Below are 243,278 nucleotides of genomic sequence, written 5' to 3'. Positions count from 1 at the left end.
AGTTGTAAAATGGGGCAAAACTTACTTAACTGTCTCACTTAGCAATAAAAATTTTGGGCTGAATTGTGATCGTAAATCAAGAACTACCTATATAATCTCTTTTCCCTTCATAGTTCATCACTTGAGAAATAAACACAAATCCATAAGTTTTGTCAAATGTTCCTTGTCAGCAAAAGTCCAGCAGGCAAAACCTTACTATATTCCTTAGTCCTCATCAAGTAAACCAACTTTATAAATCGTCCTTGAATTTTTAAGAATCCCATTTCTTAATCCTTTCAGAAAGAGTCCCAGAGTTAGTTTTCTGTTAATCTATTTTTGTAGCTACAGGGCTCTCAAAACTAAAACAGGTTTTTGTTTTTTTTTGTATGTCCAGTAAATAATATTCTGTCCTTTTGTTTATCCCTTAAACGAAATTCAAGACTTTTAAGAAAATTATTTTGTATATTCAATAAGAAAATTATTCAAATCGAAATGGATGTCTTCATTCAATTGTTGTGTATCTTCCTTAGAGAATAAATCATCAATTCCATTTGTATCTCTATATCTTTCTCCATATTACTTCTTATCATGGTGAAATTCCCTTCAAAGTCATTTCAAAATTATCTGTTCCAACTTGTTTACACTGTAATCTCACTGCACTGTCCATTTGATTTTTTTCAAAAAGATTAGCAAAAAATGTACAATAACTTCTCTTATAGAATTATGTACCTTTCTTTTATCTTTTATTTACCTCTTGCGTGCAGCCTTCCAGGTTCCCTTACCATAAAATATTTTTAAAATGCTATTTTCTTGTGAGAAAATTTCTTGTAATTAAATCAAAGCTATAATTCCAAGTCAATTGGAACCATTGATCATTGTTAACTTTCTGAAATCCATATACTGAGCACCTTTTTGTTGTGTAATCAGAAAATTGATTACTACTTCAAAGGTTTTAAAAAACCAAATTTGCATGATCTTCCTGTGATATTGTTAATCTTAGAGCAAAAGGTTATTGTATGTTATATTTAGCTCAACTGAAGTCAGAAGTTACTTTTCTATTTTTCCCTTTTTTTCCATTTCCTGAACTCCTAACCTTGTTCCCTTCTTTTTTCTATGTCTTTATTTTTCTGTTTTTGTATATTCTACTCTTTGTTAAAAGTTAATAGTTTTAATAAAAATATTGCATCATCTTCCTCAAAGGGGTTTTAATCTCTCCAATATAATATTTTTTGGATTTTTCTATTATTAAGAAATGAAGCTTGATCAAGCTTAATGTCTACAGAAGTCTTCAATGGGGAGGTAAGCTTGATGGAACCCTGTCTCCCTAAGCCTGATGCAAATAACAAGGTCCACACAGGAAGAATTCAATTAGCTGATTTCTTGTCCAACCTTATTGGAAGAATCTTCTCAGACTAATGGTTTGCACCTAAATGAGACTAGATAATGTTCAACAGCATTCAAAGGAAATTGAACCTGTTGAACCTCTCACCCACGCAGGCATTATAGAATAAGTCTCAGTTTGACTTCTCCCCTTAAGTTCCAGTCTCTCTCCTAGAGTCAAGTCAATTCATAAGCTCTTTGCAGAATGTTTCTGCACTCTGCTCATAAGGAGCAGTTGTCTGGAATCATGTGGATGATCTTGATTATCTTTCTTTCCTACAGAGATATATTGCTGGCCCAGGTATGATACCGGAATCATATTCAGGTATGATTCTGAACTTTCAATGGCATCTTTCGCCACAATCACAGGACCACAATTTGGGTGCTTAGCAACCAGCCTGCATTTACAGCCATTTGTAATTTGTCATGTGACCATGGTTTATGCTGTTTTTGCCAAAAAACAGTGTTTACAATGGGTTTGCTTAATGATCATGTTGTTCACTTAATGACCAATTTAAAAAGATTAAAATGAGGTAAGTTATGGTGATCAGCTTTATGACCATCACAACATGACAGTCATAAATTGAGGACTACTTGTATAATAAGGATTGAGAAGCTTCTACAATCATTTATTTGAGGCCATTTTTGGGTTCTTTCTTCCCTAAGAAAGAGTAAAAATTAATAGTATCAATAAAAGTAATTTTAAAAGTAGAAATATAATTTTAAATATTTAAATTTTAAATTGTATTAATTTTATTTTAAAATTAATTTTTATTTAATTTTAAAATTAAAATTAATGTTATTTACAATAGCACCAATAAATGTACTTTTAAAAACCATCCAGAGCTGCTTGGTAAAGAGATTAATAAATTAATAAATTTTAATTTAAATTATTAATAAATAAACAGCTCTTTGATATGAGATGCTATGTATTACAGAGAACAGAATCTTAGAAGGAAGGTTGTTTGAGCCAATGATATACATTTACACAAGTGATTTCTCCATGGACAATTCTTACCTGTGAATATACTGATTTGACTGTACAATCATTTTTGGTTTTGTTACTGTCAATTTTTTCCTTATTTTCTAGTAAGAATTTTTCAGCTGCCCTCTTGTGGTTAATTATGTAACTTCTTTATGTGTCACAGAGATTGGGCACAAATATCCCAATTTTTCTAATTTTAACAGAATTCTGTAGTTGCTACTATTGTTGTCAAGATGTTTGTAATAATTGTCTATTGGTTCCTATCAACATAACCAAGGCCAATGAATGTAATTAATGGAGAAATAAAAGCAGTCAATGAGAATATCATTCACATTTGAAATCAGGTCTGGTACTGTAGTATCTTTTTCTATTAACACATTTTCCATTTTTATTAAAGGGCAAAAACATATGCCTTTTAATTAAACTTGTTAATGTGCCACCAAATTCCCTGATTTTTTCTCAGCTCAGTTACCAATATCTTTTCAGGTATAATTCAAACTATTGCTTTGACCTATAAATTTGTATTTGTTTAAGCACCAAAGTACTTACAGGGCTTTCTTCTATCTTATATACAGTATATGTGGCCTGCCTGACTCATCCAGTGCACACATGCTACTAACTTAATTTAAATTTCTCCGCCCATCCAAAGATGTGAACTGAAGAGGGCAGGGCTCTGAGAATGTTTTTCACGTGCAAGTTGGAAGTTTTGGAATAGCTTCTTTCTGCAAATAGGGCTTGCAATCTTGTTAACCTTCCAGAAATTTATTAAAGACAAAGTTATTTCAGTGGGTTCTGGGGAATGAGTAGATATTTTGTTCTACATGTTTTATATTGACTTAGGTTCTTTAATATATTATTTAATATTAATATGTTATTTAATATTTAATATTTAATATTTTTATGACAAACGTCTGGGAATTTGGGGGAGGTAGTGTATAAACTTTAGTCTGTAGGTGAAATACATGGATAGAACAATCCTTTTTCAGGGAAATACATGCAAGATTGAATCCTTATGTGCATTCAAAGTTTGGAAAATTACAGAGCATTAAATTGTCTATGTAATCGCCCAATGAACTGATAGAGAAACAGACTGAAGGGCTATCAATATGCAAGGGATACAAAATTGTTTATTAACTTCAGAATAATCTGGAATTGTTAGTAAGCAACAATCATCAGTGGGGACAACAGCTTTTATACAATATTTTATTTTTTGCAATGGTATCCATACTTGTTTTAAACCATGTTTCTCAGTGCAGGAAAACCACTGTTTGTACAGATTCGAAAAGGTATGATTAGAAACATTTAGCTAGATCAATAAGTTAAAACTCTGCATAAACCACAGATACAACGTATCTCCTATACTCTTCCATGGTTAACTATCAGTTGTTCAGTAGACCACATTTTCTCAGTTCAAAAAAGTTATTGACTCACAAATCGATTGTCCTATATTTAATGTTTAATGTGTCACACAAAACATTAGGCTAAAAACATGCCTAATTTGTGTCCAACCGATCAGACAAATGCAAAAAAAGAAAGAAAAAAATAGGACACGACAGATTTGGAAGCCTACACCGTTTTTTGTATGGATAAATATTGGATGCGGACTAGATAGTCCGCGTTCAGCTGAAATGACTTTGGGCCAGTCACTGTCAATGAAATTACCGTGAGAAAAAAAAAAAGCGCTAGGCGATCCGTCTTAAGCATACCTATAAGATCTGGCTACAAAAACCGAAGCAAGCTGTGGTCAGCCTAGGTAAGCACCCTTCTCTCCATATACTATCCTAGCATAGACACCTTCAACCGACAAACGTTGAAGTTGTTGCCCTGTTAACAAAACTTCGCTTCTGTCGGTCTAATATGGAAGACCTGCTGCCAAACCTTCCGCGCTTCTCAGCCTTCCGCTTTTCATTGTTGTTCCCGGTACCTTCAGCTGCTGTTGGGAAAGCGGCTCGTAAGATACACGTCAGCGGCTGTCCCCGCCCCTTTCCCCCCCTCGCTCGATTTTTCACCTCTTCCTGTCCACTCCCATCACGTGACAGCCGCAAAGTCTGCCGGCCTAGTTTACCCACTTGTCTGACTTTTTCAGATCCAATATGGCGGCTCTGGGCGGTCGTTGAGGGGCCGGTAAGGTGGCAGTTGAGGCCACGGCTCTTCATCCTGGACGGGGTGGGCGGGGAGGGAAAGGACCGTATACATCGGCGAGGATTCGGCTCCGGCACGGAGGGGAACGACGAGAGAAGAGTGGGCCAAGGCGGGTAGGCCGTCCGGCAGGTCGTCGGCTGGAGCTCGGTGTGTTGGGCCATTCCGTCGATCGGAGAGATGGCCCAGCGGGTGCAGTCGGTTCAGGAGTTCCTCCAGGACTCGTTTGTGCCTTTAGTGGCCGCGTTGTGTAGCGAGGAGGCAGAGAGAATCACCCGCAAGAACAACCTGGGCTTCTGTGAGCTGGTAAAGCCCTTCTGTCGCCTCACTTCGGAAGGTCGGTATCGCTCGGCGGGAAAGGAACTGGGTTGTTTACATGGTAGGGAGGGGAGTTCAGCTCTTAGCACCTTCACCAGCTGGGCGTGGGGGAGGATATCTGGCCCTTTTAAGGCCTCCCCTTTGAGCCAGAACATGAGCGGGGAGCCTTTCTGCTGTTCCCCTTTCTCCAAAGTTTGACAGCCCCCTGGATTCTGCTAATATATGGACAATATCTAGGAACGAGAGTTAAACTGCCTTACCAAAAATAGTTTCTTTAATAATAAGCATGGGCCAGATATTTAAATGATAAAGCTAGATTAATCCCTGTATTTTTGGGACCAGGAATTATGTTGGTAATTTATTCTCTTCTCCTCATGTTTAGGCATCTACAGTAAACCTTAGATGGGGCTGTCCTTGAAGACAACCCCAAAAGTACTCTTAGTAGAACTCCAGTAATTTAAATACTAACAAGGATTTAGTATTATTATTGTATACCTTCTTGGCTGCTGCATTGGGTACTTGTACACTTGTGGGTATAATTCAAGTTGATGATTTTCACTTGAATGTCCATATGTGTGTCTTGGCATATGTGTAGTTGCCAGACTGCCTTTTCTGCTCAAATGCAGCCTGAACACATCTTGAGAGATGGCCAAGAGTCCCCACACATGTGCAGGGAAAAAAGTTGGGTCTCAAAAGCATACCTTCTCAGTCTCAGCAATGAAACACATTGCTCCTCTTATTTTGATGCAGGAAATACTGTAACAAAAGCAAATATAACATGCATCTAGAAATGTAAGATATTTGGGGGGGGGGGGGGAAATCCACAACCAATGCAAGTTTCTATTTGGTGGGAATTTAGAAAATGGACTTAACATTCATTATGAATGGGTGGACAACATAGTCAAAATGTAATGTAAGATACATTTTCTGAGTTGCAAAACTATAAACCCTTGATTTATATTATACTAAGTTGGGCTTATTTATTCAAGTACTGGTTTATCTTGCATAACACAATTAACAACCCTTCTGTATTAGCTAGTGTACACTATATGTATCCAAAGTTGTGACATACATGTCTCAAAATAGTACAGTAATTCTCTATTCGCAATCATTCATTTACAAAGTTACAATGGCACTGAAAAAGTGACTTATGACCTTTTTTCATATTTACGACTATTGCAGCATCCCAATGGCCATGTAATCAAAATTCAGCAACTGGCATATATTTATGATGGTTCCCGGGATTACGTAATTCTCTTTCCGACCTTCTTACACTAAGTCAGTGGGGAAGCCAGATGCGCTTAATAACTCATGTTACTAACTTAACAACTACAGTGATTCATTTAACAACTATGGCAAAAATGGTCATAAAATGGAGCAAAACTTACCCAACTATCTGGCTTAGCAATAGAAATTTTGGGCTCACTTGTGGTCATGAATCAAAGACTACCTATAAAATAATATGTGCCTTGTTCACAGAAATTAAAATATTATATAAGAAAACTTGATTTTTTCCGGGAAAAGTTGTGTATTGGTTACATTCTCTGGTTTTCATTGTGAAAAACACTTCAGTTATTCTGTTGTTGTATTATTTAATGCTGGTTTTCTCTATAGTTCAATTATAATCATGAACCTAAATGAGACACAATTTATATTTGATTCTTATTACTGAAAACGTCATTATTTTACTCTAAACATTTTTTTTTATTTTTAAGCAGCTGAAATGTTCTGCTAAAAACAGATAAAATTATGTATTTTTGTTCGACCGTCAATGTACTCTATAAAAGGATAAGTTTAAAACTTCCAATTATGCAAGTTTCCAATTGTAATCTGTAATAAAAACAAAAAGAATTACATCTGAGAAAGTCCTCTTATTGTCGTCTAAGACAATTTTATTCATATTTTGAACATTTGGAGCTATATCCAATTATGTTTGTGCATACACAGTGCTAAAGTCAGCTGGCAATTAGTTTTTCTAATGTGTGCTTCTGTGCTTCCTATATATACTGTAAGTTTCAGAGAACAAAGTGGTTTGGGGCACGCAAACATGTTCATTGAAAGAAAAACAAATTAAGGATTTGATACATAGTATCAGAATAGGTTATTTTTAAAATGCATTTATTTTCTTATTTCAGTGCATATGAGAGACCCTAACAATCAACTTCACATAATCAAAAACTTGAAAATAGCTGTCAACAACATTATTACTCAGCCACCTCAGCCTGGAGCTATTCGAAAACTTCTGAATGATGTGGTGACTGTTAGCCAGCCTGCTGAAGGGTTATTAGCTAATGTGATTACTGCAGGAGATTATGATCTCAACATTAGTGGTAAGTAACAAAAAGATCCCCATATGTATTAGATGTCATAAATAATTTTAAATAAATATACATGTGCACTCACAAAGGTGTGCGTGCACACACACTACATATATACACATGCACATACATTTTCTGTGTGGGGAAAGTACAGTTCCTTCTATAAAAGTCTGACTATCATAAATAAAGTTTGTATGCTTCATATTTACAGAGTTTAAAAATGTTTTAGTTTTGTTTCTTAATCAAAAACTTTTATTTTTTTTAGTTATCAAAAATAAGGAAAGATTTGGTTACATATATTTGGAATGATGTTTTCCTAATATATCACTTAGTGTTAAAAGTGTTTGCGCTTGTTATTCCTATAAATTGTAGTTCCTGTTAGCTCTTTTATCCACTCAGTATTTTTTTACAGGATCATAGAATTGGAAGCAATCTCTGAGGTGTAATTCAGACCAATCCTACTCCGTACAGAAAAGTTCTCAGGTAGCACTGATCATTGGCAATATTTTCCTGCTGTTTCTCTTCCTTTAATAAGAAGGAGTAGGACTCAGCCACAAGTATTGCCTAAATAGAATATACGTTAGTAATATGGAAGAGATTAATTAGCCCTGAATTCTGATTGTACTATGAAATAATTTTATATCTCTGATTTTATGTCTTCAAACTCATATTGACTGAGCTTGAGAAGTCAAGCAGGATCTGATCTGATTAGTATTGAATGTTAACCAGAAATTCCAGGATTATAGCTGTAATAAGAAAACTATTACAAACCATTTTCAAAAAATTATTTCCAGAAAAGCTATATTGATGTTTGTGAAGTCCTTAAGAATTGAGCTCACTTTGCAAAAAAAAAAACCCCTTTTTTAAAATATTGATAATTTTGTTTAGTTAGATGTACCAGTTTATAGTTCAGATCACTGAGAAAAACAAGGAAGTGATAATGGGAAAAAAACTTTTTAACAGACGGGGAAGTGAAAAAAACCAGAAAGCACATTTCTGACTTAAAATATCCTAAAAGGATGTAAGATTATTTTTTTTTACTATTTTTCAATTGGAGTCTTCTTTTTGACTTAAAATTTCGTTAATTTTTTTTGGTGTTTGTTCTAACAAACATTTTTAACATAAACATTTTCAGTACATATATTCCAATAGTTCATTGTTGTAGTGAAAGGTGTATAAAATTATACTACATTTCAATGCAGGTTGGTCACTATTGCATTTGAATAATGCAATGTTGTAAAGTGTAATATATATAATTAAGTAGTGTTTGTCAAGTTGTTTTGCGCAAAATAATTGTATTTATTTGGTTCCAATTCAATATTGCTTTTGAGTTTTTCTTGTTGGATGATTTAATTCCTAAATACCTTAATTTAGCAAAAAATAATCATAACTAAAGCTGTATTTTTGCAAATAAATAGGTATGAGGTATTATTAAAGTAATTAAAACTTACTGCTTGATCCTGAATATTTTTGTTTGAAAAGAATACTGTTGAATTCAATGGTATATAAATGGATGACTTATACTCCAGACTTTTGGATTTGAACAATACTATATGTTTGCACTCTTCTTAACCAGTTAGTACTTGAAATAAGTGAAGACTGCACTATAACCAAAAGTACTATTATATTATTTATATATACGGTAGCACCTTGATTATATGCACCTTCAGAGTACAAGAAAACAGTTCTCTTCATCAAAGTGTTTGTGGTCTAGCATTCAATGTAATAAAACAAATGATTGTTTCAATTGCTTATGCTTAGAAATCTGTCTGTTTTTTATAGATGAATTTCGTTTAAAACTGACAAAGGATTTAAAATGATACACACACACATATATATTGAGGAATTTGAAGAAACTGAATTTGAAGAAACTCATATAGGAGTGGAAAGAATAAATTTTACATTCAGGATATATTAAAATGGTATAGTTAAGCAACATTATTGTGAACTTTGAAGGGAACATGTAAGAAGTTAGTATAGGGATTTAAAGACAAGAATGCCATCATGTGATAAGAGCACTAAACAAGTTGGATTATTTTGACTGCATATTTCTGGATAAACTTCAGGAGACTTAAGATGAGAAAAAAGATTGCAGTAGGCTTTTATTCCTGTCAAAGGGAGATAAGTATTTTTGCACTTTATAAAGGCAGGAGTATCCCATTCCTTAATCTTGGGAAGGGAAGGGGAAAGGAAAGGAAGTAAAAAATAAACTCAAATAAGTGCAGATTTAAAAGTGAGATGCTGATATTGTTAATAAATAAGGAAAGAGGTTTGGGCAGCAATAATGAGATACACGGTATCTACTGAGTGAGTAAACGCAGTCAAGCAGAAATACTGCAGTTTAAGATGAAAACTTGAAGTGAAGGAAGAACATGAGTCAGATGTTATGTCCATAAAGATGATACAGTATAAGACTAGACAACACCTCAGCCTCAAAGAGATTGCACACCAAGGATGTTTGGTGTGCAATATAGATTAGGGAAATATTCATTTAGTCTAAATGTTGGAAACAAGTACTCTGAAATACCTTTATATACTTTAATGTCCTAGTACTGAAAGGCATGGGTTTGAGGCCATCCAAGAGTAGTGTGTTGAAAGGAAAGGGATGAAGGCCAGAACTGAATTCTTCAGAATTCCTAGTAGTCATAGTTTTAAAAAATTGCAAAAGGAGAAAAAAGGAAGAGCTTACATGAATACTCATTATACATACACATGTGTACATTTATGTATTGATTTGTTTACATTTAGATAACTGGTTGAAAAAAAAGGGGAAGTAAATATTAAGAATGTAGATGATATAAGCACCAAATTTTTATATAGTCCTCTGACAGTCTCCTGGTGAAAAACGCTTGTTCAATAGAGAGAGATAAGTGCTTCAGATCATTGTGTAACTGATACCAAATTTGAATCTTTCTATCTTTTAATATTAACCTTCTTTGTAATCGTAAGAATGTAATAATCAATTTCTTGTGCCTGTTTTTAGTTTCCATATCCTTAGTATGTACTTAGAAAGAACATAAATACCAGAAAAATACTAGGAAGAATCTTCCTGAGTAAAACTGATTCTGGAAGTATCTTCTAGCCAATGTAACCCAATAATTACTTATGATTCACTGTGCATAATGTTGCTTTTCTTTATTTGAAAAACAGCTACCAAGTAGTAAAAAAATTATTCATGAGAAGGCTTTGGTTTGATTTTATTATAGTTTTAAAATTCTTTAGAGCTAATTATTAAATGGAATGCAGCTAAAATAAAGGCATAGTTTTTCATTGTGTTTGAGATAATGAATCTTGTAAAAGATCAATAACCAGAATCTTCCCTACAAATAATTCCTAAATCAGGGCTAGGCATTATTTATTTTATTTAGTGTAGGGCATATCATATATGGACTAGCAATATCTATTAACATTTCACCTATATTAATAAAACATAAATAAAATATAAATGTTAAAAAGATCTGTGTTCAAAAATCAAAGTCTAGGCCATCTAACCATTGAAAAGGAGCATTGTTTATATTAAAAAAATCAGATACATGGGACTTTGCAGTCACACTGATGGGGAGAATACTATGCCCCATTTATACAGAGAATCATAGCAGACGCCATGTGAGGTACGAATCCTATTCAGAACTGTCCATGGCTGATGTGGTAATTCAAAGTGTAGCACTTTTTTAGTGAGTCATTTATATGTCTACCTATGTCTGGGTGTTCAGCGACCCATTTTACTTTCTATTGGGAATCCATGTTAAAGTTGTTGGGCAGATGTTGTACAAGTGCCAGTGGGGGATTCCTGGATTTGAGTCTTCTGGCTGGTAACTTGGTTATCAGGGCTAGGTAACTTGGTGCCATCCTGATGTTTCTAGATTAATTCCTACAATCTTTTATGATTAGCCATGCTGTTTGGGTTTGATGGGTCCAAAGTATCTAGAAGCACCTTTGCATTAAACAAATAATTTCTGATTACTTAAGCCATTCTCATTAATGGAAGGAGGAAAATTAATTGCAGATTCCAGTGGATAGCTTAGTTTAGAGTAAATCAATAGTGTACAAAATTCTGATGTTTTTGCATACAAATGTAGCAATTCTTCCTAGATTGTTGATTTGTACATTTCAATTAATTTTTGCATAATATCACTTTTTTATAATTAATATGCTTAAATTGGAATAAATCAGTAGAATATTATTAAAATAAACTAAAATGTTAAATTTATTTTAGCCAAATCAGTCTAGAGAAAATTTCAGTGTGTAACGTGTACAGTTGAATTCCAATATAAGAGAATATTTTATTTATGTATACATTAAGGAATCAATAATTTAATTCTAGTTCATGACTATAATCTTTAGCATTATATCTTACTCTGCCAACAGATCTAAGCTATTAAAAGTAGATTTGAAATTTGCATTTCAAAGAAATTGCAAATTTCCTTTTTGTTTTTATTTATTATTTGTCATTTGTATTTATGATTTTTGACTATATCAGTTTTATGTTTTTTTTGTTGTGATTGGTTTAATTTGTGGATATTTTAATTTGTTTTTATATAATATGAAGCTAGCCAGAGATATTTGATTGTGACAGGATAAATTAAATAAATTAATAAAGAAATTTCGATTAGCCACTCCCGCCTCACTTTGAAAATACCTGGATTATTAAAAATATTCTGACTATAGCAATATTTGTTATGAATCTTATATCAACATTTACAGAAAGCTTTATTCTTAGTCACAAAGATGGAATTTATAGGAAAAGTTTAACTATATCTTTCCCTATGACTGGAAAAGGTATAGTTAAGTAGAGCTTGGGCTTTTGCATCTTTTGATGGTAGCCTCTCCAACCTAGTGTTAGCTGTGACTTCTATTAAATAACTTCTTTTTCAGCTTCTCCTGAGTAGCAAGCAATGTTCTATATCCATTTGACAAAGAACTGAGATTTAATAACATAAAAACAATTTAACAAAGACAAAAGATTTTGATATTCACTATAAAAGTAAATGGCCTCAATTCACATATCAATTGTTGGTCCAGGAGAAAGAAATTGACTCAAATGGAAACAAAAGTTCCCTATCCCTAGCTTTCCTTCAGGCAAGCTTGGATAGTGAACTGAGGTGTACATGCGATGGAGACTGTATTTTTTCTGATGTTAGTCATCACAATTATATGCTGGGATTTGTCTAGTGTTGGTTTCCTTCAAGCTACTAGAGAGGCCCCTGTTCAAGACTGAATGGGAAAACTTTCTGGTGACAGTAATTTCAGTAAGAAGACTAAGGGGACAGTAGCTTTATCAGCTAAGGGATATCATTGTGTTTTTCATTCAGATAGATTAGTAATCAGGCCTGACTCTTATTTTCTCCTTAAGGTGAATTCAGAGTTTCATAAGATTAGGAAATAGTTTTATCTAAATTTTGCCCAAGTCCAACTATCTTAGGGAGGTAGTTTTCTTGTAGGAAGCCTTCTCATCTCATAGAAGATAGAAAGTGCTTGAAAGCAAGTATCTATCCAACTGTTACAGTAGGAGGTAAGAATGTATCAGGCATACTTTGCCAGTGGCTTATTGGTTTTATGACTTACTGTGCTAGAGAACCAGCAACTGTTTTTGTTTAGAAGAAAACTACAGAGCAGCAAGTTGGTATGAGGTATCAACCTTCAAGCATTAGAGAACAAATAAAGTTATCTCTATAAAAAGTTCTTTTGGACACACAGTGATGCAAACTGTGTTACAAAATGCTGGGCTACCTAGGACGGGTGTCGGCAGCCGGCAGCTCCGGAGCCACATGCAGCTCTTTGGGCCCTCTGCTATGGCTCCCTGTCGGCTGAACCCACCACTGGCTAGTCCCGCATCTCGCCCTCCCCTCCCACTCACTCCTCGCCTGACCTGGCCATGACCAGTGCTGGCCTTGCTAACACAAGGGCTGGCGGGGTGGGAATGGGATCTGGGAGGAGGGGGACAACGGAAAGGAGAATGGGTCCACAGCGCCCAGTCGTGGCTTTAAGAAACTCAGGGCAATGGGAAAAGGGCTGCCCCGCTGAACCTTGCACTCTCACCCCATGGGTCAGGCCCTGAGAAACCTGGAGCGTCCTCGCCAAAGACTCTCATCAGCTGGTCAACTCACCCGCCCTGCGTGCCTTTGCTGCGCTTTGGCCGAGCCTGGGTGCTTGCTTGAGAAGGATCTCCCCATTCATGCGCGACCTCCCGGTCCCGCCACAGTTGGCCAGAGAGTCACGAGAGGAGGAGGAGGAGGAGGAGGAGGAGGAGGAAAAGGGTCGCTGGAGCCTTAGTGCAGGAGCAAAACGGCCCTATACTTGCCTTCACGCCACATTTGTGCTCAAGACAGCCCTCACCTCCTGCCACTTCAGGCTTGGAGCTGTAAGTCACGTCCTGTTTCTAGGGGTGAGTGGGGCAGGGTTGCATTGTAGCTCTGCATTGTAATGGGTTCCAGGAGGAGGAGGGGACCCCCATCTTCCCCATTGTGAAGCACGCTAAAGTTCACTGTGCTGCTGAAGGCGCTGCAAGAGTGCCTATGCCTACCCAATGCTTCATATCAGAATCAGAGAGAGACATAGAGAAAGACAGAAAGAGATACAGAGGGGGGGAGAGCGAGAGAGACAGAGAAAGAGATAGAGAGGAGGTAGAAAGAGACACAGAGAGGGAGGGGGGGAGATAGAGAGAGTGGGGAGAGAGAGATACAGAGAGGGGGGAGAGAAAGATGTCAAAAGGGTTTTGTGGCTCCTGGTGTTTTTAAATAACCAGTTCTCTGCCATAATGACTGGCTGCGTAGGTGTGGCTAGGGGTCATGTGACTGAATGGGAGTGAATGACATTGAGTTGGCTATGCCCACCCAGGTTTTGCGGCTCCCGGTGTTTTCTGTGGGAAACTGGTCCAAATGGCTCTTTGAGTGCTTAAGGTTGCAGACCCTTGACCTAGGATATAGCTTTAAGTTATTCCTACCTGTGAGCAACATCTTTCATGAAGGACAACATAAATTAGATTTACTATAACAGGGGTGTCAAACTCAAGGCCTGGGGGCTGGATCCGGCTGGTGAGGTGTTTAGATTTGGCCTGCGGGGCCACCCTGGAAATGGTGAAGGACTGGCCCACAGTGCCTCTGCCAGTGAAAACAGAGAAACCAGAAAACTTCATTTTTGCTGGGAGAGGGTTGCAGGAGGCTGGCGCAGCCAAAAATGGAGCTCGGGAGCCCGTTTTCTCTGGCAAAGCGCTCAAGCCACCACAGGAGCCCCTGACATGAGTGATGTTGAGCTGGCCATGCCCACTCCAGCCTCCCCAGGTCAAACACAACCCTGATGGCGGCCCTCAATAAAATCAAGTTTGACACCCCTGTACTATAATGTGCCTCTCTGGTTACCAGAAGACCCACCCAGATTTCTGAAAAACTTATCTTATGTATGGTATGAATGTGTGTCATTTCTGAATTAACTTTCTTTGCTATGTTTAAATATTTCTAACTGATGTACTGTATATAAGGAATGTTAAAGTGGTTATTATCGATCAGTAAGAAATTAAGTTAGGAAGGGCTATTTCCACAGAAAGCAGAATTCTTACCCTTGTTTTTTAATGGGAAGAAATGAAGTGAACTTTTTCCTGTTGGTTAGATCTTCTGAGACTAAAATGGAACCTCACAGAAAGTCCAACCGATTTAAACTTCCTTAATTTTTCGAAAGATATCAATTGCCCATAAAAACTTCATTATTCTTTAACTTATGTACATTTGCATATTGTAAATTTGAAAATTAGCTGCATTTCATATATTTTTGTTCCAACAGGATACCAGCTTCAACATGCTGTAAATAGATATGTTAATGTGTTTTTCAAGATGTGTTCAGAAAGTGTGAACTGTTTCAAAAAGATCAGTTTGATCTAAATACATATTGGTATGTGTGTATTAAAATTTAGGAAATATAACATGGTGAACAAGATATTTCAAACTCTTATTTGCTTAGTGTAATAATTCCATGTTTTCTCTGTCAGATCACTCAGTTAAAGCTAGTGTTCCTTGGTACAGTAGTTGGAAAGACACACTGATGGGACTGAATACATCCACATTTTATTCAGGTATTTTGTGTGATAGGTGTGGGTTTCTATTCCATTTCTGTTCCTCTATTACATAATGCTTCCATATTTCTTTATAATCCAATTGTAGTGTAGTGCTTTCTCAAAATCATCTTGTTTTTCCTGGAAGAATATTGGTGGCGGCTATGTTTCTCTAGTCGATTCATATTCTATTGCTAACTATGATAATGGAATTTTAAACGCAGAAACAATCATTTTCAATTTCTGATTAATTTCATTGTGCATGCTGACTTTTATAATATCTACTGCATCCAAAATTCTTTCCTTTCTCTTACCTTAAATAATGTCTATGCATACATGGTATCAGAAGTGCTCTTGCAATTATATGTGAATGTTTGTTCATTTTCTTGTTAAAATAACTTATGAATGGTCCTTTATTATTGCATAATAAATGTATTCTTATGTGCTTCACTAAATTTGGTTGTATTTCATCAAGATTTTTTTTTAAAAAAAAATTGATTTATCTTAGGGCATTGACATGCAGGAAAAAGCAATTATATTTCTTTTAAAAATAATACTGAAATTTACATGAATAAAATTGTGTGTTACCATTAGAATCTATGGAATAATACTTGAGGTGCATTTCTGAAAATTATTTTCACTTCTAACATGCTACTTGCCCTTTAAAACAAAGTTCCACTAGAGCAGGGCTGTCAAACTCCCGGCCTATGGGCTGGAAAAATCACGCGCTGGCCACGCCCATGTCCAGTTTAGCAAAGGGGGAGGAAGTCCCAATACGTCACATGATGCTGTCATGATGACGTGAGTTTGATACCCCTGCACTAGAGAAAATCGGCCGATTTCAGTTGCCTGTGTTCTAAATAGTCTGTTGATATCCTTTCTTCTTTTATACAAGCAGCCAGAATAAATCTTCCTTAAAAGTTTGCTGTGATTCTGATTTTGTAAATCATTTGTCTTTCTCTCCTGTACCTAGATTCCTTTTTAGCACAGTATATGAGCTAGATGTGTCTTGACTGTGTGTCAGTTTATTGCATTTATCTCTTAATCGATGGGATGCAATATGTTGGTTTGAAAAATAATCTCTACATTAAAGATTCTGACTTTCCAAGATTCTGTGAGCATGTGTTTATGACATACTGGCTAAAATTGATCAGTATTGTCATTGCTATTTTCCTGTGCCACAGGTATAGTATATGTCTTGTCTAGATTAAAAAGTATTATGTCAAGCACTGATTGACCTAAATAATGATGTACAAGTGAATCTCAGTGTCTCTATTCTGGTCTGGTGATAAATGTAGCATAAGGAAACTTATAACTTGGAATATAAGAGGAGTTAATGGTAAAATATTAATTTATGCACAAAAAGAAAATAGGGTATACAGTATGAAACTAAATCAAACTGGAAGGATTTGAAGATAGTCTCACCTTACGAAGTAGAGTTGTTAAATACATGACTAATTATAAATGAAAGATCTTAAAATGTAAAGTCAGGAAAATATGAATTGGTGTCAGTAAGGATTTGTTAGTGAATATGAAAAGAGAAAGAAGCCATATTTTGGTGATAGTTGGTAGTTATGCTTAATAAATGCTTAATAAATAATGAAAATGGAAAACAAGATAGGAGCTTGGGGAAAAATCTTGTAACATTCTGAAATAATGCTATCCAATGGGGGAAAGATATTCAGTGATGTAATACGAATGAAAAAATGGGAACAAGGGAATGGGACTCAAAAAAATGGTTGGACCATTTGGAGAGCCAAGACAAGTACCGGTAATAGTGACTGGTGAGTACAGTATGTGCTTAGGAAACTGACAGTATGTTTAGAGTTAATATGATACTGAAAAAGAGAGAGGAGGGTCATTTGTAGAACACAATGTAAGTATGAAGTGAATGTAGTAATATGGAAGCAAATATTTTTTTGCAAGGACTGGTAAATACATCACATGGTGTTGTAAACTAAGTTTCATAATATTTCTTTATCTTATCTCCTGCCTTTAATTTCTTTGATTTCTTTTTTCTTTTCTGTTTTCTGCATACATTGCTCATGCTAAAAGGAAATAGTATTGTGATTTATGTGGGTATGTATGTAGATGGGTATAGTATTGTTTCTTTTAGTTGTAAGTTGAAGGAGTCTATTGCAAAGGCTTGTTGAATAGTGGAAGCGTAAATGTATATTTATTTACAAATGGTTACTACTAATTTTCATATATGTATGGTTCTTCCATAAAGGATAGATTTAACACACTGATTATATTTGACTATAAGGAGTCCTCAAACGGTGACCAAAATTCTTAATTTTGCACTGGGGTGCTGAATGTATTAAGGGCCCAATTTCCTGGATGTTTTGCTAGATGGTCAAATATCTTGCTCTTGTACATATATTTAATCTGGATGTTTTTAGTGTTTTTGCTATTTTAAAAGGCTTTTAGTATTTTTAATTGTAGTACATTTTTGGAGTCGTAAGCCAACCAGAGTCATTGACTGAGTTGGGCAGCTGTAGAAATTGAATGAATAAATAAATGTTTTTCTTTAAAAGGAGAGCACTGAATCTTTTGTTGCAAAACACTGTTGCCATCTGAAAATCATTATTACTCAATAGCTGTTGAATGCAGAAGTATCTTTGTTCCTTCTTGCCATCTTTTAAATATATCAGAAAACATTTACACTTCAGTTGCAGGAAGAAGCAATCACATGACTTCATCTATTTATGTATTTGTGCTTTTCTCAGTCTAAGATTTGATAAAGTATTGGCAATACTGATCTTGAAGATACTTGAGATAAAGGGGTTTATCTTTAATCCTTTACCATATCACATACACGGATCCATTTAAAATACTTTATGCACCCTAATGCACCATTCCCTTTTTAAAAGTTTAAAAATAAACCTAGTATCTGCACAGAATGCAGAAAATAGTCAGCTCAGTATAATAATATAACAGTTGATGAATGACTTGATAATGAATTTTGTTCTAATGGCTAATTTTATTCTGAAATAGAATAAATTTCTACCAATGTGGAATGCATGCATAATGCTCTTCTTGACCCTTAATGAGAACATTGCAAAGCCTATAAAAATGTAGAGCTCTCTTACATCTTGTGGCACTCTTTAGCGTTGTGATTTTATGTGCATGTTTTTCAAATTGATACATGCCTCTATTATATTCTTTAGTGTCAGCACATTCCTAAAATGTCATGACACATTTTACCTTAATTATTTTGCTATTAAAAATAATTTTTATTTTTTAAGGCATACTTAAAGTAACGTAAACAAATCATTAATTCCAATTCGGAAATATTGACTTTCAGGAAAATACCTGTGGAGCTATTGCAGTTTTGCCTCCTATACAAGCAAGAAATATTTGAGAATGGCAAATATTGATAAATGGAATCCAAAAGTGCATTTAAATTGTGTGTGTGTGTGTGTATGTGTAGAATAATATCTAAAGGTTGGAGTGATTAATTGAATAATAACTAATAATTACATTTGAATACTAGCAAATCTGTAGTGGAAATCATATGCTAATCTTTCCAATCCTCTTTCACCAAGAATATAAACATTTTCTTGGCCCATTTTATAAATTAGCATTAGCTATTTTTTCCCCCAAATTGTATATCTATCTCATAGAACAAATTAGCTGGAATAAGTATTGCATAGTGGCAGAGTCCAATAACAGATTACATCTGCCTAATGTTTTATTTATCACTTCTTTGAAATACTAATACAATAGCAACTGTATAAACCCAAGTCATTTGGCTGAATGAAGATTCTTACACTGTATATCTGAGGCATTGTCTCAAAATGGTACAGATTGCACTGAGATGATATTTTTGTTAGGAGACTGAAATATTAAACCCAATTCACTGTCTGTACTAGTACCTAGTGCTTTGTTTAATAAGTGCATCAATTTGAAGGATTCACTATGATGATGAAATTATCTTAATTACTATGTGCAGCATAATAGTACTGCCTTTGAAAATGGGTTTGCTACAAGAAAGAAATATTTTATTACTGTATCATATTGACTCCAACCTTCCTATCTTTTCGTAAGGACCTAAAGACATTGCTGTGCCAGTTGGCTTGGGGCTTCAGTGGGGGATCTGCGCAATGGAGGTGATCAATTGAATAATAATAATCCCCCTCCCCTCTGCATCCGCCTTCCCCTTGTGTCTTTGGTTGTTAGTTTTGATTTTGACATTTTATGTTTTAATTAAGATGTAACTGTAGGCCATCCAGAGTTACGGGTTATTTTATGGTAAGATGGGCGGTCAGCCAATAATGTTTGTTTGTTTGTTTGTTTGTTTGTTTGTTTATAATTTAAATTTATGCTTTATAGACCTGTGATTTTAATTTAGCAACCATAGTTGGGACCAGCAATTTGATCATTACGCAGAGTTCACGAAGTGAAACCATGACAGTGCTTATGAACTTACTTCAGCTTTCCTTTAATTTACAGACTTGAGGATTGATTGTAAAGTTACTTTTTCATCACTGTAATAACTATGAATGGTTGCTAAACAAAGATTACTGTACCTATATTGTTTAAAATACTATTGTAATTACAGTTTTAGCTTCTTAAAAGAGACTACTTTTTAAAATATTGCTTTGAATAGCAAGATGGGCTACATATAAATTTCATAATAAAAATACTTATTACTGCTTCCTATGTTCCTAATATGAATAAAAATAACCCTATGATCAGTTTTTATTAAGAATGTTTATGATTCATAATGCAAAATAAAGATATTACCAGTTGTAAAGACTTTACAAAATATAAAAGGCATTTATATTTACAAAATATCCTGTGTATATGTCAGATCCAAGCCCAGAGACAACACAGCAAAGTCTAATTGAATTTAATCCTTTACTTGCTTACACTGAATTTGCCAAACTCAAGTGATTACTTTCTAATCCGCTAAATACTTATTTCCTTAGAGAGTCAAGCATGTGACTACCCCAAACCTCTTTCGCCTTCTCTCTGGAAAAGTTCTTGTGTTGCCAAAATTCCCTCACTGCTCCTCTAGGTGCACATGCCATCGTATCACACTGTAATACAGGTAGTCCTCGCTTAATGACCACAATTGGGACTGGCAACTCCATTACTAAGCAATGTGGTCATTAAGCAAGATATAACATCACTGCCCTAGACCCATGACCTCGCTTCTGCTGTGGTCATAAGTAAGCAAGACATCATGTGACCATCACTTGTGATTTTACCACCAGCTTCTCCACTGACACTGCTTGTTGGAAGCTGGCTGTGAAGGACACAAATGTAATCATGTGATTGCAGGATGCTGCTACGGTTGTAAGTATGAGGATGATCGTAAAATTACTTTTTCAGTGTTGTAACTTTGAATGGTCACTAAATGGGAAAGTTGTTAAGTGAGGACTACCTGCAAGTAAATTCTTGTTGAATTTAATGCCTTGAATTTTTAATAGGTATGCATAGAGTCAGACTGTCAACATACTACTCGTAGATTTTCAGGTTATCTTTTACTTTTTTATTTGAATTGCTTCCATGGAGATAAATGAAAATGTATCTAATTAATATAAAAACATAGATACAATTTTTAAAGATTTCTGTTGTTCTAATACATGGTTATGAGACATATTGAAAACTCCTAATGTACAATTCTTCTAAGTAATTGATAATGCTGTTAATTTGGTATATTTTCTCAGCCTTCTTTTATAATAACTTAAGTAGCATGAATGGTTTTACAGCAAAAAAAGGTTGTATAACCATCTTTTTAATTTCTCATTTATTTCAGCCACCACCCCATGGTTTGAAGCTTATCGAGAGAGCTTTCTTCAGTCTATGCCAGCATCAGACCATGAATTCCTAAACCACTATGTAGCCTGTATCCTTAGAAATGGATGGCCATGATATAGTTAGCTTCAGATGGACCATGTCTCTATAGTTTGAATAACTCAAGAGGAAGTGAGGAACCCAAGAGGAGGAAATGCCTTTTGAAAACCTGATATAGTGATTAGATATATTTATCTCAGATACATAATAAAATATTGGAACCAATCCTCTACATATAACAAAGTATTCTTCCTTTGCAACAGATTTTTGGATAGTCCGATTCTGAAATTTTAAAAGATTATAAACAGAGGATAAATTAAGATGTCTAAAATATTGAGCCAAGGTAAAAATTAATCAAGAAAGCTGAGTGAATATTTGTAGGGTATAAAACAAGTAACAATGTATGAGGCTATGATGAAATCTGACAGTTATCTTGAGGGGTATAACTGTAATCCAGTGGCCCCCTTGCCCTTCATGAGAATAGCAGAATGGCAGAAACATCCAAGTCTGAAAGAAGGCAGCGAAAGCAATGGATTCTTCAGTAGAAAACTATTTTCTACTGAAGAAAACGGTTCCATTCCAACAGTCTCCTTAAGTGTTGCCATCAAGATTAATCTGAAGATTAATTTTATTTAGTATGTGACTAAAAATGAAGTCTGGTCAACTGATAATCTCCCTCGCTCGTTGACACACATTATCTATAGTTTGATTCTTGTTAGGTTATGAATCTTGCTTTTGTAATGTTGTGTTTTTTTAGCCTATATACTGAAGCTAATACATTGCAGTTGATACATATTTGTTTAGTTTTTAATTAATTTAAATATGAAACCAATAGTTCCAAGAATTGCAAGCAATATATAAATAATCCCATGATTTGAAATGACATTCTATGTGAGAATTTGTATATTCCAGACCTCTTTCTGAGATGAGAGACTTTCCTTGTTTTTCCATATCTTTGGGAAAGATTCTCAGTGCCTTTATATATATTCTAACACTGCTTCTTGTCTTTTCTAACAGTTCTTTTAAAAGGCTTTGTTAAATTCCTTTCTTTTTTGTCTTTCCTGGTTTTGGTTTCTCTTCTTTGCAATTTCCATGGTTTGTTCTGACAACCAGTTTGTTTTCTTCTCTTCATTTTTGACAATCTCTGTTCGCATTCATCCTTAACAAATTAAGTTTATGACAAAATTCTTCTGATTCTCTATCGATGAGGTTCAGGACTTCAAAATGATTCTTGATATTCTTCTTGAAAATGGTGGTATATATTCAAGATCATATTATGGAAACTGGCTCTCTTATTTAGCTCGACTTGGAACTTGCACGTGAACAATTCATGATTTGTTCCACAGTCAGCATTTAACCATGTCTTTAATGCTATAATTGAGCTCTTCCACCTCCTTTTAGCAGTAATATAATCAATTTGATTTCTGTATACATCTGCTAGTATACATGTAGAACATACATGTTTGAAGGCGGTGTTCTGCCTCCTTTTCTGCATTGTGGTTGAATGATCGTTATATTAAAGGATTGTCAACAAAGTCTAACTGTTACCACTGATTGCATTATAGTTAATTAGTGTTCTTGCTATACCCTTCTTAACTATAATAGCAACACTGTTTCTTTAATTTAAAATCCTGAGTAATAAACAGTATGATTTTATGACTAAAAATGTCTGATCCAAATCCATCTCAATTTACTGATGCCTAAAATGTCAATATTTAGTCATTTCATTTAATCTTTCATTGTGTTGAGCTTTCCCATGTTCATGAGTCTTACATCCTTCTATAATTCTCTCTTTGCAGCTTCAGATTTTTTTTCCTGTACAGATAGGCCACACTTAATGAGCCTAATTAGGATGAGAATTTCCATCTCTAAATGATGTGGTCATTAGGCTAAACATCATATGAAGCCACTGCTCAGAAACGGCAGTTCTAATAGTCCCAGTTGTGGTTGTTAGGCCTAGTTTGTGCCATCATTTTCTGCCCTGCCACCCTCACCTCCACTTCATTTTCCCCTACCCCCTATTTCCCCCATCTCTGCCCTCATGGCTGCCCTGCACTTTGCCACTGTCTATCTCTGCTGCCCACACCCACACCTGGCCTTCATCATTATCTTCCTGCGTGGCTTCATGAAGAGCCAATAGCTATCTTAGCTAGGCATGCTTCATCAGCAACGGGAACAAGAAGACAGTAGCCAAGGTCAGTTATGTGGTTTGTGTAGCAGGGATAGACAACGGAGTCCAGGGTGGTCAGAAGGACAGAGGGGTGATAAATGGATGGGAGTAAGTACATGCTACAGTCATAAAATATGAGAGGGCTGTATTTGAACATGGGGGTTGTTCAATGGCCATAACTTGGAGGATTGACTGCAGCTTCTAACTAATAGTTAATTGAATACTACCTGTATGGCAGAATCGGCAATTACACATCATAAATGGTTTAATTTAGCCAGTAGTACTTTAAGATATCCTCAGCTCTTCCTCAATAGCATTTTGAATGTCATTCAACCTGAGGGAACCATTCTCTAGCACTATATTATCAATCATTTAATACTTTTATCTATGTAGCTTTTTTGGTAAAAAAATACAGGTTTACCATTGCCTTCTCTTATGCATTATGAATTGATGCCTTTGCCATTGTCACTAAAGTGATCAGCTTATTACCAGTATCTTCCACACTTCTTTAGTGTTTGTATTAGTCATTAGCTAACTTTTACAGTTGTGATTCCACCTTAACAGTAAGTAAGGTATGCTCGTGGTATCATCTAGTGAATCTGAACCTGTGGAACAGTTTCTAAAGCTATCACAAGAGCAACATCGGATTCAACATAGTAATGAATATTCCTATCCAAAGTGGTTTATTCCAAACACACTGAAATATTACGTGTTATTGCATGATGTGAGTATAGGAGAGGAACAAAGGTGAGTAGGCATCACTAATATTTTATTAGGCTTCTGAAATATTGATTTCAGGCTTGTTGTCCATTTATTTGATTTAAAATAAATGAAAAGGTAGCCTAAAGACACCTAACTTGCTTGAAGTCATTAAGGTAAATCAGTAATGTGGATTTAAATTATTCCCACTGGTGGGAAATCAGTTGCTTCTTGTCCAAAGCCATTCTCCATCACTTTATATAAAACAGTTTGGAAGAAAAAATAATTGATGGTTCATTATTTAATATTTTTAACTTCTACTGTACATAATGGAATTTTCTAAAAATCAAATAACGTGGAGAATCTTTAGCCTAGGAGACTTCTACAAGATAGAGTCATTTTTTATTTCTTTTCTACATTCCTTTTATAATTCTACATTGGGTTATAAAAAATGAATAAAAGGAAAGGATTTCCCCCCACTCCCTTACCTCATGCCTGGTATTTAAAACATACTTGCATGCATTCTGACTAGTTAGAGGAATAACAAACTAGGACTCCAGCTTGATTATCTTGTTTTGTCTTGACTTCATTTATACTGCACTTTTTCTAGTTTTCCTGATGAAGGAATGTTAATTATTGACTATGCACCCATTCGTGGATTTCTCATAAAGTAATTTATTGAACAATATTCTTTTAATAACATAATTGTAATTCATTGATGCCTAAGAGAAATTGAAGCTAAAATCGTTCAAGTGGTAATTATAATGTGGTATATTCCATCTGCTAGCAGAAGAAAAAATAATTATCCAAGAATGAAATATTTTCTCTACTTAGTTACCCTATGTCATATTTTTCCTTTTGTGTTTTGAAATGCAAATTTCAATTTTGCCTGTTACTTCAACCAGAAACTATTCTTGTGCTACTCATAATTGTATTTCTTATATTTAATAAATGTATTCTCATTAAAGTTTCTCCTATTCTCTCTTATACTAGTCTTTCAAAATGTCATAGTTTTCTCTTGGCCATATTTAACATCTTTGCAGGGCTGATTCAATATATGAAGAAATGAAACAGAGATATGGAACTCAGGGTTGCTACTTGCTTAAGATAAATTCTCGTGTGTCTAATCGAGGAACAGATGAACAGATCCCTGATCCCTGGAGCCAGTACCTTCAGAAAAACTTTATACAAACTCAGGTATCCATCCATCCATCCATCCATCCATCCATCCATCCATCCATCGTATGTTTATTAGATTCAAATCACTCCTCATCCATTTTATACTTCTGACATAACTAATTGACTGCCAATTCTTTTTAAAAATTATCTTGAGCATTTAATGAATGAGAAAAGTAATATTTTAGATGAGAATTAGTCTTATTTTAAGAAATGTGCCTAATATTTTTAACGCTTTTAAGCACCTATTGATATGGGACAGTCTGGAACTTTGTTCCAGAATTCTTAGAAATAACTAATAACCTCAGATATCCTATCTGTTTATTTTAAGGACAAAACACAGTAGACTTAAAATCACACAAACACATCAGATATGAATAGTAATTTAAATACATTAGCATATGTATATCTATGTGTAGGTATATTATTCTTAATGTTAATGTTAATTTTACAACATTTGCCTTTTTCCATAAACTCAATAAATGCTTAATTATGTATGTTGATTTTCAAGGTAAATTTGATATATTTATCTAAAAAATGAAAACCTGTGGATTTTTGATTTACCCTTTCCAGTTCTGCAACAATAGAAACTCCAGTTATTACAAATTTCCATAGAAGAGCCTATAGAATCATATTAAACTTTTTCCATTTAATTGAATATCCTGACAAATTACCAAACTATTGCACAATTTCAATACATTTAGTATAAAAATCTGTAATTTGTAAATGAGACATATTATTGGCATATAATTTTTATTTAACCCAACCACTGTTATACCTGATTTGTGTCCTCTGTCAATAAAACAGAACAGCGTTTCCAATTGCAAATTACAAATAAGAGAAGTTAAGGACATAATCGATAACTTCCATGAGATACTTTCATATATCAAAATTTTATTAGTAATAACTATAGGAAGCTTGAAGTCTTTTCTGTTGTCCGCAGTTTTGCTTTTGAGGAATAGAGGGAATTGGCAAAGCAAGAGAACCATCATTGAGTAATAAATGACCCCACAGTTCAACCCTTCCTTTATTGGGTAATAAAGGAAGATGGTAGAGAGACAGATTCCCTGACTGTCCTCTTAGGCTACCAGACTGAAGCTTGGTTGCCAGAAAGAGGAAGAAGACCTGAAATTGTCTGTGTCTTGTTAGCTCCAGCCAAAGAGGCCTTCAACAGTGAAAGCTGAAAGAAGGGATGAGAAAATACTTTGAGTTAATTTAATGGAAATGTTTAATATGAAATAGGTTACTCTTTCAAAAATAGATCTTAGAACTATCTAGTATAATGCTTTATATTTTCCATTCTTCATATATTAAAATACATATAAAGTACATGCAGTCCTTGTCTTACAACAGTTCATGTAGTGATTGTTCAAGGTTACAACAGCAGAGAAAAAAGCATCTTATGACTGGTTTTTACATTTACATTACATTTTCGACTGTTGCAGCTTCCTCATGGTCACGTGATCAAAATTGAGATGCTTGGCAACTGATTCATGTTTATGACTGTTGCCGTGTCCTGAAGTCACACCTTTCCCAACCTTCTGACAAGCAAAGTCAATGGATAAGCCAGATTCACTTAACAACTGTATTACTAACTTAACAACTACAGTGATTTACTTAACAACTGTGGCAAGAAAATTTGTAAAATGGAGCAGAATTAAGTGTGTCACTTGGCAACATAAATTTTGAGCTCCATTGTGGTCATAGGTTGAGAATTATCTGTATTGCCCCTCTCCCAAGAGTCTGTACAAATGTTTAAATATTCATCTGTAATTTAGTGAGAATATTGTATGTCTGTCTTTCAAAGCTGTTTTTAAGGCCAAATTGTTTAAAAATTAATGAACATTTTTCATTATAATATTTTGATGCATAATATTTTGTAAACTTGAAAGTGTTTTTGTATATTTTATTCTGACAGGAACTTTATGAAGATGGCACATGTGCAGTTATTTCAAATAAGAATTCTGATCACTTCATACCACTGGATGGGTTAGATAATGATTCCAAAGGTACATTTTTTTGAAATAAATAGACCAATTATCATTCTAAGTATTTTATATCACATTTTGATTACAGTAGAATTTGTCATACTTTTACCAGTTTATAAAGGATCATTTGTCACCAAGAACATATTATTTATTGCAGTTGAGTTCCTTTCCTTTTCACTATTCAAGCAGCCTTTGATTTACAGCCATTTGTTTAATGACAGTTAAAAGTTAGGATGGTCTTGGAAAAAGTGACTTATGACCTACCCTTGAAGTTATGGCTGTCGTCACTGTTGTATCATGCCCACAGTCATATGATTGTAGTTCGGTACATGGCATCCAGTTTGCATTTACAATGGTTGCAGTATCTTGTAGTCACACAATTGCAATTTGTGACCTTCCCAGCCAACTTCCAACAAGCAAAGTTAGTTAGGGAAGCCAACGGTTCACTTAATGACCGTGGTAAAAATGGTTGTAAAATTGGGTCTGGTCACTTGACCATTTGTTTTACCAAGATACTGACGTAACAATGGAAATTTTGGTCCCAATTGTGGTTGTGATCTCAAGACGAGGACTACTTGTATATGTTGGATGAAGACAAAAAAAATGAATATTTATACTGGTAAATTTCTGTGTGAGGTAGTGGCTTCTGTACATGACGAATATCCTTGTCTTATGCAATTTAGGATCATTTAATTTTGCTAATGGGATTACTTATAGAGAAAACTTACTATTTACTTTATTTCTTTTGGGGATGTGTATATGCATATTGTGGCACAGGCACACTATAGGATTAATATTTTTGACTGGAGTTAGGAACTCTAGTTGCCACGAGGGGAAGCAGGGAATTCAACAGGTATTTTTGCTTGCTTATAATCTTGTGGTTTACAATACTTCCTCTTTTGCGGAAATGGTCTTCAGTTCAGAGGCATCTTCCTTTCACATAAATATGGTATATCCTACTTTTCAGACAGTTATTCTATCAAGACAATTTTACTTAACAGTATGATTATAACAGTATGATTATAAATAAAAAAACTTATGCTTTAAAAAGCAAAAATAAGAGCTTATCACAGGGCATTTGAAAGCAGTAAGCTAATGGGAGGAAGAGTCCAGAAGAGCAGACTTCTTCAATAGTCTTTGCCGACTTTCTCTTTTTTTTTAGTATTTTGGAGGAGACATAAAACAAAGTTAAAATATGTTAAGCTTCCATTAAGGCAATACACTAATAATGTTCTTTTAAAACCTACCCAAAATCTGAAAATTTCAGTCATATCCCCTCAAGAGTGTCACTATATTACTACCATATTCCCTGCAGCCATTGGAGGCTGGAAAAAAATTAAGACACTTTGGTAAACAAGGTGCTGAAACTTGCCTTTTACAGTGGCGTCAAATATTGTGACATTTCTGATATATATGTGTGTGCATTGTGGATTGGTGTGGATATGAAGTTATACAAATATTATGAAAGTACTGTATGAAATCTTGCAAAGTAGCTAAATTTTATTATGACTACAGGTAGTCCTTGATTTATGATCATTCATTCAGTGACTGTTCAGTGAAGTTCAGTGACTGTTCAGTGAAGACTGTAAAGTTGCAACAGTGGTGAACAAATCTTGATTATAACTGGTCTTTGGAGTTTTAGCCATCCCAGCATCCCCATGGTCATATAATCACACTCTGGGTGATTGTCAGCTGGCTCAATTTACTACCTGTTGCACAACCTGCAATCACGATTGTCATTTGCAACCTTCCCTTCTAGCTTTCCCAGAAATTCAATGGGGAGGCCAGTGATGAATGTTACAAGTTACTGAGATAAGCCTCTCCCACTCCTGCACCCACCCTTCTGTGGTTGCACTATGCTGGCCACTTGTGCAGGCACTTCCTGAGCCTTGCTGTGTCTTCCTTGCATACTCGTGTACCTCTTCATACTTTCATGCACCCTCCCCGACCTTTCCTACATTTCACACTCATATTCTCTTGCAGATATATCCCTTGTACCCTTGGACACTAGGTTATCAGCCCCCCCCCAATAGCAATCACCTACCTGCTTCCTGGCTTGTTTGTAAGGTTCCTGTGACTTGCAACTTCCTGCTGACTTCCTCGTTGACTTCTTGTGGGAAGTTAGCAGGAAGTTGCCTTACCTAACAGTTGTGGGATTTGGTTAGACAACAGCAGCTGGAATTGCAGTGATTGCCATTACTAAGTGATGTGGTTGTGCTTTATAACCTCATTGTTCAGTGATGGAAAGTCTGATTCCAATTGCCATAGTAAGTTAAGGATTACTGTAGGTAGTTTTGAAATCATAATTTAATGAATAGTTGTTACATATAATTTCTTTTTCTTAGATGGTTTATCAAATAACTTTAAGACTCACCCACTTCAGTTGGATCATGCTAGCGACAGTAGTTGCTTTGATGGCACAGATTACATAAAACCAAATCTATCTATGCACGAATCAAAGAAATCAAATATTTGGACACCTCATGGCACTTGTTTGACACTCACAGATCATGATCGAATTCGGCAATTCATACAAGAATTCACTTTTAGAGGACTTTTACCACATATAGAGAAAACTATTAGGCAATTAAATGATCAGGTAAGTAATTTTATTTTTATAAAAATGTTTTTTGGGAGGTTTTTGGGCTTAGCTGAAATTCAAACTAGATTCACAATCAAAGCCTGTTACGTAAAATCTTGAATGTATTCAGAACAAATCCTGTATGTTATTTATTTCAGTGAAAATTCTCAATACAACTTATGTCAAAAGAACACGTGCATAGTATAATTGATATTTAATATTGAAATTTAATACAAATATCATTGCCATTCATTTATAAAGATGATGTAAAGCTCTAGAAAGCCAACACACTGTATTTTAATGATCTGAAGTAACAAATGAAACCTACAGCCAATAAAGGCAAGATTCCTTTTATGCAGAGCCCTTCAGATTGATAAAATATCTAATGACAAATTTTTTTATTTTTTATTTTTAAATTTGATTTATATGCCGCCCTTCTCCGGAGACTCAGGGCGGCTTACAGTGCGTTAAGGAATAGCCTTCATACTTTTGTATATTTATACAAAGTCAGCTTATTGCCCCCACAAACTGGGTCCTCAATTTACCTACCTTAGAAAGGATGGAAGGCTGAGTAAACCTTGAGCCTGGCGAGATTCGATCTTACTTTAATTGCAGACAGCTGGTGTTAAATTACAGTGCTTCTGTCTGTTGAGCTATCCAGGCTCCTGGATAGCTCAACAGGAATAATGAATAATTATTCCTGTCTTTGAAGTAATATCTGCTGCTGAAGAGAATTATATAACTGTTCAATAGATGAGTGAACCTATAAATTCATACATTTCCTAAAATGAAGCATATATATTTTCTGAAGATAACAGATAGCAATATTTAACAAAAGCTGAAAAGAAAATTATCTGACTTCTCTCTCTCTCTCTCCATGTGCACACGTGTGTAAAAAAACAAGTTTAAAATGCAGACAATATATATGTTTTAAATGTATTTTTAATTTTTCTATTTTTGCCAATTTTTGTCGTAATATTTTGTTTAAAAAGCTATTGTTTTCCTTTCACCTTCTTTATGCTGGTCTATAACTGTAATAAATATTTGATTGGTATTTAATATTCTATTTGAAATAAATAGTTTTTTTAGATAGCTGTAAATCTCTGAAAAGTAAGTGTTTTCTGTGAATAATAAACTATTGCATTTCAGTGAGAAAATATTTCTATCTTTCAGTTAATATCCAGGAAAGGTTTGAGTAGATCTTTATTTTCTGCAACCAAAAAATGGTTTACAGGAGGTAAAGTTCCAGAGAAAGGTGTGAATGAACTGAAAAGCACAACTGGTTTGTTGTAAGTACACTTGTTTATAAAAATGCAGAATACTTGAATTTTATTAGGTTTTGCCTTTTCTGATTTCCATGTTCACTGGAGTTGGGTGGCTAATAAATTTAAATTAAAAATAAAATAAAATAAATAAAAGGTATTTCCTTCTTATTTTAATAATATTAACACAATTAATAATAACTACTTTTGAATGATTATATCTCCATTTAGGTAGGTCTTTTGCTTACAGATGCAACCCTGTGATCTTCTCTATGAGCTCATCATGATTAAATTAGTAAACTTTCTCTTAACCATAGTTTTCCTTATATCCAAATTGGAGGCTATTGACAATTTCATAACAAGCCAGGATATTTATCCACATTTTAATTGTGGTTTAAGATCCTGATTTGTTCTACCCTAAGTAATTTGTCATTTGTACAGTGATGCTTCTATTTCAATAGTTTTGGTCTCAGTACTCCAAGCATGGAATTTATATATTACAGCAATTGCATGCTGGGTTAAATTCATCAAGCAGTCTGCTGTGATTCTAGGATCTCTTTTCTGGGCAGACACTGCCAGCTTAGATTCCATTAATGTATTAGTGGTTTACATTATCTTCCAGTGTACAAATCACCCATTTATTCCTACTCTCTATTTTCTGTTTTTAACCAGTTGTCAGTCCATGAGAGCACCTATCCTATTACCCCATGACAGCTGAGTTTGCTCAAGCTTTTGGTGAGGGATTTTGTCAAAGGCTTTTATGAAAGTCCAGGTATATATGGTCTATTATGTCATCCTTGTCTACATGCTTGTTGACACTCTCAAAATGTCTAGAAGGTTAGTGAGACCAGACTTAATCTTTATGGAATCCAGATAGCAAGGATAGTAGAAGCTCATACTTACCTGTTTGCTTTTTTAAAAAATTCTTTCCTGGGACAGATGTGAAGCTAAGTGACCTATAATTTCCTTGTCTATAATTCTATTTTGAAAAATGGCTCATATTGGCATTTTCTATTTCTTAGGAACAAATGGTATTGTTAAAGTATAATTGCATAATTTTGTGAAAAGATCAGCAAATTCACATTTAAGTTCTTTAAAAACTTAGGTGGATACCATCTCCGGAATAATGAGGGATAGATTCCTTTTTTTGCCCATCTCTTTACCTTTGCCTGGCTCATCTTGTCTGATCTTGTTCCTGAAAAATAAACTAAGTTCCTACATCTTTATCAGTGAGGATAAACGCAAATAATTAATTCACTTACTTGCTATTTCTTTCTCCCATTCTAACAAGTCTTTAATACCCCCCCATCATCTTCAGAGTCAGTTTCCTGACTCAGACAGGAAACATATGTGAAGAATTTGTTACTCTTTGCTTCAGTGTTTAAAATGTACAGGGTTTTTTTGGGGGGTGGGGTTGTCACTTTTTTTTGACTACCTCTATTTCTCTGGCCACATTTTATGTTCCTTGTTGTACAGTATCCCCCAACTGGCCAAGATTTCCAAGAAACCTTGTCTTTAATAGCAATTGTGAAGCTGCTTATTAACTACTTAAGGGTTGTTGGTTTTTTTGCCTCGATGGTACCTCTCCTGATTTTAGGTGCATATTCTAGCTGATATACTATAGTATTTATGAATAACCTTCAAGCATTATGAAGAAAATGGCCCTTATTACTATCCCTTCATTTTTATTTTCAATGATGCCATCGTTGTTTTTGGAAGTCTTTTCTTCTGAGATTATGTTAGTGGCAAGCATCCGTTCACATTCCAATTGATGATTATAAAATTATGATCAGTTCTCCAAAACTTTTAGATCTTGGACAAAATTCTGAACACAGTTTAAGATTAAGTCCAGTGCTTTGTTGTTGTTGTTGTTGTTGACTAACTATTCCAGTACATAAGCAGTTTGGGTTTTGCCATATCTAGAACATGCATTTTCTCAGACTTTATGAAGGTGATTGAAGTCACTAAATGAGTAATTTCCATCTGTACATCAGCTTTAGATTCTTGGCCAAGAAGATGATAGTATTTTCCTAGTACTAACACTTTTGTAGATTGATATGGATACCCCCAATGAATCAGAAGAATCTATGCCCTCTTTGACATATAGGATAACTCTGCTTCCATTATACCCCTTTCTGTCTTTCTAAAAGCCTTTATCAAGAGGCATGTCATGAGAAATTTTCATTCCCCCAGGGTTGTGTAAAGTTTGTAATACTTGTTTTTCTTTCAACGTGAATCATTCTAACTTTCCCAATTTGACTTGGAGGCTCTTGGCATTTGAATAAAAGCTTCTAGGTGGGGTGATTTCCCCCCCTCCCCCCTTAAAGTTATTTTATTAGATTTAAGGGCTGACTCCAGAATAACTTTGGCTAACTTAATGTTTTAAAAGAATAACTTTTATTTTTTTTAAAATCGGAAACCATGTATATCCAACAAAATTAAGACAGAAGGGATGCTGTACTTCATGTTAGAAAAAAAAATAAGTCAACTTTATTATCAGAATTGATTAACATGCTTCCAGTTTTATTCCTTGTAATTATGCAGAACAAATGTATTTCATTTTCTCTTTCTTTTCTCTACTTTCTTCCATGGGATCAGCTTAAGACTTGCTGTAACACCTTTCTAATATTGCCCAACCGCATTCTAATACCCTTCTGATTTGACACAGCTTATCCTTTTGTACAAATGTGGCTTCTCCTGAAAAGTATCACAATATCTGACAAATCTAAATCCCTCCCCTACATTCAGCACCATTGTCTTATTCACAGATTAAGATTGCTCAGTTCTGTTTGTCTACTTTTCACTGTGTGAATATAGATAGCATTTCTGAGAAAGGCACCTCAAATTATCCAGCTATTTTCCCTAATACCATTAATGCCAATATGTACCGCAACGACTGGCTTCTATCCAGCACTATTTACTACACTGGTTAAAAATCATTTGTTGTCCACAGGAATCTCAATTGAATAACTGTGGTTAATTGAAAGTTTTCTCATTTATTTAGGGAGCACTGAAAGAGGAGGTAGGAAGCGGTTGCATGTGTGGTCAAAAGATATGGGCATATTGGACAAATATATATATTTTATATGCTAAAAATGAGCTTGCTACTAATTATCTTAAAAGATAGTTGAACATATGACCTTCATATTCTTTGCTTCTGCTTTGGATATACTCAAAATATATATGCTACAACTGTAAATTGCATTTTGATTATTACTATACAAGTAGTCCTCAACCACAATTGAGCCTCAAATTTTTGTTGCTAAGCAAGGCAGTTGTTAAGTGAATCATGTGGTTGTTAGGCGAATCTGGCTTCCACCATGAACTTCGCTTGTCAGAAGCCAGCTGGGAAGGTCACAATGGTGATCACATGATCCTGGGAGAGCACTGCCATCACATACATGACAGTTGTCAAGTGGACAAATTTTGATCATGTGACCACACTGATGCTGCAATGATCATAAGTGTGAAAAATGGTCATGTGACTTTTTTCAGTAATGTTGCAATTTTGAATGGTCACTAAATGAATGATTTAAAGTCAAGGACTACCTGTTTACTTTTGACCCTAGGGAAGAAAAGAAAATCACTGTTCTACATAATTTTGTTGAAATTGGTAATCTTTTTTTAATAAAATATTTAATATGAATTAATTTCTCTCCTTGGTGAGTTGGGTCCAAAATTTATGTTACACAAATGGAAGACAATCACATGCATGGAATGACATATTCCATTAATATAATTGTTCTCTTGTAGATGAAAAACTTTGTATCCAGACACACCTGTTTTCTAACAGATTTGAAACTAAATAGAGGAGAAATCAAGCAGTTAGTGTTAACTATGATATATAACTTCAGGTTAACAATATATCTTTCATTTTAAAATGTTATAGATAGGCTAGAAATGGCTGTTATCGTTATTTCTTTCCTTTGAACATATAGATATATTAAATTATTTGCTTTTCAAACAAATAGGCTGAGACTGATTCCGGGCTTTATTATTTATTACTATTTAATTATTTGGATTAAATTATGATTTTATTGTACTTGTTTCTTAACTTGTGTTCGCCGCCCTGAGTCCTTCAAGAGAATGGCGGCATATAAATACATGTAATAAATAAATAAATAAATAAATTGGTATTAGTTGTGATTTGGTTTGAAGCATGTATCTTTATGAATATGGTATGACTTTTTAAAAATATAAATTGTGCATTTTTATTTGTTTTTATGTTCAGGTACTCTCCAGAAGCACCAGAGCTTCAAATCAGGAAAATGGCAGATTTGTGTTTTTTGGTGCAGCACTATGAACTGGCATATAGTTGCTATCATACAGCAAAGAAAGACTTTTTGAACGATCAAGCAATGCTGTATGCAGCAGGAGCACTGGTTGGTGCATTAGCATATTTGCAAAAAATTATGTTTGTGTTTTTCTACATGTTGCTTTCACAAAAAAATCTTAAGTGAATATTGCCACCTTATATGTTCAGATGTTTCTCTTATGTAGCTTACAACAATATAAGCTCTTCTGAATTTTTAGGATTGACCTAATTGAAATCTTGAAGCATCAGAAGTTGTTACCAATGCATATAATTTAAATAAGGGAGGAGACAATTTTTAGAAAACACATCTGTAGCTATTAGGCTTGATAAGGCAGTTTGAAACATTGTGTCCATTCTACAGAATCAATACTAGAATCATGTTAACTACCTATTAAAGCAAATAGGCTGACAAATAGTGACAGTTAATGCCCATTCAGAATTGCCTCCATTTATTCAATTAGTACTTACTAGTTCCTTAAAGACCTTGGTCATTAGTTGTAGAGCACTGTCATATGATTTGACACTGGAAAATTAAATGTGGAATTATAAAAGGAAAGAAGAATGTGTTTTTGAGATATTGCTGCTACAGTAGCCTCAGCAAGTTATTGGAAACAGTATAGCAATAGCAATGGCACTTAGGACTTATATATTCTCCATTGTGGGTAGAGACAACAGCCAGTATGGGTAATCCTCATCCAATCAGCCTGAAGGACTGAGTCTATCCAAAAGATTAAATACCGCCCTTGTTGCCGGGTAGACCAGCTTTTGACTCAGTCCTTCAGTCAGGGCTGACGTGTGCACAGCCAAACAATAAAACACATACATACAAAATTTAAAAGTAGAATTAAAATCAAATTAAATAGTTTTGGCCCAGACAAATTAAAACCCCAAACTATTTAAAACCAATTTTAAAATTTGAATATATAAAATACTAAAACATATTAAAAAATTAAAAATCTTTTATAAAAGAAGGAGAAAATTAGGCCAGGCCCGCTTGGTGAAATAATAAGGTCTTTAGAGCGCTGCGGAAGGTGCGCAGATCCGGGATCCTCCGTATCTCCGGGGGGAGCTTGTTCCAGATAGTAGGTGCCCCCACAGAGAAGGCTCTCCCCCTGGGGGCTGCCAGTCGGCATTGTTTGGCCGACGGCACCCGGAGGAGCCCCTCTCTATGGGAGCGTACCGGCCGGTGGGATGCTATTGGTGGTAGTAGGCGGTCCCGCAAGTACCCAGGTCCTGAGCCATGGAGCGCTTCAAAGGTGGTAACCAAAACCTTGAAGCGCACCCGGAAGACCACCAGGAGCCAGTGCAGCTTGTGCAGGAGGGGTGTTACGTGGGAACGCCATGTCGTTCCCATTACCACCCGCGCGGCCTCACTCTGCGCCAGTTGGAGCCTCCGGGTGCTCCTCAAGGGGAGCCCCATGTAGAGAGCGTTGCAATAGTCCAGGCGGGAGATGACAAGGGCATGAGTGACCGTGCATAACGAGTCCCGATCCAGAAAGGGACGCAACTGGCGGATCAGGCGAACCTGATGAAAAATCCTCCCGGTCACGGCCGACAAGTGCTCTTCTAAAGACAGCCGTTAATCCAGGAGGACGCCCAAGTTGCGCGCCCTCTCCGTGGGGGCCAATGATTTGCCCCCAATAGTCAGTGATAGCACCAACTGACTATATCGGGACGTCAGAAACCACAGCCACTCGGTCTTGGATGGGTTGAGCCTGAGCCTATTCCTCCCCATCCAGATCCGCACGGCCTCCAGGCACCGGGACATCACTTCAAGGGCATCGTTGCTTCACACAGCCTTCTCTAAGCTGTTTACAGAGTCAGCATATTGCATATTGCCCCCAACAGTCTGGTTCCTCATTTTACTGACCTCGGAAGGATGGAAGGCTAAGTCAACCAATAATAAATAAAGCTGCATGAACTTACAGAATCTATAACTTTATCAGATTTCAAGTTAACTTTTAAAATGTAAAAATACTTTGAAAAGGATTAAAGATTAAATTTTTCATCTACATAGTATAACAAAATGTGTGTTTGTTTGTGTGTGTGTGAGAGAGGTAATGTTCTGAAAAGAACAAAAGCAGAGAATGTTGTTTTTTATATTAAAATATTTTAAAAACAAACAAACAGTGCATCCTCTGTTATTGATATGAATGACATTGGCATTAGCCCAAGTATATTGTTCTGTAGTATCACCTGTTGCATATCATATATGTTGCATACATATAATCTTTGGCATTAGATATGCATTGTTTACATTTTTCACATAATGCCAAAGATTATGTGTATACATATTTCATAATGTACATTAATCTAGGCCTCATGCAGAAGACAGTTAGAGCATAGGAGCAGGATACTTCTGTTGTTCTTTTTTTCTTCCTGGATTGTAACTTTAACAGGATTTTTGCCAGCTCAGGTTAAAATAAATGTGTGTTAACTGTTTTTAGTCAGAGCTCTCAAAATGACTTTAAAAGTAAAATGGATGTCCTAAGATTCTGTGGGTATTGTTTTGATTTTGCCATTCACACCATTATGAATTATGCTGAATCTGTACAATATGCTTGGAAACCCACATTTATTGTACTATAAAATGTAGTTGACTCATAGTTGCATATGTGAGTACTTGTGCCCAAATAATTTTTTCAGATTACAGAATTGTAGCAAAATTATTTAATGACCACTTTTGCTTTATAGGAAATGGCAGCGGTGTCGGCTTTTCTTCAGCCAGGAGCACCAAGGCCATATCCTGCTCATTACATGGAGACTGCAATTCAGACCTATAGAGACATCTGCAAGTATGTGGTTATTTTTGGTTTTTCTCAGTTGAAGATAAACCAATCTTATTAAACATTTTATTCCATAATGATGCATGCATAATTAATGAAATATCAACAATAAAAACAATGGCAGTTGTAGTTTAACTATAATTTTTTTTTTCTTTAAATGGAATCAAACTTATTGTCTTCCTGAAAGCAAAGGCAAATTCTTATTTTAAATAACTGTACACTGTTCTACAGCAGTTCATAAGTGTTATCATTATTTTACTAGGTTAAATTCTTAGTATTACATATGACAAGACTATTATTATAGTGTTTAGAATTGTTTACTATTTCATAATCAAAATTGGAGAAAATAAAAAACCTTTTATTAGTTATATTTAATTAAAATATTCAGTGCATATTTTCTATGAGAGTGCAATACATGGGATATTAAATTATACCCAAAGAATTTATTTTGTGTTTCATAGGAATATGTTGCTGGCAGAGAGATGTGTGCTCCTTAGTGCTGAAATACTAAAAAGCCAAGCCAAATATTCAGAGGCAGCTGCTCTCCTTATTCGTTTAACCAGTGAGGTAGATAAGATTTTAATTGCTTTGTTTTTGTATGTTGCAAAAAAAAAAAAAGATTTTAAAAATATGCATTTTTTAAGTAGATGGAATAGTATCTAAAAGAAAGATTTGTAAGATTAAAATAATTCTTTTTCTGTGTGTAATTGTACATTGTGCTAGCTTTATTTATGTATAGGAAAATTCATCTCTGCTATGGCTACAAATTAATCCCTTATACTTACTCACACTCATACAGGCAACTTCCTAATAGTTCATTGAAAGAGTTATAATAATTTATAGTACATTTGTGCACTTTTTATCTGGAAAAAAAAACCTGTTTAAGTAAACAGACTTGATAGATGTCATATAGAAGCTGAAAATTTGCAACTTCACATTTCATGCCTTTTAAAATCATGCATGTTCAGATGGTAGCAGAGTAAAAAAAAATCTGTTTAGAAATCGTAAGCTAATTAAAAAATAATGAATATGTTTCAACGCATATATATGAATTGAATTAAATAATTGAAATTATTTAAGCATATTTTTATTGGTAATAGAATCATAAGGAATCTTATTCTAAAATTATTTAGAAACGATTAATATTTTGAAACCATATAAATGATATCTCAGTTGTATATTATCAACTATAGTTTTTAATCAGATTTTAATGAGCATTTCAAAATTAGTTAGGTGTGTAATATTCAGTTGTTGTTCCCAATCTTCATTTTCTTTTTGTTTAATTGAAATATTTTAAAGCTTACATTCTTGTTTTTTAATTTTTCTGTGGAAAAAAAATGGCAGCAGAGCGCTTGGATGGGCACGGTGAGTGTTAGAAATGTGAGCTGGAGGAGGTGGAAGATTAGATAGTGTATTAAATATGTTGAAACGCATTGTGTTAATTTAATTACTGGGTAACAATAAAGTAATTCATTGTTATTGATGCATATGTGTGATTCAGGATGCATATATATTATTGATGCATAGGTATGATTCAGGATATGGAATATGTGCATTAAAGCATTACAGATTGGAGAATTTTTGAGGTACAAATGAATAAATAAATAAGAATAAAACATGATAAATCAAGAGGAGGATATCCTTGTGGAAATCATTTTATTATAATATTTACTTTTGAAATAGTTTTTTTTCCCTATAAGCATTCTTTGTCTATCCTGTCACTAATGCTTAGCAGACAATGAGGTAATATGCTTTTTAAACTGATATTTCACTGGTTTATAAATCAATTAATAATATATCATCAGGTAGAAATATAAGCCTTTTAACAAGCTTGGCCTTTTCATTCAGTGGCAATTCTGAGAAACAACACTATATCTAAAATAGATATATTTGTAATTATGTTCAGAGAAATAAACTGTAGGATAGAAAATTAAACTTTGACTGATAAGATATCTGAAAAAATATTTACTAAAATGTTTTAGAGATAATTTACAATACCAAGAAGCTTCTTTGTTCCAAAAACCAAAATTATGCACATATTTTTAAAATTCAGTAACAGAATCCTATATTATCTAAAATAACCCTGTGTGAGATATATTTTCCCTTCTGATGGATGTTTCTGTACAAGATAAGAAATAAGATTTGATCACAAAGTGGATTTAACTATCCCTTTTCAGGGGATTATAATCCATTTTCACAGATTATAGATAATTTATTCAGTGTTAGTTGTTACGTGTAAAACAGACACTGTTTTACTGCAGTGGTAATATAATGAGTGTTTGCATAGCTTTGGTCTTCAGAGCTTGTTGTAAAGATAGTTGCCAGTTGTCTTATTATTTACTCTTTCTAATAGGATTCAGATCTTCGAAGTGCATTACTGCTGGAACAAGCTGCACATTGTTTTATAAACATGAAAAATCCTATGGTTAGAAAATTTGCCTTTCATATGATACTGGCTGGACATAGATATAGTAAAGCAGGACAGGTAAGTTTGGCAGATCACAAAAGAAATTCTCACAATTTGCTTGATTTGTTTCAATGTTTTTAAAATTTAATGTTATACATTACTGCCTCTCTGTGTTTGTGGGGGAGGAACAAAGCAATCCATGGATTGCAAGGAAAAGTTCATCCCAGCCTCTAATGTGGCATGTCTCTAGTCTATTTTATGTAATTCAAATGAGTCTGAAATATTAGCTATATATAGATAATCATAGCAAAACTTTATAGCATATTAAGTTCAAAAGTCCTTAAAAGTTCTAGAAGAATATGTAGAATTTTGTCAAACCAGAGTAAAAGAGAACAAAGTTGATAAATCTCTAAAGAGAGAATTACATAACTGACTCATCATAGCAGAGAATTAATTCTGTATCTTTGTCACATGCTGATATTGGAAGGACCTAAATTAATATATTGGCAAATTATTTTGAAATTCTTCTTTATATAACTCTTGTAATAGCTTGCAATGCCATATTTGTGTCGTAAAGTGGAGTATAATTCTTTTTGCTGGATGTTATTTAATTTGCTATTAAATTAAAATGTCTGATAACTAACACTAGAATTTTTGGAGATGAAGAAAGAGATACACTTAGACTGTAGCTTCATACTAAACAAATATAAATATTATTTTTAATACATAAATATTTGTATAAATAATATTTAAAGTTATATTTATTAATTCCCAAAATTATTTACATAAGAAGAAGTTAAAGAAGATTTTTATTTATATATATATATAAATATAAATATATTTATACATACATACATACATACATACATACATACATACATACATATATATATATATATATATATATATATTCTGAGGTTTTCGTGGGTGTTTGTATGTAGGTCTTTGGTTATTTGGGTTTTCTCCCATGTAAAATTGGAAGTGTGTTGGCGACATTTTGACGTTTTGCTCCTAGAAGCATGAAGCCGAAAACACCAGCCTGAAGATGACAAATGAGACTTCATCGAAACGTCGCCAAGACACTTCCAATTTTACACGGGAGAAAACCCAAATAACCAAAGACCTACATATATATAGTTATATAGTTATATAGTTTATAAACTATAGTTTATAAATCTTTATAAAGTTAAAGATTTGTTTTTTTCACTTGTAGTATTATACTAAACAACTCGTTGGGTCATAAATTTCCTTATCTGATTCCTTGATGCCTTAACAATAGTAAAGCTGCTACCGCAGTGAAAAGTTCTTAAAAATTCAGAGGAATATTCAGAACTGTAGCTCCCTTGAAAATAGCCCATGCGGAATTGTATAGCATATAGACAAACCTCTGCAGTTAACCACAAGAAACATAACATTTTTTATTATAAGATAAAAAGCATTATGATAACGTTTATGTATTATGTATGTCATAAAATTGCAATTCCATGGGAGTCATGGGTTCCATTTTTTTTGGATACATTCTGTAAGTTAGCCCATTTGAGAGATACCTTAGTTGAAAAGGTTTTGTCCTATGAAGCACCATTTCATCCAGTTGGTTGCAGGAACAAGAATTTTAGCAGTGTAGAGATTTCTTATTCATTTATCAGGAATGAAAAAAAAATACTAAAATCATTTGATGCCTTATTTCTAAATGTGTATGGCAGTGATGACTAACCTTTTCCAGACCAAATATCCAAAGCGCACGCATGCGCACACAAATGTGCACCCCCATGCCGAACCCCCAAAATGCAATGCGCACCCAGCCCATGCACATGCAGTCCCCTGCATGCGCCCTGCCCCATGCATGCACATGCACATGCGCCACAGGTGCTCCCCACATGTGCATGCCCCCCACATGTACCCCTCCCTCCCATGCATGGGTGGCAGAGACCTGAAAACCAACTGGCCAGTGCAGCAGTGCTGAACTGGTGTTACGGCACATGTGCCATAGATTTGCCATCATGGGTTTATGATAACCTCAGATCCTTTATTTTTAGGTAACTGAATTATAGAAATATATTTCTGTATCACTTGTTTTTTTTATTCCTGACAAAAGCGATTTAGGTCAATGAAATAGCTATTATAAACAGCATTTAGAATTTTATAACAAAGCTCTTCCTTTATGATAATGATTAATATTGTTAGCTTCTAACTTAACTTTGACTCCCCCAATATTTAATAATAATATTTAATAATATAAGCAATATTAAGGAAAACATATGTTTGGTTCTCATTTTAATGTTAATTTACCAGTTTCTACTTTCTGAACCATATGCAAATCAAAAGAAATATATTCAGTATTTTCCTTTCCAAGTTATGTTGCAGTCCACTAGTTAAAAAACGTATATAAACTACATATATAAGAGGTACTTCACACAAATGCTATGCCTCAGGAAAAAGAGCACAAAAATATACAGTATTGCATGCCTAGAAATCACTCATAAAAGGATATATATTTGAGAAAATTGGATATATGTATAAATAGATTGTACATATTTCCATGTAGACTAAGGAAAAGAATAAGGATCTGAGGACTAAACAAAACAGGCTTCAAATAATGAGAAATCAAGCGAAACTGAAATTTGCAGATTTGTGCATTCTTCACTAAAATATCTTTTTGTATATTTTAATAATATGCTTTCAATTTGTGGCATGCACAATTTTTTTTACATTTTAAATGTTTACAGAAAAAACATGCTCTACGATGCTACTGTCAAGCAATGCAGGTTTATAAAGGGAAAGGGTGGTCCCTTGCTGAAGACCATATCAACTTCACAATTGGCCGCCAGTCTTTTACCCTTCGTCAACTTGATAATGCTATATCAGCCTTCAGGCATATTTTGATCAATGATAGCAAGCAAACTGCTGCTCAGCAAGGAGCCTTCCTCAGAGAATATCTTTATGTTTATAAGGTAAGTCACCAGTTTTACTCTCAGTAGAATTTTAATTTGAGAGTTGCTATTAAAATATTTTGCACTAAAATTTGAGGGTTTTGCCTTTTTAGTTAAAATACCGTATTTTTCGGAGTAAAAGACGCACTGGAGTATAAGACGTAGCTTAGTTTTTGGGGAGGAAAATAAGAAAAAAGCTGATTGGCAGGTGGATCGGCCTCCCAGAACACTCCCAATCAGCTGTTCCCAGAGGTGAATTTTAGAACAGGTCCCTTGGTTGTAAGCTCTGTGCCTTGCTTTTTTTTACTTTTTTTTCAGCCTTTGAAACTTCTGAAACTCCGTTTCAGAAAAAAAAAAAATTTTCCTGCCTCCGAAAGCCTCCGAATAAGAGCTTCAGAAAAAAAGCCTCTGAAGCTCTGTTTGGGAGTTTCTTTTCTGAAGCTTTGTTTCTGATGCTTTTTTCAGCCTCTGAAACCTCCGTTTGAGAAGCTGGGTGGGGCTACATTCGAAGTATAAGACACACCCAGATTTTCATCCTCTTTTTTTGGGCGGAAAAGGTGTGTCTTATACTCCAAAAAATACGCTAAGTAAGTTCCTTTTGGAACACATTTTTGTTGCTTTGAGGAGAATATTACTTACTGAGAATATTGCATTTTGTTCTAGTTCAAAATATTTGATGCCTAAGAAAAAAATGAAATGATAATTCCCTCTCTCTAGTTACAACAGAATACAATCCAATATTCTCCCTCAGTCAAATTTATTTCTGTACAGCAACTAAAATGTAATACATAAAATAGACAAATACAATTAATATTATCCCCAATTATGTTTCAACAACTTTTCATTCAAGAGTTGGGTTAGATACCCAGTAGTATTTTATTTTTTATTCAAAAGATACGTAGCTTCTACTTGTTAAGCATGGATGAAGTTTCTTTTGTTTGTTTGTTTTTGCAGAATATAAGTCAGTTGTCACCTGATGGTCCTTTACCACAACTTCCTTTACCCTATATTAACAATTCTGAAACACGTGTATTCTTCGGACATGACAGACGACCAGCAGAAGGTTATTGCTTCTTTTTTTTTTTTCAATTGTACAAGTCTATTAAGATATTATGTAAAAGACTATAAAATTAATATTTCAGGCAGAATGAAGTGGTAAAATATAGTTCATGTGGTACATCCTGCAGTTCGGGATTATTATTTTTTAATATCTGCCATGTAAAATTCCTGGCAAATAGAGAATTAGAAAACTATGAGCCTAGGAATGGCTCTTACCCACCACTTTTCTCTGCTGCATATTTTTCTATTTTCATTTTCTTTATTTTCTATATATAACTTGGAGGTCATTAACATTTAATGTCCTCTCCACTGTGGGCAAAAAGAGCGCTTTACTTTTTCTCTTTACTTTTTCAGAACGGTGGCTTCTAATTTTGCAGGAGACATAGCTCAAGTTATATTTTGTATCATAGAATATTTATTTTTAGATATATTTATTTACCTCTGTGCTCCAGCTAAATCAAACAAATTTAAGAGGAGGCAGGCACCCTTTTTACGACTTGAAGCTGCATCTTTTAACTGGCATATAAATGGCAAGAAATTTGATGGTGATAACATTCATGTCAAAGAAAGGAGCAGGAGCAGAAATTTCTTCTTTTTCACTCCCATTTTGAGGAAATTGAGAGTTCTGTTTTGTAGTTGCTATTGGTTTTTTTTGGGGGGGGAGGTGGACGGGCACCAAATTTGTATTATAACATTGGAGATGTAATATGCTCATTTTAATTCTTGTTTTATGAAAAAAGCAAAAAGTAATGCTGCTGTGGTTCATTAACTTTCTCCCAAATTTTAGTCTTGGGGAGCTCCAGTATCTATTAAAAGAAAAAGAAGCTAAGGCCAGCATGCAGATTATGAACTTTATACTTGTTTATTTTTAAAAACTCCAGGCCTTTCCATTATCTCCTTAGCTTCCCTGCCCACTTAGTTGTTTTGTTTCCTGTCCCAGTCAGTGATTTGAATTACGGACTTCTGCTTCTTTCTTGATAATAATACATAAAAAGGTACAAAATAGGAATCATATGAACTTTTTTTTAAAAAAAGCATATCATATGAAAAAACAACAGGTGAATTATAACATAAAAATAAAACTTTTTTAATTTTTATTTTATTATTGACATTTAGGTGAAAAACAGGCAGCAACACATATAAGCCTGGATCAGGAATATGTTTCGGAATTTTCACAACAATGGAAGGAACTTGAAGAGCAAGTTGTGTCTACAGTTAACAGAGGCACAATGCTTCCTAATTTCCAGCCAACGCAGTATTGTTTGAACAGATATTCGGATAATTCTAGGTTTCCACTCGCTGTAGTAGAAGGTAAACCTGTGTAGATGTATAGATAAGGAATATATGATAAAACATTATTTTAATAATGGCAATTATAATCTAAACTTTACAAATGGTTTATTCAAATCATATTTAGAAACACTTTCTAAAAATATGTATACTTTTTCCTTTTAATAGAACCAATAACAGTAGAAGTAGCTTTTAGAAATCCACTGAAAGTTCCACTTTTATTAAGTGATCTGTCACTACTTTGGAAATTCCAACCAAAGGATTTCAATTCAAAGAATAACGGAGAAACAAAGGAATTTGTAAGTAATTAAAAATTGTCTGTAGGAAGGATTTGTAATATGCTAGTAATGTCAAACTGTAATTCCACATTTGATTAGGTTGATTTCCTTTTAATTTTTAGATAATGATGGCATTAAAGCATAATATTAGAGTTTTAACATTTCAATCATAGTTTTGCTCAGTACTCACACATTTCCTTTTCCCCTTAATATAGCAACAACATGATTCAGAGCTTCTGTGTAAAGTAACAAAAATGCAACATTTCATACTGACCCTAAACTAATTGTTAGGCCATAGGCACTTGTGTAGAAAAGCATTTTTATTGTTGCTTGTCTGGATTTCTGTTCCCACCTGTTTTAAAAAAAATATTGAAAACTAGGAATAATGCAAAACAAAGCACATTATCATATTTAACTCTTAGGAAATGAAAACAACCAAAAACTGCATCTGAGGGATTAGAGTGCATGTCAGGGAGCAATTCACCAGTTTGTAATCTTGTGGTACTAAACTGGGGTCTCCTGTTGATATGATTGTATATCTCGGACATTTAGGTGTACATTTCTTTCATCAGAAAATGTTGACCATGAAAACAAAGGCAGTGTTTTTGAAAAGTATTAATGGCAAAAATTCATTGTAAGAAATAAGTGCTCTTTTTTTTCCAGGAAATATGTGGAAAAGATATGATTGGGGCTGAAGTGATATCAGAATTTTTGATTAACAGTGAAGAAACTAAAATGGTAGGTAGGTTTGTTTCACACCTTTAAAAATAGTAATCTAGGGATGGTTGCTCACAAAAGGATCTGGGGATTACATGTGCATTAATAACTCAAAAATGCATTTTATTTATTCAGTTTACAGTATATGGCCACCCATGTTAAACATATGACTTTGTAGCTGAGAGGAAATAAAAACGAGATAAAAACATCATAACTAAACAGTAAATAACAAATATAATATATAAAATCAAATCAAACAGCACAATCAACATAACCACAATATGGCCTAAGCCATGTCACGAGCCCCAGGCCTTTAAAGTCTTATGGAAAGCCAATAGAATTGAGGTAAGGTTAATTTCTGGGGGAATGATGTTCCAGGAAGGGATGTCATGACAAAAGATTCTTTTCTTGGGACCTGCCAGGTGACATTCATTAATGGATGGGACCTTGAGCATGCTTATCTGTCCTGTCCCAGTCCATGCACACACAGCACGGGCAGAGTTAAGCATGTTTATTTCACACAACCAATCTCAGACACCAATCCTAAGTCCCAACTCTGCATGTGCAGTCCTTAGAGTCAGTTTCAAACAGCCTTTCCAGAAAATGCCAACTGGGCATAATGAAAGCAATGGGAGCAAGACAAGCCACAGTCTGTTCCATGACTCAGGAGGGCAATGCCAGCAAGATGAAATAAGAACTCCATGCAGGATGACAGCAAGGGGAGTCAAGGGATTTCTGTCAGGACAGCAGCAAGGTGAATTAATGAACTTTGAACAGGATGACAGTAATAGCTAGTTGCAAGGCCCAACAAAAGCAATCATGACTCTTACAGGTTCAAGGCATGCTGAAGGCAACTTGTCTTCAATGAGTGCAAGGCACAATGATTTTAGTTTGACTTCAATGGGTGCCAGGCACAGTGACAACAACACAGTCTCAATGAATTCAAGGCAACGAGTCACAAGCATTTACGGATGGACAGATTACCAGTGATTGTCAACTATCAGGTGCCAAGGTAAATAGGCGCTGACCAGTGCACTTCAGTAGGAAGGGCAAAGATGTCTCCTTGTGAGTAGCCTCACTGACTTCTATCTACTTGACTCTGCATGACCTGGGATCAGGCGGGGGCAGCAGCTCCTCTTTGGTGATGTCTGTTGAAGCCAAGTCTCTTCTCCAGCCTGCACATCCGGCTTTTTGTTTGGCTGCCCTCTCTTGGATTCCCTCAACGTTCCCAGCATGGTGTCACTTTGACCATCCAGTTCTGTCATAGAATCTTCCATGTCCCCCTGGTGCTCACCATCATCCCATTCAGACTTCTCCAGAGCTAGCTATTCTTCATGATCTGAGCTGGTGCCCAAGGGAGTCATCACACTCTCCTTCCAGATCTCACAAAACCTGGAGATTCAACTGGGTAGAGATTGCCCCATAAGCAAACATAGGTCATGTTTCATGAAAGGCTTTATACATCATTACTAGCGCCTTGAATTGAAACCAGAAGCATGCTAGCAACTAGTACAGCTTGCAGAGCACAGATATGACATGCTGCATGAAAAGTCTGTGCCAGTACATTTTGCACTGGGTGAAGTTTCCAGATGTTCTTCAAGGACAGCCCTGTGTACAGCATTTTGCAATACTTTAATCAGGAAATAACTAGAGCATAAGTGACTGGAGGCAGGGCCTCCTAGTCCAGAAATTGGCACATGCAAAAGCCCTCCTAACCATGTGGCAAGCCCAGGAGAACTTCCATTCTATTTGAGATAGTGTCCAGTATAAGTGATGGAAAATATAAAATATAAAACTCTGTCAGCATACTGATGATGCATCATCCCAAAACTTTGAAGGACTTCACTATGCAGATTCATCTACAGGTTAAACAGGAGAGGAGAGTGTACTGAGCCCTGCGGTACCCCATATAAAACAGACTGTGAGCTGAACCTCTCTTCCCCACAACATTGACTGGAACTGACCCTGGAGGAAGGAGAAAAGTACAGTACCACCTTGGAGCAGGTCCTGTATGCCACTGAGAAATCAAGAAGAGCATGGACAGATACACCACCCCAATCCCACTCCTACCACAAATCATCTAAAAGCACTATCAGTGCCATCCCAATATCTCCAGTTAATCTGTTCTTTGGACCTACTGCACAACCACCTTCTACATAAGCTTTCCCAAAAAGGGAAGGATGGAAAATGGCCAAAAAAGTTTCAGAATTGCTGGATCCAGGGAGCATATAGAAAATTTATGAAGTTTATATTTAGCTTCTTATAATGAATAATATAGATTCAATATCTTAAAATGTATGACATAGGTAGTTGCTTTTATATAGTAAGTGGTTTATAAATGTAAAATAACTACAGTAGCAACAACAAAAATTTAACATATCTCCACAGGCAAGACTAAAGCTCTTTCCCCATCAAACAGGGGAGCTACACATTCTGGGAGTCGTTTACAATCTTGGCACTATGCAGGGTACTATGGTGCAAGATGGATTAGATTCTTCTATTGGATTACTGAGAGGTAAGCCTCTGGCATTTTCCTTTCACTGAAGTTTCATGAAAGATTCCTACTATATTGTTAGATTCTTATATAAATGCAGGCTGTTGTAATTGAAATAATTGCTATCCCCAATAAAAAAGAAAAGCTCATGGCTCCCAGAAATAGGAGCATATCATTTAATACAAAGACCTGATTTCTGCAATTCAGGATGTTTTCCAAATGATTATACATCACCATATTTCAATACATCATATATTGGAAGGATTACTTTATATTTGTGCAAACTTGAATTTAACCAAATACAGTCAGCTCCAGAAATATTGGGACATCGACACAATTCTAACATCTTTGGCTCTATACACCACTACAATGGAGTTGGAATGAAACAAACACAATGTGCTTTAACTGCAGACTGTCAGCTTTAATTTGAGGGTATGTACATCCAACTCAGGTGAACGGTGTAGGACGTACAGCAGTTTGCATATGTGCCTCCCACTTGTTAAGGGACCAAAGGTAATGAGACAATTGGCTTCTCAGCTGTTCCATGGCCAGGTGTGTGATATTCCCTCATTACCCCAATTACAATGTGCAGATAAAAGGCCCAGAGTTCATTTCAAGTGTGCTATTTGCATTTGAAATCTGTTGCTGTCAACTCTCAAGATGAGATCCAAAGAGCTGTCACTATCAGTGAAGCAAGCCATCATTAGGCTGAAGAAACAAAACAAACCCATCAGAGAGATAGCAAGAACATTAGGCGTGGCCAAAACAACTGTTTGAAACATTCTCAAAAAGAAGGAATCCACCGGTGAGCTCAGCAACACCAAAAGACCTGGGAGACCATGGAAAACAAGTGTGGTGGATGACCGAAGAATTCTTTCTCTGGTGAAGAAAACACCCTTCACAACAGTTGGCCAGATCAAGAACTGTCCAGGAGGTAGGTGTATGTGTGTCAAAGTCAACAATCAAGAGAAGACTTCACCAGAATGAATACAGAGGGTTCACCACAAGATGTAAACCATTGGTGAGCTTCAAAAACAGGAAGGCCAGATTATAGTTTGCCAAACAACATCTAACAAAGCCTTCACAGTTCTGGAACAAGATCCTATGGACAGATGAGACCAAGATCAACTTGTACCAGAGTGATGGGAAGAGAAGAGTATGGAGAAGGAAAGGAATTGCTCATGATCCTAAGCATACCACCTCATCAGTGAAGCATGGTGGTGGTAGTGTCATGGCGTGGGCATGTATGGCTGCCAATGGAACTGGTTCTCTTGTATTTATTGATGATGTGACTGCTGACAAAAGCAGCAGGATGAGTTCTGAAGTGTTTCGGGCAATATTATCTGCTCACATTCAGCCAAATGCTGCAGAACTCATTGGAGGGCACTTCACAGTGCAGATGGACAATGACCCAAAGCATACTGCAAAAGCAACCAAAGAGTTTTTGAAGGGACAGAAGTGGAATGTTATGCAATGGCCAAGTCAATCACCTGACCTGAATACCATTGAGCATGTATTTCACTTGCTGAAGACAAAACTGAAGGGCAAATGCCCCAAGAACAAGCAGGAACTGAAGACAGTTGCAGTAGAGGCCTGGCAGAGCATCACCAGGGATGAAACCCAGCGTCTGGTGATGTCTATGCGTTCCAGATTTCAGGCTGTGATTGACTGCAAAGGATTTGCAATCAAGTATTAAGAAGGGAAAGTTTGATTTATGATTATTATTCTGTCCCATTACCTTTGGTCCAGGGGTGGGTTCTAAATTTTTTTACTACCGGTTCTGTGGGCGTGGCTTATTTTGTGGGTGTGGCTTGGAGGTCATGTGATTATGTGGGCGTGGCTAGCTGGTCAGAGTCATTTCTGGAAGGTCCTCGCAGTTACGACCCGACTCATTTGTTTGCTTTTAACACTGATCAGCTGTAGGACGGCTCTTTGAAGCCCCACGGCAAGAGTTTACACAGTTTTTTCCCCTCTAGTCATCAGCTGGGACTCAGAAGGCAGCAATAGATTGGGGGTGGAACCAAATAAAAGGTAAGAATAACGTGGGGGGGTGGGAACCGGGAGGAACCCACCACTGCTTTGATCCCTTAAGAAGTGGGAGGACATATGCAAACTGCTGTACGTCCTACACCGTTCACCTGAGTTGGATGTACATACCCTCAAATTAAAGCTGACGGTCTGCAGTTAAAGCACATTGTGTTTGTTTCATTCCAACTCCATTGTGGTAGTGTATAGAGCCGAAGATGTTAGAATTGTGTCGATGTCCCAATATTTCTGGACCTGACTGTATAATGATAATATTTCAAAAAGTTTTGATTAATTAGCAGTCCACTAAATAAGTAGTGAAATTCCATACTGTAAAATCTAACCCTAACCTTTTATTCATTTGAAACATGGTACCCTGTTCTTGAGCCATCAAAACTCACTAAATGACCCTCAAATTAATAAAAGCCTCAAGTTTTCAATCTATCTATCTATCTATCTATCTTAACTTAAGTCTTGTCCTAAAAGTATTCTATTTTACACTGATGCCTAACAATCAATGTCCCTTATGGGTTGCTGATCTTTAGTGTGTTCTGTTATCCTAATCTACTGGTGTGGTTTACCTGAGAAATGGGTATAAAAAACATTTTATTGCAGGTAGTTGGAATAGAAGAGGCAGAGCCAAGATTGCAAATGTGTAACACCTACTTGAGTAGATCTTCTTAGCTACTGCAGCCTCATCCAAAGTATTGGATGATAATTGTGAGAGAAGAAAGAATGACACTAGCTTTTCAATAGAATTGATTTTTCCTTCTGCTCCTTTTCTGCAACCTTAGTTTTTTTCAGTATCTGAGATACACTGTAACAGTTTTTATACCTGCTTTAAATATTATATTAAAATTGCTGTTGAAATTGTGGCTTAAGTTACAATGAAGTTTGGATTACAGACTCATTTGATACACTTTGTTTTAGAGAAATATAATTCTACTGAAATGTCTGTGCGAGGGCGGCAAGATTTGGAAATCCAGGGCCCTCGCTTAAATAGCACCAAAGAAGAGAAAACATCTATTAAGTATGGGCCAGATCGACGTTTAGATCCCATTATTACAGAAGAGATGCCTTTGCTTGAGGTATAGTTCAACAGCTGGCAACATCTGAGTTACTATTAGATATTGTAACAGTTTTCTGAATATATGAACCATCTTCCCATTTTTGATTTTTGTCTTCCAGTCTACTTCAGTTTCAAATTTTTATATTATACATAAAATCAGGGTAATTCTGAAACCTGTTATAATAAAATAAAATGTAAGTACAAAATAACACTATGTGAAACTTCCTCGTTATATTTTTGGAGGCTTGAATGACAATAATCTTTTTAAAATGAAGAGCAATGTACTGTGCTTTTTCCCCCCTTTTTCTCATTTTATGAAGCTATTAAGAGTTGAAGCAGTCAGATAGACCTAGCATTTTAAATTATGCAATTTTATCAAAACATACTGATTTCTTTCTTTCTTTTTTTTTATGCAGGTGTTTTTTATAAATTTCCCAACACTGTTGCTTTGTGGAGAAATACGAAAGACATATGTAGAATTCATGAATGTAAGCAAATGTCCCCTAACTGGAGTGAAAGTTGTCTCTAAACAACCTGAGTTCTTTACCTTTGGTAGTAAAGATGCTGTTTTATCTCCACTAAGCCCAACAACATCTGAACATTGCAGCGCTTATAAGACTGTTGTTACACATTCTACCTCAGTATGTTCACTGATATCCTCAGCTGTTGCTTCAGAATTTGGGGTTGGAACAGGAAGTCAACCAGAAATAATAGATGTCCCACTTCCTGACTCAGTTCTCCTCCCTGGAGTATCAGTACAGCTACCCATGTGGCTCCGGGGACCAGATGAAGAAGGAGTTCATGAAATAAATTTCTTGTTTTACTATGAAAGTATTAGAAAGCACTCAAAAATGTGGTAAGTCTTTTAAAACTATATTGTTTTATCTAAGAACTAAAGTTTTCCAAGAAGATAATTAAACAAAAGGAAAATGATGTTTAATAAGATATTAACCTCTGCCATGTAGCTATGGCTGAACATTTCTCCACAAATAATGCTATATGGAAAACTGTTGTAGTAAAGAACATTGTCAGTACTTCTTGATAAATGTTAAATAACTAAAGTCTTCACAAATGTATTCTTCAAATTCTGAATGTACCTGCTTGTAAATATAAGGGACGCAATTTGTTTTAAGAACACACATTACTGTGTCTATGAAAATTCTCAGTCATCCAGATCATGGTTGTCCCAAAGATGCTTTTTTCAAGAGGCAACTGGACTTTCTGGTTTTTCTTTGAAGACGTTTCGCTTCTCATCCAAGAAGCTTCTTCAGCTCTGACTGGATTCTGGGGGAATGGGAGCATCAATTTATATGAAAGCTGTTAAATTGTATTTGAAGAAAATTTGTCACATGGCCTGTGAGATATTTCCTTTTTCCAGTCACAGAGTATTGAGACACACTGCAGTTATATGCACCAGCCGATCTTTGACTGTGCGATCTACTGTGTATCGGAGCAATGCTCTTGAGGATGAAAAAGGTGAAGGTGACAATATGCTAGTGTTTGTGGATGTGGAAAATATCAATACTGTAAGTCTTCTCAGAACTAGAGAGTAACATTGATTGCATTTTAAACAACCTTTCTGTTGTCTTATGAAATATTTGTTTAATTCTTTATAAAGTATGTAGCAAAAGTCAATACATTAAATCATTTTCCTTCTTCAGGACTTCATAGAAATTTGGCAGTAGAAATCTGCTATAGAGGCAAATCTAGAAAGTTTTTTCCAATGTAATTTTCCAACCAACCCCTTCCATATAGGAATAGATGCTCATGTTGTTATTATGTGTTTTGTTTTTAATTGTTTAGTGTGTGCTTCAGGATTCAGATAATTAACTTTTGAAACGTATCTAGAGCAGGGGTGAAATCCAGCAGGTTCTGATAGCTTCTGGAGAACCGGTAGCAGAAATTTTGAGTTCAGAGAACCGGTAGCGGAAATTTTGAGTAGTTCAGAGAACCGGCAAATACCATCTCTGGCTGGCCCCAGAGTGGAGTAGGAATGGAGATTTTGCAATATCCTTCTCCCAGGAGTGGGGAGGGAATGGGGATTTTGCAGTATCCTTCCCCTGCCATACCCACCAAGCCACACCACGCCCACCAAGCCATGCCCACAGAACCGGTAGTAAAAAAAAATTGATTCCACCACTGATTAGAGTAAATATAGTTTTAAAGTGTCTCTGTAGTATTCAGATTTTATTCATATGGAAATCCTTATTTAACAACTTTTAAACTTCTTTTTTTCTCTGGGATGAAGTCTAGCTAAGTTTTAAACATTGCTATTTTTCATCTCTATCTAATTTGATTTGCTGCAGAAGGAAGTGAGCAACCAAACCTAAAGATTATGTGTCTTTGATTCTCTAAGAATAAAATTTCTATAAAGCGAGTGTATTCCTGCAGCGTAAAATTAAATGTTCAATATTCTGCTCTGTTTTTCATTACCATGAGAGCTGAGGAAAGAGTGGATAAGATCAGAGCCTATTTCTAATCTTTCCACAGAGATAATTCTGGTTAAAATACAGTGAGCTGGATAGATATAAATCATATTGGAAAAGGGGCATCACAGGATTGTGCTGATGTGGAGGGCATAGGGAATGAACATGAAGTACAAGAGGCCCATCCCAATAAGTTAATCTGAGTAAACATCTTAGACTTCTTCCTAAATCACACAAAGATAAAGTAAGAGATGGGGCAGCACATTCAGACTTGCAAGATTCTGTTACAACAGCTGTTCTAATAAAATTGGATTATATGGCATTGGTTTCTTAGTCTAGTCTACTTTATAGGGCTGATATCTGTTTTTGACAAAATGATGAAAGCAGTGTTAATTGCAAGTTCCACCCCTTTTGTATGTGCATATGGTATCACAATACACAATCCAAATACTTATGGCTTGCATCACAATGGTATAACACCAGTTTTATCATTCTGGCTGTCTCAGGTTTTGTAATTCTGACCCTCTTGTGCCCCCAACAGATGTTAGCGGCAAGTGATTTTTCTATTTCCTATTTCTCTTGATAACATTTCAAAGCCCAAGTAAATTATGAAATCTGAAGGAATTTTAGATTTTGACAAAAAGATCCAACTCTTCCCTTTTTTTGTATGAATATGTAATGAGATATTGAGTAATGCTAGTAAGTGCTGGCCATAGCTCCTGAGTAAGTACAACGTTCATTGAGTGAGGAACATTGTCTGTATAAATTATTGTATATGGATGATTTGAAAATTGTGCTGCTCTAATCCTCTCTCACCCCACCCAAAACGGTTAGGCATAAAATAAACAACAGAATAGTTCTTTATTTATAATTTTTAATTTTAAGATAATATTTTACCTTTGAGACAGATGAATTATTTGCATGTTTTATTTTGATATCTCCCTTTTTAGAGTGAAGCTGGTGTAAAAGAATTTCATATAGTCCAAGTGTCTAGTAACAGCAGAAACTGGAAGTTACAGAAATCCATAAATTTCTCTGAAGATAAAGGTTTGTTAAATTTATACTAAGATAAATCTTCAAATTCTTTTTAATTCTTTTTAGCCATGGGATCAGGGATGGTACAAATCTAGGCAAGACACACTGACTAACACCCATAAGGAAGTAATTTATTAGAAAAGTGATTTATACAAAAATAAATCTATTCCTTGATAGCAGTGATGTGATTTGGGGGGGGGGATTTTCTATTTCTGTACTAACATTTTTATGGTTTGGTTTTTAATCTAGAAGATCTTCGCAGTGCTGTTTCTATGTTTTATTTTCCTTACCAATTCATCTTCTGTATTCATATGCTGACCTATAATTATTCTATTCTGTATTCATCATTCTAAAGTCTCATTCCTTAATTTGTTTTTCTTAGCCTGCAGTTTTATACTTTGTTTTACATTTTTATTTCAATATTATCTCATGTTCTAGCATTTAGTCCTTTCTGTGTTTTTACTTGATAATACTACCTTCTATTTTCTTATAACCATATCTATCTTAACTTAAATCTTGTCCTAAAAGTACTTTATTTTACACTGATGCCTAACAATCAATGTCCCTTGTGGGTTGCTGATCTTCAGTGTGTTCTGTTATCCTAATCTACTGGTGTGGTTTACCTGAGAAATGGGTATACAGTTTGGGGACTCAGTAACCTTTTCTGTTAATCTTTATTTTATTTATTAAATTTATATGCTGCCTATCTCACTATCAAGCAACTCTGGGTGGCTTTGTTAATGATTGTGGACTGCTCGTATTTGCTCCATGGCTGGATATTGTGCCCAAAGGCCATGATCTTCTATAACTTTTTCTTTCTTATTTCGTCCTCTGTTCTGGAAGAATGCATCAGCCATCAAACCCTCACTGCCATATTTTTCTCTTTCCTCTTCTGATTCAGCAGTTAACTCCCTTTGGAAGAGCCAAACTTATTTTTAAAATAGCCAGTCTTTTTTTCTAGCCTTTAAAAAGGCAAATGCATGGGAGATTTTTAAAAATATAAGCACATGAGAGGAAATTGTGTGAATGATTTTGCTGCTACAATTGTTCTCTCTCAAATAGGGTTATTAGATCCTAATAACCATACAGTTCAAAACTTGTACATCAAGTTCTATTTTCTTATCTTCTTTTGGCTGCTGCTCTTTAATTATTTGGAAAGGCAGTCTTGGGAATTTGGAATTCTGTGAAATACATAACTTTATAATTTTATTACAGTGGAGTGCTATAAATCTGTTTGAAAATTGGTAGAGAAGTTTTATTATAGAATATAATAATCATCCAGAGTGATTTATAGCCATAGAATCATATAGTGTAATCTAGTAAAAAGAAAAAACTTAGTTCACCGCTAGTTTAATTAGATAGCATATTAATTACATATATCACTATAACATTACTTAACACTGTGGTTTTTTTGTAAGTTTTTTTTTTAATTTTTTTAGACAAACACACATACAAACATACAATGTATTTTCTTGGAACAGAGTATTTGGCCGCTTCACAAATTTAAACAATGTTTAGTCATTTCAATTAAGTTTACAATTTCTATATTTCCTTTTTGCCATATATATTCCTTGTCTATTTATTTTTTTTGAAGAACCAATATTACCCCTCATTCTCACCTCTAATCTTAATCATAATCAAATTCAGTTTTTCCCTTCTATATTATACCCCTTCCCATTGTCATCTATTTTTATATCCTTAAATTAGTTAGTTATGTAACATTACAGTTGTTTAATATAAATCCAACATTTTAATATGAATCAGTTAATTATATAAAATATTTCAATTGTTACAATTTCCCTAATTAAATTTAACAATGTTCTAGCTGTTATCCAAGCTACAACTTAATCCTTTCTACTTTCACCACCATATACCATTATTATTATTATTATTATTATTATTATTATTATTATTATTATTATTTATTATTTATTAGATTTTTATACCGCCCCCTCTCCCGAAGGACTCGGGGCGGTGAACAGCCAAAATTAAAAACATACAATATAAACAATTAAAATACGTTTAAAACAGAATTAAATCTAAAATGGCTCCCCAATTTAAAACGCCTTACCCATACCCCTATAAATAAGACGAATTTAAAATTTCCACATTTAAAAAGGGGGAAGATTTAGGCCAGGCCAGCTTGATAAAATAGAAAAGTCTTAAGCGCGCGGCGGAAGGTGCGCAGATCCGGGATCCTACGAATCTCCGGGGGGAGCTTGTTCCAAATCGTAGGTGCCCCCACAGAGAAGGCTCTCCCCCTAGGGGCCGACAGCCGACATTGTTTGGCCGACGGCACCCGGAGGAGCCCCTCTCTATGGGAGCGTACTGGCCGGTGGGAGGCTATTGGTAGTAGCAGGCGGTCCCGTAAATAACCAGGTCCTAAGCCATGGAGCGCTTTAAAGGTGATAACCAGAACCTTGAAGCGCACTCGGAAGACCACCGGGAGCCAGTGCAGCTCGCGCAGGAGAGGTGTCACATGGGAACTCCATGTCGCTCCCATCACCACCCGCGCGGCCGCACTCTGCGCCAGTTGGAGCCTCCGAGCGCACCTCAAGGGGAGCCCCATGTAGAGAGCGTTGCAGTAGTCCAGACGAGAAGTAACGAGGGCATGAGTGACTGTGTGTAGGGAGTCCCGATCTAGATCGGGACGCAACTGGCGGATCAGGCGAACCTGATGAAAAATCCTCCCGGACACGGCCGTCACATGCTCTTCTAACGACAGCCGTGAATCCAGGAGGACACCCAAGTTGCGAGCCCTATCCGTGGGGGCCAATGATTCGCCCCCAATAGTCAGCGATGGCACTAGCTGACTATATCGGGACGTCGGAAACCACAGCCACTCGGTCTTGGATGGGTTGAGCCTGAGCCTGTTCCTCCCCATCCAGATCCGTACGGCCTCCAGGCACTGGGACATCACTTCAAGATATCACTTACAGATATTTCAATTGCTACAGTTTACGCTTATTCATATTTCTAAAAAAATTCAGAAAAAGAAAAACTTGTCATTATCTAGATTTCAAAGATACAAAAACAAATATTCCAATTGTTATTCATTTCATTTTACAATTGTATGGTTTCCCATTTGTTTCTTACTATTATTCATATTTCAATTCTAATTATATATAACATCTTTCTCTTTCATTTTTTTCTCCCTTCCCATTTTTATTTTTGCTTTTTTCTTTCTCCTTTTTTTCTTTTGTGTTTTAAAATCTTGAACTCTCCTCTTTTGCCCTAAATTTCCCCTTGTTTCCCATCTCTTTTCTCCTTTTCTTTTCTCCCCACTGTTTATTCCAGTGTAATCATTCTGTATTTCACAAATCTGGACTCTTCTATTTTGCCCTGAATTTCCTGTTGTTTTCCATCCTTTTCCTCTTTTTTCTTTTCACTGTTAATCCCAGTGTAATCATTTAGGTTCTTTGTATTCTTTCTATGCCACCCTTCTCTCCTTCTTTGTCTCTTTCCGCCCTTTCTGTTTTTTCCATTGTTAATCCCAATGTAATCTCTAAAAATCTCCTTTTTATTATTACTATTTACATATTCAATTATTTTTCCAAAATTACTCTCATTGTCTTTATCTTCTTTATATTCAGTCTCAGTATCTTGCTTCTCTGTCTTAATTGTTTAACAAAGTATTTTTTGGATTGATCCATTTTGTATCAATCCTCGTTCACAATCTAGCTTCTTTTTTCTTCTTTTTAACTTTAAAAATACCAAATCAATTTTTATAGTCCAGTCCAAATTAAACAGTACTTTTCCCCCTCTTTTTTTTTTCTCTCCTTTACTTTATCTTTTGGTATACAGCACTTCTGTTGCAGGTCTTAATATCCAATTGTCTTTTATTTTTCTTAGCCTTCAAAAAGAAAGGATCTATTTATTTTCTTTTCCAATCCTTCAGTCGATTTGGGGGTTACTTCTTCTAATTCTTAAAATTTTCCAAATAATTTTATTCAAAAGTCAATTTTCTTTTCAGGATTTTGTCCCTTTAAATTCTGCTTGCATTCTTTTTTTCTCCCCCCATGCCCGTTAGCCGCTATTTTTACACTGGGGGTTTCAAGTTTAAAAATAATTCTTTTTGTTGTTACTTCGCCTGTAGGTTGGCTGTCACTCACCCGGCTTCAAAAACTCTGTTGCATTCACCACTCCTGCTCAATACTTAGTCCGGTTGCTCCGGCTTCTTGACAGCTGCAATGGCTGCCACCCCCGCCGCCAAATCAGAGAGAAATTCTTCGGACCTTTGAGGAACTTGCCTGTTCCTCTTGGTCTTCCGAGGTGCCTCTCTTTCTTCCCCGTCCCTACAGGACAGTTCTGGTCCGAAGACCCCTCCACAATGGTTCGTCAGTCCAGGTTTTTGTGGAGCTCATCAGAGTCCGCTAATTCCCTGACTGTCTCACCGCGACGCTTCCGGTCGAATCCTTACACTCTTAATGCCCTTTTTTCCCTCAGAAAATGGACATAAGCTCTTCATGTTTACTGACAAGGGTTATAAATTGGAAGGAGTTAAGACAGCAAATAAATTTTAAATATTTATTATCTTATAAAACAGCACAGTGATAAACTGGTTCTTATCATCACTATTAAAAATTTAAATATTGCATACATTAAAATCTTTAATCATCAAGGCAAAAATCCAAAGATTATTCCTTTCTATAATAATGAAAACAGTGCAAAAATGTAAAATGAATTTTTGAATTTGGACTACTGTACAGATAGTCCTCAAATTATAATTGCACAAGAACCGAGGATTGAACTTGTAAATCATTGTGGTCATAAATCAAGGCATCAGATGAGCAGACTTGATTTTCTTTTTACATTTTTTGTATCAGTTGTTAAGCAAATACCATGGTTATTAAGCCTTTTCCCCCAATGGCTGGGTTTTTATTTTCTTCTGAAAACTAGAAATAAATACTGGAAACGAGCAAAAAAGTTGCAAATTTTGATCATGTGACCATGGGATCAGCCATAAATATGAGCTGGTTGCCAAACACCTGAAATGCTATGAAGTGATTGCAGGTCACTTTGAAAACAGGTTGAAGTAGCTCTGGGGAGATCTGTCATAACTTGAAACAGTTGTAAGCGACCAGTCGTAAATTAAGAACTACCTATACAGCCTTTTTGTGGTATGTTTAACTTTGGTTTATCTGGGAACTGTTCAGATGCAACTGTAGTATAACTGCAGTCCTATATTCCGTAGTAGAAGTATGGCCCCCTGAAAATAGCATTGGCTATTTTTTAATAGATGTATGTAAAATGTCAGTTTATGGAAATTACTCTGTTGGAACTGTTACTGACGGAACCTGCGTATGACATGCAAGTATATTGATTCTTGATTCTTTGCCATTTGACAATGTGGCAAAATCTGTTACATGGAACAAATTGATACAGTTATAACATTGCAACCATAATCCAAAAATCAAATAGATTTGTTTGGAGACCATACCTTTTAAAAATAACCCCTGAAATTTTGCTAATATACTATATCTCTGTATCCAATTGTGTTTGTAGTTATGATCACAAAAACACATATATTGCATTTTTTTTCTTCCAACTACAGTACTTTCTATCACTTAGTAATATCTAGATGGACAATATCCTGAAAAATTCACTTTTATTAGAGTTGTATGTACATTTTCTGGTACTCTACTGTACTTAATATTTATATAATAATTTATATGTTATTTTACATTATGCATCTTTCTACAGCTTTTATGTAATGTAATTTCTATGTACAATATTTTAGTGAATATTTGAATTTGGTTTTCAAATAAATGGTGAAACCTGTAGGAATGTATTTATTTTATTTGAAACCTGTGTTCTGGGGGAACAGATGGTTCACATTAAATTATTTTGACATGATAAGCAATTCATATTTTATCATTCTTTTTACCAGATATTAAACTGGCTAATAGAGAAAAAGGAAAACTGTGTTTAAAAGCAGTCAGATGCAAACAATCAGTAGGTAAGTAATCACATTTTATTTTTCATTATTTCATTTCAATTAATTGTTTTCTCATTTGGGAGACTGAATTTTTTCTTCCTCCTTTATTCCATAGAAAATTATACTTTTGCAGATGTTGTTTTTGGAAATGAACAGGTATGCTTATCATATTTTGGTTTCAAAAGTGTTTAGTTTCATAAAGACTGTAACCTTACATGACAGAAATATCCTTATGAAATACATCTAAGAGAAAAATACAGCAATGCCAAATTGCTACCATCTGTGCAATGTATAAAATAAAAGCACAAAAAGAAAAAAAAAGATCTATCAGATCTAGAAATAAGAGAAAATTTGATGAGTCTGCACTTTTTAAAAAATTAATAATGCAGTATTTTCTTTTCTAGCCATACAAAATATAAAAAGACATATAAACAAACGTGTATGTATATGTTTAGAATATATTCTGTCTAAATATTCAGTTGTTTAATATTTTGTATAGATTATAACAAAAAATAATGTATTTTTCTAGATTTTTCTCAGAAATAGTTTCCTACTTTGTATGAGAATAACTTCTTTTTATATTTAAAACAAAAACATCCAGTCCTAGCATGTTTAAAATTGGCTATTTGGAAGAGAGGAATTAATTTTGCACTAATGTTCAAATTATACTTTTTTTAAGTTGATGAAAATTTTTGAGGTACTGATGAATCAGCATATAAATGCATATCACAATATGTATTTAGAATCACAGTTTTGTGGAAGTTTTCAAAATAAAATTTTGTTATTCCTTTTAATAGATAATCAGTTCAACCAGTCCGTGTGCTGACTTCTTTTTCCGAAGTTTATATTCCAACTTAAAAAGAATACAGACCCAACACAGCAGTTTGCAAGGCTCTTGTGACAATGCTGTCAGACAGATACAGAAATGTAGTGAAGTGGATCTGAATATTATTGTACTCTGGAAGGTATGTATAACGAAACTAAAAATAGGCAACTAATCTACTACAACTTTAAAAAATTACCATATTTTTCAGAGTATTTATTTATTTATTTATTGAATTTCTATACCGCCCTTCTCCCGAAGGACTCAGGGCGGTGAACAGATTAAGATTTCATATGCATATAATTTTTTTTTTTTTTTATAAACAGTAAATAATAAATTGAGTCAACTTCGTGTATCTGCTAAGACCTTGGCATAGAATTTAGATGTTTATGCTAGCCCTGCTTGTTGAAACAGAAAGGTCTTCAGGGCACGTCGGAAAGTGCAAAGATCTGGGATTATTCGTATTCCAGGGGGTATTTTGTTCCAAAGAGTAGGTGCCCCCACAGAGAAGGCTCTCTCCCTTGGAACTACTAGATGACATTGTTTTAATGATGGTACTATGAGTAGGCCTACTCCGTGAGAGCATATTGGTTGGTGGGAGGTTATCGGTTGCAGCAGGTGGTCTCGTAAGTACTCAGGTCCTAAACCATGGAGCACTTTAAAGGTAAGAACCAACACCTTGAAGCGTACTTGGAAGGCCACCGGAAGCCAGTGCAGCTCGCGTAGAAGAGATGTTACATGTGAGCGCCATGTTGCTCCCATAATTACTTGCGCGGCCGCATTCTGGACCAGTTGGAGCTTCTGTGTGCACTTCAAGGGGAGCCCCATGTAGAGAGCATTGCAGTAGTCAAGTCGGGAAATGACGAGAGCTTGAGTGACTGTGCGTAATGAGTCCCGGTCTAGAAAGGGACGCAATTGGCGAATCAGGCGAACCTGATAGAAAGCTCCTCTGGCCACGGCTGTTATATGATCTTCTAAAGACAGTCGTGCATCCAGGAGGATGCCTAAATTGCGAGCTTTCTCTGCAGGGGTCAATGACTCGTCCCCAATAGTTAGTGATGGGACTAACTGGCTGTATAAGACGCACCTTCCCCTCCCCCTAAAAGAGGCTGAAAATTTTGGGCTCATCTTATATTCCAAATGTAGCTTTTTCGAACCTTTTTTCATCCCTAACGAGGCGCTAGCGAGTGAAGCAATCTCCATGCTTTGCTCCAACCCTCAGCTGTTCTTTAGAAGCTTTTTTCCAGCCCTAAGTAGGCGCTAGCCGAGTGAAGCGATCTCCCTGTGCTTTGCCTGCTTTTCTCATTGCTGCTTCCTCTTAGCTGTGCCTTAGAAGCTGTTTTTTTATCCCAAAGCAGAGGATAAAAAACCAGCAAACCAACGTGCTGAAGCTGACCAGACTAAGGCCGCTAGCCAGATGAATATCTGGTAGGCAGATTTTTTTTTTCCTATTTTCCTCCCCAAAAACTAAGCTGTGTCTTATACTCCGGTGCGTCTTATACTCCGAAAAATACGCTAAGTATTTAGTGCAATAGTGATAGATTGTTCAGCATTATTATCATAGACCAGAGAGAATGGGATAATTTCAAGTGATTCCTATGGAAAGTACTTAGTGATGCCTAAAGATTTTTTTTATCTGAGATATCATTACAAGAAGGCTATGTTTTTGAATCCATTGTGTTATTGAAATAAAAGGATCTGTCTTAGATCATATCTGAGCAGCTGGTCCACCCTTAGAGAGAAAACAACACCCTATCTTCTTGATTACTCCCAGATAATTTTAATGTCTTAAGGTTAAGGTTAAGTTTCTGTTTAAATATTCTGACTCAAGTCCATAAAACTGAATGTTGGAGCATGTAGATGCATGTGTATGCAGCCTTTTTATAATGGATTGAATAGTATCTATATTGGTTTGCTAATTGTGCCTCTTGTAGTCTAAATCCATTTGCATTTATGAATTAATATCCAGTTTGTTACTCTCTATTCAGGACAGCTAGTGTTCCATTAAAATCTAGCTCTCATGATCAGATTTTAGCTTTAGAAGCCAAGGTATTCATTTTTTCAATATATACCCACCTTCTCATTGAAACTTTAAAATTCAAACATATCCACAGTCTGAAAAGTTGATGCAAACATGGAAAATACTACTAACAGTGATTAACAATGAAAAATCTTGTGAAAGAGATGCACCTTTACAGATTTGGTTTAAACTCAAATTCCAATGGATTGCATTTCATTACCTGAGAATAGGACTGCAGGAAGACTTCTCCAATGTGATAGATATGTCAGCAGGACCATTTTTAGAAGTGCCTCTTTTTCCTCCTTTCTGGAATTTAATATCCAGGTAGAATTCATAAAAGGAGTGGCAGATTCTTGGATAATCAGGTCCCAAATTACTTACGACTTTAAAGACTATTTTAATAATAGATGATGTATGGAAAGCTAATCTATGTAGACACAAATTCTTGGGAATTTTTTTTACTATTAATAATTATATATCTCTCTTTTTTTTTTATTGAAAAAGTTTTTCAAATACAGATTTTTCCCCCTCCCCCCCCCATTCACCCTCCCCTCCCCCCATGGCTTCTCCAAGATAAAATCCAAATTGGTATCACATTATATAATACTTTACCATCCTTTTACACCACCCCCTATATGCTAACCATTTCTTTCTAACATTATTATTATATCCCCCCATACTATACATTTCAAAGCAACATTCAACTATAAAACTATATAATAAATCCTAATTTAGCATTTATTCAACTCATAATCTACCCATTTCCTCCATCCCCACACATATATCTCTTAATTCAAATCTTTTAAGTATATTAATATCTGAACATAACATCCCTTTTCCTAAACTAAACAATCAGTAACCTAACCTATCTCCACCCACTTTCCTACAGGTCTACCATACATAATATTTTTAATATCTTTGTTCTTCTGCCCGCACCAGTAAAAGATATTTCCATATATAAATAAAATCCTCAAATGACTTTAAATTTGTAATCCATATAGTATCTTCTGTAATGTCTTTCAACTAGATTATTAATTCCATCGCCCATGTTAGGGTAACATCAAGTTCTGCTTCCAACAGTGTATTCAGTATCTTCAATTACCATCTGCCCCCATCAATAATAAATGTTTCTGTATATAAAAAACCACCCGAGTGACTTTATATTTATATTCCATGTAGAATCTTCTGTAGTGTCTTTTGTCTAGATTATTAATTCCAACCACCACGTTAGGGTAACAACCAGATCTTCTGCATGCCCCAATTCCATAGTTCTCTTGCCTTATAACTCAACATATACATAATCCATTTTTCAAAGAGTCCAAAATAGAAAGTTCCAATCCGCTCAATCAAAGGCCATCTTCCACATCCCAAAAACACCAGCACTGCAGAGATCTGTTATTCTTCTCAAAATAGTATAAGTCTGTAATTTGCCTCAGTTATATTTTCATGTATCAGCCTTCTATAAATCCCGCTTATTATATTTAATTGTCTCTTAAGTAACTGGCATTAATCTGTTGGCTAAAAAAGAAAAAGAAAAAAAAATTGTTTAGTTTTAAATTTTTTATTTTTGTAGGACCTGCTTCTTCTTTTCTTAACTTGTTGTGGTTTAGATCTCCATCCTGGTTGCCTTCCTAGGACCTATATATCATCTGATTGAGTTATATGCTGGTCTGTAACTTGATAAAACATCAAATCGAGGTCCAAAGCCGCCTCTCTTATATTTATAGGTGATCCAGCTATAGCCTCTGAAGGAGAATCCAAAAGCGGCTCATCCAAAAAGCCCTCTGTAACTTGTTGTTTTTCCATTACCTCCATCTCCATCTGCTTATCCTGAGTTTCAATTTCTTGTTCATTTTGCTTTTCTTTATCCCCCTCCTGTGTTCCTGACACTGGTGACATACGTGGAGATGTTGGGCCCATTTTAAAAACCTTGTAGTAAAATTCTTCCGCTTTTTCAACAGTATTTAGTTGATATCTTTCTCCTTGATATCTCAATATTATACCAACTGGAGCATCCCACCTAAATGGGATGTTTTGTTTCTTTAGCTCAGTCACCAAAAAGTAAAGTAAATCACCACATCTCTGGGCAACTGCCTTTGCTTTGCCACCCAAGAATTTACTCTGTAGGCCTTGTCAATTTTACAGAATACCTCTTCAGGACTAACCTTTAAAATCACAGCCAGAACTTCAGCAGACATCTTTCTCAAGTCCTCTCTTTTATTTTCCTGTATTCCCCTCATTCTGATCGCAAATTCCATAGATCTGAATTGCATCATTGTGACTTCATTTTCAATCCTTTGTTTTATATTATCTGCATTGTAAGTCTTGTGATCAGCTTCCTTTATTTTAGACTCTACTTCTGAGCTATTTTCTTGAATATTTATCAAATCATTTTCAATTCTTTGTATTTTATTATCCAGATTATGACTCTTATAACCAGCTTCCTTCATTTTAGACTCTATTTCTAAGTTGATATCTTTATCCATCTTTATAATTATTTCTGAAAAGCTTTTCAAAGCTGTTACAATATATCGTTTCAGGTTATCATACTTTTGTTGTACCAGCTCTTTAATTTCCTGTCTAAATTTTTCAAGATTCTGGTTCACAATCTCATCATGTCTTGCCATCTCCTCCAAAACAAATTCCTTTAAGTCTTTAAAGCCATTCTTCTGCATCTGCAAGCTCAAAACTTGTTCATGTAATTTATAAATGGGGGAGCCCCCCCCCCACAGCTTGGTTGTCTGGCTTTGTCAGTTTTAACGCCATCCTGCCACACAAACAGACTCTTTTTAAAGAAAAAGACTTCTCTCCAGACAATATCAATATCAAGTCTCTAAGAAGGAAGAAGCATGAAATAGGAATTTTTCTCTTCACTTCTAGCCAGCGCTATTGTTTCAGATACTTTGTAACGTATTAAACTGTTCAAACGGAAGGACTTTCGCTTTCAGCTTTCTTCTCAAGCCTCAGCCAGTCGCCATTTTAAACTTTCTTTTTTTTCCCCCTTTCACTCTTTCTTCACTTTTAAAATCAATCATAGGATTGTTAGAAATACTTGCAATTTAGAGTCCCAAATCCGGATTTCATCCTGCTTGTTCAGACAGTCTGTTAGTTTTCGCTGATTGGGTTGGTCCCATCGTCTGGCTCTGCAAAGCGCAAAGTTCCCCCGAAGCCCGGAGCAGCGGCGAGCTGGATAGGGAGCCACATTCTGCTTCCTCCCCAAGAGTAAAAAAAAAACTCTGGGGAGTTCGCAGAGGGCTCTACCTGCTCTCGCCGGCTCTCTCTCATGTCTCCTCAATGAAACGGAGTTTTTCGAGCCGTCTCTCATCTGTAGAGGCAGCTCTTACAGGCGACGAGGCTGACGGTCCCGAAAGACCGTCTGGCGACGACGGAAGCCAAACCGGAAGCCAATAATTATATCTCTCTTGATCTAAAGATCTTTCTTTGTAAACTAATATTGAAACATTTTACAAACTCTTGTTACTGTTTATATACATTTATAAAATGCCTCCAGAAGCAGATTTTCTTAATTTGCATAAAGGTAAGGTAATATAATAGTGAAAATAATAAGGTAATATAATAGTAAAAATATTGTAAAACTCAATAAAATACTGAAGCAAATTGTATGTTTTGTACTTGGTTTGTATTTTTTTTTAAAATGCTTATTGTACATAATATCTGTGGGAAAAACACATTTATACCCAACATATTGCAGAATCTGACATGTTATGATCTATTTTGACTTTATCCTCCAACAGGCATATGTTGTAGAAGATAACAAGCAACTCATTTTGGAAGGCCAGCATCATGTCTGTCTTAATGCAGTTGGAAAAGATGCATTTTCTTTACCTCAAAAGCAGGTATCATGGAAAATTTCACTTCTGATTTTGTCTAAATCAGTACATTAAATTAAGTAAAATATTTCAAATATTGTAAAACAACACCTGAGTGCAAAAGAAAAAAAGAATTCCAAATTATTATTATGCTATTTTTTGTTTTGCAAATCGCTGTTATATTAGATTTTTAATCTGTTGCTAAAATCAGATTTTTTTTTTTCAGGTACTGCACATAGTATGATTTCAGACTATATTAAAGATTACAAAAATATAAATAATGTTTTAGAACTTAATGCAAAGTTAAAAATAGTAACTTCTCTAATAAGACCACTTCAGAACAGGCGTGAAAGATGAAGCACTGCGCGGAAATGAATTTCACCTCTGAGAAAAGTCAGTTTGTCATAAAGTATAGAACAGCTTTTCCAGGACACTATCTCCTTATGTGTTGGAAATGTAACCTCCAGGATTCTTGACTTTTCAATCTCCTTGAGGAGAAGTCTGAAACGTCCAGCATTTATGTCAACATGACAAAAGTATTGTCATACCATTGTGATGCTAGCTTTTCCATGTGACCTATTGGGAAGCTTTCAAAGATATTGCCTTCAATATTGACTGAACTCCTAATGTATTGTTTTCACTGAAAAGTTGGGATATATTCAGAAATGAATCTCCCTTGAAAACAGCCCATATTGAACTATATAGCACAGTCAAATATCATTTTAGGAAACGTTTATAACATTTTGAATTATGTCATAAACTGACCTTCCCAGCATGGCCGACTTCCTGACTGCCTCTGCGGCTGTTCCTCACTTCCTTTTGCAGCAACCTTTCCAGCATGGCCAACTTTCTGTCTGCCCTCTGCAGCTATTCCCAACTTCCTTTTGTAGCATGTCAATGTTATGACCCAGATGGTTCAAGGCAAGGCAGGCCTCTAGAGTGTCTTTTATTTCTCTCAACAAGTGTTCCAGCAAACGGCCGTCCAATGACCAGTAAGGCTTCAACCCCACGCTACCCTGAAGGCAGCCCCCCTAAAACTCCAAACAACAGTCCTTACAATACAAGTAAAGGCCACCGAGTAGGAGCCCACTCACAGGGCAAGATCCTGTCATGCCCCTGTCAGAGTCTGACTCTGAGATGGAAGAGGAACAGCTGACAGAGAGCGAGAGAGTGGCTCCGTTGACTGTGGAGAAACTGGGGAAGGGCAAAGTCAGGCTGGGCAGAGCAGGGGAGAAGTAGAACAAGGGAGAGGGGGTTCTGATGAAGACCAAGGCCCACCCCCTCCTCATCCTAGGGCATGCAGGGAAGAAGGGAGAAGAGAGCAACATGGGTTGCATAGCTTACGAGGGAGGAGAGGGCCCCGACTCCCTTCACAAGATACACCTGGAGTTGGAGTTTAAAAGGGAGGCAAATGGGAGGGGCAGTTGTCAGGAACAAACGCTGAGTTTGTGTTTGCTGCTTTATCTGAGTTCCTGGCATCCTCCCAACTGGTTTGATTTACTGCTATGCTACTTCAAGTCTGGACTTCCTATCTTGCTTGCCCTGCTGGATTAATTACCTCATCTTGCCCTGTTGGATTTATAGTTGGAAGTTTTGGCTGCTTACAGGTTTGTGGAAGAGTTTTTCTGCAGACCGGAGAGTAAAGGGACGTTGGGGGCAAAGTTTGGAGGTAATAAAGGGACTCATACTTATTCTCTAGCTGGATTGCCTTTGTGGCACACCCCGGGTCATCATAGATCCAGTGTCCCAAGTCCAGTTCACAAGGCAGAGTCCAGGCACAAGACAATGGCAATCTTTAGAGCAAAGAAAAGGTCCAAGACAAGAAGCAGTTCCAAAGGCAAGGTGAAGCAAAAGCCAAAAGCAGCCCACAAGAGAAGGGCTAGGTCCAAGACAAAAGGCAAAGAGCAATCTTCCAAGTGAGGCAAGGCAAACAGCAACAGGCACTAGTCAAAGCTGGGGGAATGTAAGCCAAAGCAAACAATTGTTCCTGGGAAAGACAAACTCTCCACAGCTTCTTCTTAAGTTACTCCACTCTCCAAGTGTTCCTTGTGAGGAGGAGTGGGATGACCTCATGAGTAGCCTTGCAGCCCTTCTCTGGGCTTGCCTACATTCCACATTCCTTGCTCTTGGATCAAGCTGTTCCTTGTCAGAGATCTGCTGCCTATCAGCACCACTGCCTGTCAGCAGCCAATCCTCCCCTGTGTCTGTGCAGGCAGGCAAGTCTCTGATGTAGTCGACCACATCCCTCAATGCCTGAGGGACCCGGGAAGCATCGTCCTCAGCCCCTGGCCTCTCCAAACATGCCAAGGAAGTTGTGTCATCCCTGTCGGATGGTCACAGTTCCAATTCCTTCTCCTCCGAATCAGGCTGCAATGGGGCCATGATAGTCAAGTACAAAACAAATAATGAGTACTGGGGCAACATTTTTGCATCAAAATGTGTTAAATACCAAATTCAACGAGTTTTGAAGCAGTGGAGTATGGCCTTACATAATAAAACTGATAGGTGCTTTCTCAGACAACTTAGCAAAATGATGCGTAGGTTAGTAACTTACAGCCAGTGTATTTATATAGAAATTAAATTGAAGAGAGGCTTCTTACAATTATCGGCATTGGGTAGGCATGGATGATTTAAATTTCTTGCAGGGACTTCGCTTTTGGTTAGATTCTGATACTGTTAACAGAAGTTATAGAGAGAGTCACATATAGATATGTCTGTCTGTCTGTTTGTTTGTTTGTTTGTTTGAATTGACATGGCCACTCATTTCAATGTCATATTTCTAGGAAGCTAATAATAATTTAAAATGACAGTATCTTAACAAAATCTAATATCACAATAAATAGAAATTGGCAACCAAGGTAGAAAAAAGCCGCCACAACCATCAGCAGAATCATGCCACAGCTTTGTCATATGCCCCAACCGCAAGCCAGATGAAAGAACCAAGTCTTCAAGGTTATGAAAGGCTGACAGGGTTGGATTGATTGGTGTGAATTTTTATATTTGAAAAGTGTATTTTTATATTTTAAAATATACTGGAATTAAAATAAGCTAAATAGAATCAGGCATAGATTTATTATTACCCAGGCTGACCTAAATCACTTCTGTTCATTTACAAGAACTGCTCTCTGTCCAGCTGGTCTAAGAATTTCTAATTCAGATAATGTAGTATAAAGTTTATTTATGATAGCCAATAATTTGATATCTCTATAATTGGACTGTGTCAGGTTTAAGAAAATGCATTTTGTTCGCAAATGTTCCACTGCGATCTTCATTGCTTTATAACAATATAGTCTATACGTTGATGCTTCTTGCTGTAATCTATTTTTGTTTCATAGGGCTTTAAAAAAATACTTGGGAATTCTGATTGGGAGGACTTGGAGCAGGTACTGAAATTCTAGGGAAAATACATTTCTGTAGTACTATACATGGTTTATTTTTTTTACTAGTCACTTGCAACATAAGAAAAAAAATTAGGCTTTTTATTAGGGGTGAAGTGCTCCCGGTTCGGACTGGATCGCCCGATCCAGTAGCAATAGTGGCAGGTGGTTCGGAGAATTGGTAGCAAAAATCCCTGCGGCCCCCACCACCACCACCATGCCCAGCTGAGCTGCATAATCATCAGAGGCTTTTTAAAAAAACTTTTAAAAGCATTTTTTCTACAACTTCTTCCGCTGAAAAAAATGCTTTTAAAAGGAAAAAAAAAAACCTCTGATGATTGCGCGGCTCAGCTGGGATCTCAGAGGCTTTTCAAAGCATTTTTTTCTGCAACCTCTTCCGGGGAAGAGGTGGTTAAAAAAATGGTTTGAAAAGGCTCTGACGATCCCAGCTGTGTTGCCTGATCGTCAGAGCCTTTTCAAAGCATTTTTTTAACCACCTCTTCCCTGGAAGAGGTTGCAGAAAAAAATGCTTTAAAAGTCTCTCTGACATTCCCAACTGAGTTGCCTGATCGTCAGAGAGCCTTTTCAAAGCATTTTTTTAAGCATCTCTTCAGCTGAAGAGGTTGCAGAAAAAAATGCTTTTAAAAGTCTCTCTGACGATCAGGCAACTCAGTTGGGAACGTCAGAGAGACTTTTAAAGCATTTTTTTCTGCAAACTTTTCAGCGGAAGAGGTGATTTAAAAAATGCTTTGAAAAGGCTCTGATGATCCCAGCTGTGTTCCTGATCGGCAGAGGTTTTTCAAAGCATTTTTTTGCATTTGCAGAAAAAATGCTTTGAAAAGTTAAAATTAAAAAAAAAAGTTGGCCACACCCACCCAGTCACATTACCTGCCCCCCCACCAAGCCATGCCCACAGAACCGGTAGTAACAAATTTTACATTTCACCCCTGCTTTTTATAATCATGGGGCAAGGGCATGAGCAAAGTTTAATATTTTTCATCACAATATGAAGGTTTGTTCCATGTTTGTGAATTCCTTGCATTTGAATTAAGTACATTGTTAATAAATTTGGCTTCTCAATCCATCACCACCTACTTCAGAAAGCATTAATATTATTTTTTAAATGTTTAATCTCCACATTGAAGTATTTTCATGTGAAATGGACAAAAAGTGGATGTATTAACTATTTGCATTTGCAGTATAATGCTAACATTGAGCAGAGGCTAATTTAAGTACAATACAGGTAGTCCTCGACTTAACCATTTGTTTAGTTACAATGCCACTGAAAAAGGTAGTTTATAAACGTTTTTCACACCTACGACTCTGGCAGCATCCCTATGGGTCACCTGATCAAAACTCAGACGTTCAACAACTGATTCATATTTATGCTGTGTCCCAGGATCATGTCATCTGACAATCAAAATCAATGGGGAAGCCAGATTCACTTAACAATCATGGTACTTACTTAACAATTGCAGTGATTCAGTTAACAATTGTGGCAAGAAATGTCGTAAAATGGAGCAAAATTCACTTAACTGTCTTGCTTAGCAACAGAAATTTTGGACTGACTGTATATGAAAGATTATCCCAAATTATGGCTTGCTATAATCATAGGTATAGAAGAGTTAGAAAAAAAATGAAAAATGGTTCAAATTACTGGTTTCTCATAAACCCTGATAAGCTGATCTTTGAAACTGAACTTTTGTGCTTGAAACGTTTTCAGAATAATTTGAATTTCAAGTGTTTTGTACCTTATAAAGACAATCATTTAGTTATGTGAATTCTCTGGAATTATGTCATCAGATATCTTACAGTTTTTTTGTATTTTTTATCTGCTGCACTTGATTCATAAGTACAACCCACTGACTGACTTTCTTTCATTTATATGGTATAATCTATTTGTCATATATAGAATTCAAAGTGTTTCTTGAACGTAAGTATTTTCTGAATATTTTTTATGTTACAGGAATCCACAGAAATAGGCCTTTCAAATATTTTTCGCCAAGAAAACACAACGGTATCATCCAGACCATCTGTAGAACAGTTTTCCAATCTTATTAAAACTAGTCTTCATTATCCTGAAACATTTAATCACTCCTTTAATCAGAAAAGGTTTGAATATTTCTTTTTTTTTCTCTATAGACTGTAACCAGCATTAACCTTCCAGCCATTTTCCTTCCTTTTTTAGAAATATATGGCACTCATTATAACATTCCACTGCAAAGCATAAAATATTATTTATACAAGTCTAAAAGTGAAGCCTATTTTCTCCACTGAACATGAACAAATATATTTGCTTAGGGAGTGATTTGCTTGAGGACTATTGCTAAAGAAGTACATCTGTGCTGATAAGATGGAAAGAATGAAGTTTGTTTTCTGCAGGGTTCAAATTCACCCTGGGGGTGTGAGACGATATTCCAGGGGATGCGAAAATCTGTGTTTAGAAGTTTCAAAATTACAGTGTATATGCATAATTATATGCATATAATTATTTTTTAAGGGGTGCGAGAATATATCAGAAGCTTTCTAGGGGTGCGGGGTATAGAAAAGATTGGGAACACCTGCTCTAGCTTGATTCCTTTTTGAAACAACACAGAATACCTAACAAGAAAATCCACAATAAATTATTTTCTTGGGCTCTTGTATTGAAATAAAATAACTTTTAGCTAACCTTCCATGATATTTTATTATGTTACCTTGAAATCCTAATTTTTAAGAATCCATAGCCCTAGCTATTCTGTTCCCTATTTTTACCTTAAGAAACATTTCTTATGTACAATTTTTAACAGTAATTGACACAATCTTTGTATAAACGTGAGACAGAAGTACTCTTGGGAGGCTTATGGGTTGGATCCACAGTTGCATCCAGTAGAATTTTTTTCTCAGTAGAAATAATTGCTTGAGATTCTTTGCTACTGTAATCCTGTGCCTTCTGAGAAGCTGCTCAAGGGAGGCTTTCTGGGAAAGAATGGTAAATTATACTAGGTATTTAATGAGAGTAAGCAAAAAATGCTTTCCCATCATTTTTTCCAATATAAAATATTTAATTAAACTCAATTCCTTTTATGAATGTAAGAAGCCCTTCTCTTCACAGATAACGATACCTAAATTTAATATATAAGTTCTTCTTTAAAAGAGATGTGCAAGTTGATGTTTGATTTATATTTCAAATTGGAATTCTAATAGAAACCTGTCAAATAAAATATATTTCCATTTATCCCGCAAGCAGAACATGCTGTTCTACTTTTTTTTTTCAGAATGGTCCATTTTTGTTTGGCAGTTGACTGCAGCTTCTTACTTTGTTTAAAACTAGCATATTTCACTGTTGTTGTTGTTTTTAAAAAGCAAGGGTAATTGTGCTCTACAATTGATTCAACTGAATAGTTGATCTAGTTGCAATTGATGCAAATTTTATTTCCAGCCTTTGTATAGTTCCAGTTACTCTTCTACTTTCAAATTGTTCTGAAGCTGACGTTGATGTGATAATTGATCTGCGACATAAAACAACGAGGTAATTTTTACAGCCTATAAGCCATTTATACTTGGGAAGATTCTTTGAATTAGATTCCTAGAGAAGATTCTTTAGAATATTATATCCTGTCTAAGAAATTTAAATATCAGAGCTTATCAAAGCATATTTCTAATTTGTTTTTGGTTTAATGGTTTTACAAGTTTCAGATTGGTGAAGTACCAGAAGGGGCATGTTTAGTTAGAACTAAGAATTACTGATAACCTAAATAACTGCATGATGTCAGTGTGAAGCTATTAGCCTGACCTGGGATGCTTAAAACCTTTTTCATATAATGGTAATAGAGGGTTAGGGTAGTATTATAGATTTAAGTAATAGAATTTTCCCATTTATAATTTTATACTCGGTGCAAATATTTTACATAAAATTCTCGTTAACATCCACAAATGATGTGTTGAGGACAAATAATACATTGTTTAGAACAAGGGTATAAGCAGGAAGAAATTGTGACCCCTGTGCTTTCTCTTTTCCAGTCCAGAAGCTCTTGAAATCCATGGTTCATTTACCTGGCTTGGACAAACACAATACAAGCTTCAGCTAAAAGCCTATGAAGTATCTAGCCTTCAGTTAAAGGCTTGCTTTGTTCATACTGGAGTGTATAATCTTGGAACCCCACGAATATTTGCCAAGCTTTCCCATCAAGTTACTTTATTTGAAACAAGTCAACAGAATTCAGTGCCAGCCCTGATTATTATTAACAGTATTTGACTTATGAGTTTGTTTTAAAAACAAAACTAAGTACTGTTATTTCTTTGAATTTGCAACCTTGGCATATAACCTGTTAAAAAGTTGTAGATAAATCTTCCACATAATATGATTACATGCCTATTTTTATTTCATAATACCGGGCATCTTGAATTCCAGTTTTTTCTTTTTAAAAAATGTTTCATAAGTTAAATGGAAATAACCACGTAACTTTTAAGATTCCTAAGAATTAAATTGGGAAACCCTTGGACATCTTTACTGCTGAAAAAAATGTACAGCATGTGTTAATATTTGTGGCTGTATTAGATGGCAATTTAGGAAAAAAGTTCCTTGTTGGCTTTTTTGAGTAAGCCATAGATTGATAATTATATCATGTTGTTTCTGTGAAGTTAACTAGGATCCAATTTATTCCAGTCCAATTCTTCTGTTTTTCATTTTCAATTTTTAAAAAGTTGAATTTGAGACTTGCCTCATATACTGTTAAGCAATTCTCATTGCAATTGCATATATAACTCCACTTAATATTCTACAATTTTTGACAGCAGTTTGAATTCATCTCAGTACAAAATTCACTGTTTCAAACAAAGAAATGTTTTGTCAGTTAAATCCATTCACTTTATTATGTAACTAGAGCAATTCAGTTGATCTGTTTTTTTAAAGAAAGTTAAGCTTTTCAAGAAATGTATTATATTTATAATAGATTTGCTGTAAATAAAATAAATAAAATAAAATTGTGCATCATATTCACTACATTCCCCACCGTGGGTTTTTTTAACTGTAAAATGAAGGTATCAGGATGGGCAAATGTTTTGTGTACAGACTAACCAATTTCAATTATCAGTGTCCAATCTGAAACATGTTTTTGCAAGATTTAAGGTTTTGAGGTGAGGAAACTAGAAACAAATAAGGCCATTGCCAGCCACTAAAAATGAAGAGGAAATAAAATTGATATAACACATTGTCAATTTTTATCAATGGTCCTAAAAAGAGATGATTATTCATATGACCATTAATGTAGTAAATATTCTTGAAAATAATTTGATGAAACAAGAGAAACAAGAATACATACATACATGCACATATACAAACGTAACATTTATTACAGTATATTCTTATTTCAAACCAGGGAGCAAAAGAAAAAAAAATCTTAGTATAGTTACACTCACATTTATTGTTCTACAGTAGGTTGTGAAATGAGATGGCTTAAATTTATTTCATTCTTGAGTATTCCTTTAGTAATTTAAGAAAAAAATAAACCATCAGCATTGTGCCAAATATGAGAACAAGAAAACTAATTAGCGCTTTCCCAACACTGACCTTAGATTTGGGGGGGGATCCATGAATGTACACACTGAAAACTGTGGTAAGGTCACAATAGCTATATAACCTATCTACAATCGTAGCTCTGAAGACATAAAAACCATTGTATTGTGGAAAAAGTATTCTATTTCTTTCATTCCAGTTTAAAACTTGGTACTTTGAATTAACTGATGGTAAAGACTTGTTTCCTTTGGGTTGCTTGCAACTCACATAATTATATTTAGTCCATGCAATGTGTGGAGAGCCTGGAAAATTTGCTAATTGTTTGATCCAGTTCTGGGCCTCTGACAAACAATTGGCCTGTACTTCAGTCAAGAGATAATCATAATTGTGCATTCCATTTATTTCATACAGTACAAAATCCGCATGAACGTTTTCCACAAATTCATTGTCATCCCATAATTCAAGTTTTGGAAGCCACTGGTTATCATAATAGAAGAGAAGAGGACATCCCCAAATGTCATATTTATAGGTCACATTAAGATTGTCCTGTTCTAATTTTTTTCTACCAAGGAACAAAGGATCATATAGTTCCTTATCAATTGAATAAACAAAATTCTGTAGTAGTCTTGGTTCAAAGAGACCTTGATTGCAACCTGTTGTTTTCTTTAAAATTCTGATGTGTTTCTTAGGTGGGCAGTCCACTGCAATAAGAGCTGTCAACGGATGCATGTCAATGCAGAATATCCCTTTGTTATAGATGTCCACAGTAACAGATGACACCTTCTTGAAGAGTGTTGAGTTCTGTTTTTCTACCATTAATTGTTGTTCTTCTAATTTAATTTTCAAGCTGTATTTAGTGTTTCCATTAAAAGTGTAGCCATCCTCCATAATGTGTGCCTCGAATGCCAAAACATATGGATTGCTCAACATTACATATGGATAAGCACCAGTTCCTGGCTTTGGTACAAACGTGGCATTAAAATGAAGCTGCTGCTTTGTATCAATATAATACATCCTGTTATGGAAATCACCCGTGAGGATCTCCATTGGACAGGATTGCAGTGGTGGCTGCACAGTCATGAGCTTAGCCTGGATGTTGAAGATGCATTTTTGAAAATGATAGTATCGAGATACATTGCTGGGAAATGGACGGATGATGCTAAGCATTCCAATATTTTCAAATAACATAGCTTCACAAGAAACATGGGATAAGGAAACATTTTTGTCTCCCAAATGTACCATTTTTCTAGCAACCATATCCAGGTTTCCGTAGAAAAGCTGAGTCTCAGTGAGGACTGCAAATTCATTACTAGAGGCAGCTGCAAAGCAAATACGTTCTGGAAGAGTTTTATTAGGATAGCTGTCTGTGGGTAGTACAGTAATAATATCTGTAGTCAGTCCATCATTTGAGGAGCTCATAAATGTTTTGTTAGTCCATAGCAAGATAAAACCTCTCATACCAGGAGGGAGTGTGCTTTCAATTATATAACCTTCTAAGAATTTTGACTTAAAGGATGTTCCTGTTTCATTTTTTATGGATTCAATATCTCCAAATATGAAGTATGCAGTCTCTGGATGACTGGCATCCTTGAGGAGCATTCCAAAATTTGCTGAGGAAGCAAAAACATAGATACCAAGTAGAATGCCATCCTTCAATGGTCTACTTTTTAAAGATTCAAATATGTAGCCCCCATTTTGTGAATAAAAGATCTCACTGTTGCTAACCAAATTGCCTGAGTCGTATGCCAGAACAAGTTCATTGACTTTGTCACAGGCAGGATCATTTAGAGCAAAGCAGCATTTGTAGCTGGCAAGTTCAGTAACCGGATGAGTAATCCCCTTTGAATGCAGCCATCTCTTCCATGTGGCATAGAGATAGAGAAAGACAACGCCATTCACCACTGCCACAATCGAATTCTGCCCAAAGACAGCACTACTAACAATGGCAGGTGGCCTTGTAAAACCATTGGGGATGGTTAGAGGGAGAATGCTGCTCTCAAACATATCAAGGCTGATGAATAACCTTTCTCCAAGATAAAGAGCTGGGGAAATACCACGGAAAAAATGATTTCCACATGGGTGATGCAATATATAAGGGTGATTGTGGCTGAAATTAAGCAGCATACCTGATGGTGACGTGACCAAATGGTGAGACTTAACTGAATAAATCATTTGCTCGTAGCTGCATGGCCAGGAGTCAACTGCCATAATGGGGGACAGCCAAAACATCACTAACAGGGACAATAACATGATGTGGCTCCTTTAGTTTAACTGTTTCTCTTGAGGTTCTGTTTGCAACGGTCGTTGAGGGAGATGGTTCTAGAAGGCAGTTGGCATCAAAAGGCTCTGAAATATCTACTGTGTCATAAAGCACACCCGGGAGCTGTTGGTAACAGGCCATATTACTAAAGAAAAACTGATGGATAACATCAATTGAGATCTTTCTGTTCTAAATATTTTCTGTCAAGGAACATTAGCAAATAGATTGTTATCAACTAAATACATCAAATTATTTTTTACCTTCACGTTTATACAATTCTGATAGTCTTAGGTAGAGAGTCAGTGGATGCATACCTGTATTTGTCTGTCTGTCTGTCTGTCTGTCTGTCTCTCTGTCTGTCTGTCTGTCTGTCTGTCTATCTATCTATCTATCTATCTATCTATCTATCTATCTATCTATCTATCTATCTATCTATCTATCTATCTATCTATCTATCATCTACCTGAATTTAGAAACCACCTTCCTCATAGAATGACTCAATCAGAATATGCTTTCATTGTAGATATCCACAGTGACAGTGAAGAACATGCCTTTATAAATATTATCCAGGAATTCAGCTTAGTTTTCAAAGATTATTTACTATTTGTATTAAAAGTGTAGCTATCCTCTATTCCCGTGATGGCAAACCTATGGCACATGTGGCAGAGGTGGCACACAGAGCCCACTCTGTGCGCACACATGCACGCAGTCACCAGCTGCTGGGATTAAAGGGTTTAAGCCCATCTGTTTCATTGTTGTTACACTTACAATAATATCTATATCAGAAACTTAGCTTATCGTCTCTAACAAAATTATAGTCACTTTTTTAACTACCCATTAATTTTCAAGCTTTAAGTGTCAATTTTTCAAGCCCCATCACATAGTTTCGTAGCGAAGCACGGGTATCCAGCTAGTATAATATATATTATATATATTATATCTCTATTACTATCGCTATCTATCTATCTATCTATCTATCTATCTATCTATCTATCTATCTATGAATGACACCAATAAGGATCTTTCCTAACTGAATTACGACAGAGGTTGGAAATTCATAAATATTCCATGCGTATTGCTGGTGCATTTCCAAAAATAACACTACAGAAATATTGCTGGGAGCACGGTAGAAGACGTATGTGTAGAAAAACTTTAGATGGTTTGGACACCTCTTAATATAACTTCCCAATATAAATTCTAAGACATTTGGGAGATATCAAATAAGATACTTGTAATAGAATTAATTGATTAATCATTATTATTTAGTAATTACTAACCAGGAATAATTGTTGTCCAAATCTAAGCTTACTATTGTGATTTATAATCTCAGTCATACTCACATTAACTTTTTATAACTTTCCCACCCAATTTATACTGTACCAAAAGAAAAGTGTTAAAAATGGCTAAAGGTAAGAATGTAGTTTTTAAATAAAAATTGAATTGTAAAAACACACTGGAAAAATATTTAAACCAAAAAGCATTAAGTACAGACATGAATTGGCCAATGTCATATAGAGATAGTCCTTGATTTACGACCCCAACTGAGCCCTAAATTATCTTTGTTAAACAAGGTAAGTGAATTTTAGTGTATTTTATGAACTTTCTCAACACAGTTGTTAAGTGAATCACTGCAACTATTAAGTTAGTAGCACAGTTGTTAATCAAATCAGGCTTCCCCATAGACTTTGCTTGTCAGAATGCCTCAAAAAGTGATCATATGACCCAGGACACTACAACTGTCATAAGTACATGCCAGTTGCCAAGCATCTGAATTTTGATCCCATGACCATGGGGATGCTACTATAATGGGAAGTGTGAAAAATGACCATAATTCAATATTTTCTGTGCCATTGTTATTTTGAACAGTCACTAAACAGATGGTTGTAAGTTTAAGACTACTTTATCTCACTCTTTTTTGTTTTTTATACCATTCTGATTCTCTACTTTCCATTATTATAGTAGTTGCTTCTTCTCTGTAACAGTTTCCTCAAAAGAATAATCTGGGGTTCTGGCATATGCATTTTGGCATTATTTAAATCAAATGCTTTGCAACAGGAAAGTAAATTTACTTCTTATCTTTTTCTTTCTGTCCCATTGTTAATTTTACATTAACTGCATGATCTCACATTCCTTTTCTTAGGAATTGTTGCACTACTTACACATTCTCTTACATCTTCCTCCTCCAGTGTATACCTTCTCTAAGGGAATATACACTGTTCTTTCCAAGGCTGTCATTAACTGAATGGTTGTAAGTCAAGGACTACCTGTAGATCTGGAAGATCTAAGAAAATCTAAATAAAGTCAAAGGATGGAAGGGCTGAATGATAAATAGAGGTCAGCAGACATGAGATCAGTTAATGTCTTGAGCAGATTTGTTATGACTCAAAGTAATTGTGTGGTCTTCAGGAAAAGCCTAGAAGACTAGCAATAAGAGACTTTAATAGGGCTTCAGCACTTTATAGTAGTATCTCTCAATCAGGGGTGAAATCTACTTACCTTCCCTACCAGTTCGGAAGTATGCGCTCTTGAGTGCGCGCCATCGTCACACTTGACTTTTGACCCTCTGTGCATGCACAGAAGGCTTTTGCATGCATAGAGGGTTAAAAACCAGGAAGTAAGGACGTCCGGGCGGGTGGGCGGGTGGGCGGAGCCTTGCGCTGCTGCCGCTACTGGTTCACCGAACCATGCGCCACTGCCACTACCGGCACACACGAGATGGGCAGAACCGGCAGGATTTAACCACTGCTCTCAATCTCAGCAATTTTAAGAGGCATGGACTTCAACTCCCAGAATTCCTCAGCTACTTTATTATGAACCCTTAGTTTCCTACTCTCTTGTATCACTATCTCCATTTTTTCCTATATAAAAGGCACACTGTTTTGGTATAAAATGCATATTCATAAACAATTTACAAAAGTATTTGGGCACACTTTAGATATAAAGATGATAAAATATGATTTAATATGGGAAAAAGAGCAACTTGGAAATCATACAGCATAATTGTTTTAGAGATGTAAAAAGAAGTTGGGATTAGTCACTGCCTCAGCTCCAAAACATTTGTTCAGTGAAAATAATTGGATACAGAGGTAATAGGCTAGTTTTTGTGGGCAAAATCAAACCTGTTATTCCTGATTGTTATAAGGATTCCTATACCTGACCTGGTTTATTTCAGGGAGGAGGGGGAGATGTTGCATTTCTTCCTACTGTAAGCATTTATGGATTGTCGGTCTGGAAGTTTTTCTCTGGTGGCAGGTTAGGTGGTGACATGGTATAGATAGGCCTTGAAATGGTAACGCTACATTGCACATGATTGAATCCTTGAGTTAACCTGATTGTCTAGGTTTAACCTTCAAAAATAAAATAGAATAGAATAGAGCTGGAAGGAATCTTGAAGGTCTTCTAGTCCAGCCTCTTGCTCAAGCAGTAGAACCTATCCTATTTCAGATTAGTGTCTGTCTAGTTTCTTCTTAAAAACCTCCAGTGATGGAGCGATTCCTGAAGGCAAGCTATTCCATTGGTTAATTGTCCTCACTGTTAGGAAGTTTCTCCTTAATTCACTCTTTGGTTAGTTTCTAACCATTGTTTCTTTCCTGCTTTCTGGTGCTTTGTAGAATAATTTGATCCCCTCTATGTGGCAGCCCCTCAATTACTGGAATACTGCTATCATGTCGCCCCTAATTCTTCTTTTCTTTAGACTAGCCAAAGCCAAATCCTGCAGCCATTTTTCATATGTCTCCATGCCTTTGATCATCTTAGTTTTTCCAAAGTCTCAACATCTTTTTTGTAGTATGGCGACCAAAATTGGTTGCGATATTCTAGGTGTGGTTTTATTAGGGTTTTATAAAGTGGTACTAGTACTTCCTGTGATCTTGAGTCTATGCCTCTGTTTATACAACCCAGGATTGTATTAGCTTTTTTGGCTGCTGCTGCACACTGCTGGTTCATATTCAAACGATCATCCACTAGGACTCCAAGGTCCCTCTCACCGTTACTATTTTTGAGGCAGGTCTCACCTAATCTGTACCTATATTTTGATTTTTCCTGTCTAAATGTAAAACTTTGCTTTTCTCCAGATTAAAATTCCTTTTGTTGGATAGGACCCATTGTTCAAGTTTGTCAAGATCTGTTTGGATCCTGAGCTTGTCTTCTGGGGTGTTGGCTATTCCTGCCAGTGTAGTGTCATCTGCAAATTTGATGAGTTCCCCTTCTATTCCCTCATCTAAGTCGTACTGGGCCAAAGACGGAGCCTTGTGGTACACCACTACTTACTTCTCTCCATGTGGATGTAGTACCATTAAGGACTACTCGTTGAGTACAGTTTGTCAGCCAGCTACAAATCCATCTGGTTGTGATGGTGTCTATTCCACATTTTTCTAGCTTACCAAGAAGTAGGTCATATTTTGTCGAATGCCTAACTGAAATCTAAGTATACTATGTCCACAGCGTTTTGCTAGTTTACTAATTATAGTCATTTTATCAAAGAATGAAATAAGATTGGTTTGGCATGATCTGTTTTTAACAAACCCATGTTGGCTACTAGTTATAACTTTATTTCCTTCTAGTTATTTGAAGATCTGTTTCTTGATTATCTTTTCCAGGATCTTTCCAGGTATTAGACCGATTGGACTAGTTTCCTGGGTCTGTTTTTTTCCCCTTTCTTGAAGATGGGAACCACATTAGCCCTTTTCCAATCCTCAGGTACTTCCCCGGTGCTCCAGGATTTTTGAAAGATATGATACAATGGTTGTGAGATAACATCTGCCAGCTTTTTCAGAAATCTGGGAAGTAATCTGTCAAGTCCCTGTGAGTTATATTCGTCAAGGTCAGATAGGAACATTTGGGATACTTTGGGATACTTTGGGATAGTCCGATAGGAACTATAAAACATGAAACCTGCTCATTTCGAGGCCATCTCTTCTACTGCTTCCATGCTCTTGAGTTCCATTAGGAAGATTTGATTCAAGACCTAATCAAGCAGTGGGGCACAAACTGTTCAAATTGTACCAATTCTTCTATTTCCTCAACTCTTGGCTTCTGTATATTTGCTACTTCTTTTATTTACTTACATATTTACTTCTTTTCACACTATGGGGGAAAATCTGATAGGAATTTAAGTTCCACCTAAACATCTGAAATTTTTATGTACTTTATGATGTCAGTTTTAAGTTGGATCTTATCAAAACTGTCCATTTTTTACCAAGGCAATAAAAAGGCAAAGGAAAGGGAGAAGTTAGAGTTGTCACTTCCCCCTCCCCTTCCACACTTCTCTCCTTTCCCCTAGGTGAGTTAAAGTATTAGTGGGTCAGTATTCACCTGGGAATCAACTTCACTCCTCTTCTTTGTACCAAACAAATAAGATTTCTCACTCAGCTCATCCAGTCCTGTGGAGTTCTTAAACAAATTGGTTTGCTTTTCTTCAGAACGAAAGCGGTGAATCTTTTCTTTTCCTCTTGGCAAAAGCACAAAATGAAGACATCTTCTGGTTAGTGGTGGCCTCACAAGTTGAAGCCCCCATGCTCCTATCAGTGGCTTCAAGGTTGCTTTCAGATCCTCTGCCGAGATCCTTGAAGACTTCCACTAGTCTCCCTTCAGCCTCCTTGTCTCTCTTGTCCTCTCTCATGTAGGAAGAAATATCCTTCTGGGTTCAGCTCCAAGTGGGGAACAAGTCACTGGAAACATGGAGATTGCTTGGAAAGAGGGTTTAATGGTGGACAGGATCACATGGTTTGAGTTCCTGAACAGAAAAGGGGCAGAGATGCTGAGTGTGCCTTGGTTTTATGCACTCTCTGTGCTTTGAACTTCCTGGAGTGGAGGAAGAGTATCCTGATTGGTTGTCAGACTCTCAGGGGGTGAGGGTCTTAGCTAGCCTTGCTGGCTGATATAATCTTCCCAGGTGCCATGTGGTGAGTTTCTGTTGCTAGATGGCTCCTATTGTGTTGCAGATGATGGTCCATTGACAAAGATTGAGTTTCTGCCTCTGGCCCATTGACAAAGGGTGGGGGCAGGAAGGTGGGAGCTGCTTTGTCTTTAAAACATGTTTCTCTATTTCTCATACAGGGAAACATAATATTCTGCCTTTTTAATATTTCCTAAAATATTTCATTTTTCTAGGAGAGGAGTGGGTGCTAACTTCCTACACTCATCTCTGTCTCTCCTCATTTGTCCAATTATGTTTCTTTTCTTCCATTTCATGCCTGCTCCTTATGCCTCTCCAAACTATTGTCTTTTTTTGTGATTGCTCATTATGTTCCTACCTACCCATGTACACCTCACTCATTACTGCATCCCTGTCAGGATTCCATATCATCTGAATCTCCATCACTTGGGGAATTAAGGGTTATATTATACACACAACTGTCTCCAAGAGGTGAGGTGGGGGAGTGAGAGACAGCTGTCTTCCACCCGTCCCTTGGAGAAGAAATAAATTAGGGCCTTTCTCAGCATCCTGTACAATATCTATTTTCCCCTCTGCTGACCACAGCAGATTGTTAGAAGATTGTATAGCAAGACTGAAGCTTCTCTCCTAGCAGGTTTCCTAGTGCAGGCAATTTTTGGCAGTAACGATTATTTAAGGCACCGGAATATCCCAACTTCCCCCCTTTCTTTTTTATGGAGGATACCACCAATAGTTGCCTCTTAGTCGTTGCATCCTCGGCTTGACTATAACCCCGGCGGACTTGGGCGGCTGGCGCGAGTGGGCAGCCGGGGCTTCAGGAAGCGGCGCGCGCTCCGGCTCGTTCCCCGCAGTTCTGCAGTCCCTCGCAGCCCCGCGCAGGGAATCCGGGGCGCGCACGCCCACGATCGTCGCAGTCCAGGCGCCTGCCCGGCCGCTCGTTCCTAAGCGAAGCGATGGAGGGCTAGGTGGGGGTTTCGGCGGGAAAGAGAGAGAGAGAGAGAGAGAGAGCAGGAACCGTCGCCGTCGCCGTCGCCGCTCGCCTCTCTCAGCCGACAGGAGAACCGGGGCGGCCAGGGCGGCGATGGGGACCGGGGAAGCGACGAGTTCGCCGCGGGTCGAGCGGACGCGGGAACCGAGGAGGAGGAGGAACCGCCACACCTGAAGGGGCAACGCCGGGCGCCGCTCTCCACTTTGGCCGGTGGGACTTTCGCGATCCCCGATTGACTGACGGGGTCCTTTTGGCTGCCGGGGGGCTCCGGGACCCACTGGGGTACGGTCTGCTCGTCCCTGTCACCTGCGTCACCAAGCGTCCCCCCTTTCGTCGAGAGCCCCCCCACCCCCACCCCCACCCGAGAGGCTCCGCTCCACTCAACACGCCCCCTCCCCAGGAGAGCCTCCCCACCCTGGGATGCCATGAGTCATCCCTGCTCCTGATGCTGTTGCTGCTGCCCCGCTGCCGCCGGCGGTCTGGAAGCTGCTTCCCCGGCGTCAGTCCGGACCCTATTCAGTGGGCAGAGCTTTGCCCGGGTAGCGTAGAGGGCCTCGGGGAGTGGTCCCTCCTGCCTTGGAAGAAGGAGGAGGAGGAGGAAGAGGAGGAAGAGGATGCCTCTCTTCAGGACGGCGCTGCGAGTCTCCAACCGCTCCATTCTGGTCTTCATCTTCATCTTCTCCTTTTCTTCCTCTTGCCTTTATTTCATCTATGTGGCTCCCGGCATGGGTAAGACCGGCTCTCTCTTGCCCTCTTCCAAGGTCGGTGGGTGGGATTAAAGGAGGCGCCACCCTAGAGCTGCCTGAACCCCCCACCCCACCCCACCCTCCCCACGGGAAACAGCGGAAGCTGATTCTTCCAGGTGGGCTGGGAGACCCGATCGTGGGACCACCTGCTCTGCTCCGGAGATCTTCCCGATCTCAGTAGGGTTGATAAACCTTATCTTGGAGGTGATGGGAGGTGGCATGAGCTTGGGGTAGTTTTTTTCCCCCCACATCTATCTATGCCCCGGTGCAGTTTTGGTCAGATGAATTTGTGTGTAAGATCCCACATGCCGTAATTTAATGTGAGAATGCCAAAATAGAAAATATTATCTCTTGCTGCTTCTAGAGACCTATCCGGTGGACAGAATATGGGAAGCTTTTGGGGTTTGCTTTTTTTTGAAAGACCTGGCTATTCTTATGTCCTACTTGGGGGGGGGGGGAGGAATGCACATTTTTCTAGAAATGATCGTATATTGCTTCAGAGGGATGAAACGCTGGCTTGAGTCAATATTCCAGATGTAAATTGTTGCTCCTGACAAAATCACACACACCTCCTTGGTGGTTGGTGGTGCTTGAATGTGTGAGATGACTGGAAGTTATTGGACTTTAGGTTTGTTGGACAATTGTAACTTAATGTCTCACCTTCAGAATCAATTATATCACATACATTTTCTATAATAATTCTTTGAACAGTTTCTTCTATCAAAATAGTATGTCTACCTCTTATTTGAGAATGGTTATGAACCATATGAAGAACGGTTGCAGGAACTGGGTATGTCTACTTTAATGAAAAGAAGGACAAGGGGAGACATGATAGCAGTGTTCCAATATCTCAGGGGCTGCCACAAAGAAGAGGGAGTCAAGCTATTCTCCAAAGCACCTGAGGGCAGAACAAGAAGCAATGGGTGGAAACTAATCAAGGAGAGAAGCAACCTAAAACTAAGGAGAAATTTCCTGACAGTTAGAACAATTAATCAGTGGAACAAGTTGGCTCCAGAAGTTGTGAATGCTCCAAGACTGGAAATTTTTAAGAAGATGTTGGATAACCATTTGTCTGAAGTGGTGTAGGATTTCCTGCCTAAGCAGGGGGTTGGACTAGAAGACCTCCAAGGTCCCTTCCAACTCTGTTATTCTATATTCTTATTTTAAATTTTTTGAAGGGGAAAGGTTAAAATATGCTTATTATTCTTTGGTAGGACTTATTTTTGTCTTTTGTGGGCTCTTGTTGATTGCTTGTTGAAAAACAGAAAAATGTTTTCTTTTTGATAACATTTTTCAATGCCATGCTGAATACAAAGCTTGCTTAGTGCTTACAATACACAGGTGCATCTTAACTGCTTTTGAAGAGATTTATTTCAAGAAAAAAAAATAGTATCATTTACATAGTGAGTTCCTTTCAGTGTTTGCTGCCTTTACAAGCAATTCATATAACATTTTATAGCACATATAATAGTACTTTACTCATGAATTTGATAACATTAATTTGGAAAACATCTGGCCCTTCCTCCCTCCCTCCCTCCTCCCTCTCCTCTTTCTTTCTTTTTCTTTCCTTCTTTCCTCGTTCTTCCTTCCTTCCTTCCTTCCTTCCTTCCTTCCTTCCTTCCTTCCTTCCTTCCTTCTTTTTGGTATTTCTAGGGAAAAGAAACCTTTCTCTAAAGGAGGTCCAAATACATGAGGCCATTACTATGAAGACCTTGTGCTCGATGAAATAGTTTTTATGTGCTACAAAGCAAGGTCAGAAATACTGTCCCCAGGCTTGAGGCAGATTAACTAATGATAAATGGCCCTTCAAATCAGATTTTAAAAGCCAAAACTAGCATACTAAATGGAGATACAGCAAATGCATCTAATCATTATCTCTTCAAAGAGTTTTATCTCTTTGGAATTCAACCCTCAACATATCTCTTTCGTGAGCTATTAAAATGATTTGAATTTTTGTTTTTTAACCACAACTGGAGTCCCTTACATGACAGAACAGCAAAATTTGCTTCATTCCTTCCAGTTGTTATATTTTCCATTTACCTTCAACAAAGCACTTGATCCACCTCCCACCATAGATGAAGTATTTAGTTCCATTACAAACTTAAGTCTGTATTCATCCATGACCCTGGCAGGTGGATATCTCCTGGAAAAATAAAGGGACAAATAATGATACCTGCATCACATCATCATACAATGTAAATATGCACTACAGGGGTGGGTTCTAAATTTTTTTATTACCGGTTCTGTGGGTGTGGCTTATTTTGTGGGCATGGTTTGATGGTCATGTGACAAACAATTCTTTAGGATTTAGCAGAGGTACTGGTCTACCAGGCCTTTAACTGCTTGCAGAGCCATACTGGTCTACCCATTTGTTTTTGGAGTGTTCCGGTCTACCTATTTGTTTTTGGAGCGCACTGGTCTACCACCACACTGCCTTTTACCGCTGATCAGCTGTAGGACGGCCCTTTGAAGCACTATGAGTTTAAACAGTTTTTTTGCCGCTCTGCCACCACCGAGAGCATTGGAAACCATTTTCAGGCAGCTTGGCCTCAATTGCCAATCTACCACCACTGAGCAGTTTACAAGGAGTGGATCAGTTCTAGCCGATCGGTTGGGAGGCTTCTTGGCTTCTCAATTTAAAGCTATGGTGTCTAGTTTTTTTTCTTTTTCTTTTCTCTGTCAAGTGAGCCCTGATTTTTCCCTTCTATCCAATCAGCTGGGATTCAGGAGGCAGCGAATAGATTGGGGGTGGGGCCAGGCAGAGGTGGTATTTACTGGTTCTCCAAACTACTCAAAATTTCCATTACTGGTTCACAAGAATTGGGAAGAACTGATAGCAACCCACCACTGATGCACTAACAATATCAATGAATGTGTATGGTCTTCATTTTGGTGTCATTGGATTAACTATGGACAGCCACTGCTCTCAGAATTACAAAGAAGATTTTCCTATGATATTGCCATCTGCAATATAATGGAGCTTCTGAGAAATAGATTGGGAATGAAACTTCATAAGGTAAAGGTAAACACTAGTAAACATTTGTGCTAGTTGTTCCCGACTCTAAGGGGTGGTGCTCATCTCCGTTTCAAAGCTGAAGAGCCAGCACTGTCCGAAGATGTCTCCGTGGTCATGTGGCCGGCATGACTAAATGCCAAAGGCACACAGAACGCTGTTACCTTCCCACCAAAGGTGGTCCCTATTTTTTTACTTGCATTTTTTACGTGCTTTCGAACTGCTAGGTTGGCAGATGCTGGGACAAGTAACGGGAGCTCAGCCCATTATGTGGCACTAGGGATTCAAACTACTGAACTGCTGACCTTTCGATCGACAAGCTCAGCATCTTAGCCACTGAGCCACCACGTCCCTTCATAGAAGTCCATAAATGAACTTCATAGAAGTCCAGAAATAAAAATCCTTTCTGAATTCCTGACTTCTGGTGGTGATGTCATTGTGCCAGGAACAAGAGAACAGTGCTCTGTTCTTGAAGTTCCAATATTTTCGATTAGGAAGCCGTCCCAGGCACTATTGACCTCGGAGGGGTCAATAGAAAAAAAAGGAAATCCTGAGGACCTCGGTGAGGATCAAAAATAATATGAGAACAATCATTAATGTCTTTGAATACTATGAGAAAAAATTGGACAAACAACTGGCCTTAATTTTCCTGGACACACAGAAGGCATTCGATAATTTAAATTGGAATTTTCTTATAATACAATTGGAGGTGATGGAATTTGGCGATAAATTCTTAAATATGATTAGGAAAATATACTCCTCTCAAACAGCAAAAATTATGATTAACGGAGATATGACAGAAAAATTTGAGATATCAAAGGGAGTGAGGCAAGGATGTCCTCTATCCCCATTATTATTTATAATATCCCTAGAAATCTTATTAAATGAAATTAGGAAAGACAACGAAATAAAGGGTCTGAGAATAAAAAAAGAGAAGTATAAATTACAAGCCTTTGGCGATGATGTGGTGTTTATCTTGTAACAACCAGAAATAACTGAGCCCAAACTGTTAGGGAAAATAGAGGAATATGGAAGAGTGGCGGGTCTCAAAATCAATAAACAGAAAACAAAAGCATTAACGAAGAACCTGACAAACGCACAGGAGAAAGAATTGGAGGATAAATTAGGAATACAAATAGTAAAGAAAGTAAAGTATTTGGGAATTTGGCTCACCAACAAAGCAACATCAATTAGAGAGGACAATTATACTAAATTAATAAAACAGATTAAAAAAGACCTGGAAACATGAAGCAAACTACATGTCAAGTTTCGAGGTCGTCTTAAATAAATTGCATTTCAAACAAAGTCTTTGAAGAAAAACTCCTATTTATTAAGCATGACATTCTAACCCGACACCAATCAAAGCCAACACTGACTTCCAGCCCCAAAACCCTCCCTTTCCGTTCCCCACTCCCCTGCGCTCATTGGCCATCTTCTAAGTCATTCTACCCCTAATCTACTCCAGCTCAAAGGAATTTCCCCCCTCCCTCCCACCCCATCTCCTAGGGTATATTATCTCCAGGGAAAATAAGTAGGTGAAAAGTCAAACATCCCTTTCCAGACACTTTCGCTTCTCCTTCTTATGTCAGCACTAGAGTAAATGCAGGTTGAAGTGCTGACACTACAATTGTCATTTTTAGGGAAAATTGCATCTATTAAAATGAATATACTACCCAGTAATTCCAATTTGTCCAGGAAAGGATTTTTTCAAAGACTTAGATAAAATGATAGCAAAGTATATTTCGCAGGGGAAGAAGGCCTGAATTAAAATAAAATGCTTGCAAGATACCCGGAAGAAAGGAGGATTAGGGTTAGGACTGGGAATTGTACTATAGTAGCATCTTTAAACTGGATAAGAGACTGGATAGACTTTAAAAATAAGAGAACACTATTTATAGAGGGATTCAATCTACAATGAGGCTGGCACGCATTTTTGTGGGAGGGAAAAGACAAACATTACGGATACTTCCAACAACACATTATTAGAGGATCACTAAATAGAACATGGCAGGAGATTAGAAGAACACATTATAAAAAAATTCCGAGATGGTTATGGATTATGGAGGCGCTGATCTACCCTAACGCTATGGACATGGAGAAAATGAGAAACTACAAAGAATTATTGAACAATAGAGGAGAATTACAATCAAGACAAGAATTGAAAGAACAGGGTATAGACATTGATTGGTGGCCATATTTGCAAATAGAATCAACGTAGAAAACAGATCGGGTAAAATTCGGATTTCAAAATGAACCAAATGAATTGGATAAAATTTTACAAGGAACGGATGAGAAAATGATAACCGAAATATAAAATTACTTATTAAAATATAAACTAGAGGAAGAAGTGGTTAAAGAAAACATGATAATTTGGGCAAAAAATTTTGGGCATAGTATCAAATTAGACAAATGGGAAAAATTATGGACCGTAAATTATAAAATGACAATGTCTATACCCTATAAGGAAAATCTGCTCAAAATGTTCTATCGATGGCACTTCCCACCAGCACGCCTAGCAAAAATGTTTCCAAACACTTCACCAATTTGCTGGAAGTGTAACGCACAAAAAGGAACATAGTACCATATATGGTGGTCATGTCGAAAAGCCAAACAATATTGGCAGGAAATAAGGAAAATGATAGAAGAAATTACAAATCAGAAGTTGGAAATGAAGCCGGAAACCTTTCTACTAGGAATAATTACAACACAGTATGAGAAAGAGATAAAATATTTAATTATCCACATCTTAACTGCAGCTTGCATACTCTTTGCCCAAAACTGGAAACATGAACACTTACCGACAGAAAACAAAATAATCACTAAAATTACAGAATGCGCAGAAATGGATAAACTTACAAAAGACTTACTAGAGAAAGATGACACAGAGTACTACTTAGCATGGCAAAAATGGTATAACTGGCTGGAGAAAAAGTTAGAAACACACTCATAGGGACGCTAAAAAATAAGGTCAATTTAGAGACAAAATTTTGAGTACCAATTAAGGAGAGTAATAATTTAAGGATGGAACGTATATTAATGTTTCACATGTAAATATGTAATTATACAGATATATAGATAAATATATATATAGATAAAATATATAGATAAATACAAGAAAAATAGTCTACCGATGTGACAATTTTAAGAGTATGTCGTAAGACTTGATTGATGTTTGTCATTTTTGTATGTTGAATTGTCGTATTTATGTTTGTATTTTTTTAACTAATAATTTTTTTTAAAAAAAAAATCCTTTCTGAATTCCTTACGTCCGCTAGTGATATCAGCTTTTGCTGAATTTGAAATATATCCAGCTACATCAGGAGTTTCAAACTCGCCGTGTTACGTTTCATGATGTTGTTCTCATTCATGGAGCTGGGGTGGGCGTGGCCTGCATGTGATGCATCTGGCCCACGGGCCGCCAGTTTGACACCCCTGAGCTACATCATATAAGGACATTCTCTGATATAAAGATTTCATATAATTACATTCTCTGAGGTAGAGATGTGGACTTTTTAAAACATATTTTAGCATTTTATTATGTTTTGCATATTTTATATAGTTAGATTAATAACATTAAATTATTTTCTGTTAAGATAAAAGGTAAAGGAGTAAAGGATTGCCAAGTATAGAGGGTGGTGCTCATCTTTGTTTCAAGATAATTGAGCCAGGGCTGTCCAAAGACATTTCATGTGGCCAGCATGATGTCATGGAGCACTGTTACTTTTTCACCGATCTGATAAGATAGGAACTCGATAAAAATTTATATAATGCACATTAATATTAAATAATTCCAACTAGTCGCAAACATGATTGAAGCATTAGTTAATTAATTAGTTAATTTAAGTTTCTTCACATGCATTCTACATGTGAAAGTTGATATGACCATCAAGTATGATTCTTACTTCCAAGTTTTAGATACAATATAACTTTAAAAGTTGACATATAATATGAAACCGGTATTTTTTATAATTACAACTACAGTTCGACTATTTTCTAGAAATAATTTAATGTGTGGGATCGTTTTAATACGTTGATGCACCCTGTGGGCTTTATATTTCCCAATGTTACAAAAGATACCATGGCATGGGATTTTGTAAAAGTGCATTTAGGAATGTGAGATTTTGTTGCATTTGAAGATTGATTATGTGATGGACGATCAGTGCTATTAGCACCAATCACTTATGAAATTGGAGACAAAAATAGAAGTTAAACCTATGACTAATTATTCTTTTTCTTCAAATAGATATGCTCAGCGTCTACTACAGCTTTCAAGGGAAAGGGTAGAAAGCTACTCAATAAATTTCATTTCATATTCCGATCCCACATGTTTATTTTTACCAATTTGAATGATCTATAATTCATTTATTTGAGCTGTCTATAATAATTATTCTAAAGTTATTCATTATTCATCCTGATTCAGGATATTATCTATCCAATTTTAAATTTTATGTTGAATTTAATTTTGTTTTTTTTCCTTTACAGCAAATACATATTTATTTATGGTACAAGCACGAGGTATAATGCTGAAAGAAAATGTGAAAACAATAGGACATATGATCAGACTGTACACTAATAAAAATGCTACAATAAATGGCACAGGTAGGAATATTATATAATACCTTGAATGGTTAGGTAATTATGAAAATTATTTTCAGTAACATTCTGGGCTAATTCTGAGTCAAAGCTTAACAAATTATTTAAGTTCAGCAGCATGTATATATAAAACTGGACATATACAAAATGATAAAATTGTATAAAATGGGTTGGGAAGACAACCTTATAAACATTACAGAAATAATTAATGGAGAATATTTTTATTTCTGTTAAGATTATCCTGAAGGCAACAGTACAAGTGATAGTATTGCTCAGACAGTGACGTATCTTCCAGAAAACTTCACTTATTCTCCTTCTCAATCTTGTCCAGAAAAATTGCCCTCCATGAGTAAGTTTATTTTCATCTTAAAAGAAAATTGTTAACTTAAACATGTCACAAATTGTTTTGAAACACTATTTTCAATAAAGATTTTAACAGGATTACAATTTTTCAAACATTCTAACTAATGAACAGTATAACTATAATTTCTCTAGGAAAAGAAAAATTCTTTTAAAAATAATTTGTAAACATTTTACGAAAATAAGTGTAGAATTTCAGAATTTAATTTGGTGCACTTTTTATTTCCATTTTAATGAAGCATTTCATTTAATTGGGGGTTCAATTAGGTTATGTTTACATTAAGATGTAAGATTTTCTGGAAACTGGGACAAACGCTTTGCAGAACATAAAAAAGGAAAATCCTGCAAGTCTGTTAATATAATACTAACATGTAACATTATGTACAGATTGAACTGTATCGGTCAGTTCGACATTTAGAAATATTGCTCCCCTGTGTTCCTCCCTCTCGTTTGATAGAGTTACCAAATCTAGACTACAAAAATCCAGAAGATCACTGGAAAAAAATCAAAGAGATACAGCAAATGTTAATTTTTCCTCTTCGTTTGGTGGTTGTTTCGATTTTTTCCCCAGCTGAGATCTGCTAGTCCTACCTTCTCATTTTCCTATAATAAAATTAAGTAGCTTTTGCTTTAAGTTTTAATTAACCATGGATCACTGTACTTTCAGTTTACTATGACTTATCTTAATTAGGGTAAATTAAAACAGCCCAGTTTCAGAAAGTAATCTTGTTTTAACTAATAAGAGTTATTGGATTTATTGGATCACAGATTTTTTTTAAGCTGCTCTGTTCAGATTCTAATAATACAGAATATTGTGGGTAGCATGCATAGTTTTAAAAGATTCAAGATTTCCGATTGTGGTTAAAGATCTTTAATTTAATCATTATAGTGACCATCTTGGCTTACCATAACATGAATGTGCTGGACAGGATTACCACAAAATAGAAGCAAAAGCTTCTAAAAAGCCTCCTTGTTATTCCATCCCAGTAGAGAAGAAGGTGGGGTACTGTGTTAGTTCAAGTGTCTATGGAGATTTTCAGTTATCCAGGTTATGGTTGTTCCAAAGGTGCTTTTTCAAGAGATAAAGCACTTTTGGGTGCTAGTTCAAGGTTTGTTATAGTTTATTTGCCTATGATAAACATGACATGTTTTTGTGCATGAATAAGATCAATGATTATTCCAAGATCTTCCATGAACTTTACATCTTCATACCTAAGTATTAAGAACCAATGTGATAGTGTACAGTGCCCAAAATAACATTTTTAAATTTAACTCTCTGATTATGAAATTGCCCCAAGGCCCCTTATTTGAAAGAGCAGGAACTGATGAATTGTCCTGTCCTTAGCCTTCCTTTATGCTGCTGGAAAGGTAATCTCTTCCCAAATATTCTTGCTCTAAGATGATGTATTCTACTTCTGCTGGAAGGAGAGTCTTTCGATCCATCTGATGCAACTCATTACACATGAAGTAAATTCTCCTTCTCCATTGTATGCTCTCCATGCCCCAGTTTTTGCTCTTTGCCTTTGATCTCCATTTTATACTGGTCTGTTGGCATGCCTGTCAGAAAGACTGGTCTTTGGGTTTCTGGTTTTGGGGGTTCCCTAGTGAAATAGTAAAATGCTGACCCTTTTCTGTTTGTTTACAAAAGGTTCAAGAGAGGAATTGTGAAATTCTAGCTATAGATAGTCTTTGGGTTACAACCATTCATTCAGCAACTGTTCAAAGCTATGAATTGCTAAATGAGGGAGACTTATGACTGGTCCTTGAAGTTGCAGTGCCCCTATGATTACACAATTGTAATTTGGGCACTCAGCAACAAGCTTACATTTATGATGGCTATAGTACCGCAGGTCACATGATCACTATTTGTGACTTTCCCTACTTCCACAAGCAAACTCAATGGAGAAACTGACTGGAGGTTGCAAATTACTTTCGCAAGTTGTTCCTGTTTCTGCTGCTTTTTCTCCTGTATCAAGCCCCCATCCCCGGTGGCAGGGGAATCTTCTATACTGTAGTGCCCGTTTGCATTTTTGTCCACCTGTAGCACTCATCTGTGAGTCTACCTACACTCCTATCTGCTCTTAGCACCCACCGGCCTGCTCAATCATAGCTCTTGCCTGCTGGCCTGTTTGTGAGCCACTTAAGAAGGAAAGGCTTGTTGTGACTGCAACTTGCGGCTTTCCCACATTGACTTTGCTTGTTGGAAGCTGACAGGAAGTAGAAAATTATGGTCAAATAATGTCCTTGTTTAATAATCCACAGTCCATGCTTCGTGTCAGCAATGGAAACTGCTGGAATTGCCATTGCTAAGTGGCATGATGTAATGGAATGTGTAAATGACCTTGGAAGCTGAAGGAAGAGATGCTGTCTAGGGAACAATCAGATCAAAGGGAGAGGAGCCCACAAATTGTAATGGGTAAAAAAAGAAACTGAAGAAGGATCTGCCCTAACTAATCAAGTGGTTAAAAAAAGCTGGCAGGACATTTGTACTTTCAGATTTGCAAGATTTTATTAATATAGATTAATAAGCATTCTTAGAAAATAAAAATGATGGATGGCTACAACTCAGTGCCTTATTTGGAAGTGTGTCCACCAAAAAAAAAAAAAAAGGCAGTGATAAGCTTGGATCGTAGATATGGCTCTGTAGGCTATATTGGGGGAGTCAAGAAACATTGCCTTATATTAAATTGCCTTTTAGAGTTATCTGTGCTATGTTCCCCATTTTGTGAGCATTTCTATGATATATCTTTCAAAATTTAAAATGTGATGCTGACCCCAAAAGGATCGCCCATACCCTTGAGTACTGATAGAAGAGAATGAATTAAATGAGTTTCAGGCCTATGAACTGCATTTCCCCTTTTCCTTGCCTTTAGGAGGTGAGAAAATACTGCTTCTATTTACAGCAAACCAGCTTTGTGTTGTTTCTGAATTGGGACAAAATAATGTGTTCATCTCAGAGTGTTTTATTTGGAAGAGGCAGTTCCAAGTCACCAATTTTGATACTTATTTGTTTGAATAAACTTTGATTTAACTAATCTTACATTTGTTTCAGTACAGCACCAAAGTATAGTTAGATGAAAACTCAAAACAATGCTACCAATATCTTTAGCGTTGTGCTGGAAGAGAAGAGGATAATAAAATAAAAAGTTTATATATATATATATATATATATATATATATATATATATATATATATATATATATATATATATATATATATATATATATATATACAGTCAGGTCCATAAATATTGGGACATCGACACAATTCTAACATCTTTGGCTCTATACACCACCACAATGGAGTTGGAATGAAACAAACACAATGTGCGTTAACTGCAGACTGTCAGCTTTAATTTGAGGGTATGTACATCCAACTCAGGTGAACGGTGTACGACTTACAGCAGTTTGCATATGTGCCTCCCACTTGTTAAGGGACCAAAAGTAATGGGACAGAATAATAATCATAAATCAAACTTTCCCTTCTTAATACTTGGTTGCAAATCCTTTGCAGTCAATCACAGCCTGAAGTCTGGAACACATAGACATCACCAGACGCTGGGTTTCATCCCTGGTGATGCTCTGCCAGGCCTCTACTGCAACTGTCTTCAGTTCCTGCTTGTTCTTGGGGCATTTTCCCTTCAGTTTTGTCTTCAGCAAGTGAAATGCATGCTCAATAGGATTCAGGTCAGGTGATTGACTTGGCCATTGCATAACATTCCACTTCTGTCCCTTCAAAAACTCTTTGGTTGCTTTTGCAGTATGCTTTGGGTCATTGTCCAGCTGCACTGTGAAGTGCCGTCCAATGAGTTCTGCAGCATTTGGCTGAATGTGAGCAGATAATATTGCCCGAAACACTTCAGAATTCATCCTGCTGCTTTTGTCAGCAGTCACATCATCAATAAATACAAGAGAACCAGTTCCATTGGCAGCCATACATGCCCATGCCGTGACACTACCACCACCATGCTTCACTGATGAGATGGTATGCTTAGAATCATGAGCAGTTCCTTTCCTTCTCCATACTCTTCTCTTCCCATCACTCTGGTACAAGTTGATCTTGGTCTCATCTGTCCATAGGATCTTGTTCCAGAACTGTGAAGGCTTTGTTAGATGTTGTTTGGCAAACTTTAATCTGGCCTTCCTGTTTTTGAGGCTCACCAATGGTTTACATCTTGTGGTGAACCCTCTGTATTCACTCTGGTGAAGTCTTCTCTTGACTATTGAGTTTGACACACGTACACCTACATCCTGGAGAGTGTTCTTGATCTGGCCAACTGTTGTGAAGGGTGTTTTCTTCACCAGGGAAAGAATTCTTCGGTCATCCACCACACTTGTTTTCCATGGTCTCCCGGGTCTTTTGGTGTTGCTGAGCTCACCGGTGCATTCCTTCTTTTTGAGAATGTTTCAAACAGTTGTTTTGGCCACGCCTAATGTTCTTGCTATCTCTCTGATGGGTTTGTTTTGTTTCTTCAGCCTAATGATGGCTTGCTTCACTGATAGTGACAGCTCTTTGGATCTCATCTTGAGAGTTGACAGCAACAGATTCCAAATGCAAATAGCACACTTGAAATGAACTCTGGGCCTTTTATCTGCACATTGTAATTGGGGTAATGAGGGAATATCACACACCTGGCCATGGAACAGCTGAGAAGCCAATTGTCCCATTACTTTTGGTCCCTTAACAAGTGGGAGGCACATATACAAACTGCTGTAAGTCCTACACCGTTCACCTGAGTTGGATGTACAAACCCTCAAATTAAAGCTGACAGTCTGCAGTTAACACACATTGTGTTTGTTTCATTCCAACTCCATTGTGGTGGTGTATAGAGCCAAAGATGTTAGAATTGTGTCGATGTCCCAATATTTATGGGCCTGACTGTGTATATGTGTGTGTGTGTGTATATATATATATATATATATATATATATATATATATATATATATATATATATATATATATATATTCCTATATGATGGAGCTGGTTTTGGTCCTTGGTACATAATAAAATGTGCTACTTTTAACTGTAAACAATAGCAAGATTAGTGTGTCTTTGCCTAAATAGGATCCAAGCCTGAAAGATAAATATCTCTTTATTTATGCATAAACAAGGAGAGGCCCAAGGTGGCATAAGGTGTGAGGTCCCTTAGAAAGGTTGGGAATCATTTTATATACAGTTCAAACATATTGGGTTTAGAATGTGCTTTTTCATTGACAAGCATCATTTGACTCATTTGTGATTTAGCAAGCATGCTTAGTAGCTTGGTAAATACTATGTGACATTTTATACTGGCTTCATCCCATAATATTCTTAGCATGATCTTGCTCATGCCCAATTGCATGTTCAGTAGGTGTGGTTCTTAAATTATAATTAGTTTTCAAGTAACTAAAATTCAGATCTTTGGGCAGTTCTTGTCTCTGGCCAGTTTGAACAAGTCCTTATCAGAATTTTGCACTCCTGCTTCTTTACTTCAAAGAACTAGAAACATTAATCAAAGGCACTCCTGGCTACTGAAAACATTACTCAAAAGGCTTCCTCACTCGCTCCCATCCACCTCAGTTTCAAGCAGAAATTCTCCTTTTCTTAACTATATTGTGTGATAGCATTTAAAAAATCTGTATTAGATATCAGTGTATTACTGGCTGTTATATGTAATATTATGTCATTTACACATCTTAGCTTTAAATGGGAAGGGGGAATCTTTATCAAAATTTACTTCTTATCATCGTTTAGGAGGCTTTATTGAAGCAAATATGAGTGAAATTAGTTTGGAAGAAATTCAACAAATGTTTTCTAAAGATTTAGACATTGAACAAGGTGGTCACTGGAAGCCAAAAGACTGTAAACCACGTTGGAAGGTAAAGTACAATTAAATTTTTAGTCATCTAGAGTCCATGATTTTCTTAAAGTTTGAATCTGGTTGTTTTTGCAATATCAGAACATAGCTTCATATATACCTGACATGCTAAAGTATAATTTATCTTTATTTTTCATCCAAACAAGAAGCTCATAATAAATTGCAGTTCAAAAAGCATGCTACAATAAAGACAGAATAACACCTTGTTATCTTTTACCCACCTGCCAATCTCTATAAAAATCTTGGTATTCAATTTAGATATAGTCCAAATCCTTATTGCCATGGATAGGCTTCAGATCATAACAAAATGTGATGATAACCAGATTTAGATATTTGCACATTTGTTATGTAAGACAGGATGGAAGGCAGGAGTGATTTTTTTTTCCACATGAAAATCACTATTTAGAGATGAATTCTTCCTCCTTGGTGATGTGGTGGAGAAAAAGGAATTCAACTTCCTTTGCCAGTTTATCCTCTTTGATGCAAACCTGAAATCTTTACACTTATATTTCATAAATGAATGGGACCATTTAATCAACAATAAATGTATTTGTCCACGTTCAGTCTAATTCGGCTTTTTGAAAACCCCCAATAAATAACTGTTCCTCCATTTGTTTACTAAAATTAACATAGATGACAGTCTTTGGAAGATAAATGCCTGAGCTGGTACTATTGAAAAGGCTGTTCTCTATATTCTCTGTGATTTAATCTGGCAAATGATTGAATAGGACAGTGGTTCGCAACCTGTGCTCTGCAGACTCCTGGGAAGCCAGGGTGTCATCTCAGTGGGTCCATGAAGGCTGGAAGAAATATTACGATTTAAATCTTGAATTAAGCCTTGGGGTCTGTGGCCACAAAGGAATCTGGTTGTCCTTATCACATTTTGTTATGGTCTGAAACCTATCCATGGTTGTATGGATTTGGACCAGAGGTGGGTTTCAGCAGGTTCTGACCAGTTTTGGAGAACCGGTAGTGGAAATTTTGAGTAGTTTGGACAACAAGTAGTAAAAATTCTGATTGGCTCCGCCCCCGTCTATTCTCTGCCTCCAAGTTCAGCTGATTGGGAGGAAATGGGGCTTTTGCAGTGTCCTTACCCTGCAATGCCCACTAAGTCACGCCCACCAAATCATGCACACCCACCATGCCACACCCACAGAACCGGTAGTAAAAAAATTTGAAACCCCCACTGATTTGGACTATACCTAAATTGAATACCAAGATTCTTATAGAGACAGGCAGGTGGGTAAAAGATAACTAAGTTATTCTGTCTTTATTCTAGCATGCTTTTCGAACTGCAATTTATTATGAGCTTTTTGTTTGGATGAAAAATAAAGATAAATTGTACCTCAGCATGTCAAGTATATAGTATATGAAGCTATGTTCTCGTATTGCAAAAACAACCAGAGAACCCCTGGAATAGGATATCACTTTATCTCAGATATACCAGAACCACATATTAAAATCAAACATTACCAAAGGTATGATGTTTTCAGATTGTTTATTTTATTTTTAGTTTATTTATCAAATTTAGGTACCACCCATCTCACTCTTGAGTTACTAAAGTATTAACCTAAAGCATTATTCAGAAGGAAGCTGGATATGTCAATATAAAGACAAAAAATGTAATTCGTACATTGTTTATTAAATCATAAAAAACTTAGCAGTAATAGATTAAAGCAGATTTTTCTTAAGAGATGATTGAAATTTGAGATTAATTTTCTTTAGACAGTGCACACATTTAGACTAATTTGTAGAAAAGTGACTAAAATTAATTTTCTTTGATTGTGCTTCTTGCATAACCATAATCATGCACACCAGCAAATAGCTTTCCTAAGATTTATGTTTAACTTCTGCAATTCAATCTGCTAGCATAATAGCTTTCAGATGGTTTTCTATTTTAAAGGTTGCAATACTCATCCCTTTTCGCAATCGTCATGAACACCTTCCTATATTTTTTCGACATTTAATACCAGTGTTGAAGAAGCAGAGGCTAGAATTTGCTTTCTATGTTGTTGAACAGGTAAGTTTGTTTGATTATTTGTATCAGAATAAATTTTGATATTATTTTATTGCAAATATTTGAATACATTTAACAATAAACAGTGTGTGTCTGCCAATGAATGTTTAGCAATACTTCTGCTGTGTCTGGTCATATTTCCTTAACACAGAACTTCCATAACTTGAATTCCAGATCAGCAACAGAAAATCGTTGAATATTATAATATATATCGACTTAATTAGAATCTTCCATATTTTCTCTAGTGTGACTCCAGTATTTTAAAAATATTGTTTCTATTGTTCTCCTGTTAGTGGATTACGGTTAGGGTTACCTATAATATACTTAACTTAAAATGGGCACATTAAAATTAACAGCAAAGCTATCATAGCCCAGAGTCATTGATTTCAGTGGTTATATAGCATTATGCAATTGTATTCCAGTAGTGCATATCCTAATTAACTTTCTTTAACAGTTTATTTTTTCTATTTTTCTCTCTGTTAAGGTAGGAACACAGCCTTTTAACCGAGCAATGCTGTTTAATATTGGCTTCAAAGAAGCTATGAAGGACGGTGATTGGGACTGTGTAATCTTCCATGATGTGGATCATTTACCAGAAAATGATAGAAATTATTATGGATGTGGTGAAATGCCACGTCACTTTGCTGCAAAATTGGATAAATATATGTACATGTACGTAATATGTAGAACAGTATTTCTGATCTCCTATAATTGTGCAGTTAGTCAAAATAAGCAGTACAGGTAGACCTCGACGTACGACCAAAATTGAGCCCAAAATTTGTGTTGCTAAGTAGGACCGTTGTTAAGTGAGTTTTGCCTCATTTTATGACCTTTCTTGCCACAACTGTTAAGCAAATCACTGCACCTGTTAAGTTAGTAACATGACTGTTAAGTGAATCTGGCTTCCTCATTGATTTTGCTTGTCAGAAAGTCCCAAAAGATGATCATATGACCTTGGGACAGTGCAACTGTCATAAATATGAGTTAGTTCCAAGCATCTGAATTTTGATCATGTGACCCTGGGGATGCTGCAATCAATGTAAGTGTGAAAAAAGGTCATAAGTCACCTTTTTCAGTGCTGTTGTAACTTTAAATGGTCATTAAACGAACTGTTGTAAGTCGAGGACTATCAGTATTGGAAAATATTTTACATTGATCCTCACATTCCCTGAATACATTTATTGCTATTACCAAATATTCCATGGACAAGTTCATGAAGATGAAATGCCAAGTTTTAAAAATGCAGCTATTCTATGATATATAAGCTTATAATATTACCATGAACTTTAAGAATGTTAAATAAAAATGTATCAGTACACATGATATATTTGAAAACCAGAATTTATGTCTCTTCTATATATCTCTTCTCCTCGTTGATTAAAGTTCAGTTTGACTGTGAATTTAAACAGTGAAAGCCAGGAACAGAATGAGGAAGAATTTAATTTAAGTTCTCCTAGTACCCAAGACTTTCAAAATGTGCTCAACTTTTAAAGGTTTCCTCTACAGCCGTGATGGCGAACTTATGGCATGCGTGCTGGAAGTGGCATGCAGAACCATCTCTCTGGGCATGTGAGGCATCGCCCATTGCTCTTCCAGTTTCCGATGCGCCAGCCAACGTCTTCACGTGTGTGGGAGCGCCAGAAACCGGAAGAGCAGCTGCACGGTGCACATGCGTGCATCACAGTAGTGGGTTTCAAATCCAGTCGCTACCAGTTCGCTTGTGGGTATGTGCGCAATACTTCTGCGCATGCGCAGAAGCATCCGGGTGGGTGGATGGAGCCTTGTGCCACCGCCGCTACCAGTTCGCCTGATCTCGGGTGAACCAGTAGCACCCACCACTGGTGCGCCGGGAAGATGATCTTCAAGTTTCTGGCACGCACATTCGCGCTGGCCAGCTGGTCTTCATGCACATGTGGGTTCCAGAAACCGGAAGACCAGGTGGCCTGTGTGCACGCGCCCACTGAAAACCCGAAGATCATCTTCCAGGTGCGTGCATGCACACCAGGCGGCTGTTCTTCTGGTTCCTGATGTGCGTGTGTGCCCCCGTTTTGGCACTTTGTGCCAAAAAAGTTAACCAATACTGCTCTAGAGCAAAGTGGAGAGTATGCAAAGAGCTGCAGCCTGCACGAAGTCTCATTTAGGGCCCTGGATTTTTCACAAGAGTTTTAACATGCATAATTTTACTGTGTATTTCTACTGAAAACATTTACTATTGGTAAAATATTACTTATTTCTATTCTCCATGGCTCTCCAAGCAGCTTCTTTGATGAATCTTACGGTAGTGATAGTAATTTACAGGCATATATGACTATACAGGTCTGAAATAGGCTGGAATTTAATTCGTTGAGAAACATAAATCTTTTTTTAAAAAAATAGTGTAAGATTTTTATCTTGTGTTTTGTTCAGGAGTTCAAAATAGCACATACAGACTTCCACTCTTTCTATCCCCTCAACAGTAACAACCTTGGGGTAAGAAAATTACTCCAAGAGCTTTCATCGCTGAAGAGGTTTGGAGTGGGTTTCCCCACTCTCATCCTAATATCCCATTGCTAAATGCTGCTCCTACAAATATCCTGTGTTTTTGCTTGATTCCACTTTTCTCCCACCTCAGAATTTGTCCCATGTATTGTGTTTTTCGGCCATTTTGACATGGTTTTGTTTTGTTTTTGCTTCTCATTTTACTCCTAGCCTTTCTGATTCAATTAAGTGGACATTCAGTCTGTGGCTGTCCTGAATATCTGTTTTTCTTACTTTTTTCCATGTCTCCCCCTTTATATTACACTTTAAAAAAAATTCTCCCCCTTTTTTAGAATTTACAAAAAAAAGTTCTGTTTTTTAGGAAAAGGACAGTCTGAAACTATTACAAAGTATGTTAAAGATACTTTTTCATTCCCCACCAATGTCATTTTATTTTTACTTCTACCATTTGAAAAGTAGAGTATTAATGCACTATTCAGTTGTTTTGCCGTTACGGCTATACCTTATCTTTCATAATGCATCATCTATGATTTGATCCATTTACAAAATTCTAAATCCATTTAAATATATTTATTTATTTAAATTACTTATATTTAAGATGTGAAAACTCTTGCCATAGAAAAGAATTATAAAAATGTACTTAAGCCAAACTTGGTGGTACATTGTTGCCTCTCTCCTGTCTCTCAAAACCCAGCATGAATATTTCCATGAGGGCAGAAGGAACTAAACTTGACTCAAAGAACACTTCCCTTTTATCTTTACAAGCCCTAAACATAAATACTTCCTCTCATTTTCAGACTTCCATACAATGAATTTTTTGGTGGTGTAAGTGGGCTAACAGTAGAACAATTCAAAAAAATCAATGGATTTCCAAATGCTTTCTGGGGATGGGGAGGAGAAGATGATGACCTTTGGAACAGGTATTTCTATTATATTGTATTAACTGTATTAATACAATACAACTGTATATTGTATTAGGTCATTGGCCAGAATTCATAGCAGATGGAACACATGAGGTTTCAAAGTAGATGTAGGCTAAACGGAAGAGAAATACCCAAGTTCTTTTTTGCTGAAATGTAGAGATTTATTGGATCCAGTCATAAAAGTAATTGGCTACTCAGATTTGAACAGCTTTAAGTAACAGCACATAAGTAAAACAATTCCTTGCTAGCATAAGCGTATAGATGTAACTAAAGGGGTGGGTGGGTTCAACCTTGACAATTTTAAGACTTGTGGACTTCAACTCCCAGAATTCCCCAGCCATACTGTCTCAAAGTTGCCAAGGTTGGCTACCCCGGTCTAATGAAACCCATGGAAAATGTATGTATGTATTTTCCTAGTTTTCATAGTGATTGGCTAATGCCTGCTTCTTTTTAGATGCTGTGTTTTTGCTTATAGATGTTGCTTTCTATCAGTGAAAAGCAGTCACACTTATGCAAGATAGATATGCCAGTCTGGGAATTCTGTGATTAGATGAGCAAGTGGAACTCTGTCCCTCAACTACTGGGATATACAATATACGTAATAACAGACACCAATAGGTTAAAACCCAAAGGCAACAACTTTACAGAGCTCTGTACAGCAGTGTGTGCTGGATCTTGTCACTTTTTCAATTTTATCATTCTGACATCATGCACATCCCTATTAGACATGGGTGTGAGTGATGTTATAATACATAAAGTATGGGCCTTGCAATACAACACTATTTTTGTCAGTCTGACTCTCCTTATCCTTCCTTCAGAAATCATTTGTTGTTGATCCATATTTTAGGAAACTGATTTGTTTTCTGATTTGTTAATAGCCAATTCGTCCAAAACAATCAGTACTAAAGTAAATTCCTTAATGGGTCGTTATCCCCTATTGTTACTTTACAAAATCTTCAAGACCTGCAAATCTACAGCCGCTGTTTAAGGCTGGGGTCTTATTAGTAAAAGTCCATAGTCTAAAGTTGTTTCTTGCCTGAGTTGGTATCACTCACCCGGCTTCAAAGCACATCGTTCTTTCTTTCTTCTTTCCTCCTGCACAATTCTTTCCTGATTTGTCCCAGCTTCGTGGCAGCTGCCATGGGTGCCTCCCCCCGCCACTGACTCAGAGGGTTCGCTCCAGCCTCCGAGGAAGTTGCCTGTTCCTCTCGGCCGTCCAAGGCGCGCCTCTCCTTCCCCTGTCCCTACAAGACAGGTTCGGTCCAAAGACCTATCGGTGGCGGCTCGTCAGTCAGGGTTTTTGTGGGGCTCATCAGAGCCTGCTATTTCCCTGACTGCATCACTGAGACATCCCCTCCCTTCCTAAGACCCAGCCTTCTTTTTGGAGAAATACGGTAGTTTTACTTGGATTAATATGCCTGTGAAGAAGAGTGTGAACTCTCACACATTAAACAATGTCACATCTACAATGGAGCAGTCAGCATCATTCTGAGATGCTACTTAACTGTTTCTGTTTAGAAATGGTTTGGAAGATTTTATTCTGGATTTTTTCTCTCTGCAATCCCTCAGTGGTTCTGTCTCATTTTTAGATTCAAACTTCCTTTTGCTTCTCCTCAAACACTAAATCTGATTCAGTTCTGTTCTGGGTTTATTGTTTTGGTATCATTTGTTTGGTATAATTTCCTCTTCTTTTAATAACTAAAAAGCCTTTCTGGTCCTCTATAAAATCAACAATAGCAATGTCACAGTCCCACAAAACCTAACACACATAAAATTGCCTCTGATGTCTATTATTGAGTATATATATTACACATGTGGATTATTTCAATTACAGAGTCCACTCTGTAGGATTTAATGTGACAAGACCAGAAGGAGAACTTGGGAAGTATAAGTCAATTCCTCATCACCACAGAGGAGAAGTTCAATTTTTAGGGCGGTAAGAATAAAAATATTAAAATAAGTTTTTATTTTTGCTGTAATATTGTGCTTCTGATAGTTAAACATAGTAATTTATTTGTATGCAACATTTTAGCATTCAGAATATTTCTTTAAAATTCTGTGGAATATTTATTATTGTTCCTAGTTTATAAATGATGAATTCTCTCTATCTTGAATATTGTATTTAGTGTGATAGAATAACCTTATGATTCAGGAAAGTTTGGAATAAATAGTTTTAAAGAAATTAGGTAATACATGCAGTATATAGGTTCTGCAGAAGGGTAAAGGAGAGGTAAATTATGAAATATGTGACATGATGTTCTGACATAAATTCTTGCTATTTATCTATTTGTGTCATTATGTTACATGAAAGAGCCGAGGTGGCACAGTGGTTAAAGTACAGCACTGCAGGCTACTGCAGCTAGCAGTTCGGCAGTTCAAATCTCACGGGCTCAAGGTTGACTCAGCCTTCCATCCTTCTGAGGTCGGTAAAATGAGGACCCAGGTTGTTGGGGGCAATATGCTGACTTTGTAAACTGCTTAGAAAGGGCTGTAAAAGCACTATGAAGCGGTATATAAGTCTAAATGCTATTGCTATTGATATATATGGGACAGCACATTTAATACCATCTCAATAAATTTTCAGCTTGCTGCAGATAACAACAATAACAATTTATTAAACTTGTACGCAGCCTTTCCTAACATGATACCTTTCAACTCTGCTTGTTGAAAGCAATGTTTTTGCTGAATACTTTGCAAAAAATCCAGTGTTTTTTGTAGAATGTTTGTTGAACTTTTCCTTATGTTCAGTTTGAGTTCAAAACTATTTATTTGTAAAATTTATTGGCTGTCCCTCTTAGTAACTCTGGGTGGCTTACAATATTAAAAAAGATAAAAGTATATAAAACCTATAGATGATTTAAATAAGATACTATAAAGAACCGCTTTCATTCTGAAGCTGAAAATATTTTGTCCTGTATAATGAGAATGACTTTCTACATTTTTACCATTGCTCTGAATGTTTTTTTCCACAGATACAAACTATTAAGATATTCCCGAGAGCGTCAGTTTATTGATGGTTTAAATAATCTAGTATATATGCCATCTATATTTGCCAATAAACTGTATACTAATATCACTGTAAACCTGGTACCAGAACTAGCTCCTGTTCAAGATTATTGATGGCATAGCAGAATAAACTACTGGATCTACATTTTGTAACACTGGGAAAATACTAAATCAGGTATTTCAATGACTGCACAATCATGTGTCAATTAGTGAATGCTTCACATTAAGAAACCAATAAGTACTCAAGCCTTGTTAGCTTTTCTGTAGATAATAAATACAGCATGCTTAGAAATCAGGAAAATTCCTTTCTCTAAGAAAGTGTGCATTCAATGAATTATTATTTTTTTAATGTTTTCCATATCATGTAAATATCTGTTAAAATATTAGGCTTTTGACTATGGCAGCATTCTGCATGTTTTGGAAGTATTTGTGTTTAATATTTCTAGAATTTAGGCATGAAATGTAAGCAATTAAATCTAGACAAAAATTTCGAATGATTTATAGCTGATTTATAAATATGGCTATCCTGTTATAATAAACTTTTCTGCTTATTTTGAGCTACAAGCCTTCTGTGTAACACTTATACCTGTGATTTTGCCATCAAACCTATGATAAATAAACCTTTAATCTTTATTCTATCTATTAACCAGGGAGGTTCCCTGAATATGCTTGAAAGAATATTATTTATGCGTATTCCATGCATGGAAACCCATCTATAATGTTGCATTTCATTATGGCTCTTAATGTGTCAGTAGTGTTAATGTCAGATTTATATTTTGGTCTATTTTCATATTGCTCTTTTGTGGATTTTTGTAATAATCAACTTCATTCCATCCAAAATCAAAAGACCAATGAATTAGAAGACAAATGAATGTTAATGGAAGGAAGTGATGGGGTAAAGTGTTTATATGAGTAACAAGTGGAATGTTCAGAGTAATTGATGTTGGTTAATCTTTTTCTCATTGAAAGTCATTGGCACTGGAGTCAACCTGAGGAGAAATGTGTTAAAATTTATTTTAAACCAATTGCCTTTAATGTTAAAAGTTTTCCATTCCTTTGTAAACAGTGCATTTTATGCAACAAGCTAAGATTCTTCTGTTTATGACTTAAAGTTGGGATGAACCTGGTTGCTATTTTACAAAGTTATTTTGTTCTTGTTTTTTGTGCCCAGTACACAAAACTTAGGTATGTCTCATTCTAGTTTTTATTGGACTGGATGATGATTGACATATAGCATCCTTTTTTGAGTACTCTTCTTTGAATACTTGAGCTATTATCTTTACAGAGTGAATCACTCTGTTCTAATACAGGCATTTCAATGTTGAATGTAATTATGAACCAAGATTAAACATTTGGGAATCGAAGAATTACTTCTTTTTCCTTTCAGAATGGAAAAATTCATTGTTCAACATCTAAAAAAGAGTAAAATGGACTCAGATGTAATTTACATTATGGATTAGTTCTGTAGGTGTCTTGCAGTTGTTTGGGATAAAAATTACTTTGTTTTTTTCCTTACAACATCAGCATAAGAACTGATTGTAGGCTGCTCATTAAATATAAAAAGTGATGTCTATCGTTCCAAATAATTTGTAATTTGAAGATATTAAAATGGAACAAAGTGACTGATAAATACATAATTTTGACAAAATTATATGAATCAAGCATGCCAAAAAACCCCTTAATCTTTAAATCTAGACACTATATTCTGTACATTTTTTCTCAATTCCCAGCTAGTGGATTTTTGCAAAGCTAAACATGGTATTTATAACATCCTGTCCTAATTCAGTTCTGTATGACATGGTTTGAATGGAATGGCTTGTCTTAAATATTTCCAACTTGATACATAAGTTCATAAAAACTGTGTATGGAAAATGCATGTTTGCATACACTTTAAAATTATATTTTTAACCTTGCAGGAAAGAAAAACGATATCTTTTTGCTCAATTATACCATTCTGTAATAGATCTTTGTATGCCATGATAGTTTAAATTAATTTGTACTTGGACTTGGAAGTCATTTACTTTCTTTGTGACCTTTAGTGTAGAACCATTGATAGCCTGGTTTTGTTCTCTGGTTTAAGCAGGGTGCCCTGTTCTGTAGAACAGATTTATCGTGAGTAAGACAAATACATTTCAGTTGAAACTCTAAAAATCATGTAAATAATGAAGGCCTAGTAAGTGGTTGCATACTGCTGATCTAGCTTAAGCACAGTCCTCAGCAAGTCCTGATTAATACTTAGGTGGGAAAGCTCCAATCAGAACAGAAGGCAATAGCAAATCACTTCTTTATAGATAGTCCTCACTTACTGATTGCAATTGGGATAGGCAACACTATTGCTAAACTGTGTTATCATGAAGTGAAAAATCACATGATTGAGCCTGACAGTCTGTCAATTCTAGCTATGGTCATTACAGTATGTAAAGCACATACACTCATTAAGCACGATGTCACATGATATGACTGTGACTTCTTGCTGGCTTCTCCATTGTTTGTTGGAAGCTGACAAAGAAGGTTGCAAATGCTGAACATATGACTCTGGGACACTGTCACCATCGTACATGCATGTCAGTTGCCAAGCAGAAATTACAATCAGGTGACTTTGCAGAGTTCTAACAGTTGCAATTTAGAGGATTGGTCTTAAGTTTCATTATTTAACACCGTCGTAACTTTGAAAGGTCACTGAACAATTGGTGGTGCTATGAAAGGTACATGAGTTTGTTGATGAAATCATTAGTTGCTGAAATTCAGCTTGGAGAATTTGCTTGTACAAAAACTTTAATTATTTTGGATTTTTCTTTAGTTTTCCTGACACTATATTTTAGGCTGAAATGAGCTTTTGTCTCATTGTCTATAGTGTTATTTTTTGTCTTGGATTTTAGGTCTGGTTCTTCAAATGAGTGAAACATTGTTTGATATTTATATGTACAATAAATGAGAAAAATGGTACTCATACGTATAAGGCGAAGTGTACTTAATCTGATCTTATTTTTTCAGGTGAAAGAAGCACATTAAATGTATTAACATGTTCTCAATACCGTACAGAATTATGCTATCACTTATTATGTTGCTCATTAAAATATTTATACTTTTTAAATCCATTGTATTTTTTAAAATACAGTGTGCTACAGATGATAGTTTTGTTTACCTCTAATCTTTGGGGCTCTTGGGGTAGGAATCTTGAGAAAATGTGATGGATGCTGTGGCAGAATGGCTGCCATAGAGATTAAAGTTAACAAAAGGAATCCTAGTTCAAATAGAAATGACTTTCAGATGCACTTTTTTTGCCATTTTCTGTTTCAATTCCATAGCCTTTTGAACCTCCCATACTTTGTGCAATCCTTTGCATAATATCATATTAGTGCCTTTCTATTTGTGGTTTTTCCATCTGGTCCCTCTCTCTTGTTACGTTTTGTCTCCCACATCTTCCTTTTACCAAGCAAACAATAATGTCTCTCTTGAAAGTTACATGACCAATCTCAAATCACTTATTGTCTTATTTTTAATCAACCTTGAAGCCAGCATAGCCAAGGCACTCATTTAAGTAGTAATGAGTATCTTGGCTGTGCTGCCTTCAAGGTTGATTAAAAATAGTCAGGCACATTGGAAGGCCACCAATTTGGAAAATGCTGCTGTGCTATGCCTAAAGATATTTCTCCTCCTTTTTCCAGATAAAAGTTACACTGTGCCATTGGCTCTGCTTCCTCCAGATACACTTAGTACTTGGCTGAGAACAGGATAAATTCTAAACAGATATAAAGCAATCACAATTGTTTACAAATTGGTGCTTACTGAACGTCTTCAAGCCTACTGTTGAATACAACATAGAAAAAAAGTATTTCATGTTTCTTTAAACAGAACTGTATTGTGTTTGTTGCACATTACGCAAGTATTTAGAGAAATTTATTGATACATTAAAAAAATAGCTAAGCAGTAGCAATTACATGCTATTGCAGGAAACAAGCCATTGATAGTGCAAATTAACTACCTCCTTTAAAATATTGCTATAAAAGTGTAATAGAATTTTGAAAGAATTATGTAGGTTCTTATTCCTTTGGTTCACTGACAACAGCTGTGGTTGAATAAGAAAAAGGACTGAGAAGAGCAGCGATAGTATAATGACGATGACCAGAATCATTAGCAATAAAAACCACCTGTTAAAAAGAAAAGAAAAGAAAAATAGTTTGGGAGTGTTTTTAGTTAACACAATGATCTGATAGAGAGCAATGCAAAAGTAGAAAGATTGGCATTAAGTAGAATTGATTGTTTTCTTTCATTCTGAAATTTTACCTTTTTTTTTTTTTTACTGAAAATAATTAAACGTATCACACTTTTAAATCCAGCTGGATATGGAGATATGGGTCAATAAGGACACATATCGATGTATGAAAGCACACACATTTAATGTATATTATGAATCTTTTATATTTTTGAATAAATATAGATGGTCTTAAAGTTTATACTTATCAAACACTTCAATTCATATTTCTTCCCTCCTCAAATAAATGTTTATATAATAGCAGGAATTATTGGATCAAACTGCATCATAATTTTCAGGAATTAAATCTTAGGGTTTTTGTCAGTGGTTTATCTTATATTTTAATATTTTCAAATACTCACATCAGCATACTGATGAAATGAGGAAATGCCAAGTGCTTTCCAGTATGAGCTAGTGTCAAATTCCAACTTGTACAAGCCTTCTACAAACAACTCATCAGTTGTAAGTTCATGGATTTCTCCAAATTCATTTGTTTTCCTTAAATTAATATATGAGAGTGACATAGTCAATAGCTTTATTCAGTACAAATAGCATATTGTTTTATTCTGGCCATGGGATGGATTCAGAGTTAGTCATACTTAAAACATACACATTGAAAAGAATGGGACTCCCATCAGAATCACCAATGCTCCAAAATTGCTAGTTTCTGGACCATTAATTTGTTTTTAATTAATGGGGAAAACCAAATACAGGAGGAGTAATTCTATATGTGGATCTTGAACTAAGATTCATAATGTTTTGGAGCTGAAGCTAAGTAAAATTTAAAAAATCATGTCAGTTAAATCAGAAGTGCTCATATTTAACATAATGTACATTTTGTTTTATGATCAACCACCCGGTAGCAAAGCATATTGATTCCAATGAGATTTATTTCCAAATAGATATATACAGTTTTGATATTAGGTCACACTGTGTTTTCTGCATCCATTCAAATCTTTTTTTACACTGAAAAAATAGTTACCGGTAATCTCTAAACCCATATCAAAACTGATTAATACTGTAATATCCATCTATCTAAACTATTTGATAGATCTCCAGATTTTCTAGAATGAGGAGGATTGTTACATCAGATTCTTTTTCTGAGAATCATTAATACAGAAATGTCTGATTATATTAATTTTAAAATGTTCTTGCTATTAGTTACACCTCTAAAACAATGTACTAAAGGTAATGATTCACATAAATAAATAGGAACCATTATTTGCACCTATTTCCTCACTGAATCAGGATTTGGGAGGAGATAGTGTCATCACCATGCTAAAATAGTACAGTTCTGAGGAAATACCAGATCTACAATCCTTCAAAGATAATAAGCAATGAAAGTCTGTGGCTGATAGGTTTGTGTTGTTAATACATTCCATTTGAAAAGGAAGTAAAGTGTGATCAATGGATTCTACCCGACACTTTTCATGCGGTCTTACCCATTGGAAAACTCCTTCCAGGTCCCATCTTCACCGTTTTTGAATACTTTTACTGGGAGGTTGGTAGCTGGGGTTCCTCGAACTGCATCAAGGACTTTCACCATCAGAGGACACTTTGAATCAGCAGAATTATGGGATTCCTTGATACAGCAGAAGAGATTTCTATTAGAATTTTGGTAGGATACAGCCTGGTTTGTGAACAAGAGACTTTGCTTTACGTATACACTTTGAAGGATTTCTTTGGTAGTGATGGTGCTATTGGGGAAGCTCTAGTTTGAGCTAAGAATAAGTTAAATTAGCATAGAAATAGAATGCAACTTTGAGATATTGTTTATAAACTGATATTTAGAACATATGTAAACACACAGATATACAAAGTCCTGATAAAAGCTTTCATATCTCCTCTGAACTGAAATATTGTGACCCTCCTTGCTAGTTCTGCTACAGGCATTGATTTATGAATATTCATTCTATCCAATGTTGTAGATGTTACAAAAACCACACAGTGAACAGGGTATGGTTACAGATGCAAATAACTCATAGTCAAGACTTCACAGTTTCTTGTAACTACAAGTCAATCTAATTTCATTATACTGAGTTAGAAATGAAATGTAATCAGTTCACAAATTTATCTGTAGAATTTGATTCAACATGCAAGACATTCACATCTGTGCCGACATCTTAAATCCTTTTAATTAAACTAAAAATGTTACTAAAAATAAATATATTCTAAAAATGTTTAAAAGAAAAAACACATTTCATAAAGTTGGTTTTTTTTTTAAACCTCTGGCTATTTCAGTTGTTTGAAATAAATTTATGGATAAAAATGCAATAATCAAAAGATTGAATTGATGCCACGGGTTTTCCTACAGCAATTGTTTCATAATACTTACAAACAAAGGCAAAGGTGCCACTTAAACAATACTTACCACTGGTGCAGCTTCAATGAGATACCCCATTGTAGCCAAGCAAAAGAAAAGCAGAGAAGAGGGAGCCATTGTGTACGCAAATCAAGAGACTCTACCAACAGCTACAGGTTAGTGGGATTTAGGTTTTTATACTGAACCCTCGAACAAAACAGGCTACTTATCAGGTGCCTGTATGATTTAAAACTGCTGATTCTGATTATTTACTTAGCAAGCATCCCGCTGTGCAAAGCTTCTATCCAGTGGTCTCTTGCTGAAAGCTGTAGAATTACAATAGATAGGTGGAAGGAAGGACTATACAGGTGCTGGGAATGAGAGAATCAGTAACCTACACAAACATGAACCTTGCCTATTGGGATTACTCTGTTAGCATAAGCATAAAAGAAACGTGTTAAGCAACTGATGTCTGCTTAGATTTTACTGGCTCCAGCAAGCACATCGTGCAATGTGAGCCTGTAGGCATCTCTGTGACATTCACTCAACTAAAAAAAATTCTGTTATTTGTTTGGGTTGTATCCACTTCAGACTTTGGAGTTAAAGTGCTCGTAGGTTTCTTTCTGTTACACTATTCATATTTGATATAGACAAGTAGCTTGTATTGCAAGAGATGATACGTACGTCTCAAAGCAACTGATATTTGTCTGCATATACCATTGACTATGAAAACCCTGGAGAATTTTCATTCCACTCCCCAGTGATCAACTGACATCTCTTCTAAATTAGAAATTTGTTTCTTCGCCCCATTAGTTTTTAACAATAGATTGATGTACAGATGCTAATAAATGATAGTAAGGATCCAGGAGCTGATTATGTGGATATCATCCAGATACATTGGAATTACAGCTCCCAATCTTCTTCTTCTTCTCCTTCTCCTTCTCCTTCTCCTTCTCCTTCTCCTTCTCCTTCTCCTTCTCCTTCTCCTTCTCCTTCTCCTTCTCCTTCTCCTTCTCCTTCTTCTTCTCCTCCTCCTCCTCCTCCTCCTCCTCCTCCTCCTCCTCCTCCTCCTCCTCCTCCTCCTCCTCCTCCTCCTCTTCATCTACACATACACATTGCACGTCTCCTACCTTCTGAATATTCTGCATTTTCTCTCCCAGTAGGAAAGAGGTAAGCAAAAGTTTAGTTACGTAGCTGAACTTTTGATGGGGACTTTGCAGGCTGTTTCTAAGGGCTTATATTTCGATTACCTTGTGTTTTCTGCCTTAAAGTAGTGGGAATGTCTCCTGCCAGTTTTCAGTGGAAATGGTCCCCTCTGACAGGCCCTTGCTTTAAAGACACAAAGAAGGGCCCTGGCCTGGTTGTACACTGCTTAGAGATCACTTTCAAGACTGGCATCTTGGGAGGCCAAATGAGGGCAAAGCATTAATGAGGAAAGCCTGGCATTCTCCCTGGGGAAAGAGAGTGGTACTCATGGAAACAGATTAAATTGCAAATATTCAAATACCAAATGGATTATCTGGATTCCAAAGCACTTAAAAATCACACGCTGCTAGTTAAAATACAATTTTCTAATAAAGGAATCTCTCTGGAAGTCAGTATTGCTCCCAAAATTAATGATTCACCCTTAAAACCCATGTTTATGTAAATGCTACTTCCCGATTACTAGGCATTTGTTTCACACCCTCAAACCGGTTACTTTGTTCTCCCATTGACAATTACTTTCATGTAATTTGTTGCTTAAATTAATATTTTGCCTCTAGATATGCAAATTCAAACCAGACACGCATGAAATTACACTTCTTTAGAACGGAGATGCTCTTTTTGGATCCTACATACCATTTTAGTTGTAGATAAATATGTTCTTATTACTTTATTTCATAAAGATTGCAAATCCGAATCCACTATCTGGAAGTAATCCCCACTGAAGTCATCATGAGGAAATTCTTAACAGATATTTATAATGCTGATGTTAATAGTTTATATTTAAATTCATTATAACAGTAAATTCACATTTGCTGATAACTGCAAATTTATGATAACCGTAAATTCAGCAAATTTATTCTGAAGTCATTCTCATGTGTCCAGTGGGACTTACTCTGTCAGAGCAACTATTTTCTTGTAACTGTGTTTGAATAGACAGAACAGTACTAATAAAGGAAAATATTTGTAGCTCAGGGTTGAAATGAGAGGTCCTTGGTGTTCTTTGAGCTTGGTTGTTTTCTTGCAATGTTTCATTACCCAACTAGGTAACATTATCAGTGCACTGATTTTGTTGCCTAGTTTAGGTAGTGAAATGTCCACAAGAAAACAACCAAACTCATAAAGCACCAAGGCAGAGACCCCCCCCCCAGGCATTTAAGTAACAAGATATGTTAACCTCAGGAATAGAGGTATAACTGCCACTAAGATTCTAAAATGTATAGATTATATTCTGTGAACAGATCTGAACAATGAAGTAAAATGGTTTAAATTTAATGATCATTGGTAGAAAGCAGTGGTGGGTTGCTACCGGTTTGCCTCAGATCCGTGAATCGGTAGCAACGGTGGCGGGAGGCTCCGCCCATCCACCCGGACACTTCTGTGCATGCGTAGAAGGCACATGAGCAAACCGGTAGCAAACTAAATTGAAACCCACTACTGGTAGAAAGGTTTCCCTAGTTTCTTTTGAGGTATAATATTGTCTTTATTTGTTCTTCCCTGGTCCCAATAAGTTTATTAGAGTGAAAATTCACTTACTTTAGTAAATATTGAAATCACTAGTTCAGTCTAAGTAGACAAAAGACCTGGAAATGTAAATCAATTTGCCTTGTCAGTTGAATTTATGTTAATTCTCATCTTGAATGTTTCTTTCAGAAGTGGGTTATAATTTAAAATAGAAATCATTTAAGCATTTCAACCTAGCAACAGGGACTATAGTCTAGTATTTATTGAGTAAGGTGTGGTACAGTAAAATGCAACCAAAAAATAATCAGTAGACAAACTAAAAAGTCTGCAATCCTATTTCCACCAGGGAAGGAAGGCACGTGATCCTTTCAGAAAGCCCTCTTTAGTAATGAACTGTGCTACAACTGTGTATCTGTGCTATAACTATGGAGCACTTTACTACAACATTATGATTAAACTTCCTCCCACATTTAAATATCATTAGATCATTTCATTAGAGCTCTTATCATGTTATCTGTCAAATAGAACTGTGAATTCAGAAAAGCATTTTCCCTGGGAGTATGCAAAAGTATAGCATTACACTCTGAGATGATTGATAGCAAAATCTAGTTTGATTTTCCATTCATACAATTATGCTGGGCCAAATTATCCTTTTCATCTTCGTGCTTTGTATGGAAGGTGAATTGGAACTTTAGTGCTGCAGACTTGTACTTTGCTTATTTTTGTGCTTGTTAAGATCATAAACATCTTAGCTTGTGGGTTATTCCTTGGCATTTCTTCCTGGTGTATTAATGCAAGTACAAATAACCTTGTGGAAATGTTTGCTTGATTTGTTGTTTTTTTTCATCCTTCAGTTTATCTTAATGTTGCTTCAAATCCTATATAATAATGTAACATTGATATATCTTAAATAACTTTTACAAAAATGGATAAATTCTTTGGTTAGCCTGTACCAGAATTCTCCTAGTAGAGAGCCTTCAATAGTTGCAGCTGTATGCCTAGATATATTATGTTTTAACCTCAATGTACATTTTCAATGTCATTCATGAGAAGAGTAAATATATGTGCACTCACATACAATGTATACATAGAAAAATTACCTCAGGTAATGAAGACTGGCTATCGTTGTTCATTTGTACATAAACACTCCCATTAGTATTTTACTTCTGTCAAAGAGCAAACAGTGTTTAAAGAATCAACAGGATTGTAGTCTTAACAATGACACAGTTTTTAGGTTCCCGAATTTAAGAAATACTTGTGTAGAGAAATTTATTGATGAAGGCATTTTTATGGATCCAGTAGTCAGGAATAAAGTAGAATAACAGAAATAGCATTTATCTGGATAATTGTTTGCCATGCTGGAGAGCTTGACAATAAAATTGGCTACCCTGTTTTAAAAGATCTGGCTAGTGATAACACATTATTTCCTTTTTCATGTAGGAGGTAATCAAATGAATCTTTGCTTTTCAGGGTTTTGTTTCTAAATCTCCAGATCTTTTAAATCTGCACACATAAACATTGATCATATGACTAATGGTTTCCTATTGTCATGGTCCTGGTTTATAGTTAGCCACATACTCATAGTTACCTTTTGACAAATACTTTGTTGACAATTTATTAATGAAAGATGGCCCACATAATAAGTATTCAGTCTGTTGGTAGTATTTGTGTCTTCTATATATGTCCTTCTCTTTGCATTTCTGGGGGTCTGATGATGCTTCATTCACAAAGTGGTTTTAAATAATTTCAAATCCTTCCTTTCTTTATTCAACTGTTTTTACTTCTCTCTGCAAGACTGAAAATAATTCCTTGAATTTTTTGGTTCCCAGGGTTCTACCTTAATTAACAAATTTTTGTTCTTGCATTACTATGCAATCAAGGCAGCTCGGCACATATTAAAAAAGGATTATAGCTATTGCTGAGAGATGAAAAGCTGGCATTTTCATCTGTGGTTTAATCTGCAGAAGCAAGACAGGAAAAGGTTTGATGTTTCTCAAGGAGAAAAGTTCATAGTTCTGAAGTAATGTCTTGGAGTCTAGAAGAAGTTGCCACAAATGCAGTGCAGTATTCCAAGAGCCTACTTTGGCTCTGCCTTGCATGTTCAGTGGTACCTGTGGGAAGGGGTGGAAAACCATTTGTCTGAAATGGTGTAGGGTCTCCTGCTAGAGCAGGGGTTGGATTAGAAGACCTCCAAGGTCTCTTCCAACTCTGTTATTCTGTAAACAAAAAGTCCAATTAAAAAGAAGCAGGTTTCAATTGGGTGGTCATAGTTGCCATCTTGCACGTTTGTAGCTCTGCCACTGCAAGGACAGAGGCCTACCAAAACAGTTCCCCTCACCAGACATACAAAAATGATGCAGAAATCTCTGATAGACACCAAAGATGAATGTACTGTATTCTGTACACTTCTACAGTTGAACAAGCCACTGGATACCCCAAAAGTGCTTTTTTTTTCAAGAGGCAACTGAACTTTCTGGTTTTTCTTTGAAGATGTTTCACATACAGCTGCAATTATTGAGGGCTGTCTACTAGGAATAGGCTAGTAGACAGCCTAACCAAAGAAACGTCTTCAAAGAAAAACCAGAAAGTCCAGTTGCATCTTTAGGACAATCATGACCTGGAAGACTGATAATTTCCATAGACATTAAACGACTGGATAGTTCCACTATCCCAAAAAATTCAGCAAGCAGTAACTTCCTTTGTCAAAATAAGTAAACAAATATTGCAATCATTATTTTATGCACTTGGTCTGCAGACAGAAAATAGAAACTTCAGGCTGACAGAAGAAAACCTGTTATCACAGGGTATTGTTGCCAGATAGCTGAATAGCTGAATAGCCAAAGGAGAACATGGACAATTGGAAATAAGGACAAATGTGAGGAAACAGAGGACACTGTTTACTTTTCTGGCATCTGCAACAAAAACTGCAGCTAAAAACTGCAAAAAATGTGCTTGGGCTTACATGTGTATGAAATTGCATATACATAGTTTTTCAACTGCAATATTGTTTCAACAAATCCTTATTTTCAAGAACATATGCTAGTGATAACATAGAATCAATAATGATAAGTTTTTCAAATTTCACCGTAGGAACATATGATGAGTCATGTAATCTACAGATTTTGGCAATCATAGATTTTAAGGGGCTGCATTTGAGCTCATTGCTTGAATCAGGAAATATATTCAATAACATAGATCTATGAAATCTCTTGATGGATGAAGGAAAGAAAGAAGCAGACAATTTACAAGGTCACAGTACATAAATATTCCATTTTTTTAAACATCGAAGATGTTCAAAAAGCTGAACAATGTTTGATTTTAAGGCTATGTCTGTCTGATGGAGAACATGAGGATGTCTGGTAACCCTATCCCAGGGCAAAAATATTTCATTTATATGAAAAAAAGAGGAACTGTTAATAACAAGTGAAAATTGTAATTAGCCAACAGTACTGACTGCCAATTTAATTCAATTTATGATCCGTTAATCTTCTTTAGTTGGTGTGTAGTAACAGACTTACAAATGGAAGTCCAGATGCCAGATTTATTTTTGTTTGTTTGCTTCTTGCACCAATCTTAATGAAGAAGATGCTTTGTATGAGCATTTGATATTTACGAGACTTAGTATATGTATCCCTTGTCTTCCTAGAATTACGAACAAGCTACAAACAGGCTACACAAGCAATCATCTGAGTTTTGACCATGTGACTGTAGGGATGCTGCAACAGTCATAAGTCACTTTCTTTCAGTGCTGTTGTAATTTCAAATGGTCACTAAATGAATGGTTGTATATTGACAACTACCTGTACTAGAGAAAAACCAAACAAATTTTAATAGATTTTTCGTACATCACATTAAAAAAACTATAGATCCAGGTCATTACTATTTTACCCACTGAAATGAGTGGAGCATACACTATTAGCCTTGTCCAAATATTACATTAAAAAAAAGCATTTCTAGAGCTGCAGTGAAACTTTTGCAACATTTGCTTGAAAGCAATAGCTCTGCCCTATCACAATAGCATCCCAAACGATTCAGATGCAGTCTGCTTTTTTGCCTTCCTTTTAAGAGAGGATACAAGAGAAAATATTCTCTCAACTGCAATATAATAATAAACTGGGTTTAACTGGGTTTATTAGGCAGGTAAGGGCAAAGATGGCAAATTTTGTACACAGAGAAACAAGACTGGAATTGCTCATAAAGGGGGAAGCACAGCATGGCCCCAGTTCTGCACAATGGTCCAATGGGTATCTGCCTTCTAGTTGATGGAACCAGGCAACTCTTGACCCTGGGACGACACTTCTCGCAGCACTTTCTTGCCCAGACTCTTGGTGCCAAAAAAGCCAGAAAAAAGCCAAAAAGCCAAGTGAATTTTTGAAGTTCAACCAAATTGACCCCCTTCCCCAAATTTCCAGAATTTGGTGTTAAAAAAGCCAATCTGGCAACCTCTGGTTTGAGATCAATTAATACATTTAATGTGATAAGTGTTAATCCATTCACCAATGCAATTATGTGTTTTTCACATTCAATGCTTATTTTGCAAATTGTCTGCCTGTATTGGCAATCCTCAATACCTGCATTTCTTAGCTTTCTTTTCTTTCTGGCATTTTCTTTTATTACTTCTACCTTCAGTTGTTCTCTTATGAAAATATTTCATACATTGGATGCGGTGCACCTATAATCCATAAACATTTATGCCAGAATGAATTTGTTTACTAAAATTAATGAGTTTAAATGATTTTGTTCAAGGTAACCGCAGTCATAAGCACAGGAATTCTTCTTGGATGTATTGTAATATAAGCTTTCAGAGAGGCACAAAGTCCTGAAGTCTGAAATACTATTTGCAAAGGCATAAAGTCAGTGTATTTTAACCTTAACACAAATGACCTTCCAGAGCAAATTCCAAATATATGGCCAGTGAGTTAGAACTAATTTGCAAATCTTAAACAGTGTCACAAGAGAGTCTGAAGCTAAATTGACAAAATAATTCTCAATTGTTAAGGTTATATATATGGACAAGATAGGGAATGGGAGTGGGTGGGACATGATGTATATGATACATCTCATTAATGTATAAAGCATGTTTCTTTTGGAACTCGTGACACATGTATCACCCTCCATTATTTTCCCCTCAGAATGTCAAATGCCCTGGTAACTTTTTTGATGATTATTTTGAACTTCTTTCTGCTCTTTGATATGTTTCCAAATTGTTGAACTATCATGTTCACTTCTGCACAGATTGTGCAGTATGGAACAAATGGGTCTGAAATGGATAGTCATAGCAAAATTGACTAGAAGATATTGGTTGCCAATTAAATTCCCCAGAACCAAGTCTTTTGGAGAGAAATCAACTGATAGGAAGAGAATGGGAAGGAATTATTCCAACCTGTTACCCCCAAGTGATTGGTAAGAGAGGGAGAGCTACAGTTCAAATGGGATCTATGGTTATGTATGTGATTGTGGTTGTATTATACACACATGCTTGTGGATTTACATTTTGCTTGGTAAAGTTCTAGACCAACTGTGGATTTTCTATTTCTTGTTACTATGGCTATGTTTGTTTTAAAAAATGCTTGCTTTGGGAGATATTAAATCTTAAAATAGAAAGTGGCAATTTATGCAACTGAGGGCCAAACTTCACATTTTTGGGATGGCCAAGGGGTGCAGTGCGTGAAGAAAATATATGGGGTCACATTCAATTATTTTCTCCTTAGGTTTGGACGTCAGGGAATTTAGATGGCTGTTTTTAGGTTCATGCTACATTTTTAGGTCCAGTTCATAATTTTGGGGAACCTTGCAAACAATGTTCAGCAATCACTGACTGAAAATTCCGCAGGATAAAGACCATACGTAGTGCTGAGCTATGTATGTAGATTTCTTAGAAGTAAGAAAACCACATATTTTCCTTGTTGCAGACAATAAAAAAGGTGCAAGGTAAAAACAGTGCACTGGATCAGACAAAGTACACATCTATTTTTGTTTGGTCAACAAGTAGTCTCATAGCTGCGTTCAGAGAATTCATAAACAGAGATAAGAAAAATATATCCCTCCTTGCTGCTATTTTCCAGCATTTAAGGTACCTGCCTCTGATTCAGGAAAGGCTAAACAATTTTCAGGACCAGCAGTCACTGATAATTTTGCTCTGTGAATTTCTCCAGATCTCCTTTAAAATTAAGTATATTGAGAGAGTGACTGGCCCAAGGTCACCCAGCTGACTTGGTGCCTACAATGGGAATAGAGCCCAGAGTTTCTTTACTTTTAATCTGATCCTTTAATCTCTACACCAAACAAATTTCCAAAATTTAATGAAACATCACTCTTTATAGATTATTTTTGTGTGTGTGTGTTCCAGGGGTGGGTTCTACTTACCTTTACTACTGGTTCGCAACGGGATCGCACGTATGTGTAAGCGAAGCAAGCGCACGTGCCTTGTGCATGCACAGATCGCCGATGACAACATCCGGCAATGGGCGGGGCCACCCACCAGTTTTACTACTGGTTCTTGTGAACCAGTCCAAACCAGGGCAACCCACCACTGGTGTGTTCCATTGAGTCAGTATTGACTTCTGCTTGGACAAGTCCTTTCAGTTTTATTTGCAAGACTGCAGAACTAGAGCTCATAATTCCAGCCTGGTGTCTTAACCATTGCACCAAACTGTCTCTCTTCCAATATGTTAGATAGAATAGAATAGAATTCTTTATTGGCCAAGTGTGATTGTACACACAAGGAATTTGTTTTTGGTGTATATTTGCTGTCAGTGTAGATGAGGAGAATAAAATACATTTATCAAGAATAAAAAAATATAACACTTAGTGATAGTCAAGGTTACTAATAAGCTATCAAATCTTACTAGGAAACAAATAAAAACAATATAATTAAAGGATACAAGCAACATGGTTATAGTAATAAGTGATAGATACTAGTAAGAAAGAGAAGAATAATAGTAATACAGGCGTAGTAAATTATTTGACAGTGTTGTGGGAATTAGTTGTTTAGCAGAGTGATGGCGTTCGGGAAAAAACTGTCCTTCTGTCTAGGTGTTTTGGTGTGCAGTGCCTTATAGCCTCTTTTTGAGGGTAGAAGTTGAAACAATTTATGTCCAGTATGTGAGGGGTCTGTAGATATTTTCACAGCCCTTTTTTTGACTCGTGCAGCATACAGGTCCTCAATGGAAGGCAGTTGGTAGCAATTGTTTTTTCTGCAGTTATAATTATCTGTTGAAGTCTGTGTTTGTCTTCTTTGGTTGCAGAGCCAAACCAGACAGTTATGGAGGTGCAGGTGACAGACTCAATAATTCCTCTGTAGAACTGTATCAGCAACTCTTTTTTTCCGAGTTTGCGCAAAAAGAACATTCTTTGTTGAGCTTTTTTGATGATGTTTTTGATGTTAGGTGTCCACAGAAGTCTTAAAGCTGCCAAGTCTGAAGACCTCTGGTATAGTCCTTTAGTTTCTTTTTACTTTTCACATTTCTTACAGATGCCCCAAAGGTGCTTTTTCAAGAGGCAACTGGACTTTCTGGTTTTTCTTTTCTTCAGCTCATACAGAAGCTTCTTGGATGAGATGTGAAACGTCTTCAAAGAAAAATCAGAAAGTCCAGTTGCCTCTTGAAAAAACACCTTTGGGACAACCATGACCTGGTTGACTGAGAATCTCCATAGACATTTCTTACAGCTGCACACTGAAAGCTGAAATATAAGAGGCTTTCAAGTCAGCTTGCAGTAACAATATTTTCACAAGTGTGATAATTGCTCCATCTGGTGGTGTAAAGTAAGAAACACCAATGTTTCAGTATAGAACAGGGGTCTGCAACCTTAAACACTCAAAGAGCCATTTGGACCCGTTTCCCACAGAAAAGAAAACACCAGGAGCCACAAAACCCTTCCCATGCCTGACTATTTCTTGAGCGGCCACAAAACTAGCATATGTAGTTGAATTAAGTGTTCTGTTTTCTTCTGAAACTTTTCTTTTCTTGGATTTATCCATGGTTGGCCTACCGGGGGTTGAAAAACTCAATAAATGGCGTGCTGGCGGGTGTCGCACATTGGCGGTTGTGATCCATATTTTGAGTGACAGAGCCACAGCAGAGGGGTTAAAGAGCCACATGAGGCTCCAGAGCCGCATGTTGCTGACCCTTGGTATAGAGATTACAATTAGAATTGAGACTATATAGGCAGTTTTCGATAAAACAGAATTATGTTTTATAATTGATCTAGTGGTTAAGGCACCAGGCCTGAAAGCAAGAAATCTTGAGTTCTAGTCCTGCTTTAGCCATGGATGCCAGCTGGGTGACTTTGAGCCAGTCATTCTCTCTTAAACCAACTCACCTCACAGGGTTGTTATTGTGGGAAAAATAGGAGGAGGAAGGTATATTGGATATGCTCACCACCTGGAGTATTTGTAAAATTAATAAAGGTGGAATAGAAATAATCAAGTAAATGAAAATAATTTTTGCTTTCATCCGCACCTCGTTTTACTGTTTTGTTTTTGATATATGAGCATTAACAACAGTGACTGATATAGAAGGCTAAGGAGATGGTATTTCCAGCAATTCCCTGATATTGATGATTAACTAACACAAGGAACCTTTCAATTTATGATCCCCTTGGTTGAAAGCAATTGTAAATCAGTAAGCACAATACAAAGGTCGTGCTTACATCACACCCACTGATTTCAGAAGACTAAGACGAGATCCAATTGAAAGTCTTTGTTTTCCTAAATGTAGCTACCTACAAAGTGACTGTGCCAATGATATTTTTAACCACAGAGTTGTGTGTAAACATTTCTATTTAGGTATATTCATAACTATGTTCCCCTCTGCATTTGTATCTATGTGATGGGGGGAAATGAAAAATTACATTATCTTTCCCTATCCCAATTCAGGTTGACAGTTTTTTTATCTTCTGACACAGAGCTTCTCCCTTTGTTACACTTCTAGACAACAGGTTTTTTTTTTGAACCAGAGAATCATAGCCTGCAAGGAACCTCGGAAGTCTTCTATTCCCACTCTGTGCTTAAGACAGGAGTCTTAAGTCTTGCCCTTACTGTAAAAAAAAAAAAAATTCTCCTTACTTTTAGGTTGTACCTCTCTTTGAAAGGGGCACGGTGGCTCAGTGGCTAAGACGCTGAGCTTGTTGATTGAAAGGTCAGCAGTTCAGAGGTTCGAATCCCTAGTGCTGCGTAACGGGGTGAGCTCCTGTTACTTGTCCCAGCTTCTGCCAACCTAGCAGTTCAAAAGCATGTAAAAAACGCAAATAGAAAAATAGGGACCACCTTTGGTGGGAAGGTAACAGAGTTCCTTGTGCCTTTGGCATTTAGTCATGCCGGCCACATGATCATGGAGACATCTTCAGACAGCGCTGGCTCTTCGGCTTTGAAACGGAGATGAGCACTGCCCCCTAGAGTCGTGAACGATTAGCACATATGTGCAAAGGGAACCTTTACCTTTACCCTTTACCTCTGAAAAGTTTCCACTCATTATTTCTTGTCCTGCTCTCTGGTGCCCTGGAGAATAAGTCAAATATGCATCACATCATACAATTCATATGAAATTCTCCTGTCCCAGCATCCACTTTGTCATCCTAAATTCATCACTGTGAATTCAGCTCCATGTCTCATCCCTTTCATTATTCATTAACCAGTTGTTCAATATAGTTTGTTTCTAATGAAAAAAAAGTCTTTTCTCCATATCGGAATGCAAATCTATGTAACAAAGGCAAAACCCGGCTAGGGCTACTGTCCTAAACTCATTCATTTGAAGCAAATTTATATTGCGTTTACTCAATGCCAGTGGTCTCTAACCAGTGTGGCTTGGTGGCCTGGAAGAGGAGGAAGAGGAGAACTTGGCCACATGAATGGTGGGCCAATACACACATGTACATGCAGCTCTTGCATGAGTGGTAGGCTGGTGTGCACATGAGCAAGTGCCTGCTGACCCACTGCACACAGAAGTCAAGCTGCATGCGTGTGCATGCACATGCTCTGGAGAGCCACTCGTGTGGCCCAATTCTGAATAGGTCATGAACTGGGATTTGGGAACCCCTGCTCTATGCCATTGATTTCTGAGGCACCACCATCTAGCATGCTGGATATGTCTCATCACAAAACTTTCAGTAGCAGCTTACCACTGAAGCTTACCAACTTACAGAGCGTAGTAATAATTGGCAAATATTGACAGCAAGTTGGATTTAATGTGCATACTAACCCTATGAGTTAAAAGAATTTCAAAGCACATAGTTTTTTTTGGTTTTATTTCAAATTCCATTAAAAAATGCCAGCATATCCAGCCCATTCCTTGATTACAAAACTAGTATTTAAACAGCAAAGTTGTTATATAAAACGAAAGCTAAGAACCCTGAAATCATTACTACATTTTGAAATCAAGCAAGTTGCATTCCCATACCAGATGAGAAAAATATGGCAATAATTGTAAGTCCATTGTGGACTACTGAAGTGGCTTAAATTCCCTATAACACAGGATCATATACAACAGCCATAGACAAAACTATGGATTTAAAAAGGAAAGAGAAAATGTAAAATAAGCAGACATCTAATTCCCTTTACATGTATGCCTTATTCATTCCCAAAACGTAAACATATGTATTTATACTTTCTTCTCATATTATTCAACAGACGTATGTACAAGAATAGCCAACTCAAATACTGTATGTTATGGTCATTATTTAGATTAAGCTTTTACAAAGTGTATGAAACAAAAAAATATATCCATGGTACAGAAGTATCAAAGAGACCTCTAGGTTGAATTCTCTTCTTCTCTTAAGACCAATAAGACCATTCTACATTGGATACATTTTTTTAAATTGAACCAGTCTCCAGTGGCTTACCATGTTTCCCTGAAAATAAGGGAAGCCATTATTTTTCATGATTTTCAGGATGCTTGTAATATAAGCCCTACCCCCAAAATAAGCCCCAGTTAAGATCATCAGCCAGATGGACGCATTTAGTACCGGGTTTCCCTGAAAATAAGACCCAACTGGAAGTAAAAATTAATATAAGACCGGGTGTTATTTTAGGGGAAACACAATTATCTCCTATTGCTCAACACAAGAACCCATTTCACATGCAAGGAAAGAAAAAAGTGATTTCCATATCTTACAAGCGCATTCCACAGGCTGACTCTTATCTAATAAAACCATACTTCCCAAGAGGGAGGGATCAGCAGACTTGAAGAAAACCCTTGGGATTCATCTTTAGGGAATCCCCCTTTTACAAAACAGACTGGGCCTGTCCAATGGGGTGTGGAATCCCAACAGACTATTAGGCAGAAAAGGCAACCTAGAGTGCAGAACCTTTTTTTTTTTTAAAAAAAGTAAACATTTATTTATTTATTTAAATGGCAGAAATCTTGAGATTGACAAATGTTAATTTTTTTTGATGTTATGATTGTGTGATATCTGGCATCTGGGGAAAAACACACACTGGATGGAATTCTGCCTTCAGAAATGTATTACCTTGTTAAAATACAATATCTGAACCAACCACACAGATAAACTAATTCATCTTGAAAAAGATATATAAATATAAGAAATAAAACCCTGTTTCACTCAGTTTCTATTGGTAAAGTATTTATAAAAATCTATAGAGCTTATATTTTTTAAAAAATGAAATGAGATCCATTCTTTTAAAAAATAGGAATGCTCCCTATGTATACAATGAATAACACACCAGTTAAAATGGTAGTTTTAAGGCTGCATCCTGACTGTACTAACTGAAGAATAAACCCCACTAAACTCAGTGGGAACTGATTGTGAATACAGCAATCTTTAAAAGTACATTTCTGAAGTCAATTTATATATTCAAATTAGGTTCATGGTGCAGGCCAGTAGAATTTGCTGCATAATGAATACTGAACTAACTTCAATTGGACTATCAACCAGACTAAAAATATATTGATTTTGGAGTTATACAGAAATTTATATTGTTCTTTCGATAAACAATATTCTTTTCTAGCTGCATAAGCTTGGGAGTTTCTTGCAGGAACTCTTTAATAGAGCTATCTTATGAGTAACTTCTCAAAAATAAATCTTGCATTACACAGTGAGGAATTGCACCTAGTATATGGTTTTAAGGTTGCATCCTTGTGGATTGTTAAAAAGCATTGTTAGGAAAGTGAAACAACACATTCAAGCTCTTGAGAAGGCAATCAATCAATCAATCCTATCAGTGAAGTGAGAGATGGAAATCCACCTATGAGCGTGTATATTGGACAGAGCTATATTTTTTTTTGACCGTTGAGGACTTGCTTAAGGTTGAACCTGTGGGAAGCATGTCCTGGGGGCTACTTTGGTTAAAGAATGAGTCAGAAATTAAAATCTGTTCCTGCCTCTCATTGTTAGGAAAAATGTCTGCTTCAGTTGTGGCTCGCCTAACAGGAGTTGGTGTCACTACTCTCTCTGTTATTACTATATTCTGTCCTTCTGACAGGTTGGGGATGCTTACAGAAGCCTTTAAGTCAGAACTAGGCACTAGGACTCGCTCCCTTTCCCTCACAACAACATATTTTGAATCTGGGAGGTCTGGGAAGACACCAGCTGGCATTTCTAACATGTCCTGCAAGTTAGAAGCAGGTGCAAGGACCCTTTCTGTCACTACCACATTCTCCTTAAACTGAGGGTCACGGATGACTGTTGATGGTAATGTCCCATATGATGTTTCTGTCACTACAACATTGCTGGTGCTGCTGCTAATCAAGGGGTCTGGGATTCGCTTCACTGGCTGCAGGTTAGACTTAGTTGTAACAGTTGACTCAGTTATTGTTTTCTCAGTCATCGTTTCTGAACCAAAGCCTTTCACAGGTTCAGACAGGTTGTAGACAGCCCCTGACGAATAAGTATGTTCGGCATTCACTGCGTTCTGCTGTTGGGAGGACTGCAAACTGGATACATTCATTGCAGGAGCAGTTGTATCTTTCTGGGTATGAGAGCTGAACTGCTCTGCTTTTAGGCCTGTGTGGTTGCCCATGCAGATCTCAGCCAGAGTCTTAAATTTGTCTCCCAAGTCATCCAAGAAATGTTCATCAAAGTCACCGTCAATAAAGCTACAGCAGCCAACTGAACCATGAGGGGAATCGTGCTCTTCCTCCTGGGAGTAAATGAGTAGGCAATCTTTGGCAAGATGCACTTCATCCTCATCAGCAAAAGCATCAGCTTTCTAAAATGTGGAAGAAAAAAAATAGTAATGAGCACTCACATTTCAGAAGTTACCATTTTTTAACCTAAAGTGTTTAGATCAGATTAGATTAGAGTTACATAATATTTTCATATTACAGAGCTGTTAACGTTCATATGCTGAACACTTCAACCCAGAGGTATTCTATGTGGATGGAAAGAAAAAGGTTCCCCACATTCATATTTTGGCAGCAGAAATCCAGAACAGTAGTTTTAAAAAGATTAGCTTTAGCCCCTTGCATAATTACCTCATAAACTTTCCCTCTTTTTTCCCTCAAGCAATTTCCTTAGATGGATTTCCTTAGAAATTTCCTTAAATTTCCTTTAAAATTGGTTTTAAATTGTTTGCGGTTTTAATTTGTCTGGGCCAAAACTATTTAATTTGATTTTAATTCTACTTTTAAATTTTGTATGTATGTATTTTATTGTTTGGCTGTGCATCGCCCTGAGTCCTTCGGGAGTAGGGCGGTATAGAAATCAAATAAATAAATAAAATAAATAATAATGTGTGATTTTGTGATAATCCACAGTAATATTTTTTTATTGTGTATATTATAGTATTGTTTTCATTAGTAATCCAGAGACTATTGGTAAATATATATCATGTATATATTTTCTTCTTCTTCCTTCTTGTTCTCAGTTTGTATTTTTTAAAAATTGGCTTTTAAAGATTGTTTGAAATAAGGCAATATGGGAGAAAAAATGGACAACTGGTATATCTTTAGGAGAAATATTGACAGTTGCCATTGCAACTAAAGTTACTGTTATAAAAAAAGAAATGAATCAAAGGGAATGGAGACATGATTTGTATATCGGGATTTGTATATTTGTGTATATCAGTATTTGTCTGATATAGTTATGCTGATTGCTCTCTGGAAAGATGAAGAACTGTAACTCTTTTGAAAATCCATGAAAGGACCCTCCAGCATATGCAGCAAAATAGTTAAACTACAAAGGGGAAAGAAATGCCCCTTCCAGCCCTAATTATCCTCCTGGTCCTCACTTCCTCAAAAGCATGAAAAGCCAGCCTGAATGTTTCAAACCCATTCCTCACCCTGCCCCACCCTCTCCCAATCTTCCCAAACAGACTGATTTCTTAATGAAGCCAGCTGGCCTCCCCAAGGAATTGGTTTACAGTTCCCCAAATGGAAAGAAGACGCCTCTCCCTGCAACAATACATACTCAAAATCTATAACGATAAATTCAACAAGATTAATAACACTCGTGTGACTATATATCATCAAAGGATAGAAAGTGTTGATCAATAGAGTGAATTCAGAAAGTAGACTCTTACCTCATTGAAGTAACCCCGTAAGAATTCTTCATTCATGATCATGCCAGTATCCATGGCTAAAGATCTGCCAGCTCCTAGCCGCATTGTCCCACCTGCTGTCAAGCCTGCCCCTGCGGCTGAGGCACCTACAAATTCTGCCCCAGAAAGAAGAGCTTCTCGGTCTTCTCTCTGCCATCTCGTGATTGTGTTGCTGCTCATGTTCTGCTCCTTGATTGTAGAGGAGAAGCCGTTCCCTACTGCTGCTCCTGCTCCTGCTGCTCCCACGACTGCTGCTCCACTACTCACATGTTTTTCTGATCCAGAGGAAGTAAGGAGGTTCAGCATTGCCTAACATCAAAGGCGACAGTTAAAAAGCAAAGATGGGCATCGAAGGAGCAGCACTGAAATCATGACAAGAATAGCTTTGCTCAATTGCTAGGTGAATTTGCTATTGGCATGGTTTGGTACTTGTTACTCAGAGAAAAAGGAAAGGCTTATAATACACCAGCAGGAAATCCAGGGTTCTAAACTGGATTTAAATAATCCATTAAATAATTCTAAATTATTGTATTACTAATATGTAGTAGGACTGTAAGGGACGCGATGGCTCAGTGGCTAAGATGCTGAGCTTCTCGATCAAAAGGTCGCAGTTCAGCGGTTCGAATCCCTAGTGCCATGTAATGGGGTGAGTTACTTGTCCCAGCTTCTGCCAACCTACAAGTTCGAAAGCACGTAAAAAAAATGCAAGTAGAAAAATAGGGACCACCTTTGGTGGGAAGGTAACAGCGTTCCGTGCGCCTTTGGCATTTAGTCATGCTGTCCACATGACCACTGAGATGTCTTCTGACACGCTGGCTCTTTGGCTTTGAAATGGACATGAGCACTGCCCCCTAGAGTCAGGAATGACTAGCACATAGTGCGAGGGGAACCGTTTTGTTTTTAGTAGGACTGTATTACCATTATCCTTCACATCTTTCCTGCAGTATTACCTAATCCTGCTGGTATCTTATCACTATCACTTTATTGGTTGTATTTTGTGATTTGATTGTTATCTCATGATTTATCATTTTGTTGCTTGTATGTATACTGAGAGTTTATGCGCTGGAGACAAATTCCTTGTGTATCCAATCACACTTGGGCAATAAAAAATACTCTATATTGTGTGTTCCTCTCAAGCCTCTTCTAAAACCACGTTTGGAGAATCATGATTGATAAGAATGTCCTATGTTTCAGATCAACATATAAGCAGTATGTGAGAAAGTGATTCTTTCTTATATGTTGATCTGAAACATAGGACATTCTTATCAATCATGATTCGGCAGTAAGGTTGATTTGACTTGAGTTCCCAGTAAGTATGAGTATGGTTGCAATCTAAATCTAGTGATTTAAATGGAACTTGGTCAACATATTTATGGCTGCAGGCCTGGGAAATTCACATTGCTCTAACTCAGTAGGTTTTTCAATCTTGGCAACCTTAAGATGCTGGCTGAGGAATTCTGGGAGTTGAAGTCCACACATCTTAAAGATGCTGACTTTGAAAAACACTGCCCTAGGTGTATTAATCCTTTTAATTTCCTCTTCCCATTCCCAACGAATGGGAAACTGAAGTAAGGGAAAGAAAAGGCAAAATACAATATACCTTATCTTCAGGTGCTGCTCCTTCACTGTTCCAGTTGCGCAACATTTCTTCACTGTTGTCAGGTATAGCTACAAATCCTTTTCCACCGCCTGATCCAAAGCCTGACCCAAAGCCACAGGCCAGCAGTAAGAGAGGCACGACTGCAAAGGAACACAGTGCAACAGTGAGCAACAAAGATCAAATGCTAGGGGAAAAAATATCGAGTGCATCTGCATCTGCAATCTGATCCATCTCAAACATTTCACAATCAGAACACAATTTATTAAAACTTTCCCGGAGAGATGAGTCACTTACACAATGATAAACAGGCAGCTTTTCCGCTCAGCCCTGATCTTTCTTTTCTACCAACTCAACAGTTTTTAACATTCCAATGAGAACAGAGCATCAAGCGCTATCATCAGAAAGAAAGAAACTTCTATTTTTGTTTAATCTTGCTTGTTTTTAAGTGAGTTTTATATATTCAGGTTTGCACACATTCCAGAAGGGTAAGATATAGAATGTGTTGCTAGGTGTAAAAACAAGCACTTAAAAAACAAGCCCTAACATTTTGAAAAAGTAAGTAAATATATTTATATTTACTAGTACCAAGGTTAGGTCAGGCCTGAGTGTGTATATACATGTATACTTAAACACATTCTGCTCTAACTTGACCTATGGAAGTCTGGAAGCTTCTTAGCTGCCAGTATGGTTTTCTTAAGAAGAAAGCCATGGAGAATTTGAGCAACTATCAAAGTGAAAGCAGAATACCAGCTCTTAAACAGACAGGAAGAACAAGAAAGAAAAAAAAACACCCACCACCCTAACATTTTTATGCCCTTTTCAATGTTTCATTTCCACATTATATGCAACACATAAAAACTGAATTTCTTAAAATGTATTTATTTCAGTAGAAATTAATTATGGTTGGACAATGTCTACAGTCTTTTTTTTTGAAATGAAGTGAAAGTTTTGCAAGCTCTCATATGAAAAAGCCTTTGTGTCAAAGTTCTGCTTAGTGCCAACCATACCTCTAGACCAGGGGTGTCCAATCTCGGCAACTTATGGGCTTTAACTCTGAGAATTCCCGAGCCAGCATGGTGAATTCTAGGCGTTGAAGTCCCCAAGTCTTAAAGTTGTCAAAGTTGGACAGCCTTGCTCTCAACAGTAGAGCAGGTTGGACACCCTGTTCTAGACATTATGAAATAACCTTAAACGCTTACGGAGTAGCAGCAAAAATGCCAAGATCATCAGCGCAACTGCAGCAGGTCCCAGAAAAACGGAGGAGCCGACAATTCTATCCTGGCAACCAAAACCACCCTTGCAATCACAAACATCCACCTCCAGTACTTGTTGGTCAGGACAGCTGAAACCTTGGTTATCTTTTATTACAAGAGGAATTTTGTATTTGCCAGGTGTCACATCCTGGAGTATAAGCTGAGCTCTGGGCCCTTTGTAGGGAAGAAGAAAAACAACAACAACAACGTTCAGCAAAGAAAGGAATGAAATCAGAAGTCTTGCTACTTTTAGGGTTACCATTCTGACAGTTAAAGCAGTCTTCCCCAACCTTGCAAGACGTTAACTCCCAGGATTCCTGGTCATTGGTAGGAATTCTGGGAGCTGATCTAAAGTACATCCAAATTAGTAGAGGCTACTTTAAAGAAAGCATTCTTATTAGGAGACAACTATATATTTCTAGAGTCTGTAACTATTTGACAATGTTTTGGAAAAGTGCACATTCTGAACAAAGCAACAATTCTCTAGGACATTGATACATTATTTTGTAATCCCACTGCCACAATATATTTATGTTGGTCCAATCTATTCAAGGCAATTCAGTTAATCATGAGGAGAAAAGATTTCCTATCTGTGGAGCTTGAAGGTTTTGGCCTGTCCTTCTAAGCCTAGGTAAAGGTAAAGGTTCCCCTCGCACATATGTTCCCGACTCTAGGGGGTGGTGCTCATCTCCATTTCAAAGCCAAAGAGCCAGTGCTGTCTGAAGATATCTCCATGGTCATGTGGCTGGCATGACTAAATGTCAAAGGCACATGGAACACTGTTACCTTCCCACCACAGGTGGTCCCTATTTTTCTACTTGCATTTTTTATGTGCTTTCAAACTGTTAGGTTGGCAGAAGCTGGGACAAGTAACGGGAGCTCACCCCATTATGCGGCACGAGGAATTCGAACTGCTGAACTTTTGATCAACAAGCTCAGCGTCTTAACCACTGAGCCACCATGTCCCTTATGAGCCACCATGTCCCTTCTAAGCTTACTTCCACTTTATTTTGCAATTGGTGTTAAACATGTTGCCCATGTATATACCAGAAACAATCTCTCCACTTGTTTGCAATTGAATCTTGTCTAATCTACAATGAAACAGCAACCATTAATATTTCTCCCTTGACTTTTGACTGCCAATTCTTGAAACCAAGGATTGAAGCAGAAACCAAGCCACAAACTCTGCTCTCATAAAATCTGTAGCTTCAGAGCTATACCAATCTCTATAAAATGTGGCATGACTCATACTTACCATCTATCTGGCCAATTCTCCATTTGTCTGACATTCTTTCAGGTTCATCAATGATCATGAAAGTGAAAGGACCACCATTTGGATGTCTATCTCGATCCTCAACAGTGATATTAATATACTTTGTATCGGTACAGACAGTTGTTTTTTGAGTCACAAGAACTGGGCAGTAATCATTCTTGTCTTCAATCTGAATAACAATGGTACCCGTAGCTGTTTTTGGAGGGTAGTCTGCAAAGCACAGAAGGCATATCCATTTTTATACAAACTGCTGATTTATTGGAAACTTGTTTCCTTCTTTAAGCATGTACAAGATTTTAAATGTGAATCCAGTGGTTGAATTATGAGAAGTTTACAATTTGCTAGTTTGCATAGTCAAATTGAATGTAAAATATAATTCATACCCATGAAAATTTTGGAGGGCACTGCTATAGAGGTAGTCTTTGACCTATGACTGTAATGGAGTGCAAATGGTGACACCCGTTAAGTGAGACAAGCATTCCTTAATGGACTTTGCTTAACATTCATAAGGGTGAAGCAGGGGTGCTTCAGCCACTGTAGGTTTGAAACAGGGTTGTATGTAGCTTTTGGGGGGAGGGGGTTGTTGTAACCTCAAATGGCCGTTAAGTGACTGATCATATCTCAAGGATTACCTGCAGTGTTACGTCACTCTTGGAGTCTCAGTCGTTAATCAGACAATTATTCAAAAACCCAGAGCCACAGATTGGATTGAGGTCAGTGTTAGATTTATATGTCTTACCGAACAGTATAATGCACAAGCTTTACTACAGCCTCTGCTCCTGCATTCACTCAGTACTAAGAATGCACCAGATATTCCACATAACATAAAAAGTGTATGACTGCATTATGGATTTATTCAAAGGGAAAAGTATCTTGGTGTTCTAATAAGCAGAATATTGTGATTCTGATTGTGCATGATGTGAAAAACCAGCCTGCTGTGGTCCTCATGGAACGGATTAACCTGGTAATGCACTGGCAGATGACCAGTAAATTCCAAATCTGCCTTGGCTATAAAATAGTAGTTATTCTGCCAGCATCCTTGCCTCTTTTGTGAACCCTGGATGGCTACCAGTGGGCCGCAATTTTAAAAAAATGGAGTGAGATGCTGCATAGATGGAGAATGGATTTATACTTTTGTCAATCATTTTCTGCATCTATTTAGAAATCTGCATATTCACCAAGAATGGAAAGAAAGAAATCTCATAAAAGAAATGGAAAGCTTGAAGAAATTAGACATTGAAAATCACTCTAGGCATTGATTTCTCTGCAGGTAGCTGGACAAGAAAATTGCCCTACATTAAATATTTCTCCTGGTTTTGAGTCTACGATAACCAGGTTAAAGTAAATTACTCAAAACTAATTAGTAGTTTTTCTGGGTTACCTAATCTTGATGCAGAAATGATCAGATTTCTGGTTTAGCATGACAAGATGTTTAGATGTTGCATAATCTTATTCCTATTTGTTCATCTAAACAGGATCCTAGATCATTAGTTTAGTTGTGGTTTGATTAAATTAAGACCAACACCAATTTCTTCAAAACAGGAATATTGGGTTTTTTCATGTTTTCTCTATTTCACTTGCTGGCATTTTGCCAAAGCTTTTTGAACCCCCCCTCCTAAAAATAAATTTAAAAAAATTAAAAAGAGAGAGAAAGAGTAAAGTGGCCTAATATAGATCATTAAAAAGTCTCCTACTTGCTTTCTAACTATTGCAAGTAGTTTTGGTGGGTTCTGGAATTTAATAAAAATGAACTGATGTGAATTTGGCATGACATGTTGATAATTTTCAAGAAAGAATAGAAAAATGTAGTTAAATTATTTATTGTGTATTCCACCACATCTTGCTAATTAAGGACCATTATAAAGTACAACAAAAATATTCACTACATACCAGTACTTATGGCCAAAATTGTTGCAGTGTAAGTACCATTGATGACATAGGGTGATTCATAGTCTAGGACTTTACGTAGTCTGATTTCAGCTGTTTTAGCATTTATTATCAGCCAATTTGCAACATCACTTCCTTTGGCATACCTGTGTCAATTTTAAATATATGTGAAAATAAGCATACAAATCTGAGATTAAGTTTACATATGGAAATTATATAATTCTTAAGAGACATACAAATGTTTTATACAGCTACATACTATATTTCTATTCATAGTTAATAAATAACAGTCAAATAATTGTTAATAAATAACAGTCACATTTTAATACATTTATTCTTGGTGTATTTCTGGTTGTGCCATGTTCAAATCTCTAGCCAATCCACATAGCAAGGACATCTTGATGGTAAAACCAATCAGAAGTTGGTCCAATAAATAATTTCTGAATTGTTCTTTTGCACTAATTCTGGTTTGTTCAACAATGAGCAAAACCATGCTTTAAGATGACACATCTTAATATTAAGTGAACATTAACTTTTCCTGTATTTATTTATCAATCACATTTATATGGCTGCCCATTTCACAAGAAGCAACTGTGAAAGGCCATATAAATATGTATATACCTATGTCATATTGGTAGTGTATGTTTATTATCCAAAACTGTCACTGCAAAGACATTTAAAACAAAAGCCACTGGGAAGCATAAGGCATAAATTGCATCTCTCTTTTTAGCATAAATGAAATGATGAGCAATATCGGAACATAATAGTATTGAAGCTGTGTGTTTGGCATATTGAAAGCACATAGGAATAGAATTTTATCCTTCTACAATAATTCTTGACTGTTGTGAGCTGCCCAGTCATTGGAAGTTGAGAGGCCTGTAAATTTACTAATAAACAAACAAAACAAACAAACAAAAAGTCTTACGTGATGCGTTCTGCTATTTTTTGAGTGTCTTCATCATAAGCTTGAAAGCTTCCAATAATCTGGTTTATTTTCATTGTTTTACTTGTCGTAATCACTAATGTGTGGGGCTTAAATACAGGGCCTTCTCTCACATTTTCCACATTAATTTTGACAGAAATTGGTTTTACTTGGGAAACTTGATTAATAATTGATTTGTGATATGCTGCTTTGTTAGAAACTACTATCTTCAGGTCCATTGTCCGCAATTCTTCGTAATTTACTTCCTGTAGAGAGAATGAAAAAAATCGTAATTTAAAATGTAATTTCCATTTACCCACTTGCATAACCTTCTGGACTCTTGGTGGAAGTTTACTATTGCAACTTCAATATTATTTGCTATGAAATACCCTTGAAAATCCATTCAGAGTCAAGAGTCCTGTCAATAAAAAAAGAGCAGAAAAGACTCTTTTGAGTTTTCATGTCACTGTATCAAATGGAGACTGAGACACAGAAGAGAACAAAGCACATCTAGATCCTATGTTAAAAAACAGATACATCAAGCAATTGAGTTAGGAACCTCTATTCACCCTTATTCTTGGGCATACGAAAACAGGGGATGTCTCAACCTCTTGTTAACTGACTCAGCTTGACAATGTTATAAAAAAACTGATGTTATGTTATCCCAGAGTTTTAAAGTAAAACAAGGATTGTAATGTAATTTGTGGAACAGAAAATGAACTGTTTAAATTATTATGAAGTATGAGAATCTGAACTAATGGATGCTCTTTGTGGGTATGTGTTGTAGGTGGGCATGCAGAATACAACTGTTTTATGTGAAAAACATCCTATCATACTATAAAATCTCATCATAATGGAAACAGGGCAGAGATGTGGTTACAATGAGATTATAGCAATCTGTGCAGAATACTCATACAGAACACATCAGCTTGTCATTGTGCTGTATGCTGTCATTGTTCTTTTCTTTTGCTAGATACCCTTACTGGATTGAGGTCAATGTGGCAAGCATACTGCCTCTCCCCATCCACTAACCTTAATCAGAGTAAGAATTCCTTGATTGGTTTGTGAATCTGTTTCTATACGGAAGTGGCCTCCTTCATTGCCGGACACAATCATAAAGTTTGCCAGCCAGTTATCAGTAAATTGTTCATCGCTGTCAAAGACGTCCAGGCGCATGATTTCCACATTAGCTATATTTTCCTTTACGCTGCCTTCATACTGTAAATAAACAAGCCTTTTATTATAATACATCTTTCTGATCATAATTGAAGAAACCCGCCCAAATAATAGCAAGCACATTTTTTACTCACCACAGTCTTGTTAAGTTTAGGGATGTTGTCATTAACATCCAGAATCTTGATCTGTAGAGTAGTCACTTGACCATTCCCTTGTTCGTTTCCATCACGGTCTTTTGCTTCCACAACCAAGGAATAACTATTATGTAGCTGCAGAACAGTCAAATAGCATGAAAGTTAGGATATACAAAAACAGTGTATACAAGGTTGAATGCCACTCCCTACAGTTGAAAAAGAATTGTGCCCCCAACCTAGGGAACCTTAAAGAGTGAGGTTGCTGAATTACAACTACCAGTATCTGTAACTTCTGGCCACATTTGGAGGCCACAAATTTCTCACTCTTTTTCTTTTTCTTTTAAAGCTCATGGTGGGAAATGCAGACATTTAACACCTCCTTCTTGCTGCCAGAACACACAGAGAAAATCATGGTGCCTGACTGTGGAGTAATCAAAGTATTATGAACCACTGTAGTGAAAAGCAGAAGACTAGAAAGCAGGAGGTCAAAGAAACAAAGTCGCAAAGGTGTAAGCCATTGATTCATTGTGGTCATCCTCAAAAGATAAAGATATTTTCTTTTTCTAACCCTCTGAAATAAAAAAAAGGCTCAAAAAAAAAAAGAATATTATGAGAGAGAGAGAAAATACCTCTCTGTCAAGCTGGAATGTTGCTGTCCGAACTTCACCTGTTGCTTTGTTAATGACAAATGCATTAGGATCATTAGGTTCTTGGGAAACAATCTTAAAAGCAATTTGGGAGTTGAGTGAATTGGGCTCATCTGCGTCAGTTGCAGTTATCTTCAGCACAAGAGTACCTAAAAAGAGCAAGCATTTTACAAGGGTATATCAAATAGCAACAACCAAGAGTGCACATTTTCTTCCTGACCCCTATAACTGTCCTGCTTTTAAAAAAAATGGTCATAGGTCACTTTTTCAGTGCTGTTGTAACTTTGAATGGTCACTGAATGGACTATTGTAACAGTGGTGGGTTCTAACCGGTGTTACCACAGGTTTGCTTCGCGCAAGCACATTGGATTTCATTAAAGCTGAGGCATGGCAATCCGCTCTGCCGCGCCTTACAGCTGGGCTAAAAATGAAGGAATAAAGGTAGGTATAGCGCGGGGGCAGGGGGGAGGGCCCAGCTGACAGTCGGAGAGAACCGGTTCGCTCTCATATCAAGATTTTCGCTACCGGTAGCAACCTACCACTGTATTGTAAGTTGAGGACTACCTGTATTGGTGTGATGCATGTCACTGCAAGTTCCTATATGAAAAGCAGATTATATAAACCCAAACAAATATTCAGTGGCAGAATAGGCACACTAGATACATGGAAAGGGAAAGTATATTTATGAAATCCAAATAATAGAGGTGGTCCTGCTAAAAGCATCACTGTAAAAATTTATCCTAAGCAGCAATTTACCTCAGACGCTTAGGCACCCAAATACACTACAAGATTTTGCCTTTTTAATTACTACATAGGAAGGAGAACAAGGTAGTATGTAGTCTGTACTCCATACTATTTTGAAATTATCGTAAAATTAAAACCAAGATTTTTTGGTTCCTAGACCTTATATTTTGGCTGTCACTAAAACACGGATTCTCAACTATTTAATTATGTTTTCTAATATCCCACCCCAACAATACTATAAAATAAAAGTCTGTGATATTTCTACTATATTGCAATACTATAATCAATGAAATACTTATTTCTGACAAGGGCACAGAGGCAATAGAAGGGAAGGAATGGATTCAAAATAATTGTATAGGGGAAAGAATATGAATGCGGAGTCAGAATGAAAATGTACATAAAAGTCTAGAACGTACCCACTTCACATAATTCTTCAACAGAACCACTGAAACTTGTTTGTGAAAACACTGGGCTATTGTCATTAACATCCAGAACTTTAATCCGCAGATCTAGTGGCCTTTCCAGATTTTCACCTCTTTGATTCAGGGCATAGCCTCTCAGCTGAAAGAATATTAACGAGAAGTCCACGATTAATTTCATTCAATTCATTCAATTAACAGAAAAATAGAAATAATTATCACTGAATTATACTGTTCACTCTTTTTTTCGTTAGCACATTAGAAAAATAAATGTCTATAAACACAAAAATCAAGAGCTGATAACTGATAGGAATCTATCACTTTCATCTGCTTACATGGAACACTGGTGTTTGTTCCCGATCGACTATTCCAGTTACGTTCAATTCTCCAGTTTTCCCATTAATCACGAACAAATGATATGGTGGTTCTGTGACTCCTTGGCCAGAAATGGTGTAAGTAATAATTACTCCTGATTCAACATCTTTGTCAGACCGAATCTATATGGAATAGGAGAAAAGAAAAAATATTTATTGTTTGTCTCTGCAACTTAAAACAAATACGTTTTAATCTTTAAAAAAGATAAATATTTATGTTATTTTAGTTTTCTTAATAATTCATTATAAATATATATTATATATTTAAATATTATATTATATTATAAATATATATATTTATAATTATACATAATTAATCTTAATAAAAATGGGCAAAACTTTTTATTCTGGGAATGTAACAGTCTGAGAAACTCTAGAAAAACTCTGCTTTTCCTCTGGACCATTCCAATCTATCTACTTCAAGGTTTGTCCAGCAATTTCCTGAATGTAAATCTTCTGGAAGAAGTGGCTTGTGTGTTGGTCTAGGTGTGGCCTACTTAATTACCAAATCAATGAATTATACAAATATCAAAAATGATTTATTTCCATACCCAAGCCAAGTGTTTGTATGAAACAGCCTTTATAAACTTAAAGTAGACAATACTTTAAGGGGTAGGCAGAAATTTAAAACCATATTAAATAGATCTAACCAGCAAACAAAAGTCCCAGCTCATCTTCCAACAGATGGATCATTATATGTATGTAGAAAAGGCTGCACACAAAACTAAATGAGGAATGGAAAGAATCTCATGGAACCTCCTTCGTGCAAAACAAATGAAATGAAATAGTATAAATTGGTCTATGTGCTGACGTTCTCTTGTGATCAAATCCAGGATCTAGCTAATAATTAAATGAAATAAATAATCTAGCTAAATAATTACATTTCTGATTCTCATAGGGATAGGCAAAATTCTTTTTAGTTAATCCTCGATTTTGTCAGGTGGGGGAGAAAAAGGCAAATATATTGAATCCCTTTAAGAAGATTACTGTATTATAATTTAGCTATACTAAATAATAATTTTGATTTTTCCCACTAATGAACCAGAATTGTACAACTGATATTATATGGTCATTTTACTCAATCTGACACCTTCTATGCTTGATAGGATTGCAACTCTAGTCCAAGTTGAGGAAAGCTATTAAGGACAAAAAGAAAGACTTGTTTCCAAGCCTGACTTACCTTAGCAATTGGGTTCTTCTGGGAATTGTCACGTTCTTCCCAGATCGTGGAAGGTGGGACAATCCATTCTCGCTTTTGCCTGATTAGGCTCTTCTGATGGAATACTTGCTCATGCCTTCCACCAAGAATCTGTGAGAAAATTCAGTTTTATTTGCAACACTTTCTTATTGCCGTATTGTCAAACCAAAATCGGGAAGCCTGTCATTTTAAATGCACCTTATTTTTCATATAAATACCCTAGAGGAATTCGTAACAGAAAATACATGGCATGCTTCAATATAAGCAACAACACAATATTTGCATAATAAGGACTGTCATTATTTCTAATACAATATGTATGCTCTGAAAAACCATAAGCACGTATAGGAAGGAAAAATCCTTGTTGATGGTATGGCACTGTTTATCTTTCAACAAGGAAATTGTAAAAAAATATTGTTTTAATCTATGGTTTCTGCAACATTTTCATTATTTGCTGTATATCACAAAAGTACTTTTTCAAGAAGCAACTGGACTTTTTGCTTTTCTTTGAAGATGTTTGGTTCTTATCCAAGAAGCTTCTTCAGCTCTGACTGAATGATGGGGAATGGAAGGATTTATACTCCTTACACACAGCTGGTGTAAGGAGTATAAATCCTTCCATTCCCCACCATTCAGTCAGAGCCGAAGAAGCTTCTTGGATAAAAAGTGAAACGTTTTCAAAGAAAAACTAGAAAGTCCAATTGCCTCTTCTAAAAGCACATCTCCTGGATGACAGAATCTCCATATACATTCTATATATCATATATACACTTAACAACCGTTGGAAATAAATTACTTAGAACATTTTGCCTAAATCTTTAAAAACCTTCTTAGTAATATACATAAACATACACAGAAAATCCCTTAAAATTGATAATCTCTTACCTCCAAATGAAGTCCATTTCCAAAGATTACATAACTCTGCAATAAACAGATACAGCAATTAAAAATATAACTAGCTTCCTAATATATACCACTAAGTAAATTAAAACACTATGCAATATTTTGGCATCAGTGAAATTCAGTTAAAATAGTCCACATTACTCCACCCAGACAAAATTAAGCATATTTAAACTATTTTTTAAATAATGGATGCATCTTTAAAACCAAATCAGCGTTAGGTTTTCACATTTAATATGGTCAGAAAATGGAAGTAAACTATGGAATTTCATAGATGTGAATACAAACGAAACGTGAAAACAGTTAAATCAACATTAATGGATCAATGTTGTTAGATTTGCATTTTAGGTAAGTGCTAACAGGACAGAGGAAGGAAATACAAAAATGCCCCTTGACTATTGAAATAAACCTTGAAATTGATTAATTACATTTTAGTACCTAAGATTATGTAACCACCTGTATTGTTTAAATAATGGCTTACCACGTGTAGTCAAACACAATTAACAATTGTGTCAAACACAATTAAGATATCATTAACAAGATGATCTAGAAATGTCAGTTTGGTATACATTCAGCACACCTTTAAAAAACTGATTTGGCTTAATCTGCTTTTTAGTTAAGATCTCTTTTATTTTAAAAAAATACTGTGGTTTTCTCATTCTAATATGACCACCTTATGTAGACTTAGTATTTCATATATTGGCAAACAAGAATGCATTTGGAGTTTCAACTTGAAAAACCGCATGCTTTTATAAATTGTGAATAGAGCGCAGCATTGTAAAATTGGAAAATTGCCAGCCATTAATATGGAGTATAATTATTGTAATGTAAATTACTGTCTTTCAAATCTTGGGAAATTCTCAAAAATGTTTCTAGTCTAGGGAAGGTTTCTATTTTAGGGTGGGTTTCTTTGGTTTTAGTGATAAATGCATTTTCTTTTCCCATGTCAAAGCCTGTCATACCCTGATATGATTCATGTCTCTGTCAGAAGGATGCAGGTATAAACCAAAATTTCCTCAAGAAACTTTGGAAGTGCTCTGTATGTGTGACACAGTTGTTATACCTAAATAGAACATTATAGACTCCTTTATAATCTCTCAGATATTGAAACACATTAACTAGACTTGGGATCTAAATCTATAGCTCTGTGTTTCTCAATCTTAGTGGCTTTAAGATGTATTGACTTCAATTCCCAAAATTGCTATGTGGGGAATTCTGGGAATTGCAATTGCCCATCTTAATATTGCCAAGTTTGAGAAACTCTAGAGCAAGCAAATTATCTCAGGCTGTCAAATCAATATTTGATATTAAAATCAATATTTATTTTTTGTTTAAAATATATTGGAACATGGTCAGCTGTTAAATATCAAATTCTCCTTCAGTCATCACAGTTCCCTCTCTCTAGAAAGTTCAGACTGACACCTAAATCCTCTTTGTTTTTACAGTCACGTTGTACAGGGGAAAAATACTTAATAGAAGGAAAAATACTTAATAAAAATACTTAATAGTAGGAAAAATACTTAAGTAGACACAGTGGTCATGCATTTATTTGTGAGTATTAAAGTGAACAACTTCAGACCAATAAGAAACTGTCCTGTCTCTTAAACCAGCAGTCCCCAACCTTTCCAATTCCATGGACCGGCAATGGCGGGGGCAGTGGGTGGGTGGGTGGGTGGAAAGAGATGGTTTCATGGGCACACCTGCTGCTTGTGCAAATGGAGCTTCGTGCCCTCACCTTCTGCTTGTGCAACTTGGTTCCCAATGGACCGCAGATCGGTACCAGGCCACAGACTGGAGGTTGGGGACCCCTGTCTTAAACTGTTATTGGCTTTCAGAAGATGGACCCCCTATTTAACAGCAATACAAGGATTGTTGCAGGGGGTGGGGAGATAAACTTCCTCCCATGTACCATTCAAGTGTATTAATATTCTGCAGCCCTCAGCTGGTATTACTTGCTTAGAAAGATATAGGGGTATATAGCTTCAGTCATGCCAACCAAGAGCACAACCTCACACCTCTTCGAAACAACCAGCAAAGTAGGGCCCATTTTGAACTTGGGGGAGATTTCATTCCAGGATACAGCTACGTGATAGAGAAGACTTGCTTCTGGGATCATTCTGATAGATGGCACTGCTTACATGAAGGAACCCGGAGCACAACCTGCCAGATAAATTGGCTAGGTAGATACTGCAGGAAAGATGGTCTCGAAAATGAACACATTATTTAGGCTTTCCAATCAAATAAGAAACAAAATGTATATAAGAATTCATTCTCCTAATACTCCAGGTCCTTCTACTTAGAGTTCGATGTGCATTCAGCTAAGCATTCACCCAGTTTGTGCCTATAGAATTTTGGTTTCATTCACTATTTCCAAGGTTTCCATATAGAGGAATTTTCTGACCACTGCCATGCTTTGGAGGTGATTAGCATGCCAATTATAAAATTACAGAGGTATTTTGAGTTCTGTGTTTTTATTTACACCAAGTCCATATTTTGATAATGGAATCAGTAGAGCAGAAATATCTTTCTCTCTGTGCAAATATAGTTCCAATCCCCTATGAAAATAGCATTCTCCTATGTGCAGATGTGATGCTCCCACTTAAGGGAAAGTAGAGATAAGAACACATTTTCCCCTTGTTAATACATCCTAGTTATATTCAATTCTGAAGCTTAAATGTGTATTTGCAATAAATCATATAGATATTCATCACTGAACTGAATGACCTCCCTATAGTTGATGTTGCAACTAAAATTCCTTTGGGCATGCAGACTATTACATTGGGACTCAACACTCAATATTTCTAGAAGGCACCAGGCTGGAAAAGGGTGATATCATTACTTCTGCAATGCATGGAAGTCATAGTTCTTACTGAACTCAGTCAACTGGCTCATTACAAATACCTCTTAAACTAACTTTTTCCCGTGTGGTATTCTTCAAATACAGTGTGTGAAAACTCAGTTTTCATTGGCTAGAAGCCATTAGGTTGAGGAAGTTTGTCTAAAATGTAGAGCTCAAAAACTCCAGGTTACCAAAGAATAGTGGGAAAGATTCAGGTTTCTGTATCTGCTATTAGCTAGTGGTCATTCAGAGTTCTGCCAAAAATTGCTTTAAGTGGCTTACAAATAAAATTAAAAAAAAAGTTTATGGAGGTACAATTAAAAAACATGAGATTACTATAAAAAAATCAATAAATTCCACAGATGAACAAATATAAAGTGCTCCACAACCAAATACAGTATGCATTATAGCACAATTGTGAAAATGATGAAAAATATAACAAACAGAAATATTCATAATTTCTTTGGAGCTTAGGGAGAATTCTAATACTTCACCAAGACAATAACATATACTACCATAATTAAACATAAGGAAAACGATCACATATTAAAGACAGTCACCTTCAAAGGAAAGATAATTAGAACAACAAATTGTGTTGGTGCTTCTACATATGTGAATCCATTCATTAGCTAGAAGTTGTCTTCAAAAACAGAAGGATGAAAATTTAACTTGATTCAATTAATGATAAATTTCCTGAAACATTTAGCCTATTCTGAAAACGATGCCACATTATAGACACAAACCATTTTCTTTTCACAAAAGATTTATTTATATGTGTCCAAAATACACGTAGAGAAAACAATGATCCAGAAATTCAGGCCAATGATCCATAAACCTATGCATGGTTACTCTGTGGTAAGGCCCTTGATTTCAATGGTTCTTACTTTGAAGCAGCATGCATATGCTGCTGAAATGATGGACAGATCAGTTTAGCCCAATTTCCTTTATGTAAAATAGGATACGGGAAGTCTTTGTTATACTCAGTGACTTTCTCTTCACTTTGAAGCAAGGAAGTACACTGTAATCATTTTTACTTTGCAGTCAACATGTTCAAAATGTCTCTATATGTGTCTGCATAAAGACTGTCTTTCCGTCTCTTCCATTTCCAAGAACAGCTTCTAATTCAGTGCAGATACTCATTCTATATTATCCTCTGAGACAAAAAGCAGGCAAAATAAAAATATTATGGTAGGCTTCCAAGACTGGTAGAACTTGTTTGACCATAGTTCCTACGTGACACAGCAGTTCAGGAAATGAATTCATGTTTGCAGATGTTTTCATTTAAGTCTGAATACAGACTTAAAAAAAGAGCCTTGATGGTACAGTGGTCTAAGCACCCTGTTATTAACACAGCTGCCTGCAATTACTGCTGGTTCGAATCTCTCCAAGGCTCAAGGTTGACTCAGCCTTCCATCCTTTCTAAGGTAGGTGAAATGAGGACCCAGTTTGTGGGGGCAATAAGCTGACTTTGTATAAATATACAAAAGTATGAAGGCTATTGCTTAATGCATTGTAAGCCGCCCTGAGTCTCCGGAGAAGGGCGGCATATAAATCAAATTAAAAAAAAAACAAACATGGTGGCACTTCTTTACAATGGGTAGTCATTACCACGAAAAGATTCAAAATATCTCCAAGCATTCCCTGAGACAGGAATACCTCTGTAATTTTAGATAATTACTCCTATAGCTCTGAATTTGTAAAATTGCTTAAATTGCATTTCTCCACATGCTTGTTTAGGAAATAAGTCCTATTTAAGTCGGACAGACTAAGTATGTAGATCAATTTGTAAACTGCTTACGGCAACTATATACATTATTTAATAGTAGTGAAAATATGGCACAAATGGGAAACAGAATACAAAACAAAACAAGTTAGAGGAGGGGAACTGAGACTAAAAAGAAATCATACACTTGCACCTTTGTTTAAAATTCCCCACTTGTCACACCATTTGGTTTTTCTATTTTAGCTGGTTCTGAATAAAAAGTTTGCAATACAAGGAAAAAACAAGCCTTGCTTATTTATATGCAGTGATAAGCTTTAGTGTGGATTATACACGAAAAATCTGGGGCTCAAACATGAGGGGAGGAAGTATAATTAGTTTAAGGTGGAGTCCTGTTCCTTCAGGAGTATTATGGAAAAGTGTTCTTTATCCAAAACAAAATTAATCATCCTCAGATCTAACAAGGCTGGCAAAGACAATATAATGAAACAGCAAAACCTTTTAAACTCAGGGAAGAAAAATCTGGACTTGTTTTTTGTTTTCCAATTTCTAACATTAACAGATTAACAGAGTTGGAAGGGACCTTGTAGGTCATCTAGTCCAATCCCCCCCACCTACACCATTTCTGACAGATGGCAATTCTCTCCTTGAAAGCCTCCAGTGATGAAGCTCCCATAACTTCTGACGGCAAAAAAGAAGTTAAAACATTTCAAATTCCCAACCAAGAGTTCCTTTATTATATTGGGTGTTGAAAAGTACCAACCAAGCAAGGCCTCAAAACCTAAGATATTCTAGAAATGAAAGATGTTGATCAGCAATCAATGTATGAAGAATTGGTGAATCTAAAATAATTTTTCTACTAGCCTCCTTACTTATTCAGGAATGAGGAAAATGCTTGATATATAGACAGTACATTTTAAAGGCAACTGAATTTTGTACTGGAGAAACAACGGGCTTAACACTTATGCCATTTTTCCATTAAAATCCTACCCTTTCACTCTTTTTTCCCTATTTTTTTACCCTTTTCGAAACAAATATAGTTAGCTTTATCTTTTTTCCCCCCAACAAGATTAAAAGCCATTTATAAGGAGGAGGGGCTTTCAATGACAAATAATTAAAACCGACTAATACGTAGTTTAACTTTTAAGTAAAAATCCTCTATAGATGGTATTAATTTTGCTCATAAAAACATTCAAGGAAGACAAGAACTAGCAAGATGGTTCTATCCTTCTATCACCATTTCCACGGCTCTTGCATGTTCAAAATGAAGCAAGAAGCCTCTTCTGTATGTAGAAGGCTCTCTGTGTAATGCTGAGTCTGGATTTCAATAGTATGCAAAATACCTTCACAACTGGTTCCCCATTTCAGATATTAGTCTAAATTAAAATGAACAAGGAAACCAAGATTGTGTACAGGATGATCATTCTACCTCTTCACTGCTTAATGCTGAAGTTAGACTGAAAATATCTGAATAGATCTCAAGCCAGTTGCATTTCAGGACTTTGAAAGACCTTCTGAAACTTAGCATCCATCTGGTCTAATATCTATTTTATGAAGGTGGCTAGCCAGATGCTTTGTGTTAGTCCACTAATGCTTTTGTTGCCCCTCAAATAACCTTCAGAAAAATTGCTCTTTAATGCATTTTATTTAGCTGCCATAACCAATATCCCTGATAAAGCTGATTCTCCATTAATTCAACCAATTCACTTTAAATTCCTTTTAAGGGAAAAGTTGACACCATACCCCATAGTAGCACATTCCAAAAATTCTATGTTGTGTAGAGAAGCATTCCTTTCTGTCTCTCCTGAATTTACTACCAGTAAGTTTCATGGAAAGAATGAAAATTCTAGTACAGTGACAAGGAGGAGCCATAGTAATGATAAGAAGCCATCTTTCTCCATATTGTACATGGTTTTATATACTCTTCCCAGCGTTATTAAGAGTTGGGTAGTGTGCAACTTAAATTATTAGCCTCCTTGATCTGTTCCATTCACTGTATTGGATTATATATATATCCCATTATTTTTGGTATAGCTCTCCTAGCACATTAAAAATATTTTAGACTGTTGGAGGATTCAAAATTAGGTAGGCTACTGTGAGGTACTTCTCAGACTTTTTTCTTAATAAAGTGAGTTTACTCATAAAGGAGTTATCAAACTGCCTTTTTCTAAATCTTTTGTTGTTCCTTTTGTTTGGGATTCTTTGAAAACAATTCTTTGAATTTTATTCGTAACTTCTGCATCAAATTTGCTTGTTTTGCTCAGAAACAATGCAATTCTATGCATTTATTCAAGTTATACAGCTGCCCAATTCATCATTGTGACTTTGGGGATCTTACAACAGTTAAAAAATGAAAAAAAAGACACCATAACTAGCAGTCAAGGTATATGCAAGTATTCACAATAAAATCTCAGTAGGAAATCCTCATAGATTGGATGCTTTCAGTGAGCTAACTGAAAATCTACTCGACTCCTTTCAGAGTCTGAAACAATAAGACATTTTCCTTTGGTCAAATTTTGGTCTTTCTATTTAAATATAAAGTGTTAGCTTTTAACTCGGCAACTTTACATTTTAGAAATTAAACTTCTACAATAGAATTTAACATAGAATGATTCTTTTTTCATTGCTGTGAGTTTTATAAATTGCAGATAAATTGTTTTAATTGCAGATCTTTATGATGGCATAAAAATATGAGAAGGAAATGAAAATGACTGATGATAAAATTTCTCTTCAAGGATCTCCAGTGCAGTGCTCATGAGGAAAAATAAGCCCACAATAGCTTTCCTTGATCATTCCCAACGTTTTTAAAAGGAAAAAAAAAGGTAAGTATTAGGTAAAAGAGAAGGACAGGCAGAGTCACAGAGAACCAAAAAAGGAGGAGGGAGGATAAAAAATTGGTGACTTGCCACAATTTTTTGTCTTTCTTAACTTTTAATGCCATGGACACTTTAAAAAAATTAGTTGCCAAGGTTGAGAAACCTTGAGAAATGTTAAGCTAATCTTTCTGGGACAGCCTCATCCAGATATGCTGGGAATGAAGGCCAAGGTTTTAGAAGCTGAAGTCTAAAATCTGAACGGCACTCAGCGGGGGAAGGTTGAGCAAAACAACGCTGAAGGAAGCATAATATTTCTTTGAAAATGCCTGCTGTTTGAAAGATGGGGAAATTCTACTTGTCCATATAAATGAAGTATTAGGTCTCTTTCCCTGGGGATGGAGATGTTACCACAATGACAAATTACAGGTAATGAACCTGTCTGCACCTTATTATCACAGAAAGGTTTGTCACCAATTACCTTTACAAATGTCTGGCAATTCTGCAAAAATTATCACTATAACAGGTTTTATTGGCTGCCATCCCATGCAGAACTCTCTTAATCGCAATAGCAGCCCTGCCAGGCCAGCACCCTGCAGTGAGTGGATAAAAACCTTCAAAAACTGCCAAGAGGAAGCAAAAATAGCTCTCCCTTATAAAGAAGAAGGCTATAGTTAGGAAGCTAATTCTGCTTCCAATATATGTGTGTATACATATACACACATATATTATATATACATATATGTGTGTATGTATATTTATATATGTTGTATCAACAAATAACACACATATATATTCTATCCTTCCTATCAGGATCATCTCACCTTATTTATAAATATTATTTCATCCCAATTGTCACATTCTACCTACCCCCCTTCCACTATTACACTTTGGCATATTTTGCATTCTTCCCCTTCAAATGTATTCTCCCTGCCCGCCCCCCCCCCCGATTATTTGCACATCCCATAGGACCAAGCAAGAGATTACTTATCACAGGTCAGCCTAGGATTATTGGGGTGTATTTGAACTACTACTCCAACCACCATGCTACGGAAGATTCTGGGAATTCTCTTCCCCAAGTCATCTAGAGGGCACCAGGCCCCAGGGCAGCCTGTCCAGATCCCAGGGCAGAACGGGGAAGTCTAGCAGGCGATTCAAGGGCTGGAAATCTGGTGGCCAAACTTTCGTCATCCGTTCTCTGGAGCAGTGTTTCTCAATCTCAGAAACTTTAAATTGTGTGGACTTCAGCTCCCAGAATTCCTCAACCAATATGCTAGCTGGGGAATTCTGGGATTAAAGTCCTCATATCTTAAAAGTTGTTGAGGTTGAGAAACAGAGCTCCAGACCTTCCTGAGTTATTCCTGCCTTCTTATTAAAATCCAGATCGATCTTCTAAAGCAAAACTATTAAAATCTAAGCAGAACTTGAACATATAAGCACACATTTCCAGATTTCCCCCTGCAAACCCAACCACCGAACAAGCCAGTCGAGAGTTAAGGTCAGCTGCTTCCAAGAAAGCGCATACTATTTATAAAATGGCAGCCTCAACAAGTTTCTCTCAGTACCAAACACCTCCAGATCTTCGCGCGAGTTTCTTTTCCTCGAAAGGCGCTAAAAAAAATAAAAATAAAAAAATAATCCTCTTTGCACACTGCGATAAGCGCGATTAGCATCTCGAGTGAACCTCCTGAGGTTCCGGCGCCGCGTTCGCAGGGCGTGGCGCGGCTGTTCGGCTGAAAGAGGAGCCACCGTTCCGACCGGCGCCCCCAGTTCAGCCTACGATCCCGCCCGCAGCAGAGTTCCTGCGGGTCCGTCTCCAAAATCAGGGTCTGCCTAGATCGCCCCTTTTCTTTCCTCGGCGGGCATCTGAGGCATCTCCCTTTCCCAAGAGACGGAACGAGTTGACCGCCGGGACCAACAGGTGGGCTTCCAAACTCACCGAGAGTATCCACAGGCCGAGGTATCCAGCCATGGTGCAGCAATCCCCCCACCGTCCTGAACTTTCGCGTCCTGAACTCCGGGTCGACAGCAGCCACCCTTTCCGCTCACCTCTCCGGAAGGGAAATAGGGACTCCGCTTGGAGCGCTTGGACTCTTGGTGGCGACTTAACCCAACCCCTTTCCTGCCGGTGGGGAGTAATGAAAACAGGGCTGGTTACCAGCGGCAGGGGGGAGGAGGAGGAGGAAGAGGAACAGCCGAAGGGCGGAGAATATCGGTCTGGAAGGGCACACCAGGTGGCTGCGGGAGCCCCGCCCGGCCTTTGAGTCAGGTTTCTGCGGAACTGAGAAGGGTGGGGAACGGGGACTATTGACTTTCCCCTTTTAGGAAGAAAGGGTTGCATCTGCAGAAGTGCGAGGCTTCAATGCAGCTTGAGTTCCTTTTGCTCCAGCACGGCCTGTTGCTGCCTGACGGCAGCCAACTCTTCCTTTTCCTCCTTCCTTGGGGGCAAGATGCTGACTCTGTAAACCGCTTAGAGAGGGCTGTAAAGCGGTCTTATAAGTCTAAGTGCTCTTGCTATATACTCTTGTCCCGGCGGAATTCCCCATCGCTTCCCTTCCCTGTTCTCAATCGCCCCATAGGGAGTTTGGAGCAGTGGTGAAATCCAATTTTTTTTTTACTACCGGTTCTGTGGGCGTGGCTTGGTGGGCATGGTGTGGCTTGGTGGGCGTGGCAGGGGAAGGATACTGCAAAATCTCCATTCCCACCCCACTCCAGGGAAAGGATGCTGCAAAATCCCCATTCCCTCCCCACACCTGGGGGAAGGATATTGCAAAATTTCCATTCCCACCCCACTCGGGGGCCAGCCAGAGGTGGTATTTGCCGGTTCTACGAACTGCTCAAAATTTCCGATACCGGTTCTCCAGAACCTGTCAGAACCAGCTGGATTTCACCCCTGGTTTGGAGCCATCTTATTGCTTTATGTATTTTATCCGCTTGCCTTGAGGATACTCTCCTACACGTCTGTCTCTGCGATCGGTCGATCCCACCGAAAACAATGTGTCCAGAGGGTACCGGGACGGCCCAGACATACGAAACACGCTCCACTCCCCTCTGTCGGGAACTCAAAACAGTGTAAGATGCAAACGGAGAGAGGAAAGGGAATGATAAAAGATTTGTTTTACAGCACGGCAGCTTCGTTTTCATATGATGGATTATGATTTGGAGTACCGGCCGCGTCTTGCAAAGGTTAACACTTGTGGGCGATGGTCAAATTGCTTTGCTTTCCCTTAGTGGGTTGCTACTTCATCAGAGCAGGAATGATGAGTTTACCTACAATCCTTTAAATGGTCCATTTAAGCTTGTGGTTGTCATAAACTCGGGGCCTGGATTAAGATGCTTTGCAGGTCGAAAGAGGTGTACTTTTGGCAGCGAGCGGAGGATGGTGGACGCTTGTTAAAGTAATTTGTTCTTAACCGCCAAGTGTAAGGACTTGGCGTTGCTTTGGATTTGCTGCTAATAAATAACCTTGAATGAATTGTGAGTGGAAAATGCTTCTCTTTTCGCTCTCTGCCTGACACTTTGAATATTAAAGTTTTCCTTCCTTAATTGCCTCTTTATTTCTTGATAGTCACACTTTCTTTGCTGAATGGTGTTTTCTCTGCCTAGTTAATGGTTCCCCCTGTCCCCCAAGGTATAATTCAAACCAATTTATGTAGGAAAACTGTTTCAGCCTATTGACCAAGGTTAATGCTTGCCTAATTTCAACACAATCATGTATTCCTAATAGATCTTAAATTCATCCAGTAACCAACTCCTGTTGGAAGGACAAACAGAAGTGAAAACATAACAGAATAATAGAGTTAGAAGGGACCTTGGAGGTCTTCTAGTCCAACCCTCTGCTCAAACAGGAGACTAGTCTATACTGTTCCAGACAAGTTGCTGTCCAGTTTCTTCTTCAAAGCCTCTAGTGATGGAGCACCCACCACTTCTGAAGGCAAGCTTTTCCACTGGTAAATGTTCTCATTGTTAGGAAATTTCTCCTTAGTTCTAGATTGCTTCTCTCCTTCATTAGTTGATCAAGTGATCATGATCAAACTGATCTAAAAACAAGGGAGAGGTTTACAAAGATAAGTTTTTTTTTAAAAAAAATGCATTTCTAGACTTGGGCTTTTGTTCCTTTTTTTATCTGACATTGGTGATAAAATCTCATGTCCAAAAAGATTTTGCACATCATACAAGCCAAAAAGTACATTCATATATATTGATGATGACAATTATACTGATGGCAAATAAATTTGTACACACAGTTACATCAATGCATTTCTTTATAATATATTTGAAGATACCCTTGTTAAGATTATGGCACTGGTGCATACACAGTTGGTACAACTGGTGTGCGGAACTCACAGGTGGGCAAACACTTTTTTTCAGGCCAAAAAGAACAAGATATATTGAGACTGTTAAATACCTACTGGATGAATAAAATTAAAAAGTGTTGGACAAAAAACAAAAATGTTAGACTTACATTCTACTAAGTCATTAAGGGCTACAATATCAGAGGTGCAAAAATCCAGTTTATGGATCATGGTGCAAAGGGATACAAATAATGTGAACTCTGTTGCCATTTAGAAGTTATTTGGAATTATATAGCCTAATTTTTCTAGGTTTTAGAACATACATTAAACCAAAGCCATGCAAACCACAATGGTGCAATGGGATTTTTGAACCCATTTGTAAATCACATAATTATTTTATAAATTTGGGATTTTGGGGTGGATTTTAAACTGGGAATTTTGTGCAAATCTAACCATTTGTGATTAAGCCTGATTACATTTTGTTACAAATTGTGTTACATACACACAAATATTTTGAACAACTGTACAAAGTTTTTATTTGCAGTATCCATCCTTAAAACTTGGAAACAATGTATGTATTAGATGAAAAATCAGAAACAAGCAGTAACCTGCCAAGCAATTATTTCTGTTAACAGGACTTGCTTAGACTTGTTATGATGTTTCCAATATGGATTCTTTTTAAGGGTGTAGCAGTATCTTGATTCTTGGACAAGAGATTTTAAATGGGGGGGGGAGGGAGAGAGAGAGAGAGAAAGAGAGAATGAGAGAGAAAGAGAATGAGAGAGAAAGAGAGAGAGAGCGTGCAGCGGTGCTAGTTCTTTCAACTGGAAACATTCAAAAACATAAATTTGTTCTTATGAATGGAAAGGTTTTGATCATTTTGTTTTATTATGGATACTGTGCTTCTGTTTCTGTTTCCGGGTTAGTATCCAGCTTCTGTCCCTGTTGTCTTCTTCACTATGACTCAAGACTATGAATGGTGAGAAAGATTCAGAAAGAGAACCATCTGGTATTGCAATTTAATGAAGAGGGTAGAATCGTATGGAGTATTAGGACCAGGGGTTCTAAGTGTGATGTGAAGTGGAGAGCTGATCAAATGCCTTTTGGGGAACACTGTCTTCCACCAGAGAACACTGCTTAATAACATGACCATGAATGAATTTATATTAAAGTCATTGTGGCAAAATTACAATGGCATCTAGATCAGGCTGCCCAATGTTCTTGGAGAGATGGAATAAAACATTATTTCGACAAGGGAGGGGGAGTCATATTTGAGTGATAGGCCTTGGTAGGGCTCCAGTTGTTATTTGCGGATGACAAATTGCAATATCATCCTGGTAGTCTAGACAGAATCTCTAGACAAGGGAAATACAAAACAGCTTCTAACCTGCTCTTTGTAGATGTAATGTTATATCTACGTAATACTTACCTACAGTATATCAAGTTCATATGTCTTTACAGTCAAGCTTAGTTCTTAATTAATCAAAGGTTTATTTGATAATGGCTAGGGGCTCAATGTATGTGCAACTCTGCCCTCTATTTTTTCCCCTATAACACCTTTGTGGGATATATTGGGCTGAAAAAAACTGACTGCTCCAAAGTCACCCAGTGAGTTTTCATGGCTGAATGTAGGCTCATTTCCACAATTTTAATCAAAATCTTAACATTATCTGTGAATGATGACAATATTTCAGCCCACTTCTTGGATTGGTGGAAGTTTCAGGGAACTTTAAGGAAACATCATCTGATCCTATAAATTTTCCTATGTGAAAAAAAATTGCTCCAATATGTAGATTTCAGGGATGGCTAGTTTTATTCCTTAAAACCAATCCAAATCATCCCAGAAATTAGTCTAAACCATGGTTTTGTCAACTCCAGGCGTTAACTGTAGATTCAAAGAACACTAAAGAGAGAGGTGTTCCCTACCTTGATCAATATATTTCATTTTAGTTCTCCCCTCAATCTCATCCTTGAAATTGGGCCAAATGAGGGCATCTAACACCAAGACTGCTTCTGCATTTCATGTTGTGTGCTTGTTTTTTCCTCCCAAATGTTTGTTAATCTTTTTAAAAAATGAATTCTAAAATGTATTTTAAAAATAATTTTAAACATATCTATGTTCTTGCACCTTAATGAGTCAATGATAAAATCTAAAAATCTTTTGCACAATGATCAAGCCTAATTTTCCAGTATCTGTTGCCTCTCAACTAGAGTCTTAATGGTGATGTCAGACAGCTGAATATTGAAAAAGCAATTCTTACTTGTGAAACTTTCTCAGACTCCATTCACAAATTCCACTCCCAAATTGAGCTGACTAAGCCAAAGAAAACACATTAATCATGCACAGGCCTATATATACAATTAACTCATTTACATGTTTGGGAAGATTCTACCTTGACTGAGTCATTTAGTGTTTGATTCTGCTCAGTTTGAAATCAGGGATTACTTTGGGATAAAGTTCTAATTTAGTATATTTTGAAAGTTCTGCCTTCCTAGCTGATTAGGTTTTGGTCATTTTATCTTTTAACTACACTTAAATGCATTTAATTCTGTTTGCATTGTTTTGAAGGTTGCTTTGAGTCCTGAAAGCATATGTACATGTCTTAATTTTCTCTATAAAACAATGAAAGTAGTCATACTGTGATTGATTGGTGATATAACAATAAAGCATGAAGAAACAGCATTTTTGGAAGCGGGGAAGACACAGATATTTGCCATTGAAGGCCACATACAATAATGTCACTCAAGAGGGAAGGTCTAAAGTTTTTGACTCATTTGGAGGAAACATTGAAAGGCAATTTCAAAAGCAAAAATAATGTTGCCTTTTAAATAATACATAACAAAAATATCTAATCAATAACAAAACAAAGTTGAAAAGAACTCTAAAACAAAATTTAAGAATATTAACAAAATTATATATAATTCCTACACTCAGTTCTGTCTAATATTGAAGAGAAAAACACCAAAATTAAGCTAATGGCCTTTGAACTTTGGTAGCACAATCTTCTTGAGTGGTGGGGATAGGTTTGGGATGTCACAGTAATGTGAGTTAGGCCTTATAGGAGGCCTGCAGATTGCGTGGTCCTGTATAAAAGTGAAGCTTAAAAGCTTGCTACTAAATATGAATTCCCTAATGTAAATAATGTAGCTATAAACATGCATAAAATGTTGACAGTGATGCTTCATTATTTCTATAATGTTATATATATAATTTGTGAATGCTACGTGTGCATGATGAATTATGATGTGGAGCCCTGGTGGCGCAGTGGTTCAAATGTAGTATTACAGGCAAATTCTGTCCGCAGCCTGGAGTTCAATCCTGAAGTGGCTCAAGGTTGACTCAGCCTTCTAACCTTCTGAGGTTGATAAAACGAGGACCCAGATTGTTGGGGCCAATATGCTGACATTGTAAACTGCCCAGAGAGTGCTGTAAAGTGCTATAGGGTGGTATATAAGTCTAAATGTTATTACTATTGCTAGGATAAATTACCAGCCAAACTACTCCAATTGAGTGTCTTTCAGTTGGGTTGGCCCTCAGGTCCCATCTGAAATTGGAAGAGAGTTCAGCAAATTTGGAGCAGCTCAGGGAAAAGCTGTCATTCCATTTTGAAAGGATAGGTTTATAAGGATTAGCAAATACTATTCCATCAGAATCCTAGGTCAGCTGAAATCACTTAATATGCAAATTTATAATTATATTATTTCCTAATTCCCCTGTGTGTAATCAGTGAACTCATTGCCTTTCCTTACTGGAAATTACAGCTGAAATTTACTCAAGAAAAATGCCAACACTTCCGTATGAGCACTATGCAGATTCCGAAGGTAAGTAGTTCTTAACAAAGATAAAGGGTAGGTGCCTTCTTCATCCATATTTTTAGTTGGTGTTCTCCCATGTTAAGGAGATCAATATTGAAGCTGAAAAGTTCTATCTTGAAGTAACTTTTTTTTTTGGTAGGATTGGTTAGTGTTTGGGGACTTCCTAGGAGGTATCAGTTGCTTGGTGATACGGTATGGTGCTAGCTCTTTTTTTGACTAATCCTTCATGTTAGTTTCTTGTTTATGGTTTGAATTGGGTGCTTGACTGGATGGTAGATTGAATCATTTTCATTGATTTCTGGATAATTCCTTTATTTGAGTGCCAGAATTCCAGAAATTCTCTGGCTCTTCTGATGTTTCTCTGGTCAACACTTTCGATATTTTCCGAGTCAAATGTGTGATTCATTCTGTGGAGGCGAGTAACTTTAGGACCTTGTGATTTTGGATCATTGTTGCAGGTATGTATTCTGTGATTCTTCAGTATAAATGGTGCCCTGTCCTATGTAGCACTGGCTACAACCCAGACAATTGAACCTCTGTGTGATGTTGGCAGAGATTGTAGTCTGGTTTATACAGGATTCTTTTCAGGGGTGTGATGCCTGGTGGCTTGGGAAGTTCTGTTTTGTTTCCTGGTTTATTTTTTTGATGAATTGCTGAGGTAGAGGTGGATACTGGTCCAGTAATTGTTCTTACTGGATATGCTGTGATGGTAGTTGTCCTGCTTTTATAAGAGCTGGTGAGTTGCAAAGTGTTTTTGCTCTATTGCCGATAGATCGTACACAGACGATCTCTTGTATTTGTGTTTTAGTTGCTATAGAAGTTTAAGATTCAGTCTGGATGGGTGGACTTCTGTAAACTTGAGTTTGCAACTTGCCATCATTTAATTTAATGATGAACATGTCTATAAATGAATATTTGTTCCCTTTCTACATCTGTATGGTAAATATGATCCCTGAGCAGGTATTGGATATATGAAATACACTTTCTTTTTGGGTTTTGTTTAGGATGAAAAATACTAATTAACACAACCGATTTGTGTTTTGGATTAGATTTTAGGAAGAGCAAAAGTTTCTAGGTGTTGCATAATAGAGAGCTGGCATCATTTCCATCCACTAGTCAGCTAATTCTTTCCCAGAAGCTCTGTTCAAATTCCACACAATCTATACAGTAAATGCTGCAAATAAACCCTCACTTCAATTTTGGTATACCTTCTTCTGCCCAGAGGACCCCTACTAAAAGTATACACAATGAAGTACAATAAAGCTCAGCTACTTTTACCCCAGAAGATCCTGGTTCTCTGTGTTGAAGATCATCTTTTTAGTTCCACAGAAATGAATGTCACAATGCATATTTTCCAAATCCATTAAATTATTGTCATGTTTATATCCTGTCCTTCCTCTAATGTGTTCCAGACAGGATACATAGCATTTTAAAATACTCTGGAAAATTATGGCTTGCATCTTAAGGACAATGTATATTGGATTGTGTATACCATACCTATTGGCAACTGTGGCGGTCAAATAGTGAAAGAAAGTGGGATAGGATTCCAACTTTCTTCACATACAGAATACATACATAAGATTGCTGTGCAAGAGGAAGCAAGAGGACACCCATCCCATTCTATCTATGGAAGCTGAACATATTGGCAATTAGATGCTGTTGCAGGTCTTTGAACATCTGAGATACTGCTTTTATTTTGCGGAGTGACTGGACCAATGCTGGATACATAGAACATTTATGGAGGGTTTTATCTGGCTTTTACTGTATAAGAACAATTATGAAATGTTGTCGACTTAGCTCAATTTTGAGTCACAGAAAGAGCCACACCCTACCCAGCTGCTATGGTGCAATGTCATTGAAGCAAAGATTGAGTTATATTTAAAAAGAGAGAGGCCATTACCCGACATTTAGGATTGAATCACTTAGCTTTTTGTAAACAGGCATATGAGATAAAAGTTTGATATTCTCCCTTGAGGGTGGAGACAGCAGCCAGACGTGGGTTGTGCTCATTGGTCAGAGGATGGACTGAGCCTGGAATTCTTTTAAATCCGCCCCCTGTTGCTAGGGCTCCCGCTTTTTGCTCAGTCATCAGACTGGACAGTTGTGTGGATTGGAGCTCTAGTAGTCTTGTGTATTAGAGCTAATTTCTTCTGCTGGATTATTTGGTTGACATTGGACGGTTTGACAATTCTATTCTAATCTGATTTGGAACCTTCCCTAGCAAGGGATTCCTTGAATCCCTGCAGTTTATTTCTCCTTGCCTCCATTCCTCCCCTTTGTCATCTTCATTAGAAGGTCAGTGTTTTAACCTGGTCAGTGGAGTTTAGTGCTCCCCTGGGGAGGGTGGTCCCACTGGCTATCACCTTCTGGTGTAGCCGTTCGCCTCAGGCCACTCAGTGGAGTCTATGCTCCCTTTTTTTCGGGCTGGCAGCCATTTTGTCCCTCGTGGTCTCGCTGCTGTTGCTGCCTTTAGTTTGGGGCCTTGCGCTCTCTGAGCTTCGCCGCTTGTCGGCTGCATAATTCTCCCGGCTCTTACTCACCCGATAGTGCCGGAGGTCTTGTTAGCGGCTTGGATAGCCTCTGCCTCTAATTCGGCACCTGGCTTCTTAGTAAGCCATCCAGAGCGGTGTGATTGCCTTGCGCTAGTGGAGCATCGCGCTCCCCGCCTTCTGCCTGCTTTGCCTGTTCCTTTTTTTTTCTGCGCCCGGCGTTAATTGCCTTCAGCTGACTAGCACTTTCGCCGGCGCTTCGGAGGAGCATGCTGCCTGTGAGCGCTCGCCCTTCTAGGCAGAGACCTGTGCTTTTCGGGTGAATTAGGCTCTGCTGTGTGGCGTTGCAGCCCCCAACATAAGAGAGCTCTTAGCGCTCCTGTCTGACTTCGCACCCGCGCCATTTTGTGGCGCCCTAAAACGGCCCTAGCCTCTCTGCTGAGAGTCCCCTGTCCTTCTGACGGAGTCTCTCCTTTCTAACAGCAGTGCCTATCTGAGGCTAATTGGGGGTTCTTAGGCTGCTGGGTCTTTCTTGATTCCATTAATTGTACAATATTTGGGTACTAGCCAAATTTCCTCCCTGCCACTATCTTATACTGGTCATCAAGGCTTATCATGCCTAAATCAATATCTAAATCAAAACATGGCCGAAAGGCCACAGTTCAAGCCCAGTCAGTGGCCTCAAGCAGGGAGGTGCAGACCCAGGGGCATAATGAGGGACCTCTACTGAGCCCTTCCCGCACAGGCGCAAAACGTTCTGCCAAGGCTCCCACCTCACAGATAGGTCATGACAACTCTGGCAGGAACCAAGATAGAGCAGCTCCTAACCTTGACCTGGCTCATCCCAAGAGACTCAGGGCTAACTCTAATGTCCCTGGACACGCAGCTTCTGTGTCTTCTGATCAGGTGTCTCTTCAGGATTATCAGTTGTCAGCTGAATCAGCTGATGTATGGGGGTCCTCTTCTGCCAGGGGTAGGGTTTCTACTGTGGAGTCTAATGCTCCCGTCCCTTCGGGACTCCAACCCTCTTCCCTTTCTGTCCCGGACCGAACCTCTACTGAGGTCGGTCCGGCTCCTGGTCAAACTCAGGTTTCTTGGCGACCTGAGGATATTCAGCGCATGATCACTGTGGCAGTGCAGCAATCCTTGGCAGAGCGTGGTTTTCCTGCTAAGACACCAACTCCCCTCCAGCCTGCGCCTTCTGTATCTGAGGAGCCTATGGAGGATTTTAATATGGAAGATGCAATTTCTCTGGCGGGTTCAGATTCCCCAGCAATTTCCTGTGTCAGCGATCATGTCATCCAGGCTGACACTGAAGCTCCTGAACCAGAGTTATCTGAGGATGAGGGGTTGCCCGCAGATCAACCTGCATTTACTGGTCTGTTTCCCCAGGCCCTTTTTAAGTCGCTATTATTTAAAGCGGTAAATGCAGCCCAGCTGGGTCCATCTCCCACTCCAGAACCTGCAACTACGGCAGGTTCCTTGAACCCGTTGTTTGCGGAACAACCTAAATCGATAACAACGATCCCAACCCCTCCTCTCTTTTTAGAGGTCATACACAAGCAATGGTCCGCCCCATCTTCGGTACCGATACCGTCCTCCACGGACAAAAAGAATTTTGTTGTGTCCCCAGACCTTGATTCCCTGCTGCAGACACCTACTGTTGACGCCCCTGTGGCAGCTTTACTTTCAGCGTCATCTCTGCCAGGGGATCCGGAGGAAGGTCTAAGGCCGGAGGAACGCAGGGCTGAGCAGGTCCTGCAGAGGGCTCACCTAGGGACAGCATGGGCCATTAAATCGGCAGCCACAGCCTCCTTCTTCAATCGAGCCACGCTTCTCTGGCTTCGCCAGCTGCAAGACAAGATGGCTTCAGAGGACTCAAGGTTGAAGCAAGACCTCAACAAGATTGTTGCTGCGGTGCAATTTTCCGCGGACGCCACCTTGAACGCTATGCGGTTTGCGGCAAAATCCATGGCCTCCGCTGTTGCGGCTCGTCGCTTGGTCTGGCTTCGTCACTGGCAGGCGGATGCCAGACACAAGTGGCGCCTAGCCTCTGTCCCCTTTTCGGGCACGAAGTTGTTCGGTGATGCCTTGGACAAGTTTCTTATCGAAACCAAGGACAAACGAAAGATCTTACCTGCTGTTTTTCGACGAGGGGAACCCCGTTTTCTTCCTTATGGTCCTCGCCCCCCGATGAGATCTTCGGAGGGCGGTTTGGGCTCCTCCCGTTCCATGGGTAACTTCCATACGGGGTATTTAGCCCCTAGACAGAGGAATTTCCAAGACAGACCTCCCAGGGGGAGGGGCTTCGGTTCCCGGCGGCCCTTTCGAGGGGGAGGGGGTCGCTCCATCCGTCGCCATCGTTAGTCGTCCATGCGGTCCTCCCATTGGTGGAAGATTGGGCCTCTTCACCAAAGCTTGGGAGGATACTACTTCGGATTGCTGGGTCCTGGCCTCCATTTCATCGGGATTGGCCATCGAATTCGTTTCCACCCCCCCTTTGTCCTTCCTTCGCTGCCCCCTGTCCCACATAGCCGAGCGTAGATCTCTCATGGAGGCGGCTATCAGTCATCTGCTGGCCATCAATGCCATCCAACATGTGCCTCGTGATCAGGCGGGACAGGGGTTTTACTCTCGGGTCTTCCTGGTCCCTAAATCATCGGGTGGGTGGAGATCCATTCTGGACCTTAAATGTTTGAACCAGTTTGTAATCTATAGAAGGTTCAAAATGCAATCCTTACGTTCAATCCTAGACGGTGTTCGGAGGGGCGATCTCCTCTGCTCAATAGACCTCACGGAGGCTTACCTCCATATCCCCATTCGCCCTTCCCATAGGAAGTTCCTCCGTTTTTGTTATGCTGGGGTTCACTACCAGTACACGGCCTTGCCCTTTGGCCTTTCCTCTGCTCCCCGTAGCTTCACAAAAATTTTGGCGGCCTTGGCGGCTCACCTCAGGCTTCAGGCCGTTCGTCTCCAGTGTTACCTGGATGACATCCTCCTTATGTCATCTTCATATCAGCAGGCCATGTCTGATCTCCGTCTTACAATTCAGACACTGGCGTCGCACGGCTTCTCTGTTAATGTGGAGAAAAGCCAACTAACTCCCTCGACTAGGATACTGCATTTGGGTGCCATTATTGATTCGGAGCAGGGGAGAGTTTTTCTCTCCCCGGATCGTCAGGCCGGGTTGAGATCCATGGTAACTAAGGTCCTGAAAGATAGGAGGGCTTCCCCTTTATTTCTTTCAAAACTCCTAGGCAAGATGGTCTCGGCCATCTCGATTGTTCCCTGGGCCAGGTTACACCTTAGAGACCTCCAATGGTTCCTCTTGCCTTTTCAGAGAACGGGCAGGGGATCCTCTCTCGCCAAGGTGGCAGTTCCAAGGGAGGTGCTCTCCTCCCTTCGCTGGTGGCTCTCTCCAACGCTCTCCAAGGGCTGTCTGTTCCTGGACCCCCAGTGGGTAACAGTGACCACCGATGCCAGCATGTTCGGATGGGGAGCCCACTGTGGAAATCAGATGGCGCAAGGTACGTGGTCCACGGTGGAAACTACCCGCAGCATCAATTGGCTGGAGCTGCGAGCAATTTACCTGGCGCTTCGATCATTCCATCTTCTGGTTTCCGGTGAGCACGTGTTGATCCTCACTGACAACACCTCTGCCAAGGCACATGTCAATCGCCAAGGGGGCACCAGGTCCCTTTCACTGATGCGGGAAGCAAAAAGACTAGGCCTTTGGGCAGAGAAACATCTGGCATCCTTGAAGGCGGACCATATCTCGGGGGTCTCGAACGTGACAGCAGACTGGTTGAGCCGCCAACAGATAGACCATGGAGAATGGAGCCTAAATCCTCTCCTTTTCCAGGGTATAACTGCTCGCTTCGGGAGTCCGAAGATAGATCTGTTTGCATCCCACCAGAACAACAAGTTACCTCGCTTCTTTTCCCGTTTTCCGTCCAATCAAGCGGAAGCGGTGGATGCCCTGCGCACTCCTTGGCCACAGTACCTTCTTTACGCCTTTCCTCCTTTTCCCCTCATCCCGAGGGTAATTCGGAAACTGCTGCTGGAACAGGCAGAGATCATCCTGGTGGCTCCACACTGGCCAAGGAGGTCGTGGTTTGCGGACCTCATGCATCTCTCTGTGTCCCCGCCTTGGAGGATTCCTTGTACTCCAGATTGCCTCAGCCAAGGGTCGATTCTACATCCGGACCCCCAGTGGCTTCAGATGACCGCTTGGCGGTTGAGTGGGAAACTCTACAGCGGGACCTCATCCCGTCTGACATAATTCATACCATCCAGGCATCTCGGAGGTCATCTACCCAACGGATTTATTCCGCTACTTGGCGTGCTTTTGCTTCTTGGTGTAAGACTCAGGGATTTTCCCCCCTCCAGGCTTCCATCTTACAGGTCCTGCGCTTCCTACAGTCGGGGTTGGACAAAGGGCTGTCTCCAAACACCCTCCGGAGACATGTGGCTGCTATTTCTTCCATTTTGACATATAATTCAGTTCATTCGTTGTCCCAGCAGCCTCTGATCCGACGATTTCTCCGTGGGGCAACCAACCTCTGTCCTCCCGTACTACATCGATATCCTTCCTGGGATCTTGCCCTGGTGCTGGATTCCCTTATGGACTCACCATACGAACCTCTTGCTTCTGTCAGTTTACGTCTGTTATCTGGCAAAGTAGCCTTTTTAGTGGCTATCACTTCAGCGTGCAGAATTTCCGAACTAGCAGCGCTCTCCACTAAGGAGGATTTATGTGTTTTCCATGGGGATCGTGTGGTCCTCAGATTGGATCCTACATTTGTGACTAAGATTAACTCTCCTTTTCATCGTTTGCAGGAACTGGTTCTTCCAGATTTCTATCCATTCCCTTCCAACCCACTGGAAAGCCGGTTGCACACCTTGGATGTCCGCCGGGCGCTCAAACTCTACATCCGGAGGACTGCGACTATTCGACGAACAGAATCACTGTTTGTTTCATTTCTACCGTCTTCTTTAGGTCAACGGGTTACTTCTTCCACGGTGGGGCATTGGATCAGAACAACGATTGCGACTGCGTACAAACTTCGGTCTTTGCCTCTTCCTTCCAGGGTCACAGCCCATTCTACCAGGAGTGCGGCGACCACGGCGGCTTGGTCTTCGAACGCCTCTTTGGACGAGATCTGCAGAGCGGCGACTTGGTCATCTCCTTCCCCGTTTATCAGACACTATAAACTGGATAAGTTCGCCTCGGCGGAGGCTGATTTTGGGAGGAGAGTGTTACACCGTGTTGAGGCCCGGGAGGGGTATTCTGCCCAGACTGTTCCCGCCCGTGATTTGGGACAGTGATCTTTGGTATGTCCCACGTCTGGCTGCTGTCTCCACCCTCAAGGGAGAAGGGGCGTTGGTCCTACCTGATACGCCCCTTCTCGTTGAGTGGAGACAGCAGCCAGCCCCACCCTGAACTCAGTCTGGTCATCTATGTTTATTTGTATTATTGATTTATTGTTGACTGTCTTTTTCTTTCCACACACCGAGTCTGGATTTCCTTCGACAAAAGCTGGGAGCCCTAGCAACAGGGGGCGGATTTAAAAGAATTCCAGGCTCAGTCCATCCTCTGACCAATGAGCACAACCCACGTCTGGCTGCTGTCTCCACTCAAAAAGAAGGGGCGTATCAGGTAGGACCAACGCCCCTTTCACATTGAAATTCTTACCGTCTTCCTTATTTATTGCTGCTAAAGATTGATGGCAGATGCTTCTTTCTAGATGACCTATGTTCCTTCAGAGAGAACATGCTTGCAATTGTAACCTAGTTTAGAAGATTTTCCAATGGATTGTATTATTAGTTTCGCTTAAGAAATATTTATTCAACACTATTTTGAAAAAAACACAAAGGAATTAGGATCTTTTAATAGAAAAACAAGAAGGTATGATTCAACAGCATGTTTTTTTAAAAAATACCATTTAACTAGACCGAGACTGTCAAATGGTCGGTATGAAGAGTGAGTACTGTAAAAGCAATCTTGTTGTCTCTTATGTCCTTCAGATTTCATTTTAAGGAATTCTACATCATGTTCAGTAGTAAATAAACATTAAAAGAGTAAAAAGAAATTTGCCCAGACATTTTATTAATATTATGTTACAGCTTCAAATTTCAGCTTGTGTGCCAATTTATTGTAATCCCACAGGTATGACATTTCATTCCTAGAGAAAATATTTTTTCTGAAAAGCAATCACACTCAAAACCAGCAATGGGTGCTTATACTTAGAAAGGATTTAGACATCCTGACTTGAATGACAGACTTGTTTCTGATTTGAAAACCAAAAAGCCTACATTTTTTCAACATTAAATTTGTAAAGAGAGTCAGCGCAGTTAAAGACAATTATTTCCTAGAAGGATGTTCATGAAAAATGTTTTAATTAGAGTTACTTGCATCCTACAACATGAATTCGGACATAAAATTTGCTTTCAGAAGAATAAAAATAATTTTAAAAATGGCTGCAAATACAGATTTGTAATATTATGATGTCATCATATTTTCGATTATTATTAGACATGTTGTAAGAAGTACAACTTCTTTGAGGCTTACGTTGATGCTTTTTATAAAATGTAAACATGAAATATATTTGTAGAACGCCATTTATCAACAGACTTTGTGATTCCTCTTGTGGAGAAACATTTGCCACGGGTTTTAGCTTACAAAGTCAAATAATCCAATTTTAGTTTTTCTTTTTCTTAGCCCCCAGGGTTGCAGCAGTTCTTCAGATTGTTCAACACATTGTCATGGGTACAGTTAAATAGTGTTCCCTTTAACAGAGGAATTCAAATGACTACTTCATAGCCTTGGTTTTACCCTGTATTACTATAACCCAGAGGTCTTCAAACTTGGCAGCTTTAAGAAGAGAGAATGGAGAATTCTGGGAATTGAAGTCTACAGGACTTAAAGCTGCCAAGTTTGAAGACCTCTGATATAACCAAATCAAACTCAAGTGGCAATATTCCTAGGGGGCAGCAAGGGGGTGGTTCAAACAACATAAACAGCATTACAGCATGGCAACACCAGCTCTGTTCCTTTTCTACACACCTGGAAGTGTCATGCATGCTGCCTGAGCTCAAGAATAAAATAGAGATTTTAATTAAAAGATCGGTGTTCATTTTCTACAGGTATAAAACTCTTCATATTTGAACTATGCAAAAATACAGCAGTGACGGGGGTGATTTCTGCATATAACAAAATAGGTGTGGCATTAAATAATTACATAATGGTTAATGCCTCATTAAATGATTGCAAGACATAATTAGGTTAGTAATTAGGGGAAGTAAGTGAAAGATGTCTCGCATTTGAAACTATGATTTCCAGGATTATTTGGGAAACAAAGTATACACATGCACAATTTAAATATTTTGCAAGGTTTCAGGTTACTTTGGGCAGATTTTTAAAAAGATATAAAGACAAATTAAAGCTACAATGTCATATTTTTGTCTGTAGAAAAAAAGAGCTGAAGGGGAAGCTTTCTGCAAAAGAAAAACCAACTCTGGATACTAGATCAAATTGCTAGATGTATTAGAAATTACTCTTGTATTTACATCTTATTTAGTATCTTTGGGTTGGTCAACATGCATATTAAATTGGGAAGAAAATTAAACACCAAGAGCAGAGATAAAAATCCATATCCTTACTTTACTATAGAATTCTATACCAAAACTAACAGTGTACATCATGGGTGTCAAACTTGCGGTGTCACGTTGCCGTCACGTGAAGTTTTGTGATGTTTTTTCCCTTCACGGAGCTGAGTGGGACACATATGGCCCGTGGGCCGCCAGTTTGACACCCCTGGTGTACATAAAAGGTAAAGGGGATAGTTTACTATAATCTGGTGGCAAAAAATCCCTGCGTTTAATAACTGTATTTACATTGGAGTGCATTCTCTCTATTGGAGCTACTTTTAGTTTACATATGGTACATAACTAAATTGTGAAGGTCAGGTTCTAAAGAACTGTGTTACTTTTTCATGCCAAACATGGTTATGAGCTATTGCTCTGAAAGAGCAGGGTTTTGTTAGAATTAAATTGTTAAAAACTGATGGGAAGTCATCTGAAGTCTTTTATTTGAGAATGGAATTAACATTTTTTTAAAAAAAAATTCACAATCCTATATCAATAGACAGAATGGCTAGCAATAGTGTATTGTGATTTGCTATTGAAAAATGAATAGATCTAAATTTCTACCACTTTTCTGTCAATTCTAAGTCTAAAATAGCTTTTTGGATTCTGACTAATGAAGCCTATACTTTATTTTAATAGCTCAGCATTTGGGATTGAAACATGTAGAGACCTTGTGTCTTTATTTTCTTGGGAGAAGAATATTTTGGTATTCAAGTTCCTGTTTAAATCACATATAGCACTTTTATCTCTGTATAAAATCAGAGGAAGGTGGTTGTTGCTGTTGTTTTTTGCTATATGATTGAAATGGAAATTTAAATAAAGCACAAATGAGTATTTGTCCACTCACAAATATTTTCACAAAACATGATATGCTGCCTAAATCTGTTAACATCCTGTACATTTCTATTGTTACAGCAGAATGTTGCCATTCTTAAGGACTGTTATATTGATTGTAATTCACACAGTCTTGTTCAGAGACACAGCATTAATATATATGCCATTTTTTTTCTGTTGACACTTTTTTTGTCTTTTTGCATATGTTGACTAACTGCTTTAAGATGGAACTAAACTACTGAATTTATCGGATCATTATTTGGAACAGTTTCTATGCAACTGCTTTAAAATACAGCAAGGAATTCCAGAATTTAACAGTTCCTATAAATCACTTTGTGCACAGTTGCATTTCTTTACCATGGTGTTAATAAGTACAAAGAGGAATGATATGTTGGTCCAAATATTGCTCAACAGCAAATATATACAAAAGGCTTTGTTAGTGATTCCTCCATTATGTACACTATCATGTTTCCAAAGGCAATATATCAGAATTTTCTTATGTTGGCAGTGCCCTTATATTTTGTTTTATAACTAAATAATGTTAGGAGATTCTGTTTCAGACAAGAATCATTTTTCTGATTTTTGATTTGCTACCTATAAATAATAAAAACATTATTTAGCAGCAAATCTAAAAAATAAAAAGGGGGAGAGAAACATGTAGTCGCAAGTGATCTTTACTAATTAGAATACTGTATAGTGCTGTATTTTGTTACCCTTCTTCGAGTTGAACCAGGAGAAGCTGCTCCAATTGTCTGACTAAGAAGATTATCAGAAGCCAACAATGAATTAGGACCACTACTTAGATTTACAGGGCCACCACTCGCTCCTGTTCCAGACAGAACTCTTTCGGTTACAACCATATTACGGGCACTTGCTATATCAGAAGGGAGGGTCATGTTGCCATGTACACTAGCAGCAGGTCGAATCACTCTTTCGGTCACAACTACATTTGACCCTTCTGTCAGATTAGGAATGCTCAAAGAAGCTGGTAACCTTGAATTAGGAGCAATTACTCTTTCTGTGACCACAACATTTGACCCACCTGGTAGGTCAGGAATATCTATCATGCCATGCAAATCAGTGACTGGGGCAGGAGCCAGTACTCTTTCTCTGACCACAACATTTGATCCACTCAGAGGATCAACATTAAGTGTAGGAGGTTTCATTGTTGAGCCTGAAGTATATGTTTCTGTTACAACTACGTTACCATGGAGCATAGGATCAGGCATTGGCCTTGGAGGTTGTACATTGGAAGTGGTGGTGTAAGTATTTTCTGTAACGACTGTGGTACCACCAACAGCAGTAGGTTGAGGCATAGATGAAGATGTGTTAACAACAATCGTGGTTCCAGGTGGTGGCAGATTTACCTCAATATCAGGATTGGGCAGAGGCATATTGAGATCTGGGAAGTGCTCAATCTCTCTTCCCAAGCAGATCTCCGCCAAGGTCTTAAATTTAGGACCCAGTGTATCCAAATAGGACTCGTCCAGATCATCCCCAATAAAACTGCAACAGCCAATGGAACCAACAGGAGTGCCTATGCCCTCATGATCATATATTAGGAGACAATCATTTGCAGGTCTGCCTTCATCTTCATCAGCATAGGCAAATGCTTTCTAAAAATAAATAAGCAAGACAGAATTAGCATTGTTTACCATTAAGAGGAGAAAGAGTATCAAAATGTTCTCTAAAAAAGTAAGTACTAAAAGCAGGGTGATTAACTTGGATTTCAGATATATCAGTTGTTTCAAACTGAATCCGAAGTGCTGTACAGTTGCATTTCATAACATGGATAATTTGCATTTTACTTCATACTGTGGAAAGACAGTCCAAATTTTGCACCAAGGAATATCGAATATTGCAAGTTATGAGCACTTTGCACCACTACCATTACTTGGCATAATATAGTTTAGGCTTGTGTTCATAAATCTGAACATAACGCTAAGCAAATAATCCTAATAATAACTTACTACCATTCTTTATAGTTTGCTAGCTACAGTATAAAATGGTTTACCTCAGAGAAGTAGCTGTCTAGGAAAGCCATATTCACACCACTTTCTCGATATTCTTTTATTCCTCCATATGTTTCTTTCCGTCCTGTTGTCCCATAGCCCGTGGTTGTCCCATAACCAAGGCCATAGTCTTTTGTTGTTCCAAGTCCTGTTGTTTCTTCCATTCCTGAACTCATTATTCTTCCATCACCATATTTAGTTGTGTAGATATCTGATAATGATGATTATTTATTTATTTTATTCAAAACAAAACAAAACAAACAATACAATCACCTGTCTTCAAGGCCTGGGAAAATAACTAGCTCTTCAGTAATTTATTGAACAACATATGGGTGGTAACCACCCCCAACTTGCGGGTGCGGGAGATCATTCTAAAGGGCAGAAATTGAAACAGAGTAGGCACAATTCCTGGATTTTGCAAGATGATAATGTTTAATTGAGGGGACTTGCAGTACGCCCACCCTGCTGGGCCCAATCACATGGGAAAAGATGATAGACATAGGCAGTTTCTCAGGGAGCCTAGCCTTATGCCTTGAAACACTAAAGGTGATAACCATCAGTTTGAATTGTACTCTGAAGTTTAGTAGTAACCAGTGCAACTTGCACATATAAAACTCCCTCATTGCCTCTGCTGTCACATTCTAGACTGACTGTAGCTTCTGGACGGTCTTCAGTAACAACCCCAAAAGGCCTTGTTAACCACAGCTTCCACCTGCTCTTTGAGAACTGAGAGTTCAAGAGGACTGCCTAATTGCATACATCTCAAATGGGTAATTACAACTCCATGGAGCATCAGAAGTGGAGAGTCAGCAATGGGGGCACAAATAGACATAGAAACTCAGTCTCGGTAGGATTGAGCCTAGGGCTGTTTTCCCCCATTCAGGCCTAAAGCCTCCAAACACTCCAAACACTGGCTCACTAACTCACTAACCAAGGTGTCAAGATATGCAACTGGATATCATCTGCATGCAGTATATATTAATGACATGTGACACCAGACTGGAAGATGAGCTCATCCAGCATTTTCATGTGAACAGAAGGGGAAGTGTCAAGTTCTGTGGCACCAACATGTAAGGGGCCCGTAAGCAAGTTTTCTTCCTACCTGTCAATTACCAATTTAAATCAGCCACAGAAAATAGAGGCGAGCCATCATAAAACAGTGACTATGATGATAATAATTATAGTGTTGATGTTGACACATAATAGATTCAAAGAACAGTAGTGATCAATTTGCTGATTAATTAATCGATGCAAAGTTGAACGTAAAACAATTGAGGCTTAATTTCTATTGATACGCTGTGAATATTACAGTCACTCCTATGTTCCTATGCAGATACTTTTTGTATAACAATTTTTGTAACTATTTTCATGAGCCCACAGAGATTCTATTTCCACAAATGATAAAAATTACATGTAGAATAATAAGGACAAATTGACTTCTCCACTTTCCTGCTATTTCTATCCGCATTAACTATCATAATTTGCCAATTAAATGTTAGTTTATTTACCTGAAGAGTCTGCAAACTCCCCTTTACCAGCAGTTACTGGTGCACAGATATTTGACACATCCTGGAAAGAAAGCCCAAGCTGTTATTAAAATATACTTTTTAATAAGTAACATACATTTAAGATAGAGATTATTTTGCTGTGATTAGGGGAACTGTTAATGGAATGGAATGCAATAGTGCATTTGGTAGAAACATGACCTTAGATTTGTGTGCAAGTATGCCTTAGTTTGGTTATAGAATCTATAGTACTGTAGTTCCTTGCAACAGTACTGCCAATGGATCTATCTGGTTTGGTATCAGCACATAAGTGATCTTGGTTGATTTGGAAGCAATCAGTGTTTGGACCTGATAACTACTGGGATGGGAGGCCATTGGGGCAAAACATCCTGGAATGAGGTGGCAGCAAACCACCACTGTGGAGTTGCCAACTTCCTCCCCCCTCCTCATGGTTGTGTTCACACAGTCATGCTGGGGATATAAAAAATAAGAAAGATGATATTGACAGAGTTATGCAGAATATGTTACCTAAGGCAAAAGGGGCTAAATACTTTTCAGGTCCAGAATGAGATAACATTCAGAAGAGGCTTAGTCAGATGCTTTCCTAATTCACTAGACTACAAGAAGGAAGCAGAATCAGACTTGCAAGATTCTGTTATTTATACTAATCTCAATAAAAGTAGTGTCAGCCTTCTTGTGCGGTTGATTTCCTGCTCTTGTCTTCCTAGCACAGTTGAACTTGAGGGCAACTTTTCCTTTGGCTGGAAGAGTAAGGTACCTTCTGAGGTCCATCACTAATAATCTCTTCTAGGCTTCTTTGTTGCTGATTCTACCTATTTATCTGTCCTTTCTGAGAGCATGTCAGTGATTAAGCAATGGGAAGCAAAGGCAGCCTGCACTTTTCTTTCCTAACAAGGTACAGATTGGCCTCCTAGGTCATGAAAAAATGGAGAACTACTGATGGATAGTGGCAAAGAGGTTCCCTAGTCTAAGAAGGGGTAAAGATTTTCTGTAGTCGACTACTAGCCCTTGGTCTTGGGGATTGGGGATCTTGCGGGAACTTGGCCTAATGCATCTCGAGGGAACCAGTTGGTTGATGCTGAAATAATATGTATCTGCAAGTAGACACGGGAATATGTACATGTCTTTGTGTGCTACAGTGAAGAACTAACCCGGTCTTCAGGCTGTGCTCCTTCAATTCCCCAGGAATGGATAGCTCCTTCTGTGCATTCAGGCACAGGTTCAAATCCAGCTCCCACTCCACCAGCAGATCTGGATCCCAGATAACCAAAACAATCACTCTGTGACATCAGAATTGGTACCACTGATAAACCAAAATGAAACAAAAAGTTATGTACTTTTCATCAGTTGACTAAATATTTGACCTGTATATAAATAGAGGCACACAATAACATGGGACCAGTCTATTTCTAGTCTACAATGTCTACCAAAGCCGTATAATCATTTCTGGAGATTCTTGCTCCAGGAACCTTTACAGGTTGAAGTGTGTTGAGTGGATATTTGGGCACCTCAGTTAGCTGCCCCTCCCCTCCCCACTCTGGAAACCTTTTTCTGGACAGGCATACCTGGCATCTACATTACTGATTTTTTGTGCTAGACATATACTTCTTAAATTTTAATCCCTTCATGTATTAATCATTTTATATCTGTTATCTAGAGCTTTTAAGGTCCTTTTTATTGATAATTTTCATTATTTAATGTGGGTTTTTTTTGTAGTTTAAGAGACATTCTTGGGAATTTTTTTCTTTGAAAATCACATTCTTAAATAAATGAGCAAACATTTTTCAGGATAATAGTGAAGATTTTTGAAAACCAATAGTATCAACATGTGCATTTGCATTCAGCAGATGGTGCATCTCAAGATGGACATCATGAGCAGAACACCTTTTAACTGAGTTTTTTCCTTCTTTCATGGAGAAATTGAGATGAGGTTCACAGCAACATTCTAGTATTGTCAATGTACTTTACCAGTCAACCTCTAAGACAAAGTTTGAGGATGCAAACAGAATTGTTTTCGATCATTTTTCCCCAATTAATGGGAATCAAAAGGTGTATTTATAGAAACATTATCTATTGCAGCAAAAAGTTTTATAGAAGAAGTCAAAAATCTTATTACATAGGAAAGACTTTTTTAAAAAAAGGAATAATTCTATCCTTATAGAATACTTACACACAAATATTAATCCTCCAAGAATCATCAGACCAATGGCAGCAGCGCTAAGAGACGTATCTCCAGAATTTTGCTTTGCTCCTCCTAAGTCAATCACATGTCCACTACTGCCACCATGTACATGTCCGCTACCAGTGCCACCTGTACCACCACCACCTCCACCACCATCAATACCACCTTCACCTGTTCCCCAGACATCTGTTCCTCCACCACCTGTTCCTCCACCACCTGTTCCTCCACCACCTGTTCCCCAGACATCTGTTCCTCCACCACCCGCTCCACCACCACCTGCTCCGCCACCACCTGCACCTCCACCACCCGCTCCACCACCACCCGCTCCGCCACCACCCGCTCCTCCACCACCCGCTCCTCCACCACCTGCTCCTCCACCAGCTCCACCACCACCAATAATTATAACTTTAACTCTCTTGGTAGCCATTTTGACACACATTCCATTTTGATCACAATGACAGGCTTGCAGAGGAATTACCAGTGGCCTTTGACAGCTTTTGCCACTGTTATCAGTCACTCTGACTTGGACCTCATAAATTATGAATTCTATGTTGTTAGTGAACAGAGCTGCAGAAGTACCTGGAAGGAGAAATAAAGGAAAGGACTATATTAAGAACTCTGCTTTGAAATCTCTATAATTAAAGTTCATTCTCCTAAATAATTATTGTGAATTTGACTATGAAATATCAATGAACAAAACTTCTTTAGCGGGATAGGCATAATGTACCCTGTTTTCCCCAAAATAAGACATCCCCTGATAATAAGCCCAATCGGACTTTTGAGCGCATGGCAGTGGTGGGTTGCCCCTGGTTTGCACCAGTTCTATAGAACTGGTAGTAAAACCGATGGGAGGCCCCACCCACCTACTCCGACGTCACCAAAACGCTTCTGCACGTGCAGAAGCTTCTGCGCGAGCGGCCCCACTGCAAACCGGTAGTAAAGGTAAGTAGAACTCATCCCTGCGCATGGCAATAAGACCAAGTGCTTATTTCAGGGTTCAGAAAAATATAAGACAGGGTCTTATTTTCAGGGAAACTTGGGTATATGTATGTGTATGTGTGTATGTACAGGTAATCCTTGATTTATAACCAAAATTGAGACCAGAATTTCTGTTGTAAATCATTATGGTGGTAACGTGGGTCAGACTTAGTTTTATAGCAATTTACACAATCAATAAGTGAATCCAACTTCTTCAATGGGAATTTTTTGCCAGAAATTAGCAAAAAAGGTCACAAATCATAATTACGTAATTGCAGGAAACTGCAACTGGTTGTAAATACAAGTTGGTTGTTAAGTGCCTGAATTGCAATGATGCGACTGCAAGGGTGGTGCAACAATTAGAAATGTGAGTATGGATCATAAGCTACTTTATCCAAAGCTGTCATAACGTTGAACCGTTATTAAACCAAGAGCCATATGTCGAGGATTTTCTGTGTATCAGTTTGTATCTGGGCTAATCACAATGATGGCCTTCAACTTTAGATGTTTTTCCCTTCCTCTTCTCCCCTTGTCAGTCCTGCAAGGTGGGTAAAGTCAGGAAGCAGGAATTGCTAGAAATCTTGGAATGTACCTTAATGTGGTTCAGGTATTGTAACAGAATCTTAAAACTCATTCAAAGCCCCGCTCTACTTAAACTTATGTATAATAAAATCGAGGCAGAGTTGACTTGAATTTCTTTCTTATGCTTTCCATTTTACTGAAATTAATATATCTTTTCTGAATTGAACCTGACATATTGTCACCTAACCCTCTACTCATACTCTTCTAAACTTGAAGATCTCTAGGAGCTGCTGGGACAAAAGTGAACATGTATATTTTCCGCCAAATTCTAAAATAATTTTCTGAAATTAAACATTTTGGAACCCTACAGCTTGGGCTGAGAAGTCTTCAGAAAATAAAATTCAGCAAACAGCTGCACAGGCATACATGAACATACACAGGCGCAGGCATCTCCTGCAGCTATGTTGCTGTATCAGAAATACTTTTCAATTGAAAGAAGTGATTTTGGATGGGGAAGAAAAGAAAATACTCAGCATTGCACTCATTGAATTAGTCAAAGATAATGGAGACTTCCTAGCAATTATTTTATAATTTGTTTAATTATTTTGAATTAGAAAGGGGCATTTACATTGACTATGAATTACACTATGTGAAACCACTGCATACAGCCTTCTCCAAAGCAAGACCTCAATTTTTTTATTTGCAATGGACAGAAGGAATAATCTTGAGGAACAGGAGGCTAAGAAGACAATGGTCAGATAAAAGAAGTCCGGGTCAGAACTGTAATCTAAGCAAGCATCTTAGACAAGACCATCTTTTGTGAAGATAAAGGGACGGCAAGGGGAAGCACATTCTGACTTGCAAGATTCCGTTATCATAACCCTATAATGAAAGTAGTAATGGATTGCATTACTTTTGTTTCCTACACTGTTTTAGCACTATGAAGCAGTATATAAACCCAAGTGCCAGTGGTGAAATGTAAAATTTGTTACTACCGGTTCTGTGGGAGTGGCTTGGGGGGGTTTAATGTGACTGGCTGGGTGTGGCCAACTTTTTTTTTCTTTTAAAAAGCATTTTTTCTACAACTTCTTTGGCCGATACCAGCTGAGTTGCCTGATCGTCAGAGGCTTTTAAAAGATTTTTTTCTGCTGAAGGCTTTGACGATCCCAGCTAAGCCGCAGGATCATCAGAGGCTTTTTTTTTTTTACTTTTAAAAGCATTTTTTCTTCGGCTGAAGAAAAAACGCTTTTAAAAGTAAAAAAAAAGCCTCTGATGATCGCGTAGCTCAGCTGGGCATGGGGGGGGGCAGGGATTTTTGCTACCGGTTCTCCGAACCACCTGCTGCCATCGCTACTGGATTGCGCGATCCGGTCCGAACTGGGAGCATTTCACCCCTGCTTAGTGCTATTGCTATTTAATAAAAAATATTTTGTTTGTCTTCCTCCTCATTTTCATACTGCTGACCCTGTTTCCTCCTTCTCTAAAAATAACTAGGAAAAATTGATGTGACTGCCCAGTAGTGCTGAGATTTGTATACGGCTGACGGATTAACCAGGGGTGAAATGCTCCTGGATTGCCTGGTCTGGTAGCGATCCTGGCCGTTAGTTCAGCGATCTGGTAGTGATGGTGGAGCAAAGCTCCACCCACCCGCACGGGTGTCATTACTTTCTGGTTTTAACCAGGAAGTAATGAGTTTTTTAATTTCTGCACATGCACGTGTGGCATGTGCGCTTCCGAAATGGTAAGGAAGGTAAGTAGATTTCAGCCCTGGGATTAACCCGTGAAATTCAAATAGATCAATAATTCAAAGCAATAAAATGTATCAATTAAAATATCCCTAGAGCTATTTCGTTACTTTGGTTTTCCTTGTATGATCCTACTTATTAGCTTATTGACTACAATGAGTGGAGAAAATATAGTTTAACAAAAGATTCAGAAAGAAGAAAGGGTGGGGGGGGGTGTAGCCCAAGCCACCACCAATATTCTTGTGTGCAACCATGGGTTGCACCAGTGGTGGGTTGCCCCCGGTTCGCACTGGTTCTATAGAACCGGTAGTAAAACCAGCGGGAGGCCCCGCCCACTGACCCCGACGTCACCAAATTGCTTCTGCACATGCGCAGAAGAACGTGCGTGCGGCCCCACTGCGAACCGGTAGTAAAGGTAAGTAGAACCCACTCCTGGGTTGCACATATAGTATTCCACATGTGAGAAGAATGTTAGACATGCCCCAGCAAGAACAGATATAAAGGGAGGGTTGAGTGAGGAAGAAGAGCTTAATTATTAAGATGGAAAAACTCTGAACACGTAATTTCATTCACTCACCATTTACTATTTTGATATCCCACCAGCTGTCTTGAGGCTGAGCAATAATGCTAAATGTAAAGGGTGGCCCATATGGAGAATCATCTGGATCTTTAGCTGTGATCACCACATTTGGATTGTCCATACATACTCTTCTGATCTCCTCAGTCAGAATAGGACAGTTATCATTGACATCTTGAATAGTAAGCATGATAGTGCCAGTGGCTGTCGTGTAAGGGCTGTCTGCAATAAATAATACCCATGAAGGAAAATAAAATCAAATAAATGTCATCACAAACAATGTATGTTGCACAAGTGCAATAAACTGAGTGCATAAATAGGATTCAAGGATCATCTGGAAAAGTTAATTTGAGCAGATAAGGAAATGATGGGATGAAAAGGGGTAATTTTTAATAGCTGAATGGCATGTATAATTTTAAATGCAACTTCCAAAATGAAGGCTAATTAAAAAGATTCTCAATTCAATTATAACATCTAAGAATAACACTAAAAATCATATAGTATCCAGAGTTCGTCAGATCTCTAAATATATAGCAAAGACAAGAAGTGTGGGCAGAAATGGTAGTTCTCAGTACTGTACAAAATTTGATTTGCATCCCTGTGCAGCTGAACAATAAATTGTTAGCAATGCAATTTCACAGCTGGCTGGGGAATTCTGGGAGTTGAAGTCTGCACATCTTAAAGTTGCCATGTTTGATAAACATTGCTATAATGATTTAAAACAATCAGCAAAATCTTTGTTCCAGATGTTTATGGAAGTATTTACTTTCTTTCATTTAAAAATTACATAGAGCACTTTCTCACTTGGTCAAAACAGCTAGGGTTATAATTATTTAGAATAATAATCCCATATTTCTAACTGTGTATTGCTTATGAGCAATAATGAGTATTAAAACAAAATCCATGTTCTTACCTCTGGTAATAGCAAGCACCTCTGCTGTGTATACCCCATTGACTACATAAATTGATTCTCGATCAATAGTTTTCTTAAAAGTGATGATAGCAGTTTGAGGATTGATTTGAAACCAGGCAGCAGGATCACGGCCTATCTCATACCTGTGTTTTAGACAATGGAAATGCTTAGAATGAATTATAAATGTTAAAATACTGGCAGGCACTAAACTTTTGCTAAAGCACACTGTTCACTTTGATTGACTCATTACATAAAAAAAAAGAATTCTGACAGTTGCAGTTGTAATAATTTCTGAGAGTGCTAGCCAATTTTTTTAAAAAAATAACACAGGAATAAAATGTATTTCTTATTTTCCCCCTGTCAAAAGTACCAGCTAATAATCACATTGAAGCATTTCACACTGCACTATTGTAAGCAATTTTCAGAAATGCAGAATATTTTAACGTATGTTTTTTGTCAGAAGGTCTCAAGTTGTCCGCAACCCTTGTAAAGGCCGAATATCAATTCTGGATTTACAGGCTGAATTTTGCCATGAGACATTGAGTGCCACACTAGTCAGGCACAATTTAGCTTAGAATCTTGAGTCAAACATAATATTTGAGGTTGATTTTTGTTGAATATCCCATTTTGGGGATTTGAGAAATAGAAGTTCTAAGTATATACAGTATATTTAAACCAAAACCATATGAAATTTTAATTCATTGAGGGAAGACAAAACTGAAGTAGAGAATTGGTAATTGGTAAGTGGTTGGTTATCCCTTCCAATTTTATCTAGCTGAATACATAAGTTTCAGGTCAAAGGCTATCTTACCGAATATTTTTGGCAATTTTCCCAGTATCCTGATCAATGGCTTGGAATGTCCCAACGGTGTAAGTGAGTATAGTTTGGCTTGTTAAGCTCTCAGATGCAGTGACGGTCAGTGTAGATGGATTAAATGCTGGTCCTTCAATTACATTAGTTATCTGTACCATAATTGGGGTTCCCATAGGTTGATAAAGAGAAGCCACAGAAGAGTGGAAAGGGGCAACATTTCGCACACCAATATTAATGTTTATGGTTGAAAATTGTTCATAATCAATTTCCTAAAATAAAGAAATGGCATACATGAATTTTACATTTGAATTATGTGTGTTTGTGTGTGCGTATATGTGAATGCATCAAGAAATTCACTTGTCTCTTAATAGTATATCCAGACATATAGAACATTGTGTAGAATGACAGATCATCCCAGAATAGGAAGAAATCATTTCTGAAATAGAGCCAGCCGTTCAAAAACTTCTAAATACAAATAAAGTCAGATTGGATATTCTGCTAAATGTTAAAAAGATCAATGCTAATGAAATCAAATACCACCAAGAAAAAAAATGAACTTCATTAGGAATATGAAGCTACTATTATTTTAAGATGGATAAGTTAAATTAGTGATAATTATATATGTTACTTTATTTACTGTATTTCCTCAATCTGAACAGAATTGCCTTAAACCATTTTAAAAAAAACAAATCAACATGGGTTTAGGACAGTAGTAGCTTAAATGATGTGATGTATGTATATTTACAGAATTTAATATGTAAATAAAGTCAGATTCTGATTACAGCAGAGAACTTGATCATTTTTAACATCTCCCTCTTTCATTGTGGTGCTTAGTTGCCAACTTCCAAACAGCTAATTGTTGAGCTGGTTGCAGTGACCCAACTCCCTGCTATTAGGCTTCACTTCATCTCCTCCCCCACCCCCACAAATTGACTGCATCCAAGGCAGACCTCCACTACCCCTGCCTTGCCCTGCCTTTGATAAATCACTACTTGAATCACATAAAGATAATCTAACAACAAATTTAGCTGGTTTTGATTCAACATAGTTTGGGAAAGACTGCAGAAGTAAACTAGATAATTTTCCATTTAAAAACAAAATAATCTTTATCCAGATATTCTTCTGGGCACTACTATTATAAACAAAATGCCAGGGGAGATGTTTGATTATCATATACTCAGAATCAAAATGTAAGTTTCAAAAATAATAAAGTAAAAATTTGAAATACATACCTTTACAACACTCAGGATACCTTCATTAGTCGTTCTGTCTATTGTGATCTCAAAATTGTGGTTTTCATTTCCAGAGATAAAGAAAAATTCTGCAAACCAGTTATCTGTATATTCTTGATCTGCATCAAATACCTGTATCCTCAGCAGTTCCTGACTCAGTGAATTTTCTAGAATTGATACTGAAAACTAGAAGAGAAAGAACATCATAGCTGGCAATGAAGACACCTATTAGATTCCCATCAGTTTGAAAGAAATTTGGCATATTACTGTCACTGTGATTTCAAATGCTACAAATAGTAAGTATCCACTTCTATTATATTATAAATTATTATATTAAAGGTAGTTGTACCTCATGCTTTTTTATTGGATAATACACAAAAATTGTGGATAAACATGGGAAAAGTGTTTTTAGTCTGGAGAAGTGAAGACTTTTAAAACATTTTTTAATCTTGAGGACAGCTTGACCCTATTCAAGCATACATTTAAACATATGAGCTTAATGCTGGGTCAGGCTACAGAGCCTCACCTTGCCACTGCAAAATTTACATATAACACTGCCTACATTGGATGGAATGAGTCTCCAAGAGCATACAACTTCATACACGAAGGGTTACTCACTGTAGAAGTCTATACTGTAGACTCAAAATAGACTTGTTAGCATGACCTCATTTGTGGCATGTGTATTCCAGAGAATAGAGTGAATAAATGCAATGAATTCAAAGATCATCCTTAGTTTACTATAATGCTTCTACTTGCTCACTTTTCTATTTCCATCATACTATCTGGTAGAGCACAGCAATTTCCTCTCTTCAATTTTCTCTTTGCTTTTATTGGGCAGTAGCTGTATTATCACTCATGATGACAACACAACTTCCCAAGCTACATTGTAATTCCTATCTGGTTTGTACAAGGAGCAAATGAATTGCTAAAACTCTCTATGGACTATACCACTTCAATATTGGAGAAATAAACAGCGTTTTTGGATTCAGTTTTTAAGAGTAATATGTCATTATGAATAAGCAACTGCAATGTCAGGAAGAGGAATCTAGCCTTCAGTAGTAAGTTTTATGTTATCTGCGTAATTTATTTTAGTGAAACAGTTCATTCATTACATGGTGAGGTGGAAATAGCATTGCTGGCCTAGGTATACTCATGATTTTGTTACTTGTCCTATGTATTTTTTCATCTGAAGATCATTTCACACATGGTTACACAGCAATGAACATAGATTTTCACTGAGTATTGATTCACCAACGAGATGTAATCATTCCCATCTATTTTAGAGGTCAGATCATATTTTATATAATTTATGATTCTTTAAAAAATTATTGTCATGCCATTAACACTGATTTATGTTTTTTTTTCTTTTAAAAAAACAACTCTATTATCTTTAATGGATGAAAAAGTTCTAAAATTTTAAGCCACAGACTTTGGTCTAAGAAGTTGTCGGTTTATCTGGTTTGATTCTGAAACCTTAGCCAATACTGCATTATTACATTTTTTGGCTTTAGGAAAATTTTAAGATCTTGAATCAAGATCTCAAATTATTCTCTTTCCTTTGGAAAGGAAAGAGTAACTATGTGGACCAAATATGTATCCGTTCCTTCCTGGACTTCCAAAGGCATGAAAATCCATTCCTTATTTCTGATCTTATTTCTGATCCCTAGAGGTTATTAGAGAATGTAGAAATACTTTCCATCTTGATGTTTACATATAATTCAATCACAACATCTCCTTCTATTGCTTAGGGAAGGAGCTAGGATGACATAATGGTCCTGAAAGTGATTAGGAAGTAATAAAGTGATTAGGAAGTGTTGTCATAACTTTGCCCCCAGTGGTAGCTGGGGGAGAGACTGAAAACAGGATATTGGCATTTCACCTGGCTGGCCTTGACTGATGGGAGTGGCTATTTCGCCTGGCCGGCCTTGATGGGGGTTTTAAAATGGATTTTAATTGATTTTAGGGATTTAATGTGTAACTTTTAATCCGGAGTTTTTGTTTTATTTTTCTGTTTTATTGTTGTGAGCCGCCCTGAGTCCTCTCGGAGAAAGGGCGGCATATAAGTCTAAACAAACAAACAAATAAATAAATATTGCATAAGAAAGATATGGGGGACCTGGCTTTGGGATCCAATGAATCTAAAACTACTCCTTTTCTGGAAGTGGATCTATTGATTTCCACTAATTGTCCACTGCAGTGAGTGAATATGAAAGAACAATGGTAAAATCGAGAATTTCCAGACTGAAATGAAAATAATGATGGATCATATTAGCTATCAGTAATCTTACCGAGCTTTGTGAAAGAGTAGGAAAATTATCATTCACATCCTGAACTTTAACCTGACACAAACATTCTGATGATATTCCATCCGGCCCTCCATTTCTGTCTGAGGCTTTGACAACCAGAGTATATTGACTTTGTTCCTAAAGAAAATATGGAGGAGAAGAACAGACGAGGGAACAATGTGACAAATGTTTTAAAAATCACATAAATAATAAAGAACATTGGTCTGATCCAGAGCTTTTTAATTTTATACAATATGGATTTTACTTTATATTTTGGAATATGTATATTCCATTTATATTGTACACATATATCTTCTTTGGTCTTTCATTGAAATACTTGTTTGGCTTAAACGCAGTGCACTAATAAAATTTATTACTAAATTAGGAAGCCCTGGATTACCATGTTGGAAATAATCAGAATCTCCCCCACTTTGCTTGTTTACTCAATTTATATGATTGGCCATCTCACATGACGCTGGGTGGCTCACACAATTAAGTAAAAAGAAATAACTAAAATAAAAAAATATTAAAACAAATTAAAACCATAAACCATAATATATGGGAGAATGCAATGCATACAATTACTAGTGGAATAATAAAGGCCCTGTGCCCTCATCAGATTCCCCAGGCATAATGATAAAATCTGTTTTAAAGGCCTTTTGAGAGGCCAGCAGGCTGGTGTAATTTCAAGGGAATGATTTGCTAAAGGATGGGTGCTGTGACAGAAAAGAGCCAGCTCCAGGGTCCTGTCAGATGATATTCCTTAGTACACAGGACCCATATCATGTTGCTCCTGCAAGATCTGATGGGATGGAAGGAGAGGTGGCCTCTTAAATAACCTGGCCTATACTATGTAGAGGTTTAAAGTTTAAAACTTTGAATTAAATTCAGAAACAAATCGGCAACCAATATAGCTAGTGGAGCAAAGGTGTAACAAACACTGATCGAGGAGCCCATATAATTGTCCACACTGCTGCATTTTACACCAGCTGTAGCTTCTGGATTGTTCCCCATCCAAACGCCCACTGTCTCCTGACACCAGGACAGGAAATCAACAGAATCACTTAGTTTGCTGGAGCTGAACATGTCTATTGATGATATCTCACCACGTAGCTATGGATGACTTTGCTCAGAGGCTTCATGTACATGTTAAACAGGAGTGGAAAGAGTACCAAGTCCCAGGGGAATCCAGAGAGTGGAGGCCAAGGGCCGGATCTCTTTCAACACTAACTAAAACTAGCTGGATCAATACAATACAGTGCCACCCACTCCCAACCCCTGGAGTTGGTCCAGAAAGATATCCTGGTCAGTGGTCCTGAAGTTCATTGAAAAGTTGAGAAATTTCTGTCTTTTTCTTAGTCATTTTCATGACATACACTTTGCTTGTGGCTTTTATTGAATTTCCAGAAATCTCACTTATTTTCAACATAAGTATTTGTTTATTTTGAATGAATATTTACTGTATTGATTTTATGAATGATTTTAATTTTTAACATATTTTGAAAGCATTCACTTAAGTTTTTTTTGAAAATATTCATTTATTTAACAAATCTACATAGCTGCCTTGCCATCAGAAGAAACTCTAGGTAGTGAATAGAACAAAAATGCAGAACACTAAAGAAAACAATAAATAATATTGAGGTCCCAATGAAACATATCCATCCACCCACTACCCCATGCCATTTCCATCAACATTCCGGCCACAGAATGTTCTGTTTTCCCAACAATATTTTTCTGTAAAAGGCTTTTCTGTTTTGTTTTTACCTCTCTATCAAGAGCTTTTGCAATGTGAAGTTCTCCATTCTCTGTGTTCAAGATAAACAATAATGGGCCTGCAGGACTCTGGCTTTCAATCTTGTAGGCAATTTTGGAATTTAAATTATTTGGCTCATCAGCATCTGTAGCAGTTATTTTCATTACAAATGTATCTGGAAGGGAGGAAAAGACAAAAGGGGGCAAAAGCTTCAGATATTTTGATATAATCTCAATTTCTTGGTGGCAGATGTCATAGAAGGTGAGGCCCTCTTAGGCCCTAGATGTTTTTGGTGGACAGGTAGAACGCTGACTATACAGCTAGTCCTCGACTTACAACAGTTCATTTAGTGACTGTTCGAAGTTACAGTGTCACTGAAAAAAGTGACTTATGACAATTTTTCAGCCTTATGACTATTGCAGTAACCTCATGGTCACATGACCAAAATTTGGAAGCTTGGCAACTGATTCATATTTATGACAGTTTCAGTGTTCCCATATTATGTGAACACTTTTGCGACTTTTTGACAAGTCAATGTGGAAGCCAGATTCACTTAACAACTGGGTTATTAACTTAACAACTGTGGCAAGAAAAGTTGTAAAATGAGGCAAAACTCACTTAACAAATGTCTCACTTAGCAACATAAATTTTGGGCTCAATTATGGTCATAAGTCAAGGACTACTTGTATACTCCACTGTAGATTAATCAACGAGTTGAAAAATATATCAAATGTGATCAAGAATAAGCCAGGGAACCATAAACAGGTTATACAACTCATGTACTCATCACAGTGGAAAAATGTGACTTACTGTTACAAATTCAACTATTATTTATTCACTGACCAAGATAGCATATCTTGAAATTGTGCTTCATTATTTATTTATCATCAAGCGAATGATAAATTCTTTTTTAGCTGAAAAAAGAAAAACTCAATTTTTCAGTTTTTAAAGTGAAACTTTTATGAGTAGTGACACAAATGTGTTCAATATGGGAGAATTAAACCCCAAACTTAATTTTTCTAGTGACAAAAATGGGAGCCATGGCACTATCCTGTGCTTCTTCCCAAATGCTATTAAATTAATGCCTTACTTCCAAGAAAGATACTGCTGCATTCATATGCACGTTTTCCAGAAATTAGAAATTATACAGCTGACAAAATGATACATGTAACCATACATATTGGCTACTATTCTGGGCGGGGTGCATTTATTTAGAAAATACTTACTCTCCATGCTGCTTTCTATTATTGACCCTGAGAACATGTGTTGTGTAAATATTGGTGGATTGTCATTTATATCCAGAACCCGAACACGAAGATCAAGAGGTGTTTCTACTGATTTTCCAGTCATAACATTTATAGCGTGACAGTGAATCTAAATTAAGACGTTAAAAAAAGATAAAAAGCTTTATTCAAAAGGTCTACAAAGTAGTCAAAACACTTTCAACAGTGAAAGAAGCTTCAGCCCATATTGCAAGAATTAGGTCATCTTCGACCTAATTACAAAATGCTCTTTGACTTTTCTCATATTCCAGATGGCTAACGGTGATAAATATAACCATAGTAACTAATATAAGAGTAAAAGCAAGAGAATGAAAAATAAAAAAGATTTATCCCAACTATCCAACAAAAGCACCCCAATTTTATATTAAAAACCAACAACATTCTAGAAAGATGTATAGCTCAAATTCTTATTCTAAAACTGAAAAATGAAATCCCATTAAAAAGGCCAACGTTTCCATGAAAAGGGAAATTTAGAAGTTGTTACCAGTTGCTGCAAAGTCATATTTTTGGAGTCTTAACAAACATGCTTAAAATATCAAGTGGTCTCAGGAAATAACCTTTTATACAGAAGTGAGTAACCGTTATTTAGATACTGTAATCATAAACCGTAACAGGTAAAGAACTGTTTTGCCAATATTCCTTACCACAAACATTGGAGTTTCTTCTCGATCTACTATTTTTGTTATATTAATTTCACCAGTCTTCTGGTTGATGACAAATACTCCCACGGGATGTTGATCAATTCCTACTCCACTTATTTTATATATAATTGGCTGCGTTTTTTCACAATCTGATCGGATCTGTTTTAGAAAACAAAACCAAAAATATTGCAGTCTTTAATTTGTTTTAACCTTAAATAATGTGATAAACTTCTAGTTCTGGTATGGCTCAGTAGAATTCTTAAGGCATCTGATAACTGACACCATTTTGAGAGGCCTGGATAAGTGCAGGTCATTAGAAGGTGGCTTTAATTTAAATAATTTCTTATTTGTTTGGTTGACCCAGGTTATCAAAAAATGAGTGTGGTCCTTGATAGAGCAAAGTAACAGCTTTCCCAAGAAGACTGGTTTTTACTCATCCTTCAGTTCTGTAGAGCTAAGGAAAGATCACAAAGGAAAGACAGGAGCATAAGAATAAGGCCCTGCTTATGAAACTTCAAGCTGGAAGCCCAGTTCATTTTTCTCTTTTTTCTTGGTGATGAACATGTGCTGAAATCCTCCTTGATTAAGCCACAAAGAAACTAGAATAATTAGGCTGAGTGTATTGATTTTGTCTGGAATTCTTGTGTGTGATTATTGGGTCCACTTGTTTTTGCAATATGACCCTTTTCTCAACTCCTTTTTATAATTATGCATTTGTCTTCCTTAGTTCTATATAGAAATGAAAGCTTTCCCAATATGAAAAACTACATAATTCCATATTTAGCCCCTTGTGTTTAGGATTGTAACAAATTTTGTTCTATATCTCTGGGATTTGGGCAGGAAAATCCAAAACATCTTTTCCGTTTTTTAGACTTGGGAGAGGCCCCAAGTATAAGCACTAAGAACTTTTCAGCTAATAGACTGAGTGGGATGTATGTGTTAAATAGTTTAGTTGGCAATCTATTGTATTTATCTTTTATTGTGGAACTCTTGGAGAAAAAAATGTTTGTTAAAGTAGTTTTAAATGGTTGTTTCTCACTGATTTAGATATTTTTCAGATTTCAGTTTTTATGTGAAAACTTAGTAAATGAAAATCAGGGGAATGGTATTATTTAGCATCACTTAATTATTATAATGATACATATTCCAGTGCTGAGTCCAGCTAACATTACCAATTTGGTATTGGTAATAGTAGATACCATTTTTTAAATGTTCTTTTTTTAAAAAAAAACTTGATTTTTTTTTATGTAGGTGAAACAAATACTGTGCAATTTTTTCTACTACTGTAAAATCTAATAAAGAAGTTATGTGTCCAGCAAGATCTATGGCAGAATCTTTTTTTACATAATATTTTTATTTCAAAAAAAATTGCAGTCTATAAACAGTGCAATAAAATTCATTTTATACATGTAAGGATTGGAAAGGGAGACAAGAAAAACAATTCATAAAACCAGATATTAATAATTCCTTAATATTCCTCCCATACATTAATATATTTATCTGGCATAAAATAAGTATGGTGCTCCTACTTAACATGGCATATTAAATGAGACCTAATATTTGACAAACCTGTAACTTTCGTTTGACAGAATGCAAGTGAAAAATGTAGCTCAATTTTTAGCTAGGGCAATATGCAGAATCTTTATATACACATATTCCTAGTGCTCCAAAACAAAAATGATTGTGTATTTCATCTCGTCCCCCATTTTTGTGAGGAAAAGCACGGAAAGAGAAGATAGTAAAATTGGTAGAGAAAATAGCAAGCTTACCTATGGAAAATATTTGAGCTCTACATATAACTCCAGTGATGAGACAGAATAATTGCAGAATAAAAACCTGGTCTGGAAATTCCCTTAGCCAATATGTTGCTTTTGTTTGCTTACCTTTTTGCAACTATTTGAATTTTATCTATATAAAATGTTTGGAACTTACTCTTGCAATTGGGTTTCTTTTTGAATTATCTTCTCCTTCCCTACAGGCAGCAGCAAATTTAATCCATTCTCGTTTCTGCCTCCGATGGGATTTCCATCTCTCTATTCCTTTTTCATTCCATTCTTTTACCTTGAATAAAGAACACACCAATATTATTGGACTAACTAAATGACATCACAAGTATGTAATAATACATTTAAAATCAGTGGTGAAATCTGAACCGGTTTACTATCGGTTCACTGGCTGTGCATGCACTGTGTGAGGTGTGCACATGCAGTCCACACCAAAAGGAGGCATGCGGTAAGTAGAAGAGCGCGTGAGGGGGTGGTGATTAGCTGTGATGCACAATCTTTTTCTTTACTTTTAAAAGCATTGCTTTTAAAAGTAAAAAAAAGCCTCTGACAATAGTGCTGCTCAGCTGTGATTGTCAGAGACTGTGTTTTACCTTTTAAAAGAAAAAAGGAAAAAAAAAGCCTCTGACAATCAGGCAACTCAGCTGGGATCATCAGAGCCTTTTAAAAGCATTTTTTAAACAACCTCTTCAGCTGAAGAGGTTGTAGAAAAAATGCTTTTAAAAGTAAACAAAAAGCGCGACTTAGCTGGGCATGGGGGGGGGGGGCAGGGATTTTTGCTACCGGTTCTCCGAACCACCCGCTGCCATTGCTACCAGATTGGGTGATCCGGTCTGAAACGGGAGCATTTCACCCCTGTTTAAAATCCAAAATAGAATAGGCTAGCTGCACATTATCAGTTGCTTTTTGCTTGAACAAGAAGCTCTTCGTTACTCTTTTAACTTCACAGAATATTTCCCGATAACCAGACATTTTAAGTGGAATGGTGTAATCCTAGGAAGCTGTAAACTGGGAAAGAACTATCATCAGAATGGCTCCTCTGTTAATATGAGAATTTGAATCAGAGGGCCATGCTATCTCAAGACACAGAGCAGTGGGCCACTGAGAAGACTGGTGACTCCAGGCCAGGATCCTGAGGAAGGCAGAGAAGGAACATGTGTGAAAATAAGGTCATATGCTTGGAATGCTTTCCCTGTGGCTATGAAAAGCTCAAGAAATAAGGAAGGCTGAGTCTTGCATATTGATTTACAATAAATAGTATTTTTATAGCAAGTCTCAATTAGATTTATATTGTACACATTACTAGAAAATGAATTGAAGTGATTGTTACCTCAACATGAAAAGAACCGATGCTGAAATCCAGAGACACCTGGAAAAGAAACAAAATAAGAACAAAATAAGCATAATGGTCTCATTAACTCTGACGTGTTCATCTTTAAATAGCTGAAATATCTGGAGAAGAAAAAAAGAATCATATTGCATAAGATCATAATGCAGAAAATGGTTCCATGTATTTCTCTTTCCTCACAACACAACTCTACTTTTTCTTTGAATTAGTGGTTGCTTCAGTTTAAATTAGCATATCTCTCACTTTCTTTTGTTGCCAAATGACCCACATTTAAGTTTACCTCCACTTACTCCTAACTGTTGGCAATGTTGGTAGAAGATGGTTCCATAACATTCAGAGCATCATGAGTATCCCACTTTTAGTTTCAACAAATATGACTTAAAAAACTTCAAATTGATAAAATGAAGTTTGATTTTATTTTAAAATGTAATATTTTAACCATCCTAAAACTCAAAAGCATCAGCAGCAGGCTAGTTTCTCTCTCTCTCTCATACACATACAAAAAAACTTTACAAAACCTGGAATGCTGCCATTTTTGGTTTTAATTAAAGCTTTTAGTTTAGGCGCTTTTAAAGTTTCAGTAGAGCAGATATTCTCACCAGATAAGTAAACTTCAAGCAGAAATGATAACATACCTCAATAATTTTAGATAGAACACAAAGAAGTTATGCCTCTTATAAATAGATAGCTTCCATTACATGTATAATTCAAATGTCTGATAAAAATTCCTACCTTGTAGGATAAAGTCTAGCAATTTCAAGACAAGGAAGGGGGGAAAAAAGCAAGTGTACACATTCTGTAAAGTTTGGTAGGAATGTTGCTTCTTCACCAAATGATTGTTGACACAAGGTTTAGACATTTGCTTTAAAAATTGAAATCTATGATTCTTGGAATATTACATGGTCTTTATACTACTCTACTTTCAACAAATGTTGCTATCATGCCTTTGCAATAAATATTCAATTGTAATTTTGCTCCACATGTAAAGGAGAACATGGGCATTTTTCTGTGTCTTAAGGCTTCTGGAATGACAACCACTCCCAAAATATGAGGACTTTCAAGATGATTCTTCCCATAACACCCAAAATCTGGGTGTGTCTATAGAAGCATAAGATATGTGTGAACTTCATTTCAGTTTAGGTGAAGACTGAACTCATTCTGATTCATGATGCGCTATTCCAATATTTCTGTCTGCTGGCTTGTTTTATATATTTTAATATTTGTATTACTAATTTGTTTTATTTTGTAGAAAATAAATATTATAGAAAATATATTTATAGGTTGAACATTGTCTGTAGATGAACAGCTTGTTAAATGATATAGAAATGTTTTAAAATGAAGTAAAAGACAAAGCAGTTTGGGTATGTATGTATGGAGACTTCTCTAGAGCTATATCTTCCCCCTGGAATTTTTTTTTTTTTTTTAAATTTTGATTTATATGCCGCCCTTCTCCGGAGACTCAGGGTGGCTTACAGTGTGCTCAGCAATAGCCTTCATCCTTTTTGTATATTTATACAAAGTCAGCTTATTGCCCCCACAACTAGGTCCTCAAGTTGCGTTATATAATTATATGTAATATAATTGTATTATATATAATACAAAATATGACAATTTACAACACAACAATAAGATTGTTGTTTGGGCTCATCAAGTTCATATAGTGAAGCTTATTGACGGTCTTATCACAGAGCCTGATGCTAAGAGGGAATGGTTGGGGGACCTGTCTCCGTGTTGGGAAGCATTAGAACCTGGATCTCTGTATTCTTAATTTAGCACTTTTAACCACTAAACTATACCGGCTCCCCAAGGGGCCATGAGGGACTTAAATAAAGAAAAAGAAAAACGAATTGCACATGAGAAGAAAGCAAAATTATTTTCTATCAGCTACATAATATTTATTTTGGCATAATGACAACATAGTTATTTCAGCATTGATGTGAACCGAGAGGCTACAGTATATGAAATGATTTTAACTCTTTTAAATCTTAAATTTATACACTATTCAAAGTGCGCTTGAACTGCAGGAGCAAACAAAACTTGTATTCATGCATCTGGTTACACTTATGGTTTTGTTTTAACAAAGAATTGAAATATTTTGTCCAATTCAATTAAATTGGCAGCTATGAAGCAATGTTATTTAAACAGCAGGAAGAAAAAAAGGTATGTTACAATTTTTTTTTGACGTTATGCTGTAGTTTCTCCTATAATAAATTTTAGATTATATGTTTTCCAGGACAGGAACCTGTGTTGCATCTTGAACCTGTTATATCAAAAGCCATGTACTTGATAGCCGCAGAACAGTTTAACTCCTTTGTGAATGTGATGATCATAAAATGAACAATTGCCAAAAGAATCTCCCAAACTTTCTCAGTAACCATTTTTTCAAAAATATACATTAAAATCAAAAAAAAATAGTAAATTTAAGTATTTAAGTTTAGATAGTTATAATTTTACTTGCTTTATGGAAAGATTTATTGACAATTGTCATGTAGAAAGAGTGGCCACATAATTTGGTTATTCTGGGGGGAATTCTAGAAAATTGATCCAGATGTAATGTAATCGAATCAGTTCTTACTACTGGGAAGCAAACCCTGCCAGAGAAAATAACCTTTTTTATCTAGAAATTAAGGAAAGACGTATGTCCCTGGTGTCCTGGAGTTGACAGTAAACCCAGTTCTAGCCATAAGTATCACCAATGGAAGAGAATATTTGTAGTTTAGGGTTGAACTGTGGGTTCTTGGTGCTCTCTGAATTTGGCTGAATTTTCTTGTAGACATTTCATTACCAAACTAGATAACATCATCAGTGTCAAAAGGGAAAGTCCATGCTAAAAGTCCCTTGATGTCGTTTGGTGATGAAATGTCTTCAAGAAGATTGACATTTTGACCAAACAGTCTTGAATACATCACATTTTTAAGGATACAAATCTTTAATTGTATAACAATGCTGTCCTCACAAACTTAGAGAAGTGCAAGGCGGTATTGACTATCACTTGCCCCAAAATATTTTAAAACAGGAGACTAAACTTCCTGAAACACATTTGACTATATATATTTTCAGTGTATTTTACATGAAGTGATGGCCTGAACAACTTCATTTGTTCAATGAGATAAGATTAAACTCTCCTTGCTATTTAAACCTTTCAGGTTATTTTGCAAAAATCATAATATTAATTATTTAGTTATTAGTCATTAGTCATTTTTCAGGTAATAGCAAAGAAAAGATTATAAAGCCCCTCCCATGTTATCTGAAATGATGGAAAGGCCTGGTGGTTTGCAAGTGCTAAAGATAATAGTTTTCAAATACAGCAGCACTGAAGAAAGTTTTTCACACTCAGGCATGTTTTATGAGACAAGAAAGAACAAAGGAAGAGCTGTTCTTGTTCAGAAGGGTGTAGCTAAAGCTAAAGAAGCATTTGTTTTTCCAATGTGCTTATTATGGCTTTGCATCACCTCCCCATGATAAAGTTATTGATTGTAATTCCACAGCACTTTTTTATGTCCAATGATATGGATGGTTCCTAGAACTGCAAACTTAGATATGTGCATACTGAGTAGTTTTTTTTATTTCTTTACAGATTGAAAAAGATCTTGCTACTCAAGAGTTCGGAACCAGTTTGAAACCACTTTTGGCAACTGAGTTCCTAGGAGATCAGCAGTATTAGAGAGCTGAGATTACTAATTTCTGGTTCAACTGCTGTGTAATTAAAATTACTGCTGACATAAGGATTTTTTTTTTAATGCTCTGCCTTCCCTTGTGTAGTGGAAGGAACTATTTATTGCCTTACTCATTTTCCCACCTTTTGAGGTTCAACTCCTGTAAGGAAATTCTTCCTTTGATGACTTTGCCTTTTCCTCCCAAACTCAAAAGAGTTTTGCTGGTTTTCCATTTCCCTGCAGAATTTAGGAGCCAAATTTCAGGCTGTTTTCTGATCTTTTCTTTCTTTTGGAATTCTGATGGGATTTTTATTGCTGTAGGAACTCAGGGTAGACTGGCTATGGTCTCTCCTTGTTGTCAGTATATCAAATGGGCAACAGGAAAAGCAATAATGGGTAGCTTTTATATTGCTGCTGAAGGTTTGGAGAGGTGAAATAGTGGATACATGATATTTGATAGGAGGAACAATAAGTTCCAGTCTGCTTACTGCTTTTTGTTGCAGGCAGGAAAATCCCTCACTTCCCAACAGCAATTTTCAATTCAATGAAAGTCAATTTGCTTTATAAGTTATTTCAAAGCAGAAGAGAATTCGGGACAAATCCAAATAGGAAGTGTTGATATATTTGTTTAGTTCCATGATAGCCAAGAGCAGGTATATATCTATATTGTGTCTTTCTCTGGACAGTTCTCCTTCTGTTTACTCTGCAGTCTTTCTGGTTTTCTACATTTAAGTTAAACCCAAAAGGAAGAATTCACAAGAGAACTTCTTCCATTGCACTTTTAAAATGTATTTATTTATTCAATTTATTGGCTGCCATCTCACCACAGGGTAAAGAGAAGGGCTTATTCCATTCTTACAGGGAAATCCTGATTTTGAGAAAACACTGATGAATTTCTTCTCCTTCAAAAGAAATTCAGAAAATATATATCCAACCAATTTGTCTGCTAAATCATTGGGGGGGAGAAGAAAACTGGGCCCACCTGATTTCCATTATGCTGATCAGTAAGGATATTGTGATTGACCATTTCATACCAGTCTGACTTCAATTGCTAAGCTACGGTGGATTCCCCAAAGCCTACTCCTCTGGGAATTCGTCAGAGCTTAATTCAGGGTGTGGTGGGTGGTGAATGTTTACTTAGGATCTGCTTACATAGCTCCTAATGACAGGTATATATCCTGACTTTCATTCCATATCAGCTGTGCAGCTTCAGGGAAGGGGGAAAATCAGTCCTAGATACCCTATTATATGACACACAGTAAGATATGTCTAACTTTTCTTCCCTGCAATTGCTATGGAATCAAGATCTTGCTATTAAGAGACATGTGAATAGGGCTTCAAATGCAGTAATACCACATGGGCACATGTTTTCTGTTTGGGATACATCAAACCATATTCTCAATCTTTGTCATCATAAATAGTTTATAGGGGAATTGGAGAATTGGCTGAGGATCTTGTTAAACTTGCAGATCCTAAGATAATTCTCTTATTCTCTTAATACTTGCTCACAAATCCTATCATGTCCTTTCATATAATATTAGAGTGACATACATTCTTTGGCATTAGGTATTAATAAGTACAGTATAACATTTATCATTGGAAAGGAAACTTTCCTAGCAATCCTGTTGAGCATAACTTTTGAACTGAAATATTTTAGGATACAGTAATAGTACCAGATTTTGTACTGAGTAATTTTGGCATTATTTATTAGAATAAATAGGAAGTGCATGAAGCCCCTTCAGATATGTTTAAATAAGATTTGCACAAAAGAACTTCATGATGCCTTGTCCTCTTCATCAGAAGAGAAGGACTAAGTACAATGGATATGTTTTGTGTTTGTTATGTGTTATGTGTTATGTTTGTTTACCTTAAGGGGAAAAAAAATATGAGAACCGCCCTTCACCCCTTAAGAAGAGACAAGCAGATAAGAGGCAGACTGGTCCTTCTTAGCTATAATTTGTTGTGAAAGAAAAGAGATGTGTCATTCCTGAATTAAAAGATGATACTATTGCTTCTTGCCATTAGAAAATTATTAGCATGAAAGGTAAATGTATGTGTCTTTCTGTCTTTCTGTATGTAATATATATCTACATGTTCCACATATAAGGAAACATGTGTAATTCACCATGTGTTTTATTGGATAATTACTGAGAATTGACTGAAAACATGTATGATACAATTGTGATTAATTTGTGTGGGAGAAATGATGCTCGATAAATTATACTCTGATCTTAATATTTGATATTTTCATTTGTACCAGTAATGGTTTAAAGTATGCATTTTATGTCCAACAAAACTAAGAACTATGTATAGCTTTATCATAGTTTTGATGTGCCACAATAAATTGCTCATGCTTTTGTTCAGAACAGTATAAATTACTCAAGCAAATACTGTAAAAGATAGCAGGGAATCCAACATGTAATAACTGGGAAAGTAATTCCCTAGAAACTAACTGCTGTTTTCACTGAAAGGTCCAAGGTCCTCTCCCAAAGTCCAAGCATGCAAACTTTAGTTTCTTATAGTTTGAAAAAGGAAAGCCAATTAACACAAATATTTATGGGCTGCTCACCTCTTCTGTGTAGAATTACTGATTTCCCTAAGATTTCTATGGCACAGAGTTGAAAAGAATACACAACTTATCAAAATGATAAATCAGTCAACAATTCTCAAGAGTAATTAAACGATTTACCTAATTCAGTATATGAAATTAAAGTTGGAATCTCAGTTAGCAGCCTTTTTAGTAGCAAATGTTAATTTTTGTCAATTGGAGCAGATGAATCCAGCCTTAGAAAGGAATGTTGCACCTATCAGATAACATCTTTAATTGTAGAATTAGATACGGTGTCTGCAGGAGCACCAAAAAAAGTCAAACTGGCAGGGTGACTATGCCATCAAAGCCCCATCACTTTTTACATGTGGCAACACATGAGAGAAAGGGCGGGGCCTTGATTCCTGCCTTACCTTTTTTGAGAGCCACATGGCTTCTCCTGGAACTGAGAAGGAATGGTTAATCTCCCTGATCCTTTTAAAAACAGAAAATCTGACTGTACTCAGTTTTTGCTCTACTGCTAGACAGAACATGTCTGTTTTTGGGCAACCAGAAAAGATGTATGTAACCCATTTTACATTAGCAAAACCAAAGATTAATTCTCCATGATATACCAAAATAATAATAATAATTGAAGCTAAATTGTATTGCATTCCTTAATACCAGCAGTAATCATCTGAAGTTATTGACATTTAAAATCCCATTCTTTATCTGTCCTTATATGGGCTATAAGTCTAAAAACAGAATAAGAATAAGCTCCATTGGCCTTCAACTTTGATCACTTTGTCTTATAAATATGGGTATATTTGTTGATAATTATCAGGACCAAGTCATGAGCATTTGTTCAAGATGAAAATATTGTAAATGAGAGAATCCTCAATTCCCGAACTTTAGCATGCTACTTTGAAACTTCAGCTTCAAAGCCAACTGAAAACAGGAATTAATTCACTGTGGTTCTTGCCAAAGCAATATTATATGCAATTACGAAATACTCCCTACTCCACCTATTGCATTCAAATGACTGAACATGCCCTTAATTCTTGATCTGTTCCCTTTCCCAGTGCTGTTCATTCTAGGAGTTGAGTCTGCTCCCTTTGAAGATAAGCAGAATATTGCTGTGAACAAAGCTGGATATCTGAGCACATTATGCTATTAGTCATCATTGTGTCATTGTAGTGTGCAGTTGTATCAGCAGTTTGGACTAGGTATTTGATTCCTGAGCTAACACTCCCACTATACAAGATTAGATCTTTCTTTCTTTCTTTTATTAAATGATATCCAGAGTTCTATAAATCTGCCATCAACTACCAGGCAGTAATGTCTTCAAAGATAAATAGTATTAAATATTCAAATTCTCACCAAAAAGAACCTAAGCTTGCATTAACTGTCTTTGACTTATTTGCTTAGAAATAAGGTCCTTAAAATGTATTCCCAGATAAGAGGATTGTATCAAAAGCTAAGCTAAGCAAAGTAGGGCAGTAGGCTACATTGAAAAAATGACTGTCAAAACACTGTGATCAAACCCCAATGTGAATGTCTCTGTAAAATCACCAGGCTCCTTTAATCTTTAAATTTAAGTAGGATTACAATGTGTGTGTGTGTGTGAGAGAGAGAGAGAGAGAGAGAAAGAGAGACAGAGAGAAATACATTTTGATAGTTTAACTGCACCATATTGCTAATTTGATCATAAACTGATTGAACGTGATCCAAGTTAGAAGCTCTCTAAATGAATGCAGGGCTTTGTGCATACCTGTATCCTAATTTAGATGCACACCTGGAGCTGGATTTCCATCTCCCTTGTAATTATTCACCTGAGAGCCATTGAACTGGTTAAACATGTATTTTACAATGGGTGGGGATGCTCAATCTTATGAGCATTTATGAGCTTCATACAAGCGACAGTACTTGGGAGCACCTTTGCCTTTTCTTTATGTTAGAGACCATAAAGAATACAAAGACAGCTTATCACAGTTTATCTCGCATAGAAATTTGCTTGTGTGTTCTTTACTGGTGAGAGAATTTAGATTTTTTATTTTACATAATGAATATGTATGAATCAGGTGTGGGCTGTGCATTAAAATCATAGTATTAATAATTTTCAAATGTCTCTTCAGGTGACTATGAATTCCCAAATTCTTTAGCAGCATGGTAGATAAAGTAATTCTGTACTTTAGTTAGAGACTCAGACGCTGGCAAGCTCTTTCTTGTTTTAATACTTTGCAGGTTGCAACTCATCAAAAATACTTATTAAAGGAAGGTAGAGAAAGATAGAGAAATGCATCTTTTCTTACCAGGCCCTTTCCCCCCTAAACTTCCATTGCTTGCAGTACAAGAACAAAATTGCGAATCCTAATCTACCTATTAGCTATTCAGGTAGCTTGGGGAAAAGACCCGAAAGCAGTTTAGCATTCTTTCATTCTGGAGCATTTCCCAGGACCCTAAACCTAGCCAAACTTTCATGTGTGTTCTCTTTAGAGTTTGATATTTCTCTGATGTAAACTCTACATTTTTTTTCAAGTGAATGGACACAGTCAATATTCATTTTTGGAAATCCATGATGTTTTGCCTTTGGGTCAGCATCTTATTATTGATGGATACTAATTTTTGCTGGTTGTTGAAAAAAAAGTAAGCATTCCTAAAACACTTAAGAATCAGGAGGCAAACCAGTGATTTTGCTACAAGACTTTTGATAACAATTACCAGTTTTATATTTAGGTTTATCATGAAAACAACTCATTTTTCTTAAGATTGTTAATCTTTACTGAAAAAATAATCCACCCACAGATCACATGCTCTTGCAGGTGGACCATAACTTGCAGTAAATGAACGTCTGATGCCCTCAAGATGTCTTGGACTACAACTCCCATCATGCCACCTAACAGTATAAGGCAACAGGTTGGAGGATAATGGACTAACCAACATTTGTATGCCAAATCATTAAATGATTTGTGTACAAATGATGATTGCAGTAAGAAACACAAAAAACTTGGAGAAAATTATTTAGATCTCTAAAATTTTCTGAAACATAAATTTATATATCCAAGCAATCCAAACTAATTTTTAATTAAGAAAAAGTGTTTCGCTGGTACAAACTACAAATCATTTTGAGTGAAGTATAGATGGTAGTAATAAACAGGTTTTCATTAGGCAGGTGGCAAAAGTATTGTGCTACTTTGCTTCTTAAAACAAGTCCATACATATACTCTAAACCCAACCCAACTATATAATTTGGTCTCTTGAAATAAACATTTGGAGATGGGAAATATTGTATCATCTCCCTCCTAAATATTATTTGTTATGAATAAGACTGATAGTTGCATGTTCCATGCATATAATCGTTTGGATTTCACATGTTCAGAAGTATATTCCTTCCTTCCAAGGGCAAACAATCGTAAATAGATTTCAATGTATTTTATGTGGTGACCTATGTAATTATATATGATATTACAAAGTTCTATATTCCACTTCTTCATGTGAAACCTCCAAAGTCCTTCTGAAATATTTGTAGCATCAGCTTTTGATAATCACATCATTTCACCTGTGAGGCATGTTAAAGGGATTCAATATGCCTGATACATTTATTCATTTTCCCTTTGAAAAATAAGGACCAGCTTCCCTCTCAATACAATACTAGAAGCATACTGAAAGTCCTTCCAAAGAAGGCCCCAAAACAAAACTTGCTGGCAAATAACCAAAACTAGTGGGACTCGTGATATGAATTGCAAGCAGTTTAGATTGAGGCCTGTAGATCTATTGCTTTTTAAGAAGGTTTTAAAAATGGATTTTGTGCTAAAAGACAGGTTGCTGCAAGTAAAACTGACTGAGGTGGCAGTTGTTATGCAAGCTGATTGGTAGAAGTGTGGATTGTTAGGTGAACAGCCTCATCCTATTTCATTTCCAAACTGTAAGCAACTCTCCAGATTTAAAGAAACCTGTTTGTTGTACCAAATAATTTTTGTTAGTTTTTGCCAACTGTTTTTGACAGCTGTCTGTCTGGATGAGCTTGATTTTACTGAAGTAAAAACAGCAAACAGAGCTGGCTTTATTTGTTATAGAAATGAGCTACATAATTTCACATCAAAAGAATACACACACGACGCATGCACACACACGAAACACAGAAGTATTGTATTATATACTTAAACCTTATAACTAAAATTGTGAGTACCAGAAAAGCTATGAAATTATGAATGGAGGAATATCGGTGATGATCAGCCCCTTTCTGGTTTTCAGTATTGAATTCTTGAGCATTAAGATGAATTCTACACATGTGAGGTCTTAGCATCAACTCTATTTCCTTTTGTTAGGAAAAGGAAGCATTAGAACCAAAAGCATTAATATGATAGAGGGCCATGCTAATGAAATCAACGTTCAACCTAGAGATGACAATGTACTGATATTTGTATCATTAAATTTTAACCTTTTAATTCAAACTAAAATCCAGATTTTGATTCCATTTAGACTAACTGTGGCACCGTGTTACCATGCTTATGCATTCAGAAATACATCCTGAATGCAAAGGGATTTATACTCTAGTAAGAAAGAGGATTGCACCCAAAAGCTTTTTTATCTCCAACTTCATCTTAAATAAAATAAAACTAGATTTTCAATACACAATTTAAGAATACCCAATAATGTAAGAAATGCCTGCACCATCTTTAATTTAATTTAAGCAGAATGCAACCCTAGAAATCACCTCGAAACAAAAGTCCTTTGTGAAAAATGAATATTTTGATTTTAAAAAAAAGTTCTGAAGATCCATCTTACCATTAAAATAAACAGCACAGCAGCTGTTCTGTAAGGAAGCCAGTCCATTTCATCTGTAGTTTCTTAAATCCAAGGAAGGGACAATAATGCTCCAGGTGTCTGTACCTTTCCCTCCCCCCCAGTGGCAATGCCTGTAAAAAGACACGGCACAGATGTTCTTCCACCCAGGCTTTGGAGCAACCTCTGGCTACCTCACAAGGGAGCACTGAAGATGCTGTATTACACAGAATATCTCTCCACCCAAACTTCTGGGCAGGTCTGACTCGAAATGCTTGACAACATCACTATTGCTCCAAGGGAAAAAAGATTCTGACACACCTTGATAGTTATTGAAATAAAATATTTTCTTGGCACCCAAGAGAACAGAAAGAAAAACTACCCAAAATACCCACCATCAAATATTTTTTTCTTCTTTGTGTGCATCCATCAAAACCAATAACTCAATGAACAGGAGTGTGTGGGAGTCCTGAAACACTGAAATAACTTTTGGGATTCTATTTCAATGGATTAGCTTTACAGACTGAACCTGGCCTGGTTTTGGTTCATTTATTCCTTTCAGATAATTTGAGAAGGATGGTCTCCATGTGAAGGACTTGGACCAGTTGCCCCTCTGCTTTTTTAAAAAATAAAAGACCATAACTCTGAAAGGATCTTCAAAACTTGACTTCTCCCACTCAAAAAAGAGCCTCTGCATGGAGAGGACACCATTTACTAGGATGATTGAAAGCTCAGGTACATGCTAGGTGAAATGCCAAATGTATGCTTCATTAAAGTGAATGGGGCTGCTTGTGAAGCTTCTGAATTTTGAAGTATACAATAAATGAGTTGAGCTATCTTTATTTAACTTTTTTAGAGTTCAAAGTTTCTTACATCAGAAATGCCCAGGATTTTTTTTAAAGACAAGACTTTTTAAAGTTTGTTAAAAAGTATATCTAATTGATTTTTCTCCCCCATGAACAATTTGGAAGGCTGTGAAGACCTGCCTCTTGTCCAAAGCATTGGCCTAGGATGGGAGTTGAGCTGGGGCATATTTGGTTTGCCACCTGGGGGAAGGATACTTTTGTTTTTAATCATGTTTTTATGGATTTTTGTGAGCTGATTAGAGTTAGACGGCCATATAAGTCCTGAAAATTAAAATAAAATAAAATACACAGATACAACTATCAGGGGATGCCCATCTGTTGGTGTCTTCCATAAGGAGTAATTCAACTAGTACTATCCTTAACAGATAATTTAAAGTTAACCGGTTGAGTGGAGGGAAAAGGGAAAATAGCCTTGAAGGCAGTGGTGGGATTCCAATTTTTTTACTACCGATTCTGTGGGTGTGGCTTGGTGGGTGTGGCATGGCTTGGTGGGCATGGCAGGGGAAGGATACTGTAAAATTTCCATTTCCTCCCGATCAGCTGGGACTCGGGAGTCAGAGAATAGATTGGGGCGGGGCCAGTCAGAAGTGGTATTTACCGGTTCTCCAAACTACTCAAAATTTCCACTACTGGTTCTCCAGAACTGGTCAGAACCTTCTGAATATCACCTCTGCTTGAAGGACAAAAAGAAGAGCTGCTACCAATTCAATAATAAGATAAAAGGGCTGGAGCCCAGGCCAAAAAAGTAACATGAGAAAATGTTACTTTTCTACTTTTGCATCAGGCAAGCCCCTCCTTTTTTCACACAATCATAAAGGAAGGGAGAGGAGAAGTGCATTCGGACTTGCAAGTCTCTTCAATAAAGAAGAGTGAAAAATGATGAGGGGCAGCATCTCAGACTCTGGAATCCATAGGAAAATTTTTTATTGAGAACCTATGACAAGATTACTATGTGTACTTTGAGGGATCTCAAAGTATATAAATAGAGATCCCCCCACTTGTGTCAGCTGATATTTTATTCCACCGGTGGAGATATCCATCATTGAATCTTCTGTTGCAAAGCACTGAGTTATTCCTTATTTTGCCTTCCCAAAATTTGCTCTCAAAGCCATTTTCAAAGCAAAAGTAAGTTACACATGCAGAGAGATGCTCAAATACACATACAATTAACAAATGAATAGCAGAGGATTTCCTGTATAGGCAGATGGTTGAATGAGATGACCTTTAGGGCATCTTCCCAAGTCTGTGACTCTATAGTTCTAAGTAATAATCAACCAAAAACAACATGTTGAAAGCAACAGAGCAACAGATCAAGCTCAGCCCTAGACTGGAAAGCTGAAAAACATCTCTTTATCAAGCTGCGCTGGACTAGGTTGATGAATGATGTCAGTCATAACCTTTAGGGAAAAGTCATTTATTCTGCAATGGATTGGTTCAGGCTGATAATTATATTATACATACAGACATGCATAAGAAGTCCTTACATATTGTATTACTTCCTTTTCCTTTCCTCTTCTCTTCCCCTTTCATTTTTTCTCTTTGTTCTGTTTTATTAAATGAATACATTAAAAAAAAAAAAGATACAGATTCTGGGATGGGTGTTTCATCTCCAATTGTCCTATACTGAGTCATAAAATAAAAGCTCCTGCATGAGCAAATTAGATGCCCATAGAATTCCATTTCTGCAGAAGGCAGTTGAATCCTTCTAGGAGAGTATCTGTACATGAATACATGCTTTTTATGGACATGCTTGTTCTTTCAGTGACAATTGTGAAATATTTGCACAGGGCCATTAATTGCAAAAATATAAGAGGTAATATATATTTCACTATTCATAAAAGTGCATTTTGAACTGCTATGGTTTCAGCTTCTGTTTTTTAAAGACAATTCATTACTCTCTTCCAGATATGCCAAAGATGCAGTTACAAGAATTAGTTGGCTGGTTGTTCAGTTCAATTCACCCTTTCATACACTAATACAACAACAGTAGAAAACAGCCTTAAAAAAAGAATTTTCTGTAAGAAAACTGATAACATCCCAACAGAGTTAATGTTTGACTTTCCTTCAGTTCTTCTTTTAGAAATGTAACTCTGTGTTTCTCTAGTTTTGAGCCCACTGGATGAAATAATTTATTTGCTTTTTCTGTATTTTCTTTCTCAGTTGACCTTCATCCCCATATATGCAAGCAATCGCTGTCCCTCTGTTTATCCAAAGAAGGCACTTTGACTCTTCTGTGATGATAACTAAATACTGTTTCCACCAGTGAAAATATGGATTCTCAAGACTGACGTACACTTCATTTGGTAATGCACAGGAGTTGGCAATTCTTGAAACAAACGACTGTAAAAGCTGTGGGGTGTGTGAGGACAGAATGCTGGGAGAAAAGATGGGTGTGTGATTTGTGCCTGAGAAATGATCCAGATAGGATCTGTTGACTCTAGAAAATCCTCAAGGAGGCTTTGAAGTTAGTTTTCTTGCTGTTGTTTTCCAGCAAGCACTATATTCCATGGCTAACTGCTTCTGAGTGGAGATTCATTTCATTATCGTGGGAATGGTGCTTCTAGTTACTGCCATTCTTATATCCTCCGATAGTAAATAAATTTATAAATAAATAAATAAATACATGTATATAAATAAGTAATAAATTTATATTGAGGGAAAAATCATTTTTAATTTCTCTGTGACCCCCTCCCTTCTCAAATCTACTGCTCATGAAGGACAGGATGACTGCAGGATGGCTACTGGGACTGGATTAAATGAATCTTCAGATTTCCAAAGATGCCCGTTATGATAACAAAATATTTTTGAAGCATAGGCCGACAGGAAACAAAACCCCCCATTTAACTTTAAAAAAAATTACACTGGGACTTAAGCATTAGTAAAGGATTTGATGTGGGTCTGGAATATGTCGTGGTTAAATGCAAAGCTTATGAGAATGATGAACGAGATGAGCAAACAGGATCCCCTATCTTCCTGTATACACTGAAATGCCTCTGGACAGAAATTCTCAGCACTTAGCTAGAAATTTTATCAGCAATTGTAAATAGCAACAAAGTTGTGTCTATAGTGTTGTAAATCTTCAAAGCATCCATTTAAACATTAGATAAACTTTTGACTTGACTGATAAACTTTTGAAGACTATAATTATGTACAAACTTATTAAACAAAAAAAAAGGGAAAGAGCACTAAAAATAGTATCATGAGTTTGTTAATTTTGTTAATATCCTACTTGCAAATACTTTAATCTTCCAATTAAATTCAAATCTAGCAATTTTTTTCTTCCTATGGTACTGTGCAGATCATCATCATCATTCAAAATCAGTTCACTGCAGGATGAAGGCCTCTTTAATGAAAGTTATGTACTATGTCATATAATATATATGATTTATCTATATCATATAGAGAATATGATATGCATAATATATCATATCTAGAATATATATTATATATATATATATATATACATACATACATATATACTATATATCATATATAGTGTATATATATATATGTATAGAATATGATATGCATAATATATGATCTATTAAACTTTACAAGTTCTGAATATATGTCAGTACATTGCATATATTTGTGAGATAGAATGTAAGCAACAGTAATTGGCTATAAGATGATATAAAACTGAGCTTTCATTGCATTTGTGGAAAATTGGTTAACACATGCTCTAACTGCCTTACCCTTACATTTTCAAGGAATGTTGTATGTGGCATGGATGTGAGTAAGGCTGATAACTATTTTTTTCTTTTTTTGCTTACTAAAAATACTATGTTGCAAGCCTTGATTAGCCAGACCCATGATAAGTGGCAGAGGTGGACTGTCCGCTGAATAAATTGAAAACAAAGTCAATAACCAATATAAAATAAGTACATTGAGATCTTTTAGTACAAAGGGGGTGGATGTCATCATTTGCCCTCTCTAAAATCCTGCTGTTATATATATCTGCTGTTATATATATCCCACAACCAATGTATGCATTGGTTGTGGGCAGTGGTGGATTGCCCCCAGTTCGCACTGGTTCTATAGAACCGGTAGTAAAACTGGCGGGAGACTCTGCCCACCGACCCCGACGTCATCAAAATGCTTCTGCGCATGCGCAGAAGAGAGCGTGCGCGAGCAAAGCAAGCCTCATTGTGAACTGGTAGTAAAGGTAAGTAGAACCCACCCCTGGTTGTGGGATATATCAAGAATCACAGCCAATATACTTGAAGATGCATAGGACAACATATGAACAATATGTTTTCATTTTAATCTTATCCTGAATTCTTGCAAGTTTGTAACTGTAAGTATTGACTAGACTATGCTAGATGGTAAGAGGCATGTAAGAGGCCATCCAGGAGCACCAAGGCTTATGTTCATAATACTTTTTTTTATTGAAGTTTAAAAATACAAAGATAAAAAACTAATAAAACTAAGGAAAATATAAATAATAGGAAAAAACTCAAAAGTACAAAATGGAAAAAAGGAGTTGGGGAAAATAGAAAAATATATCAAGAACAACAAAAAACACAGGCAAACAAAAATATAGAAATAAATGACTGTCCCCTTCATCAAGAGAAGTATAAACATTTTCAATAACTCTATATGTTAGCTTCTCTAATATTTCAGCCAAAAAAAGTCTTCATCCTATACCTTAAGTTTTATCTATTGACAAATAATAAAGACTGATCTTTCAATTTTAATCAGCAGAAGTCCATTAAGAGCTATTAGAAACACACACACACACATTGAACAAGTAAATGAATTTCATATTTCTTTCCATTTCTTTACACAATACTTTGTCATTTTCTCAAAAACTACAAAGAAAAAAATGTCTTATTTCACATCTCATATCTACAAACAAATCTTTACTCTCATCTTTCAAACTTAGTTCAAAAAAAAATCCATTAAGAGCTATTAGAAAATGATCCATAAATTATCTCTCCTCAATTTTAATACCATAACTTATCAGTTTCTCTACAACAAAATTGTTTTCTTCCAATATCTAATCTAGAAACAATTTTAGCAAATTATTTTTAGTCTCATCATTCAGTCCTAGTCAATAAATACTTGTCTTCTGAAATTGTCAATAAAATTAGATTTAATAAGCATTGCTTGGTCTTTCCAATCAGGTACTTTCATGGGCAATCTCTGATCCTGTAGATGTTGCTGAAAACCAGTTTTGTGATTTCTAGCTAAGCAGACCACAACTTTGGAAACTTGTGGGAATCTAGCAAACATGGGAAGCTGACCATTCTCTGTTACTCTTTTACAAACAGAACATGCTTTTAAGGACTTTCCATGTTCTTCTATAGCAGCATGGATGATTACAACTGCTTTCATTTGGTTTAAATTAGCTGATTTAAACTAGCTGCTCCTGGTTTAAAATAGCTGCTCCAACTTGTGTTCAGACTGAGGCTACTGGCAAAGCATGGGAAAAAAAAATATGTTTTGAACTGGCTCCTGCAAATTGCAGGGGGTCCCTCAGTGTCTTCACGTTAGCCAGATAATGTGAGCCAAATAAACAACTGCAGGGCAAGCTCGCTGATAAACCCATCTCAGGGAAACCTTGTCTAACTTGATTTAGAATAAGGGAGTGGTATGTATATTGAATATTTCCATAGAAACCTCTGGCAGTACTCTGAAACTTAGAATGAATGTAGACAAAGGGCTTATTTTTCTCACAGTAGTAAAAAGACAACGGTGCATATTTTCTGTGAGTGTTTATGCGTTGCAGAAAGTACTAATAAATAGAACCAAAGGTTCCCTTTCAGTCTTTGTGGAGGTGGACAAAGAGAATGCAGGAAGAGAGCAATAATAAGTAACAACTTATATTCATGTAAACAGGTCCTTAATGTTATATCAGACTCCGTCCTCCAGGTGTGTCCCTGAGAAGATTAGTAACAGGCAAAGAGTATCTGCAGGTTTAAAAAAATTCAAGACATGATCAAAGCTCTGTTTTTCATAGTCACATTCATCATTGTGATGTCACAAGTATGATTCATATATAATCATATGGGTGGAGCTTTGTTTGCAGTGTCCTAGCCGCTATCTTGACTTCTTTAACCACATTCTGTTGACACTTCTGGTAACAGGTATCTAAGGAAAAGTGTACTTTCTCCCCTTTATCATGGCACCCTAGTTATGGAGGGCTGTCCTAGAGAGCCTTTCAGAATCAAGTGATCCTTTTTAAAAAAAATTAGTCTTTCCTACTTTTAATGTTCAAATCTAATTTAACTTTTCCTTCTGTTGCTTGAAACCTTCTGTCCCAGTGATTTAATTTTCAGCTGCCATACTTCCATGTGAATGCCTTTTTATAATAATGGACCCAGAGTACTCTGACATTGAGCTGCCTTGAAACCTTATTATATAAGGAATACTTACAAGCTGCCATTCTTGTCATACTATTTGACTACATAGTTACAACACTATAAAATTAAAAATTATAGTATTAAAATTATAAAAATTATAATGTTAAAAATTAAACTTTCCTTCTGTTTATTTTTAAATATTTTGGAGGTAAGTAGTCTTTATAAACTCCCGAAATACAATATACAGGTAGTCCGCAAGTTACAACCATAACTGTCCAATATTTATGATGCTAAGTGAAATGTTTGTTAAGTGAATTTGCCCCATTTTATGACCTTTCTTGCCACAGTTGTTAAGTGAATAAATGCAGTTAAGATACTAACATGGTTATTAAGTGAATCTGGATTCCCCATTGATTCTTCTTGTCAGAAGGTCACAAAAGCTGATCACATGACCCCAGGACACAGCAACCATCATAAATGTGAACCAGTTGCTAAGCAACTGAATTTTGAACAAATGACCATAGAGATGCTGCAGTGGTTGTAAGTGTGAAAAATGTTCATAAGTCACTTTTTTCAGTGCTGTTATTAACTTTGAATAGTCACTAAGTGAACTGCTGTAAGTCAAGGTCTACCTGTATATTTGATGGTATAATCATGTTGGTGAACTTACTATATAATTTAAGTTATAACTTTTTAAAGAAATATGCACTGAGGTATCTTTATTTTGTATTGGTTTAAAATGTTCTGATATGTACCAGGAGTGAAATCCAGCAGGTTCTGAAAGGTTCTGGAGAACCAGTAGCGGAAATTTTGAGTAGTTCGGAGAACTGGCAAATACCACCTCTGGCTGGCTCTAGAGTGGGGTGGGAATGGAGATTTTGCAATATCCTTCCCCCAGAAGTGGGGAGGGAATGGGGATTTTGCAGTATCCTTCCCCTGGAGCGGGATGGGAATGGAGATTTTGCAGTATCCTTCCCCTGCTTGGTGTGGCCCACCAAGCCACACCATGCTGACCAAACCACACCCACAGAACTGGTAATAAAAAATTTTTGGATTTCACCACTGATACTGTATGTACTTTGAATTTGATTTGAAATGTTAAATCAAGCTAGAACTACTATAAAAAGGCAGGACCATTTCTGGGTCAGCTGGGAATGATAATTAGATTAAATACTGTCTTCCTCCTCTTACTCAGTCCTTTCTCTTAAATTTGTTGCACCTTGTGAGTTGTAGCTAAGTTCATGTGCCAGCATAACTTCAGCAACTGCAAGCCTTTTTTGTGCTCATTTATATGGGTGGAGTTCATGATGATATTGTGAACAGGTATCAGGAGCAATCCCTGGCTGTATTCTGATGCTGGGTGGGGTTCCTTCTGCAAGTTCAGTAGCCTTAGCAATAATTAATGTTTAACTTTATGAAATGAAGTTTCAAAATTGAAAAGCTGTAGAAGCCTCTAATGAATGTGTTGCCAAGGAAATATCTTCTTCCCTTTGAAATATTTTTTTTGTCCTGGATTTCTGTCAACAGTACAGATTCATTATATTTGTTGTAAGCTTGAATCCAGAACATTAATGGCTATCTAGTGAAAACAAGAGAAAGGAAGTTGAAGCCAATTTTGCAGAAGCAGAAGTGTGTGTGTGTGTGTGTGTGTGTATGTGTGAGTGAGTCAGTGAGAGACAGAGAGAGAGAAAGAGAGAGACCCTTTGTCACTGAATAACCCAATGATGACCAAGTATACCCAGTTGTCATATTAACTACTGCAGGAGCAATTTATTGTGTAAATATATATATTTCTGTCTACAAAGGGCATTTTTAAGTTGTTGCCTTAACTACAAGTAAGAAATGATTGCATTTTGTTTAATGCTAAATTTATTCTCTTTTAACTAGGATTGAAGCTTGTTACAATTTGGTAGTTTATTAGAATTGCTGAGTTGATTTCCTCCCATTTAAGTTTCTAAATCCTACCTAAGGAATCCTGTATTTGCTCCAGAAAAAAAAGTAACCCATTCAACTATTCCCAGTATTTAAAAAAATGTGAAAGGATCTAGTGTTATAGTTATCTATTTCCAAATTATTAACATGTTTTATTGCTTTGAAAATCATTTACATCGCATATAATTTTTCTTTAGTTTTCAAGCAATCTTTAAATAGAAATTGAAAGAAGTTGAAGAATTCTAAGCCTCCTTGGAAAGTATTTGAGTGTGGGGTTACTTTCCAATGGAGTCCCTGTATTAGAGAACAGAAGTTCAGTGCAATGGCAAACGCATTATGTGTAACTGTTATGCCAATTGATAGGAGTGGATGTGAATTTAATAAGAATGCTGTTCATGCCCATATTATGTCTTGAAATGGAATGTTCTGGGTGAGGCAAAATTCAGCTGCAGCTCCTTTCTCTGGAGGTAAGCCAACTCATCTCTTCTGCTTTGATCATCTGAATCACAAAAAAGTTAGTTATTTTCACAGGATATAAAATAATATACATGTTTAATATGAAAATAAATATGTCTTTACATAAAAATCTGATTTTTTAAAAAAACATTGTTTTTTCCACTTGTAAAATAAATTTAATTCCTATCAAAGTAACCATACACAATATTGCTACTTGAATGGTGGAATAATGAAAAACTATCTGTGTTTAATCTATCTAATCCTAACAGATTTATCTGTGCTTAACTGAATTAAGATATTTAAAAGATGCACAAAGACTATAAAGACTCACCACAGGATAGCAATGGGATAATCAGCAAGTTCATAGATATGTCATATTCCTCTGGAAATAACTTTTCTGAGGGAATATATCCCCACTGCACGAACAGATACAACTGTCAATATTTATGGATGGAATCCCCATAACAGTAATGTTAGTGATTTCGTTCATTGTGTATACCTCTGTGATCCATTTCTAATACCTTTGAATAGTTCAACTCCTGAGCCTCCCATGGCCACTTTTCCCCCATGTTAGTCCCACCGCAGACAAAGCAGTTAGATACATTCAAAGTATGTGCTATATCTTCAGCTAGCTTTACAAAGGTGTTAGTTACATGCTTGGGGATTTCGGGAATGTTAAGTTTTTCCATTTCCAGATAAAAGGACCAAAACAATCCTTTCGTATCTTGCAGCTTTCTAGTGGTTTTAGTAACATACCATCGAAGGGTTATAAGAGGATCCCTTCCCTTCGCATAGATTCCTAATCCATATTCTTCTCTCCATAATCTTGTTGGGGTACATGTAATTTTTATAGGATTACATTGATTCCGTTGACAATTACTTCTAGCTATCCCATTTTCTAGTTTGCATCTTTGTGAACCCCCTGGTTGACCTCCTGACCACATAACTGCACAGGACCAATATGGACAATAACTATATGTGTCCCTATCAAGGCATTCTGGTCCTTGCTTCCGACACATATACTTCTTATCCAACATGTAACTTCTTTCCCATTCCAATGATCCACATGTTGATTTCCACACATCACAATTACGGTTGATGGCCATGCAAGCATCAAAGGATAACTCTACCGGCTTGCCTAAGAAGCGGAACTCTGTTTTGTTTAGCAATTCTTCCCTTCCACACTCAGTAGTATATATTGACATTTCATATGTAGTAATTACTTTAGCTTCTGTGGGGTTGTAACATTGTACCTTGCCATTTAACACACACATATGATAAACAGTGGTCTTAACCTGACAGGTTGAAGGTGTATATGGTATACATCTGTCAGGTTTATAGGTATGATATACCAAAGTTTTGGAAACCAAGGTGCCTTGAATAGTAGTCCTTATACAAGGGCTACATTGTTCCTGGTCTATGGATTTTGTTATAACATGGGGTGTAACCAGGGGGGATGTTTTGACTGGGTCCCCCCTCGGTATACTAAATGGAGTTGAGTGAGTGTGCACAGCAGGTATGAAGGTGGTGGTTGTTCGCTTACGTCTATTTCTGAGCCCCTCCTCTAATGTCATACCTCTCCGTCTTGGGTCATAACAAAGCACCCCTTCTGTACCATTACATCTATAAACAATCATAGGGCGATCGGAGCCAAAAACACATGTGGTCAAATCAAACCACACACATGAGTTTGGTATACCCGATCTCATTCGGATGGCTGTGCCGTTCTCAGTGAGACATGGTACACATGGCCCCTTTCCCAATCTTCCTTCAAGCCCTCTTGCTTTTCTCCTCTTACCTTTTCCCTGTCTTGTCCTGGTTACTCCAAATTCAAAAGGTTCTATCTTTAGAATACAGGTCCCCTGCCAACCTGGTTTTAATTGTGCCGGGGATTGGACACGTTCCCATCCCCAATACCTAGGGGGTCCACAGTCTAGGGTTAGGGAGGAAGCCCCCCCTTTGGAAGGAGTTGTAGCACAAATTCCTTTTCGTAAGATGTAGCCCACATATTGACATGCTTGTGAATTTGAGTAACCTCGGGCCTGGCAAGCAATCATTGCTATCTTGTCAAATATCCTGGGTGTTGTACAGGGATGCGGCAGAACACCATTCCAACAATCAGGGGTGAATGCAATGGGTGGTGTTCCATCGCAAGGCCCGCCCCCAATGTCATATGACTTTATTATGCGTGGTTGCTCTTCCGGATTACTCCACAACCCCGAGTTACTAACACAGACTGAATTGCTTTGAACTCCAATGAACAACAAATTCATCCATACCCATTCAAATCCAAACCTTCCAGCCATCCCTAGTCCACCTCCAGATTTTATAAGCATACTTATCTGCTTTCTGGTTTTCCAGTTTCCTTTGTCGTGCATCTTGCACTGCAGTTTGTATTGTAGGTGTGGGCTTAAGAGTATAATAAGAAAAGTCCCCGTCACAGACTACCAGATAGCGAGAAAGTGCGTCTTCTACAATTACTATATCACACTCATCAGTACAATGTATACAAATAACACAATCAATACAATGTGCACAACAACAGCATCCACACTTACATTGGCAAAACCAACACATATAATCAATAAAAGAAAGTGAATACACAATAAAGAAAGAGATAAAAAGTTCTTCATCCAATCTTCCCCCGTGCGTAGAAAGTCAGCTTCCGGTGTGACTTAGCAAGGGGTTATGAGTGTGCATGATGGTTTGAAAAAGGTCCGCCATCTCAGTAGGTTTAGTAGAGAGGGGTCCATAATGCTGTTTCCAATTTAACAAATCAGTAGTGGAAAATGGAACATATTGAAACATGGACTGTATGGTCATCTCGCCTTGGGCGTTCACAACTTGCTGATCTATCTGTCTCAAGGGGGCCACCAATTCTGCCTCGGCAGCCCTAGCCCTTGCTTCTGTCTCCGCTAGAGCAGCTGCCTTTGCTGCGCGGGTCTGTACTCCTTCTACTACACCCCCAACAGCCCCTTGAACCTCTTCCCCTTCTGCCTGATCAGTTTCCTCCACCGACGGACTTGTTTTTACCTTCGGGCGTACAACATCCTGCACGTCTCCCCCTGCACCAGCCCCCCCAACAAGTGGCTGATAAGCAGCCCCTTGAGCGGGTGGCTGATATGGCGGTAACGGCGGCGCAGTGGGAAAACATTCTTCCTCATCCCCGACTAAGACCTTTCGTGTTTGGTATGATGTATTTTCATATCTACTTTTCCCTTCCTTCACAACACTTTTCCTGCAACATTTCATCCTTGGTCTAGCAACACAAAGTCTCACCATTTCTGCCTGACACTGCAACAAATCATCAGCCTTCTCTGTCAGCGCATTGACCCACTGGTCAATATATGGAAACTGATCTGGGTATTTTTCTTGATCTTTTGCTATGGTACCCCACAGGTCATCTGCTACCTCTTCCTTAAACGAACCCTCAGGGGGCCACCCGGTTCCCATGTTTGGCCACACAGTGGTGCATAAGTATTTTAAGCGTTCTTTTTTCATTTTGGGATATGTGGGATTCTTAAAATAGCTGTCAAAACCTTTCAACATGCATGCCAACGGTGTGCTGGGCACGCTCTGGGTATTCCCCCCCATCCTAACACACTGTCACCGACTCTTCAGCCCCGGAACTCACGGCCACTGAGGAGAACTGCGATGACTTAACCACCCCACACAATTACCTCACAGGGACTTCTTTAGGACAGCCGTCCCGAGTCCAGGGGAGGGATCAGGTCCCCTCTTCTGTCTTCAAATGAGACAGGTACCAATCTTTTACATATACTCGCCTGAGATGCCTTTACGTCCTGGCCAGGAACCACTCACACTTCCTTTCCTACACCGCAGGGTTCTTGGACTCGCTCACAGCACCTTCAGCCTCACAGGGAAGTCGCTGCCGCCTCCCGGAAGTCTGGAGCTCCCGTGGGCCCTGGAGGATGTTCAGGAGCGGCTGCCCCGAGGGCCTGAAGGGTTGAACGGCCCTCAGCAAAATATTGCCTCAGTCTATAGTCCCGGCGGAGTCGCCATTCTGTTGTAGGAAAATTACGGGACCAGACCAAGCACTTCAATGCAGGAAAGGTTTATTTATGCATAAGGTACAGACAGCAGTAAACACAGCAAATTGTCTGGACCCCGAAGGGTGTACAGAGGTGTTACTTATATACTATTTGATTACGTATACATTTGTCGAGGTTGCATTAATACATATTTGGTCCTGGAGGAAGTGAAAGAAGACTACTCCAGACATTCAGGGATAGATAACAAGAAAGAGGAAATAACACTAATATATTGGGGTATAATTATACATTGTACACGTTATATATGACTTTTGAGGTTAGATGCAGAAGTCAACAACAGGATGCATCTGTCTGGGTCAGTCTGCTCCTTTCAGATAAAAATACTCTCTGTCATCTCAGCAACTCCTTACTGGCACAAAGAGGCTATTTAACCTTGACCAAAGTTTCAGGCCTATTTACTCAGGCTTTTGGGGTTTGACCAAAGAATGTTTATATACCTGAATATATATATACCTGAACATTTAACCTCTTCAATTGCACTTGCACAAAAATTAATGTGAGCACAGAAATGTTGAAATAACCTGCAAGTTCCCAAAAAAGAAAAGGTGTAAAGGAGTCTAACAGCTCCATTTTGGATTAATATTTATTTATTTATTTATTTATTTATTTATTTATTTATTTATTTATTTATTTATTTAATTTTTATACCGCCCTTCTCCCGAAGGACTCAGGGCAGTGAACAGCCAGGGTTAAAATACATGCAGTATAAAAATTAAAATAATTTAAAATTAATTAAATCCAATTTGGCTTTCCAATTTTAAAACCCCTTACCCATAAAATTAATCAATTAAAATTTTAAGCCAGCCTGGCTCGCTGAAACAAGAAAGTCTTCAGAGCCCGGCAGGAAGTACGGAGGTCCGGGATCATTCATATCCCTGGGGGTAGCTCATTCCAGAGGGCGGGTGCCCCCACAGAGAAGGCTCTCCCCCTGGGGGTCACCAGTCGACATTGCTTGACTGACGGCACCCTGAGGAAACCCTCTCTGTGGGAGCGTATTGGCCGGTGGGAGGTTATCCGTGGCAGAAGGTGGTCTCGTAGATATCCAGGCCCTAAGCCATGGAGCGCTTTAAAGGTGAGAACCAAAACCTTGAAGTGCACCTGGAAGACCACCAGAAGCCAGTGCAGCTCGCGCAGGAGAGGTGTTACATGGGAGTGCCATGTCGCCCCCATAATCACCCGCGCGGCTGCATTCTGGACCAGTTGGAGCCTCCAGGTGGTCCTCAAGGGGAGCCCCATGTAGAGAGCATTACAGTAGTCCAGGCGGGAAGTAATGAGGGCATGAGTGACCGTGCATAAGGAGTCCCGATCCAGAAAAGGGCGCAACTGGCGTATCAGGCAAACCTGATAAAAAGCCCCCCTGGCCATGGCGGTCATATGCTCTTCTAAAGACAGCCATGCATAATAAGCTTAGGTCTTTTAATAAAGGTTTTTAGTTGGAAAAAGTGCTATCAGTTCTTTCTGATTTTTTAAAATTAAACATGTAGAAGTTTCAATTATTATTGTTTTAGTCCTACCTGGAAATTGATATACATAATATTCCTTTTACAGAAACTTGTACTCTCTGCATGTGAGTTTTCCCAATTTAACCCCATATATGTTCACCTGAATGTTTCAGTAAAACTCTGAAGAAGCTATGGATCTGACAGTCTTGAGTAGCTGGTGAAATGCACAGTAACTTTTGTCTATATAAAATTATTGTTTGCAGGCAATTGTTTGAATAGATGCTGAAGTGCATAGATAACCATGTTAAGAGCTAAATTTTGCTTAGTGTATCCAACAAGATGTAGTTCAGTGGTGAGAAAAGCAAGGCCCTATTCTTAGGCCAGAAAAACCATATGCACAGGTACAGAATAGACCCTATTGGCTCAACAGTAGTGCCTCTGAGAGGGATTTAGCTGCCTGGTGGACCACTGTTTAAGCATGAGTCAGCAGTATGCTGCAGCTGCCAAAAAGACCAATGTAGTTCTAGACTGTATCAACAGAGAGATAGCATCAACATGGGAAATGGTAGTACTGCTCTATATTATATTAGTCACATTTGGAATACTGTGTCCATTCTGTACAATACACTACAATACAAAAAAAGATTCTTGGGGCCTAGTAAGAGTGCAGAGAAGAACAACAAAAATGATAAGGGTTCTGGAGGCTAAATTTTATGATCAACGACTAAAGGAACTAGGTATGTTTAGCCTAATGAAGGCATGTGCACACAGCCCCCCCTGCATGCACCCCGTCCCCTGCACATGTGCATGCGCGGCAAAGACCTGAAGATGAGCTGGCTGGCAGGAGGTGTACGCGCACGCGCACGCACAGTGGAGCTGCGCTGGGGCGATGGCTCGCATGCCCACAGAGAGGGCACTGTGTGCCACTTCTGGCATGCGTGCCATAAGTTCACCATCATGGGCTTAAGGGAAGCACGACAACAGTCTTTGAATGTTTAAAGGGTTTCACAGGGGAGAAGGTGTCAATTCACTCTCCATAGCACCTGAGGGCAGGATAAGAAGCAATGGGTGGAAGCGTGTCAGAGGGAGTTCCAACCTCAAAGTAAGGAGGAATTTCCTGACAGAATGATTAATATATATGTATGATAGCCTGTCTTAAAGTAATTTGCATATAAAGGCTTGGAAGATTTGCAAATGCAAAGGATTTTAATTTTTCTGATGGATTAAAACAATGAACACAAATCAGACCAATAAATTGGCCCTCTGCCTTGTTAAAGTATATGAAACAAACTTTTATTGAGCTGGATTTCCCTGGTGGATAACCTTATTGGTTATTATAATAACCTTAATAGTTTTTAAGACAAGATTTTATTTGGAACCATTTGATCTTTTTATACTGGAAAATTATATCCTTGCACATAAAATAATACCATCATAGCAACTGATTTCTGCCAACCTAGCAGTTTGAAAGCACGTAAAAAATGCAAGTAGAAAAATAGGGACCACTTTGGTGGGAAGGTAACAGCACTCTGTGCCCCTTCGGTGTTGAGTCAAGCCGGCCACATGACCATTGAGACATCTTCGGACAGCGCTGGGTCTTCGGCTTAGAAACAGAGATATTGAATAGTTTTCATGTGGATTATATAGTGCTTCAGATAAAGTTCCAAAAAGATGTAGAGCAGATGGGACTGTGTGTAACAGTCTAAAACAGCCACTTTCTTCAGGATTATATGATGGATGTTAAAGCAACCGGATGATCTTAGGAAAAGATGTGGCTGCTTTAAAGGGCTGCAGATAAGTCCTAAATTTGTGTTCCCACATACACTGAAACATTTTTAGAACTGACTCTGAAGTATTTACACAGCTTTCCTAGCTACAAAACCACAACATTTTTTAACCTTTCACATAGGCCATGGGTACACCACCTGGTCTTTGAGAAGTATGTTGGTTATGGTTACATAAAAAAATACATTCATCAAGAATCATAAGATACACTTGGTGATAGTGATAGGATACTAAAGCAACCAAATCATACTAGGAAACTAAAACAATATAAATCATATGTCGAGATTCCTCGACACTGTGATCCGCAGCGGCACACATGAAACCTGCCTGACATCCACCATCAATAAAGGACCTGAGGGGGGGGTGGATGGGGGGGTTGGTTGGTGGCTCACACACACCTCGGTGGTGGAGGTGTTTTATTTCTAGGCGGTCGGTCACGCAGCGGCTGGCATAGGGTGGACCCTTTTCAGGTACCTTCCGGACGCTGAATTGCGGAAAAGACGCTGCGCGCATGCGCCATTAACTTCATACCCGGAAGGGCGTTGTATCAGCTGGCGCGAATGTTTAAAAGGCGTAAGGAGGCAGCCGCCTCTAACGCCAACTTTGTGCTTAATTGCATTTTGTGTCACTTGTTGTTCTCCAAACTGCACGAATGGATTAAACGGCTGAAGCAACCAACCGCTGTCTGGGGCGTTTTCTTCCCGTTCGTTTCTAGCGCAGCAGCGAGTAGACATCATAAAGATACAAGCAGCAAGGTTATAGTCATAAGTGGGAGGAGATAGGTAATAGATAGGGTGAGAAGAATAATAGTAATACAGCGTTAGTAAATAGTTTGACAGTGTTGTGGGAATTAGTTTTTTTAGCAGAGTGATGGCATTCAGGAAAAAACTGTCCTTGTGTTTAGTTGTTCTGGTGTGCAGTGCCCTACAGTGTGGTTTTGAGGGTAGAAGTTGAAACAATTTATGTCCAGGATGTGAGGGGTCTGTAAATATTTTCACAGCCCTCTTTTTGACTTGTGCAGTATATAGGTCCTCAATGGAAGGCAGTTGGTAGCAATTGTTTTTCCTGCAGTTCTAATTACCTGTTGAAGTCTGCGTCTGTCTTGTTTGGTTGCAGAGCAATAATGAATATGATTACTCTCCAGTCATATATTCAATAACATTTTCCTAACGTCACATTCATTTTACAATTTGGCAAAAGGTTTGGAAGTTTGGAAGAGTAAAATAATCCAAGTTTATTAAATGTTTAATAAGCAAGATATGCCTATTAGAAGCTTAATATCTTATTATGCTATCTATTAAAAATAATAAACAAGTCAGCAGCTTGCTACTGAATTTCTTTAATATAATGTTCAGATGGGGGGTGGATATCTGTGAAATAAAGAAATCAAGATGGCAGAACTGGCCTTGTGAGGCAAATTCCAGCCCTTTTGTCAAGGACACATGCAAAAAAGATGGGGCTTGTATCACAATATAACTTCTATTGTTTTATCTTTCTCTCTCCACCACCCTCTTGTGGATGCTACAAGGTCTCTGGGAGTTTCGGAAAGAAAGGACTAAGGTTACATAGATTGTTTGGCAATGGTTACATTCATTATTTTGAAAAATGAAATGTAAAAATGAAATATTTTGCTATTCCATCATTCTTTAAAAAGTAAATATTTGAACATCCCCCCCCAATTTTTTAAACTTTCTGGCCGCAAGCATTTTAGCCACACCTCTACCTAATTCACAGGTTGTTCCACAGGACAAGTTACAACAATGACTAATTTTGTTTCTCAGTTCACAAGTCAAGAAATTCTCATATACCCTGCTAGTGACAGTCCCTCCCTGCTGTAGGGATAAAGAATCTGTGGAAATTCTTATCATATTAAAAAAGAGGATATAGAAAGTACCATTCACTCAGTTATTCCTAAACCTTAGAACATGGAATGGCTTTTGGTTTTTGAAGCAATGTCAAATGATAAAATGAGTGGTAGGAAGAATAGAGCAAAGATTTTCAAATTTTTTAGGCCTTGGAATCTGTTAAAAGAAGAATTCCAGAACTCCTGGCCAAAAATCAAAGCCCTAGTGACAGAAAATTTGCTGTATTAGAGCAAACTTCTCCCTCCACTAGCTCGTTGAGTATTGTGTCAAAAGTGTGGCTGTGAGGAAATCCCATTCCATGCAGCTGTGAGGAAATCCCCTTCCATCCAGCTCAAGAAATGACAGTTCTTCTGTCTTCAACCATCCACTGATGTACTTACTAAGCCCTTTGAGAAAAATGCCACTCAAATTCTGTGTGGAATTTGATGCAACCCTTATAGCAATGATTGATAAATCCTTAAATCCTAATTTTTTTAATCTCTTCCAACATCTCAATAAAACAGACAGTAGTTCTGTGTATTAAAAGAGACATGGTACAGCCTGTTCTAAAGGTGGTAGCCCTCCGTTTGAAAGCTTTTTTACTTGTTATATAATTGATCATTGTATCATATCTAGCAATGGAATAGCAGTTTGGTTTTTTTAGTGATTCCATTCCTGTTTCCAAGGATACGCCAAACGATGACCAAGCAACCTCTATCCAGTTCTCTTATGGCTAGGCTAAGAGGATCCCATGGGAATCTGTTCTGTTGTTTAATATCTACATGAAAACTCTTGACAACATTATAGATAGATTTGGTCTTTGGCCAGCAATGTACAGCTCTTTATTTCTCTATAATCGAAGTCAGAGACAATGGTCCAGTCACTCACTGGGTATGTCCCAAAGGTCTTTCTTTTAAAAGAAAGCACCTTTGGGACATAGACAACTAGCTAGACATTGTAATGTATATGATGTACTGGGACAAAGGTATTGTGTATTGGCAGCTTACAGCACTGGAAAGTGTATAGCTCTTTGATTCTGAATTGGATTGTACACCCTGTGAAGGAGCAGTGACAAAGCCTTAGCATATTCCTGAGACAAATATACTTATTTCTGTTCACAAGTGCTGCTCCATTATTTTGTTCACATAAGTAACAGTGAAAAGGTGTCTACTCTGCTGATCCTAGGTTGCTACCCAAGATGTTCCAAATATAGTTGCCTTTTTCCATATAGCTAGCAGAGTTGCTTTCCCCACTAAACTGGTTTGATTCAGACTACTAAAGCACTATATAATACGTGAACTGCCAACATTGGTCAATAGTTTTACGCAAGTACCTATTTGAATTCAGAAATGGGATTATGTCAATTATTGCTTGATTCATTCAGTTCCTTTGGGAGGTGAAACTCTTCTTTCAAGAGGGCTTGACTGTTCTGTCAATGGCTTGAATTAAGTGGCAATTAGTCACATAAATATATACAGTGAGAATCAAAGGCAATATACAGTATTCGTTTATTCGTTTCGTTTCGTTTATTTGATTTGTATACTGCCCTACTCCCGAAGGACTCAGGGCGGTGAACAGCCAAACAATAAAATACATAGATACAAAAAATTTAAAAACCAGATAAAATCAAATTAAATCATTTTGGCCCAGACAGATTAAAACACCCCAATAATTTAAAAACAGATTAAAATTTACATATTTAAAAAAGGGAAGAGATTAGGCCAAGCCCGCCTGATGGAATAAAAAGGTCTTCACAGCGCGACGGAAGGTGCGCAGATCCGGGATCCTCCGTATCTCCAGGGGGAGCTCATTCCAGATAGTAGGTGCCCCCACAGAGAAGGCTCTTCCCCTAGGGGCCGCCAGTCGACACTGTTTGGCTGACGGCACCCGGAGGAGTCCCTCTCTATGAGAGCGTACTGGCCGGTGGGAGGCTATTGGTGGTAGTAGGCGGTCCCATAGATAACCAGGTCCTAAGCCATGGAGCGCTTTAAAAGTGGTAACCAAAACCTTGAAGCGCACCCGGAAGTATGCCAGTGCTTACACCAGTACTTATGATCAAGAATGGATACCCTTTTCTTTAGAGTCTGGATCTGCTTTCAAGGAAGCTTAATCTTCAGGGGAACTGGAGCCTCATTGGTCAAGGAATGAGGAGTGGAGGAATTTGGTAGGTTGAAAACCAAATCTACCTGTGCAGATAATACAGCAAAAAAGCTAGAGAAATCATGTGGGGAAAAAATCTATAATGAATAATTTAATCCATGACAGAGAACTCCTGTGGCAATAGGATCTGTTTGCCTCAATAGCCTTTTTATAGCATGGAGATTATAAAGACTTTAAAATGCCTTTTAGATTTATAAGATTAAGGGCTGAGGCTGGCAAGACAGGAACCACTGAAACTCAGTCCAGACAGAATTGTTGTGGAAATAGTGAGTAGGTGCCTTCCGGGGAAGGGAAAAAAACAGTCAAAAGTCTCTTGACTCAAAAAGGCAGAAGAAGAAGTTGTAAGATTTAAACACAGGGCTGTGATATACAAGACTCTTGTTTGCAAATAAAGACATAATTTACATTTTTGCATTTCTAATCCAGTTCTTGTTATGAGCCATTGTTCTGTTGACAGTATTAATTTACTCATAAATTGTTTCAATCATAAAACATTATTAACTAAAATAAATTCATAACATATTGGCAAATCTTGTTTGTATTTGCATGACAAAGAACACACAGAAGTATCCAACGAATAAATGAATGAATTTTGACTTTCTTAGGGATAAAACTATTTACTATTTAATCATCATCACTATTTTATTATTACCTTTCATATTAAATTATAATGTATGGAAATCATTGCAGGATTCACCACAGCAGGATTGTCAAACTTCCGGCCTGGGGGCCAGATGTGTCATGCGCTGGCTACACCCATGCTCGGTTTGGTGAAGGGGAAAAAAAAGTCCCGATATGTCACATGACATCACTGTGATGACACCCCTGAGTGACGTGACATGCCAACACCCATGAGTTTGACACCCCTGCACTACAGCATTTCTTACAGGTGATCATCTAAACTTTGTTTGAAAACTTAAGAAAAACCACAATTTAAAAAAATAGCTCTTTGGTTTTATAATTTTTGTGATGCAGCCACTTTTTAAACAAAGTAAATATAAGTATACTTTTTTAGTTCTCTAAACTATTAAAAACACAAAAAAGCATGTATATTTTAATCAGGCAAAATATTAAATATATTGCATATTTTTAAACTTTTTAATGAAGGATAAATTTAATTTCTAAAAACAGAATGAGAATATATAGATCTATAGATCTAAATACCAACTAATAACAAAAACCAATTCAAGCTTAGTATTATGTAATTATAATTATTCTAGAACCGTGGATCCTGTCCCCCAATTCAGAATTCCTCATTTTCTCCCCAGAAAGGGAAATAGAGAAATGAGGACAAAGATACTTGAAAAAACATAGCTGTGAGATACTTTCATAAAACTAAAACATTTCTTCATTTACAAAACCAAATTAGTAATTGAATCTCATAAGATTTATTTAATTAGCTTCAAACTAGGTAACTGTGCATTTGTAATATCAGTTGGATCTCCAAATTAAATTCGGTGATCTCCAAGTCAATGAAATCTTGAACTGCTAAGTGAAATGATAATGAATAATGGAAGTAAATATTTGCAGCTGCATTCCTGTGGGCTATCCTACAGTTAGTCAACATTTTAGATTTCTCTGCCTGTGCCTGAACAGAAAGGACCACCCAAGGAGTGAGAGACCTGACCTGAGAGTTGCCCTCATGCATGCAGCCTGCAGACTGTTGCTCTAGCCATAAATATCAGTGTGGTTGGCAACCTTTGGAGATCAGATGCCCACACTTAACATTATCATGGAGGTAAACATCACAAAAGGTAGTCATGATGTAAAATGGATATGGGATTTTCTAGTTCTTTGCCCAGTTTTTGAAGAAAGGAGAAGTTTTTCTTTTTAAACCAGGTAAATCCTTGAAGTTACACTACAGGTTTGGTTGACACTCCTGAACATTACTCTGAATTTTCTACTGAATCTTGGTGTTGTCTTACAGCCTTACCTACTTTAGTATTTTGCCTGAAGAGTAATATAAATATGTAATAGATAAACCATCATGTCATCTTGTAATGATTTTATAAGATGCTTTTCTTCTATTTTTTTTGCATGTACAGTGGTTGGAAGAGTAAGTCAGCCAATACATTTTTGGGACCAAATACTTGTCCCTCCCATACTTCAAGTTGCAGTTTCTCAATGCTAATCCTCATTAATGATAATTGCACCGGTGGTATTTGCTACTTATATTATATGTACTGTACACTTTGCAAGATATTATAGAATTATTTGTATATCTAGTTGCATCTGTTTGTGGAGCTCTTGATGCTCTTTGAGTTTGATTGAACTCGGAGACCATCAGGAACGCTGCAGTTCAACTCTGAACTACGGTTACTTTCTTCTATTGTAAAGTGGTTTATAACTTTAATAAATTCAGAAATAGTAAATGATGATTGTATCTGTCTCTTTTAAATGATGTGATTGTTGTAGGACATAATGACATTCTGCTGTGTTCTTCTCTAGTGTACTAATATCACAAGAATCTGATTATGTGACCATAGTTTTTATTTCTTTGATTGTTTGTTAGATTTTTATCCTGCCTTTATTACTTTATAAATGTCTCAAGGTGGTGAATATACCTAATATTTCTTCCTTCTCCTATTTTCTCCACAAGAACAACCTTGTGAGGTGAGTTGGGCTGAGAGAGAGTGGTTATTCAAAGTCATCCACCTGACTTTCATACCTGAGGTCAGATTAGAACTCATAGTCTCCTGGTTTCTAAGAGCAGCACCTTAACCACTACATCAAACTGTTTATATCTGCATAAGAACAAAAAGTTAAAGATAGGCACATAAATACCGATTTCTTATTGAAAGGGATTTGCAACCTGAGAAATATAATCTTATCTGATTCCTTATAGACCTGTCTGACTTTGTGAGTCTATCTCAGAATCTATGCTTTCTATGTTTTATTCTTGTCCTTCAGGCAATCAGCATGAGAGGAAGTTTTTTTCCCCCAGTGGTGATGTCAGGGATTTAATTCAGTAATTATTTTATTTCATATTTTTAATTCAAAATATGAGAGCTGACTAATGAATGACCATGAGTAGGGCCTCCCAGTCTAGGCATGGGTGTGATTGATGCACAAGATGGGTTTGTGTAAAAAAGGTCTTCTTGGCCAAGACTGCCACTTGTTCTTTGAGAAGGAGCCACAAGTTCAAGGCGAACCCCCAAATTGCATACCAACTCTGTCTAAATTTATTCCATTCAGAGTTAAAGGTGGGAAATCTCTGGATTTGGGAGCACTGAAACCAACATATGCTTCGTTTTGTCAGCAAAACGAATTAAGCATGTTCTTTTGCACCTTCCAGCTTTCAGACTCTGGGAAACAATCTTGACGGTATCACCAAGACAGAAATGTGCAATTGAGTATGATCTGCACTTTCATGATACCTCAGCCTATGTTGATAGATTACCTCATCTAACAACTTCATATAGATGTTGAGTAGGATCAAAGAAAGAATGGAACCTGACACACCTTGTAAATGATAATGAAAAAAATGGATTAAAAAAAAATCTTTATTTTTGTGGATTGGAAGAAGATCATACTATTGAGACTTTTTTCAAGTTTCTTTTAATATTTTAATATAAATAAACCAAATAAATAGAATTATTTGGTTTAAAGGCACACACATTTGCTACAAAAATTGCATATGAAATAACAGATCTCTTTTCTGTTTATCACACTCACTGAGGATTTTGTGCAATCTTGGAAATAAGGTATGGTATTTATTCTTTGATGTTTTACTAGGCTTATGTAGTATTCCAATTGCCAAGCAGTGTGGTGGCCTAGAGGTGAAGACACTCATCTCACAGTCGGGAGATTGAGAATTCAGTTCTAGGTAGTGACAGATCTTTCTCTATCAGAGCGCAAAGAGAAAATATCTGCTGTGTACTCCATGTAGGCGTCAGGAAGGGCATCCGGCCAGCTCAGCTACATTCAATTACCTCCACCTCAATAAAAGGGACTACAGAGTCGTAAAAAAAGGGGGGATGGGTGGGTGGGAAGTGGTATTCCAATTGCAAAACAATTCTGAATAACTTACAATTATACCATAGGTAAACAAAATGAAAATATGAAAAAATAGTCAAAAATGTTGAGATATAAATATGATAAATAAGCAAATAAATAATAAAGCATTGCACATTAAAGTATTCATATGTAAAGAAAACAAATCATTACATCCCCATACAGGTGTACATTTTACCCCTACAAATCAAATCTGTGCATTTAAAATAATAGTATTTTTTTTTCAAAAAAGCTGGAATTTAAAGTTGAAGCTACAGCAACAACTGATGATAACCACCTAAGAGAGATGTTATTTATGATCTTCCGAAAAGCAAGATTTTTTTTTTTAAAAAAATGTGTATTATTCTCTAAGTTATTTTGATGATTTTTATGACTGGAATTTTATGAATTTTTATGAATGGAATGAAAGAATGAAAGAAAAAGGAGAAGAAAGTTTAAGTCAGTTCAAACTGGATGAAACGGGATAAAACCAAAAGGATTGCACAGAAGCTACGGCTTGTTTACTGGAAGTTTCCATTACTGTTTCCCATTTGAAAAGTATTTCCGAATTTTGAGGCGCTGATTGGAACAGATTTGATAGGTTTAAAAACTTCTGAGAACTGAAAATCACCCAAAATCCCATAGATATGCAAAATCACTTTAAGAGAAGCACCTGCTTTGATGTGTTAAAATTATGTATTTCATTTTCCATTTAAGGTATGCATTTTACTTATAACTTTCTCTACAATAGCAATAGCACTTAGATTTATATACTGCCCCATAGTAGTTTACAGCACACTTTACAGTTTCAGCATATTTCTCCTAATAATCTGGGTCCTCATTTTATCAACCTCAGAAGCATGGAAGGCCGAGTCAACCATGAGCCCACCAGGATTGAACTCTTGGCTGGGGGCAGAGTTAGCCTGCAATACTATATTGTAACAATTGCACCACTACGGCACAATCCAAGATTCATTACCAAAAAGAGATCAAGCAAATAAAATACTTAGGTATACTTTTAAATGTTACAAATGCTTCACCTGAACCACAGCATATTGGTAGCAAATAAATTTGATGAACAAAATAAAGAATAAAATAAAAAGGCAACTCATATCAAAGCTTATTAAAAATAATGAAACTTCTGGACTGGTCTTTCCTGGGTGCTATAATTGGTCTGGGTCACTGTTTTTTATTATTATTATTTTATTTTATTTTAAATGGTTTGAAAATGGAGTCCCACAGACTCATTAGCAACTCCTTTTGGAAGAATTTAAACTGAATATTTGGGAGGCTGCAAAAATATCTAAAGGCTGCATGAAATCTTACATTCCCAACTTGATGTTGCACATGCAAAAATGCAATATGTGTTGTTTTACTGAGCCTAAAGGATTTTTACTTGTAAATTGCTCAGAGTCATTTAGACAGATGAGCGATATACTGTATAGATTTGGTAAATAAATAAAGCTACAGTAATGATAGACTAGATAAACAGAACTTTATTTTGATCATTGACCAATAAAAATGAAATCAATAAAATGACCAATATAAAGCTATCCTCTAAAAACATGAATTATTAGCAATCATTTGTGGATGAAGCTTTCAAATAATGTAGCAAAATTCTGTTACTTTTAGAGAAATAAATTTATTTTATTTAACAGATAGTCCAGATAAACTCTATCAGAGTTGCATTATTGTTCTTGATTATCTTATCTTGTGGGAATATTGTCAAGGGATAGCAAAATATGCTTGAATTTTAATCAGGAAAGTTGATTTTTTTTTTTTTTAGCCAAGGTTGTTAAAAAATAGTGGCTAGTGGCCAGAGCAGCGGAGCTAATTATATTCATTAGTGTGTGTGTGTGTGTGTGTGTGTGTGTGTACACACACACACACACACACACACACACCTGCTGCCAATGTCTTACACATACGACTTATCTGAACTGAATTAAGATATTAGATTGGTCTCCAAATCAAAAAGGAATATGGTGAAAAACAAATCATTTTCTTTCAGATATAATAAAATCAGAATCAGTTTAAAATTAGATTGCAACAACAAGCTTATGTAGAATTGACTTCTGATTTTACTTTGGTGCAGAGTACAGATCAGGTCACTGGACAGCCCAATTGTTGGTGAGTTAGCCTGTGTGTTGATTTAGGTTTGGGAGTGGCAGGAATTTTGACCTTACAAAAAATGTGAGCATTTGCAACATGGGGGTGTGGCAGGTAAGGCTGCCTGCAATTAGGCCGCAACAGGCTAAAGCTCCTGTCCAGTGATGAAATCCAAATTTTTTTACTACCGGTTCTGTCAAGGTGGCTTGGTGGATGTGGGGTGGCTTGGTGGGCGTGGCAGGGGAAGGATACTGCAAAATCTCCATTCCCACCCCACAGCCAGAGGTGGCATTTGCCGGTTCTCTGAACTACTCAAAATTTCCGCTACCGGTTCTCCAGAACGTATCAGAACCTGCTGGATTTCACCCCTCCTGTACCTTATAGATTTGGTTCAGTACTTCCTATCCTTCAACTATGAAGATGTAACTTGCAATACAAGTATCCATTCAGGAAAAAATATTCAAGGAAAGTTCTACTCCTGTAAATGCTCTGCCCTAAGTGAACACTGGTTTACTAATTGGCAATTAACTCCCATACAATGATGAAAAAACGAAGATGGAATGTGGTTTGAGAGGGGCTAAAAGTTACATGATGGCATCCAGTAAACAGTATGTCCTAGGCGATGAATAGAAGAAACTTTCTCTTTCAGATACCTTTCCAAGTTCTATCCTAACAGTCTGTCTATGGAGATTCTCAGTCATCCAGGCCAGGAATGTCCCAAAGGTGCTTTTCAAAAGGTAACTGGACTTTCTTGGTTTTTTTTCCTTGAAAACTTTTCACTTCTCATCCAAGAAGCTTCTTTAATTCAGAATTGAAGAAGGTTCTTGGATGAGAAGCAAAATATTTTTAAGGAAAAAAACAAGGAAGTCCAGTTGCCTTTTACAAAGCACCTTTGGGATATCCAAACAATCAAATAGTGTTGGAGGGAAGAGCCGAGGATTTTGTTCAGTATCTGTATGACAAAATCACTCAGATTCAGGAAGATCTGGACTCCGACTGGGTAGATCCAGCGGGGATGACGGGGGCAGGTCCTGAGAATGTTATCTGGGATGAGTTTGATTCTGTGACCCCTGAGGACGTGGACAGGATTCTGGGTAGACTGAATGCGACCACATGTTTGTTGGACCCGTGCCCCTCCTGGTTAGTGCTGGCTTCCCGGGAGGTGACGCGAGGCTGGCTCCAGGGGATTATAAATGCTTCATTGGGCGAGGGTGTCTTTCCCGCCGCCTTGAAAGAGGCGGTGGTGAGACCTCTCCTCAAGAAGCCTTCCCTGGACCCGGCAACATTGGCTAACTATCGTCCAGTCTCCAACCTTCGCTTTGTGGCGAAGGTTGTTGAGAGTGTGGTTGCACGACAGCTTCCCCAGTACCTGGATGAAACGACGTATCTAGAGCCGTTCCAGTCGGGTTTCAGGCCTGGGTACAGCACGGAAACGGCATTGGTCGCATTGGTGGATGATCTCTGGAGGGCTCAGGACAGAGGTTGTTCCTCTGTCCTGGTCCTATTAGATCTCTCAGCGGCTTTTGATACCATCGACCATGGTATCATGCTGCACCGGTTGGAAGAGTTGGGGGTGGGAGGCACCGTATTACGGTGGTTCTCCTCCTTTCTCTCCGACCGGTCGCAGTCTGTGTTGACGGGGGCAGAGGTCGACCCTGAGGCCCCTTATATGTGGGGTGCCACAAGGATCGGTCCTCTCGCCCCTTCTGTTCAACATTTATGTGAAGCCGCTGGGCAACATCATCCGTGATTTCGGGGTGGAGTACCATCAGTACGCTGACGACACCCAGCTGTACATCTCCACCCCAGACCACCCCAACGATGCCCTTGAAGTGATGTCCCGGTGCCTGGAGGCCGTACGGATCTGGATGGGGAGAAACAGGCTCAGGCTCAAGCCATCCAAGACTGAGTGGCTGTGGTTTCCGACGTCCCGATATAGTCAGCTGGTGCCATCGCTGACTATTGGGGGTGAAGCATTGGCCCCCACGGAGAGGGTCCGCAACTTGGGTGTCCTCCTGGATTCACGGCTGTCTTTAGAAGAGCACTTGACGGCCGTGACCGGGAGGATTTTTCATCAGGTCCGCCTGATTCGCCAGTTGCGTCCCTTTCTGGATCAGGACTCGTTACGCACGGTCACTCATGCCCTCGTCACCTCCCGTCTGGACTATTGTAACGCTCTCTACATGGGGCTCCCCTTGAGGAACACTTGGAGGCTCCAACTGGCGCAGAGTGCGGCCGCGCGGGTGGTGATGGGAGCGATGTGGCGCTCCCATGTAACGCCTCTCCTGCGCGAGCTGCACTGGCTCCCGGTGGTCTTCCGAGTGCGCTTCAAGGTTTTGGTTATCACCTTCAGAGCGCTCCATGGCTTAGGACCTGGCTATTTACGGGACCGCCTGCTGCCACCAATAGCCTCCCACTGACCAGTACGCTCCCATAGAGAGGGGCTCCTCCGGGTGCCGTCGGCCAAACAATGTCGACTGACGGCCCCCAGGGGGAGAGCCTTCTCTGTGGGGGCACCTACGATCTGGAATGAGCTCCCCTGGAGATACGGAGGATTCCGGATCTGCGTACCTTCCGTCGCGCGCTTAAGACGTTCTTATTCCATCAGGCTGGCCTGACCTAAACTTTTCCTCTTTTTAAATGGAATTTTAAATTTGGTTTTAATTTATTGGGGTTTTAAAATGGTTCAGCCAAATTTATTTAATTAGTTTTATCTCTATTTTAAATTTTGTATCTATATGTTTTATTTTATGGCTGTTCACCGCCCTGAGTCCTTCGGGAGTAGGGCGGTATATAAATTTAATAAAATGAAAATGAAAATGAAAAGTGTTGTAGATAGACCCTGGGCCAGAGATATGCCACAAGGCAACTGTGAAGCAGGGAAAAAATAATCCAAGCTTTCCCATTCCCCAATGTGAGTAGGAGAGCTTGGATGAGCTCAGTGAGCTCAGAGATTATCACAAAATAAGAATGCCACATAGATACCACAGTATTGGTCATTTTTTCCCAGAGAACATTTAGCAGCATAATTAGAACAGATGAAGATAAGTGTTTCTTCAGTTTCCCTCTTCAAGCAGGTTTTATGCCTTGAAGACATACAATGGCATACAGTAGCACTATGAGTTGCATAATGTTTCATTACAAGATTTCTCTATTATTTCTAACATTTTAGAACAAGGGTGCTTCTCAAATAAATACATTTTCTACATCAGTATTCTCGATTATCACAGAGGTATGTGTCACAGAAGTTTAAATTGTTCAGATGGGTCTGGAAACAATGAAGAGGTATTTGAAAGAAAGAAAAAAGCATGCCAAAGATAAATGTCATTTTCAACATAAGGTAGTATTGTTACTAGTCATATAATACTTCTATAAAAATTTCAGCTGAAATGTAGGGCAGTAAATTGCACATGAACAATAGTGAAGATTTTATCATGAGAATCATCAGAACTGGGCTGTCCTAGTCCTCATGTGGTTCCAGATACAAGAAGAGAAGTCAGATTCAAATCAGGTGTGGCTCTATAGTTTCACAGCCGAAGGCTAATTATTCACCAAATTCTCCACCCAAGAAAAGTTGTATGACTGGTTCAACTTTGCCAACAGCTTTTGAAAGCATGCTAATCGAGCCAAATGATTTTTGAGGGCAGATTTCTCTCTACAAAACATCTTCACACCTTTTGAAGGAAGGGCAGTTCTCATGACGGGGATAAAACAAGATGCCTTTTATTATTAGGAAAAAACTCAGCTAAAGCATAATGCACACAATGTATGTATTGTGTAGCTTTTCTTTCTCCATTCTCCAGCCCTAACCTGCTTTAAAGCTATTGCATGCATATAATCCTTTCTGTTTTTTTTTTTTTTAATTCATAACTATGCAGGTAGTTATAAGGGAAACTATTGGTGATTTTTTCTCTTTAAAAAAGGGCTTTGGAGAGACATTAGAGGATTAGTATTTTGCATTGCCCTATAAGACAGCTTCATGATACTTATTTTTATATAGTTTAGGTTTCACTCTTCCACACTAAATATGTTTGTGTATGTATCCCTTCAGGTCAGTGACTGCCTAGACAAGCACATGCAGTTTTCTTGGCATTTTGATAATGGTTTGCCATTGTTTGCTTCCTGGACTGATTGAGTGGCCCAAGGCCATCCAATTGGCTTTGTGCCTGAGGCAGGACTAGATGTAATGGAATGTGAGAAAAACCTTGAGGGGAGGGGCGAGCTGGGTAAAGAGATGTTGTCAAGGGAACAGTCAGATAAGAGACAGCATAGCCTGCAGAGGGATAGTGGAAAGGGCAAGAGGATCAGGAGAGGTCCTCCCTAGTTTCTCAGGTAGTAAAGAAAATAGAGAAATGTACTTTAAACTTGCAAGATTCTGTTAATATGCATTAGAATAAAGTAGAATGAGCTTTACTCAGCTCATGAGATACTATCTGGTTTACACTGTAAATTGACATCAATCTTGCAAGTCTGGAAGTACAATTCTCCTCCCCCATCTACTTTATCACCTGAGAAATTAGGAAGGGTCTCTCTTGAGTGAGCTGCTGTCCCACCCACTATCCCTCTGAGCTATGCTGTCTCTTATCTGACTGTTCCCTTGGCAGTATCTCCGTGCCAATCTTCCAAGGTCTTTCCCACATTCTACTACCCTAAAACTCATGGTTTCCCAATTACTAGCCTTAACCACTAAACCAACTGGATCTCTTTCACTTACATATACAATAAATTTATTTTCACAAGACTTAAAGTGCATTTGATTTTAGTGTTTTATCAGAATATCTCTCTCAAAAACTGGCAGGAATCTTGTAGACTGAAGGGTAACTCTCTAGTCTGAAATACTATATCTTTTTTTTTCTGGAAATATTTTTAATTATTTATTCCAAAATATCTAAATTTGTTACGGTAATGCAAAGGAATATTATTGTGGCATTTGATGACATCCCATTTGGAGAATTTTGAATTGTTGTATCCAGTACAAAATAATGAATTGAAGGGATGTCAAGTAAAAATAGTGTCTCATATTCTTACACATGGAGTGCTTAGAGGTCACAAGAACTCTTTGATGTCCTACTTCTTAAGAGTTGTGCAAAGCTATTTCCACATTCCTGTTGCAGTACTTTTGCTACTGAACTACAACATAAGGTGTTGATATAGATTCCCAACATACTACTCCCTTTGAGGCTTAGGAATGCCATTGATGTGGATGATAATATGGTTATGCTTGGAATGTTTGGGAACATATCCAGGAAATTAGTCCCAATCTGGCATCCTTTAAGATGAATAGGTACTTCATTCCTAAAATACGAAGGATATACTACTATGAAACATGCAATATCATATAAAATAAGAAAAGGAGGACTGAGAAAGTATTTTGTAATATTTGCTTCATGGGCAATAGTTCTTACTGTCTACATGTTCATATTCTCCCAACAAGTTAAATGTCATTGATGGTGTCTACTTTATAAATAAAAATACCTCACATGGTAAACATTTTTAAAGTAGCATTCTTTGTAACATCCATGCTGGAAGAATTCAACCTACCAAAAAGTCACAATAGCAAAGAGCGCAAAATGAAAGCCAAGCACTTCATGAGCTTCTGTAGCAGGTACACCCCTTTTAAACTAGTCATTACACAAATCAGTAGCTACAGAAATAATTACTTCCTTGGCTAAATGACATTGGCATTCTTATTTCCAAAATACAAACAGTTGAATCCCTGAGGCACTGAACATGTCAAAACTGATACTTGTATTTAATAACTACCTTCTGATTAATAATCTTAAAATCTACTTTGGGTTGGCTAAAGGAGGGAGTGTTCTTGGTACAAAAATCCAGTGTAGATAGCTCATTGCTTTATTTTTCTTCATCTGATTTCCCTTTCTGCATGTCAAAGATATTCAGAGATAAATACATATTGGAGTGAAGCCATTTCAAGCATTGTACTCTTTTAAGATAAATGCTGCCCATTGAGTTTCAAGATTGCAAATTCAGAAGTAACTTGATAGACGAAGCGAGGATAGGGGTGGGGGAGAAGCTGCTTTCTATGTTAGCCTCCTATGTTAGTAAAGGATTGCTCTGCTAGCAGCAAAGACTTCTCCACCCCTCCTAGATGCTCTCTAATTAGGAAATTCCACAGACACAAAACTGCCATTTCTGGCAATCCTATTGGTGAAAGGCATGGAAGTTTTCTATAATGGTGTAATTGAGAAGCATAATAATATGGATGTAAAGCCCCCAGTCTGGGGATGCGGTGGCTCAGTGGCTAAGACGCTGAGCTTGTCAATTGAAAGGTCGGCAGTTCAGTGGTTCAAATTCCTAGTGCCGTGTAACGGGGTATGCGCCTGTTACTTATCCCAGCTTTTGCCAACCTAGCAGTTCGAAAGCACGTAAAAAATGCAAGTAGAAAAATAAGGACCACTTTTGGTGGGAAGGTAACAGTGTCCCGTGTGCCTTTGGCATTTAGTCATGTCAGCCACATGACCACGGAGATGTCTTTGGACAGCGCTGGCTCTTTAGCTTTGAAACGGAGATGAGCATCCCCCCCAGAGTTGGGAACGACTAGCAGATATGTGCAAGGGGAACCTTTATCTTTACCTTTTTTAAAGCCCCCAGTATTTCCTGATTGGGCACCACAGTAAATAATTCCCTCTTAGCTTCTGCCCTGACCAATGCAAGCCAGTAGGCCTCAGATGCAGCAGAGACTTTGCCATTTCACTCTGACTCCATTTGTTTTCCCCTAGAGCAATTTCACTGCTGGTTTACTAGTTGTGTAAGCCCCACTGAACTTAGTTTGTGATATGCTGAGAAATAGGTATTAATCCATTGGTGTTCATACGACTTCTTGAAAGGATGAGTAAATTTTGTAAAGGGGCCTCTTCAATTTGCCAACAAAGAAAACTGAGGGGGGGGGGGATTTTCCTTTGTATAGTTTTGGCAATTTGATTAGATATTCCAGTTAAGGATGAGCAAGCTGAGCTCCTTTGTGTGGCTTTTGCATTGTCCTCCAGTTTCAACAATGACTAAAAATCAGACTATGATTTTCTATTGCTTTGAGATGGGGGAACACATGAAAAATAAGTACTAAATAAATAACTAAACTAAAGTACTAAGCTGCAGCCCTCCAACTTGCTCTAAAACCTTAGGGATAAAACAAAACAAAAACAAAATGTTTTAAAAGCAGGCATGTGTGCTATTTGGGAAATTCAAGTTCAAAGTCTCCTGGAGATAACTGAAACTTGTGATATAGTTCTTTGACTCTTGGTTTTTCTGTGCATAGTGCTGCAATAGTCCCTCTTTATTCTTTCAGTCTGGTTATAATACTAGGTTAGGAACACTAAATCATCATCAGATTCTTTTACAAAGCTTATCTCTTCAGTGAACAAATGTGTGGGTGTGCACAGGTATGGCCTCTGGACTTCCTTTAGGAACAAAGCAAATGAAAATACAAATCTTATCAGTTTTACTCCTCTTGTACCTAAATAAGCCTAATGAGGTATTATTAGACTAGCCTGCCTATTCTACTTAAGTATGACCTTTTATCTTGGCTAAGAGCTACTTCCCCAAATAAATGCCCCAGAATAACCTCAGTGAATGTCACTGCTTCTTTTTCCTCCTAGGTCTTTGTTTTTTTCAGATCTTTTTGTTTAGATTTCAGATTCATGTGGTGTTTTACATGTTGGGTTTCTGTAAGGGGAGTTTGCTCCTCTGTTTTCTAGAAACAAGTTGGTAATTATATTAAAGAGCATTAGGGGAAGATTTCCCCCTGTCCTCTGTGTGTGTCTTGATAGGAAGAGATATTTGTTTTGGTAACTGTGTTTGATCTTCAGAGCTGAAGTAAGATCTGTTTTGATTAATAAATAAATTCATTTCTTGGTGATTTCATTGACACATCCCTGCAGTTTTCTTGGGGCCTGCCAGTGGTTTCTTCTGGATTTTTTCCCCTGACTATTCAGGAACAGACACTGGAATTCCCTGAAACTTTCAGATTCATGAACTAATTAGTGATCTTCTTTTTCCCAGAGACTGCAAGTAAGGGACATATAGTCCTCCACAGACATCTGATAGATAGATAGATAGATAGTCACTGGAATGTGTAGAAGGGAACTATAAGATTTTGGGGCAGGATTTTTATACATTTATTTCATGTTAGGTGAAATTAAATAAAGATTGGTGTTCAATATATTGTTACTAATACTGACTACTGCTACCTTCCACCATTTTTATTCTTCTTTAAATAGAAGACAAAATTCTGTTCACCTTAACTGAAGAACTCATTGTGTGCTACTTTTGGCAAAATGCCCAGTTTTTACTGGCATGGGGTCTTTTCTCCAGATATTGTATTCTCAGAAGGAAAAGGTAAGTCATAAGACCTTGATAGTATAGTTGACTAATTATACTATCTAATTGTATAGTATAATTGACCAATTATACTATAATGGAGTCATGGAATATTAGGAACTAATCTACTAAAGAAGCCTGATTTAATACTTATGTTAAAGAACCATATAGACGTCTTTCATCCCAGCTGAAAAAAATCTGAGATGAACAGAAAGATGTATTCAACTTGAAAAATAGGGATGTTCCCTGATTATCATTAATTTAAATCAGCAATATCATTATTGCTGATGTGACAAGCAGTATCTTTGTAAACAACTTACAAAGATTGGCATGGTTCTGATGCAAGAGTATATAAATGCTCTGTATAGAGAGTAAAAAAACCTTGAGTTCAACAGGTATTTGTCAATACATTTGTCAACACACATGATAATTAAATCTATTGGTCATTCAGATGTTTAGACTGGATTTGATACTTATACAGTGTGATCTTCAATTCTTACCTTCTATTCTATTATCCCGTTGTATGGTCATATCAATTATCCACACTTTTTTCAACCACATTTATATTTGGTATATGAGTCAAGATTTTATCAGTATGTATTCAGAAATCTCACAGTATTTTAACTTGCTCATTTTCAACTATCTTTTCAACTCTATATTCCCACCTATTTTTCATTACTGACACATGGTAAAATTTTTTTACAGATATTCCAGTGAATCATTTTGACAATAGTGATGTCATTGTTTATAATCAGTTTATAAAATCATCTTGCATGAGCTGAGTATATGATCTAATGTTTCTTCTCCTTTCTTTGCATTTTGAATCATGTGATTGGCCTTGATTGTATTTGTTCAAATAACTTGCTATTAACAGAGCCAAAATCAACTTTTACTTTTTTTTAAATGTTCCAATTAATAAGCCATTGCCAGGTTTATTTTTTTATCATTTTCCCCTCAATTTGTAGAATTTGACTATTGTGATGTACAGTACAGTGATGAACAGTGATGTACAGTAATAAATCTCTCTTTATAGGAGATTCTATCTTAAATCATTCCAGTCAGTCTCACAATCCACACCAGGCTCAAAATTTTGGGCCTGGGCAACCTGGAACTACGCTGCCTATGGTCTGACCTAAACATAGTATACAAAATTGTCTGCTACAATGTCCTACCTGTCAACGACTACTTCAGCTTCAACCTCAGTAACACTCGGGCAAATAATAAATACAAACTCAAGGTAAACCGCTCCAAACTCGATTGCATAAAATACGACTTCAGCAACAGAGTGGTCAACACCTGGAATGTTCTACCCGACTCTGTTGTTACATCCTCAAACCGTCACAGCTTCAACCTTAGTCTACCGTGGACCTCACCCCATTCCTAAGAAATCTGTAAAGGGTGTGTGCATAAGTGCACCAGCGTGCCTAATGTCCCTGTCCTACTGTCCCCATTTATTTGTACTCATTTCCTATGTTCATGTTTATACTTATACCTGTTATCTTGTACATGTTTGACAAAATAAATAAATAAATAAATAAATAAATCCCTCTAAAAAGATTGTTTTGAACTTCTCTGCTTACATAAGCTATTTACACTTATCTTTTGCTTTACCACACCTTGTAGGTTCTTCCTACCAGAAGTTCTGCAAACATTGTTTCAATTATTAGAAAACGTGCTTAACATAAAAAAAATACTCATGCCAACGTCATGGCTTTTAATTGGAATGTATATGTGGCAAGAAGAATAATGTTTTAATAATGTTAGCCAGATTTCACTCTGCATAATCAGTTAATACATTTGAGGAAATGGTCAATCAAATAAACTGCATGTAAGCATATGTTACTTTTCTTTTCTTTTTTTGAGCACGTATGAAAGATTTTTTCATACTTCAGAGACTCCTGTAACTTATAGGGCATGGCAGTGATTGATCATTTTTCCATCTGTCCCGATGGATGGCTGAAGAGGGCACCGATATTTTATTGTGTTCTCTGCCTGTATTTACCATTCAGTTTTTCCATGTGTCCCAATGGATAGCTGAAGAGGGCACTGATATTTTGTTGTGTTTTCTGTCTGTATTTACATTCAGTCAAGACAGACATTTAGATAATTCTATGGTCACCTTAGAGTATTTCAAATGTACCATAGAATAGTGACATATGGAAAGAATTGGATTTATTCTAGCCCTTGGCAACACTTGAAGGAGACAGCATTTGGCAGGTGGCAGGTAGTTATTTCCATCTGAACTACTGCATCCTTAAATCAGACTGATGGCTTGGTGGAGCTGTCTGTGGAAGGGCAGTCTAGACCTACTTGCTGCCATGCTGTGTCTAGATGAACCATGTGATTGTATTCACATGATTAGAAAACTGCTCCGGGTGTACAAGATGAACCTACAGTACCTGCACGTTTCTCCTGTAAAACATTGTCTTCCTGCTGATTTATGGAAAAATATGGCAGGTCTCTGATTCTTGTCATATTTCTCTCTGAGATTTATTCTGTACTAATATATATATATATATATATATATATATATATATATATATATATATATATGATGTATGTATGTATGTATGTATGTGTGTGTATATATATATATATATATATATATATATATATATATATATATATATATAAATGATATTTTTTTTGTATGTATCCCAGGTCAAACTGGTGTAGTTCAGAACTATTGGCATAACACTACAGAGGAGAAATTCTGCAATACAATAAAAAAGCAAGAACATTCATTTATTTTAACATTATTATTTATTATTAAATCTTTTTAAAAAAATGTTTATTAAATTTCCAAAAATTAAAATACACAGTACAAAAAGAAACATAATACACAAAAAACAAGACACACACACAAAAATATAAACAAACAAAACAAACATATCAAATTTTCAATACTAGTAACAACTTTTCTGCATCGGTATCTCTAACCTATTTAACCTCTTTACACAAAATATCTCTATCTTAAACTTACATCCTTGTTTAAATTATCTTAACTTCTATTTACAATTCGATCTCATAACAAAAGTATCCCTTAAGTTTTATGTCTACTCTCCAGCCAAGAATCTTAATGACCAATATTTGGAATTTCTTCTAAGACACAGACACATCTCAGATTGTTACTGTAATGCAGCAAGCAATGCAAACCAGCCAAAAGAAGTCTTCAAAAAAGTAGAGAAAGTTGGTTTCTCTCCCAAAGTGGTTGAATAACACTATTTATTTTGCAACTGAAAAATCAAGCCGAATAAAACCAAATGTGTTAGATTTGGATAGAATTTCTTCTACAGGATTTTTGTGAGGAATGGTGCAACATCATAGATATCACAAAGAGCAACAGAGCAGAGAAGTCATGTTTCTTCCTATATACAGATTCAGAGACTTTTGAAAAGTTAGTGGGAAGTGTTGAC

General features: G+C 37.1%; 7 protein-coding genes across 16 annotated transcripts; 3 read left to right on the top strand and 4 right to left on the bottom strand.

Annotated features, from left to right (window-relative positions):
- Positions 1-4,322: 4,322 nt before the first annotated feature.
- TRAPPC8 (trafficking protein particle complex subunit 8) lies at positions 4,323-76,644 on the top strand. 8 transcript variants are annotated; one of them, XM_034429663.3, is made up of 32 exons: positions 4,329-4,820; positions 6,937-7,131; positions 15,101-15,184; positions 20,931-21,020; positions 23,711-23,885; positions 24,881-25,034; positions 26,932-27,022; positions 29,347-29,600; positions 30,756-30,871; positions 35,076-35,226; positions 37,854-37,954; positions 38,407-38,512; positions 39,290-39,310; positions 40,299-40,430; positions 43,079-43,303; positions 44,237-44,345; positions 45,458-45,652; positions 45,800-45,930; positions 46,573-46,647; positions 49,015-49,141; positions 52,076-52,233; positions 52,631-53,070; positions 53,593-53,740; positions 55,591-55,687; positions 61,566-61,634; positions 61,729-61,769; positions 62,411-62,578; positions 68,212-68,313; positions 71,622-71,669; positions 73,630-73,775; positions 75,085-75,174; positions 75,666-76,644. In XM_034429663.3, exons 1-32 carry the CDS (start codon positions 4,664-4,666, stop codon positions 75,898-75,900), a joined length of 4,431 nt encoding a protein of 1,476 aa, XP_034285554.1. In that variant the 5' UTR covers positions 4,329-4,663; the 3' UTR covers positions 75,901-76,644. The 8 variants fall into 8 exon arrangements, with proteins under 8 accessions (XP_034285560.1, XP_034285561.1, XP_034285562.1 ...); XM_087890514.1 differs by having other exon boundaries at positions 46,573-46,651; positions 49,046-49,141; XM_034429669.3 differs by lacking the exon at positions 15,101-15,184 and having other exon boundaries at positions 4,323-4,820.
- Positions 76,645-76,977: 333 nt separating this feature from the next.
- CATSPERD (catsper channel auxiliary subunit delta) lies at positions 76,978-79,476 on the bottom strand. Its single transcript, XM_034429672.3, has one exon. It carries the CDS (start codon positions 79,408-79,410, stop codon positions 77,107-77,109), a length of 2,304 nt encoding a protein of 767 aa, XP_034285563.1. The 5' UTR covers positions 79,411-79,476; the 3' UTR covers positions 76,978-77,106.
- A 6,636-nt stretch (positions 79,477-86,112) lies between these two features.
- Positions 86,113-112,393, top strand: B4GALT6 (beta-1,4-galactosyltransferase 6). Of its 3 annotated transcripts, none has more exons than XM_034429658.3 (9): positions 86,113-87,033; positions 94,546-94,662; positions 94,892-95,005; positions 100,752-100,876; positions 102,779-102,895; positions 103,377-103,564; positions 106,168-106,290; positions 108,128-108,229; positions 109,266-112,393. In XM_034429658.3, the coding sequence occupies exons 1-9, from the start codon at positions 86,919-86,921 to the stop codon at positions 109,411-109,413; spliced, it is 1,149 nt and encodes a 382-aa protein (XP_034285549.1). In that variant the 5' UTR covers positions 86,113-86,918; the 3' UTR covers positions 109,414-112,393. The 3 variants fall into 3 exon arrangements, with proteins under 3 accessions (XP_034285549.1, XP_034285550.1, XP_034285552.1); XM_034429661.2 differs by having other exon boundaries at positions 86,200-86,514; XM_034429659.3 differs by lacking the exon at positions 106,168-106,290.
- Positions 112,394-113,134: 741 nt separating this feature from the next.
- TTR (transthyretin) lies at positions 113,135-116,071 on the bottom strand. The gene is made up of 4 exons (XM_034429662.2): positions 115,926-116,071; positions 114,997-115,136; positions 113,917-114,052; positions 113,135-113,450 (listed from the first exon to the last, which is right to left on the bottom strand). The coding sequence occupies exons 1-4, from the start codon at positions 115,992-115,994 to the stop codon at positions 113,343-113,345; spliced, it is 453 nt and encodes a 150-aa protein (XP_034285553.1). The 5' UTR covers positions 115,995-116,071; the 3' UTR covers positions 113,135-113,342.
- Positions 116,072-128,751: 12,680 nt separating this feature from the next.
- DSG2 (desmoglein 2) lies at positions 128,752-155,173 on the bottom strand. The gene is made up of 15 exons (XM_034429657.3): positions 154,856-155,173; positions 145,530-145,565; positions 144,627-144,755; positions 143,408-143,569; positions 143,070-143,214; positions 141,892-142,058; positions 141,263-141,397; positions 140,985-141,170; positions 139,956-140,218; positions 139,034-139,176; positions 137,126-137,353; positions 135,817-136,044; positions 134,618-134,757; positions 133,000-133,326; positions 128,752-131,688 (listed from the first exon to the last, which is right to left on the bottom strand). Exons 1-15 carry the CDS (start codon positions 154,886-154,888, stop codon positions 130,726-130,728), a joined length of 3,285 nt encoding a protein of 1,094 aa, XP_034285548.2. The 5' UTR covers positions 154,889-155,173; the 3' UTR covers positions 128,752-130,725.
- A 5,984-nt stretch (positions 155,174-161,157) lies between these two features.
- Positions 161,158-166,762, top strand: LOC148114901 (uncharacterized). The gene has a single exon (XM_087890513.1). The coding sequence runs from the start codon at positions 164,132-164,134 to the stop codon at positions 165,881-165,883; it is 1,752 nt and encodes a 583-aa protein (XP_087746639.1). The 5' UTR covers positions 161,158-164,131; the 3' UTR covers positions 165,884-166,762.
- A 2,842-nt stretch (positions 166,763-169,604) lies between these two features.
- DSG4 (desmoglein 4) lies at positions 169,605-204,832 on the bottom strand. The gene is made up of 16 exons (XM_034429656.3): positions 204,564-204,832; positions 193,575-193,613; positions 192,393-192,521; positions 190,464-190,619; positions 189,763-189,910; positions 188,548-188,711; positions 186,787-186,921; positions 184,499-184,684; positions 183,264-183,535; positions 182,453-182,595; positions 181,540-181,761; positions 177,706-178,296; positions 176,687-176,838; positions 175,518-175,578; positions 174,012-174,220; positions 169,605-173,613 (listed from the first exon to the last, which is right to left on the bottom strand). Exons 1-16 carry the CDS (start codon positions 204,609-204,611, stop codon positions 172,675-172,677), a joined length of 3,594 nt encoding a protein of 1,197 aa, XP_034285547.1. The 5' UTR covers positions 204,612-204,832; the 3' UTR covers positions 169,605-172,674.
- Between the last annotated feature and the right edge of the window lie 38,446 nt (positions 204,833-243,278).

Source organism: Pantherophis guttatus, chromosome 3 (genome assembly GCF_059756535.1).
Source record: "Pantherophis guttatus breed Tessera chromosome 3, ASM5975653v1, whole genome shotgun sequence".
NCBI lineage: Eukaryota > Metazoa > Chordata > Lepidosauria > Squamata > Colubridae > Pantherophis > Pantherophis guttatus.
Note: the sequence above shows the minus strand (reverse complement) of the source record. Positions and strands in the feature narration are given on the sequence as shown.

Bases quoted from the DNA above. Each gene is read 5' to 3' on its own strand.
- TRAPPC8 (XM_034429663.3), top strand. From the start codon at position 4,664: ATGGCCCAGCGGGTGCAGTCGGTTCAGGAGTTCCTCCAGGACTCGTTT. The intron at 43,304-44,236 runs GTAAGTCACCAG...TTGTTTTTGCAG, and splicing joins AATATCTTTATGTTTATAAG to AATATAAGTCAGTTGTCACC. The intron at 53,741-55,590 runs GTAAGTCTTCTC...CTCCCTTTTTAG, and splicing joins ATGTGGAAAATATCAATACT to AGTGAAGCTGGTGTAAAAGA.
- CATSPERD (XM_034429672.3), bottom strand. From the start codon at position 79,410: ATGTTATTGTCCCTGTTAGTGATGTTTTGGCTGTCCCCCATTATGGCA.
- B4GALT6 (XM_034429658.3), top strand. From the start codon at position 86,919: ATGCCTCTCTTCAGGACGGCGCTGCGAGTCTCCAACCGCTCCATTCTG. The intron at 103,565-106,167 runs GTACGTAATATG...TCTCATTTTCAG, and splicing joins TTGGATAAATATATGTACAT to ACTTCCATACAATGAATTTT. The intron at 106,291-108,127 runs GTATTTCTATTA...TTTCAATTACAG, and splicing joins GATGATGACCTTTGGAACAG to AGTCCACTCTGTAGGATTTA.
- TTR (XM_034429662.2), bottom strand. From the start codon at position 115,994: ATGGCTCCCTCTTCTCTGCTTTTCTTTTGCTTGGCTACAATGGGGTAT. The intron at 114,053-114,996 runs GTAAGACCGCAT...TATTAATTTAAG, and splicing joins TGGAAGGAGTTTTCCAATGG to GAAAACAAATGAATTTGGAG. The intron at 113,451-113,916 runs GTGAGTATTTGA...TCTTTTTAACAG, and splicing joins CATTTCATCAGTATGCTGAT to GTGGTTTTTATTGCTAATGA.
- DSG2 (XM_034429657.3), bottom strand. From the start codon at position 154,888: ATGGCTGGATACCTCGGCCTGTGGATACTCTCG. The intron at 145,566-154,855 runs GTGAGTTTGGAA...TGTTTATTGCAG, and splicing joins TCGGCCTGTGGATACTCTCG to AGTTATGTAATCTTTGGAAA. The intron at 143,570-144,626 runs GTAAGTCAGGCT...TATTCCATATAG, and splicing joins AGAAGAACCCAATTGCTAAG to ATTCGGTCTGACAAAGATGT.
- LOC148114901 (XM_087890513.1), top strand. From the start codon at position 164,132: ATGCCTAAATCAATATCTAAATCAAAACATGGCCGAAAGGCCACAGTT.
- DSG4 (XM_034429656.3), bottom strand. From the start codon at position 204,611: ATGGACTGGCTTCCTTACAGAACAGCTGCTGTGCTGTTTATTTTAATG. The intron at 181,762-182,452 runs GTAAGAACATGG...TATTTATTGCAG, and splicing joins GGTGCTTGCTATTACCAGAG to ACAGCCCTTACACGACAGCC. The intron at 174,221-175,517 runs GTAAATAAACTA...CATCATTATCAG, and splicing joins GGAGTTTGCAGACTCTTCAG to ATATCTACACAACTAAATAT.